The following is a 240,196-nucleotide window of genomic DNA, read 5'->3' as shown; positions in this document are numbered from 1 at the left end:
GATTTCATCCATGTTAGGTTTGGTGACTAGGGAACCTTTTGATACAATGCACCTTTGGAATGGGACTTTCTAAGTTCTGTTATTAGAGAAATGTCATTTTGCAGATGTTACATCATGCTCATGACTCCCTCCATAAAAGTCTGGGAAACAATAACGTCTGCCACATCATTCTTCTCAGTAAACTTTAGGAAACTTGTTAATCTCGATTGCACTCAAATGAATTTATTCCATATTTTAAAACAGAGCTGACTGACTCCTGTTTTATGTTTTACATTTTAATACTATCCCAAATTGTAAGTCTATGCCACCCACATCCTTAAAAATTAACAGCAGACTTCAATTTTTCCCCCATTGGTTTTTTTTAAAGAATACTCTTTAGATCTGCTAAAATATGCACTTCAGACTAATTGCACTGAAGAGCCTGCCATGCATAACTTCCTCCACGATTAAAAAAAAACTAGGCAGGACAATGTATTTACAAGATATTCCTTCTTGATCCTGATTAAAATGTAAGAGCTGGTGCTTTACTGACATTAATCCAGTAATTTGTTTAATTTCTTCCAAGAGTTTAGCAAGATGCTTCTGAAAAATGGCAAGATTGCCAGGGTGGAGATTTGGTAAGCGAGAATGGAGCCACGTGCAAAATAGCACTAAGTCTGACAACGTTTCTACATCTAAACAACTCTTGACAGGACACAGTTTTCTAAAGGAGCCAGTCAAACATACCTAACCTGAAGGGCTGCATCTACAGTAACATTATGCAAACAGTCTGCTGTTTATCTGATAAATTTGCTCTTCCTGTCTTCCTCACATGCATGCAACAGTTTAAGGCAAAGAATTTCCATCACTTTTCATTGCAGTTGGCACAGTGTATTCCATAGTTTTATCTCCCCCCCCCCCCCAAATATATGTATGTATGTGTGTATAGATGATGGTGATAGACACAGACAGATAGATGATAGAGAGTGGGTTTTTCCATATAGTAAAATATAGATGTTCTAATGTAGGCTTCCCGATACAGTAAAACACAAATCCAAAAACCCTCTTTTATTGCAAAGGCTGTGATTTATATTCATTCACAACCTGTAATGAGTTCCAAATAGTAAAGAGTTTTACATCAGGCTGCCAAAGTTCTTTGGGATAAGGCTGATAAACATCCACCTTTATCTTCTTTGAAAATGCTGCCAAAGACTTAATTGGCAATTAGTTTGGCAAGGCCACACAGAGCAAAGAGTCCAAACATATTTTCAGAAGGTAAACTGACCAGCATGAACCAAGTTGCTTCCTGCAAAGGCTCATGTACCTTTGCTCTTCCTTTGTGTCCTATGGGAGGGGCCAATCACCTCCAAACCTTACTCCTGAAACATCCCTTCTGTTTTAACTGTTCTTGCCTTCTGGCAGCTCTGCGCATGCACATACTGGGGAGAGGGAGAGCCTGTTCTGCCTTCACTGCTGTCCAACTCTGGAGGTTCCAGAGGCAGCATATAACTCCCAGATGGCCCTGGCCCCCTCTCTACCTCCGACGCAAAGGCCTCATCAGCCTTCCCCAGACTCCAGGACTGGCCCATGTTCCTCCCCAGCCTCCTCACTGTCCAAATCTGCTGCCAGCTCCACAGGCCGCCAGCGAACCACAACAATAGAAAACAAAACATGAAGATAAAAAATAAAAAGGAAAGATGAAATGAAAGAAAATTTATAGTTATGCCTTCCACTCTTCTTTCTATCTTACTCTTTTCTCCATCCTCTTAATCCTCCAGTCCAGAAATCATCTACTCTTCTTTCAATAAAAAGTTCATATCAGGTTTCCAATACTTCAAAAAAGAGTGTATTTCCTCCCTGACCAAACAGATCAACCGTTAATTCCACAAATTCAGTTAATTTTATAATCCAGTCTTCTGCTGTAGATATTTCATTGCTTTTCCATTTTTTTGTACACAATAATCCTGCCAGTTATAAGCAATATTAGTTTCCCACATTTACATATCCGTAAAGCCCAGTAGGAATCATTCTGGTTTCATGGTAATGTTTGCAGTATCCTTTGCCTCATTGACTACTGTGTATAGGGAGTACTCTTACCACCCTAATGGAGTCCCGAATTACAGTTACAAGCATGGCAGTTATTAAGTTGATCCCTGCCAATTTAATTTTGCCCAATTTTTACAACTTTTTGTATCAGCTTTGAAGCAAACGCCTCAGGCATTTAAAAAAATCATATTATACCCAATGGGAGGTTTAGGGTTTTTTTCCCCAGAAACTTGAAGTAAACACTGGAAAAAACACATTGAAAATTGCAGTCACATGACAATGGGAAGCAGCCATACATTCAAAAGCCAGTTGCCAAGCTCCTGAGTTGTGATCATGTGTCCGTGGGGTGGGGGCAGGTGTGGCCATAGGAACTTCAAAATTGGGTCATAAGTGTCTTGGGAGATCTATTGTAACTTCAAATGGTCTCTAAAAGCAAATGGCCATTAAGTTATATTTCTTTTGCTGCCACCACCTCTTTTGTAAGTCTGCCAGGAACCCCATGTCCCCTGCATTCCCTGTTGCTCTTATCAGCAGGTTTCCTCTCCATTGCTTTGCTGCTAAAGATGAACAAATATACGTGGGGGTATCTCTCAGGCTGCCCCACAAGGAGCCACATGACCTGCATTTCAAACTTGCAGGATTGATAAAGGCTGCCTCCTCATGACATGTTTAACCAAAGCTATAAGAGCCATTGCCTCTTTCGTGTATTTTCCGTAGTGAGAACAAAAGGTGGGAGAAAGGATAGAAAAATGCAGGATGATTAACCCTGGAAGACTTTACTGCTTGAACCTCACATAACGTGGTTTTTGAGGCAAAGTCAGGTGATTACTAAAAGTAAGTTTTATAGACACAACATAATGAGTTTGCACACTCCATTAGAGAAACTTATTATATGCATAAAAGAAGAAATGTAGGTGAAACCAATGGAAAAAGCTCCTGTCAGAGGTTATCTACAAATGCAATTAATGCTACTTCAGTCCTGTATTTGAGTTGAAATTCAACTGGAAAGAGTCCAGATAATCTGCTTCCCAGAGTTCATTGAAACTGCAGTGCAACTACCTTTTAAACAAACTTCCCTAAAAGGAACAATTGGAGCCAGGATGAAAATTATCCAGCATGGTTGGATCCAGCAATGGCTTCTTGATGAGAGAGCAAACCATTTCCTCCTTACCTCCCTAAGTGTCAGTGAGGCCACACCTTCTCTCAAGGAAACATTCACTACTGTCAGACACCAACCACAAGCCATCTCCTAGGAAGCCTTAGCTAACCACAAGGACAGGGATTTAACAGATATAGGGTCAACCTTACAATTTCAAGAACCTTGCCATCTTTGTTCATTCAAAATAATCAAGCCAGGCTCAGCCTCAGTCATTTCTATGAACCTGCCTCAAGGCTTGAGTCCTTAAATAGACTGAATTTGGGTAATTTTATCCAGCAGTTACCTAGCATTCTTCGTAGGAACCTTACAAGTAATCACCAACTGCACTTTCTTCAGAAGTGCTGCTAATGGCTACTTATAGATGCAATAAAGGTGCAAAAATATTCCTTTCACCAACCTTACCATGATAAATGTCGTAAGAGCAGCTCTGGTTGATTGCATTTATTCTTTGTTGTCCTCCAGCAGTGCTCTATGCACTCTCTTCTTCCATTTCATCTCCATCACTTCCTCTGTAAACCAGAGAGAACCCTGGGGTCCATATAGACCAGTGGTGGGATTCAATTTTTTTTTACTACCGGTTCTGTGGGTGTGGCTTAGTGAGCGTGGCATGGCTTGGTGAGTGTGGCAGAGGAAGGATCAGATGTGTTTGTCAGCAGGCTCTGATCAGTTCTGGAGAACCGGTAACAGAAATTTTGAGTAGTTTGGAGAACCAGTAAATACCACCTCTGACTGGCCCCGTCCCCCGTCTATTCTCTGCCTGCCAAGTCCCAGCTGATCAGGAGGGAATGGGGATTTTGCAGTATCCTTCCCCTAGAGTTGGATGGAAATGGATATTTTACAGTATCCTTCTCCTACCATGCCCACCAAGCCACACCACACCACACCACGCCCACCAAACCACACCCTCAGAACCGGTAGTAAAAAAGATGTAATCCCACCACTGGGAAGGATACTGTAAAATCTCCATTCCCTTCCAACTCCAGGGAAAGGATACTGCAAAATCTCCGTTCCCTTCAGATCAGTTGGGACTCGGGAGGCATAGATGGGGGCAGGGCCAGTCAGAGGTGGTATTTACCAGTTCTCTGAACTACACAAAATTTCTGCTACCGGTTCTCCAGAACTGGTCAGAACCTGCTGAATACCACCTCTGATATAGACCCAATCTGATATGATGACCCAGCCACTCTTTCTTTTCAAGGATTCAATCAGGTACATATCAGACTATCAGGAACACCCCAAGCTTTCTCTGGGAGTCAAATTTATTCCTTCAGTGAAATGATAAGTAACCGCAGACTATTGATTCATTTAGCACAGTGTTGTTTATGATAGTGTTCTTTCTTACTCTTGAAGTTATCCATAAATTAACTACAAATTGTTTCAGGGGTGGGTTCCGGCCGCCATTACTACCGGTTTGGTAGTAAACAGAATTTGCTCCGCACGCATGTACATTTACATTTAAATCGTTCTGCGCGTGCACACAATATTAAAAAAATGAATAATTTATAAATGATAAAATCTAAAAAGGCAGGTATAGAGGAGAAAATAGGCCTCCAATGCCTGTGGCACAGCAGCACAGGAGGGCTCTGGACATGCCAAACTTTGAGCTGAGGCCCTGACAGGCAGTTGGAGTGTAATAAATGTGCTAGAGGTGGGCAGGGCTGCCCAGGGATAATCAAAGAAGACACATTCCCTGTTGGGCAAGCTTCTCCATGCAACTTTAAGGCTGCTGCCACTTTGTAAGGAAAACAGGAGGCGTCTACAGCTCCTGTTGCTTTCAGTGAGATTTGTGGTTGCTCTAAAAGTCAAGCAAGCCGGGGATGCAGGAGTAGATTGTGCTTAAGACTTTCTAGGCGGCTAGATTAATGACTCCTGAAAAGAGCTTTTCAAAGCGTGCAAATTAAACTTGAACCAAAAGAAACCATGGGAGCAAGACAAAGCCAGGCCTTTGCAAACACAGCAATTGCCGCCTCCCCCAGATTTCCTGAGGCAAAGTGTTCTGAGCACATTGAATGCTTCAGAGTTGGAGGAACCAATTTCCCTCCAGTCTTGGGGCAAATCATAGGCCTGCTGATGCCCCAGAGTTTCTCTCTTAAGTGTGCCTTTGATGGCTGGAGCACAAGGGGATGGCTCTGTGTATGTACTATTTTATTTGTCTGTATCCAGGGGACCAAGTTATTATTAATCATGAAAATAAAATGAAGTAAAAACAGAGTCTAAGGGTTCTACAATGTATTACAAGAAGCAAGGCCTTTATTTCAAGTAGGTAGGAATTTTAAAAAACAAAAGGCACTGTATGAATTTGTCTAAATGTAATAAAAACAAGGAAGGTTTGCAAGAGTAAGAGATGGAGATGTATAATCAAACTAGCTGAAGCTAAGTTTCCTTTTCTTTACATTTATTTGCAGCCTTTAATTTATTTTGCTCACTCTTTGTGTAATATAACTTACTCCAAAAAGGAATATCTTTATGGATCTGCATTAATGTACCTTTGTTCTAGTCTAACAAACATTTATGAACTTTAATATAATATAATATAATAATAGAGTTGGAAAGGACCTTGGAGGTCTACTAGTCCAACCCCCTGCTTTCCCTTTATTTAGAGTAGGTTTGCATTTATATGTATTTGTGAACTGGGGACAACAGAGAAGAAAACACTGCTATCACTATATTGTTTAATACAAACACAAGAGAAAAGTTTCAGCTGAAGTTTAAGTTGCACCATTTCCTATGGAAACAAAACATGTTTATTTGCTTAAACTTGTTACAAATTTATTGTTTTGTTCTTAATTAAGGGGAAAAAAATACATTCTTCCTGTGAAGCTACTCCTTGGAAGCAAGTGGATTTTTTCCCTGTAATGTATAAGGAATAATTTTGGCTTTTCAACATGAAGAAATGTTTCTTAATAGTTAATAATAAAAACAATAAAACCTCGCTGAAGATGTTACCTATCTTGGTAACAAAACGTCTGGAGCCAAGCAGGAAGCTCGGCGGACAAACCTCTACTTAAAAGTTAATAATATCTACAATAATCCAGGAAATCTTCCTGTCCATTTGTTCAAATACTCTTCTAGAACTATTGAATGACTACCGTGCTATATCTCAGACTTGGCAGTGTCTGCTTATGTATTGTGCCATAAACCATAGTTTAAAAAAAATTCTGCAGGTTTCATGCCCAATGCAACATGCAGATTCACCGACTGCAGTTTGGTTAAGTACATTGTATGAACACGTATTGTGAGATGTGATGAAACACGTTAAAAATGGGGGAGGAAGAGACGATATGTCCATTTCACCTCCTCAATTTGATTTGTTGTGGAGACGCAAACAAAATCTGAGGCAGAGAGCTGTTTTAGACAAATGGTGGGCATCTTCCGTATGGTTTACTGAAGTTTGCCAATTTCAAAACCATTATTTACAAAATGCTATCGTTGTCATGGCCCAGAATGCAGACTCTGAATCTGAGTCTGAAGAAGCTGTTGGAGTGTTTAATTGAAACCTGAAGCAGACAATTGTTCCATTATATCTTAATTAAAAACAACCACCATTTGAGCTTTAGATGCTACATTGTGCCTGACTGAACATGAAAAGGAGTACTTCTTCTCTCTTAGAAGCCAAACTAGTGGAGGAAGGGAACATTACCAAATATATGAGAATTAATTTCACCAAGCTCCCTCAGTCTACGCTCCTGGTGAGAATATCCAACATGTAGTTTTCTTGGCAATGTTAGGGAGTTGGTTTGCCATTTCCTTCTTCCGTCTTCTCTGTGTAGCTTATTGTTAGGTCTGAATGTAGCTATTATATGGCCTTTGACTATAGGAGTTAACAATTCAATATAGGCTGCCAAGGAGGAGATCTTTCTGATATGACAATATGGTTCTTGCAAATCAATATAGAATTAAGAGCAATTTAGTCGTTTCAAAACAATAAGCTTAAACCTGCTTAACTCTGTAGGATTTTCAGGAACAGCTTTTGATTTATATTGGTAGGTACAGTAGCGAGGGAGAAAAAAAAAGGAGAACGGCAGGTGTCCCCCCCCCCCCCCTTTCTCTCCAGGCATTCTTCAAAAAGTATCACAGCTTCAGGGCTTTGTTTATAATAATTTCAACAGAGTGCATGTATACAGTAAGAATTTGAGGAGACAGGGATCTTGCTTAAAATAGCTGTGGGAAAGAAATTATAAGGATTTGTTGTGAAGCTGATTTTTTTACACCATTTTAAGTTCAAACAGTTGTTAATTAAGGCACAATGTTAAAAACTATCATTTTAGAATTTATTTGATGAAACTGACAATGTATTTGCTGATGTGCTTATCCTGTATAGAAAAGCTGTAGGTTGGAGAAATTAAATCACCTTTAGAATAAAATTCTTTTTTCAGCTTTCCTCAAAAATTGAAAATATTTTCTGGATTTTTCTTCCATCCCATTTGCAAACAGACTAAGCATATTTTTTTTAGTATCACGAAAGTATTGTGCCTTTTGAAAATATGGATAGGGAACAATTCTGATTGATGTTCCATTGCCTCCTCATCAAATTTGCAACAATTTAATAGAACAGATGCATTTAATAATGCAGTGAAAAAACGGAGTATTCAAACATATGGGTAGGTCAGGGGATAATCAAAATAGATTAATTTTGTTTTAATTGTCACAAATGTGCAGTGCTTTATTGTGAATTGCTAATAAGAATACTGACAAATATTTCAGATCCATCTGCTTAAGTTCTGTAATATATTATTTCCATCCTTTCCTTTGTCTCTGCCATGGTTGTCAAGCCATTTAGCTTCCAAGCTGTAGTCCAGGATAAGTAATCTTTTTTGCCAAATGTTGGCCTGAAATTCTCTTCTGAAATTTGCTACCAGCTATTCCAGCTAATGGAAACCAGAGTCCAAAACACTGGAAGATAATAGAATGTCTATTTCTTGCATGATCCTTTGCACCATTCCCCCACCCCCTTGACATTGGAATGGATTTTCAAATATTCTTAGCTCTCTACTAGAAAACAAAAGAGGTGATAATTTCAATTTTATGCTGATCAGCACAACTATGTGATTATCATCAATAATTTTATTCTTAGATGGTGTTAGCATAGTACAAATAAAGGAGATATATTCAACAGTGTAACACTCTTCTGTATTAGTGGAAGGTTTCCAGGGCTCCTAAAAACATTTCAATTTTGTGCATTTGTCAAACAAATAGATATTAACAGATGCATTTTTACAGGTCTTTGCATCTTAGGGACATTTGACAATTTTTTCCCCATTAGTTATTCTGATACTATAATTACTGGTGAAATACCACCATTGTACAACTATTCTGCTCAGGTTACATGGAATACAATCCAAAGAGTACAATCCAAATGAAAAGGGGAGGGGATATAAATTGAAATAATATGTAGGAATAAGCAAGAACATTGACAAAAAGTGATGTCTCATCTTGGTGTCTATAAAGAGAGATTATTTCCTTGTGGTGGGCCTTTTCAAAATAATCTAGAATTTATACAGTTCTTGGAAGGAACCAGTCCTTTCTCGGTATCACAGAGAAATATCATATTCATATTGATGAATATCCTTAGTTTGTTTCTAATCTCCACAGCAATGGCACCTCCATTCTCTGACTCTGTAGTTGTTCCAGTATATTTTTTCTTTCCTTTGTTTGATTTATTTTACATTATTGCTTGATTCTAGTCTGTTTTATGTATTTGTTTCTTTGCTGCCTCAGAAAGTTTGAGCAAGATATATAGCCCCTATTCTTTGATAGCTTCATGAACTTGAAAGCTCCCTGCTACAAATAGTAGCACTGTAGAAGCGAATTTCCCTTCTTGGATGTACACAGTTTTCACATATTCTGCCCCGGGGAACAGTGTGCTCTAGAGTCTTGCCAAGTGTTACTTGTATTTGTTTCTATCCTATTTGAGACCAACCTTTTGTGGGTATGCTCTTAGAACAGCAAGTTATGAAACTATCATAGCTTCTTTGGCTTCCTCAAAAGCTCTCGACAATGTTGATCTATGGAGTTTCACAGGATTTCATCTTGTCTTCCATGGTGTTCAAATTTAAATGTAAACACTAACAGATATGATATGATATGACTGTGGGATACTGTGACCCTCATAATTATGAATTACCGTACTTGCCAAATGCCCAAATCAGGATTATAAACAAGTATTTGGGAGAATAGATTTCAACTAAACATCAGGAAATATACTTAGGGTTAGAGAAATTTAACAACAGAACAATTTAATGCTAGAGATGGGGCCGTTTTGTGAGGAAGCAAGTCATTTGCCAGCGTGCTCTAGCTTTGTGTTTTTTGTATCAAGCAGAACATTTGCTTTAGTGGCTATTAAAAAACCCTTCAAGTATTACATCCAATTATTCTTTCTGACATTGTCATTCTCGTTAAAAGACACAGCTTTATTTTTTACTGTGTGATTTTTCTCCTTTCAGTTTTTAGCATCCATATAACTCTGAAAAGTTTGCTTTTCTTTAAGCACTGAAAGTATAATTGAATGTTATTAGTCAGCTTCTCCTCGTAGGAAGAATGGTCTTTTTAAAAGTAGTGCTGTCTTCTAAAGACATGAGTGCCATTTTTGGTACTGCTGAGAAATATTTATTGGTCCTGCACATATTTTTTAGTTTCATATCCATCAAAGAGACCCATAATTATTCATGAGGCTGAATCAGCAGATTCCATCTATGCTGAACCGATGCCAGGGAAATAACATTATCAAATGATTACATGTCAGTCATTAGTTTGTGTTGCTTCTAGTAAAACTTACTGCATTAAAATATAAAGGGTGAGAGATCCTATGTATGTTTAACAAAGAACATGTCCCAATGCTTTCAATAGGCTTGTTTCTAAATAGAATTGTATAGAGTTATTCTTGGAAAAGGTATTCTCTTCAAACAAGTCATTTGATATATTTTCATGATATATTTTGGGTTAATATATTTTCCAGATTAAATGCAAGCCTTGATGTATTCTATTTGCTGAATATGAGAATAAGGTAAGTTTCATTGGAAAAAGATGAGCTTTATTTTAAAACTGAATATGCTGATAACACTGCTATTTATGCCCTAATACTAAAAGTCAAAAAACAACAGTGAAAAATGTGGAACTAAAATAACATCTTAAAAAGACCAAACTAATAAACACAGGCAGAATTGGAACTGGCAATGAAAACATCAAGACTTCTGCCTTTTAGGATCAACTCTCAACAATAAAAGAACACATGCTCAAGAAGTATGCCAGAATAGCGCTAGATAGAGCAATCACAAAGACCTTGCAAAAGATACTGAAATGCCATGAAAAGCCTACAAAGATCAAAATTGTGCAGGAGGTGGTTTTTCTGTGACACTCCATGGAAATGAAAGATGAAGAAGAAGCCGGATAAGAAGACTGAGGCTGTTGAACTTTGGTATTGGAGAAGACTCCTGAGAACAAGGATGCGGGATCGCATCCTCCCACATACATCCCTGCGGCCAATTCGCTCACACAGGGAGGGACTTCTCCTGGTGCCGTCCACTAGGCAATGCCAACGGGCGACACCAAGGAGTAGGGCCTTCTCTGTGATGGGCCCAACCCTCTGGAATGACCTCCCCCCCGACATTAGAACCACTTCTGACCTCCGCTCCTTCCGGCAAAAATTGAAGACTCACCTGTTCCGATTAGCAGGCCTGGCATAATTACAACTGCCCCTCCTGGCAAATGTATTATTATCTGGTTATCTTAGGGTTTTTTAATCTGTTGTGTCTGTTTTAGGGATTTTAAAAAATATATATTTATTTAGCTTTGTACAGTTCTTTTAATTGCATTTTAACCTCCTCCAAACTGTACATATTTAATTTTTTATTGTATTTTGTGATATTCTCTATGGACTGTACACCGCCCCGAGTCCCTTCTGGGAGAGGGGGCGGTCTAGAAGCACCAAATATAAATAAATAAATAAATAAATAAACAATGTGGACAAGAAAACAAACTAAAGGATCATTGAACTAATCAACACAGAGCTCGCACTCAAAGCACAAATAGCCAGGATCAAATTATCTTGCTTTGAACACATTATACAAAGACCTGGCTCTCTGGAAAAGACTCTAGTGCTGGGAAAGATGGAAGGAAAGAGAAGAATAGGATGACCAGCAGCAAGATGGATGAACTCAGTTGTGTACCTGAAAAACCAGTTTAAGGATAAATCATCATGGAAAAAATATATTTAATTTGTTTAACCATTTATAAACATTGATGTGGCTGTCCCAACTCAGTTGAAGCTGAATCTCTGTCCCTTGTGTCATCTCTGCCAAACTTATTACACAGTTGAAAAAAAGGTAAAGTAGCTGGTGGTAACCCGATCTTAGTGGAAGTGCTAAAAGCAAATGTGGATTGATGGACCTCAGTTTTGGCATCCTTGTTTTAATCTAGACTGCAAAAATTTAGATAACTCCCACTCTCATTTTCTGTTTCAATTTGTGGCTCAGAAACAATAGTCCCAGCTGATGATCTGCATAGTAGCTCCATGTTGAAGCCTAGCTGTAATGCAACTTCATCATTTCCCATCAAATTAATGATATTGGATAATTGTTATGATTCAAAAACTGTGGGCAACTGTTCTATTTAACAGACATTATTTAATAATACATACTCTACTCCCCCCTACATTTATTTTGTCACTGTATTAGCAAAAATGGAGGAGCAATTATTATTTGCTTATGTCTTCTGTGCAAGGTGCAGGGAGAAGGCTTTATACTAGCCTGGTAGCATCTCTTCACCCGAGAACAACCTCTGTTTATCTCTAGATTTCTGCCATCATTTGTGCAACCGCCTTTCTGCACAATAAGCATATTTTTTTCAACTCTCACCTTTTCCTACCCACCTCTGCCTCCTGCATATCGCAGCTGAACCAGTCAGCCCTGTCCTAAAGGAAATACTACAGTGCACACCCAGGGTGGTCAAAGCAAGAGGTCCATTTCCAACAGCTTCCTAGCAAAGGTTGCTTGGAGAATATGATTCCTCAGCACAGGAAAACTTCTCAAGTAAACAGAGAAAGATCAGTGAAGTGAAATTCACCTTCTCGTTTTGGTCCTATGTTTTGACAGTCCCTTTCCTAGTAGCTGTAGTGTGTGTGTGTGTGTGTGTGTGTGTGTGTGTGTGTGTGTGTAAATAAAATAAAAGAGCAAAAGTATTTTCAGGAAAGTGACAGAAAAAGGTGCTGGTATTTAGGTAAAGGTAAAGGTTCCCCTCGCACATATGTGCTAATCGTTCCTGACTCTGGGGCGGCGCTCATCTCCGTTCCAAAGCCGAAGAGCCAGCACTGTCCAAAGACGTCTCCATGGTCATGTAGCCATTATGAGTAAATGCCAAGGCACACAGAACTCTGTTATCTTCCCACCAAAGGTCTATTTTTTTACTTGTATTTTACATGCTTTCAAACTGCTAGGTTGGCAGAAGTTGGGACAAATAACGGGAGCTCACTCCGTTACGCGGCACTAGGAATTCAAACCACTGAACTGCCGATCTTCTGATCGACAAGCTCACATCTTATCCACTGAGCCACCACATCCCCTTAAAACCAACACCAGTGGTATTTAGGACATGTCAAAATCTTCAACTTTCAGTTTCCAAATGGGATGCTCAAAAGTTGTGACATGCTTTGGAGATTGTACAGTTATTTGGGTTACTTTAATATAATTTAGGTGTGCTTGTTAAGTAACTACATAAGTATCATAACTTTTGAACACTTTGTGTATATAAAAAAGGGTGGGGCTTTGAGTAGATGGTTATGGCTGCCATCTTGCCTTTTTTGCTCCCCTCCTATGGACAGAGTATTTTAAGCAGTTTTGATGTTGCTAGGCTAATCTAACACTTCATTTCTATCCTAGCAATTGAATGAGAAGGTTAATTCTCCACTCACTCTCCACTTTGTATTTGCAGGAAAAGGCGACTGAGACAAAGGTGACTTAGCCCCTCTCTTTAACCTCATGTTGAGTGGGTTTTTCAGGTCATACAACATGCCATCATCCCCCTTCATATAGTTCACATGCTGTACATGCAAACAGAATATTTCTTTTTTCCAAGATGAGGGCTTCAGTACCATCTCCTTCCCAATCATTTTGATTCAGTTTGGCTCTTCCTTACAATCTATGTCGATCACAGGGTTTGAAGGGTAACCAACGTTAACAGTGTCTGCACATATCAAAGCATTTAGCATTTTGTTTTGGTATATGAAATACAAAGTCATGAGAGCCAGTTTAGTGCAGTGATTAAAGGCACCAGGCTAGAAATCAAGATATTATCAGTTCTAGAACTACCTCATGTACAAAACCAACTGGGTAATCTTGAACCAGTTATTCTTTCCTAGAAAAACAAAGCCAAGCCACTTCCAAAGTCTTACCCCCCCAAAAAAATGACTTAGAAAAACACCCCAAACCAAACCAGAAACAGTTACGAGCGTGTGCATCAGCCTGCAGTTGTGAATAGAGAAGCATCAGGCACAAAGTCAGATTTGTGTGAATGATTCTTGATTCCAATTTAAGAAATCCCTGTGGCTAAAAACCCCTGTGGCTATTTATCCTCAATAGTTGAAGTAGGCATGTCTCCTTTAGGTAATTATCCACATATTATTTATTACCACAAACACTGACTGTATATTGATTGACCCATTTTTACTTGCACAATCCAATTGAATGGTTTTCAAAAGTTAACATTCTCTCTTTCTTCAATTATTGAAATCCATCATTCTGAAGAAGTTGCAGAAAATGCAGCCTTGGAGCATTGAAGAATTAGTACCTTTATGTTATTAGTTTCAAGACTCAAAGCAGTCTTGGCAATTTTAAAATGTAAGAGTCTGTCAGGTTTTTGCCATTGCAAAGGCTGAACTTTAAAACTGGCAAATCTGCTTCCTGCGCCCACTCACCTATTGGTGACTTTCTGCTATGATTTATTTGTGAATCAACTTGCAGACTATGAGCTGTTCTGTCATTATGCTCTATGCAGGAAGCACTTATATTATTTCAAGATCTTTGCCATTAGAGAGCACTGTTGTTGAGGCACCTGCTTAGCATAATTTCTTCACAGCTTTTTTTTAGTGCAAGTGCACTTTTTAAAATGCATGTAATATTTAGTATTCTGAGGAAACAATGAAAATAAATTTGAAAAGTTGGGCAATTTTGGGAATGGGTGTTAGCCCTCCAAAGTAGACTCAACTAGGAAACTAAAGTTATAAATGCTAATACTACTTTTATTATAAGATTACATTAACAGAACGTTACAAGTCTGAGCGTGCTACCCCACTTCCTCCTCCTGCCTTCATGAGGACAATGGAGGGTCATGTTTGAGATGCTTTTTGAGATTACAATTCTGCCCCAGGCTCATTTTTTAAAATTATTTTGATTGTGGCTTACTCATGTTCTCTCTTCTGCCTATTACACTGGCTTAAACCAGTCTATGATTTTTAAAGCTCTTATTAGTCATCATTGCTTACACTTCCAGCATAAACACACAATCATCAGGACTGACTAATTGCAGCAGCATGCAAATTTGATGAAGAGATACAGTGATGTGTCATATATTCAGACCACTGACATAAACATACTCTTAAGATTTGAATTTATAATTACTATAAATATTGGATCACCATAAATGGTGCTTATATTGATCTTCAATAATGTAATTTTAAAGCTGTGGAATGAAAGAAATAAAGATTACCAATTGCCCTATTTTCTTCTTGACAAGGAGAAAGGGGGATTGCATGAGCCAATATTGACAGCTTAATAAAATCCATTGTTATGAATACACCAACTACTAGATATTTAATTTACTTGGCAATTCAGTCATAGAGATAATAGCTATCTGATGTGCAAACTCTAGTATGAAAGATACCTAGAGTATTCATATTCTTTAGCCCTCTTCAGGTTTTACAGAAGAAATGTGCAGAAAGAGCTATATTGCTTAAAACTGTCTTCTATACAACATCTTTGTTAAAGATATCTAGAGTAAATATGTCAGAGAATGAATGAATTGGAATATATCTTGAAGATCATTTGGTCCAATGAAGGTATACTCTATTATAGTATGTTTGATAGATAACCACCAAGCCTTTTTTAATCACCTCTGATCAAGGTGATTCCACTCCATTCGTTCCATATAACCTCCAAGGTTCTCTATGCTCTATAATAAAGTTATTGGGAGATAAAATAAGAGATTTGGGATAAGGGACTATGAATCTGCTAACAACAGTTTTATTTCTCAAGCAGAATTGTGCAAGAACTCAATATGCAGCATTTAAATAGCTGAGTGCTAATACAATATAACTAGCCCTGGTGGCACAGTGGGTAGAATGCAGTATTGCAGGCTAACTCTGCTTACTGCCAGGAGTTCGATCCTGACTAGCTCAAGGTTGACTCAACCTCCCATCCTTCCAAGGTCGGTAAAATGAGGACCCAGATTGTTTGGGGCAATATGGTGACTCTGTAAACCAGTTAGAGAGGGCTATAAAGCACTATAAAGTGGTATATATGTAAGTCTAAATGCTTTTGCTGTTGCTATAATTCCCACTTTATATTTGTTCTAAATAGCTGTAAACTAGGTATTAAAACTGAGAGAATAGTTAGGGAAGACTGTGAGCTGAATAATGTCCTTCACCTACCAAATTAACAAGAGACCACAAAAGTATAATTTATTTAGTGTTTTGCCACAAATTACTTTAGGCCCTGGAAATAAAAAATACCCCATCTATATTTTACATGTTGGATTAGACTGTTTAATTTTTTGCAAAATAAATAACCAAGCTGTCATCTCTTACACAAGCAAGCTTTAAGTATTTGTAAGGGCTGGCTGACAGACTATCATTCCTGTTTTAGAGAAAATATCATTAACAGCCACATGACATGAATTTCGCAAGCATATGATTTTCCAAAAGCTTCTAATGTTGATTGCAAGCGAAACCAGCTAGTAAGCCGGGGAGATAGGAGATGATAAATTCTGAACAACACTGCACTAAAACACCAGGAGCACATGTTAAAGCTTGCTTGGATATAAACAAAGAGAGAGATGGAAGTGATCCTGTAACAACCAAAATCCTCTCATCCTGCTTCCTCCCACTGAACCTTTTTGCCCTTAAGGGAAAAAGAAAGAAATTGCCCACCTAGGAAGCAGTTGTTGAAACTCTCTAACCAAGCGGTCTGATGTATTTCATATTTTCAATTTTTTTAAACGGCTGAAAAAGGGCAAAAGAAAAAAAACTTAAAGCAAATATTGCTTTGTGGTTAAAAAGTAAAAAAATACAGACATATAGAGTTATGTCGCATCCCACGTTTAAATTATTTACTGAAGTTATTCGTCTAAATAATAGAAAAATGGGAAAATACACACATCTGCTAGTATATGCTCTCCTAATTTTAAAACAGCCTCCAGAATGGGACTCCTGGAAGTAAAATGTTTGTTCAACAATAGAAAATGAGTTATTGAGATCTAGTAGGATAGTAGGTGTCCCTTCATCTTTAGAATAAAAATTGTGATTTTTAAATGCATGGAATATCTGTTTCCATTATCCACTTGTTATGTTACAAATTGTTAGCATAAAATTCAAAATAACATTAATGTCAATGTAAACCAAAGAATCTCCCAAAATGATTAACACAGAAATACTTTTGGCCCAAAAGAGAGTCACTATAGCTATAGCATATCCTTATACCATAAAAGGGTGCAGCTATTTAACTACCATCTTGTCAATTAGGTGAATTTACCATACTGCCTGCAAAGATGCACAGTTGTTCAGTAGATGCAATATAATAATCTTTGAGAATTAATCACCAATTTGAAATGTAGTTGATAAAGGGCCAATGTTGTTTTCCATTCCATTCTGCCCACTTGAACTAATTTGGAGTACAATATTCTAACAACCGGTTTATCAATAGCAACTATTAGCTTTTTATTCAAAAAAGGGCATGTTGAATTCTCCACTTTCAGAAACATTGTGTATGTGTGTGTATATCTCTCCCTATATCAGTGTTTCTCAAACTTGGCGACTTTAAGTCCTGTGGACTTCAACTCCCAGAATCCCCCAGCCAGCTATGCTGGCTGGGGAATTCTGGGAGTTGAAGTCCACAGGACTTAAAGTCGCCAAGTTTGAGAAACACTGCCCTATATGTATATGCATATGTTTGTGCATGTACTGTATTATATTTGCAATGCCTCATATAACAATAGCAAAAGTAATTAATAGTTAACTCCATTTAGTCAAAGTTATGTGATCTTGTTAAGTATATCTGAAAATTTGAGAAGGAGACATCATGAATGTATTAGTTCCATTAGTACACTTGACACTGACACAAAAACAGACTTGCACATCTGTCCAAAATATTTCTTCTTATCTATAACATGGAAAATATATACAATCAAGGCCTTCAGTTTTCCTCTTGGTGCTGTGCAACGTAATACCACACACCTTACAGTAAATATGGAAGGCATTTCAGGTTCAACTTTCTTTAATATTGATAATCTTTTGTTATAATCTTTTGTTAAATCATTAGTTTAGCCATGTATACATGGAGATGTACAAGAGATAGATGGAGAAAATAAAAATAAAAACCAATCTCCAGAAAATGTAGTGTTCTGGAAGGCTAACCTCAGAATGAGCTGTCACTGGCAAGAGATACTAAAAATACTAATTGAAAACAAAAAATGTTTCTTTGGTTAGGTTAGAATTAAAGAGAAAGTCAAAGAGGGCTCAGATCCATTTTGAGGCCAACATGGTGAACTGGTAATGAGCGATGGTAAAAAGGCAGAACCTCCTCAGTGTATTTTGTACAGTGAGAGAAGAGTATTTTCTCTTCTCTCAGAGAAAAAAAAAGCTCTTCCTTACTGTTTACTTATGACAAACAAGAGTAAAAGAGAACTCAATTAACTGGAGGGCCAGATGAATTGCTTTCTAAAGCGCTGAAAAAAAAAGCACAGAGGGGTTGCTAGTACCCTTTGAGAAATCCTAGAGGTCTACTAAGGCTAGGAGACCAGAGGAGAGCAAATATCTTCAAAAGGGAAAGAAAGAGGACTGGGGGAACAACATACCTGTCAGCTTGACATCTACATCAAGCTGATTACCAAACAACATATTTGTCAGCATTTGGACAGACCTGGTGCAGTTAACAGGAACCAGCATGGGCTTGTTGCAAATAAATCATGCCAGATTAATTTTATCTCCTTCTTTGATAGAGCTTAGTAAATCAGAGGAATGCTGTGGACATAATGTACCTTGTCCTCGGCAAACCCTTCTACAGAGTGCCTATGATAGGCTCCTTATTAAAGTGCTAAAACATGAGCTAGATAATACTATTCTTGGATGGACTCACAGTTGGCTGAATGACTTCGTATACAGAGTGCTCATTAATGGTTCCTCTTCAGCTTGGCATAAAAAACTTTGAGTGGAATGCCACATAGTTCCGTCATAGGCCCTGTGCTGTTGAACTTTTTATCAGTGGCTTGGATGAGGGAGTTGAGAGGACGCTTAAAAAGTTTGCAGATGAAACAGTGCTGGGAGGGGTGCCTAATATTTTAAATAAAAGAGATAATTCTTAAAAATCTTAGCGGACTTGAGCAGGGGTGTCAAACTTGCAGCCTGTGGGCTGGATGATGCTGGCCATGCCCACCCCCATTTTAGCAAAGAGGAAAAAAGTTGCAATGCGTCACGTGACGAAAATGTAAAGCCGCAAGTTTTACACCCCTGGACTTGAGCAATGTGATGAAAAGAAAAACGGTAGAATTTAATAGGGACAAATGTGAAGTTCTTCATCTGAGGAGGAAAATTAAGAACCACAAATATAGAATAAAAGAAGCCTGGTTTTGCAGCATTTTATGTTAAAGGGATTTGCATATTTTGCTGAACACAGGTTAAGCAAGACGCAGTGGAGTGATGTATATTGCAGAATTTGATCCATTAGGTTTTTTAAAAATTAGACTTGGTTTGGACTTTAATTATTGCCATATATTTATAAAATGGAACATAGAAAAGAACAAGTAGCTACATTGACCTGAATCTTAGATTCCCATAAACAAATGCTACCAATCTAGTATTTTCATAAATATTTTATATTTCCTTCTAATTTTTAGTCATTTCTTGTTCTCTCTGCATTCCCTTATATCTTATTCCCTATCTTAGTCAGTTTAATGGGCAAAGGGCTTCAGGGGCAGGAGAAATGCCTCCTCAGTAATTCTGCAAGAAGCGTTGTCTTCTTTGTTTTCTTTTTATTTCCACATTAATTCATCAGATAAATGTGCAATTGTTATGACAGGTGTAATTGAAAAATTAATCCACAACATTTGTATCTGTTTATCTATCTATCAAAAAGAGGATTATTTTTTTTATTTTGGCCCAAAACCAAGAATTAAGGACTTTTTTTTTACCGCATCTAGAGCACCCTCTAACATTACTAGTTAATTTCACTCGCATGATCATGGTATGTTTTCTCACCATTTTATAGCCCCCCAATGAAGAAAATGGAAAATCCTATCCCCATTAATATGCACCTCTTCCCACTTTTGATCACTGCATTATTCTCTGGGTACTTCAGATCGCCCCAAACATTAAATGTGACTCCAAACTATAAAGCATTTGCCCTGATTGGTCATTTGTCCACTCTGCATTCTTTCTGTCAAAAGGTTAATCTATACTTTCTTCCTACAGAATTTTACTTTGTTTCCTGGAGTCATTCTAATTTCACTCTCACTTCTTTCTTTTTCTTCTATGTTCATCTCCCCCCAAGATACATTCTTGAAATTACCCCCTACAAAAATGTTATCCCTTAGATTTACAATCCATGTGGTATCAATCAGTCTTTAATCATAAAAGATCAAATTGGTTATATTTTAAGATATGTATTCCTTCTCATTTATGTTAATGTTTCCTACCACTGTCAGACAAAAATTTCTTCATTACATGCAATATTGCAAAATTTTGTATGCAGCACGTAGAATCTGACACAAGATAATAACTGAGTCACCTTCCTGAATTGGCTATTTGATTATTGACTGATCAGAGTTTAATTGTCATCTTGTCTGTTTTTGGAGTGGATTAAGATTGTAAATACAACTGTGAATATCTGTATATGTACAACTTGATTATGAAAGTATATTCTCTAATAACAGGTTATATGTTTTTGTATTATTGCTTTGTATTGTTAAGTGTTCTTTATGGCTGGGTTTTGGCTGTAATAAACCTCCTTTTCTTACTTTCATATGTCACCACAAAAGCCTAGAGGAAGATGATACCAATTCATACTTTCTGACATACAGTACCTTTTGGCACTTTCATTCTATAGTAATTAAAACTGTATCTTCATCAATTTTACCTTATAAGATCAGGCCACCTTCATTCAGATCTATTGCATTCTTCCCTGTTTTCTTGGTTTTCTTTCAGATGTAGACATTTTCTCTTTATTTTTACTTCATAATTTGTGCTATTTTATCTATCTCTCATATGTTCCAAATTGCCATCTGCCATGGCCATCACCAGATGGACCCATAAATATTGACTGATGTTGCCCATCATGGTGGAGCTCAATCAAGGCTTTCAATTTTTTTAAAATGAATTAAAGATGGCATGGATTAGATTACCAGCCTTGATTGGTACTAGTATTCCCTGCAGTATTCTCTGCTCAGAATAAGGAAGAGTTACTATTCAGTAGGTACATTTTACTTCCCAGTATCTTCAAACAATTCTACCTCAGCTAGGCTCATTAATTTAGAGGCTAAATTGCAAATCAACGTGATGTGGTTCAGTTCCCATCAGCTAAGAGGTACATGTAGTATGTTGACTTACATTAAGACTATGCCTTGTAGTAGCAATAAACACATGTCAGAGAATCTTGAAGGTTGCAATTGAAAACATCTGAAGCTACCAAATTAGGGAACACTTTGTTACCCACCTAACAGAGAGAGAGGGGGGAGGGAGGGAGAGAGAGAGAGAGAGAGAGGAGGAGGAGGGAGGGAGGGAGGGAGGGAGAGAGAGAGAGAACATGTATACAATTTACATGTTTTTTCTTTATAAAATGGACTCTCACAGACTTTCTTCATTCATCTGAATGTGAACAATTTCAAAGATAGGAAAGAGGAAAGAGAGATGTGAAGAGATGTGGGTATATCTCTGTCCATTTGGCTGTGGAAGTACTGTAAGAGTTGGGTATGTACAAATGAGGTGGGAATTTAATACTTAAGAAGTGCTTGTGATAAAACAGATGGGTCAAAAATGAATGGGTGTTGAATGAGTGGTTTAACCCGTTTAAAAGTAACCAATGTTACCATTATGGAGTGTCACTTTTGTGGAGTGGAGTAACCGGGATTGGAGTAACCCATATAAAATAATTATGCCGATGTGGTTTGATCAAAGAGAGATTGACAGGGGAAGAGTGAATGGGTTGAGAAAAAAGGAAAACTAAGAAAACTATTGTTAGATAGAATTGATGAGATCCCCAAAAGAGGGGACCATTCAATGAGCAAAATATGGCATATAAAGCAGTGTATATTGATGGGGGAAGCAAGGATGTAACAGAAAAAGAAGAATAGTGGCGGTGTATATTAGATTTAAGTATGCTTTGTTTTCTTTTTATTATCATTTAAGAAAATCTGATTCCTTATACTTTTCATTTATTTGGCACACTGTCTCTTACTCCTTTTCTGTATCCCACATAGAGTTGCTTGGCTGATTGCCAATATCATAATAGGTATGTAAAAATTATAGAATAATACCAAGACAAGATGATTAAGTCCAGAAGTGTAGTCACTCCTTCCTTGTGTTGAAAATCTTTTTGCTCCAACAAAGTAAAACAGCAAGAACAATTGATCAGTAATTCATGTTGAACACAATTCTCTTTTTTCAATTTCTGGGATCTAAATTATGATCTTAAAATTTCTCATGTACACACTCCAGCCGTCTGATTAAAAAGATGACGGAGTTGTGTAATAATAACAAAGTTGGATGGAATTTTAACAGAATGCCAAACTAGTCTCTGGACATACATTCCTTTGGGAAAAGTTCCACTGAATATGTACTATTAACCTGCAGAGCAATGATATAGCCTTCTATTTTTTTTCTTTAGATAAGCAAATGACATTTCTTATTAAAAAATGACCAGGCTGGAAGGCAAGTAGAAAATGGGTGATAAAGATAATAAATGTGCTGCTGCTGAGTTCATTCTCCCTCCAACTTTGGGACATACATTTTATAAATATATAAATCAAAGAAGTGTTATTTCACCACTTCATTTATTTTTAAACTAATTCATATTTAAACAAGTTACAACTGCACTTCAGTAATAGAAGCAGATGGAGGGCTGGTTATGTGCAACCACCCACCAAACATTGGAATTAAGCACAGCTGGATGCCATTGCAAATAGCAGAAGACTTTCTCAGAGTTGGGCCCGAGAGAACCACGTTTCATAACAGCCATTTTGAGTCTGTTATCAGAAATAATAATAACTCACTATTCAGACATCTGTGCTTATATGCACTTGTAGAATAATGGTTGGGAAACCAACATCTGCTAAGATTACTTTGGGAAATGATGCCTTCCTGACATATCTTGAAATGAGATATTTGGCCTGGTGTACCTGCAGGCAGATTACATTTGAGCTGCAGAAATCCAAACTTATATTGAAATCTAGAGGCAGCAAAGAGATACCAAAACCCTATACTTTCTGGTGCCATCTAGTGGTCATTTAGTTGTTTGCAGACTTGAAATGGTATGCTTAGTTATTTTTACCTCTTGCAATCTCAATTCTTGCTACTCTTAAACTGTAAAATTTGAAAATGGGGGAAAGTGGTCCTCTTTACAGTTCTGAAGCTGGAACAAACATCTTGAAAAAAGGAAGTGGAAACATATGGAAGTGAGAGAAATGGTGGAGGTATAAATAATTTGAAGCCCTGCATGTACAGTCATGTTTATTTTGACATTCATCCTCAGAAAAGCATGCTGTCCTCTCCCACAGTAAAATTCCCCCCACCCCATTTAGCAATTCTAATGAATAAAATAAAAGTTTGGATCTCCTGTGTTTAATAGGATTGATGTTGTGGGCCAGCAGGAGGTGTTGGAGCTGCAACCAGACTCCGACAGCGAGGGCCTTATGAGTCGGCTCTGGAAGATGTGGAGGACCCTGGACAGGGTTCCGACTCCAAGCAGCGATCAGAGAGGCTGGTTGGCCACCAGGAGGCGCCTGAGGCATGGAGCAGTGGTGAAAGCCAAAGGGAGTGTGCTCCTGACGTCATGCCTTGGAGCAGTGTGGAGGAGACAAGGGAGTGGGTTCTGGATGCTCGGCAGCAGAGGGCTGATAGACGCAGAGAACAGCTACGCAGTTACAGGAGATAATTGGACCCAGGTGGTTGCAATTAGGCTACTCTCAAGACTGTATATAAGGAATGACTTTTCGGAAGCTGTTTGCAGGAATCAACATATTTACCAGAGCTGGAGACGCTATCGGGTCTGTGTCCTATCTTGGCAGGCTGGATTGCTGCCAAGGTCTAGTCTGTGCTGGATTGCTGCCAATGTCTAGTCTGTGTGTTAATAAATCATCGTGCAGAATCCTTGTCTCGGAGTGCTTTGGGTGTATGAAGAGGGGGGTCAGAACAGATTGATATGTGTGTTTTGGAAGATGGATGAATGGATGTATCGATATAATTCTAATCACTCATCTGACAACCAATACTATAGTGTTTATCCTGGAATAACTAAATAATATTCAGTTGAATGACCGAATTATATCTACTTAAGTGGGTGCTGGGTTGCAATCATCATTTTATGAAACCAGTTTACATATGAATATCAACTATGTGTTCAGAGACCTTTTAGGATTGCAACCAGTTTTTTTTTTCTTTTTTGATGCTTATCTTTGTCAAGCCTGTGACTTGAATCTTGAAAAGGGTTGAATCTAACACTAAGTATTTTTTAAGGTGTATCATGAAAGGTGGTCAACCTTTCATGATACATCCTAAACAGGATACACCTTGTCTTCTGGGTTGATACACCCAACCCAGAAGACAAAATTGGTGCAGAAGACAAACATGAGAATCCTTGGTGCTCTCTGAGTTTGGTTATTTGCTTGCAGATGTTGGTGGAAGTGTAGTTTTCTCCTCAGTAATTTCTTGAGTAGGATATTTTTTTCTGATTGTTTGATTGTTTTCCTGGCTATTGTCTGGAACTTGATTTTCTGAAACCAGCAACACTGTATATAAGCAGAGAGCAAACCTCACACTCACCAGCATGACGATGCTACCTATTTGAATAATGAAATGTCTGCAAGCCAACAACTAAGCTCAGAGAGAACCAAGGACGGATCAACCCTTAGCTACAGATATTTTCTTCTATTAGAATTAGAATTCTGTTCCACAGTAAATGAAAGTCTTCAGCTTGAATAAATAATCATTGGGAAGCACCCTACTTGGTAGGGAGGATGGATAAGCATGGAGCTAGCTGGCAGCCAGAGCATAATCTCTAACAGCTATGGCTGATCTCCAGGGGTGGGATTCAAATAATTTAACAACCGGTTCTCTGCCCTAAAGATTTCTTCCAACAACTAGTTTATCAAACTGCTCAGTAACGTAACAACTGGTTCTCCCAAAGTGGTGCGAACTGGCTGAATCCCACCACTGCTGATCTCCCTAAGTTCCTTGGGACCTTATCGAATTGTGCCCAGGAGCAGGTGCCAAACTGGGGAGATACAGCGAGATATCAAAGGCAGAACATAATAAAGTAATTAGCTCAAATTCTGCACATGTGGGTTTGGTTGTTTGTGCCTGATAATAATGCATTTAATTAGCCAGCAAGGAAAGATGTCCCCCTCAGGGGAAAAAAACCAAAGAGTAAAATAAAATTGAATTGCCATGTCCTCTTTTTCAGGCCTACCTGAGAGGGGAAAATTTGTATTGCTGATTTGTTCTTCTGAATTTCATTTTCATACACTCTGATAATCTCTGCCCACCATCTAGACTAAGTTTTCCTTTAATTCTTTTCATATTGGGGCTTTGGAATTCCTCCCCATGTTTATGTAATAAAGTTACAGTATGTTATTTAATCAACTGCTTTAATGTGGAGTTTTAAAACCATATAACCATTGAACCATGGAGGTTTTTAAAATATTTTCTTTAAATCTGTAGAAATCTTGCTTAGTGCCACACCAAATGGGATAGATCGTGTTTATACTCTTTGCACCCTGTTTTTATAGTTGTAAGGACTTTGAACAAACAAGCAAATATTGATTTTTCCAGAGTAATTTTCTGAGCCAAATATGTAATTGTTTTCATATTAAAAAGATATTATGTGAATGTGTGGTTCCAGCCAGCATAGCGCAATCATTGGGAGAAAAACCCAATTCCCAAATCCCTGCTCAACATAATGGTGACCTCATTAATGTATACGTTCTCTGGGGAATTACATTCAGAAAGTATTAAAACATGAAAGTTTTCTCAAAATTATTTTGATTATTTTATTTTAGAGATTAAAATGATAGGAACAAATCAGTTGATTTAAATAAAATGCTTAATATAAATGAACTTACCTTTATTGTTATAATCTATATATGTCTACATTTGTAATCACACACACGCATATATTAGTCTACAATTGTTATGATCAGTTGTCAGATGGTGACATTGCAGTTGCTGTTGGTAAGAAGTCTAGTTCTGCCCCGCCTTTTATATGGAGTACCTCAAGGCTTGATCCTTTTGCCACTTCTCTTTAACATCTACATGAAGCCACATGTTGTAGCAGGGGTGCAGAATTATCTGAATGTTGATAGCACTCAGTTGTGCATCTTTACCCCAAGCAGGAAAAGTGTTGTGTAATGTCTAGCTAGAGGCTGAGGATTTGGATGGAGAGGAATCAGATATAACTCAACCGTAGTAAGACAAAGTAGCTGTGGGATTGAGGTGAACTGGATAGGAAGAATTACCATCTTTAACTCTTGATGGGGAAGCACTCCCTCAAACAGTCACCAGCCATTCAGTTTCATCAGGCGACCTGAATTTCTAATGTTAGTGAAATATGGAAAATCTTTCTCAATACACTGTGCTTATCTATGATACACCTTTATTCATGATAGCCTGAAAAACAATTCTCCCTAGATCTTCAGTGTATCACTGTGTCAACATGTAATTCTAATGGAAACAACCAAGTTTTCCCTTGAACACATAACTATACTGCAAACATCAACACAAAGCATTATTATAATATCCACTATTCTGATGTGAAGGTTGAAACTGACATTAAGAAACTATCTCTCAAGGTGGGTGTAAGAGCAGCAAAAAGTCACTGACATGAAAAGATCTTCTCCAACGATTTGACTTCTTTTTTGCAATTGTTTGATTATGTAACATCAGGAAGGTGAATACATAGATAAAAGAACCTTATGTAGCCAAGTCATTCCTGTGAATTTTCTGCTATAAGGAAATTCTTCAGTCTGGGGTTGGGTATTTGGAATGTTAACATTTATTGATGGCCTTGGTATGACTCAGTCTAAGAAAATGACAGAATTTGAAAAGCTCATAAAGAATCAAGTTTACCTATTAGGCTGTATGTATGCATTTTTACTTAGGTATGACACAGAGGCAGAACTAATAAAAGAATGGACGATAAAATGGATTCAAATAAATTATCACAACACAACAATGGGAAGGACTATGGAACAAAGCTATACAATTTACCCTAAGTTATAACCTAAGGCAGCGATGGCGAACCTTTTTTGGCTCGCGTGCCACAAGGGGGAGCGCAGGGGGGTCGTGTGCGGGCGTGCCACACCCATAATGCAACGCGCGCCCCCCCAGTGCACATGCGCGCACATGCGCAACCCCCCCATTTTTACATGCTTTTTTTGCCCTCCCCATGCTCCAGAGGCTTTATAGGAGCCTGGGGAGGGCGAAAAGAGCCTCCTCCGCCCCCCCGGAGGCCCTCCGGAGGCTTCAGGGACCATCTGGAGGCTTCCCTGAAGCCTTCGGAACGCTTAAAACCACCCTCCGAGCAAACCAGAAGTGACTTCCAGGTTGCTCGGAGGGTGGTTTTAAGCGCTCCGAAGGCTTCAGGGACCGTCCAGATGGTCCCTGAAGCCTTCGGAACGCTCAAAAGGATCCTCCGAGCAAACCGGAAGTGACTGGACGGTTCCCGAAGCCTTCGGAACGCTTAAAACGACCCTCCGAGCAACCCGGAAGTCACTTCCGGTTTGCTCGGAGGGTCGTTTTAAGCGCTCCGAAGGCATCAGGGAAGCCTCCGGACGGTCCCTGAAGCCTTCGGAATGCTTTAAGCGACCCTCCGAGCAACCCGGAAGTCACTTCCGGTTTGCTCGGAGGGTGGTTTTAAGCGTTCCGAAGGCTTCAGGGAAGCCTCCGGAGGATCCCTGAAGCCTCCGGGGGGCTTCCGGGGCGGCGGGGGAGGCTCTTTTCGCCCTCCCCAGGCTCCTATAAAGCCTCTGGAGCCTGGGGAAGGCGAAAAATGGCTTTTAAAAAGGTGAACTCAGCTGGCCAGCGCGCACATGCGCGCTGGCCAACTGACAGGGCAGCGCCTCGCGTGCCTTGACAAATGGCTCCGTGTGCCACTTGTGGCACACGTGCCATAGGTTCGCCATCACTGACCTAAGGGAACAATGGCATAAAAGGCTCACAGATAGGATATAGATCCATTAACCAAGATAGGATATAGGTCCATTAACCAAGAAAAATCCTACAGGAAATGCCATGGAAATAATAACATGACACAGAAGAGACATTTTACCATATGGGTAAATACGTATACAAATCTCAAAAATACTGGAAAAAGATGTACAGCACTATTCACAGAATTTAAGAAATCAAATTTGGAATGAAACCACTTTTTAAACTAAGTATAATTTCAAGATATATCAACAAAATTATACAGTCAAATTTTCCTTTAGTCACAAGATTGGAATTGCGTCTCAGCACCTTTCTGAGGTAAAACTAATGGCATCGTTCTGAGACACTGTAACTCTAGAATGGCTTTAGTGTTATAAAAATCTTATCAATAGCAAATATTGTATTCTTTTTCTTGTTAATTATTGCTTGGATCATCATTATTGGTAATACTTTAACTATAATCCGTGCCTTATGGTTTTTTTCCAGTAACGTAGACAATACAGCTAATAACTGATAAGAAAATACGGATAACTCTAGACAATATAAGCCATTACACTTTCCATCTTTCATGTTTCTTTAGTCATCAAATAGGATTATGCTTAAGTTTCTTGGCAGGTTTTCTTGGGGGGCTGATGGTGATGATAGTAATGTGCTGATATCTTTGCATGTAATTATTATGTCTGCTGTCACTCAGAAACTGTATATAAGTCATTTCAAACAGGTTTGCTAGTAAATGTTTATTCTAAATGGCTTTCATTTTCTTCTGAAATTTCAGAATGATTTATCTGAATGGTTCCCTTACTCCACCCTTTCATGTTAATTTCATGCAGCAGTCATTTGGCAGCAAAATGTTATTTATTTTGGTAGGACAGTTTTATTAGATTAAAAATGTCATCAGATGCAAATGCAAATATTTTGCAGAACTATTTTAATAATGCAGTAGCTAGCTTGATAAATAACTAATGGTACATGGGAATGACCTAGGGAGATGAAGGTAAGAGATTCTGCCCAGGGAACTATCAAATAAGAGAGAACATAGCCCACAGCTGCATAATGGACAGAGAAAGAAACTTCCTATTCTTCTCAGCAAGGGTGGGTTCCGGCAGTCACTACTGCCGGTTCACTCGTGGCCGCGCTGGCTGCGCTTGTGCTTGATCCGCGCTGTGCGTGCATGCACAGTGCAATAAAAATTGTTCTGCACATGCGCAGAAGCAAAAAACAAGATGGCGCCACCTATAGCACCGCCGGGAGAACCAGTTCGGGGATGTGGCAGGCCTGGGTCGCTGCAACCCAGGCCACCAAACCACTATTGGTTCAGCCGAACCTGTCCGAACTGGTAGGAACCCACTTCTGCTTCTCAGACTGTAAAGAAGATGGTGGGAGATCTATACTATCAAATTCAGACTATCAGATTATATCAGATATCAGATATCAATTTACAATAAATTAAAATTAGCTCATGTGGTCATACTTCCTGTCCTATCTTATAAAGTTGATAATAATCCAGTTTGTTTGCACTTGTATTGCTGATTTTTTGTTTCTATTACTGAAGAAAATTGCAGCTAATCCTTGTTAAGCAACCACAATGGGTATTAGCAACTTGGTTATTAAGCAAAGTGGTTGCTAAGTGAAAATCATGCGACTGCAACTGTGCTTATGGTTTATTTTTCCTTTGCTTTTTGTTATTTTCGAAAGCAGAGTTGGGCTCTTTCTTTTTCTCTTTGAGGACATCTTGGTGTGAGGTAAACAAGCAAGTGAAAATGAGCAGAAACTGGTTGCTAAATTGTTTTTTTTAGCAGTGTTGCAACTTCAAAGATCACTAAACCAGTTGCTTGTGAGGACTACCTGTATTATCTTGTTCAGTTGCTAAAAGGTAGGTGGTCTCTCTCCCAGTTACTAAAAGTTGCATTTAATCTTTTATGAAAAATCTTCCTCTGCTGCAATGCATAAGAAATTTTATAATAAGTCTTTTTATCTGTTTCCATTTTGTATTATCCAGGATTAAAATGAGTAAGTAGAGATAAACATTGGGATGTTATATTCCAGACCTGCTAGATCACAGACATTCTCGGCTTCTTGAAGATAGTTATATGATTTCATCAATGTTCACCATCCATTAATCCTAGAAATGCCTAAATAAAGCATTACATGTATTTTAGTTATTCATTTTAATTATGAATAAAGCATTGCATATACCAAAAAGGTTCATAAGATGCTGTGCAAAAGTACAGAAAAGTACAGATGCTGTGGTCATAATAGTGGGGATAAATGTTATTTTGCATGCTAATTTTATTTTGGATGACTTAAAAGTAGATGCTTATGTTCCTCTGTCCCCTTCAATATGAACAAGATGTATGTTATAACTTTTATGGAGGAGGAGAAGGAGAGGGAGGAGGCAGGGAGAGGGCGAGAGGAGGAGGAGGAGATAGACAAGGCGGAGAAGGAGAAGGAGAAAAAGAAAGATCTTTCAAAGCTTAAAAGACATTATTTCTACCAATATATAAAATTATAAATTTTAGTTAAATGTAAGTGAAATCAAATTAAATTTAGTTTTAGCCCTAATCATAGCATTCATACTTTAGAATGAAATCCATATTATATAATTGAAAACCAAATGCAGCTTTCAATCTAAGAAAAGTGGCACACATTTGCATTACGAGCTTATTTTTCTTGTGCAGTGAAATCCTCAGAATTTGCCCATGATTGGGTACAGAAAATTTTAATCTACCTATAGCTTAAATAATTGGTTTGTTTTTCTTTGATAGAGGGAATGGAAAAAACCCTTTTAGCAGACTGCCAAAAATATTTAATGATTCCTAATGGATTGATTTAGTCTTTCATTTATATCTCATTTTTGATATAAAGATGAGATATAAATGAGAAACACGGAATGATGAAAACAAATAGATAGTCTGCAACATGTAGCATATTAAATATTTTTGCTAACTCTAAAAACAAATGAAAGCATGAAACCAGCACAAAGCAAATTATACCTATTTTCATCACCTATTTCCTCTTCCAGGTTGCTTAGTGACAAATAGACCCCCTTCAGTTAGACTAGTATTAATTTAGTACATTTCATGCCCACTTACACTATACATCAATCCACTATAAATATTTAACTATTGTAGCATATTGTACATCTGCATTCTAAAGTTATTTATATAAAGTAGATTTCTTTTACTCCATATGCAATGCATAAAGGGAGATAGATGGTTTGCCTATAGACACTCCATCCCCAAGATAGTCTGTTTTATTTACCTTCATAGTGTAATGTAGGGAAACTGGCTTGGAAAATGAGAAATATTTCAGTTTCAAAAAGGGCTGCCAAATGTTGCAGGTGAATTGTGCATATAAAGGAATTGCAATTCTGGATTTTAAGCCATATTTCCAGTAAACATGCTTTGTATTGCTAGTCTTTAACTGTTGTCTGCTTTTGGGATATTCCCTCTATTAATATTATAAAGCATTATCATGTAAGGAATAATAGTGTGAAACATTCCTCATTCTGCATAATAATGGTTAATGGTGCAAATAAGTGTGCAGACATTTTACTGGAGAAACAAATAATGTAAAACTCTTCAGCTGAGAGGACAGAGGAATAATTATTGCTGCACAAATGAAATTAGCTTTATTAAGTTTTCACTTGATTATTATCACTGTAATTAAATGAGTTAATTGTTGTAGTTCATTTGCTAGGTCATGTCTGACTCTTCACAACTCAGGAACCATAGCGTGTCACCTCCCTCCCCCCGCCCGTCCTTCACTATCTCTCTGAGTTTACCCAAATTCATGTTCAATTGACTCAATAGGCCAAATACAGCGAAAACTGGCGAAGTCACTGAAAGAATTATTTTATAATAGTTCTTTTAAAAATGTATAAAGTGTTAGGCAATTTGCCAAGTTTTAATGCCACCATTAGAGGTGAAGAAAGTAGAAAAGTAAATATAATGCTGTAATTCACTTTTCTTTAACGGTACTCAACTTAGGACCTGTTGCTTTGGAAGCCTGGCAACTGGCCTGCATTTATTGGCTGTTTGCAGTGTCCCACAGTCATGTGACTGTGATTTACAATTTTTTTCTTGAAAGATGGCATTTACTTCCATTTTTTTTAGTAAAAAAATTCCATAGTGAACAATGGGTTTGCTTAAGCACAATGGCAATCACTTAATGACTTTGGATTTACTTAATGACCATGGTGATTTGCTTAATGACCACCACTAAAAAGATCATAAAATGTGATTACCTACTTCATGACCATCACAACTTACAACTTGGGCAATTCCGTTACAATCATAATTTGAAGAATACTGGTATTTACACATTTAATATAAATGTCATTTTAGTTTTTGATTTGATTTTTATCCCACCTTTGTTATTTTTATAAATAATTCAAAGTGGAGAATATATATGATATTCCTTCCGCCTCCTATTTTCCTCACAACAACCCTATGAGGTGAGTTGTGCTGAGAGAGAATGACTAGCCCAAGCTTACCCAGCCAGCTTAGGTTATCACAAGATATCTTTAGCAGTCAGCTATCTAACCTGTAACCAAACCACTGACAAGCTGAGTCATAGAAGCAAGATATTGTGTTATGTATACCAGTGGTGGGATTCAAAACTTTTTACTACCGGTTCTGTGGGAGTGGCTTGGTGGGCGTGGCATGGCTTGGTGGGCATGGCAGGGGAAGGATACTGTAAAATCCCCATTCCCTCCCGATCAGCTGGGACTCGGGAGACAGAGAATAGATGGGGGCAGGGCAGTCAGAGGTGGCATTTACTGGTTCTCCAAACTACTAAAAATTTCCACTACCGGTTCTCCAGAACTGGTCAGAACCTGTTGAATGTATACACCACCTCTGATATATACCCCCATTACAGTGGTGAGATTCAAATAATTTAACAACCTGTTCTCTGCCCTAATGACCAGCTGGGTAGGCATGGCTTGGTGGTCATGTGACCTTGTGGGCGTGGGCAACTCAATGTCACTCGGGTCGATGGGCGCTTCGTCTTAGCTGTTACAATGTAATAAGGGTTAACCAGAGAGGCAGTTTCTGTAAGCAAGGCAATAAAGATTAGACTAGAAACAACACCAGAATGTTTCCTTCCTGCCTTCCTTACAGGATTAGCCCTGTAAAGTGGGGGGGGGGGGGGACAAAATAAGATTTCTTCCAACAACCGGTTCTCCGAACTGCTTAGAAAGTTAACTGGTTCTCCTGAATAGTTGCAAACTAGCTGAATCCCACCACTGCCCCATTATTTGAAAAAGTATAAGTAGCAAGAGACTCCAGACATTTTGCAACTTGTCATAAAGGCAAAGACTCAGGAAAGTGCTAAACAGCAGCAGCCAGACAAGTTAGTATCACTGGGGGGGGGGGGGGGGGGAGATTCTTGACAACATAGCCTGTCATTTTTTTTGTTTTGTTTCTGTAACTCTTTATATTCAATACATTGGCATTCAACCTGGGTTGTGTCTCCAAATTCTAGAATCTATTGGCTGATGACTGGCCACCAGATCTGCTAACAGACATATCTTTCTTTTTTCATCCATATAGACTCCAGAAGTTATTAATGAACTGTAACTATGGTGCCAAGACAAGTTAATATTTTTATATATGTATATCAGAGGTGAGTTGCTGCTGATTTCACCCGGATTGACCGAACCGGTAGTAGTGGGGGTGGGAGACTCTGCCCACCCACCCACTCAGACGCTTCTGCACATGCGCAGAAGCTTTGCGCGCACACATGAGTGCACCCAAACTGGAAGTGAAAAAATTGGCAACCCACCTCTGATGTTTATGACTACAGTATGTTAATAATCAAAATAATTTTCTACAAATAGTTTTGAAACAACGCAAATGCACACATATAAAATAGGTGGTAGCTGGTTCAACAGCAGTGACTATAAGAGGGATCTAGATGACCTAGTGGACTTAAGTATGAACCAGCAGTGTGCTGCAGCTGGCAAAAAAAAAAAAGCCATGCAGTCCTAGTATCATCAACAGAGGGATTGCATCAAGATCACGAAAATGTGATAGTACTGCTGTATACTGCACTAGTGAGCAACTAAGATGATAAGGGGCCTGGAAGTAAACCATATGATGAACAGTCAAGGGAACTGGATATCTCTAACCCATCAAAGAGAAGAATTGGGATGACATGATATCTGTCTTCCAGTACTTGAGAGATGGCCACAGAAAAAAGTGGGTTGACTTATTCTCCAAAGCACCCAAGGGCAAGACAAGAAGCAATGATTCAATCAATCAGAATAGAGCTAGAAAGGACCTTGGGGGTTTTCTAGTCCAACCCCCTGCTCAATCAGGAGACTTATACCATTTCAGACAAATGACTGTCCAGTCTCTTCTTAAAAACCTTCAGTGATGAAGCACCCACAACGTCTGAAGGCAAACTGTTCCATTGGTTAATTGTCCTTGCTGTTAGGAAGGTTCTCCTCAAATGCTTTGCTCCTTGATTAGTTTCCATCCATTGTTTCTGCTGCTTTGGAAAATAAATTGATCCTCTGTTCTTTGTAGCAACTCTTCAAATACTGGAGCACTGCTATCATGTCATACCTAGTCCTTCTTTTCTCTAGACTGGCCATACCCAATTCCTGCAACCATTCTTCATTCGTTTGTTTCCAAGCCCTTAATCATCTTAGTTGATCTTTGCACTTTTTCCAAAGTCTCAACATCTTTTTTGTACTGAGGTGACCAAAAGTAGATGCAGTATTCCAGGTGTGACCTTACTAAGACTTTATTAAGCGGTACTAATACATCACATGATTTTGATTCTATGCCTGTTTAAACAACCATTAGTATTAGCTTTTTTGGCTGCCGCCGCACACTGTTGATTCATGTTTAAGTGATCATCCACTATGACTCCAAGGTCCCTTTCACAGTTACTGTTTTTGAGCCAGGTTTCACATAATCTGTACTTGTACCTTTGGTTTTTTCTGCTAGGTGTAAACCTTGCTTTTCTCCACATTAAATTCAATTTTGTTGGATAGGACCCATTGTTCAAGTCTGTCAAAATCTTTTTGGATCCTGAGCTTGGGTTGGCTATTCCTGCCAGCTTAGTGTCATCTGCAAATTTCTATTCCCTCATCTAAGTCATTTATGAAGATATTGAAGAGTACTGAGTGGAAGCTTGTTAAAGACAGATCCAACTTAGAACTAAGGAGAAATTTTCTGATATAAGAACAATTGATCAATGGAGTAGCTTGCTTCCTGGAGTTGTGTGTGTTCCATCACTGGAGATTTTCAGGAAAGATTGGACAACCATTTATCTGGGATAATATAAGATTTCCTGCTTTGATCGAGGGGTTGGACTAGAAGGCCTCCAAAGTCCCTTCCAGTTCTATGATTATATAACAAATGTACAGATAAGAAATAAAGGTAGTCCTTGACTTAAACAGTTTTATTTAGTGACTGTGCTACCATTGGCTGAATACTTTATTCTTTATATTTTAACAATCTGGATCATAGAGGCTACATTACTCTTTTTGGGTCTGATTTTATTCACCAGCTATCTTTGACTACAACTTCTAGCATGTCAGTGGTCGATGTGATGGATGCGATGAGGCCCTTGTCTAACCACTTGGAGGACAAATGTACAGGTAAGAAATAAAGGTAGTTCTTGACTTAAACAGTTTTATTTAGTGACTGTGCTACCATTGGCTGAATACTTTATTCTTTATATTTTAACAATCTGGATCATAGAGGCTACATTACTCTTTTTGGGTCTGATTTTATTCACCAGCTATCTTTGACTACAACTTCTAGCATGTCAGTGGTCGATGTGATGGATGCGATGAGGCCCTTGTCTAACCACTTGGAGGACAAATGTACAGGTAAGAAATAAAGGTAGTTCTTGACTTAAACAGCTTTATTTAATGACTGTTCATAGTTACATCACTGAAAAAAGTGACTTATGACCATTTTTTACATTTATGACCATTGCAGCATCCTCATAGTCACATATTTATGATGGTTACAGTATCCCAGGGTCGTGTGATCTGCTTTTGCAACCTTCTGACAAGCAAAGTCAATAGGGAAGCTTATTCACTTTACAACCGTGCTACTAACAACTGCAGTGTTTCTCTTAACAAACAAGAAAGCTCATAAAGTGGGACAAAATTCACTTAATAAATGTTTCATTTAGCAACGTAAATTTTGGGCTCAATTATGGTTGTAAGTCGAGGACTACCTGCATATAAAATTTCTATGTCTCAATTTTAAAAGTCATTGTTCATTTCCCTTGCAAATAAAATGTTTTGTCCTTTTGAATAGCTGGAACATCCCATGCATACAATCATTCAAACTTCTATTAAGAATCCATTAACACAAGCCCTTAGAATTAATTGCTAGGAAGAACTCAACACAAACTACAACTATTCTAATTAATTTATACCCTTAGATGGTAGTGTTTGTTTGTGTGTCTGTGTGTGTGTGTGTGTGTGTGTGTGTATAGTATGCGTATTATTGTCGGCATAGTCAACAAGCTGAAGGCATTCCTTTAAAAGGTACAGTTACTTGTATAGGTAAATACTGGTTATTTAAATATACAGTATGATATTCAAGTCATCTATATTCTATAGCATGTAAGTAAGGGCATATTTTAATAAATTAAGCAGTTAAATTTAAGCAGAGAAATATTTTAATTAAAATAATCCAAATCCTTTTGTGAACTTAGTGTCAGTATTAAGAAGCACATTTATTACTATGTAGGTTACACCTTCTTTTTAAAATAAATTTTATTAAATGTTTTTAAGAGAAATGTAGTCTATACTTTCAATCAGTCTGACATACTTTTTTTACAATCTACTTGTAATTGACAGGTGAAATATGTATACAAGTGTTCTAAAATGCAGAACAGAATTCTCCACCTTACTGATTTATTTCCTTATACAGAAAGCTCATGCACAGAATTTACTTTTGACCTTTTATATGGAAAAGAAATTCAAAGGGAGAAATCCTTATAGCTTAACCTTTACTATAACTGATTCTGTAGTATAGAAAAAAACCTAAAGGTAGTCCTTGACTTACCACCACAATTGAGCCCAAAATTTCATTGCTAAGCAAGTCAGTTGTTAAGTGAGTTTTCTCAATTTTATAACATTTTTGCCACAGTTGTTAAGCGAATCACTGCATTTGTTAAGTGAATCATATCATTAACCAAATCCGCCTTCCCTCACTGACTTTGCTTGTTGAAAACTGGCTGGGAGGTTACAAGCAGTGATCACATCATCCCAGGGCAGTGCAACTGTCATAAATACATAACAGTTGCCAAGCACCTCAATTTTGATCACATGACCACCGGATACTTCAACAGTCATAAGCAACTGATCATAAGTCACTTTTTTCAATGCTGTTGTAACTTTGGTCACTAAATGAATGGTTACATTTTGAGGACTACCAGTATAATTGGTAAATCAAACAAGTATTTCATTGTCTGCTTTAACTCGTGTCGATTTCACAGCAAAAAAACCAACCCTTATATGAACAGCCATTGCAAATAGTCAAAACATTAGTGGAAATACTATTAAGCTATATCTTCAATCATCTTCAACATTCCTTCCCCCTCCCTTTTTTAAAAAAAGGTGCAGTCACAGCTGTTCCTCATAAAATAAATGCTGTTTGTTTATCTGTGATCTTGAAAAGTTGAAGAAACAATGAGGTAGTTGACTGGTCATAAAACACAAACTGATTTGCAAGTGTATAAACATGGCCTATTTCTCAGGCAGGTTTCAGCAACTGGCAGCACCTAGCTGACCTTGGAAATGTGAGAAGTCTAAGCAGGGCTAGCATTCTTTAATATCTGGACTGAGAGTGCTTGAAATTACAGGAATGCAAAGCAAGCAAGTAAGGTTTTTTTTTTAAAGCCTGCTAGAAGGGAGGAATTGAGAAAACACTTCTCATGGGTGTGGTCACCAGTCATTGAGCACAACCTGAGCAGATATTTATCTTTTAATTCACAAGATACGGAATCTTTGGAAAGCATGACTACTGCTATTATAAAATTAACTTAATACTAAATACCCATGGAAATATCATTACTACTCTGTCCAATGAAAATATAGCTTTTAACTTAAAAAAAAGCTGCTGCAAAGCAGTCACAGATTGTCCTCTAGTTTTGGAAAGAAATTCAGTATTCTAGAGAATACCATATTTTACGGACTATAAGACGCACCAGAGTGTAAGACGCACCAAGATTTTGAAGAGGCAAATTAAAAAAAAAGTTTTTGCACTCTGCAGACCTCCCAAAAGCGGCCCATTTTTCATGAAAACAGGCCCTTTTTTTTCCAAAAAAAGAGGGCATGAATAGCCTTTAGGAGGCTTATAGAGTGCTCCTGGGAGGTGCCCCCCCCAAATGAACAAAAAATGGCCTCTTTTGTTGCGAAAACGGGTCCATTTTTTGTCAAGAAAAGGGCATGCATAGCCTTTAGGAGGCTGCTGGGGACGACGATGACAAAATTGAGCAAAAAATCCAGCCCATTTCCCCCTCATTTCTGCCCTCCCCAGCCCCCAGGAGCACTCTGGAAGCCTCCTAAAGACAATACACAGCCATTTTGGTAAAGGGGGCGAGGTTTCAGGAGGCAAAAAATGCTGTATAAGACGCACCCAGCTTTTCAGCCTCTTTTTTGAGAGAAAAAGGTGCATCTTATACTCCGAAAAATATGGTAGATTTCTAAACATGTTCTTCCTTTTTCATTCTCCCAAGAGTTTGTGCCTTTTTAAAATCCTCCATCCTCCAAGCAGTAGGCGTGAGCTTAAATGGACTCCAGAGGATGGTAGAAAGGAAGGCCTGGAGGAATGTTGTCCATAGGGTCACGATGGGTCAGACACGACTTCATAACTAACAACAACAATCTGCTGAAATTCTCATTTCTTTCTTCCAAGGGTTTGTGCTCCTACTTAATATCCAGCTTGTATACCAATATTTTCCCTTCTCATGCAAAAACAGAAATCCTGTTTTTGTTTTTCTCTAACTTTCGTCACATCTTTATTTTTAAGCTGAAGCCAAATTGCACAAGTTGCCACCAGAATCTTTCCCTTTGATACTTTTCTTTATCGTAGCTTAAAATATAACTGTGATTTAGTATATCACTTCAATAAAATGTTTGGACATTTTTTACTTCATTTCCATTACTGGATATTCTGCAATATGTGTGTATTCCTTTACACACCTTTAGCCACCAATTATTTATATGTACTTTTTTTGGCTGTTAAGTATTGACTCTTGGTGACTACGTAGGCTACTTCCTGTATTCTAGCTTTCTTGGCAAGATTTTTGGAAGTGGCTTGCCACTGCCTTCTTCCTACAGCAGAGAGAATGATTGCCAAAGGCCATCCAGATGGCTTTGTGCTAAAGGCAGAACTAGCATCCTCAGTGCTTAACCACTACACCAAAATGGCTCTCGGATATACTTTGTCAATATGTATTTTGACTGGATAGAGCCAGTATTATATGAAAAAGGTTTCCCTATCAGGCATTTGAGCCAAACTTCTACAAGCATTCAAGCTTCAAAAAGGTGGTTTTTTTTTTTGAAATGTCATTTACAGACATATTTAGAGCGCCATATCCCATGTTAATATGGTGATATAAAAATATGATCTTGTTGTTTCATGTATTTTGTCCAGTAATTATCCTGTTTTTCCCCTCTGTGTTACCATTGTTTTAAAATAGCTAATTTTCTGCATTTCTTCCCATCGGTTGACTTTATTCAGTTGTTTAAAGTACATCCCAGAGAATTTGACAGGGCTTATTCCTTAATACCTAGATTGAGTGTGCTTGAAATTTCCAGGCTGAAAACCAAACAAGGTTCGCAGCACTGTGCATACATAGCATTATAATTATATAGTATTACATAGTACATACATAGAATTGTAATTTTCTATTTGTATTTAAATATCTTACTAATAACAACTTCATCTGGTCTCTTTAAACTGTGGTTCAAAATCGAAAGAAACAGGGAAAGGAAAACTGCACAAAGGTGAGGAAAATAAAAGGGATTTAAAAAGGGAATTGTAAAAAAAACGTTTTGAAGACACAATTGGGATCAAGTGGGATATGAGCAGCATATAAATTTGAAGAATAAATTTGATGAATATAAATAAATGAATATGTGTACACAAAAGTATTTTGAGAATTGGCCCGATTCATAAGGGCAAAAAGTAGCAATAATTTCATTTAATTTTATCTTTAGTTAAGTGAGTAATGAAACTAAGCAAGCAAAGTTCATAAGAAGTGGAAAAAATAGAAGGATTGACAGATAAAGTTTAGGGAAATCAACAGAATGGATTGTTTTAAAGGGAAAGGCAAAAATCTACAGGAGTGGAAAGCATTCTGTACTATAGAGGATTTAAAATATTGTCTGAATTTTAAAATTCAAACATAGTTTACATATTCCAGGAAGTAAGCTGAAGTTATCCTTATTCAAAATGGAATTTTTTTTAAAAAAATGTGTCCATTTGAATAGAAAAAGTAATATATCTTTATACAAGACTTCAATATTTGAAGGATTATCTATAATGGTAAAATTATATCCACAAAAATATAGAGAACCAATTAATCGAACCTAGTCACCAGGTTAGAAACTGGGAGACCATGAGTTCTAGTTCTGCCTTAGATATGAAAGCTGGTGGTGTGACTTTGGGCCAGTCATTCTCTCTCAGATGCAACAATAACAAGGTTGTGGAAAAAGTAGGAGGAAGGAGTATTAGACTTGTTTGCTTCCTTGAGATATTTATTTTAAAAAAATAAGGCGGGATATAAAATAAATAAATAAATAAATAAATAAATAAATAAATAAATGATCTATACATGGTGGATTAATCTATGAGATATTGCATGTTGCTTGTACTCTAATTTTATCAATAGTTTTTCTTTTCTTCTTAAACATTAAGCAATTTAAATTTTAAATGGCCTTTTTGGAACAAAGATAACACAGGAAGTGAAGAGTTTCCTTGAGTCATATTCTAAAGTAACATAACTAAATTACTAATGAATGTATGCTAAGCATATCTTAAAGGCTATGATATACATCCAAATTATATCTGATAAAATGTATTCTTTGTCTCATGTTTCTGGTAATTTGCATTGTACTCCAAGTCTGCAGGCAAGATGATAATTCAACTTTCCTATATTTTAAGAAAGAAAGAAACAAAGTTACATTCTCCATGTAATTTCTCCCCATCTAATTTTGGGGTTTTCCCCTTATATTTTTATTTATGACATTTTCATCAAGAACAGAAGCAGCAAAAGAAAAATAATTTATAGTGAGAAAGAACAAGTCACTGTCCAGAGAGAAGTTTGTGTAGATCTGGGTCAACCTATATAAAGCAAACAAGTCTTGTCTATGTTAAGAATTCATGCTTGACAGGTTGTAACAGAAGTCCACTGAAATATTTGAAGGGCCATTAAAACCTACAGTACTTCATAACTTTTTCCACTTGGTCCATGCAGGCAATGAGGCATATATTATTGAGTCTGAATTTCAAATTTTAAAATTTTGCATGCTCAGCAGGTTTACAGTATAAAATTTAGGGCCATATTTCCCTCTTGGAAAGATCAGGTGAAGTTAAAACAGAAATCTTTATGTAAGATACAGTCACGTTTCACTCAAATAAGCTGACGCTTATGGTCAAGTGTTCTACAGCAGAGGAAGAAGCGACTCAAGAAAAGGAATATAGGCTTTCTTCTTTCAAAACGTATCTGCTTTGATTATCCAATTTAGCCAATTTTCTGGCTTTGCATGATATAAAGTCTAAACCCCATGTAAGTTAAGGTTGAGCAAACCGAGAGAGCCCTGGGGCTGGCTTTGTTATTCGAAGCAGGCAAGTATGAATCCTTCCTTTCTTTTAAATTATGCGACTTGTGTGGAATTTGGAGCCGGCATACTTTCGCACCCAATTTAGTGTTGCTGCCCGGTAGGTAGAAAGTAAAAAGACAGCTGAGGTAGAGACTCCAAGCCGAAAGGGACGACAACCATGAAACCTCGGGGCTTTTAAGCGTTTGGTTTCTTAGAAAAGTTCTCTGGTGTTCGGAGAGGAAACTTTTCCTTCCGCTCAGTTATACGGAGCCCCGACTTCTCACCGGAGCCTCAAAACTTTGAAGATGAAGGAACACAACAAAGGGGGAGGGGCGGTAGACCCTGTTGCCCGGATCGCCACGGGAGACCGAACGACCTGCGCCTGCTGCAGCTGCCGACTTGCCTGCCTGCCTTGAAGCACGGGCAATGAACCGTCCGTCCGGGGAAAGCTGCGTGTCCTCCCCTCCTCCCACACACACGCCCAAGGGCAGCGGGCGGCCAGACACGTCGCGCGGATTTTCAGGGCGTGTGTGTGTGTGTGTGCTTGCGCCTCCTGCTAACCGCTGCCCGGTGGCGCTGCTGAGCGGCACAGGGGCACCGGGTAGCCCGCCTGGCCTGGCCTGCCCTCCCGTTCCCCCGCAGCCGTCCCCCTTTCTCCGGCGGGCAAGGCGCGCGGCGAACATGGCGGCGGCCAAGGCGGTGGGGCGGGACACTCTACCTGAGCACTGGTCCTATGGCGTCTGCAGGGACGGCCGGGTCTTCTTCATCGAGTAAGACACCGGGCGGGAAAAGAAAAGAAACCCCAGGGGGGCGGGGGCGGGGTTGTCTCTTCAGCGCGTCCCTTTCCCTTTCTCTCCCCCCCCCCGCCCCCGCTTTCCCTTCCTTCCCCGCCGACTTCTCTTTCCGCGGGCTGGACTAACAGGTGCATGTTTGCCGCTTCTCCCTCTTTAGCGACCTGACCCGCGCAACTACTTGGCTTCATCCTCGCACCGGGGAGCCCGTCAACTCAGGCCACATGATCCGCTCAGGTGGGTGCCCTATGCCCGGGCTCCTCGCGGAGAAAGAGCCGTCGGGGAGACGCTTCGGGTGGGTGGGGGGTGGAGGGGGGCACCTTCCCCCCCACGCGTGTTTCTCCCCCTGGCGCGCCCCACGCTGGGTGTTTGTGTTTGCCTTTCTCTCCCCTTTCCCTCTGGGGAAGGAGTGCGGGGGAGGATAACGACCTTTGTGTGGCTGGGAATTATGCTCGCCTGTCTCCAGGGCACAAACATCTAACTTCCCTCCTCTTGGCCACTTTCTTTCCCGGCTCTCTCTCCCTCCCCCCCCCCCCTTTCTCCTTTCTTTTTTCCTTGTAGATCTACCCCGTGGCTGGGAGGAGGGATTCTCGGAAGAGGGAGCCAGCTATTTCATTGAGTGAGTATTTCTCACTTTCGAGGCGTTTCGTTTTCACCCGGGACTAAAGCCGAAAGTCGTAGGAACTAAAAAACAAAACAAAAAGGACGGATTTGTTGCCACCGTTTGTTCGGTTCCCAGACATCTGACTTTCGTTCAATTGTCTCCACGTCACGGGGGAGGGGGGGCGGATGTGTGTGTGACCGAAGTGAAAGAAATACTGCTTTTGTTAATGTATAAGAGAGCGTGGGTTCTGGCACTTCTGCTTGGGACACCTTTTGTTTTGTTTTGTTTTTAATCTTAGCACCTCAGGTGTGCGTGTCCGTTCATTCGAAACTTCCTTTGTGTTCTCCGACACACGCAACAGGTTTCACCTGTGTGGTTGTTTATATTGCTTCCAGGTTTCTGGCTGTTGAAGTGACTTGTGGACTAAATGTCAGCTATATTTGGCCAAATAACTTAGTAATGGAACCTGTTGCCTATGGCTCAGTTGAATGAAGTGTTTCAGGGACCTTGGCAGAAGGCAGGGTCTTCCAACATGTGGATTGTCCCCTTTAAAGCAATTAAAGATAGAAGCTATTAAATAGTAAAAGGCCCGTCATATATAATGCAGGATGCTTGCTGAAGATATGAGATGGGATTACAACAAAACTCAATGACAGCAGAACAATGAAAACATTGAGGAAAAAACATAATGAAATTCAAGCTGTAGCTTGTTTAGGGAAAAAAACAAAGATTTAACAATTTTGTAGCTTCTCTATTGCAGAAAGGGAAGCAGTTGTTTTCCTGGAGAATAATAATTTACAAGGCATGTTGTCTTCATATTTATATCTGTTCAGACATTTCAATTTCTGAATAAAGCAAAAATGTTACTGCTTCCTCTACTCATTCTGCTGATAGATAGAGCTGAATATCTGAAACTGTTTTGCTTTCTGATTTCCTTGTGGCACTCCAACTTCCTTGTGGTGCTGCAATTAAAAGTTTTTGGTTTTCCTAGGCTTGGTTTCTATATGGTAGTGGTCTAAAAAGTTGAGTAAGTAGCACATTATCTTTGTCATATCATTCTCTCTGTCATAAAAGAAGTATTCTTCCCATGATTTTATTTTTAGATGGAAGGTCATTTTGCAAAACTTGAATTCATCTTGACAGATATATGTGCAGGATTATTTTTTGCATCTATTCAGTACATGATACTGTTTTAAAATTATTGAATTCTCATGAGCTATATTGGGCTACCTTATGAATAAACTGATGCCTATGAAGGCTATTTCAATTGGAAAACAATAGGGGTTGGAGGTGATTGGCATTGATTTTAGAAATTGTATTATGTGGATTTAAAAAAAAGGATTTGAAATGTATTTGTCGTGATGGCTTGCTGCTATTCATAAATTAGCTTGCTGGTTTAGAATACAGCATAAATGGAAACTCGGGGGTTGAAAATGATTGGCATTCTTGACTTGAGAAGCTGTATTTGTCGCTTTGTCTTGCTGCTATTCATAAATTAGCAGGGCTTTCCATTTAGCAAGTATTGTAGATTCACCTTTTGCAACTGTTTTTACATTAAGGTTACATGTATAGTTATTTTGAGTATTGATTTTGACTCTCCAGAAATTTCATCCTTTTTCATGTTTAGTTTTCTTTCACATTGTGTATAGAGTTTGAACAATAGATTTTTCTTTCCCTTTTTTTTTTACCTAGCCTATAGTTAGAGATAGAGTTTTTAACCAGTATAATTTGCTTTAAGGGAAGTTTAGCCAAGATTTGCCTGGCAGAATAGTGAGAAGCTATAGGGATGTAAGTGAAGGAAAGTGGAGAGGGTTTTAGATAAAATTGTTGAAAGTGTATTGGAGGAACTGAAAAGATCTTTAGGATGGACAAAGTATATCAAAAGAATTATAAATGAGAGAAGAGGTCTCAAGTAAGATCTGGACTCAGTCTTGACTGGGGAAATACAAAGTACTCTCAGAATCCTAAGATTGTGGAGGGGTTGAAAGGTTAATGAAGTATTTATACATTTCAAGGGAGGCATTTAAAATACGAAAATATTTATTTGATTGGAAGATTGTGTTTCTGACTTTTCTTGGATTGCTGTGAGCTGCGTATAGAGCGAGGCTTGGCCTACAGAGGTTCCTGATGCAGAGCAATCATGTGAACTGTCAGAGCCATAAAGAGATTGGGGGATGACTAATCAATGTTGGATGCTAAAGTTGTTAGAGTGGGATCTCATATTGGGATTCTGTTGGGAGAGAAAAATATGGTGAGAGTTACTGAATAGGCTGTTAAACAGAATAGGGATGATAGAGCACATTTCTTGCTCTAAACCACTTGCCTCTATCCTGAATCTAGATCAGGGTTACTCAACCTTTTTATACCTACCGCCAACTTTTGTATCTCTTTTAGTAGTAAAATGTTCTAACCGCCCACCGATTCCACAGTAATGGTGATTTATAAAGTAGGGAAGTAACTTTACTTTATAAAATTTATAAAGCAGAGTTACAGCAAACCCCTACCGCCCACCATGAAAGCTGGAACGCCCACTAGTGAGCGGTAGGGACCAGGTTGACTACCACTGATCTAGATGGCTGAATTGTCAGTCATCTGTGGTCTCTGGCTGCAGTTGGTAATTAGGCAAACCTGGTGTGCATTACTGATGGATGTGATGTGCTCTGCAAGAGGTGGTGGCTTAGCCCTCTCTTGAAGAAGCCATCTCTCAATCCAATTGTATTTATCCAACCTTTTGTTTTGGGGAAGATTGTTGAGAAGGTGAGGGGAAATCAGCTACAGAGAATCCCAGAAGAAATAGAATCTCTTGATTCTTTCAATCAAGTTCAGGTACGCTGATAACTGTCATTGGGACCTGGAATGAATGAATGAATGAATTTGACTCCCCTGGTCCTATTAAACTGTCAGTGCCATTGATACTATTAACTGCCTGCAAGAATGGGAAGGGAGGCAGTTTTATGGTGATTCCTCTCCTGCCTGAGTGAGTTGTTTCAGATAGCACAGCTGTAGTTTTGGGTGATGAGTACTCAAACACTTGTTGCCACAAAGTGGGGTGTGGCAAAGCTTGGTCTTCCCTTCCATGCTATTCAGCATCACTGAAACTACCGTGAAATGTCATCTTATCTATTTGGAATATGTCTCATCAATATGTTGAGTGATGACACTCAACTTTACACCAATACCTTGACCTAAGCTGGAGATGTTGTGAAATACTAGAATCAGTGTCTGGAGGCTGAAAGACATTAGAAGGGAAGAAGTAATCTCAGGTTAACCTTGCTAAGGTTGTACATTAATAAGCACCCAAGAATGTTAGTTACGGCCAGATGGGCTTTTGCCTAGCTGCATCTAATGCACCAAATAGCTGTACTTGGACTAAGAAGCTTCAAAACAATGACTCTTGCACTGATCACCATGTGACTGGACTACTGCAATGCATTCTTCATGGGACTGCCTTTGAAGACAACTTTGGAGCTGCAGCTGGTGTAAAATGAAATGGTTAGACTCTTTGCTAGAGGAACCCATGACAGTAGAAGTGCATGCATTTTAAAGCCATTGTACTAGCTGCCAGTAAGTTTCAAGACTCAAAGGGAAGTGCTGCTTATTATGAGGCCCTGTAAAATGTATATCACAAGGATCTATGAAGAAACAATTTCCTAAACATGGTTTTGCCCAACTAACCAAAATGGTAACTAAAAGAAGGCCTCTCCTCATCAGGAGGTAAAACAGAATGTCTCCTATGGGGCCTTTTTGCCCCCAAAAATAAGTAAATGCTAGTTTTCAGGAAAAAACATCATAAATTACAGTCACGTGACTGCAGGATGCTGCAAATGGCTGTAAGTGAGTGCCCAAAATGCAGCCATATGACTGCAGGGGACGACGACAGCAGTTAGAAATTTCGAACTGGGTCATAAGTATTTTTGGAGGGGGTTGTAAGTTTGAATAGTCACTAAGCAACCAGTCATAAGTTGAGGACTACTTGTACTGCCCCTGGACATACAGTAAGGTTGCCCAGATTCTTTTCAACATTTAGAAATGCCGTGAAGATTGTTTAATTTCAGCTGACTTTTGGCCCAAAATGAGACTATGAGGGCTTATCATTTATTAGTCACCATTTATTAATTATTAGTCACTTAATGATTTGTTATGTGTTTCATTGGATTTTTGAATATTTTTTTCTCATTTTGCCACAGAATACCCAGAATTGTAAGCTTAGTGACGTGAAAAATTGTGAAACACACCAAAAAATAATTTCTAGTCATTGTAATGTCATACTGAGTCATAGTATACACTTATTTTACACCATATATTTTGATTCTAGTTTATGATTTATTGAAAATGGTGAATTGTTAAATTAGTCATCTGGACAAATCATATTTTAATAATGACTTAACATAGTGCTGGAACTCAGCCTATACCTCAACTATCTTTTACATTTCCAAAAGCATTCATCGCAGGTAACAGTAATTTACAATCATACAGATATAATATATTTTTGTCTTTGTCTAAATATTTAGACATGAAGGCTGAAATTCTGGAAGTTGGGACTACTTTATTTCTATATTTTATTAAAATAATCACTTGGCTGTTGAAGCAACCAGGAATTGTCAATATTGCTAGTGATGTATGGCTGTTTTGTTTTGCTTCATTTGTTTTACAAGATAAAAGAATAACATTAATTTTTATGTATTTATTTTAGAAGACATAAGTAATTCCAATCAAAATAGTGCTAAATGATATTTAATTCCCATCTTCATATTTCAGATTATTATTAGTAGATAACAGTCCAAAGAGCCAGTTTGGTGTAGTGGTAAAGGAGTCAAGCTAAGAACTGGGAGTCTGGGTGTTCTAGTCCCGCCTGATGCACAAAGCCAGCTGAGTGATCATGGACTAGTCACTTTCTCGCAGCCCTAGAAAGGAGGCAATGGCAAGCCGCTTTTGAAAGCAGGTCAAGAAAATTGCAGGGATTTGTTCAGGCAGTCATCAAAAGTCAATATGGCTCAATACCTAAATAAATAATAAAATAACAATCCAAAAAACCCATAGAAGAAATAAGGTGTAAAAATAGGATATACAACATTCCAAAGGCTAGAACCAATGTGAAAAAACACTAGGGGAAACAGTTATAACATTCTGCCAAGTCCTGAAAAAAAATCAGGATTTTCTAAAAACCAGGAGAAAAGAGGCCATTCGGATATCTTGGCTGTTCCACAGGAGAAATGCTATGACTAAAAAGCTGTTTTTCCCTGTGTAGATGGCAAGGTCTAAAAAGAAGGGAGATAAATATGCACATTCAATTTTAGTAGTTAGACAACAGGGACTTGGAGATCAGAGGTAGTATTCAGCAAGTTCAGACAAGTTCTAGAGAACCAGTAGCGGAAATTTTGAGTAGTTCAGAGAACCGATACATACCACCTCTGGCTGGCCCCGCCCCATCTATTCTCAGCTTACCGAGTCCCAGCTGATCAGGAGGAAATTGAGATTTTGCAATATCCTTCCCCTGGAGTGGGATGGGAATGGAGATTTTACAGTATCTTTCCTCTGCCACACCCACCAAGCCATGCCCACCAAGCCACGCCATGCCCACCAAGCCATACCCATAGAACCAGTAATACATTTTTTTGAATCCCACCACTGTCAGAGATGGCCATCCCACAGATCCTGAACCATATCAGGTTTTGAAGCACTTTCACAATATTTTGAACTCTGGTATCTAGTGCAGCTCTTGAATTGTTATCTGGGTGTCACGAGGATGTCCATTACTACTAGATCTGTTGCAGAAAAGTGAACATAATTGATTAAACATAGCAGCATAGTTCCTCTCCCTCCATTCAGTTCTCTCCTGAAAATTAACAGGGAAGAAGTTGTTGTTTCATTCACAGGCAGACCAGGTAGGTTATGATGCTATACAGGTATTTCATGCCTATTTTCCACTGCAGAATGCATTCACCTGTTTCACTCTCAATATAAATTAAAAATCTTATACACTCTTCCCCCAAGGCCAGTGAATCTTAACTTTTGTACATCTAGACTTACATTGCTCTCTGCATGTTTAGAATTAATTAATCTGCATGTAATTGTCAACATTACTGTATACTGTGCATATTGAGATTTTTTTGTTTGTTTAGGTGATGAAAACGTTTATAATTATTCTTGGCTATTGCATCATACATAGCTTTAAATAAAAAAAATCAGTCCTTCACAGTGGAACATGGGAAAGTGAAGGAAGGCGTGCCTACAGGATTTTCTTTCAATATCAGAAGCCTCTTCGTCCCGCAGAGGAAATCTTATGACCGTGAGAGATTTACATTATGGCCACTCCCAAAGTCTTAATAAGAAGGACAAACTCTTTGCGGCTTGCTAGAGCAAAATATAAAATAATGCTTTAAGAGCTTTCTGCTTTTTTCCAAGCACATTAAAAATTGATAAAACATATTTTGATAGTTTTTTTAAAAAGGTAAAAGGTAAACATTTCCCCTGTCTAGTCATGTCTGACTCAGGAGTGGGGGCGGGGGTGGTTGCTCATCTCCATTTCCTAGCCAAGGGAGTCAGCATTGTCTGAAGATGCTTCACATGGCTGGTATCGCTATATGTCGAGGCGCATGAACACTGTTACCTTCCCCCCCCCAAACACTGTTACCTTCCCCCCTATTTATATACTTGATTTTGCATACTTCTAAATTGCTAAGTTGGCAGGAGCTGGGCAGGAACAGGAGCTCACCCTGTCATGCAGTAGTTGGGTCTCGAACTGTCAACCTTTTGTTCGACAAGCCCAGCATCTTAACCCCTAGACCACCGCATCCCATGATTGTTTACCATCTATTTATAGCTTTTCAAATGTTTTGGAAACTTGCAGCTGCAAATTAATTAAAATATCCATGCACTGGGGATATAAAGGCTTGAGTATGTGCTGCCATAACCTAAACCAAACAAACAGATACAGTGGGGCAAAAAAGTATTTAGTCAGCCACCAATTGTGCAAGTTCTCCCACTTAAAAAGATGAGAGAGGCCTGTAATTGGCATCATAGGTAGACTTCAACTATGAGAGACAAAATGTAAAAAAAAACCCCAAACAATCACATTGGCTGATTTGGAAAGAATTTATTTGCAAATTATGGTGGAAAATAAGTATTTGGTCAATATCAAAAGTTCATCTCAATACTTTGTTATATACCCTTTGTTGGCAATGACAGAGGTCAAACATTTCCTGTAAGTCTTCACAAGGTTGGCACACACTGTTGCTGGTATGTTGGCCCATTCCTCCACGCAGATCTCCTCTAGAGCAGTGATGTTTTGGGGCTGTCGCTGGGCAACATGGACTTTTAACTCCCTCCAAAGGTTTTCTATGGGGTTGAGATCTGAAGACTGGCTAGGCCACTCCAGGACCTTGAAATGCTTCTTACAAAGCCACTCCTTTGTTGCCCGGGCAGTATGTTTGGGATCATTGTCATGTTGAAAGACCCAGCCATGTTTCATCTTCAATGCTCTTGTTGATGGAAGGAGGTTTGCACTCAAAATCTCATGATACATGGCCCCATTCATTCTGTCCTGTACACGGATCAGTCATCCTGGTCCCTTTGCAGAGAAACAGCCCCAAAGTATGATGTTGCCACCCCCATACTTCACAGTAGGCATGGTGTTCTTTGGATGCAACTCAACATTCTCTCTCCTCCAAACACGACGAGTTGTGTTTCTACTAAACAGTTCTATTTTGGTTTCATCTGACCATATTACATTCTCCCAATCCTCTTCTGGATCATCCAAATGCTCTCTAGCAAACTTCAGACGGGCCCGGACATATACTGGCTTAAGCAAGGGGACACGTCTGGCACTGCAGGATCTGAGTCCCTGGCGGCGTAGTGTGTTACTGATGGCCTTTGTTACGTTGGTCCCAGCTCTCTGCAGGTCATTCACTAGGTCCCCCTGTGTGGTCCTGGGATTTTTGCTCACTGTTCTTGTGATCATTTTAACTCCCTCCAAAGGTTTTCTATGGGGTTGAGATCTGAAGACTGGCTAGGCCACTCCAGGACCTTGAAATGCTTCTTACAAAGCCACTCCTTTGTTGCCCGGGCAGTATGTTTGGGATCATTGTCATGTTGAAAGACACGGGGTGAGATCTTGCGTGGAGCCCCAGATTGAGGGAGATTATCAGTGGTCTTGTATGTCTTCCATTTTCTAATTATTGCTCCCACAGTTGATTTGTTCACACCAAGCTGCTTGCCTATTGCAGATTCAGTCTTCCCAGCCTGGTGCAAGTCTACAATTTCGTTTCTGGTGTCCTTCGACAGCTCTTTAGTCTTCACCATAGTGGAGTTTGGAGTGTGACTGTTTGAGGTTGTGGACAGGTGTCTTTTATACTGATAACAAGTTCAAACAGGTGCCATTGATACAGGTAATGAGTGCAGGACAGAGGAGGCTCTTAAAGAAGAAGGTACAGGTCTGTGAGAGCCAGAAATCTTGCTTTTTTGTAGGTGACCAAATACTTATTTTCCACCATAATTTGCAAATAAATTCTTTCCAAATCAGCCAATGTGATTGATTGGTTTTTTTTAAAACATTTTGTCTCTCATAGTTGAGGTCTACCTATGATGCCAATTACAGGCGTCTCTCATCTTTTTAAGTGGGAGAACTTGCACAATTGGTGGCTGACTAAATACTTTTTTGCCCCACTGTATTCAACTTTTTCCACATGATAAAAATAAATAGATCCTAATAAATAGATCTGAAATTCTGTGATTTCTGGCTGAAGGCATTATCACCAATGTTTTTAAAGTGTTTTTTAAAGTGCTTTCAAAAAATAAGAAATATTATATATCAAATTTTCTCTATTCAAGAAGACAAGAAAGGATTCTGCGGTTAATAATAATGAAAGCCAGGAAACCAAACAGTTGAATTTGATTCTCTTTATGTTAAGAAAGGCCTCAAAGGGTAATTGCTTTTCATATTTAGTTCACACCATAGATAATCTTCCAGGATAATCAAAACCAGGCTTGCAAACACTTCCTAAGAACCAGCATGTTAGCGATCAAGGGATAGCCAGTCAAATCTCCTTAGTACAGTAGAGATGTTTCAACAGAAGCCACAACTTTGCTACTCTGGTGCAATTTTGTATGCTGAGTCATTAATGGTTTTGGTTAATGAATATCTCTAAACCTCCTTCGTCTGCTTTCACCAGTTAGAAAGAACAAGTGATTAGCACACACATTGGACTTTTCTCCTCCAGTGACTGTTTATGTCCCCAGGCTGCACAAACTGAAAAGTAGCCATCAGTAAAAAAAATGGCACAAATCCCAATACATCACATGATGCCGCCATGACAACACGAGTTCGATACCCCTGTACTGAATGGTCTCTGTTACCCTACCTTCTTTTTTTAATCGTATACACCCTGAAATGTGAATCTGCTTTTGTCCAACATAGTTTTTGATTTATTATAGTTCAGAAGGTCGTTTACATTCTGCAATGTTATTCTGGTTGTAAAGCTAGACTCTACCTAAGCTATTCTTCTTTCTCTATATTTATATATGGTTCATAGTTTGCAAACCTCTCACCCCTCCACAGCATAAAAAAGATCAGTGGATACTAATAATTACATAATTTTGCCAGTGCAGAATAAAATCTGGCTTTTCCAAGACAGTTAATTGGTATGGCAAGAAGTAAATAAATATTAATCATTTTAAAATGGAATGTACTGCCATGTTCCCCTGAAAAATAAGACTGGGTCTTATATTTCTTTTGGTTCCAAAAGACACACTAGGGCCTATTTTCGAGGAAACATGGTATTAGGATTATGGTGAGGGGCTGGCCCCCGCTGCCTGGGCACCCCATCCCTGATGCATGCACAAGAAGCAGCGAGCACGCAGGGACCAATGGTGTCTGGCAGCAGCCACAGTCCACCAGCCCTTTGTCTGGAGTACTCTTGGGCTGCGCATCCCACACAGTCTGAGTGCTGCGACTGCCACTCCAGTTCTCCAAGCAGCAAGCAGAGGCAGAGGTGCAGGGGGAAGAATGCAGTTTGGTCTGCTGAACATCCCACATGGCTACATGCCCCGTCATGGCCATGGGCAAGCAAAGTCAGACAGGCTGGAGTAGGCGGGTGGCTTTGTGGTCCATCCGGCGGGCTGGATTGTTTGCCTTCTTCCCGCTCCTCTGCTTTGCAGTGTTCGGACTCAACTGCACTGTATGGGCTGCACAGCCCCAGAGTGTTCTGGCCACACGGCCACCTGCGCTCTCCGTCCCACTGTCTGTGTATGGCTGCACTGGGGTAGGCGGCGATGCAGTGGGTCTGGTGGGCCAGATGGTGTGCCTCCCCTCAGCGCCTCTGCCTCCTGCTGCTTGAAGGGGCAGCCCGGCGGTTGTGCTCAGATCCACTTGCACTGCGCAAGCTGCGCAACCCCAGAGTGCTGGTCAAGAGGCTGGCGGACTGCGGCTGTTGCCTGACACTGTTGGATCCCACATGCTCACCACCTCTTGTGCTGGCCATACCACTCTTTCCCCCTGAGGGCTGATGATGTTAACTTGATCTTATTTTGGGGGTAGGGCTTATATTACAAACATCCTGAAAAATAATGCTAGGGCTTATTTTCTGGTTGGGTCTTATTTTCGGGGAAACAGTATACTTCTCATTGGTCAAATGCCCATTTTCTTCATTTAGGAAGGGTATTTCCCCTTTCAGTTGGATTTGTAGAGTAGGAAAATATGGCAAAAAGTTTAATTTTATGCAGTGAGCCATTCTCACTTTTGTTCATTTTATCTGTTTATGTTTTGCATTTTTGGAATTTTGCTTTTATATTTGCTCATTTATCTAAACATTATAGTAAATTCAGATTTGAGTTTTTGCTTATGATGCAATGTTTATTATTCTGCGACATTTTGGCGTTTTTCCCTTAAGTAAATTTTAAATATTAAAACTATTCAAAATATTGTATTATAAATTGTAGTTTAATTACAGTAAGCGTATTATAGAATTGGTAATACCCCATAGAATCAAACAGTAGTTTATTGAAGATTACTTTAGGGTGTTATATAGTTGTAGGGTATTTTTGATACAGGTACTAATTTGGCAACATAATTTTCCAGTAGACGTGGTTAATCAACAAAAAAGGGTCAATATGATTTGTTCCATATCAATTCATTAACTAATGTAATACTATAAAGATTTGGGATAGATAAATATTGATATGATAAAAAATAAAAATATATGCAGTTTCAATTTATGAGGAAATTATTCTTCATTACTCAGATATTCCAAATCTACTATACAGATTCTGCTATATATTACTGAGTTACCAAATATTGCCATAATATTGGCAAATGTCATGGTTTTTGCATTCACATGCCCTTTAGAAATACCAAATTGTTTTTCATACTGTTTTCTATTTTTACATATTTTTACTTTTTATTTTTACTAGCCTAGCTAGTGTAGTGTCTTTTTTTTAAAACAGATAGATTAGCAGATAGATTTAAAGAGATTTTGATATCAGTAGAAATGCAGGAGCATGTTTTATCACTGAATAATGCACTATTTTAAGAGGATATTTCACGTTTATGCTTCCTAGATGTTACTTTATTTGCTAAACAGAAATAAATAGATTAGTGTGCTTGCTGCTCAGGAATTATAAACCTGGATTTAGCAAAAATATTTAAAATTCCTAGCTTCCTTAAGGATTCCTAAAGGAGTGTGATAAGCTGCTTGAGCAACCAAAACAAAAACCATCAGCCTCTACTAAACTTTCAGTCCATTGAGGTCATCATTATATTTATCCTTCTGTACTTCTTGGTTTTTTTTTAGAGCTCTATTGAAACCACAAATGTTGCCAGTAATGTCACAACTAGCTTATTAAGAAGTGAATGATTGAAAGGACTTGGAAATGTTTACGTTCCAGTTTATAATTTTTTTCTCTTTCTCACTTTTGCTCTTTGGTGGTATTTTTTTTTAGCATTAATTATATTAGATATTCCTAATTATGTTTACAAATTTTGTTCATAATGCTTCTGTCAAATGCTATTATTATCTGAATTGTTTTAATATTACAAAAATCTTCCTGTATTGCACATCATTATAACTAGGCCATCCATTGAGAGCTGTTATCTTTACAGTGCTTCTTGTACTTTATGAGATAGTATCTTCTCCATTCCCCAAATTGCCCATCAGCTGGACAGAATCTTAAAATGATATTCTTTAAATATAGCATTATTATGTTTTCCTGGGTCAGCTGAAAATCTGAGTGCATCTTATACACCGAATACAGCATTTTTGGCCTCCCAAAGCCCCACCCCTTCACCAAAATGGCCGTGCATACCCTTATGGAGGCTTTCAGAGAGCTCCTGGGGGCTGGGGAGGGCAGAAATGAGGAAGAATGGGCCATTTTCTGTCCCCCCAGCGCCTAGCAACACTCTATAAGCCTCCATAAGGCTATGCATGCAATTATTTTGAAAATAAAGGGGGCCGTTTTCACAAAAAACGGGCCATTTTTTGCTCATTTTTGCCCCCCTCCCCCAGGAGCACTCTGCAAGTCCCCCAAGGCTATTCATGCCTTTATTTGGAAAAAAATGGGCCCATTTTCATGAAAAATAGGACGTTTTGGGGAGGTTTGCAGAGTGCAAAAACTTATTTTTTCCTTTTGGAAAGCTCTTTGATGATGAGAATTACATTGATCAAGTGCTGTGCCAGCAGAAACACCTACCTATCTACTGTAATTCTCTATCTCTCTATTTCTCTCTCTCTCTATCCCTCTACCTACCTACCTACCTACACACACCCTCTCTCCCTACCTACTGTATTTCTCTCTCTCTATTTCTCTCTCTTCTATCCCTTTATCTACCTACCTACTTACCTACTCTCTCTCACTACCTATCTACTGTATTTCTCTGTCTCTTTCTATTTCTCTCTCTCTCTCCCTCTACCTATCTATCTACACACACTCTCTCTTCCTGCCTACCCACTGTATTTCTCTATCTTTCTATCTCTCTCTATCCCTCTATCTACCTACCTACTTTTTTTAAAAAATTGCCTCTTCAAAACTTTGGTGTGTCTTATACTCCGGTACATCTTATATTCCGAAAAATATGGTACATAAAAACTAAATATAGCAGTGCATGTTTTCTGTATCTGCTGGATTCATATTAATCAAAGAAAAGTTTACTGTAATAGATTTATAGTATCAATTACTTGTCTTAGTTATGTAGATCAGCGAAATATAAACAGTATTTTGACCCACATTGTTTTGGCTTTGGATATGGGTAAGGTAATAGGAAAAAAACTCAAAGTATACTAAAGTATCCTTATTGTTCTGTTTTATAATCTAAAGTGTTTGCCAAATGTTTGCCTCAACTGAAATAAAGAATCGAAATTTCTCAAATTAAGTGATCCTAACAGGTTTGGCTACTTCAGCTGAATAATTTGGATGCCTACTTTTAACAACATTCTTGTCAGTTTTGGCATGACTCAGTGTGAAAATATGTTTTCCTCTGCTGGAGACACTTTTTGCTTTGTTATATTATGTGAACCTGATACATTTTTGTCCCACAATCAGTGAATTTTCCTGATTTTCAGATAATATCCAGGTAACCTATTGCTTATATCATTCTTCTAAATATCAAATTAAGTTTTAAATATGCAAATAAATATAATGAAATTCAAACAAGATTTAACATAAAATAAGCAAAATGTTAAAATAAAATTAATTTGTAAAAATTATTTCTCTATATCTATCCATCCATCCATCCATCCATCCATCCATCCATCCATCCATCCATCCATCCATCCATCCATCCATCCATCTATCTATCTATCTATCTAAATATTTTGTAGGTTCAAATAATTTTGAAACTTAATGAATTTGCTTACAATGCAGGGGTGGGTTGCTGCCGGCATTGCTGCTGGTTCACTTTGTGTGCCCTTTGTGCGTCACACTCACTTTGCTCACGCGTGTGTGCACAGTTGACTGCAAATTCACCTCTGTTACAATGGCATTTCCCCCCCACCCCAGAAATGTTATTTTTTATTCTCTTACATAGCATTTTAAGTATACATTCACATAGTTGTTATTCTTCTATACATTTATCATTCTTATACATTTATTATTTCATTTAATAGGTTACAATGTACAATTTGAGTTGCTTTATTTACCATCCCTTCTTCCTGTTGTAACACCACCTCATTTTCCCTTTCTTTTCTCCCTCCCTCCCTTCTCTACTTTCTTCCTTCTTCCTCTCTTTCCCCTTCCTTCTTCCCTTGCCTTTCTCCCGCTCTTCCTCTTCCCCTTTCTACCCTCTCTCATTCTCTTCCTCTCCCTTCCATCCTTCTCTCCTTTCCTCTTTCTTCTAACCCTAACCCTACCGGTTCAACGACCCAATCCCAATTTCCACTAGCGGTTCGCCTGAACTGGTGTGAACCAGTAGCAGCCCACCTCTGTCACAATGGCATTTTAATTCATTATTACTAAATAAAGTAACAGAATAAATAGAAGGCTTTTATTTCTTACAGAAAAACGACTGAAATATTTGATTTTTTAGTATTGCATTCAGTAAAGAGTAAATCCACAGTGCAATTTCTGTGGGTAAGTCTCTTTTGCCTTAATATCCTCCATCTCCGTGCATAGCATAGAAGGATTGGAGAGGGATTTCAAGAGAGTAAGTTATTTGCTCTTCTGCATATTGAGAGCACTGCAGTCACCCCGACAGTGGAAAAACCATTCCTTTCTCTTAAAAAGGGCAGGCATAGGACAATGTATACTCATTATAATGTCAATCATGGAGCTGAGGGATGTTGCAAAGGTCATAAATGGGCTGTAAAGTTATTTTTTCAGCATCTCTGTAACTTTGAATGGTTGCTGAACAAAAGGTTGGTAAGTGAGGACTACCCATATATAATCCTTGTCAACTAAATAAGCAACTTAAACAAGCCCTACTGAAATATGTCTTTGAATAAATGTACAGACTTGTGTTATTAAAATTTACAAATAAACTTTTGTCTCACTTAATGAGCATGCCTTAGATCGGGGGTGTCAAATCGTGGCCTGCAGGCTGGATGCATCATGTGCTGGCCATGCCCACCCCCATTTTAGCAAAGGGGGGGGGAAGTCACAATACGTCAAGCGATGACAACATGACACTGCAAGTCTGACACCCCTGCCTTAGATAAAACATGAAGAATATACAGTTCAGAGTAACCCATTTAAAATTGTGTCATCCCCGCATTACATCCAGATAAGAGTGAGGATTTCTTCATATGGAGCTCATACAGTCATGATTGGTATCTGTTGGGTAGACCAAATCATCAGTCAGAACACCCAGTCATAAAGACAGGAGCCCAACCATTCCCTGCTCAGTAGCCTTGGTCTATGTAGCAGCCCACTGTGCCTCTGAAGATGCCAGCTGCAGTGGCTGTCAAGACATCAGAAAATCTGCTGTTCAGGGTCACTAAACCCTGAAGCCCAATAATAGGGAAATAGCTTGTCATCACCTTTTTCTGGGACATTTCCCTAACTTTCCAGTCCAGCTGCTACCCTTTGATTTCCTGGTGACTCCTATCCAGTACTAAAGAGGTTTGATTCTGCTTTTTCACCCTCCAAGATCATGGTTGTGGTGGTTAAAAATGCTGCCACCTGCTTTATATATTATAAACAGGCACTTAAAAGTGGGATATAAGCTATGTATTTAGTTTCTTTAATTAAGATACTTCTAAAAGTAGTGGAAAATTCTAACTGTAAAACATTAAGGTAAATGTTACATTGTGAAGTTATGCAAGTGAATTTTATAACAGGAAAAATAACCACTGTATTGGATTAATAATTTATTAATTTGTATTTAACTTTTGTGGAAAATATCTCTTGGGATAGGCACAAAATGTAGCTGAATCCCAAACTGAATTACTCTACGTAGCTTCCGTTATGTTTTTTACCTAGTGAAGCAGGATCCCTATGGTGCCATATTGGTGGCTTTTGTGAGCTATTAAATGCATTAAACTGCAATAGAAAAACAAAAGCTCTGTCTGTAACAACAACTATCTGTTTCAAACTATGCAGCTTGGGGAAAATTTGGAAAGAAGTTGGGAAGAAAAGAGTTGAGGAATAGGTCTACCTTCTAAATCCAGAGAACGATTCATCAGAAGCTGTCTAATCACTTTGATTAGACTTTGCTTTGATTGTTGAGAGTTTGGCTTGCAAATGCTGCATGCCGTGTTCAAAAAGAAAAGTTGTAGGTATCTCTATTTTATTTCCCCGAATGCCATCACTCTGCTTAACAACTAATTCCCACAACACTGTCAATACTTTACCAATAATGTATTACTATTATTCTTCTCTTTCTTTCTAGTATCTATCTCTCCCCACTTATGATTATAACCATGTTGCTTGTATCTTTCAATTTATAATGTTTTTATTGTTTCCCAGTATGATTTGATAGCTTATTAGTAACCTTGACTATCACTAAGTATTGCATCTTTTTATTCTTGATGTGTGTATTTTTAGTCTTTATGTACACTGAGAGCATATGGACCAAAGCAAATTCCTTGTGTGTCCAATAGCACTTGGCCAATAAAGAATTCTATTTTTAAAACATCAGAATGTAAAGTTATTTAGTTCCCAAACTCTGGAACTCCTTTTGTACTCTGCCAGGTTTCTTTCCTAACAGTATATCTGTACACAATTTGGACATTTCCCATTAAGCCAGGGGTGTCCAAACTTGGGAACTTTAAGACTTGTGGACTTCAACTCCCAGAATTCCCCAGCCAGCCATGCTGGCTGGGGAATTCTGGAAGTTGAAGTCCACAAGTCTTAAAGTTCCCAAGTTTGGACACCCCTGGATTAAGCAATAGGTTGAGAAAGGTTTAGAAAAGCTAGATGGTTTCACTCCCAATTACAGAGCCTGTAAATGTCATGATTCAGTCCAAATTATTTATTTTAAAAAGGTATATACCTTTTTTAAAAAAAAAAAAAACAACTTTTTAAAGTTTTGCTGCTAAAGTCCCTGCAACTGTTTCTCGTGTGCAAATTTTATCTTATCCTGAAGATAAAAACAGCTCAGTTATTCATTCATTAATAAGACATAATTTTATATTAACATCTATGACTCATGAATGGCAAATTGAAGGAGGGCTATGAACCCTTTTTAATATACAGTTAAGAACAATTAAAGATGTAAAATTAGAAATTATAAACAACGGTAAATCACTGAACTTGTACAGGCTGTTGGAATCTTCAATTTACCATTTTATTGGAGTCTGTCCATTACAGTTGTAAGTTATGATTGTGATTAAGTGGGTCATTATGTGACGACCTGATTTTTTGACCTTTGGTAATAAATGGTTATTAAATAAATCACCATGGTCATTAAGTAAACCTTCAGTTGTTAAGTGGATGCCCCATTATTCGCTATGGGGTGTCTTTGGCAAAAATCAGAAGTAAATGCTGGTTTTTGGCAATGCTGTAAATGTTGGTTTATGACATCATAAATCATGGTTACATGACCACAAGTTGCTGCAAATGGCTGAAATTATGGGCTAGTTGCTGAGTGCACAAAATGCTGTCACATGATTGCAACGGGGCACCTGTTTGAACTTTGGAACCAGATCGTAAGTATATTTTGGGTAGTCTGTTGTAACTTTGAATGCTATATGTAATTGGTTGTAAGTTGAAGTCTACCTGTACTTAAGAGGTCATACAAAAGTTGGTTTTGTGGCTTACCATTGCAGAGGATTAGAACATTATACCACACCAAGATACACTATATGGCCTTTGGTTAAGAAAGACAATGTTCCTAAAGTTAAGATTTTTTTGTAAAAATTGAGGCAAGCTAGGGCTGCAGTATTCTGATTTATCCAAAGCACTTGCTTTGACAATATAGTTAATAGTCTGCCAGCAAGCTAGCAATTTTTTTTAACCATAGGTGCTTCTTAATTTTTAAAACAAAATCTTTTTTGTTAATTCCCGAGGCTACCATAGTTTTAAAAAATATGGTTATATTATTGTACAATAAAACAGAGTGATAAAGAAAAAGTGTATAGTTAATAAAGATTTTATTGCCAAGTATATTAAAAAGAGATGGTGAAAAATTACATTTCTTTGGACAGAAAAAAATATTTACATCTTTCATTTGGAGCATGTAATAATTGATTCTGAGGATTTAACAATGTTATCTTTATGGTGCAAGATGTGGGCTGGAATAGACTGCTGTGGGTGTTGAGCACTAAAATTTGAATGCAGACTGTTGTTTTTAGTTAGCTCCCTGTTTTACCTTGCTTGACCCCAGTGTGTTGAATTACTACTTTACACCTCATGGTTGCTGTAAATTCTAAACCTATTGCAATTAACATAGTTTGTGCATAAATTGAAGAACAGATCTTGTATGAGACAAATTAAGATCATTATGTGTGCTTCACAAACTCTATTCATGTAGCCGCATTATAATAAAAAAGGGGAGGGAACAGGAAATACACTGTAGAGAGAATATTTCTACAAAATATGAATTGTAAACACTGTATGTGGGCCAGATAAGAACTGTCTAATAAGAAAAATCCCAGTAGTGAATTTATAAAACATTAGTTCAGTTGTATTGCAAACTGAAGAATGGATGGGAAGATCTACTTCCTGAAGACTGAAAAAGAAATGAAACACTTTTAAGATAAACCATTCATTTAGTCAGTAGGATCTGGTAGGACTTTAATTGTAAATCTTCTAAATCACATCTGCAGAGCCAGACATAGATACCAAAAATCACATAGGGTTCCTTAAAATTAACTTATGCTCACACAATTTTCTTCTTTTTTGCCTTTGAGTCAGATTTGATTCCTGGTAAGTACATGGTCAAGTCCCTATGGGCAGGTTGCCATTGCTTCCTTCCTAGGATTATGTGTGAGTAACTCTCCCCAAATCAGCCAGTTGGCTGCCGTGCCTAAGGCCGGTCTAGAACTCAGGTTTCCCGTTGTTAATCTCTTGAAGAACACAAAATACATTTGTGTATTTTGGCACAAAACAATTAAATGAATCCCCATCCCATTCTGCGGAGAAGCATTAATTGCAATATCTTCTGCTTTGTTACTAAATTGAGTATTTGTGTTTTAATAATTTAATACGTTTAAGAGGCTTTAACAAGATAATACATGTAGGGCATTGCTTAGTATTCAAGATGCCACCTCATCAATGGCATCTTGAATACTAAAGATGTATCTTCTCATTAATATAGCTATGATTCTAATCCAGCTGGATTTATTCAGTGTAGATCAAAGCGTATCACATTTAATCTCTGCTAGATTGGACTAAATCTAGGTTTGGGGGTCTTGTCATACTCTCGTTTGACAAGCTGCTTTCTACATTAGGATTCCTATTATCTGCTCAGACTGATTTGGGTAGCAGCAGGTGTAATATAATTGGTACCTGTAACCACTATTGGAATTATATTGAATCAGATCGAAGAATATCTAAATTCAGATCTTCACTGAATGATGATGAAGGAGATCACTGTGTGACATTGTACCAGTCATTGTCTCTCAGCCCAACCTATCTGAAAGAGTTTTTGGGAAATAAAGTGAAGGGCATCTCCTTGTATACCACATTAAGCTCTGAGATAAAATTTGGAATATAAATGCAACAAACAAATAAATGACACCTCAATCCTGGATCATACTGTTTTGATTACGGTATGATGTGGCACAAAAAAGCTGCACTATGTGCTGTTTTGTTAATCTGTATCTGGAATGACAAAGATTAGACCCAGGTCTTACATTTGCAAAGCAGCAGCTCTACCCTTTAGCTCCAGCATTTCTCTTCATATTGACAACATTAGAAAGCATTCGGTGGACAGGAAACTTATAATCTTCAGAACCTATTTTTTTCAACACAGGTAGGGAGAAATGGATATTGTAGGGCAGGGCTCTCATATTTTCACAATGTTGGTCGGCACTTTTCTTCAATTTTGTCATTACAATTTTATACTGTACACTTTTGGAATGACATGTTTATCACTTTTATTCATAATTGCCCATTTAATAAAGAAAAGTACTGAGAGAATAGATATACAGTAGAACCTCTGGTCATGGCCATAATTCATTCCATAACTTTGGTCGCAACCAAATTTGGTTGTGGCTCGAACCTAATTTTGAAAATTGGGCACTTACAAAAAAAAATGTTGTGGAAGGGGAAATTGGCCGCGGGGAAAAAAAGGTGAATTTTTGGGTCAGAACCCGATTTGGTCGTGGTCAGAAGCGTTTGTGACCAGAGGTTCTACTAAGCATTCTAAGCAGTAGGTCTACTAAAATAAGTAAGCTTGAATTACAGGAAAAAAAAGATATTCTAGATACCTGGGTTTTTTTGTACATAATCCTGAATTTCTGAATATTGTTTTTCATGTAACATGTTTCCTAGCAGCATTTTTAAAAACTACATCGCTTTCCAATAACGTTCTTTTGTTGGCAGGCAGCTTTCTACAGTGATGGAGTGTCTTTACAGAGAAAAGATAACATTAGAAAAAATACATTTGTAGAAGGAATCCTGCAGACTCAGTGTTTGAATGAAAGAAAATAGTAGCAAGATAACCTTTGTATAGGAAGTGGCATTATGATAGTAGAGTTCAAATTGCTTGGCCTATCAGTGTAATGTTTCTAAATTAATGGAAAGAAAGGGAGTAGAGAATGTTGAAGAGAGAGGGAAGTGATGACAGCCTTGAGAATGTCAGTCTGACCAATAAGAGACATGCTAAATGGAGACAAGAAAAGAATTTTGTGCAAGTAAAGGAGGTAACATGCCAACTTCTTCTGCTACCTGTGATTTCATCTGCTGCCCCCAAAGGTCACTAGTTTTATAAGCTGCAGAATTCTGCATTCATGGTTGAATCCTATTCAGAAAGTGTCTCTGTCATTTGAAGAACACTGAAAAGCAGGAACAAACTGTTCTTACAATGCAAAATGTCAGAAAAGGTAATTACGTGTTTATCACTTTCCTTGACTTTATAGAAGAGACAGAGATTAGAAAGGCATTGAGAAAAACAGCTGCCCTGTTTCACTCTATGAGAATGAAAGTTCTGTATTTGTAACAATGGTTGGTTGCAAAAAAAAGTTGATGGTGCTTCTTCTATGCCATAAGTTCCAAATTAACTTACAATAGTATTACACTTGGAGAAATGTGGATTGCTAAAATAGTGATAGCTCCAAATTGCATGAGACCGAAAGCTGACATCAGAATTAAACCTGCCAACTTTCTATATCATCTCAAAAATGTCAAGTACTAATGATGACTCTCACTTCATATTGGAACTGAAATAAGTAATTACCATATTACATATCTTATTTTTCTGGAGCAGCACTAATGTGCTGGGTGACTAACAGGAGAGATTCTTTCCAAGTTGTTGAGTTGGTCATCATTGACATATTCAAACATTTTTATCCAGGCCAGACTGTTTTTGTATTGACTTCAATGTCCATTTTCAATTAACTATTATAAACTAGAGTATTATATCTGTCTTGCAGATATTAGTATGTAGCGTAATTTTTGGCAGTGTGGTAGATAATCCAAGAAGATTCTTCCAGAATGTTTATTTGACCTTGTACTGTAATTAGAGCCCTACACTTTGCAAAGTTTCCCATCCTACTATTAAACACAACCAACCAGCTTGGCTTCTGAGCCCAGATAGTAGTCTTTGAAATCAGTGGCAATTGCTGATTTTTGCTTGCATATTGAAAGTGTTAAAAATTCTATTACATTTTTACAGTAAAGAGAACATTTCCAAACAAACAGTGTTACATAAACAATATATTATCATTCAAAAAGAAGTTAAATGAAACTTCTAGGAAAGCAATTATAGATAGAAAATGACGCCACAAGAGCAGAGGCAATGCCTGTGGTAGATAAATGAGCTGGCAAATGGATTGGCTCTTTGAAACTCCTCTCCTGAGGAAGGAGAGGACTAGGATTACCCACACTTTACTCCATGCAACGTCTCCCTATGAAGAGGTCATAGATTAATGATGTCCAGCAGGTTTTGGAACTCTGGGAACCTAAGGAGGGGGGAAGTAACTTTGTTCGGTGCCTTTAATTGGACAGGGGGTTCACCCACTTTTTTTCTTAAGCACCTTAGAAAATATCTTGGAATTTATTGTTCTGAGGTTAATAATCTTTAGAAAAACACATTTTACTATGCAGGGAATTAAAGTTTGTGTAGCCACGCTTCCTGCTCCCTTTAGAGGCTCAGTTTAAAAAACTTAGTCGTCCTAAAGGGGCACAGTTGTGGACCTCCAGTTCTTGGATAGCAAGTTGGACTCTCCAGACAGCATAGTATAGCCTCTTTTATTATTTTTGTATTAGAAGTATAGGTTAGGAAGCATTAGCCTTTGTTATTTTGCTCCTTTTCGCATATTCTTTCTACAGCCTTCCTGATGCGCGGAACAGGCAGCTTGGAGCGCAGCTGCCTTCCGCAACCACGACGGTCGAGGCACCATTGGGAGGCTCAGCAGCGGCCACTGGCGAGCTTTGGAGGGGCAGGTAGGAAGGCAGGGAGCCCCCAAAGACTATTGGAGGACTATTTCTAGCCCCGGAGGCTCTACTGAGGTCTCCGGATTGCCAACAGATCCCTGGTGCCGCTCCAAAGCTCACGGTGGCCATTTTGAAAAGGAAAAAATAGCATGCTTTATTCCTCAGCCGTTGTAAAAGCCGCGGCCTGGTTCCACAAGCAGCTCGCCGCTGAGAGGGATTTTAACATTGGGAGCTCACTCTGGGTCTCCAGCCAGATCCCCTCTTTCCAGGAAGACTGTTTCAAGCGCCTGCAGGTAGTTTGGCTACTGATCAGGCCATTACCTGGTTTAAACTAGCACAGATCTGCGGGCGCTCTGGGACTCACCAATTTGGTGCCAAACCTTGTCATCGCTGTTGCGCTCTGTCTACCCCAGTTCCTCAGGATATTGACTGGATTAGAGGGCCCATCTATCATCTCCACTCACAGCCAAGATTCCAGTTCTTCAAACAGACTGTGTTAGGGCTGGGAGTAGACCATGGCCAGCAATACTGTGGCTGAAGTCAGTGAACAGACAGGACCTACCACCAGCAAGTGCAGCAAGCATAACCTTGCTGCCAAGGGTGACAGCGCAAGATGCCCAGCAAAAGGGAAACTGCCCAAAAAACACGCTGTGCGGGTATACAAAAAGAGGACAGCTACCTTTTGCAAGTCGAAATCGTTCTTCCTATCCTTTCAGCCGACTTCCATGGGCAGCAAAGTATCATCTTCCACCATAGGATGTTGGCTGCACGCTTGCATTAAGCTGTTACTAACATCAAGCTAAGCCTGTTCCTCCTCATATAACAGTATACTCCACGAGGAGCACCGCAACTATGGCTGCTTGGGCCACGCAAGCGCCTTTCGAGGAGATCTGCAGGGTAGCTACCTGGTCTTCACTGTCTCCGTTCATTTGGAATTACAGATTGGACTCTTTTGCGTCTGCTGAGGCTTCGTTTGGCAGGAGAGTCTTGTCGTGGGTCCTCGCGGCTTCTGCTAACCAGGACATTCCTTCTTCCCACCCTGGGACTACATAGCTTGGTATATCCCATATTTGGACACTCCAAGCAGTGCCTAGGAGAATGACTGTTGGCTTACCTGAATTGTCATTCTCTAGGCGCTGTGGAGTGTCCAACCCCGCCCTGGGGTCGCCTGCGGGTGTGTGATTCATCACCTTCATGGGCATTGATGCATCTTTGCAGCATCCTTCTGGGTCTAATTCCTTCATTTTTTAAACTGAGCCTCTAAAGGGAGCAGGAGGCGTGGGGAGGGGGAGGGAAAATGACATTCCTACAGAGGGTTGTTTTATTCCAACGGTCGTGGGGAAGGGTGGATGCGAGGACCGAACAAAATCCCGTAGTCGGTTGGGAGACTGTGGCTGTTGGACACGCCCGGTCGCTTGTACCAACCCCCGCAGTCTAGGTGGCCAGGACCTACAGAGCCAGGGCCTGAGGCTGATGCTCTGCAATGCAAGGTCCGCTGTCAACAAGGCCCCCCTCATCAATGAGTTGATCTCGGAGGGGGAGCTGGACCTTGCAGGGATAACGGAGACCTGGTTGGGCCACGAGGGTGGTTTACCCCTCGTGGAGATGTGCCCACCAGGCTACCGTGCATTTCATCATCCGCGGGCCCTGGGTAAGGGTGGCGGGGTGGCGGTAATTATACGGGAGAGTCTGGAACCGAGGGAGTTCACTGTGCCACAGATCTCCGGGTGTGAGTCCCTTGGTGTGAAATGGGGCCCAGGGAGGCAGTTGGGCTTGCTGATTGTATACTTGGCTCCTCGCTATGCATCAGCGGCCCTGCCTGAGCTCCTCGAGCTGATCGCAGAGACGGCAGTTGATACCCCCAAACTTGTGGTTATGGGGGATTTCAACCTGCCGTCGATGGGCGAAGCATCCGAGGTGGCTCAGGAGTTCATGGCTTCCATGACAGCCATGGACCTGTCCCAATTAATTCAGGGCCCCACACACGAGGGTGGGCACACACTGGACCTTGTTTTTGTATCTGGACAGTGGACGAGTGATCTGGGAATAGGGGATCTAGTTACCACATCCCTATCATGGTCAGACCACTCTTCTCTCTGGCTCGACTTCCCCGGCGCTACCCCCCACCGCGGGGAGGCGGAACCTGATTGTCCCAGATGGTTCCGCCCCAGGCGACTGATGGAACCGGATAGGTTCCAGACGGAGCTTGGGCCACTTCCTGTAGCCCTGACCCGCTCCCGGATGGAGGACCTAGTGGCCGCTTGGAATAAGGCGGCTGCGGGGGCCTTGGACCGGGTAGTGCCTTTGCGGCCTCTCCTGCGGCAACGAACCACCCTGGCTCCTTGGTTTACCGAGGAGCTGAGGGTGATGAAACGCCACAAGAGACGCCTAGAAAGCAGGTGGAGGTCCTCACGCTCCGAATCTGACCGAACACAGGTAAGAGCCTATTTACGGACCTACCTTGTGGCTCTGAGAGCGGCCAAACGTAGACACTGTGCCGCTCTTATTGCGTCCGCGGATAACCGCCCTGCCGCCCTGTTTCGGGTGACCCGCTCTCTCTTATTACAGAGGTCGCGGGAAGCCCCTTTGCAGGGTAGAGCAGAGGAGTTTGGGGAATATCTGCAGGACAAAATCGATCAGATCCGGAGTGGATGGGCCCCCTTCAGTGGACCAGGGGAGACGTCGGAAGCAAGTCTTGAGACACCACGCTGGGAAGGGTTTGACTCTGTTGCCCCCGAGGACTTGGACAGGTTATGTGGGCGACTGCAAGCCACCTCATGTTTACTGGACCCGTGTCCCTCCTGGCTTGTACTGGCATCCTGGGAGGTTACACGAGGCTGGCTCCTGGGTCTGGTGAACGCTTCACTGGAGGAGGGGTCCTTGCCGGCCGCCTTGAAAGAGGCGGTGGTGAGGCCCCTGCTCAAGAGGCCTTCCCTGGATCCGGAGGAACTAGCTAATTACCGTCCTGTCTCCAACCTTCCCTTTTTAGCGAAGGTTGTAGAGAGTGTGGTGGCGCAACAATTCCCACGTCACCTGGAGGAAGCAGACTAGACCCGCGCCAGTCCGGCTTTCGACCCGGTCACAGCACGGAGACGGCCTTGGTCGTGTTGGTAGATGATCTATGGAGGGCCAGAGATAGGGGTTGTTCCTCTATCCTGGTCCTATTAGATCTATCAGCGGCTTTTGATACCATCGACCATGGTATCTTATTGCGCCGGCTGGAAGAGGTGGGCGTAGGGGGCACCGTTTTGCGGTGGTTCCGCTCCTACCTCTCCGACCGGACACAGTGTGTGTTGGCAGGGGAGCAGAGGTCGACCTTGAGGCCACTCACTTGTGGGGTGCCGCAGGGTTCGGTCCTCTCGCCCCTCCTGTTCAACACATACATGAAGCCGCTGGGTGAGATCATCCGTGGTTTTGGGGTTGGATACCATCTGTACGCTGATGATACACAGCTGTACATTTCCACCCCAAACCACCCCAACAAGGCCGTCGAAATGTCCCGGTGCTTGGAAGCCGTCCGGGTCTGGATGGGGGACAACAGACTTAAACTCAACCCTTCCAAGACTGAGTGGCTGTGGCTACCGGCGCCCCGATTTAACCAGTGGACGCCATCGCTGGCCATAGGAGGCGAATTACTGCCCCCCGTGGAACGGGCGCGCAATCTGGGCGTCCTCCTTGATGCCCGGCTGTCGATGGATGACCATCTGACAGCCGTGGCGAGGGGGGTGTTCCACCAGGTTCGCCTGGTGCGCCAATTGCGCCCCCTATTGGATCGGGACGCCCTACGCACAGTCACTCATGCGCTGGTGATGTCTCGCCTGGACTACTGCAATGCTCTCTACATGGGGCTCCCCTTGAGATGCACCCGAAGACTACAGCTAGTTCAGAATGCAGCCGCGCGGGTTATCATGGGAAGAACAAGATACTCCCATATAACACCATTCCTGCGCGAGCTGCACTGGCTGCCTGTGGTTTTTTGGGTGCGTTTCAAGGTGTTGGTTACTATCTTCAAAGCGCTCCATGGCATGGGACCTAGTTACCTGCGGGACCGCATCTCACCTCACACATCTCTACGACCTATCCGCTCTCACAGGGAGGGACTTCTCCAGATGCCATCCGCCAAGCAGTGCCAGCGGGTGACGCCTAGGAGTAGAGCCTTCTCTGTGATGGGCCCAACCCTCTGGAATGACCTCCCCCCCGATATTAGAACTACTAACGACCTCCGCTCCTTCCGACAGAAGCTCAAGACCCACCTGTTCCAATTAGCTGGCTTAGCCGATTTATAGCTCCATCTTCCACCTCCTGGCAAACATTTTATTGGGGAATTTTTTAAGGGAATTTTAATTTTATTTGTATTTTAACTAAATATTGTACAGTATATTTTCTACCTCCTCCGTCTACGTCTGTGTCTATGTCTATGTATTTGTATATGGTTTTAATAATGACTGTACACCGCCCCGAGTCCTGCTTAGGAAAGGGTGCGGTCTAGAAATAATAAGCTTATTATTACACAAACTTTGAACTCAATCCTTGGGCAGCAAGCTGAAGTTAACCCATGCTTGGACACTCCCGCAGCACCTAGAGAACGACCATTCAGGTAAGCCAATGGTCATTATCTTTGATGAATGAAGCTTCTTGTAAATTTCAAAGATTTAAAAGGGAAAAAAATATTCTTGGAAAACACAAATATAGATTTTAGAAAGTTTAGGAGCCAGGTGGATATGAAACAATATTTCTTGTAAGTTGTTTAAAATTTTATTAATATATAATGAAGAATTTGAAATTAATTATAAGAAATCCATTGGAAAGGTTTGGTTGTTTGAAAAATAAACATATGATTAGAGGAGACTTTGAAGGTTGACTAGAAGGAACCAGGGACAAGGACAGGTTACAATTAATGGAGAAGTGGCCCATTAAAGCAATGAAGCAATATTACTTTACTATAAAAGAAATCAAGAATATTTGGGAACGGAACCCAGAAACTGTTCTTAAGATAGTCTGCCACAATAGAAACACATTTAACAGATGCTCCATAAAAGGAACAGATTTTATTGGATGAAATAGACATTGTGTTTATCAGAATGTGGATTTGAAAATGCCAGACTGCAAGAGTGATATGGGGGGAAAATGCCATAATGGATTTGCAAATGTCTTAATAATTAAATGGGACATACAAATAATAAATTAGATGAGTGAGTTGAATTTTTTTTTTTACAGTATATGAATAGTAAAAGTGACTATGAGTCATAACTTAGTCATACCCATGGCCACTGTAATTTATTCAGCAATTTTGAATTTAATTATCATATATAAAGAAAAAGTAGAAATCTTTATTACAGTTAATGAGCATTACATAATTAAAATTGATAATATAACCAATTAATATATATATAGAGATAAATACTAATTGTAAAACTAAGCATACTGTATCAATAAATTTTATAACTAACTAAGCAAAATTTGACTACCCTTAAATTCAGGAATACATGCATCAGGGAAAAACAGTTGTAAATAAAAATGATGATGAGATCAGAGAATTTATTTAAAATTGGGATTACTAACGCTGCATAAAACAAGCAATATATGAAAAATTGTAGGGTCCTTGGCAGTGGTGGGTCTCAAATTTTTTTAGAACCTCTTCTGTAGGTGTGGCCTGCTTTGGGAGTGGCTTGCCAGCCATGTGACCTGGTGGGAGTGGCTTGCCAGCCATGTGACTGGGTGGGAGTGGCTTGCTGACCATGTGACTGGGTGGGAGTGGCTTGCCAGCCATGTGACTGGGCAGGAGTGGCTTGGCAGTCATGTGACCGGGCAGGAGTGGCCAAGACGTTGACACTGACTTCTTTGTCCCAATGGATGATTTACAAAAAGATATAAAAAAGGAAATTTATTATTTTGTGTACTTCCTACTTAAATAAGATTAAAATAAGCACACAAAACAATAAAAGAGCTACTTACAGAAGGAAGATGACTGTCCTTGCCAGTCTTCAATATCACTGACTCCAATGAATGGCCTGCAGAAAGAAGAGACACAGAAAGGAAGACTTTAATTGCATGCACTACCACATTAAGGATGAAACTAGCACACAAAGCAATAAAACAGCTACTTACCTAGGAAAGATGACTGTCCTAGCGGTCATACTCTGTTGCCTCTTCATCCTGTTAAATAATACTAACTGCAGAAGAAATAAAACAATATTGGACTCGATTGTGGTTGTAAGCTGAGGACTACACTGCAGGTAACAGAAGGGACCTCTGTTTTCACCCAACAATGTACAGTCTTTTCAGGAAGGATGTCCCCCAACAAACAGGAAAGATATAGTTTTTCATCTAAAAAATTAGATCAAGAATGAATGTCATAGGTAGATTCACAGAGCAATATAGATTTCTTTTTCTGAAATTTATTCCTCAGTTCAAAAAACAGGAATAAATGAATTAGGTTCAGTACTTAGGACAGACCAAGTAGCTATTCAAGAGTTAGTGGTGTCATGGTTAGAAGCAATGGTAAAGCAAAGATATGGATTTAAAACCAGTAATATGTTGTTGTGTATTTCAAAGGGAATACAATACATATTTAATTTTACATATGTTAACAGCTGCTGGAATTGTGTTTGCACAACAGTGGAAAAACAAAGATATGAAAATGAATAAATATTAGAATGTGCAGGAATCAATAAATTGGCAATTAAAATCAAGAAGGCTTCGAATACTTTTTCACATGGGATTTGTTTTATCAATTGCTAACTAACAGAAACAGCAATTAGAAATCTAAAAGTATGAAAGAAAACATCAATTATGTAAGGAAAGGTCACTAAAATGTGTAAGGAAATATTAGTACTTGATCATTATTAATGTGTAGATAACTGTGGGACATTACATGCACGCACGCACGCACACACACACACAAACTATGACAGTGCCAGGAAAACACCAAAAAATAACAATTTCCCCCCAAAAGATTGCCGATGAAACCAGTTTTTTTCCCTAACCCTAAGAACAGGAAAGACAAAGCCACTGGAATAAAAACCATCAAGGCATTGTGGGAAATTATAAAGTACATGCCAGGAAGCTCACAGAACCAGCAACCACCTCACAATTACCTAAACAACAAGGTATCACACAGAAACACACAAAATCTGGCAAAGCTGCCTTGCACCAACCTGGCCTGCCCATAGAAAAGCAGCCACTTTGAGACACATAAACCATGCAACAACCTGCACACTTAAAAGCAACATATTGCATCACAAATAAAACATTTGCAAAAATCAATAACATTTCTTGTAATAAACATTTTATAAACAATAAATAAATTAAAATTTCCTAAAAATATTTTTTTTAAAAGATATTCTATAAATAATGAAAAAATCCTTAAAAACCATTTAAAAATATTCTATATACAATAAATTAAAATAAAACCATTTATAAATATTCTATACACAATAAATTAAAATAAAACCATTAAAATATTCTATACACAATAAATTAAAATAAAACCATTAAAAATATTCTATACACAATAAGTAATTTTTTTAAAAAAAATATTAAAACCATAAAGGAAAAAAAATGGGTCACTTACCAGCAGGCAGAATCAGCAGCTCTCCGATGCGATAGATGCAAGGAGCAGGCAGGTGACCAGGCAGCAGGTAAGGTGGCCTGGCAGGTTTAGCCAGCCAGGTGAGGCTGGGGACTGGGTGGGGGGATGGCAAGAATGGCCTCAGCTGGCAGCCAGATCTCCTAGGACCTGGCCGCCAACAAAGGACCTCCCCGGAGTTGCCCAGAAAAGCATGGGGCGGCGGGGCTGCAATCGCTTGCGCAGGGCGGCCTGGCCACCAGCAAAGGACCTCCAAGTCTGCATATTGCCCCCAACAATTTGGGTTCTTGTTTTACCAACCTTGGAAGGAAGGAAGGCTGAGTCAACCTTGAGCCAGTCAGAATCGAACTCCTGGCCAAGTTTACCTGCAATATTGCACTTTAACCACTGCGTCACCACAGCTCCTGTAGACCAGAATTCCCCAACCTTTCCTACTTTGCGGACCAGCGAGAGGGGAAGAGGGAATCGTTCTGTGAGAGCAGTTGGCAAGCATGTGTTCAGCTCTATGTGTGCTAGTGGTGTGCACATGGGCCTGCTGCTCACACAAATGGAGCACATGTGTATGTGCTCTCGCGCTGATCATGCACGTGGGGATGTGTGCACGTGCTCATCCATCATTTCTGCAACCCGGTTGCAAACAGCTCATTGCCCAGAGGTTGTGGACCCCTGCTATAGACAACATAATGAATGGTAATGTACTAAAAATATAGGATAAGCAAAGCTTATTCTTCAGAATTTACATTTACATAGAGCCATGGTGGCACAGTGGTTAGAATGCAGTACTGCAGGCTATTTCTGCTGATTGCGGGCTGCCTGCAATTTGGCAGTTCGAGTCTCACCAGCTCAAGGTTGACTCAACCTTCCATCCTTCCAAGGTCGGTAAATTGAGGACCCAGATTGTTGGGGGCAATATGCTGACTCTTTAACCTGCTTAAAGAGGGCTCTAAAGCACTGTGAAGTGGTATATAAGTTGAAGTCTATTGCTATTTGTCATTGATAATAACTATAGTAAGGAATGCAATTGCCTATATGTATATATTGTCATCAGACTGGATCTATAATTCTAGAATACAGGCATTTGATCACCATCTTTTATGTGACAATGTTCTGTATATCTGACAACATATTAATATTTTCAGCCATTAACAGAAACTTCTGTAAGCCTCTAAACCTAAGACTTAACTGAGCAGTTTTCACATACCCAGACGGAGAGCTATGGGGATTACTTTGAAAGAGTGTGGAGAGGACTTGTATTTATCAGTTGAGAGACTTTGGATTAAACCCTCTTCTGTAGTCGCAGAGAACTGCAAGTAAAACCAAAAGGCATGTCAGCAAAGTGATTTTAAAAAGAAGGATGTTATGTGAACAGGATATGAGAAGGGAAGATCAGTCACTCTATAGCCAAATGCAGCCAGATAGAATGTCGTCCACAATGATAATACAGAGTAAAGACAGCCTATAGGTAAATTTCCAACACTTTAAAATCAGGGGGACTTTAAAAAACAAACAATGTCATTCTTTTCTTTTTTGTTCATATGGCCTCAAAGCAAATACAGCAAGGTTAATCTAATTGACTGTACCAATATTGTATACTCAATAAATTCAATGGAATCCACATTGAATTTATGCCCAGAGAATATGCAGAGACTCTCCTATAGTCAAATCTATGCATTCAGGCTCACATATGCAGTCATATAGTTGCAGGTGCACATTTAATTATCCTATACTTTTTCCTGTTCTTCATGTTAATTCAGCTTTGCAGGGTAGGGGGTGGGTAGCTCATCAAACAGTACAGTAACAGATTGGAAAGAACAGCATTGTAAAGAGAATATCATTTATTTTCTCCTCTCTTGAGATCTCTTTTCTGCATGTGAATTATGGAAAAAAAATGTAAAATAGTGTAATTTCACTATTTTGAGTATGTATTGGCCTGCTGCGCTAAAAAATATTTTTGAGTTTTGCATTAAAAAAATCTATTTTATATTCATAGTAGTTCAGATCTGAAAAATGTTATATGTTCCTATTGAAAACTATTCATAATCTTATCCACATAAAGTTGCCAATGTTAAAACTGTAGAATTTGTAATCCTCTCTATAATCTATTCTAGTTCACTGTCTATGGCAGATAAAATATAGCTTCTATGTAATATGCAGGAAAGCTTTTCAATTCAAGGCATTTTTCATATTCCTACTTATCCTAATTCTTCAGTAAACCATTCTGTAGCGAACCAGTTAATCAACTATAATTAAAGAATTTAAAAGTCATCAAAATAATTCTGTATGTAAAATAATTTTAGTTCCCTGCTATGGTATGTAAATTGTTTGGCTTAGAGTTCTGTAATTAAATATGCTGATTGCTAATGACTAATAAATAGAGAAAATATCTATTGCTTATAGATATTTTAGATTTTTGTGAAGGCTGAGGCTTTGAATGGTGCTTCCTTTTAAGAGCTTTTTTTGAATAATTGCCCTCCCTCTGCTCAGACCACATCATTTTCCTTCATATTAATTCTGTGGTTTCCTTGGGTACTTCTAAGAACCAGAAGAGATTTACACAAGCTTACTGGACAGTAAAAGAGACATTTCAGATATCAAATTATTCTATAATTCAAGAACGAAATCTACCCAGACTCATTGTCACCACAGATACGGTATGTCAGCTTTGATTTTTCTAACTTATTCAGCAATATTGCTGATGATTGGCTATGTTGACCTTTTGAAAGAATTTGAGGCTAAGAAAACAAAGACTCTTTCATCTGTATTAAATATCAAATATAAGATTCTATATACTATTTTCAAAATTAAGAATACATATAATATAAAAATATCATCGTATTGAAATAAGATATTGTACCAAAATGGAGGAGACAGATCAATAGATGGTCTAAACGGCTAGAATTAAGACCTATAGTAAGTTAAAGGCCTGAGCTCATTCTTTATTAACATTTGGTAGGTATATTTTTAGTTTCTATAAATGTTACTTATTTAATCACTACTCTATATGCTTTTTTATTTGATTAACAGTTATAATTTTGGTTATACTTCATCATACCTTCTGGTTTTTATATTTATCAATTTATGTATATAAAACCTAGTTCTCCAAAGAGAGTTTGATGGTTACGGTATATCTTCAGTTTCTCTACAAATGGCTGCTCTTAAGTGGCTCTATTACAAAAAATGGGGCTTAAAGCATAAGTTGAAATCTAGAATAAAATAAGGATGGAAGGGGCAGAAAGCATAGCAACTAGAAAGGAAACTCTGCTGAAACAATTTTCAGGCACGTTTCCACCAATTTGGGGACAATATGTAGTATGGTATTAACATTTGTTTTCATAATACCGCATAGTACATATTATATGACACAATATTAACAGTATAGACCTTCAAATTTCTGGGTTCTGTTATCTCCCAGGACTTGAAATAGACACCTAACATTAGAACCATCACTAAAAAGACAAAACAAAGCATGTTCTTCCTGCGTCAACTCAAAAAGCTCAGAATGCCCAAGGATCTGTTGATACAGTTCTACAGAAAAACGATGGAGTCTGTCATTTGTACCTCAATAACTTTCACAGCATCCAAACAAAAAACCAATTGCAATCAGCCTGCCTTCCATTAAAGATCTGATCTGTATACTGCATGAACTAGAAATAGGGCTGAGAAAATATGTAAAGACCCCTCACATCCTGGACAGAAACTGTTTCAACTTCTCTCTTCAGGACAACGCTATAGGGCATTGCATGCCAAAACATCTAGGTAGAAAGATAGTACTCTCCTCCCACCCTCCACCCCCCCCCCCCCGGTGCCATCACTCTGCTAAAAACCTAATTCCCACAGCACTATCAGGTGTAAACATATTTACCCATATTGTAGGCTTTATTGCTATTATCCTTCTCATCTTTTCTCATCTTTCCTACTACCTTCTTCTATTGGTATCTTATGGTTTATCGCTTGTTGTTTGTATCTTATGGTTAATGATTGCAACTATGGTTAATGATCTGTGACTTATCACTTTGTTATTTGTATGAACATTGAGACTTAAGCACCAGATTCCTTGTGTGTTCATTTGGCCAATGAAGAGTTCTATTCTATTTTATTCTATTCTATTTTATTCTATTCTAGTCTAGCCTAGCCTAGCCTAGTCTAGTTTAGTCTAGTCGTCTAATCTAGTCTAGTCCTTATAAAAAATAAAAGCAGTACAGAATAAGTTAATGTATACGTAGAAGATCATGTATGTTTTAAAGGTATTCTTGTAAAAAATGCCTTTAGTTACTTTCTGATATACAGAACCATTCATTTAGCAACTGTTCAAAGTTGCAACAGTGCTGAAAAAAAAATGGATTTACGGCCAGCCCTCACACATACTTTACAGTGTCCCTGCAGTCACGTGATTACAATTTGGACACTTGGCAGACATTGTCTGTTTACAATGATCGCAGATCCCTCAGTCATGTGATAGCCACTTGTGACCTTCCAGGCAGCTTCTGACAAGCAAAATCAACGAGTTGGCAGGAGGTGAGAAGTCACGGTCATGTGATGTCTCACTTAATATTTGTGGGTGATTTGCTTAACAACTTGCAACCAGGACTTCTATTACAACTGCTATTGTAAGTCAATATGGCCATGTGATGTTTTGCTTAACAATCATTTCATTTAACAATGGAGTTATTGATCCAAATTAGGGTCAATAAATGAAGACTACCTAGTTACCCTCCCCCGCCCCAATATTTTATTTTCCCGTGGGCTAAAATGACCTTCAATATGCTTTTGAAGGTTGGTGCCAGGAAGTATAAGTACTTCAAAAATTTTATCAGGAGGATTTTGGATTGTTTGTGGAACTGATGGTAGTTGAATGTCAGCCAACAGTTTCCTAAGCCTTAATAAGGAACACTAATTTTGGAAGCTCTTTTGTTATCGGGCTACTATGTCCAGGAGTTTTTCAGAGTTGTATCAGTTCTTGTCAACACTTCAGTGACGTTTTAAACTCAGTTTTAAATTGTAAACACTTGTTGACATCTCTGAATTTAACTTACAAAATGTTAAAACTTTTCCATTACAGATACATGATTTGAGTATTGGAAGTATGCATGTGGTTTTGTGGGGACCAGAATTAATATCTGAATTTATCTTTTTTGGTCTTTTGTTTTTAATTCTTAAACTAACTTAGGGGCTTGGCATTTTAATATCTTCATTCCATTTGCTGCTATGCTGAATCCATAATTGTCTGTCTGGCTAGCTGTTTGCTTAATTTATAATTAAGTAAATAAAAGCACTTTAAACACATGATCAGAAAGAAAAATAACAAACAGAAAGCTTTGCAAATTTTACTGACCGCAGACATAAGGATCCACAAATGAGTATTCATCCACAAATGAGTAGGGTTTCTGACCTTTTTGGAATAGAGGACTGTCTGTCTAACACAAAACAAATTCCTTTAATTTAGTTCAAGCTCCATTTCAACTAAGCTTAGTTTCTACAGTAGTATCATCATCTGAGTCTTTAAAATGTTTGCAATCTTCTTCAGCATGTAAGTTATAATGGTGTACCTACATACAATTTATGATGTAATAATAGATTCAGATACTGGAGCGTTTATTTGTACCCTAAAATCAATGTGATAAAACATTCTTTTTGCTGAGTTAGGACGAAAGGAGAAAGAAAAGAAAAAATTTCATACTGCATTAAAGAGTAATGCATTTCTGAATACTTGTATGCAATACATTGTCTTATGGAATGGGGTTGTATTGCTAACAACTAGGCATTTTTTAATTCCTTAGTCAGTGTGACAGCTATTTTGATTTCTTTTAGAACTGTCATCTGTGAGTGGCTAGATACAAGCCAGTGGAGCAAGTAAGATTAAATGCACTGTTTGCATCTGCATCTTAATGAAAGAATTTGATGTTTCCTTTGAAATAAATGGCAGATTTCCCTCTAAAGTCACTACTTGTCATGCAAAGCTAGTTTTATATCACCAGAGCTGAACTGGGACCTTTTTCAGGATTAATTTTTTTAGAGAACAAAATAATCATATATTCACAGGGTTGGGAACAGCCTTTAGTCAATCGAATCTAATTTTCTTTTTAATGCACCCTCTGCAAATTCTTTTTATTGTTTTCCAAGCTTTGCATGAACACATGCATCTCACTAATTAATTAATTCAACTGACAAATTGCTTTTACCATTATATTTTTTTCCTATCTTACAACTGGAATCTAGCTTACTATAGCTGAAAATCTACGGTTCCACATAATGTGGGGGGAAAACATTTTCTATGGGACACTGGCTCATGTACTGAGATAACAGTAACAGTTATCTTTTCTCAAGGCTAACCATAAACCAGGTCTATTCATTCTCCTGGTGGCACCATTTCTTAACCCATTACTATCCTTTCTATTGCACCAGTTTCAACTTGTTTAAGTCCTCCTTAAAGAACACATTATTTAACATGTTTGCATCCGAATACATTCTAAACCATCATGGTTTTTTGCAGCAATTTTACACTGCTGACTTATATTCATTATATGATTGACTACTGTTCCAATGGAATGCAAACAGGTTGTTTTTACACAGATTATTATAATACCCTTGCATATTAACATAGTAAAGTGGAATGTATGTTAAAATCACAAATAAATTGGGTTTCATACTGCTACATTTTTGATTATGTTAAACTTTGTTCAGAATATTATAGAATCATAAAGTTAGGAAGACCATATAAAGGTCATCTAATCTCTTTTATTTAATAACATTTCAGATATTTTAAGACTGCTATTCATTCTGCCTTGGCATGAAGCCAGCTGGCTGACCTTGGGCCATTCATTTTCCCCCAGCCCCGAGAAGGAGACAATGGCAAACCACATCTGAAAAACCTTGCCAAGAAAACTGGGGGGACTTGCCTGAGTGGTGTCGGAGAATGACCTAATCTTGATTCTCCCCTAGTTACTCTTCTTGCTTAGGCCATTAGTTCTTAGAGCTGTCTCATTGGATGAGGACTAGTTTGAACTGAAAGAAGAATGAAAAAAAGGAAAGGGCAAATAAAAAAAAGACCTGCCCTGCCAAACTCCAGTCTCTGTTTAGTAGTTCTGTATTCTCTAGAGCTGTTTAGGTCAGGGGCGTCAAACTCAAGGGCTGGGGGCTGGATCTGACCTGCAGGGTGCTTAGATCTGGCCCATGGTGCTGCCTTGGAAACAGCGAATGACTGGCCCATGGTGCCTCTGCCAGCAAAAGTGGAACTCAGGAGGGCTCCCGAGCTCTGTTTTTGTGGCAGAGGGTTGCAGGAGGCCATCACTGCTGAAAATGGAGCTCGGGGGTCTGTTTTCACTGGCAGAGCACTCGGGCCACCACAGGCACACCCACATGAGTGACATCAAGCTGGCCATGCCCACTTTCTCCATCCCCCCAGGTCAAACACAGCCCTGAAGTGGCCCTCAGTGAAATTGAGTTTGATACCCATGGTTTAGGTCATCAAGAGCAGCATCCCCAATCAGACACCATGGTCAATCATTCAGGAAACTCTAAGCAGCAGTTAGCAGTCAAACAGAAAGCTGCAGCAAACAATTAGCAATCTGTTCTCTCTCTCTCTTTTTGTCTTCCAACTCATTGCCCAACTCCTGTTTGCTCTCCCTGTTCACTCACTCATAGAACAGTTATTTACATAGGAATAAGGCAATGTTTACTCATTTGTTTTATAAACTTCTGTATGCTTGTGTCCTTCGATTGGAGGTTGAGGCAAAGGCATAAATGTTTTGTGCGTGGTTCCAAGAACAACATTTGGGCTGAATAATCTCCTTAATGTCACTTATACTTTGTCAGTTGAACCTAGTTTTCATTCCTTACAGAAACAGAAAAATATTATTTTAAAAATTAGAGATGAGGTTTTTATATGCCATTCTGGGTACATGAAAAGATACCTCACAAAGGTAATTGCATACCTATCTTTTTCTCTGTTTCTCCTTTCATATATTAGAGTATATACCTAGATTAAATAGTAGAAAATAATTGTGAAAATGAATTCTCTTTGTAAAATCGCACTTAGCAGCAAATAATGCAATATTCTTTAATAGATAGGATTATTTATGGAAACAATTACGTTGCCCTTTTTTAATACATTTTTTTTATTTTTTATTTTCAAAACAAACACAACACATAAAATCTTCTTTTCTTTGCATACTGTAGAAAGTGTATCAGTTGGTTACAAAAGGCTTTTGTGCATCTCTTCCACAGTCGTCAAACATAATTCATATTAACTCAAGTATTTTAACTGAAATATTTATACATATTACCATCATCATACCTCCATTTACATTTCACTATAATTGTTTAAACATCCTTCATCATAAAGTATACCAAGGTTTAATACATAACCACATACTAGCATTTCATTTACTATTTCTAAAATCCTCCAATAACACTGAATCTTTATGTCCTATTCTAGCTAAACATCCATAATATTCAGTAACAAAATTTTCTAATCCTTCTTTCCAAATCATTGTTTGCAATTTACATCCAATTTCCTTATGTTGTATCCATGCTTATATATACCTTATTATCATTATCCCTCCTTTATTTAACTATATCCTGTATCATAACATTTCCCCCCTAATATTCAAAAGTTAGCTATATCTAATTTAGTTCTTTTTGTATTAATCTTTATATATAATCCAAGAGGGTTTATAATCTTCCTTTCATGGGTACCATTCAATATTCATATCCCATTATTGCTTATCATGACACTATACATTGTATACATTTGTTTAACTATATCTGTTATCAGTGAATTTCACTAAGTTTAGCTAGTTTTAAGTTATACTCTTCCATCTATCAACCTGTATCTTTCCAGTAACAAAACAGTCTCATATCTTCTGCTGTTTGTGGTATCAGTCCTCTTATCTTCTCTTTAATCAACTTTGTATGGACTCCTCTTAGCAACTCTTTGCTTATAAAATCTCTCATGTGATTTCGATGCCTTTCTTCATTTTCCTTTTCGGTTTTTTGAATTTTAACTGCCACTTTATCCATTTGATAAACATCTTTAACTTCTCTGTCATATTTTGCTGTTAATTGTACTAAATCATCCAATTTCTTCTCAATCCTCTCACGTGTATTTGCTAATTTCTGTATTTCTGAGAATATCTTTTGCAGACTTAAAGCCTCTTTCTCCTGCTGGGATTGCGCCATTGTTTTCGACTAATAAATACTGCTATTCTAGCTTAGAAGTTTTTAGCAAAGGTTAGACTTCAATTCACAATAATCATTTCATCTTCACCTCTCTCTGGTTAGAAGTATCTCAAAGGAACATCTGTGTGTTTTTCTTCTTATCACTCTCTGTAAACAAGCAGTAAGACCTTGAAGTGCCGAGCCGAGATAGTCAGTGAGAGAAAGTAAAGTGTTTCGTTTCCAATACACAAAGTTCTAGCTTCCAAAGTAGCAGTGCTATTATTACAATGTTGCAAGGTTTTTTAATGTCTTTTGTATTTCAAATTGAAAAGAAAGTCCAATTCTTAAATGAGTTAGAAAAACACCCACAATAATGAAAGAGGAAAATTTTGAACCATAGGTTACAGAGTAATGAAAAAAAAGGAAAATAGAAGAAGAAGGCTTAATCCGTTCATTTTAAAGGTCTTACATAAATTCCGTCCGTGAAGATAGCATTCAAAAAAAAGAAAGATAACCCCCTGTCAAAAACTATTCCAAATTTAATTCTGCTGCTTATTTCTTCTGTTCTCCAATTTGAATTTATTTTTAAGTTTTTTATAGGCAGTCACTCTTAAAACAATAAAATTTCCTTGCCAGCTGGAAACACTTTCTCTTTCCATATCCTTCCATTTTGGAGCCGCCCCAACTTTGTCAGCCTTGGCTGGAATTTTTGTCACTGGCTTGAAGACTTTCTCTTGGATCAATCAAGGACTTTGCGATGTCCATGAGATCAGCCACACATATTCTTCCTGTTCGCCGTCTCTGCGGGACAGTTTAGGTCCATTTGGACCACCCAGTGGCAAAAATGTTGACTGCGATCTCAGAGTATTGATATTGCACGTAGTATCGTCGTGACTTTGGCTCCTCCCATTCAATTACGTTGCCTTTTTATTGTCAGAACTGTTGAGAAAGATTTAAAATAAACCAGGAATTCCAACTAAAGGCCTTATATACTTTTTAGAAAACATAACTTCCTAAATCAAATATGAAATTAGAAAGAATATAGGAATAATAAAATTGGCTCAGATTCAATGCATATTTCTAGAGTTTATATTCATTTCTTGTTAATTATATATTACAATGAGAAAAAATAAAATGAATTCAAACTGCAAAAATTTGAATTCAAATTCAAAAATTTGAATGCAAAAATTATAACATTAAAAAGAAAACAACACATGGAAAAGAAAAAAGAAAATATACATTTCAAATTGTTATGTTCTGTCTCTGCTTTTAAATTGGAGTGCTTGCCAGAGCAAAGTTTTATTTTTTAGATAGATAAATAGACAGACAGACAGACAGACAGATGTGTGTGTGCATTTTCTTTTTTAAAGACACTGACTTTCAATACAGGAATAGAAGGGAAATATACTGTTTAACCCTTTTTTCATTGATTTTCTTGCTGAGCTTTGGAACAGTTACTAAATACATCTGGGCAGCACAGTTTCTCTGCTATTGCTGTTTGCCAATATTTGGCACACATTGTTGGACTATGAACTAGAAAATCTAGGATAGAGAATCTAGGATACTCATGACTGAATTATCTAGTTTTGGTTCTTCAAACCCATGAAAGGAGATTTCAGGAAACCCATGAAAGGAGATTTCTGTATGTAGAGTTTACAATCAAGAAGATGTTTCAATAGAAATTTCTCATCATAGCTAACTAGAAGCATCTGAGAAGAATGATCATCTGAATATCCTATTTTTTTAATGAATTTAGCATGTGGTGGTGTTGGTTTTACATAGCAAAAATAAAATAGTAAAGTTATTGTATGTGAGATAGGTTGGAATCAAACTACATGATTTACAGTTCCTGAGTCTGTCTGTTGTGTGATTTCCATGGCAGCAGTTGACATACGGAAGGCTTTCTGTGTGTTTTTCAGGCTCTCAACACTTATCCTTCCACTTCCTTTCTTCTGCTTATTCTTCAAACAGCAAGCAATCAGTGAGATATGGGCAATTATTCACATTGTTTAACATGTTTAAAATATACAAAAAAAGAAAGAGAAAAGGAAGTTTTTTTTAAAGAACAAAGAACAAAACACCTTATAATTTATTGTTATAGTAATCATTATATCTTGACCAAACAAAATAATGCCAATCCTTCCATTATTTTGTTAAAAGATCCATCTCATAAATTGAAAGACTAAATCTGAGACAGCTCATGTCATGCTGATGGATTCACATCTTCCTACAACTGCCTAATTACCAATGAAAAAAATTCCACAGCTCTCATTTTTACTTCTTTGGCAGCTTCATAAGGAATGCTTATCTATGATTTGATCTGTGATTCTTATTCATATTATCAGAACTTCACACTCAGTGTAACCAAAATCAATTGCTCCAATTCTGGAAGCAAGCACAAAGCAAGCCACAGTGTTCCAGCTCACCTTACTATGGACTTAGCTCCAAGTGACTCATCGATCCAACTTCCTCCAGCCTTATTAAGATTTTTATCTCTCTGAACTTGAGAAGCCACTTTTGCTAGCGGGCATAAGGCTAAATATTCTGAAGAACATACATATACAGATTCATCCTATCTCTGTCATAATTCCATTTTGGACACCCTTGTTCCCTTTTCTATATCCTTGAAAATAACAGAAAGGTACATTCTTTCAATCATGCAAGAAATTGATTCCATAGGATTCAGCCCCCTTCCTCCTCCTTCCCACATTGGGGCACAGGTGTCCAACTGCCATCACTTTCTATTTCACAATTGCAAAGAGGACAGAAATGCTTTAGGCTTTAGCCTGGTTACCTAATACAATACAATACAATAGTAGAGTTGGAAGGGACCTTGGAGGCCTTCTAGTCCAACCTAAGTTTTACCACTCCTTCGTTTTAAGGACTGATTTGCCTCATGGTCTTTAAAATTGGCAACTTTGATTTAAAAAAAGCTATGGTGTGTCTTTTTACTCCTATTTGGAAACTGCTTCTTGTTGCATCCTTAAGATTGCTTTTAATGAGATATTTATCCCATCTGTTGAGATTTTCTTCCTGAATCCCTGAGCCTTCTTTGTAAATCAGAAAAAATTAAATTTACCATTCCATCTGTGAAAAGCACAGCTACAGAGGTACATGGGGAATGTCTTAGATCCCATCGTTAGAAGAGCCTTTCTCCTAATTGATCAGATTCAGACTGTAATCAATATCTTTTCATTATCTTATTTGGGACTGCATTAGGTGGATACTTTCTTTCACTGGTAGAAGATGTAATGTATATTGTGCTGCTTTTTTTTTGAAAGTTTTTGTTCTTGTTTTTATTCTTCATACATACAATCACAAATATAAATTCTCATAGTTAATATTGTGTGTTATCTTTTAACATTTATAACAATTGATTTTGCCATCTAAGGATTTAAATATATAATTGGGATTGCTTTACCTGCCATCCCATACATCCATCTTGTTTTACCACAACACTATTTTTCCTTCCCTCTCCTTTTCTCCTTCCTTCCTTCTCTGCTTTCTTCTTTCCTTCTCTCCTTTCCCTTTTCTTCTTTCCCTTCCTCTCACATTGTGGCCGCTATTGTGCTCTGCTTGATTTACTGATCCTAAGCCTGGCTAAGGAGTGTTTGTACTCTAGACTCTAGACCAGTGTTTCTCAAACTTGGCGACTTTAAGTCCTGTGGACTTCAACTCCCAGAATCCCCCAGCCAGCATAGCTGGCTGGGGAATTCTGGATGTTGAAGTCCACAGGACTTAAAGTCGCCAAGTTTGAGAAACACTGCTCTAGACTAAGGCTGGATCTGCTATTGTAATGAGAAATAATCTTGAGGAAGAGGAGGCAGAGCCACAGTTAAGGCAAGGGTCAGATAAATGTCAACCCCAAACAGGAACAGAATTTGATGCAGCATCTCAGACTTGATCCTCCCTAGTTCTCCTTGGGATAAAAGCAAAGGAGAGGGGGAGACACATCAAGAACTGCAAAATGTTATCAATCAGCCCTTTGAGATAAACCAGACCCCTAACAAAAATAGGTTTAGCATTCATACTTTTGGTGTTTGAATCATGAATACTAAACCTATTTCTTTTATTACAGCCATAGAATCTGCTAAACAAGGCAGTTGTTAAGTATGTCTTGCCCAATTTTACAACCTTTTTTGCCATGGTTATTAAGTAAATCACTGTAGTTGCTAAGTGAATCACGTAGTTGCTAAGCAAACCCAACTTCTCTCATTGACTTTCCTCATCAGAAGCCAGCTAGGAAGGTTGCAGATGGTGGTCACATGACCCCAGGACCCTGCAACTATTGTAAATACATTCCTGTTGCCAAGGGTCTGAATTTTAATCAGGTGACCATGGTTGTTGCGATGGTCATAAGTGCGTAAACTAGTTGCAAATCACTTTTTTCAGTGGTTGTAAATTTGAACAGTTGCTAAACAAATGCTTGTAAGTTGAGAACTACCTGTATTTACTTTTTTGTAAAATAAACACATTTAATAGAAATCTGTTTGGAGACAAATTGTCATACTTTCCTTAATTATATAATTGTTCAGAAAGAATATTGTCCTTGATTACAGCAATTACAAGACTGGCTGACTAGCTCTAAAGAGAATATGTTTTTGCAGTAATGTAAATAGAGAGAAGGGAATCCATAAAGAAAATTATAGTCTTATAGTTCTATCCTTCTTCTTTAGTCACGCATTCTGAATAACTTTCTTCCCATTAGCACAGTATGCCTTCCTGTTAGGAAAGTGATTATTAGGTAGTTTTGGATCACCAAATAATACCTTCAAAAGAATGTCAACATATTGCAACGAATTGAGTTAAATTAATTTATTTCAGTGGCTGGATACAATTTCAAGAGGAAACATAGAACACAAACATACATTATATATTATGAGCCAAACTAATTGCAGATTAATTTCAATATAAATATTTCTACATAAATGTTGAAATATTCCCAATTATAGCTTCAACATGCTTCATTTTAAGGCTCTCTGATCAAAGTTAAAATCTATAGTTCCAGTACAGGTAGTCTTTGACTTATGACCACAATAGAGCCCAAAATTTCTGTTGCTGAGTGAGACAATGAATTTTGCCCATTTTACGACCTTTCTTGCCATTGTTCTTAAGTGAAGACTGCAATAGATAGATAGATAGATAGATAGATAGATAGATGATAGATAGATAGATAGATAGATAGATAGATAGATAGATAGATAGATAGATAGATGATAGAGAGGGGGGGGATGTTAGTTAAGTGAATCTGGCTTCCCCAGTGACTTTGTTTGTCAGAAGATTGCAAAAGGTGCTCACATGATATCGGGACACTGCGACCGTCATAAATATGAGCTACTGCCAAGTGTTTGAATTTTGACCATGGGGATGCTGCAACAGTCATGAGTGTGAAAAAAGGTCGTAAGTCACTTTTTTCATTGTCGTTGTAACTTTGAATGGTCACTAAAGGAACTGTTGTAAGTTGAGGACTATCTGTATGAGTTTTGTCTTCCTTCACTTCTTGGTCAGGTACCTAAAACAGTAGCTGCATTTTCCTCTCTATGAACAGTCGTCATATTCATAAGCCAGTAATATTAATAAATATTACTATACGAATACTTTTTTCTTCTTGAGAGTCAGAAATCTTTATTAAGGTTTTCTGTGTGTTTTCTGTAATCATTAAGTTTTCTTGTTCCTTTAACTATTGCATCAATTTGTTGGGGTGGGGAGAAACAAACTTAAGCACCACTAGTACTAGCACTTAGACTTATATACCACTTCACAGTGCTTTACAGCCCTCTCTAAGCGGTTTACAAAGTCAGCATGTTGCCCCCAACAATCTGGGTCATCATTTTCCGACCTCGGAAGGATGGAAGGCTGAGTCAGCCTTGAGTCTGGTAAGATTCGAACTGCCAAATTGCAGACAGCTGGCAGTCAGCAGAAGTAGCTTACAGTACTGCATTCTAACCACTGCACCACCATGGCTCCTTACAAGATTAAAGGTCTGTGATTATATGTACCATCAGAGAGTTTCCATCTTACATTATGAATGGGATTGCACACCCTCAGATGGAATTGATGTGCGGCTTGGGGTTCTTCCTGGAGTCCTGCTCGAAGAGCCAGAAATATTTTTGCATAAAATTTGTCTTGGGTACCAATTGTGTCTATTTCTGGACTTGGTGACCCTTTTCTCCATCACTCATAATTTGATTAGCTCACATGTGGAGTACTGCAGTGTGATGCATTTGGATCTGCCCTTGAAGACCACTTAGAACTTGACTTGTTTTCAAGGTAGAGATGTGATTCTGTTGGAGCATGCGATAGTACATTCATTTGACATCTCTGTTCTGTGAGCTGCATTGGTTACCTGGGTACTCTTCAGGGTGCTGGTTGCCACCTACAAAATCCTAAATGGCATAGTACCCATTTATTTGAGGGCCCATGTATCTCTCATTCTTTCTGCCCAAAATGTAGCAATAGCATTTAGACTTATATACTGCTTCACAGTGCTTTACATCCCTCTCTCTAAGTGGTTTACAGAGTCAGCCTATTGTCCCCAACAATCTGGGTCCTCGTTTTACCTTGGAAGGATGGAAGGCTGAGTCAACCTTGAGCTGGTCAGAATCGAACACCTGGCACTGAGCTGTGAGTTAGCCTGCAATACTGCATTCTAACCACTGTGCCACCATAGTTCATGTAACCAGGCAGATTGGCATGCTCTAAGTCCCTTCCATTAAGCGATGTTATTTGATGGGACCCAGGCAGGGATGGGTTCCATCAGGCACTACTGCCAGTTTGCTTGTGTATGCACTGCGTGCATGCACTTGATGCGTGCTGTGTGTGCATGCACAGTGCAATTAAAAAATTTTTACGCATGTGCAGAACTGAAAAACAAAATGGCGCTGCCCAGGGAACTGGTTCGGGGGCGTAGCAGGCCTGGGTCGCTGCTGGTTCCAGCAACCCAGGCTGCCAAACCCACCACTGGACCCAGGAGTGCATGTTTGCCTATCCTCTGAAACAGCATCCCCCCCTCCCAAGAGGGCAAAATGTGATCTTCTTTAAACATGCTTTGAAGATCTGGATTTCCCCAAAACTCTGGACAGGGCTGGGATGTGGGCTTCCCCTGTAGAGTTTTTGCAGTCCTTTAGTGGATGCTTGTTTCACTGGGATGACCATTTTTCTTTTCTTGTCTAGTATGATGTTTTATACCTTTGTTATTGATTTTGTATGCTGTTGAATGGTAGATGAATAGAGTAGATTCAGAATTTTAAAAAAGCACTTGCCATAACATTTTCTGGGATGTTCTTTCAACTTCCTTTTCTATTTTGGATAATTTTAAATAATATGCCCCTCTCAGAGAAGTTATTGTTTGTCAAAATACCATATAGAAGACTCTGTAAGAACAGAGAGACAGACCCTTATAATGAAATCTCAAGAGAGAAAGAAAACTAAGGTCAGATCCTTAATGATATTAGACCACTTCAACATTTCCAGAAAACTGAAAAGTTGTGAGCATGATCGGTCACAATATAGTTGTAACTACGAATACTGTATTGAGAGTAGCTTCTCCTTATCTATTTCTCTGTGGAAACTATGCGTATTAGTCGCTTTTTCCCTGACACAAACAGTTTCAAAGAGATCATACACTGAGAGTACCTAAACAACAAAAGCAAATTTCCATTACAGACATTTTTTTTTCCTTATGGAAGTTTCTATTCACTGGCATGGGAAGGATCTTATACTTCTGCAAAATAATGTGAAGGTGAAGTCATTCCTGCCAAAGAGATTACTCTCGGATATGCCAAATATTTTTCAGCAATGCAGTCCCCTCCTCCCCTGTGTGCAAATAAATGGACACCACAGTATGACCTTGTTGGTTCAGTGGCATATATCGGGTACAGGGAATATGTGAAGGCCATGCATGCCAGTTTCTACCAAATTCTTTCTTTGTGACAACTCAATGCTGTACTTCATAGTCTTCATTGCACTATTGCTCTTCTGAGTTGCAGATATATGCTATTATACAAATCATTATGCATAGCACCTACTGTCATCTCAATTGATTAAGTGTGCTGTTTTCAATCCACAGACCACCCCACAACAAATCTTCCTGCTTGTATTCTGTATAATTTTATAAGGAATGTTTTGATAATGTTTTTCTACTTAGCATATTAAATTTGGCTCCTTTTTTTATAGAATACAATCATGTACAATGTAACCCACCATTTCCACGATGCCAAAGTTTGACTGGCAGTGGATAATGCAGAAAAGATTGAGGGAGAGGGATAAGTGGTTATTGCTCAGACTTTCCGTGGATCGTTCAATTTATTCTTATTTACCTCTGAAGAGATAGAAAATAGAGACATTTCAAAGAAGGCAAACCTTAATTTTGCACTTAACTTTACCTTCATTACAAAACAAAAACAAGATGAAACAAATAACATGAATTCGACATGAATAAATAACACAAATTTGACAAAATTTACATAAAATCTGTAAAAAATGCATGCATTGATTTATATAACCGAAGACCTGATGTTTTAAACATTCTTGGCTTAGCCGAAGAAATCCTTGTATTGTTGTGAGTATGTAGAAACAATAGATTGGTAACAACCGCATACATAGTTCCATTAGGTGCTATTTATTTATTTTGTTTACAAACTATTTCCTTTCCAACATTCAAGGTCATATGTCTTTCTATTTCCAGGGGAATTCTTGTCTTGGAGATAAAATCATATTTCACCTGCAGTCTTGATCTTCATTAGCTGATGGGGGGATTTGCAGCATTGGCAATAAGTTATGCTGGTGGTTGGCTGACTGCCAAACCAGGCTGCTGTTTAAGATACTGGGGCTCTCTCGCTCTTTCTCTCTCGCCCTTGTTCTCTCCCGACAGCATTCTATGTCCCCTCTTTGCAAAAAGAATACCGTAAAAGGTTTTTGTTTTGTTTTTGTTTTTTAAAAAACCTCTTGGAAATGAGATGCTGCTTGTTCCCGCTTGAGGAAATTAGACATCTCTGATTTTGTGATGGGTGCTATTTAGGAGGGATTTTGGTTGTGGGAAATTTTGCTGCTCAGGAAGAAGCAATCAGAAATGCAGCAGAATCCTAAGACCAGCTCAGAATGCACTTGGGTTTTCTTTGGCTGGTTGCTGAGTGATTTCTCTACCGATGGATGCCTGTGTTAATACCTCACCTCTAATATTTGGAATATGAAAGAAATGTGACTCCAATATATGAAATGGGAAGTAAGTCTGGATTTTCAAATTCTGTTTCTCAGCCAGAACATCCATTCTTCCAGCTTTCCTGCAGGTATGTACATGTTTAGGTTTTTGTTTTGTTGATAAATTTAACCTCATAAAACTGTGCTGGGTGCCTTGTTTTGCCTGGAGCCATATGAATACTTGCCGGAAAACTCTCTGAATGAAGAACAAAAGCAGCATTTAACAGTAAATTTCTGATACGCTTTTTTGTAACTAATTTTTAGTTGTCGTTTTATTAAAAAACAATGATACGTATTGAACAGGGAGCTGGTCGTTCATGACTAGTTCTTCTAACCAATTGTTTTCTTTTGTTACAAATAATATTGCTTCAAAATAAATATTTTTACCGTAGCATTTTCTAAATGACATTTATTCCGTGCGTGATATTTTGTCAGTCTATTGCACTGAACCCTATTGCAAAAAATATAATTATTGCATTATTCCACTAAAAACATTCCTTAGCCAAATTGTGTCCCCAGTAAATCAGCTCTGCAATGACTAACTTGATTATACTTTCAAAGGTTAGAGCAAGATAGGCTTTAAATATTTTATGTGGAAAAATAATGAAGGTTGATATAAACAATCATTGTAAGTCCCTTTGTGTAAAGAAAGAAAGAAATACTATATTTAAAATAGTTTCAGATCTACCTTTTATAGGCATGTTGTGACAAGGCTAATAGGTTTCAAGACTTAAAGAAATTACTTCTTCTTGTATTGATGTCTAAAGAGTAATAAAGAACAAAAAAGGACCTAAGCAAGTCATATTCTCAGCTTTCACCAGCTATCTTGGGTTTCTGGCACACCTTTCTGAAGGAATGCAGTCTTTGTTTACTATATATTTCATGCCCGTGTCTCCTTCTAGTGCAAGAGTGAAATAAGAAGTGAGAGCTGGAGTTTAGCTGGAGTTTCTGTATAATTACTCATGCATTCAAAATGTGTTTGAGGGGGAAAAAAATCAAGTTAATCATTAATTCATCCAAGGTACAAAAACTTATCTGGCAATAGAACTGAGAATGTTTGCATTTATGCTGGTTTCTATTAACTGTTATAAAGCAATCATTAAAAAGTATCATGAGTGGAGTGCTTTATTGTCTATAGGCCAGTTGTACAGTTTGGAAAACATTCCTCCCCAGTGTGAGCTTCTATCAGTTTAGAAGACTCCAAAACTAAGATAATGGTAAATAATTGGTGTATCCTCATTTCATGGCTTGCACGGATTTATAAATAAAAGAGACATTTTTTGAAGAAATCCCAGAAGTCTATATCCTTCCAGATGTATAGAATGTGACCACACTGTCAGAGACTAATCTTCCTACTTCACATTGGATGGAGGAACAGGAATACCTGGCTATACCGCTACATTTGCTTTGGGATGTTGAAGGACTTAATTAGCAGTTTACACCTATGTTGAAGTCACTTAGAGAATGAAAAGATGTTGTACATTGTGTCTCATTCATTTTTTGAGGTAGATGCTGGTAGTTGTTGTCATAGGTCTTTTTCAGCCTTGTTTGCATATGGCTTGCATATCACTTCAGCAAGATGCCTATCTGATATTGATTATGGAGGCACAGCATAGCTGTGTTCCTTATAATAAACAGTGAATATGTGCCTACTTAAATCTTTTAGTTTCTTTTTCCTATTCATTTTTATCTGCATAATTTCAATTAATAAGCAATTTGAGACTTCAGTGCCATGTATTGCTTCTATTTGGGTGGGAGTGTGTGTGTGTGTGTGTGTGTGTGTGTGTGTGTGTGGTTTAATTACAATTGCTAAAATTGTAAAGTTTGGCATCATGCTAAAGTGGGAAAAAATGAATATTGCTGTGAAAGCCTTAAATGTGTTTTACATGATAACACATTTTTTTTTTAAAAAAAATTCTAGACTCTACTTCCCAAGCTCAAGAAAATAGGAATAATCTCGGACTCAAAACATCCATGACACAATCCCATCTACTTTCCATTATTGCACAATCCATTGTTGCCATTGTCTTCCCAAAATGCTGCATAGTTCTTGGCCACCAAAACTCATCCAGAGTGGATAGGTGTTCTCTTAACATTTATTTGCCTATTCTGACTTATATTCTGTCTTCTACGGTGCTGCTTTTAATAGGTTGTCTGTTTTTTCCTTTTGGATAAGGATGGATACAAAGAATGTTAAGCAGTTCTGCTCTCTCCCTGCTATCCATCACATCCTTCCCAATTTCTCCCATTAGTGGACTGAAAAAACCGTTGACTTTTTTTCTTGTTTTTTTTACTTATTGAAAGAAACTTTTTAAAATTATTTTTGGCATTTGTTGCAAGTAGTTTATTCTAAGCCTCAGCTTTCCTCTTATTCATCCTTGCAGATTCAGACTACTGCTTTAGTTTTATTTATGTGTGTCTCTTTTCATTTTTCATATTTATCGTTTTTGCCACTTAGTTTATCAGATAACTTTTTATGGAACTATGCTGGTTTTGTCTGGGGTGTCTTATTTTTCTTTTGCAGTGGTATTGTGCTAGACTGGGCTTTTATAATCTCATTTTTCAGAGTTCCAAGCATTGTTTTCTCCTTTAAGATTTCCATCCATAAAAATCCTCCCTAAGCCCTCTCTAGAGAACTATTGAAAGTTCTCTTACAGTCTAAAATGCTAGTGCAACTTTGTTCAATTACTTGTGCAACTATTATATTGAATTCCTATATATGATATGATCATATCAGTGGTGGGTTCCTACCGGTTCAGAGTGGTTCGGCCGAACCGGTAGTTGTTTTGGCAGCCTGGGTTGATAGAACTGGCATTGAACCAGGCCTGCCATGCCCCTGAACTGGTTCTCTGGGCAGCGCCATAGGCAGCGCCATCTTTTTTTTTAGTTATTCCCATGCACAGAACAATTTTAATTGATTTGGCCCCCAGGGTTTGAATTTGACACCCCTGTTCTAGACTTTAATTGGGGAAATATCCTGTCATTCTTTTTATTGTAAGGCTCAGTATGCCTCCTCTTAAATATTCTACTTAATAAAAACAAGTAAAACAGATTTTTAAACAGCAACTTTACAATTCATTAAGAATAGGGAATATTCATTTTGAAAGAAAAAGAGTCTGAAATCAATTTTCAAGTACTAGAACGCAACAGGACACTATCCAAATGTATATCCATATCTGCTTTAGGATGGGATAAGCAGCCTTGAAGGCAAGGTATAATTTAATAATTTTAAAATTGCAAAGCAGTTCATGGTGGTTTTTCTCTATAAGGCATTAAACAAGATTATATATTATATCAAAAGTTATTGAATTTGGCAACCGCTACATTTCTATCTGGATGTCTGGTTGACAATGGTGGAACGTTTCTTTGCAGTTTTCTGCTGTTTCTTTGTGGCTTACATGGGTTGTTTGCAGACCTGGCATTTCACTATTATCTGGGTCAGATTTTCTTCATCAAATTCAAGCAAGACGTTGTGTGCTTTGCATCAGTGCCCGAGCATAATAATGTACTAGAGCAGGGGTCAACAATCTGTGGCTCTGGAGCCACATGTGGCTCTTTTATCCCTCAGTTGTGGCTTCCTCTTGCTAGTCAGCACCAAAATTTTGAGAGGACCTTTTGGGGGGGGGGGGAAGCACAGCATGCAAGGAGGAGACTCTATAGTAAGGAATGAGTTTTCCAGTCAACTCCACAATTGATGGGGCTTTCAGTGAGGACTGGTAGAGAAAAAAGGATGCCGCGCTAGGAGGAGACTCTATGGTAGGGGGAACCGTACTTCCGGTCAGCTGCAGAATTGATCGGGGGCTTCCGGTTAGGACCTTTGTGTCTCCCGGTGTTTTCTTTTCTGTGGGAAACAGGTCCAAGTGACTCTTTGAGTGTTTAAAGTTGCTGACCCCTGTACTAGAGAAACAAGGTAATAATCTGAAGCTCAGCCTAGACAAAACAGATGAAGTAAGTGTTACCAATTTGGGGCTATTCTGGAAAGTGCTATATTTGACTAAAGTAGGAGAAAATCTACTAACATTTGGAAATCTTGCTGATCCAGCAATGCCATTGAAGTTGTCTTTGTTGACTAGGTAATTCTGAGTGCTTTTATATGCCACATATGGCCATATCAAACTCATGCACAGTTTCAATCTTTAATAATAGCAAAATCAATAATTATGTGATAGATACCATCCCTACATAAAAATGTTTTTGGATCTAGTTAGGGTTAAGGGATGAAATGAGTGCCTTAAGCTAAAAACTGGTTGCATAATAAAAAACCAATCAAGACATTTACTGGAAGAGAGCATGATTACTCTCATGATAACTGGTTGAAACCCCAAATAAGACATATTGAATAACATCATTTTGTTTTGGAACCATTTGTGGTGTTCTAATCAACTCAAAAAGAGATGGGAGTCAGTTTGAATGTATGGGTTAGGAAAATTTTCTGAATAATTTCAAAGTTCAAGGACCATCGGTATATTTTTCTAAGCAATATATTATGGGTTTTTGTCCCCATGTTACTGACTTCATTTTGCATTCAGCTGTAATTCCTGTTCCATTATATCTGCATAACACAGAATAGAAGGAAGTCTAGAAGAACTCTACTCTATCCCTGATAAAGACAGGCTCATCAAGCTGAGTGTACATGGTTGAAATTTCAGCAGTATTTCAGCGAAGTAATTAGTAGGTGGAAACATTTCCGGTTGGAGGAGTGAGGAAAGAATTCATGCTGAAAGGGTGACAATGTGAACAACAATATTAATAATTAAATATTAAATCACCAGATATAATTATATATTAATTAATAGATCAGGGGGAGTTTAGACTTAAACTAGTTAATGATTTCCAGCACTCTTAAGCAACTGATAATGCTAATTCCATTTCTTAATAATTGTCACAGTATGTATATGGTAGATTTAAAAATAAGTAAAACGTAATGTGTTGTAACATTTGTAGTTGGAGGTAGGAGAAATTTAATAAGAGACTATAAAATATGTTTGCCCAACAGAAGCAGAAAGATTTCTTCATGGGCTGAAATGTTAGGCTGAGAGGATTTGTATATATTAATTATAAACCAAAGTTAAAACAATGGTGTGATAATTAAAATCTAATATGATTCCTGAAGATGGTGTGACCATATAAACTATTAAAATAAATGATTTTAGATTATATTGATATAGGCTTACTCAGCTCTTTTTGACTAAAGACCTTACTTGATCCTTGAGTATATGAAAGACTGCATGCCAAAAAGTAATGGATAGAGCCAAGACAGTCCTTGAATTCAATTATATTTTAAATATTATTAATGATGTTGTCCTCTTTCATAGTACAATTAGGTAACAACTTTTTATAGTCTTTGGGGTATGAGTTTTTTTTTACCTCTGCATTAAATGGTGCATAGTTCCAGATTTTAGGAGCAAGAATTTATCTCCTGTTTTGTATTAGGCTATGTTGAGAAATAAATCCTAAAAAGAATAGTTTAACTTATGTTTGGCTTAGAGAAGAAAAAAAGTAAGATTAGACATTATAGCAGTCCTTATATATCTCAAAGAGTGCCATGCAACAGATGATATGTGATCGATAGATAATATTTAATAATATAAGCATATAAGTGTTTAACAATGTTAACCCAATGATAAAATAGCAGTATTATGGGACTATTTTTCAGTAGTGTTCAGTTTCAGTTCTTACCAGAAATAAATAAAATACCAAAACATACAATGTGGTGTACTTTGTTTTTAATATGTTGATATATTAATATCTAAAACAAATTCTTGTATACCATCAGATTGTTAATGCACACTGATTTTCCTTTACACCAGAGGTGGGTTCCTACCGGTTCGGATGGTAGGAACACCCCCGAACCAGTTTTATTGGTGGCGCCATAGGCGCCGCCATCTTGTTTTTTGCTTCTGTACATGCATAGAAGCATTTTTTTATAGTACTGCACATACACGTGTAGCATGCATGCGCCCGCAGCGTGTCCCTGAGCAAACCGGCAGTAGTGGCAGCCGGAACCCACCTTTGCTTTACATGTACAGATACTAAAAAGTAACAGGCTTTAGAGTGTAAAAATATTACTTGAAGATTGCTTAAGATTTATCGAGAGTCCAAACTTACATTTATTAATTATGTGCATAATTTAATCCATTTTTGTTGGCATTTCAGTTTTAGCAGTATTAACAGCCAAAAGTGGTGATGAAATAGTGCTTTTTTACACATTCATTAAAGCAACTGGTTATTCCAGTATTCTCAAATAATATATTCCAATCTGGATGAAAAATTGGATTCATGTTTTCTGTAGGAATGCAAGGATATGATATTAAGAAAAGTTTTCTTTCCTCACCTTTGCCATCACCCTGGCCTCAGAATAACCTGCTGCTCAGCTTCAGAACTTCCTTACTTTGATCTGCTGTTTAGATTTGATAATATTTCAAATGCTGCTGTCCCTGAAACCTATTTAGATGAAATGCTTTCTTGTTCTTTTTTTCAAAAAGAACGTTTGACTTTTATAGAATGTTTTGTTTCATTTATTTTTCCCCAGTTGCCATGTTTTTATTTATCAGGAGGAGTCTGAAAGCACCTTTAAAATATTAGAGCATTTGATGAAGTGAACTCACACAATCTCATGTCTTTTGATAAAATCTGTTGATCATAAAAGGTGTTATCAGATTTTCCCAATTTTTGGCTACTGTAGACTAACCCCACTCTCATTCCTCGGTGCTTTTATTTAGCATGTCTTCTGATGTGCCTATCAAACACATCCTCTTAGGATAAATGTTTAGGCAGGCTGACTTTACTTTTTGTTCTATTTCCACTATCATCTCATCTGTTTTATTCCTTTCAACTTTTTGGGAAACTAAGGAATAATTTCGGCAGGAAGCAAGGATATTTAGACAAATCATGTCTACTTTATATCAGAATGTCGAAGTCAGATGAAATCCACAGGAACATTATCAATATAAAGTAGTAACTAACCGCAAGAATTTACCTGTTTCCTTGATTTAGTTAAATTTCTTATTTAATTAAAAGTCTGTTCTGTTGTCAATCCTCTAAACCAGTGATGGCGAACCTTTGTGTCAGGGGTGGGTTTCAAAACTTTTTTACTACCTATTTGGTGGGTGTGGCCTATTTGGTGGGTGTGGCTTGTTGGTCATGTGACTGGGTGGGTGTGACCAACTTGATGTCACTCACCAGGAGATGTCATGGATTGGGTAAAATGTGAAGCTCACTTAACAACGCTCTTGCTTAGCAACCAAAATTTTGGGCTCAATTGTAGTCATAAGTCAAGGACAATCTCTGCCTTCCTCTGCATGGCAGTCTTATCCTAGTAAACTCCTTCTCCTTTCTCGCAATTTTCCTCTCTGTTAGAGGCACCAAAATATTCCAGACAATATAAGGTTTCCTGCTGCAGCAGGGGATTGGACTAGATGACCTCTGAGTAGCCTTCTAGCCCTAAATTGCTGTGCTGTTTTTCTTTCATTCTTTTTTTCTTCCTTCCTTCCTCCCTGCCGCACACATGAAGGCCAATTTATCGTCGTGCGTGCATGTGCACCAGAAACCTGGAAGAGGAACAGGAGATGTCGCTTGTGCCAGGCGACATAATTCCATGTGCCACTTCGGGCACATGTGCCATAGATTCACCATCACGGCTCTAAACCTATTCACACTACACATACACATACACACACCCTGCAATAAGTGTACTGTAGTTCCTTCACTTTGTAAAAAACATGGCTTAGAAGAAAGAAGCTTGAAATGCTATTTTTCTTAGAGAAGCAGAGAAGCAAAGGCTCTTTAGTAACATTGTTTTTCTATTATGCTGAAAGAAACATACTATTCTGATAACCTGACAGTGTATTTTATTTTTCTACTTAATCTAGGAAATGCGTGATTTCAATCTTTTTAGTAACAGCTGCTTACAAGTTTGCAATCAGAAATGGGTGAGGAGTTGTCTAAAAAGCTGTCCAAGCACCCTTAGCAATTTATCCTCCAAATATCTAGTTTTATTAAATTAGAAACCAGGGATCTGCATCCTACCCAACAACTACAGTATCATAAACTTTAAATGCGCTTGTGCTCCTAAGCTCCACACAATATTCAATTGACAAGGGCCTTCAACCCTCCACATGCTTCACTGTCTTCCACTGTCTACTCTCTTTTTCTGGAAAAATATGTTTCACTGCCTCCTTGCCTCGTCTCACAGTCAGTGTTGGTTAGGGATTGGCTGGACATGGAGAGGAGGATGCTTTCAGCTGACCATCTTTGAGCATCTTTTCACATTTCGATGGCTCCTTGTTTCACTGCCTTTTCAACTGAAAGAGTCACGCAGAGTGAGATGGAGGGGGTTCCTTTCTGTTGGTATGCTACAGCTGCCCATAATAGAGTTATCTGCTCTCTTTTCAGCTTCAGGAGTTCGAGTTCTACGGTTAGTCTTTGAGTTGTAACTGTTCATTTAATGACTGTTCGAAGTTATAACAGCACTGAAAAAAAGTGACTTACAACCAATATTCACATGACCCTCGCAACATCCCCATGATCATGGGAACAAAATTGAGGGCTTGGGAATTAGCATGTATTTAAGATGGCTACAGCATCTCAGGGTCATGTGATTGCTATTGGTGGCCTTGCCAGTCAGATTCCAACTAGGAAAGTCAATAGGGGAAGCCAGATTTCCTTAGCACATGATTCACTTAACAGAGATTTGAGCATTTTACAGTCTCTGGCCCCATACGGTTCTTTGATTGTCTCTGTTTGACCCATGTGAGGTGAATCAAACATTAGAAAGCTAATGTAATTAAGCATGCCACAGGGGGCAAGTGAAGAAGCTGAGTTGGGTCCAACTCTGTGTAGTTGTGGTGAATTCCTTCAGTCAGCTGGTGGCCGCAGGAGGACAAGGAGACAAAATTCTTTTCTCACTCTTACTTGGAGCAGGCTGAGGAGCTGACATGACAGGGTTTGAGGATATCAAACCAGGTTTCATTCATCAGGTTACTTTGGTTCAGCCCTCCATTACATTCCAGGTTTCTCGTGTGGCCCCCTTGGGAAAATTAATAGTCCAACCTTGACTTAGCTGCAGTGATTTGCTTAACAACCATGGCAAAAAGGTCATAAAATCGAGCATGACTCACATAACAACTGCCTTATTTAGCACAGAAATTCTGGACCCGATTGTGGCCGTAAATTGAGGATTATCTGTATATTTATTATACCCCAGAGCGGTGTGAGTTGGAACAGGAAATAGTGTAGCAGTTGGAAATTGGCTTTCCTACCTACTGTTAAAATTACATTCTTAACTCTATTGCACTATCAGACTTTTGTAGTAATTTCCAGCATTTACATCTAGATGTTATTTGTACCTAATCTCAGAAAATTGGGATCAACTTTTTTAAAACGTTCATGTACAAAGATCATCCCCTTCTACACAGCATTCTCATTAATAACGATACTAATTTGTATTTGCAGAAAAAAAATTTTTTGGGTGTTACTAGCTTTCTGGAAAAAACATTTGTTTCACATTTTTATTCTTATTCAGAAGTATTAATTCAGAAGTACAAATTCCATTTGAAGATAGATTAATCAGTTCCCTGGAAATGAGATCTCTCCTGTAATCTAAATTGGTTGGTATATAAAAGATTTATCTTATATGACTGAAAAAACATTATTTCACAGAACTGATTATTATATTAAACCTTACAGTATATTCCTCGGGTATATTTTGTTACATTACAAGAGTATTACATGTTTTTAAAGTTCTTCATTCTTCCATTTATGAAGATATTTATTAAAAAGCAACTGTTTATGAACTATCCCAGTGTAGCAAGCCAAGAGATGGCATTGAAACAAATATTCAGAAATCATAACTTTAAGGTTTCCGTCAGTTTTGTGACCTGGATTTCTTCTGAGGCTGATACTGCCTCTTGAATAACTGCAACGTTTGGTACTGAACATAATTATAAGTAGAAGTTATTTTCATCTTCTATTTTTTCTGTAATATAAAAAGGTTGTTACATATTATTAATAAAAATATGTTTTGCAGTAAATCCCTACTTAGACAACCTGGTAATTAAAGGGCTTTTTTCCAACTAGTCCAATCATAGCATGAGATTCAAGTCTCTCTCTCCAAACAATAATATGTCCCTATGCCCAAATATGATCACCAACAGTGTGCTGCTATTGATATAGTAAGTCCTCCATCTCTACCTTCTAGAAACAATTGTGATAGCTGCTCTTCTTAGAGAACTTTTATTTGGCAGAGAACATGCCATTTGTTCACTTACAACTCACTTTTGGATCAATTTACTGAAATCTCAATAGCTGAGGGACTGAAGATAGTATCTAAGATAGTAACTTACTAAATAGTACCTAAGTATCTTACTAAATCAAATCTTTAGCTGCATTGCTTCAGGTTATGTGTAAAACCTACTACTTGAGCAGACAGTTGGACTAGAAGACCACCAAGATCCTTTCCAACTTTGTTATTCTATTCTAAGAGGCTATGTCAAATCCACTATCACCTTGTTCCAGTTTTCCTGCTTTTTCCCTAGTTAAGTTTTTCACATTCCTTATATAGTTTAAACCACACATTCAAAGAAGCATTTGAGTGCCTTCCTACTATATAATTAATCCTGAAGTATAGGATTTTCTTCTTTTTACTAGGAGCACCTGGGATAACTTAGCTTAAGTACTTTGGCCCTCATGTGTTTATAAGCAATACATCATCTTAATAAAAATTCAATGAGTAAATAGCTTAGACATAAATTGTATAAAATGTAAAAGTGAATTTGTATAAAGCAATTTTATTCATGATGCAGTTTCACTGAAATCGTAATTACTTTGACTATAGCTTTACTGTTGGCAACATTTTAAAATATATTCATTTGAACTGCAAAATGAATTGCACTAATTAAATTTCTGTTGTCTTCATAGTTGAAAGATTTTAATAGTTGTCATGGTGATATTTGAGGACAGCATAAAAGTAAATACTTTTTTTTTAAAAAAAAGAATGATTACAATCAATTGAACAAAATTTTCTGAATGAAAATGTGGCTGTTGCTTAATGGAGTTCTTAAAATTTCATACTAAATTTGAGAATTAGTTTACCTAAATATTTGAAATACTGTAGCTACTTTACCCATGAAGAAGCATACTGTAGATAAAATTCTTAATTTCTGTGACGTACTTTCTTGAAGGACTTGGTTAAGTAAAAAGGTTGCTTATGATAGCAAAGTTTAAAAGATACTTCAGCAATGTCTTTATCCAGAGCAGAGAGAAGTGAAATGTATACATGCCATAAAAATTGTATTTGATAAGCTTTGTATATCAAGCTTTTATTAAATATACAAAAGCAAAACAACACTGTTGTATTGTTATCAGTTTTCGCCCACGAACAGCCATAATGTAAGATAATAAAGTCAATGAGATGTGGTGGTGCAATAATTAGAATTCAGGATTGCAGGCTAACTCTGCTTACTGCCTGGAGTTTTATCTTGATTGGCTCAAGATTGCCTCAGCCTTCCATCCTTCCGAAGTCATTAAATGAGGGCCCAAATTATTGGGGGCAGTATGCTGACTCTAAACATACACTTAGAGAGGGCTGTAAATCACTTTGGGGGCTGTATATAAGCCTAAGTGCTATTGCTATTGCTAATTAAACATGTAACTTTGGTATCAATGTTTGATGGTGAACTTTCTGAGAGTATATTTTTTGTGTTCTTCAACTCCCACCCTCATAATCAAGTGCTCACTAAGGGCACATGTTTTATATTGGCTTCCAAAAAATTTGCTTAATTTTTCTTTCCTATTTGGCTGTTTGGAATCAGGAATAAGTTAAAATCTAAGAAAATTCTTTCTTCCTTTTTCTCTTGGATTCTATCCTAGGTCTTTTCTTCCTTAATTTTTTAAATATAAATTCAATTGCAATAAATTTCTTCATTTACCCTTATTATGATTATTTCAATTAGTACAGAACTATAGCTTCATTTTTCGTTTGTCTATTTAACTTTTTTTCTGGTGTGTTATTTTTATAGATAGTATCAATTCCCATAAAGTATTATGGACCTATTAGTTCATGTACTTTTATCCACGTGCAATTGGTTTTTAAAAAAAAATTCTGTGTTGTAGTATCGTGATGAGACCCTAGACCAGTGATGGTGAACCTTTTTTGGCTTGCGTGCCAAAAGCGGGGGAAGTGAAGGGGGGTTGTGCATGAGCGTGCCACACCTATAATGCTTTGCGCATGACCAGTGCTTCCCCCATTTTAGGACTGCTTTTTTCACCCTCCCCAGGTTCCCAAGGCTTTATAGGAACCTGGAGATGGTGAAAACAGCCTCCTATGCCCCCCCTCCCAGAGGCCCTCTGGAGGCTTCAGGAGCTTCCCTGAAGCCTCTGCAGCATGAAAAACTGGCCCTATGGGCAAACTGGAAGTTCAAGGAAGTCACTTCCGGTTTGCTCGTAGTGTCGTTTTTTGCCCACTGGAGCCTTCAGGGAAGCCTCCTGAGGGTTCCTGAATGCTCCGGAGGGCTAAAACCGGCCCTACAAGCAAACCGGAAGTCCATTCCCAAACTTCCGGTTTGCCTGTAGGGCTGGTTTTTCGTGCTCCGGAAGCTTCAGGGAAGCTCCTGAAGCCTCCGGAGGGCGAAAAATGGCCTCAAAAGAAGGGCAAGCCTTGTGTGTCCTGACAAATGGCTCTGCGTGCCACCTGTGGCACGCATGTTATCGGTTCGCCATCACAGCCCTAGACTCAGACTTACAGCCCCTGTGTATAAAATTTTGCTGCTTTACAAGAGTGAGGAAGCACATAACAATGCTATTAGTGTAATTATAACTAATGAAATTTTTGGTGCAGCAGCTCCAATAACAGATAGTTCCTGACTTGCAAGCATTCGTTTAGTGAATATTCAAAGTTACAACAGCACTGAAAAAAGTGACTTATGACTAGTTCTCACAGTGAGCAACCATTGCATCCGCATGGTCATGTGATCAAAATTCAAGCAGTTGGCAGCTGGCATATTTTTAAGATGGTTGCGCTGTCCTAGAGTCATGTGATCACCATCACCAACAATATAAACTATATTATGTTATTAATTTATTATGCCGCCATTCTCTTTTATTAGTTTTATTGTTTTATATATGAGGTTTTTATATTCCCATGTGCGAATAGGCAGCAATATAAATTTCCTAAAATAAATAAATAAATAAAGTAAATTTCCAACCTTCTCTTAGGCACTACTTGGAGTGTCCAAGCACGGGTTAACTTCAGCTTGCTGCCCAAGGACTGAGTTCAAAAGATATAAGTGTGATTTGAAATAAGATATCATCGATTGTTACTTTTTGCCACAGTTGCCAGATATCTGAAAAATAGTCGTCATGTTTTTGTCTTATGTCGTCTTATTTTTGACTTTCAAAAAGTTGTGTAAATGTGGTGTACGTCTAAGTTTTGTGTGTGTGTATTTTACATGTTTGTAAATAAAATTTAAAAAAATAAAAAATAAAAAAGTTGTAATCATCAATACAATTGTGAACTGCTTAGTTTAAGATTTACTGCTACAGTAAATTGGTTTTGAGAAAACTTAGTCAGATCATTGAAAGTATTTGATTCCCAATAAGCAGAACTATAAATAGATTTCAGATAGGTAATGTGTTCAGCAGGAAAAATAGTTCTGTTCATAGGAAATAAAAATACTTATTAATTAGTAGTTAGACACTATCTTGCTGACTCATATTTCTGCCAACATATGTAATAATTCATATCCAAAGAAGTTCCAGTAATGTCTTTAATCCCAATTCTCCAATTTCCCCCCATATTGTTCGGACTATAAGACGCACCAGTGTATAAGACACCAAGATTTCAAAGAGATAAGTCAGGAAAAAAAGGGTTTTGTTCTCTCCGGCCCCCAAGAGCTCTCTGTAGGCTTCAGCAGGCTTCAGTTTTTCACCAAAACGGGCATTTTCCCCTTCCCCCAGCCCTGCTGAAGCCTGCAGAGTGCTTCTGGGGGGGTGGGAGAGGCCAAAAAGGTCTCCTTTTTTTGCCTGTTTTTCACAAAAATGGGATGCGGGGGTGGGGCTTCGGGAAGCCAAAAATAGCTGTGTTCAGTATATAAGATGCACCAACATTTCCACACTCTTTTAGGGGGAAGGGAAGATGCATCTTATACTCCGAAAAATACTGCAATTTTTTTTTCAGATGACCGTCATTTTTTCCTCAATATCTAGTTTTCACACTTTTCCTTGTGGTTTACTCTAAGTTTGTCATTGATTTTCTCTGTAGGATTAATTTCTACTTCTCCAGCACACTTATCTTGTCTTGTTATTTTTCTCTATTTGTTGACATTCATGGCATGAATATGGGTTTTTTTTATTGCTTGATGTTAGAAATATGTATACAGTCATTGTACATATTTCTTAGCTTTCACCCTCCATCTTCCTTTGAATATTATGATAGCACATCCTAAAAGCTACTTGGGTCTTTGCCCCTTTGAAATTTCTGTTTCAATTTTTGTGATGTAGCTTATCCCTTTTCATAGTTCTTTGCGTTCTCATTTGTATATATTAAACCTGTTGACTCTTTCCTTGCACTGATATTATATCCTGACCATGGGCATCCATGGCAGAAGTTAAGGGAGAGAAGTGAAGAAATATGTATCATCATTACAACATAAATTCTTCACCCTATGCACTTTCATGTGATAGAAAAACAGATGCTTGGATTGTAATGTCATGGCATGTATTTCCTAGAGTTTGGGGATTTAACTTGATCTAGGATGCTCACAGTTTTCCAGTTGAAACTATGGCTGAATCTGTCCGTAGCCAACAGGGAATGTGTGAGCATCCTAGACAAGGTAAATCCAAAAATGGTAGGAAATTGTTCATTTAATGTAGGTAAGATAGGTATCACCATTTTGGGGGCTATTAAATTAAACTGATGGTATATGTTTTGAGATAATAAATTGGTAATAACCAGAAAAAGAAATAAATGTACATATTTGATAAAAATGTATATTGTAAAATTTAAAGAAATAAATTAACAAAATATTGTGCCCCTCTCCTAAATATTTAGAGTATATCTGTCTATGTACTGTAGCATAATGTTCATACATAGGCTCCTGCTAGGAAAAACATTTTTGTGATTTCAAACATCAGATATCTGGCATATCTGTGCTTTTGGTTTGTATAATATTATCTAGTTATGACATCTATAATCATTTGGATCATAAAATACTCTTGATGCTTTTAGAAATTATCATTTGATATAGTCAGTGCGGTACTACAAATATAATGTTATGGAGCTTTTAAAGGTTGAAATTACTGCAGATATTACAGACATTCATAACTGTGTATTTAGGAATGGTGAATCCAAAGGTCCTTTCATAATCCATTAAAAATCAGCCTAAATCACTTGGGAAATCCAATTTTTATTATTCTGTATTTTTCAAAATATATACCTGTAGTAAGTATTGAAAAGGCTTTACCACAATTTCGGAAGCATAATTTGATACGGAAATTTCATTTCCCATGTGGTTGATTGTGCATGAGATAAACGCATCAATGGATACCAGAACTTATACTGCATTATTCCACACTTGAGTGAATTGTTTCAGCTTTCTATGCCAGCTGTCTGTTCTTAGATCCATTTTATTCTTCATTGTCTTTGTTTACGTGCCATAGGATATGGTGCTTCAACTATTTTTACTTTAGCTGTTAAATATATTGGAATTAGACAGTCATTCACTTCTGTTCTGTCCTGACTTGACACAATTTATTTGTAAGAGACATTGTGAATGACTCTTACTATGGATCTTACTACTCAGGATCGTACTATGTCTTTCCCATATGTTTTAGCACAAAATATATATTTACAAATATTTTCTGTTACATAAGAGCTATAAAGGCTATGGGTACTTCTACAGCAACTGTTGCATATGTACAGTATATGGATCTTATGAAAGATGATATTATGGTCCCAAGTGCCCAGTTTTGTACAAAATTATCATTTGGATGTTGCATCTTTTGGATGAACACTACTTTCTTGAATACTGTCTTGAGATACCTATACAATGATCTGTTGGTAAAGTTACTATTTTTCTGCATATGTAATACCCAAATGTAATAAAAAGTCACAGATTTAAGAGAAATCATTTCACACCACCCATTTCTTATTTTGCTATAAATATTATGGGACGGATGTTGGAATAAATTGTAGGACTGACACCGAAATATAATCTTACCATATTTTATTTATTTATTTACGAAATTGTTGTATTTTATTTCAATTTCTTTTTAAATTGCATTTTATCCAATTCAATTTTCAATTGTTTTTATCAGATTTTAGGCTGGAACTCTGCATTTTGATATGGCCCAAGGGCTAATTAATAAAGTAAACTCAAGTATAAATGTCCTGGGATCTATGGGTTGTAGTTGACAGTTTGCAGCAATAGTACAAGAAGGTTGTAATAAAAGTCTCAGTTACAAAAACCTATGGTATAGTCTTTTATTCTAATCACCTTGTATTTGTAAATGTATAGATGTCCATTTGGAAAAGAATGGCTATAGCTGATGAATATGGTAGTTATCCAATTTATGTCTTCTCCTCCTCCTCCTCCTCCTTCTCCGCCTCCTTCTCCGCCTCCCCCTCCACATTCAATTAGGAGAGATATTTTTTTTTCAACGAATCATAGATTTTTCCATTTAACAGTTACAAAGCTCAAAACTAACCCATCTGAGCTACAAATCAATAACATTATATTGACTAGGTATTAATTCTTAACCAATTTGCCATCAAAAACTGATAGCAAAAAGTACAACCTTTCTAAATACAATTTATTTATCTGAATAATGTAATTGAAATGTTCATCTGCTGTAATAATAGTCCTGATAGATTAATTAAGGGTGTTCTTTTAAAATCTACTCTTTTAAAATTTACTCTTCCATTCTGCTAAGAAGCATTAATCACAGTACTTTCACCTATAGAGGGAAACGTGACCTGTTCGTGATCCCCAAGGATACATCAGTTGGCACAGTTCAGGATGATTCCTTTCTATGCAGCAATGCACCAAAATAATGGGTGCAAAATGTAAATTACTCTGGAAACAAGGCTAGAAGAATGAATTTCTTTTCAGAGCAGAACTCTAGAAATGCCAGTGGATTTCCCAAAATAATATTGAGTTTCCTACTTCCTGTTGTTTTTTAAATCCTTTGCAAATATATTTGAGCATATATTTTGAGTAACCAATGTGCATACCTGAAGTAAATAAAAATTGCCGATTGGAAAGAAGATAAAATATTAAAAAGCGAACATTGAAAATAAGTTACCAGTATTTAAGATTGAAGGCACAAAAGGATACCGTCATATCAAATGATGCAAAATCCTTTTCACAAAAGAACTGAGAATACAGAGGTGAGGATTTAAACATATGTTCTTAAAATGATATTTTACTAGATTAATGTAACTCTAGAACACGGGTGTCAAACTCAACATGTCACGTTGCTGTCATGTGACGTATCGTGATTTTTTTTCCCTTCGCGGAACTGGGTAGGCATGGCCTGTGCATGATGCATCCAGCCCGCGGGCCGCCAGTTTGACACCCCTACTCTAGAACATTCATGAATAACACTCCAAGCCAGACTTCTTAAAGTAATAAAATTAGTGGCATGCAACCTATTGTTATGAAAGATAAAGACATAAATCTGTAGCTGCAGTAGAAAGGCTACAAGCAGGCATCAGCTGCTAATGCTAATACCCATAGTTACTGTGCTTAAAATATTCAAAACCTAGCAACATTGTTAGCTTTCAGCTGCCACTATCCCAAATGGACCTTAAAAATGAATTTTTAATAAATTTGTGTCAGGCATGGCTAGGTGGTCTTGAATTCCAATCACAAAATATACCTACTTGCTAGCAGTGCTAGCTTTTCATGTGTTTTAGCATGAATAAGCATACATAAAGTGTTTAAAATAATAGTTACATAAATATGATAAAATGTAAACATCGGATTGTGTTTTTGTAATCACCACTGGATGCAAATATAGAAACAATATTTGAGAAATAGGTATGCAGTAGGCTTTTGGGTGAGGTTTATCACTTTATGACAGTAAAGACATAATAAATAATTGCTTTTAAATTATATGAGAAGTTAGAGGCTGATTTGGGAAAGCTAAATCCAAAATGATGTGGCAGTTCTGCCTGAATATATTTTATTAAAAGAAATGAAGACAGTGAAGAGTTTTGTGACACCTTAAAGACAAATTTATCTGGAAGTTTAAACCCATAAGATGCTTTGGCTTTCTTTACTGATTTGTCTGTGTTTGGGGTGAAGAGAAGGTTTAAAAACTGGCCAAAGACATGCAAAATTGGAAAAATAATTACACACCAATAGAAGAAAATGTAATTAAAAAATATTGGAATGTGCAGAGATGGATAGGTTCACGAAATAATTAAAAGAGAAAGAAGAATCTGAATATTACTCCGTATGGGATTTATGGTATAATTGGCTAGAGGAGAGAAAAAAAAGGGGGGGGGAGCAGGAAAGCAAAAAAGAAAGGAAGAAAGATCAACAAAATAATTAATAAATACAAAAACGGAAAATGGTTAAAAGATAGAAATACGAGATAGACTGTAGCAAATAAATAATAGGAAATGGATACAAAATGACTCAAATGTAATAAAGGTTGTTTTCCGGAGTGAGGGACAGGAGTCTCCAGTAGATGGTATTATCACACCCAATTGGCCACAAGACTGGGATGAAGCTGAAGCCACGCCTCTCTGCTCCACCCTTGACTTTCAGTTTCATCTCAGTCTGGCCAGTAGCGAGACATAAAAAATTGGACTCCTGATTATTGCCATTATTGGACCCTCCTCACCTTTTCAGCTCTCCTAATGAAGGACTCTACTTCCTCCCTAGTAAGGCTCCTGGTTGTGGCTACTTTATCTAGCCACCAGAGAGAGTGCTGTTGGGCTTCTGGGGACTCGGATGGCTCGGTCGCCATTCCAGCGACGAAATTTGAGCTGTGATTGCCATGTGGAACTGGCTGCAGGCTCTTTATGTGCCAGGGAGGCTAATGGGCTCGGGATTTCCAGTCCTATGGCCTCTCACCGGCTCCAACAGAGCAGCGGCTGCATTGGTGGCTGGGAATCAAGCCGCAGCATTGAGGAGCGCTTGGAAGAGTGCTGCCTGCGAGGTTCAGGAAGGCTTCTCCCTTTGCGTTGTGGCCCAACAGTGGCCGGCTGAGCTGTTGGTGGAATCTGACAACGATGAATACTATGGGACTGCCCTGGAGGCTGAGGAAGACTCGGGGGGGGTGGAGTCAGAGCAGGGACTAAAGAGGTCTGTTGGCCACCAGGTGGCGTCTGAGTCAGGGAGCAGTGAGGAAAAACAGAGGGAGGCTGTCTCTGACGTATGTATGCGTTGGGCTGCGAGGAGGAGGGAGCAGCTTTGGAAAAAGAGTCACAGAAGGATATAGGAACAGGTGGCTACTGATTGGTCCCTCCCGGAGAGCTTATAGGTGGGGCAACAGGAGGGGAATTTTGCAGGAAACAACAATTTACTGATCCAGCCGTAGAGAAAGATTGGGAGAATTTCGTGAGTTCAAGCCTTGTTTCATAGATATAGCTTTGTGGGCTCCTAGCCAAGGAGTTGCTTATCTCCCTCCTTAGTAGCAGACGGCCAAGTCTGCATCCGTATATATTGTAGAGGCTTGGGACAGAACACTTTGTTATTGCTGCAGCTGAAGGACGTGAGGGAAGAGTGAGCGGAGGCGGCAGTGAGGAGGGTTGTAAGCAGAAGCAAGCGCATGGGCAAGCTGGTGGGGGGTGCTTGAGATTCCCTTCCCCTCTGTTTTGCCCTGGGAGTGGTATTGGTTCCCTTCTAGCGGTGGTTGTCCCCAGCCTTGTTCAAGGGTTGCGACTTCTGGGTACAGGAACGCCTCATCCTCACACGGATGCCAGTCAGTTCCGCTGGGGGGCGTCCCTGGATTCTCATTTGGCACAAGGCCAGTGGTCATGGCCCTCTGGCACAACGTGAATGGGCTGAAGCTCGGGGCTCTGCAGCACTTCCGGAGCACTGTTGAGGGTTGTCACATCCTGGTCTTGACCTTCAACGTTGCGGCAATGGCTCACATAGGTAGACAGGGCAGCACGCATTCCCAGGCGCTGTTCACCGAGAGGAGGGTCGCTGGGCAACTGGGTGGAGAGGCACCTGCGATTCATCTGGGCGGAGCACATCACAGGCGTCAACAACTATCAGACCGACTGGTTGAGTCGGGAGACGGTGGACAATGGAGAGTGGAGTCTCTCCCTGGGGTTGCTCTGGAGCATCAGCCAGAGGTTCGGGTGACCAGGGTGGATCGCTTCGCCACTCCATCCAATGCACAGCTTCCCCGGTTCTTCTCTCAGTTCCCAGCTCGGGTAACGGAGGGGGTCGATGCTCTTGGCTGATGCGGCGTTCGGGCGTAGGGTGCTTCAGCAGGTCCTCGCAAATCATTAGTTCCCCGTCCATGGGACTATAGCTTTGGTAGGTCCCATCTGCTGGAGACTCCTGTCCCTCAGTCCGGAAAATGGCAGTTGGTGTTACCTGAACTGCTATTTTAGGAGTTGGGACAGGAGGCTCCAGTTCCCGCCCTACATAGCTAGTTGTCAGGTGGGGTGGGAGTTTCTCCTTTGTGCCTTGTTTTCAAGTCTCGGGAGAGCTCACTTCGATGAAACTGGAAATCAAGGGTGGAGCACAAAGGTGTGGCTTTAGGTTCATCCCAGTCTCGTGGCCAATTGGGTGTGATAATACCATCTACTGCAGCCTCCTGTCCCAACTCCTAAAATAGCAGTTCAGGTAAGACCAACTGCCATTATGCATAGAATATGTAGAATGTTATACATAGAATGAAGCAAAAAGATGTATGAAATAATATAAATGCACATATGTATAAAATTATAGTTATAAAAGAGTTATTTGTACAGATAAAAGAATTACAACAGATATGTAAAAGAAATGTAATGTGTTGCAAAGATGTGAAGTTTGTATAAACAAAATAAAAAAAATTAAAATAAAAAAATAATAAAACCCTGGCCGAATGGATTCTGAATATGCTCTTGGTGCCAATAACTAAAAATGAAAGGATGCTGACCATTATTTATACATAGGTGTTTGCTGTTTGAAGAAAGAAATGTCAAAAGAAAGAAAATTTTCATTCAAACAATTGAACTTGCTTAAAATAGCATGTTAGAACTTGACTTTGGAAAATTGTTATGTGTAATTCACAGCCATTTTATTATTAGAATATTGTTATATAAAATATCCATTACTAGAATAGAATTAATCTATTCCGAATAACCAACCTATATTACAGTACTTTAAATGGATACAGTACTTTTGCTTTTAATTCTGTCAATTCAGCATTATCAATCTAGTTTCTTATTTCTATGTACATTTTTATAAATCATTCATTTTAGATGGGTATCAAATTTTAGTTAAGAGATAAAAGGGATGTGGAAATATATATAAAAAACAAACAAGCAGTTTATGTTCACCCTTGGAATTAACCTGTCAAACATGGCTATGCATAGCCAGCTGTAAACCCTTTTCTCTGAATAGTTGTACTCCAGCTGATTGGATCCCAGTCTTCAACAAAGCACAGTTAACCTTGAGCCTTGCATGAATAATTAACTAGGTAGAAAATAAAGAATGTAAAGGCATTTTACTGGCAGAAAAGATCAGCTGACCTCTATAAGCAAGTATGTCTTATTCAAGTGAACTTCAGCCAGTTTAAATATTTGTTCGAATTCTGTGATGCAGTATGTGTATGCCTACATGGACGCGGGTGTGGATGTATTTTTCTATAAAGCAGTAGAAGCTGGTGTTCTGTACCCCACACATCGAGTACGGTAGCAAAGTAAACTCATTCAGTTTAACATAAATGCAGCAACAGTGGCAACTTGCTGTACATAGCAACTGTCCACTTATCTCGGAAGCCTCCCAAAAAATACACACAAAAGCACTAAAAAGCATGCTGTGGCCAGTGATATGGAATTGTGACAAGATTGCAAGTCAACGAAGAAAATGTGATTGTGAAGTGGAACTGCAACAATTTTTAAAGAATTGAATGGTGACAGACCTTCTGTAGGGTTTCAGGATGAACCTAACAGCAGTGAGTATCTGTAGCTCAGGGTTGAATTGCAGAGTTCTTGATACTTTCTGAGCTTGGTTGCTTGATTGTAGATATTTCATTACCCAACTAGTTAATATCATCAGTGCCTGAAACATCTGCAAACAAACAGCCAAACTCAGAGAACAGCAAAAATTCCACACTGCAGGGCCTACAATAACCTACCAAACTTATTATGTTATTTATTGTACGCAACAATTAGGAAATGAGTCCAAATCCAAGATCACCCCTCTTTGCAGATGGTTAGACAAAAAAATGGTTTTAAAATACAACTCTGGGCTGCTCCCTCTTCTTCTACCTTGTCATTTGTAGTTTGTAAGCCACTCTAAAATCAATTTGGAACTTACTCTTCCCAGTTAAGCATGTGCAAGTATTGTGAATTTAAGTGAATGGTGTGCAGGTTTCCTTTCTTTTTTTAAAGAGCCCTGGAACTGTAGTTGTCATTGTTCATTTAAATCTCCTTTATGAAGTCCAATAATGAAGTCTGCCCAACAATGAGGTCCAGGAGATAACCCTGTGTCCCCACAGTGCCCTGGCACTTCCATTGGTCCTGATCCAATTAATTTTGAAAGTTAATCAGCTCAACTGCTGCTCCTGAAGAAACACTAAAAATTAGAACATTTTGCAGGGTGGAAACTGTGGAAGAGGTGGCAGGAATTCAGCCCACCGTGTGGCTTTTGTCGTATGCCCTCCTTCTTTCTCCAGAGATCAAAGTACAGGTAGTCCTTGACTTACCACCACAACTGAGCCCAGAATTTCTGTTGTTAAGTGAGACATTTGTTAAGTTTTGCCCCATTTGACAACTTTCTTGCCTCAGTTGTTAAGTGAATCACTGCAGTTGCTAAGTTAGTAGCCAGGTTGTTAAGTGAATCTGGCTTCCCCATTGACTTCGCTTGTCAGAAGGTCACAAAAGGTGACTCCAGGACACTGCAACCATCATAAATATGAGTCAGTTGCCAAGTGTCTGAATTTTGATCACATGACCATGAAGACGCAATGTTCATAAATGTGAAAAATATGGTCATGTCACTTTTTTCAGTGCCATTGTAACTTTGAATGATGACTAAATGAACTGTTGTTAAGCTGAGGACTACATATACTGTGATCCTGGGTGCTGTTCTTTACCTCCCATCAGTCTCTTCTTTCCCATGGGATGATGTCCTTTGCCTTTTTTTTTTTTTTTGCTACCGAATCATCTAGCGCTCCAAGTCTTGCCATTATTTACTGACCAATCATAGACCAGGAAGGATTCCCTGAAGCCATAGGGTGAGGACACACTGCACTGTGCAGCAAATGCAACGGCAAAGATTTAGGCGTTGTTAATAACTTAATCTTTCAAAAATAAAGACAATGTTTTTGAAGGTGAGTGCAGAAACATGCATCGCTTATTTTTCTTAAATATCAGAAGTGGGAGAATAATAACTGGATCCTGGTTACAGATTGAAATAAATAGTAAATCCATAATATGTTCAGGAAACTACTAGTATCTCATTTCTCCAGCTTAGTGCAAGAAACATACCTGTTCAAAGCAGAAACGATTCAGGTGTAATAAGATTGTAAAATGTTATTTTATATTATTTGTGCTTACATTGGTATTGAACTAAATTTTGATTTCCTTTCAGCCACAACCACCAAACTACCACATTTAAACATCCAGTGACTGGCCAGTTTTCCCCAGAAAACGTGGAGTTTATTTTACAAGAGGAGTAAGTAGATTGATTTGCCTTACACATCTAATAACTATTCTTAACCTTTAATTAGTAGTTGAAATTCTACAAGCTTACTCTATAACTGCCTATTAATGTCTTCTGTTGTATCATTCCAATTACTTATGAATGAATGATGGACCATTTTTTTCCCATTGTACTACTCTTTCATCCCAGGCTCCAAAAATAAAAATACTTTCTTCCATTAAAAAACTGAGACTGAATTACATTTTGTATTGTGACAAGGGGAAAATTATTAGATACATATGAATAATAACACACATATCATTTAATTAATTGAATGACAATGAACTTCATTTTAGTTTTTGTTCTAGCCCTTTTCAGTTCTTTGTCTTGGCAGTCAGCCATCATAGTTCTCATCATGCTATTCAAAGGCCCAGTAAACCCCTCAGCCTAAAAAAGGTTGTATATTCCTTTTCAAAAAGTGCACAAGTTAGCAAGAAAAAAAAGGCAGTCTTCACAATATTGATTTGGGCTAAAGCAAAGATCGAAGCAACGAAAATGCAACTCTTTATGTATTTTCCTCAGATACAAACATAAGAAAACAAAAGATGTTATAACATCTTTTGAAAATGCTATGAACATAGTAATATTTCATCCTTGTTTCAGTATTGTTCATGTACAGTATTATATTTGTGACAGCGGTGGGTTCCTACTGGTTCAGACTGGTTTGGCCGAGCCAGTAATGGTTTGGTTGCCTGGGTCACCGGAACCGGCAGTGACCCAGGCCTGCCATGCCCCTGAACCAGTTCTATAGAGCCGTCATCTTGTTTTTTGCTTCTGCGCATGCGCAGAACAATGTTAATTGCACTGTGCATGTGCGCACGCGGTGCACACACAAGCAAACCAGCCGTAACCCACCTCTAGTTTGCAGTATTAAAAAGGTTTTAGACCTTTAACAAACAGATGCTTTGTAATTGTGGAAAAATAAATTTCGCATTAAAAAAAAACAACCACCTCCATATCCTTAAAATATACAATCAGTTAAATTGTTGAGTCCTGAAAAAACGCATGACATTGAAGATAGATAGTTAATTGTGTCTTGACTTGAGTGAAACCATGAAATTTATTGTCATGGTTTCACTAGCTGCTTTCTCCTGATAGTTTGGTCTTTTATAAGAGAAAGAATGGACAATCACCTAATAACTGTTTTAGTTGCCTGTTTTTATGTATTCCTTGATTGAATATCAGTGACAATGGAAACATTCTGGACATCACGTTTGTCAGACCTTTTATTTGGCTGTGTTAAGCAAGATAAGCCTAGTGAGATTTCAGTGCAGCAATATATTATACCCCATGACTTCATTTAGCCATAACCCTTGACGGAAAATTGTCATGTTGCTAATTTAAGTCTCACCTTTTCTTTTGCGACCTGTGTTGTTGCTTGAAGATTTAAAATGCAAAATGGCAGTTGGCAGGCCCGATGCGTCACATTGGCCACGACCACGCGTGGTTTAGCAAAGGGGGGAGAAAAGTTGCGTAACATCACGTGATGATGCCACCGTGACGCAAGTTTGACACTCCTGCAATATGGCATGAGCACTTTGATTTGGCAAAACAACAACAAAGGTTGAGACATACATTCCATATTGCAATTAAATTTATAAGCTGCAGGATTTTCCTGCAGCAAAAAAAAAAAAAAATTAAAATTAAAAAAGAACTAGGTTCCAAATTATACCCTTAAAACACAATGTTATTCAGCATAGGTTAAAAAAACAAATGTAAAAGTTTTTTTTAAAGAAAAACAAAGGTGCTGGGCTAGAAATCAGGAGAGTTCTAGTCCCGTTTTAGGCATGAGAAACCAGCTGGATGACTTTGGACCTGTCAATCTCTTTTAGCTCAAATCACATCACAAGGTTTTAGTGGGAAAAATAGGACGAAGAAGGCATATTAGGTATGTTCGCAGCGTGAGTTGTATATGAGCTGGAAAAGTGGTATAAACATATTTTTAAACTTTTAAATCAACATTATTTCAATAAATAAGAATATCTTCATTTAGGAATATTTATTCTATATTGTATAATGTCCAATTTATGTTTATGAAATAAATATTGTGTAATTAGTTAAATTTGATTTTGTTAAGATTTGATTCTGCAGGAAATAATTAACTTTATGTAGCAACATATTCTGTTAGTAAGATAGAACATCCTTGTTACTCACCAGTTATTGTTCTTTTAATCTATTTGAGTTCCGAAAACATTTAAGACCAAAACATAGAGATAGTGCTCGATTTGCAACCACTATTGGGACTGGAGTTTTGGTCACTGAACGATGCAGTCATTAAGCAAGTCTTCACATGACCAAACTTAATTTTATGATCATTACTATCACAGTTATTAAGCAAATCTCATGGTTATTAAACAAATCATGTGGTCATTAAGCAAATTCGGCTTCTCCAATTGATTTTGCTTGTGAGATGTCATCTGGGGAGATAGCAAATCACGATCACAGCTGCAAGATGCTGTAACCATTATAAATGCACGCCACTTACCAAGTGCCCAAAATGGCAACCATGTGACCATGTATGTGACTTCGAGGATGGGTCATAAATCACTTTTTCCAAGACCATCACAACTTCGAACCATTGTTCAACGAACAGTTTCAAGTTGAGCACTATATTTATTGTGTTAATTCTAAAAAAAGTAAACTGGAGAGTGTGGACTTCAGTTTAGATTTAGAGTTTGGTGGGAAAATTGCAATCTTTGCTCCTATGGCAGGCCTAATCTGGATTACATTCCCAGGACTATACTTTCCTTTTTCAAAGCCAATTATGCAATTACGCAGCACCACCTGACTAAGCTTTTTTGGACCTCGGAAGGGCCAGGGCTGATTAGGATGTAAATATTAAGAGAATTAAGAGACTTTCAGAGGATTCCAGGTCTGTAAAATAAACTGGGAAGTTTAAAAAAACATGCTGGAGAAACACAATAGCAAACTTCTGTATTGCTGCTAAGAAAGCTACAGGGGTTGTAAACCATCAAGAATAACATTTGATTTGAAGGTTTTACCATTTTTAATGATAGAAATGATGTTTCATCTAGCTTAAGCTATTTATTGAACTGGTGAGACAGAAACATGGAAACATTTCCAGAGTTAGTTCGTCCTGGTATCATAGTTTTAAAAAAGATTAACAATCAATTAAATTGTGATTTATTTCTTTCAGGAATAATTCACATATGTCCAAACATCAAAACCAAAGACCTTCAAGTATGGTCAGTGAAACATCTACTGCTGTAACTACATCCACTACAGAGACAAAACTTGGATCCAAGGTAAATTTGAGTTTTCCAGGAAATTTGCAAAATGTAGCTTAATAAGAGAATGAGCTGTATTTGGGGGCATTGTGCTAACTATACTATATTAAATCCGTAGAAGAAATTCATGGATGGGTTTAGATTTGAATTATACATATCCCTTTTACCTATTTTCTTGATTCTTAAAGGTGTGTAGGGAATTGATCCCAAGTGTGCAAATACTTTGTGCAAATATTTGTTTAAAATATACTTTGGTGCTTGGATTTACAGCTGATTCTTCTGGGCAAAAAAAATCCAAATTATTAGTCTTATAGGGATCTTTTATGTGGAGGGAAGCTAGATGTAAACACTTCTAGGAAAACACTGTTTTATACCCCAGAGAGCAAATACTTTAATGAAAATTGTTAATACAAAAATAAGAATAACTGTCCTATTATGCAAGACAGAAAGATATATAAAAATAATAAATTGAGTATTTTTATATTTTATTCTTGTAAGCCCAATTATAAATCCCAAAATAACTTGAAAATGTTCCCAAGAAAATTGTACTATAGCATCGAATGGCCAGTTATGGCACTTTAGTATTTAGCTAGTTTTTTTTTTTCATTTATGAATGTAAATTTATATCAAGGCTTTTGTCACATGTGGGAAATCAGTAGAAAAGGCAGTTTAAATGAATACAGCAGTTGCATGCTAAGACTCCCTGCAAGGATCTGAATTACTAAAAGATCAAAGCAAATTGGCAATAAATAAGAGTCAACAAAATTCAAGGTGGTTTGTTTAGGTCTTTTCTGGGTGTGAAGGGATTCGAGACTGATTACATGTTTGATGATCTATCCCGAAAGCTCATTCTGGTCATCCTCTACAGCAGTGATGGCGAACCTATGGCACGCGTGCCACAGGTGGCATGCAGAGCCATTTGTCAGGGCACCCAAGGTGCTGCCCTGTCAGCTGGTCAGCGTGCATGTGCGCGGTGGCCAGCTGAATTCACCCTTTTTAAAAGCCATTTTTCGCCCTCCCCAGGCTCCAGAGGCTTTATAGGAGCCTGGGGAGGGCGAAAAGAGCCTCCCCCGCCCCCCAGGAGGCCCTCCGGAGGCTTCATGAGCTTCCGTGAAGCCTCCGGAGCGTAAAAAACCGGCCCTACGGGCAAACCGGAAGTTCAGGAACGGACTTCGGGTTTGCTCAAAGGATCATTTTTACTGCTCCGAAGGCTTCAGGGAAGCCTCCTGAAGGTCCCTGAAGCCTCTGGAGGGCATCTGGGGGGGCCCGGGGAGGCTGTTTTCGCCCTCCCCAGGCTCCTATAAAGCCTCTGGAGCACTGGGGGGGTCACGCATTGCATTATGGGTGCAGCACGCCCGCACATGACCCCGCTGTGCTCCCCCCACTTATGGCACGCGAGCCAAAAAAGGTTCGCCATCCCTGCTCTACAGCTTTTGTGTCAGTGTCTTTGTTCTGATCTTACTGAAACATTATTCTGTAGGTTCCCATGAATATTAAAATAGAAAACTAGCAATGAACTTGAGTATAAATATATAAATATGTGCCGATTCACTTAACAACCGTGTTACCAACTTAACAACTGCAGTGATTCACTTAACAACTATGTCAAAAAATGTTGTAAAACAGGGCAAAATTCCCTTAGCTGTCTTGCTTAGAAATGGACAATTTGGGCTGAATTGTGATTGTAAATCAAAGATTACCTGTACTTCACTTTTCTTTTTACTACCTCACAGTTTGTAGAAATCAAGTAATAAGATTTGAAGGACTGAAAAGTTGTGAATTTATCATTCAATAGATCATTGTTATGATGTTGTCAAATGTTTGCTTCTGCTATTTTGTTAATACTTTGTCAATTACTAATGTAAATTACACTATCAAAAGTAGAATATCAGTTCTTGTATTATTATACTGTTTCTTTTGACTTAATCCTAAATATAGTTTGTTCGTAGTTACTTACCTTGTATATGCTTTTTTTTTAGTTAGTAAAATCTAGCAATAAAGTTCATAGTTTTGGGAAAAGGGATCAAGCTATAAGGAGAAACCCTAATATTCCTGTTGTGGTCAGAGGCTGGCTTCACAAACAAGTGAGTATTATAATTTTTTTAAAGTTGCTTTAATTTATAAAGAAGGGGGGATAAAAGAAGAAACGAACTAAGCAAGAAAAGATAAAATGAGAAAAGCATACTATAATAACTATGAGGAAAGTCATTCAACCCATTTTTAAACACATCATTAATCTTTAATCACACTGAATCTTTCTGATCATTTTTTCTGTTACACCAGTAGAGTCAGTTCATATACATCATCAATCCAAAACTGTAAATCTGGGGTCATATACCCTTTTTTATTACACCCCATGTTAGTAAACCCAAAATTCTTCATAGTAATAAACTCTACTTTTGGGATGTAATATATAATTAAGAAGTATATTCCTGCTGTTAAACCATGCTGATATTCATAATTATATATTAACAGATTTATGGATATAAAATTACAGTGGAACAAAACTGGGACAAAGCATATTGTACGAGAGTCTTCTCCATGTCTACTACATGTGCATTAATCATTTCTAACAAGACAGGCTCTTCTTCCAGTGTGCTAATTTCTTTATGCTAATTTCTAACTTTCCCTACCTTCTAGAAGAGCTGTAAAGCATTCAAAAGTAGGCTTGAGTATGATATGCTATGTAGGTTGGCTCTTTTAAAGCACATTAAAGAGGCACATAGTCATTCAAATTTTTATTTAGTATATTTCTGTGTTATTTTATTCTACGTTTTTACTAGATATTGTCATTTGTGTTTCAGGATAGCTCTGGAATGAGATTATGGAAAAGAAGGTGGTTTGTGCTGGCAGATTACTGTTTATTTTATTACAAAGGTTAGTAAATATAAATCTTTGTTTAAAAATATTTCTGCAATTGTGAACTAACTGCATATTGCTTCTGTTGCTTAAAATAAAATAAAAAATCAACTCTAGAGAATATAGAAATCAGCTTTTTGTTTCCCACTTACCATATTTACCATATATGAAGAGGAAGCTTTCCCCTCAAATAGGCAACTGGACTTTCTGGGGGGTTTTTGGAAGTTTTTATTTAATACTTTCTGGCCTTCTAATAGTTATAGATAAATGCTTGTTTATGTGGATACATATACACTGATGCAGGTCTTGGCGTATTCGGGTCTTTTCCTGTGTAAGATTGAGAGTATCTTGGTGACGTTTCGATGAGGTCCCACTTGCCATCTTCAGGCTGGTGCCTTCTGTTTCGTGCTTGTGCGAGCAAAGTGTGATCGGAGCTGCCGTCTTTCTATAAATATTGGTGGGGGTGGGTGGAGTGCTGGCTTTGTTGATGTAAGCGGGTTGGTTGGCTGTGTTGTTACATCTTGATTAGTTGATGGAGTTGATGTATGCAGATTAGTTGGCTGTTTCATAACGTCCTGTGTGGCTGAGGTACTAGCTGTGTGCCCATTAGTCTTTTGTGTTGTAACAATCTGGGTAATGGGCTGTGTGATGACATCCTGAGCTCTAGTATAGTGATATCCTGAGTCCTGTGCTGCAACATCCTGGGAGGTTGGCTGCTTTGTAACATCCTGAGCCTTTGCATTGTAACCGCCTGAGTTCTCTGATGTAATGTCCTGAGCAGATGGCTGTGATATAACATCCTGGGCTTTGGTTTGGCTCTGAGTTTGTGGTCTGGCCATGTGTTCATGGTGTGTGTCAGTTTGCTTTGTGTGGTGGTCGGAGGGAGGTGCAGCAGTTGGTGATGCCACTGTGGTTTGGCTTCTGGATGGTGGTTGCATTTCGTCTGTGGGATGGATTTGGGTTTGAGTCTGGTGAGGGTGATTGGTGGTTGTGTCCTGTGTTGTTCTGGCTCCGGTGTTGGTTTTCGTGGCTGGGACTCATTTGTTGACTAGGGCTAGTTTCCATATGTCTGGTAGGCAGGAGGTATCATCACGTTTATTCGTGTTGTGGGGGTGTTTTTCTATTTTGATGGCTTCCATAATTATTCTCTTGTTGAAGTGTTCAATTTTGGAGATTAATTTGGTTCCTTCAAAATCAATTTCATGTCCTGTTGTTTTAAGGTACTGGAAAAAGGAGGAAGTTTTTTCTTCTTTTCTGACTGCGTTCTTCTGTTCTGCGATGCGTGCATTTATTCTTCTATTAGTTTGTCCAATGTATGTGGCTAGGCAGAGTTTGCATGGTATTTCATAAACTCCTTGGTTTTCTAGATGGATCTTGTCTTTGCGGTTTCTTAAGTTGTTGGCTACTTTTTGGTCACTGCCAAAGGCTGTCTTGATATTGTGTTTGTGGAGAATTTTGCTGATTTTATCTGTGGTGCCTTTGATGTAAGGGAGGAGGGGGATGCCATTGTCCTGTTCTGTGTTTCGGTTCTTGGGGGTGTCTCCTTTTGGATTAGGTTGGTAATTGTGTTTCTTTGGAATCCGTTGGAAATTAATATGTTTGTGAGAGTGTGTAATTCAATTTTCAGGTGGTCTTTGTCGGCTAGGTGTTTGGTTCTGGAGATTGGTTCTGGAAACGTCGCCAAGATACTCTCAATGCGCCAAGACCTGCATACTTGTACCCATGAAAATCTATGAAAACGTATACACTGATGTGTAGATATGATGTGTACATACACACTGGTGTGTCATATATCCACATTTATTGGTGGAAGGAAACTTCAAGATTGGCTTCTAGTTGGCAAGCCTGGGTTAACAAAGTGGGCACAAGATTTTCGCACAAACAACATACAAGACATGCTTATATATTTTTTTCATCCACTCCTTATTTGGGCTTAGCCATTTGGAATTTAGCTTATTTTTTGTTTTGGGTGAATATGATTTTGAGGAAGGTTATCTTCAATGGCTTTTGTATTTTATGCATTTCTGATATTACACTGACAGCTCAAGTATTGTATGTATTCTTCATATAGAGAAAGTAAAAAAATACTGTTTATATATTCAGGTGTCGCATACATCTTCACTAATACACTTTTTCTTTTGAATACTTTTAGCCTTGTGAACAACATTGCATGATTCCATTAAAGAATGAATAATTAGAGCAAACTGAAATGTACAAAGGGCTTGATCTTCTTTTTAAAATGTGAAGTGGACACTTAATGCAGCAGTTTGTGTTCTTCATACATACTTCATTTCTCATGTCAGCTGTGCAGTTTTGTCTGAAAAATGGATGACGGTAGTTTAATAGAATATATAAATGAATTAGAAGAGTAATCATTTAGTTATTGACATGATCAAGGACCTTGAATTGGTATGAAACTTAATAGGTGAGGGCAGACAATTCCAAGCTGAGAAATTACTATTCCATTTTCTGCTTTAAGCTTTGCTGGATGAACTGAAGACTGTTGGAAACAGAACATTGGACTATATTTTTTTATATTGTTGGGAAGTGATTTACATCAAATTATATACTTTAATGTATTTTCAGGATATTTAGCAATATGGGCAGAAATTGGAATCTTCTTAATATAAGGTTAGATAACATTTTATTCTAGCTCTCAATTCACTATTCTTTTTATTGGAAATGCAAAAGATTGAATCTAGGGCCTTCTGCATGCACTCATGTGCTTCTCCACTTTACTGTAACCACTCTTTAGTTTTTAAAGTACTCGCTGGAAGTGCCAACTGGAAGGTAGCATTTGAATCTAGAGAACATTTAGTAGCTCCTGTGGTATTGATCATGTGGTGGAACTATTGTGTATGTGTATTTTCGCTCAATCACTTCAATCCCAAATGAACCAGGTAAGTCCTTCACTTACTATATTTAGGTTTTTGGACCACACCAGTTAATTTTGCTGTAAGTATATTATGTTTTAATTTTTTAAAAAATTGAAACTTGATTATTTCTTTCTTTCAAAAGACAGCAGAGAAGAATCTGTTCTTGGAAGTATACCATTACCTAGTTATGTAATTTCACCTGTGGGAACTGAAGATCATATAAATCGCAAATATTCCTTTAAGGTAAATGTACTATTTGCAAACTATGTGGTTTTTTTAAGCAACCAGATGTGTTGCATTTTGATATACATATATATTAGTTTTAAAGATGATAGATCTCCCTTTATATTTAATAAAAAAATAGAATTGAAGCATCTCTACCATTTTTTCCCCAATATAGTCTTGCTACATTGAAAGGTTGTCATAAAAGAAGCTAGTTGACTTTCTGATGCAATGGGATAACTTGCAACTGAAACAATATCTGAAATATCTTTGGGTAGATTTTGCAAAACAATAGGTTTTGGACTTTTATTTTCTTTGACTGAGCTCTGAATTGAGCCAATCTGGAATGATTCAATCAAATTACATGATAAATTCTAATTCTGCAATTAGAGTAATGCATTTATAAACATTGTATAGCATGTTTTTAAACAACAAGCTCCTTAAATAAAGAGAATGGCTTCTGAAGTTCTGCAATAATAGTCCTTAAAACTCCAAGTTTTACCCTTGTTGCATATGTAATATTTTATTTTTGGCTTCTCATTAGGAATGGGATTAGTTTAAACTAATGGGATTAGTTTTAACACAACTAGCACTAGTTTGACTGTATTTGGAAAATCATTTCAACCCATAGTTAAATTTAGGCTTTGTTGCTATTATTTAGTATACAATACTTAGTACTCTTGGCTTAACATTAAAACCCAGAAACATATAGTGCTGAACAAATTAATAATTCACATAAGAGATGGTATAATGTGGTTGAAAGTATGCTTAACTAAAAAGAAAATCTAAGTCAAATTAAAAATACATGTCATCCATATTTGTATTCTACTTTCCAAAAATAATTAGATTTTACATTATATATAAAATGCTAAAGATTTTGGCTAGGTGCTTTACAATGGAAAAATGATTTAAGATAGCTTCATGGCTATCTTCCTGAATGTGCTAATTTTATGTTACATAAACAATCATAAACCTAAACCACAGTTTTTCCAATTGCAAAATAGTTTGTTGGTTTCATTATGTGTGTGCAAAATGCTAACCCACAAACTGCACCCAAGTGGAAAGTAAGGCAGCAGTGCTTCCAGAAGAGATAATAGATTTATTTATCTATAATATAGTCCCAAAAGTTTAATTACTATGGGGTTTAATTAGGTAGTATTACATTTTATCAGTGTACATATTTTATAGATAGAAGAGAGTGCAATTGAACTACTGTAATGAATACATAATTCTAACTTCCTCATAAAATATGTATGCTAAATTATACTCTAGAAAATTGTACATTATTGATCAGTAAAATAAATTACATGCTACATTTTTCACAATGTTCAAATCACTTCTGATCCTGAAGATAAAAATAGAGATAGATGAATTAGCTTCCCTGACAGTTTGCCCAGTGATCTTAAAAGCACATTGCTAGTAATTACATGGTCTTTCTGTGCTTTCTGATTCCTTACTGTTTCCAACCAGAACTATCAACTTGATTATATTTAGCAATCTTTTCAGTTCCAAGTGTTTGCATGAGAAAAATTGTGGAGGGTGGTATTTTAACTGAGCTTCAGAAGAATTAAGATTCCATATAGTCATTTTCAAGGGACGCGGTTGCTCGGAAAGCTTGTCTATTGGAAAGGTCGGCAGTTTGGAGGTTCGAATGCTTAGCGCCGTGTAACAGAATGAGCTCCCGTTGCTTTTCCCAGCTTCTGCCAACCTAGCAGTTCGAAAGCATGTAAAAATGCAAGTAGAAAAATAGGGACCATCTTTGTTGGGAAGATTACAGGATTCCATGCGCCTTCGGCATTTAGTCATGCCGGCCACATGATCACAGAGATGTCTTCGGACAGCGCTGGCTCTTTGGCTTTGAAATGGAGATGAGCATCGCTCCCTAGAGTCAGGAACAACTAGCACATATGTGCGAGGGGAACCTTTACCTTAACCTATAGTCATTTTATAAAAAGAGTGAATTGCTGTTTCTAAAGGTTTGAACTTACATCAAGTTCTTATTAATGATTTAGGCTTCCATCTTTTTAACTTTTTCAACTTTGTTCTTGTTCTGTTCTTATTGATGTGTGCTTTGGGTTTATTCTCCATTTCTTCTTCTGTGCAATATGGGAAAGAGACTGCCTTTCCTTCTCCCTCTTTCCAGAATAAGGGCACCTGAATGCATGAATAGGTACCAAATATCACTTTTTCATCACTGTTGTGAATGTGTATGCAATGTATTTAAAAATGGTTGTGAATTAGAACTATGTATCCCAATTTATGGCTCACAAAATTCTTGTGTGTTTTGCTGTTACTGATTGTCTCTGCACTTACAATCATAGCTTTTTATGTTGCTTATTTGGTGTGCTGCTAAGAGATAACTGGCTTATATTTAGACATTGCTGCTTTATGCTATCAGTTACACATGGTGGAGATAGTCTTTCTAGTGGCAGGGTTTTCTGATAACATGACATGTGTTGCTTACTCTAATTGTGTAAGCTTGCTTTCTATTACCACCAAATGTGGATATTGGCAAAGTTCTGCTTTCTGCTTTTTTAACTAGACTATCAATAAAAATGCTGTTCTATAGTCCCTCATCTGGAGGAAGTACCCTGTTTCCCTGAAAATAAGACCTCCCCGGATAATAAGCCCAATCAAGCTTTTGCATGCATGCGCTAAAATAAGTCCTCCCCCAAAATAAGCCCTCTCCAAAAATATTGCAACACAGCAGCAGCCATGAGGTGACCACACTCTGCACCTCAAAAATAAAAGACCTCCCCAAAAATAAGACCAAGTGCTTATTTCGAGGGTCAAAAGAAAAAAAGACCCTGTCTTATTTTTGGGGAAACACGGTAGTGTGCTGCATTAGGAACCAGTCAGTCTTTATTATGATAATATAACCTATCTTAAAATTCAGGTAGCCCATAACCAAAACCAAGCATAATTTATTTATTGTTTCTAATATAAGCTACAAATGGCTTATCAGATCAGTTATGGTTCCTTGGGTCATTCTTACCATTACTTGGATAACTATGCTAGTTCTATGATATCCTGACAAGTACTGACCACGTTATTGTCGCTGATTGCATAAAAAAATGAAAAGACTCACAGTTACAATGTCAATACTAAGGAAACCAGTTTTTTTTAAATAATTTCATCTAAATGAAAAGTAACCCACATTCTGACATTTTCAATACTGATCTCTAAAAGTAGCATTCACCAAATACTGTACTGCATGTAATTGGAGATTTGATTCTAGTCAATAAATATGCTCGTATTATTTATTTATTTATCTAATTTTGAAACTGCCTCCCTCCCTCACAGAAGGACTCTTTTTATCTCTATGGTTTGGGATAGTTGTCTTTAAGACGTTTTAGTGATCTACTAATGGCTAGACATTTTTATTTCAGCCATCAATAAACATATAAAGATAAACCACATTTATACACCACTCAAAAGCAGTGACGTGCGGTGAGGTTTATGACTGGTGAGGCACTGACACAGTGCTGGGTTTCAAATATTTTTAGACTTGTGGAGTTCAACTCCCAGAATTCCACAGCCAGGCATGCTCAGTTCCAATTTAAAGCGACAGCATTTGTTTTTCTCCTTTGCTCCTTCTTTCTTTTTCTTTTTCTTCTCCTTCCCCTCCTTCCTCCCTCTCTCCCTTCCCCCCCCTCTCTCAAACACACACACACACACACACACAGAAGTTGGATTGGACTATCTCTCCTACCCCTTCCCTCTCTCATTCACTCTCAAACAAACCCACACACACACAAAAGTTGGATTGGATATCTTTTCCAGTGGCTTGAAAGCAGCTCCTCTGCCATCCCCCCCATTCCCCTGCTGCCTTTCCCAAACACCTCCACCATTGCAAATGCAGCCTGCTGTCTGGGTGGGAAATTCCTGGAACACAATAAAGCCCACCCACCACCTCCTGCTGGCAGGCTGGGGTGAGAGGAGAGGCAGAGAAGCCGGAGGGGAGCCGATCTGAACCTTCCAAAAGAAAGAGGCTGGGGGGAAGTGTGTGTACTACAGCATGGCTCTTTGCCTGGCTTCCTGCCTCCTCCTGTGGTCTCCTCAGTGCTCGCTTGTGCTCTCCCTCCCCAAATGTAGTTTGATTGCAGGCGGAGTGACGTTGCCTTTTCAAACTTGTAATCAGTGAAGCTGGGCTAGATTTTTATATAGTTTTATCCAGCTGTGTGTGTGAGAGAGAGAAATGAATGGGGGCCTGGGGAGGAAGTCACTACACTTGGGGAGGGAGGGCACCAGTGAGGAGACCACAGGAGGAGGCAGGAAGCCAGGCAAAGAGCCATGCTGTAGCACACACACTGGCCCCACAACATGGCTCTGCCTGCAATCAAACTACTCTTGGGGAGGGAGAGCACAAGCGAGCCAGGGTCCTTCCCTCCAGCCTTTGCCCAAAGCCCTGCACAGCACCAGGAGGATGAAGTTTGAATTCCTCCCCCTCCCTCCAACCCACACGTACCTTTTCCAGCTTTTTTTAACAGTTAAGCAGAGTCATCTACGGTGAGGCAGTAACTAGCTCAGCTTTTTCCTTTTACTTTTTTTTTCATGATGAGAGTGGTGAGGCTGTGCCTCACTTGCCTCACCTCACTGCTCAAAAGAGAGAATAAAAAAACAAAGAAGGAAACAAAAAGACCAGAATAGATATCTTCAGCAGCCTACACCCAGATAAGCAGGGATTAACACCAGACAAACAATCTAGCAGAAAACAATAACCTAATCAAAGAACTGCCAAGGGGGGGGGGGAGAACACCTCAACATGGGTAGAACAAGCTACTGTATATAAACAGAGTATAAAACATACGCTCATTAGCATTGACAGTATTACATAGTTCGGTAATAAAACATCTGCAAGTAAACAACCAAGCTCAGAGAGAACCCAGGAGCTCACAACAAAATAGATTAGAATCACGAACATCTACTTTGACAATGTGCAATAGTAAACAATATATACATGTGAATAAATTTGCCTATAGAAGGTTAAGTGGAACTCAGGGCCTAAGTATCTTGATGAGCATTTCAAGAAAATGAGGTGCTTTCAGTTCTTTGTTTTCATGTATATCTGACCAACCTGAAAGTTGTGTTATATTTGGCAAAAATATAAAAGTAGTTCCTTTTGTCATAGATTTTAACTGAATTCTGCCAATTTATAAGTGCTATTTCCTAGTTTTATTTATCTATCCACACATTTTCTTCTCATGCTAAAGTTCTGTGTTGGAAATAGTGTTTATATATGCTTCTATAACAAAATAGATTTAGTTGTGGCATTAAGTTCTCTTCTTTGCTAATGTGGCATGTATGTAGTAGCATCATAATTTGAACTAATTTGTATGATGTTCCCTCTTGCACTGATTTCCCCAAAATACTCTGTACTCTGTACTCTGCCCTGTGTTTCACTGAATGTTGTGACTGTCTGCAGCATGGCATGTAACTCAACTGTAATAAGAAACAAATCTTTGTACTTAAGTTGCCCCAAATGTGATGTTATCCAAAGGGTGTTAACTATCATTTTTAAAAAACTGTATTGCACAGTAACATAGTGTATTCAAAGCGGTCATAACCAATCTCAGTAATTATAACCATTTTAGATTTTAATAAAAACAGAAAATAAGTCTTTAAAAATATTCTAATAAAAATTGATACTATTAAACATTTTTAATTTTCATCTTCACAATATATTCTTTACACAGCAATCTAATATTTATAATTTCAGCCAAAGAATAAGAAAACATAAACTCTGCTGGCATATCAGGGTAATTTTTGCTGTCCATTTCCTTGAGATAAGGGGAATGTTATAAAACGTTATGTTGCTGATGCAAAGACCAGAAACAAGCTGTGGCATCATTGGAATTGTATGGAGAAAAAATCCTCCACATGTTTATCCTATTACACAGAAACATTACTGTAGTGATTTTGATGATACCACCTTATATAGTATTTTGTAACACAGGCCATATTAATTACTTAAAACATTTTGCAATTTAAGTAACTGCTGTACTTTCAAAAGCATGGAATTTTGTCCTTCGACATGGCCTAAAATGCCTCTTCTCTCTCTCTCTCTCTCTATTTACAGGCTGTCCATACAGGCATGAGGGCTTATATTTATAATAAGAGTTCTGTTATTGGCTCTCAGGCAGAGCATTCAGGGATGCGCACATACTACTTTAGTGCAGATACTCAAGAAGATATGAATGACTGGATCCATGCCATGAATCAAGCTGCTCTTATGCAAATCCATTTTTCACCAAAGAGGCAAGTTCACTCTGTATGTGTGTGCGTGGGTGTGTGTGTGTATTTATAACTGGAGTGGTGTGGTGCCTAGAGGGGGAGCTCTCGCCTCACAATCAGGAGGCTGTGAGTTCGATCTTAGGTAGAGGCAGATATTTCTCTCTCTCATTGGGCACAATGAGAATATATCTGCTGAGCAAATCTCCACACTGTCGTTAGGAAGAGCATCCGCCAGTAAACACTCTGCTAGCTTCATTCAGTTGCCCAGACTCTACCCCGCAAGGGATTATGGGGTCGTTAAACATGTATGTATGTATGCATGCATGTATGTATGTATGTATGTACGTATACATATATACATATACATATACATCATATATATATATATATATATATATATATATATATATATATATATATATATATATATATGAACGATATATTTTCAGTCATACTTAAGAAACATTGTCTTTTTTTAAAAAAAACCCTCTTTGACTTTTAATATTAAGGTATTAGATGTCACTGCCACCTGCAGAAGCTCGTTTATTTATTTACAGTAATGAGCAATAATAATTTTATTTCTTCACACAAGTCTGCCTATAATTAAACATTTCTCCTATAGTTCTTTCTCTAAGGTTGGATTATTATTATTTTTTGCAATTTATGTATCTGAAAGGATTTCTGTAATAATGTGAGATAATTATTAAAAGGTAAAAAATTGTAAAAATAAATAATTAGCAAAGATTGATTTTGGAATAAATGGGAGAACAGCAGAAAATCTGAGTAAACATTTATTGAATTAATTGTATTGTCAAGGTGAATTTCATGTCAAAGTTTTTTTCTTAGAAGCTTTCATAATCAGAAACATATTTAAATGGGAATATTTGTACAAAGCATTTATTTATTTATTTATTATTTATTTATTTATTTATTTATTTATTTATTTATTTATTTATTTATTTATTTATTTATTTATTTATTTATTTATTTATTTTACCGTGCTTCTAGACCGCCCCCTCTCCCAAAAGGGACTCGGGGCGCTGTACAGTCCATGTAAAAAATATATCAAAATACAATAAATAAAGTTGAATATGTACAGTTAGAATGGAGGAGGTTAAAATGGAATTAAAAAGAACTGTACAGAGCCAGTATATATAAATATAATTTTAAACCCCTAAAACACACACAAATTAAATTAAAAACAATACCCCTAAAATAACCAGTTAGTAATACATTTACCAGGAGGAACAGTTGTAATTATGCCAGGCCTGCTAATCGGAACAGGTGAGTCTTCAATTTTTGCCGGAAGGAGCGGAGGTCAGTAGTGGTTCTGATGTCGGGGGGGAGGTCATTCCAGAGGGTTGGGCCCATCACAGAGAAGGCCCTACTCCTTGGTGTCGCCCGTTGGCATTGCCTAGTGGACGGCACCAGGAGAAGCCCCTCCCTGTGTGAGCGAATTGGCCGCAGGGATGTATGTATGTATTTAAAAGATGTTTTAAGTAATATGTACTTGAGGGGTCCTTGGTGCTCTCTGAGCTTGCTTATTTTCTTACAGATGTTTCATTACCCAGACTAGGTAACATCATCAGTGCTAGTGGACTGATGGACTAGCAGTGATGATGTTGCCTAGTTTGCGTAATGAAACATCTGCAAGAAAACAGGTAACTCAGAGAACACCAAGGACACCTAATGTCAACCCTGAGCTACAAATATTCTCCTTTATTAGTACATATGTATTTTCAGTCATTTAAATGCTCTCTCAAGCCATTTACAGATTGTATAAAATAGATGTTTTCAGTTGTTCTAGTTCAGATACTACAACAATGTGAATGCCAGAGACTGCAGGACTCTAGGTTCAGTGAATTAGTAAGAATCATGTTCATTTGGTAAAAGAAAACACCACAGGCAGAGGGAGTATTTTAGTTTTTCTTATTGTTTAAAAACCCTTTATCTGAAATTTTCATAGATAACATAGATAAATGATAACAGGCTTTACTGGGTGTAAAACAAGCTCTCTGTACATTCACATGTTACTTTTTGATTACCTAAACATTCTCCTTTTGCTAAAATAAAATATAAAAAAGGATATTCTACAGATGAATGTTTATTCATGCTAACCCTCCCAATCCTTGAAATGACTATTTTGGGATGGAGTGTGGCAGATTTTTTTAGCAACTATTTAAATAGGTTTCTCCTTAAGGAAGTACAGATAGTCATTTTAGTGGGTCTTTAAAATGGCTTGTTTTACTTGACATTTTATTAAAGTTCCATGGAAGCAATATGCTAGGATAACAGATTCTATATTCCTGATTGCCTGTTCCTCAATATTATTCCAAAGTCCTTGTATTGCCTTTAAAACGATCAGTCAAAAATTAAGTGGTAACAGGAGCTTTTTTGAATGTAGCGGTGATAGGACAACACTGAGTAACTTTACTCACTTTCCTTCCTTGTCAAATAAATAATTGCATGGGCCAGTGGAAAGCAGATTTCCTGTTGAGAGATTAAAGGCACTGGGTAGAAATTGGAAGACTGTGAGTTCTAGTCCCAACTGGTCATAAAATCAGCTGGGTGACTTGGGCCAATCATACTCAGCCCTAGGAAGGAGGCAAGGGCATAGCACATCTGAAAAACCTTGCCAAGAAAACTGCAGGGACTAATTTATTTAAAAATTACTCAGAAAAAAAAAGAGAAAGGGGTATTTTAATGATTGAGAGGAAAGGCTACATTTTATAACATGTTAATTATTCTAGACCAGGGGTGTCAAATTGGTGGCCCGCGGACCGGATGCATCATGTGCAGGCCATGCTCACCCCAGCTCCGCGAAGGAAAAAAAGTCACGAAATGTCATGTAACTGCAACGTGATGCCGTGAGTTTGACACCCATGTTCTAGACTCATCATATCTAACGTATATGCATATAGAATACACACACCCACACCCACACACCCACACACCCACACACCTCACTTCTCATCTCGCTTCTGGTCCCGAAATGTTAGGCTTGTATATCATGCTAATGCACTGTGCTGCTCTTCTACATGTTGATTATTTTAGCCATTTTATTGCAACTGGTAAAGTTACAAGGGAATTTCAGATTTCTAAAACTTATATAAAGCTAAATTAATTGTAAACATTTTAAAAACTCTGTTTTGATACGAGATTGTCAATTTCATGAGATTTTGAGGAGTTTTAAAGATGAGGAATTAAAAGCCCTGCGATCAGAAAGTATTAGCGGCCTCTGCAATAAAACTTCAGTTTTATTATAAAATCTGAACAAACATCAGTGATTCAAAATATTGTGCTGACTTTAGTGTCTGTGGATTTCTTTTCTCCTTAGAGGAACAGAAAAAGCAGATCAACAAGCTGTCCCTCAAGCTAATCATATTGATGCCTACAAAGAAGTTACGAAGTTAGAACCTGCTGATGCAAAAAGAGGCTACAGAAAATCACCCGAAATGTCTGCATATGGCAAACATGAAGAAATGAAAAAAGTAAGAGATGATGAACACTACACTGCAAGGAAGAAGGCTGTGGATTCCAAATGGGAGAAACCTAAACAGCTGTTAGAACCTGGTGGAACACTGAATCCCGCATCAAGTTTCTCTCGCCCTCAAGCAACTCAAACTCTTGAGAAGAATGGAATGCCTCCAAGTTCATTAAATGCAGATCCAGTAGAGCAGAATGGTATCAGTGTCTATAAAAGAGGCTTTATTCCCAGATCAACACAAAATAAGGAGACACAAAGGAAAAGTAATATGACTCACATCGAACATTGGGTAAAAGTCCAGAAAGGAGACACAAAAAGGTTAGTAAGCTAGGACTGTTCTATATTTCACAGTTTTAAAATAGAGGTTTAGTACTTTTCTTGACTCCCCCAGTTAATATTCCTGATTTCCTAATTCTCTTTTCTAGCACAATTGTATAGGATGAGGAGCAACATACAGCCTTTCTTTTAAAAAAATATTTCTTGGAATTTAGGAATTAGAATGTTGAGACCAATGTAACTCCAATTGATTTTGAGTACAATATTTATCCATACAACATTTAATTTGTCTGGTTTTTTTTTCCACCAAATAGTTTTAAAAAGAACAATTCAGAGCGGTAAGTCTTATATAGACTTTGGATGCAAATTCTTCAGAAAGTTAAGTGGTAGTGATAGAAAATACCTATAAAACTAGATTGGGCATCACATATAGACAAAGTGATTTTTCATATTATGAAGTCTAGAAAATTGGATGGGAGAAAGGAGGTTGGGTTGAAAAATCAGAACTATGAAAGTTTCCTATCTCCTATCTAACTGTTTATCAAGGATCTCACAGATTGAGCAATTAGTGAGAAAAGAAGGTTACCTTTTCAATCCATTTCTTTTCTATATTTTGGTCTAAAATACAGAGTTGTGTTTATTGATGCAGTCAATAATTTTTCTCCATTCTTATTTGTATTCTTCTATAACTTCATTTTGGGCAAGAAGTCATGCTTAGTCTTAATCACTGTATAGTATTGATTGCAGTGAAGTTTTACAAGGCCTTCCTTGACTTCTTGAGACACTAAGTCAAATATTTTTCTCTGAAAACATGACAGAAAGTTAACCCTCTATTAATTGTGCAAAAGGTTAGAATATATAAATTAGTCATACTTTTTAGTTTTTTCTCTTGAACTATAAACAATAATTTACATGAAGCCATGTATATATGTATATATATATATATATGCATGCCAAGTACCATTCACTTATCACAAAATCTCCAGAACCGTGAAACCCACAAACTTGAAATTTGGCACGTATGTTCCTCTTAGCTTCTAGGTGCTTACTAAGAAAGGGTTTTTCAAAATGACCATCAGATCATTAGTATTTCTTATATAGTAATTAACACGCTCTGATGCTAAGGAGTTAGACATTCTACTCCCCCTCCCCATCTGAAAAGAACTCAGGTTCAACTTTCAGTTGCCTCACATTCCAGTACTTCAGTTCAAACTGTCAGATGTTCCACTCCTTCACCCAGGGGCAGTCTGGGGCTCCTTACAATAATAAATGTCGGTACCTCACCAAAATGTCTACACCTTCCACCTATGGAACTGCTTCCGGACTTAAGGTGGCAGGAGCGATATTCCCTTATTGTTTCAATCACCAACCACAACTGAGCCACGGACTCTGAACCGTATGCCTCCTGCATAGTCCAATCACATAGTTTTGTTGCAAAGCATGGGTATCCAGCCAGTGAAATTATATATTTGCAATTCAATAGCAACTTCAATTATTTCCTTCATTTTTGGTGAACACCATATTTTAGAAATAGCTTCTGCAGGCTAAGATCAATGTAAATAAATAATTATATATATGTAACAGGCCTTTCCCCACACTTACATTCAGTGTATTTATACTGATTGTGCATTAAGCTCGGAAATTTCTTTTTTTTCAACTTGAGCTGTTGAAATATTTTGTTGAATGGTATACTCCCACCACCTAGTGGTAAGTGTTCCTCGTGAATGAATACAAACAAATCTAACACATTTGTTGTAGTTATATTTTTAAAAAAATAATGGAGGGACTTCCTATAAACATTATTTTCCATGGATTATACACTCTGGCCTATTGTTATCTATATTCCAAAATTTGCAAAAATCTGTCTAAGAAAATTTGTTTTAAATTTCAATTTTGCAAATGTTTTTTTAATAAGGGTTGCTTTTTGCTTAATTCCTAACAAAGCCACTTTCTTACAGTCTTGCATCTGACCAGACTCTTACTCGCCAAGTACCAAGCCATTCTGTATCTTTTCCTGAAAATTATCATACTTTGCCAAAGAATACTAGGCAATCTTCTGGAAGCTCCCCTCCCTCAAATCGTGATTTGCCAAGTGACTACAAATATGCTCAAGATCGGGTAAGCCACCTGAAGATGTCCCATGATGAGAGAAAAGCTAACAAAGATGGTACTGTTTGGCAGCTGTATGAATGGCAACAAAGAAGGCAGTTTAAACACGGGAGCCCAACCGCACCTGTTTATATTAGTTCTCCGGATTTCACAGATAGTAGTAAGGGAAGAAGTTCATTAGACGTTCCACGTTCAGTTTCGGTTCCCCCTTCCCCATCTGAAATACCTCCACCAGGACCACCTAAAGTTTTTATATCCCGAAGACCGCATACACCTGCAGAAAGGGTTACTGTCAAACCATCTGAGGAAAGACAAACAATAGACGTTCCTTTTGTTGGCTCACCAAGGAAGATTCGAAACCAGAGTGTAAAAGTGAGTAAATAGAAAAAAAAGACCTTGTTTTACAAATCAGTTAATTTAAATTAAATTACCATGCTACCTAATCTGCAGATTATCTGATAATTGGATATTGTAAAGTTGTATGTTATGTACTGTCACTTTCTTATTAAGGTCAGATCATGTAGCGTGTAGCTAACTTTAGGTTTACAGAAACAAGATTCATGGGATATGGGCTTTAATTGCTCATTAGTCTAAAGTTATCTGAATGGGAACCGGATATTGTCACTTCTTGAGGGACAGAAGGTGGAGCACACTGCACGATTATAAGAATGTTATATTTAATCTCATTGATTTCAATAAATTATCCGTGTGTAAACTTTTGAAAATATAGCTCATTGAATCAAGCTTGTAGAACAAAAATATTTGTTACTAAGCAAAAAGTTTCCACTGATAGTTCTTTAAACAGACATACCATGTAAAAAAATCAGTGACAATGCCACTTTGTAAAGAGATATAACACTCATATACAAAGATAGAAAAAGTGCATATATTGTAAAAAAAAAAGTGTTAATTTACAAATTAATATTTTCTTATTTGGGAAGAAAGTTGTATAAATGAGTCCAGGACACAGAAGCTAAGAACTCTAAAGTGTAAAAGAATAGAAAAATATTTTTCCCATTTGAAATGTCTCTTTAATGCTGCTTTTAAATTTATACAGAACTCTCTACACATAGATAGACGTTCCATGCCTACAATGGGATATATGACCCATACTGTAAGTGCTCCAAGTTTGCATGGGAAATCGGTAAGCATTGGCTATATATGTTTCCTTGTCTATGTACTAGTAGATTCCAATAGAACTTCTAAAGTTGTCTGAATCTTTATTGACTTTTCACGCCGTGTTTATGGAATGAAGTAATTTGAACTTCCTGTCACTAATGGTGCTCTTTTTCATTGCTATTGGATTCTTAAGCAGAACTGTAAATAGAATTCCAGTAGAGGGATTGGCCCTATTTTGTTTTGTTGTGACATACATTTTTAGCCTTCAAACCAAAGTAGAAAAATATAACTGCTCAGTCATGTCAGATAAACATTTTTATTGGCATGTTAAGTAAAGATTTTTAACTATGGTGACTCTCCCTGAAAACTGCTAATTTCCTCTTTGCAATGTGTCCAAATACCTGCAGCCTGAAGAGCTAACATTGCTTCTCATTCGATTAAGGAGACATCAGGCTAAGTTGGCTCATATACGAAATTACACAATCGCCCAATTACTACAGCACTTGCCAACCAATTCCACTTATCAGGTCAGCTGCTGATTGGCTCATCTGTGCTGCATATGATGTTCTGTGACTCTGCAAGTGCTTCCTGGTGCCGTGCTTGAGTCCGTGCTTCCTTGCCCATTATTCCGTCTGTTCAAGTCCCTGGATCATTCATAATTTTACTTTGCTCCTGCGTGCAAATAATTATCAGCATTTTTATACTATAGGGGCTGTGGTATATGAGTAACTGCATTTTGGCTGTTATTTTGCTTTGGTGTTACTTTTGTCAATGCTGCGTTATGTTCTAAAACAAAGCCTATTTAAAAAGTATGTTATTGCTTTTTAGTTTCATCTGTTTTGACTTTAAAAAAAGTAAGGCTTTCTGATAATTTACAGTGGAAACCAGCATTTCTCACATCCTGCTTTTTTCTCTCTATCAATCATGTATTTTAACAATGAAGGAAAATCTAAATATACCAGGATAGTTATATATTGTACTTATCTGAAAAGATGGTGGCCCTGAATTGTAGACAATCCTACCAAAAGTGAGACTGCAAGTTGTCCTTGACTTACCACCATTCATTTAGCTCCCATTCAAAGTTGCAGCAGCACTAAAAAAGTGACTTATGGCCAATTGTTGCATTTACAACTGTCACACCATCCCCATGATCACATGACTAATATTCGAGCGCCTGATAACCGGCATGTATTTACAATCATGACAATGTCTTGGGGTTGCATGAGATTGCCTTTTGCAACCTTCCAGCCGGCTTCTGACAAAATGGGGGTAGTCAGATTGCCTTAATGACTGTGACAAAAAAGATTGTAAAATTGGGCATGACTCACATAACTGGTTTTTTTAGCAACAGAAATTCTGGTCCCAGTAAGGTTATAAATTGAGGACTGCTTGTAGGCATATGCACGCAGGCAAAACCCTGAAGAGTATTCCACTTCTTCACTATTTCAATCTGGGGTGGCCAGTGCTAGTTGAGGCTACTCTTAGAGTTTTCCCATCCCTGTTGCCAATGTATGGGTGGGTGGGACACGGACACACACACACACACACACACGTGTGTGTGTGTGTGTGTGTGTTTGTGCATCTGCAAGAAGCCACACTAAAAAAATATATTAGCTAAACTAATAACTTCTTATTAGAAATATTTGCCTGTAAGATAACATACCATTTTTTCAAAATTAATTGATTGTCATTCTGCTGTTATCATTCTTTTTTGCTCATATAGATTTTTTCCCTCATAATATTATCTCACCCAGAAATATTCTATCAGGAGCCATGTTCTAAAAAAAAGCAGGGACAGTATTTATTTATTTATCAAATTTCTCTACAGTCCATCTTATCTAGTGACTCTGACATGTTTACAAGCAACATAATAAAATCATATTAAAAATTAACAAAAAATACAAATGAAACCAAAATGAAAAGCAAGGTTAAAATTTGCAAGTTAAGAATAAGAGTCAAGGTTAAAACATTCACGAAGCTAAAAGGTTAATAAGGCAGCGAGCATGCCACCAGCCGTCCCCAGAGTTGCATAACACCCTTGTTAATTGGCAGAATCAGAATTTAACACTCGAGGTTCATCTCACCTCCGGAAGTAGAATTTGTATATTTGTAATAAGGTATTTTTAAAAAATATTATGATTTATCAGATTGTTGTAAACTGCTATGGGTGGGTTTTCCTAGGAGTGTTACAATACATAAATATTACAAACAAATATGTATGCATATTAATTGAACTAAAAATTACCTCTACATTTATAAAATATACATTTGCAGAGTGTAAAGTTTACATTGAAAATTATATTTGCAAAATTAAATGACCCACACCTGCATATAGAAGTAAAAACCACACACATATGCACATGCATGTACACATACAATCTTCTCTTCCCTTGCAGATGATAGAAAAAATTAGGATGGCGATAGAATAGGAGAAGGGAGTTTATTCAGGGAAGGGAAAGGGAAGGGAAGAGAAAATGGTGGAACAAAAGTAAGCAGAGGTAAGGCAACTAAAGAGATAACTGGATAGTGAAGGGAAAAAAGAGAAGTTTTATATTTCACAAAGGATTTGAATTCAGTAGAGAAGTGTTCAAGCCAATCATTAAAGATACCTGGTGGTTATTGATAGTTGCATTTTTTTTCATTTCTTTGATTTCAACAATTTAAGAATTTGAAATTCTTGAAACCAAATCAGCAAATGTAAAATCAAATCAGTAAATGTAAAATGACCAATTTACAATATTTATTTGGGAAAAAAACCTTTTCCTCTTGGGTACATATGGTATATTTCAGAATTATGTCATTTCTTTATGTATATATTGGTGGTTCTTTTGCATCAGAAACCAATTGCAATTTAACACAGATAGGTTTTCATAAGACTTTCACATAGTTGCTATTTAGGTAAAGCAAGAAATGTCAGTTTGAAGTTTGGACTAAATAAATTAGACAGAAAACATCAATCATCTTTTATAATTATTTTTAGAGCAGTACAATGCTTCAGATTCATTTTAGATATGGCCTCAGTAAGTAATTCCCATTGAAAATGCCCAAGAAGATTCTGCTTCCTATATAATTATTTACTAGCTGATAACCCAACATTTTCCAGGTTATTTATAGGTGGAAAATGTCCTGACCAAACGTAATTTCTAATGTTAGATTTTCCCCCTTGCCAGTGGTAGCCCCCTGGTGGAGTACTGTGAAGCCGTTACTATGGCAACTCCACTACGCTGTACAGTAGAAGTCATTTTAAGGCACAATAGAACACACACCCCAAGGGGTGTTAGGGGTGTCTTATTCCCACAGTATTTGTTTACACAGAGTAAGTCATCCGTGTCCCATGTTTGGTTGAAATTGCTTGAGGTGTTCCAGAGTTATGCTGGAACACACACACACACACATACACCATATACTCTGTTTCCCTGAAAATAAGGCCTCTCCGGATAATAAGCCCAATCGGGCTTTTGAGCGCATGCCCTAAAATAAGCCCTCCCCCGAAAATAAGCCCTCCCTGAAAATATTGCACCATAGCAGCAGCCATGAGGTGACCATGCTCGCCATCTCTTGCACCTCAAAAATAACAAGACCTCCCCGAAAATAAGGCCAAGTGCTTATTTCCGGGGGGGGGGGAGAAAACAAGACCCTGTCTTATTTTCGGGGAAACACGGTACATATGGTTACCATTCCTACTTTCTGTTGGGACTTTGGTCCTATGTTGGCATTATTATGAAAGACATCTTCCCTCCTCTTGCCTTTTCACTTTTCTATGGAATTGTTTGTTCCTATCTGAAACTAAGCTAACTCCTAGTCTCAATTTCTACTCATCAGCTAACTAGAACAAAATTTATATTTGGATTGCAGGGTGGCTCTGTTTCAGGATATTAATGGGCAACAGTGGTGGTCACCAGACTGTCCATTTTTAATATGCTCTGACAGTCACTCAGTTCTTTTGGTTTCATATTATAAAATTAACCTGAGGGAAAACATATGCTTCAAATAATGAACGTGATTAAAATGATGACTGTGGTGTCATTTGATGAATTTAAGCAGTCGAACATTAAGTCTAACTCCTAAAAGTAAAGTTTTTAAAATAATTTCAGATGTGCGGATTTATGTAGTACTGCATGTTACCTAATTTGGTAGCTAACGAGTCTTAATTTTCTGAGTGTTTTCTTCCATTGATTAACGTCTTCACTTCATTCAACTATAACTATCACTTGGAAAAGCTAAGAACAAAACTATTCTTCCTTGCTGGATAGTTTTCATTATGTTCAATCAGATCTGAGCTGCAAAACTTCAAATGATCATAAACAGCAGCCAAGAGAAATAGAAAATTCAATATTCTTTGCTGCCCTATAGTGATCATCAATATTTTTTCACACCAGATCTACCATTTGAATATATAGTTTTTTGCAGAAGCTTCTAGACATATTTGATAAACAGAATCTTATTATGCAGTAAATTATATTTTACTATTGCTGTATCCTTTTATTTGCAGGCTGATGATACCTACATCCAGCTGAAGAAAGACCTTGAATATTTGGATCTGAAGGTAAAACATATCCACATAAAATGTCATTCTAGTAATGTTACTTTTTTCATTTTTCCCCCAGATATACTTCCCAAGTGGTTTATGTTACACGGTTGCCTTATAAATCACTTGTTAATTAGATTTCTTTTGTGCATAGCTAGAATAAATTGCAAATAAAATATACATGGTAAAATGAAAACAAAACTCAGTCTGTTTCTTACAGGGAGATCCAGGAAGTTCCATGCAAAAATTTGAAGGTCCTTCCTCTTATTACCAGGAGGATGGATTTCTGGGTCTTTGTTTTTTGTTTTGTTTTGTTTTTTGTCACTCCCCTTTTCAATTGTTCCCCACCCTTTGAACTAGATTTTTATTTAGAAATGCTTCAAAGGAAAGTAAAAAAGCATTCCACCTCCAGTTGTCTAAATCCAATCCACAGTATTTTTTTTAACAGATTAAATCTGTAATTTCCTAAGAGGGCAAAATAATTACAATTCAATTAAAATTGTAATTAAAATTTAATGTTAATAAAATCTTTAAAAAATGCGCTGTTAAACTTGCCTTCGGAAATTGTGGGAGCTTCATCACTTGAGACTTTCAAGAAGAGATTGGACTGCCATTTGTCAGAAATGGGCTAGGGTCTCCTGCTTGCGTGGGGGGTTGGACTAAATGACCTACAAGGTCCCTTCCAACTGTTTTAATCTGTTAAATATAAAAACATCTTTCTTTACTTACCAGCATGTGGAAAAAGGAGCAGCTGCTCTCTGCTACTTTATGTTAGATTGGACAAGTGGATTCCTTCTAGCAGTAGAATGTCTAAACAAAACAGGAATCTTCCCCATCCCATGGTCAGACTTTCTAGGGGCAGGAAGACAAATTAGAAAAAAAATGTGATCACATCACACAATTGCTGCAGCTTAGATATACGTATTTCATTAGGATGCAATTATATAATCACAGCACTTTTGTGGTCATGTAACAAGATACTGGGAGCTCCACCTTTGGTTTATTCAGTGTTACTTGCATAACAGAACCTTTGCTTTGCTTTTCCCAAGCAACTCAATAATTGGAAGTTAAAAACAAACCCCTGACTTCTGAGTTTGGCTTATTAGAATAGAATAAAGTAAGTGATCCTGGGACATATATAATGTTAAGTAAAATGTAGAAAAGAACACCTGTTGGGTTTCACTTAGTTAAAAAATTCACAACTTCTTTTTTAGGCAAGAATTCTATTTTTTTCCTCCCTTTTCCAAGTGCTGTGGGGAAGAGGGTATAGCAGAAGCAGTCAGTTGCTTGATCCCTTTATCCATTGCAGAATTCTGGTATTAATGTAAAGGAAAATAAAATCTGCAGAGCTTTGATGCATTTTTTGCCAAGTGCTACCAACATTTTTATGTTTTGCTGCTGAAATTCAAAAGTATGATTTATGGGATTCTGGGGTCATAAGAATAAAGGATAAACTAAACATCACACAAATCTTAACTATATTAAGGTATGCAAAATAAGTAAAGCAATGAATAACTTACTATTAGAATCTCAGCATAATGGTCTTCTTTCATATATGAAAAAAAAACCCACTATACTGGTTTTAGGACATTTTGGGTTTCACCTCTGTTTTTTATTATGTCCAGCAGTGCTCAGAAAGGTAATAAAGCTCTTTAAGCATTAGAATGGTATATTTAGTTAAAAAAAGAATTCCATTAAGAATCTACTACTGCATTTGAAGTTTCTGAATGTGTCTCAGATTAAAAAAAAAACTTGTAGTAAATAATTCTGGAGGTTGCCAAGGCATAGGTTACATTTAAAAGATCATCTTTACCCAAGAGGAAATAACATGGCACATTTTTTAAAAAATAAAAAGTGTTAGCTAACCAGATATTCAATTTGGGTATCAATTTCAGGGTCAAATTTAATTGTGCTCTCAGGCTGTGAATCTGGTATCTTGGATTGGATTGGATTTATTAGATTTATATGCCGCCCTTCTCCCAAGGACTCAGGGCGGCGTACAGCATTAAAAAACACATAGTACAAAAGTTAAAAGGAAAATTCTTAAAGGAATTTCTGTCCCACTGCATTCAGACTAAATGCCATCTTAATCTGTCGTATTAGATAAAATAAGGTGTCTACATCATATGATTTTTTAAAAATGGAATCCGTCTGTACAGATTTTTGTTCCAGATTTTTAGATATCATTTTTACCAAGATGAAATTAGGAAGTGTCTCTGAGAAGTTAAGTTCAACTTTTTTTGGCAGCCAGGTCTGATCCTTTCTAGCTTTTCAACAGACTCCAGAGTTGGCTGGGTGCTACATTAAAGCTACCAGACTTCATTATCTTGATAAATATTTCTGAAATAATACAAGCTCATGACTGTTTGGTTTTCATACAGGAAAAAGCAAATTAAAGTAAAGACCAAAAAAAGCCTTCCCCTGGCAGTCAAAATGTTTTGTATGTATTTTTATATAGGAATGGTATTCTATTTTACATTGTACTTTTTTACTTTCTGTGTGACTTTAGAACCTTTCTAAATGCTAAGGCTGTAGTACAGTGGGTCTCAACCTTCCTAATGCCGTGACCCTTTAACACAGTTCCTCATGTTGTGGTGACCCCCAACCATAAAATTATTTTATGTTTTCCATATTTTTTTTAAATATGTGTTTTCCAATGGTCTTAGGCGACCCCTGTGAAAGGGTCGTTCGACCCCCAAAGGGGTCCTGACTCACAGGTTGAGAACCACTGCTGTAGTAGCTTGGGAAACCAGAGGATAGAGGAGTATCTGAATAATAATGTTGGATGACTAAGTGAACCTACTCATCCTTTTCAGAGGTTATATAAAAATGAAAAATAGATTTTAGAGTCTTATCTGTGACATTCTGAAAGATTCTGTTAGATGTTAAGTATCTTGTAGAATCCTTACACCACATCAAGTAGTGGAGTGGAAGTTTAAATAGTTATTTCTAAGAATGCCTTGGATTGGAATGCTTTAGGTTAGATTGTGGCCTTATTCTGCCTAGTTTCAGTTTACCTTGGATATTCATAGGGAAAATTGGGTAAGGTTGCCTAATTTATTTTTGGGTGCTCCAGGGGCTCCAAGGTTGCTCCGGGGCTCCATTTGCAACTATATTACATAGGTTTACTTGTATCATCCTAGTATTTTCAAAGTCAAAAACAAGTATAGTTCATAAATGTTGAAAAAGTTTAAAGCATTTTAGAATTCAATAGATCACTCTGCTTGCACTTGCAATAGATTTTTATGTGGTTATTATAAATCTTTCAGGTAGGTTTTACCACATAAGTTTAGGATTTGAGCATTGTTTTATTCAGAGAACAGCACAGGATAGGAAACAAGCCTTTGTCCGCCTCCTTTCTTTCTGCCACCTCAGTTTATGATGATGGTGATTATTACCACATCCTATTCTAAGTACATTGGGCTACACACGTTCTCCACAGTTCTCGGTCTGCAGCTACAGTGTCCGCATCCTTTCATTCAAGGTTGATGTTTTTTATGATACGCATCATGAAACTGCAGCAAGGAAAAAAAGTAATGCTAAAAAAATCATACCATATTCTGATTTCTCTGTTTTCATAGACTTCTGATGCCAGCTTTACCTCTGTAACAAGATATCTATATGTAAATTTTGTTTGAAACAGATAAAAAATAATGGACCTCTGATCAACATGATTTACAAAGTGCTAAAGAGCTCAGCGCAAGGGTTACTATCCAGTATAAATGTAAGAGTGCTTGTAACAGAAATGTAATCATTCCATTGCTTTTCGAGTGGCCGTCAGTGTTGAAATAGCTAAGCATTACCAGTTGTTTCGTGACACATATATAACACCAGAGCTTTTTGCAAGTTGTGTGATTTGGGGAGGCTTTCTGCAATATTATTGGCTGGCCTGATAGCGCTTTGTTTCATTTTCTCATGTGTTGGGAACTAGTGTTGGTGATTCCATTTCTACGTTTACAGAAATACGAAGCATGCTCTTGTGCTTTAATTTTGTTGCCTTCACAACGATGTAATTTATATGTCTCAGTATCGGATATAATTGCATTTTCCCCCTTCAGTTTAATGTGTATCCTTAGGTTTGAGAAAGGTTTTGTTGCCTGCATATTTCTTCTATTGGTTGTATTCTGTTATATTCTGTTATGTCAGTATGTGTGTTTCAATTTTTGCTTAATTTAGAAAGTGTTAAAAGTACAAAATATTTTAAGCAAGAGTTTTAAAAACAGTACTTTATCACAATGAAAAGCATTCGGTCTAGTTATTTGCAAAAGGCAATAAGCCTTCCTGTATTTGATAATCTGGCTTCCGTTTTATCAGTTTACAATGATGGAAACTTGAAGATGGAGCTGGGGACAGATAGTCATGAATGGTAAATAGAAATAATAGTATTAATACTAGTACTTAAATAACAATTTCTGAATGTCCAAAGCATTTTGCATACATTATCTCAGTAGTTGTAGCAGATTTCTAAGGTGAGTTTAGCATTATTATATTAGCTATATAGTTGCAATTCACAGGTAGTAATTTCTGAAGACTCAAATTAATGTGAGGGATTAATTTTGAACTGATAATTTCCCAGTTTCCCACTCATGTACGTATTTCTTTTCTACTTCCTGAAGAACGAATAGAGTTTTAAATCCGTTGTTTACCACATGATGGTTAGTTCTCTGAACTGATTTATGTGATTCTGTATAATCTTAATTGAGTTATGGAAAAAATGTTAGCTACAGTTTTAGAATAAAATAAAATAAAAACATTAACATTATCAAAATGAAATATTCTGCAAAGTAATGTAATATCTATATCTGTATTCTGTATAGAAAAATGCAGATAAGTTTTGGCTGACTGCATGTGTTTAAGAACTGAGAAGCATTTCGAACAGAGGCACCAGTTTTATTATAAGCCTCTTGGTTTTTAAACTGATTTAAAATAACATTACCTGATAATATGGTTATCCCTTCGTCAATGATTTTATTTTTCTGTAAGTCACATAAATTCTCAGGAAAATTGTAATGATAATTAAAAAACTTATTTCAACTTGTATTACTGCCCATCTCAAATATATATTATTAAAAGCAATATTAAAACTATGTAAGAAAACAATATAACACAATTCATAACTAATGTATAAAAACACTCAACAATGCTGAATATAACCACTGTACAAGTTTGATTGTGCATTCAGATAGCAAAACCATGTCTTTAAGGGCTAATCTCATCTCTGAGAAGATGATGTTTCAAAGGAGGGCTACCACCACAGAAAAGGATCTCTACCTGAACCCCACCCTTTGGCATTCCCTAACAGACAGAACCCAGAGCATGCAAATGCATATTGTGAATACAAGTTGTATGATGTGAAAATTTGCCATATTGAACACAACCAAATTTAAAGGAACCTCTTAGATATAGCATTTACCCATAGTCCTAAAAGTAGAAAAACATTTTTTTTGCAGAGAAAAGGATGGTGTTTTTTTTTTTTTTTTGCTATTAACATTTTATGGCTTCCAGGTTTTTACTTTTAAATCTTTATATTTTAGATGACGGGGCGCGATACATTCAAAGAACGACATGCAAAACCCATCAAAATTGGAGAAAGTGATATTGATGTAAGTATAAGGTTTCTTCTTTCTGATCCTTGCAAAATCTCATTTTGTTTTATTGATTTGACCTTGTGTGTATATATATATTTATTTCTAGGTAAAGCTGAGTGTCTTCTGTGAGCAAGACAGGATTCTGCAAGATCTAGAAGACAAAATAAGAGCCCTTAAAGAAAATAAAGTAATCATCTTTGCAATCATCTTATTTTTGTAATATTCTGTTTTGGGGTTTCGATGTCCTTTTGATTTTTGAGTATGTACTAAGTAAAACTAGAATTAGATGTTTGTAACTATACAGTTTGTGATATAATTTATTCTAATAAATTATTCCAATTTATTTCAAGCCAAAAGTAAGCAATTGAGGGAGACGACCAGGCTGAGTTTGAGACATGGGTCAAACGCATCATCAGTCATGAATCTCTGAGCGCCCACAAGACATCTAAATCCAGCCCACCTTGAATTCCTTTTTATTCTTAACTCCTAATTTAACTGCTAATTTCCCTAGACTGTTAGTCGTTCAGATTCTTGTAGAGAGCTTAAGCCTTAAACTTGCAATAAATCTTTATACTCTTTTGAATTTCCTGATTTCCCCGGTGCTTGACAGCAACATGTTTACATTCAAGTTACTTATTTCAAAAATTTTCTCTCATTTTAAAGATTAATTGCTTATAGAGTCTATATTAAATTCTTGTAGAGTCTATGTGCAATTTGTTTGTTTAAAATAACTTCCCAACTGGAAGGACACATTTTTAAAGAGCGTAGGAAAATATCTGAATGATGCCAGTATATCTATCCTCATTTTCATCTTCCTAACTTACAGAGAGCTGAAGTTCAGACAAGTTGAGGGTATCATCTCTGAAAGTGATTTTCAAAACTGGGTTGCTCTCATTGCAAAACTTTATTGGTGGCCTCAATTAAACATATATTTGGGGTTGTTAAAGTCCACAAAACAGCCTCAGAAGACTGCTGTAGAAAGAGGAAAGATTTGTACTAGATGTTTTTGTATTAAATTGTTCACACATATATTAAATAGAACCCAGAAACAAACTATACACCATCACCATTAACAAATTCATATATTCTAAATATTAACATATTCTGAACCAATACTCTTTGGGAAGTCTCCCTAAATAAAATTAATTGCAGTAATTGAGATGTGATGTATATTATGCAGACTAGGTTACCCCCCCCCCCCCCCGAGACATAGTAGTTGGACAAATTTTCCTCACCTTCAATATCCAAATCCAAGACTGGATTTGAAGAATACAAGATCTTTGGACCTTGAGATGGATGGGTGGGTGGAGAGAGGGAGATATAAGCAGGCGGGGGGCAGGCAGACAGATACATTTATATTTGGGGTAGAAAATTACTATTTTTAAAACACTAAATCAGGGGTGTCCAAACCTGGGAACTTTAAGACTATGCTGGCTGGGGAATTCTGGGAGTTGAAGTCCACAAGTCTTAAAGTCCCCAAGTTTGGACACCCCTGCACTAAATTAAAGGAAAGTCTTCTAAAATGTTCTCAAATTTTTCTTGTACAGAATTTATTTTTTTAAAAAATGTTTAAAATATTTTCTTTAGGATCAGCTGGAATCTGTCTTGGAAGTATTACATAGACAGATGGAACAATACAAAGACCAACCACAGCACACAGAAAAAATTACATATCAGCAGAAACTTTTGCAAGAAGATCTCATACGTATTCGGGCTGAAATATCCAAAGTATCTACAGTAAGTAGAAGGTGCTTTAAGAATTAATTTAATATATAAACCTATCTTCCATATCAAGTCTACTGGAACTGCATGGCAATGTAGTTTGGTGGTTGTTGAAATAGGATTGGTGAACTATGAAAAACCATGTTCTCACCCTTCCCTTGCCAAAGACCTCAGTGAAGAGCCAGATCTTTACTGCTTTTCTGTAGAACAGCAGAGTGGGGGCCATCTGGATTTCGGGAGAACCTCGTTTCAGAGGCAGGCACTTCTAAAGGGAGGATATACTTCCAGAGTACGAATAGATGACATTGTTTCATTGATAGAATTTGGAGTAAGCTAACCCTGCAAAATTGGCTGGACAGATATGTGAGAGATAGGCATACCAAGCCCTATGCCACGTAGGGCTTTATAGGTAATAACCAATACTTTAAATTTCAACCAGAAACAAACTGGCCAGCAGTGGATCTTACGAAGAAAAGGTGTTACATGGACATACTGAGACACGCCCATCACTACTCATGCTGCTACATTCTGGATCAGTTTAAGCTTTTAGGGAGTCTTCAAGGACAGCCCCATATGGGGCATATAGCAGTATTCAAGCCCCAAAATGACTAAGCATGAGTGATTGTCTGAAGGCTCCCTGATCTAGGAAAGAACAAAACTGACACAACAGATTAAGCTGTGCAAAGGCTATCTGGCTATAGCTCTTCTCCAAGTAGAGCCGCAGGTCCAGGAAGATTCCTAAATTGCACACTAACTTTGAAGGGATAAGGGCTATCCCATCCATGGTCAAAGATAGTCTATCCCCAACTCTGAGGGACTCACTCAGAGTCTTGCTAGCATTGAGTTGGAGATGTTTCCTCTCTGTCCAATTCTACTCAGCCTCCAGGCACTAGGACAGAACCTTTACAGAGCCTCACAGTCTGAATTTGAAAGATATGATTGGGTATCATCTGCATACTAAGGAAATGGAACTTCAAAACAGTGGATGCTTTCACCAAATGCTATCATGTAGATCAGGGGTGTCAAACTCATGCTTGGGGGGCAGATCTAGCTTGTAGGGTGCTTAGCTCTGGCCCATGGGTCTGCCCTGAAAACAGCAAAGGTCCGGCTCGCTGTGCCTCTGCCAGCAAAAACGGAGCTTGGGAGGGCTGCGTGGGGCCCTTCCAAGCTTCGTTTTCACTGTCAGAGGGTTGCAGGAGGCTGTCGCAGCAGAAAACGGAGCTTGGGAGCCCGTTTTCATTAGCAGGGCGCTCAGGCTGCCACAGGCGCCCCCAACATGAGTGACATCAATCTGGCCATGCCCCCCCCTTGCCATGCTCCCGCCGGTCCCCTAAAGTCAAATACAACCCTGATGCGGTCCAGAATGAAATCAAGTTTGACACCCCTGATGTAGATGTTGAAACAAAAGGAAACAAAAGGAAATGAAAGGTATGCATTTATGTTATATGCCATTTTTTTATATTGTCCAATTTTACATATACATAAGAACTGTGTGCGTGTAGCCTAAAGTACTTTTAATTGTGTTTACACTTGCATAAAGTACTTGCTTAAATAGATTCATTAACCAGCAGCTTCATAGCTTTTTATTGCTTATGAAAATGCAAAGTGAGTTTGTTGTCTTTGTCAATAGGAAATGGAAAATGCTTGGAATGAATATCTGAAATTGGAAAAAGATGTGAACCAGCTGAAACAAAGTCTGCAAGAACAGATGAATAAATCATGTTTTTCTCAGGTGAGGCTAGTTCTCAATTTTTGCACTTTGCAGTTCCCTAAATAGTTTGAAGCTTTAGTCAAATCTCATCTCACTGGGAGATCTAATTTTGATGAGAAATAGAGCCTTTTTTTCTCTAGAGGAAAACAAAAGCTTCACGTGCATATTATATCACAGTATGCCAGAACTATATGTACATGTAAATATACCAAATCTTTAGAAGCATCTGATGTCCCACTTGTTGGCCAGTTTCTCAGTGCTATGACAAAATAACAAATAAGACCCTTTTTCTGGGATGACTAGACATCTTTAATTTGCCAAGGAAATTTTCTTAGAAATATGAGTGGTCTCCTTTTCCAATGTATATTATATTAATTTATTGCTATCAAATAAATTGTTATCTGCTGGTGGCACCTCATCTGGGGAGTTTTTAGTGATGTTTATGTTGACTACTGTTTGATTTTATAATTTGGTGGCTTATTTTATATTTTAAAATATGTTATGATATATTCTTGGGGATTTTACCCTGTAAACAGCTGTATTGTTTTCTCCTTTTAAGCAACCAATAAAGAACCTCAATCCAGCAAGCATGACAGACTTCTCATTCATTTCACTTCTCTGTACCTTTTCAGAGGCAAATTATACAAATTACTGTATATGTACATTTTTTTTGTTAGAATGCTGAACAATGTAAGAATTTTTATATTGTGTGCTATTTTCTAGCAAAGAAAATGTCCTCGATTTCTATTTGTATAAGCAATATTGGTTTGGTTCTCCTTCCCCCACTTTTTCATTAGGAGAAAACTCAAATGCAAAAAGATTTGTGGAGAATTGAAGATGTTACATCTGGCCTAAGTACAAATAAATCCAACTATAAAGTCATCATTGAATCTATCAAGAATCCAGGTAAGAAAGCTTAATGTGTTACCAAAATATTATAAAATCAATATATGTGTGTTTCCATCTTATATGTTAGGCTAATGATATCTAAATCACAGAAGGAAGAACTTGGCACATTTTTTGCAATTCATAATGTTTCCAACATAAAAGCTAAGCTACCTTTCCCTGATGAGGTTTCTGGTATTTTATCATTAACACTCTCACATGATAATTTACTGATGCCTTTTGTTTTCAGAAATGGTGTCCTAAAATGTATGTACTTGTGTATTTCTAAAAACACAATTCAATAAATCTTAAGATGGTTTCCCAAACACTAGTTTTACTTTCATTCTGTTTATTATGGAGATAAGGGTTATTCATTTTTCTGAGTTACATCTGAATGTAATGTGTATTTTTCCAGAAAGAAAAATAGTGCCTTCATTTTCAAAGCCTCTAGTGCCTTCATCATCATCTACCTTCATGTCAACAGACAGCAAACTTTCTACTCAGCAAAGTCCACCAACTAGTCCTATCAAGTCCTCATTGGAAGTCAGACTTTTTCCTCAGCCTTATACACAGCCCAGAATGTTTTCTCCCTCCCTACAAGTGAAAAAAGTTGAACCTCCAATCCAGTCATCAGTGAAATTGAAACCAAAGGTTGTAAGAGTCATTATTCCACCCTCTTGTAGTTAATGGGATAAAGTGCACTGAGAATAGTATTGGATTTCCTTGTGTGTAGTACATGGGATAATGAACATTGATAATCAGATAAATAACATGTAGGTTTGTTTATAATGTTCTTGATTACAATTAAAGCTTTGAGTTAATCTGCTTATAAATGACTTGTTACTGAGAAATTTCCAGGGGAAAAAAACTCTTGGGGGAATATGGTATTAAATTCATATACATTATTTGCTGTGATTTGAGCAGGAGAATTGGTTTATTTTCCACATGGAGCAATGAACATGTTTCTTTCTTTTTCCTTTTTTCCCCAATATCAGGAAGATGAAGCACCACCAAGACCTCCTCTCCCACAGCTGTATAGCACTGATGATAACCCACCAGCTGTTCCACCTCTGCCTAAAGAAGCTACAGTAATAAGGCACACATCAGTGCGTGGTCTCAAACGTCAATCTGATGAAAGAAAACGAGACCGCGAACTTGGACAATACATAAATGGGGATTACAGGGTAAGCATTCCATACCAAGTTGAATAATATATTTATACAGTATAGTTCAAATCTTACCGTAGTCCTAGTACGGTCTTCCAATATGCTGTAGTTGAAGGGAGGCAGTATATGAAAAATGTTGCAATCTAGTTTAATTTTATATTTATCCATGTAGGTAGAACTCCGCTCATATGTGAGCGAACCTGAATTGGTAACAATAGGCGGTGATCTGAGCCAACCTTCCATTGGTTTTCGTGGTACTGACAATAGATACCAAACATTACCTACCAGAGGTGAGTCAAGAGACTGATATTTCTGTATTTTAGAAAGTCATGTTTATTATGGTTTTGCATTTCCAAATAATAATACCATTTGATACATGGCTGAGTTGAAATTCCAGACAACTTTAAAATGGCAAGGTTTAAGAATCAATTATATATATATATATATATATATATATATATATATATAATTTATAAATAAATTATAAATAAATATATGCATAAATCCTGCTCCTGAAACATTAAACTATGAAATTCAGATTACAGCATTTAGGAAGCAAAGAACTCTCATAGGAATAGTGATTCCTATTAAACTCTTAATGAATATAGTTCAATGAAGAATTGAGTAAGACATTTAGATGTCTCAATTGTAGGACATAGTGTATTATGGAAGGAAGGAAGAAAATGCAGCAACAAAAATGTCCACATCCCGTCTCCAACTTTTGGCTTTAAAGACTCTTCACATCTGTACTGATTATTTTAACAAAGTTATCACAAAATGTAGATTTAACAAATACCAACTGGACTTTTTTTCTAAGTAGAGATTTTTCGCCTTTTTTAAAGGATTATCTGGTTCAACTTCTAGACTCCATCAGTCATCAACAGTTTCATCATATTCAACACTTCGAAGGGATGCTTCCAAGGTAAAATATATTTAATTAGGATGCCATTTTTTTGAACAACACTTTAGTAGTGTCATTTTGCTTTAGCATTTGATAATCCTTTGGAGTTTAACATTATTCACCTATAAGGGTCATTCAGATGATGAGTGCTTTAAGGTTGTTGGCCTAAAACATTTACAGATGTTTATAGGGCTGGGGATCTAGACACTGTTGCTTCCCATTTGAAGTTTCCCCATATTTTCCCATTGCTTCTTCCCTTTTTATTAGAAAAATTAAGGAGGGAAAGACAGAATTTCTATCTATTATCATTTGGAATTGTAGTTCTACGTAGTAACCATCTGTCTGGAAGCACCTTAAATCTGGGTTTATTTACAGTTCAAGATAAGTTTGTGGATATAGATCTCACTTTAGGATAGTTTAGTTGTTACAATTTCTGTAATATAATTCTTAATTATATTACATGTTCTCCTGAAAATTAGGTACTTGCACATCATCCAAAGTATATCCATTGTCTTGAAGAAAATTATAGTCCATTTTTCTGTTATTTGCTTCCTCCTAGAAATTTAATCAGATATTTTTCCAAACCATACTCTTTCCAAACAAAAGTTTGTAAAGTTTACATACTTTTTAGTTTTTTGGATAGTTGGCATTGAAAGAAAACAGCGAAATTATAGTTCTGTCATCTTCAGCCTCTTAAACTAACATAGTTGTAGGTCAATATTGTCCATAGTAAGTTAATTAAAAAGTAAGTAGTTTGGAGTTATACTAAAACTTTTTTTTTTTAAATTGTCATTAAAAACATGTTCTGTGTCATTTTCAAGGAGAGACCAAAGAGTGCCTTGGAACGTTTATACTCTGGAGATCCCCAAAGAGGAAAAATGAGTGCTGAAGAACAATTAGAAAGAATGAAGCGACATCAAAAGGCAATAGTTCGTGAACGCAAAAGAACTCTTGGTCAAGGAGAAAGACATTCGGTTTCATCACGACCATTCATTCAGCCTGGTTCTGCAGACATAGGCTCAGTATGTTAGACATGCCTTAACAGGACTAGATAAAACAAAACGATCTTTAGCTTCTCTAGTAAGCACTTTTATTTGAGAGTGCATGTCACCTTGTATTATTTAATTATATAATGGTGGTATTTCAGTAGGTAAGGCGCGCATAACAGAAAATGGCTTCTGGCTATAAATATTGACAATTTAACATAGGAGGTAGGAAATAGATTGCCATAAGAAAAGTACAGCGAGAAAGAATATATATATATATATATATATATATATATATATATATATATATATATATATATATATATATATATATATATATATATATATATATATATATATATATATATATATATTTCAATGTAGATAATAAGTTGGTTTAATCATTTTTTTCTTACAAGGTTATGAAAGTAGAATACTTTTTTTCTGATTGCACCGTAAATGAATGAGCCCAGTAGACAATATTAGCACAATTAAAAAATATAGTATCTATGGTAATGTTAAGTAAGGACTTCATAGGTTATTGTTTTAGGTTTTCAGAAATCTGATATATTAATATTAAACATAGGAACCAATCTAATGATTTCATATGATTGCTATTGATCATTTATGCCTAAGGTGTAAACAATATTCTAGAAAGTCTCTCCATTCAATCAGGAAAAATAATTCCAAGTTAAATATAAACTTGACAATTATTCATTTGTCAATTAAGCAAATAATCATTCCCACTACAATCATTGATATTTTACATACACAATAAAAATATTTATAAAAAAGAATATTCCATCAATACTAACATAATTCATTTACAAGTAATAGCTGTAATCCATAGACATGATCTATTTATTCAGAAGAGACAAATCAATTTAAAATTACTGGGGCTGCTTTTTTAAATTGCCAAATAAATTCAATTGTTGGTCTTAGAAATGGCCACTGTCAGTGACAGACACAGTGAACAAAGGTGTCCGTTTCACTCAGTTATAACATTTTGGATAGCAAAATTTAGGATTAGGTTACCAAGATGTTTTTCTAAATAAAAAAAAATGATCTCAAATAAATTCAGTGAGATTGGTTTCTTGTACCAATGACAGCACGTCTCCATTGTTTTACAATTTGGAGCTACGGAAAATAAAGTCAATTTAAAAGTGAAATAAAGCAATCCATTTATAACCATAAATGAAACATTACTTCAAAAATGTAAATTTTACTTTTTAAGATAGCCCTAGAAGTTTAAAATGTAATAGATCATGTTTTTTAGGATTATGAAAACAATTGGAGATAGCTTACCGTATGTTAGGCTGTTGCTGCAAAAGCAACAAAAAACTTGCAGATTTATTATCATAAGCTTTTTTTGGGGGGGGGGGGTGTAAAGTCGGATCCATTAAATACATAATCATCTAGGAATCAAGCTAAATAAGTATAAGTATAATCTTTATTGTCATTGTACTTAAACACAACAAAATAATGAGAATGTATTCAATGATTAAGTATAAGAATGTATCCAGTATATCAGATTTTGATTATTTTACATAAAAGATGCATGACAGAAAGAAATCAGGATCTGAGCATTCCAATAGTGCCCTGTCAGAACACATCTAATTCTGTGTATGGGCACGCATGCATGCATACACACACATACAAAATGAAGGTTAGTTTGGCACTAATAAACAACTCTTCTGAACATATTTCTTTAAGGAATTGAATGAGTCTGTGAGAGTGCAGTTGGCATATCTTCTGCCCTTTTGATATAGTTATATGGATAAATAATGGCTCACATTGTATGTTGCCATGATATTAGGAATATTATCCATGATAATCTCATAGTCTATTGTGCCCCATCTTCAAAGAAAACCTTTCCTTTTGGTAGTAGGAAAGTCATTTTACATCCTTGGTTCTTGCTTGTAAGATATTTCCATTCCCTGTTTTAAGTAAGAACGAACTCTGAATGTTATATCACAAGCAACAGAGTTTCAATGTCTCTCACTTTTTATTGATACATAATCAGCCTAAATCAAACCACCAGCAGATGAAAACCTTTTCATTGAATGTTGTAAACCTCTTGCAACTTTTAAGACCTGTGGACTTCAACTCCTAGAATTGGCTGGGAGTTTTCTAGGAGTTGAAGTCCACAAGTCTTATAGTTGCCAAGGTTGGACCCCTGTGGTAGACATAGTCTGCCCAATAGGGATCCAATAGGGAATGTACAGTAGCCATTTCCCAAGAGGAAATGTCAAATAGTCATTTTAACGACTTCCAAACCTCTCCCCCCCTTATAGGGGGGATAGGCAATATAAAAATTTAATAATAAATAAATAAAATGCCTATAAGGGTAGGCTAGAATCTGAATCTGCTCAATTCTAGTCTAGCTCCTTAACCCCGATACTAGCTCCCATTCTTTCATAGCCTACTTAAAAATCCAACATTTTGAACAGGGGAGAAACCTACTGGTCTCATCCTTTTTTAAAAGAAAGCAAATAATGTTATTCTTTTCCCTCTCTGTTTGTAAGATACGTCATGATCTGTGAAATTTAGTTTTCAAAGTGCCATAGGACTTTTTCTTATTTAGGGTTTCAAAACTGAGGGTTTATGCAATCACTGTTTTGTCTTTTTGTTTTGGCACACTAGAACTATTTATGCTCCATCACCTGCCTAATTCATTGCACAAGATCTCTTGCTTTTAAAGTCATTCATACTACATAATGTTTTTTTTTTAAAAAAGTTTCTAATTATTTAAAACTTTTTCTAACTAAACTCAATTTCTGCCAGGCTTAATTGCATTTTAGTATCCTTTTTGTTCAATTTCTAATTTTGTTGGTGGTTATTGACTTTTCACCTTTGTGTTCCCATTTTAAATAGCTGTTTGGTTGCATTAATTTATAAGGCATTCGTGAGCCATTAATGTAATAAGTAATTATGTAAACACTTAAAAGAAACCGGTGCATTCAGATATTTACCTTTGCAGTTATATATTTTTTAAAAATAGTGTTAAAACATAACGAAAAAATAAAGCCCTGCCATATCACATATTTAACTAGCAGAATTTGAACCTGATTTTTTTTAAAAAAACATGGCTCTCAAATTTGTAATAATTTCTAATGCAAACATTTCATAATATTTTAACAATTGAAACAATGTAGCATATTTTCATACCATGTTGGTCTTCATTTTTGCTGTAAACATTAAAAAAAAAAAAAATAGCACAGCCCAGGAAGAAACAAATCATGTACCCAAAGGGCTCCAGTGCACAAAACGTAATGTTTGAAAGCACAATTTACAGCACTACAATAACGTTAGCAACCAAAATGGTAAAAATGAAATATGTAATTAGATTGCACAGTTTGTAATGTTACATAAATTGTATGTGTAAATCTACTTTTAATACAGTGCACTGATATTTTTTTAAAAGATCAATTTTTAAATGTAGTATTGAGCAGAATACTTGGATTGTCATTTGATTTTGATGTAAAGGACTCCGTATAACAACAATAAAAATGCTTCCTAATACTGAATTCATGTATTTCTTCTAGTACAACATATAGACTAATATTACATTTACGGATGCAATCAGGCCTGGCTTGAATATTGAGTACGCGTTTGGTTACAGGGTGTGCTTTAATTGTGAAAATGATTGAACTTTTCTCATAGAAATCCCTCCATTTTTAAAGTCTGCAATTTTTATTTGTGCAGTTACCTTCAAATTAACTAGATCCTCCTATTCCTAACAAAAACAAATGTAGGTGTGTTTTGAGTGAAAAATCAAGAGCTTGTGCATGAATAATATTTCCCCCCCAAAAAATACCTAAGACTGGTTCTACAAAGTTGTTGCCTGGAGTAAATGGGAGAAGGTAACCACCACTGGGTCTCATGTGTTTTCTGCTCTGTTCTAGAATAAAATCTCACTACCCTATCTGAGATTTATGTGAGCTACAGAAGAAAGGAGGAAACAGTCAAAATAAATTCCCCCTTTTTCATCCAGTGGAGAAATCCTGAGTGAAATTCTGTCCATGGGTATTCAAGATACAATGTTGAACCCAAAGGTTGAGAGCTGAGGTCTGGGATCCGGTCTTCTATTGTGCAAATAAACACTTTATGCAGTAACACATTTTAATGTGATCACTGAAATAGGAGTATTCATGCAGTTTGACTGCTACACCCTTTATGGCAGGTGGGACAGAACATCCGAGTAAGATAAGATAACCTTTATTTTCATTTTTCTACTGTGAGCACACTGCCCACATTAAAAATGAAAAATCTGTTGCCTGCTCTCAAAAGAAAGTCTATATTTGCCCATACCCTTACATAACACACAAATACACACATCTACACCCATACATATTGGTAGATATAAATAATATGCTACTGAATGAGAAGATAAATGATCCAATTATAAAAGGCTGCAATCCCAAAAACTACTATGCACTTACTACTGCATGCAGACCTTTACAAGATTATACTTTCTTTTTCTTTGGAACAAAAGGAGCCTATTTGTTGTTTTATAAGGATTCTGAAACATGCCTCTTTCAGAAATTCTTGTGATAAAAGCCTTGTTTGAACAATACAGTGTCCAGACATCCAGCCTCATAGGGCATATTTTCTGTGGCCTATGGATTGAATAATGCAGCTGAATGGGAAAATATATTTATGACGTGCACATTTATATGTCGCCAATCCCTCATATTTCATTCAGGCTTTCGTTTATATTATAGTCAAAGATACCCCTGGAATACTTGTAAATAAATGAAATATTTTATTGCTGTATGAGTGTTGTACAGTTAGCATATCTTAGTTGGAGGACGGCTTTAAGGACACCTGAAAGTTAGGCTACTCTGATAAAAAGGTGGAAGTAATTAATACATTTAATGTATATTATTTATAGTAGTTCTGAACATTATTTCTATCATATTTTTAAAGTATTCAGTGATTCTGAAAGCAAGTTTACATTGTGCTAAAGTTCTACCTCTCTTGAAAAAGGTAAAAAATATCCCTAGATTAACATGGAAGTGCTTGTAAATAGTAAGAAACATAAAAGGCAGTGATCTATATTATTTGATTTTAGTAGATAGTTTTCTAAACCGCATCATATCTGAAGTAAAAATGCAAACCATAATACTGGTTTGAAATGTTGATGGGCTCCATAATTTTTGCAAGTTGTTTAATAGAATAACAACAGTTCTGAGATGTTTGGCTTGCATGAGTTACAGGCTTTCTACAACCAGCAGTTATTTAATTAGTCCTTTTTAAATGAGTCTTTGCAAGAAAGCTCTTCCTAGTTTTAACTGGAAACTTTCCAATTCCAATTTCATTAGAACTTAGCTTCAGCTAATTTTGTTTTGTTGCCCAAGGAAGTTGAGTCTAATTTTGTTGTTTGGAGACTCTTGATTCATTTCCTTCTATTATAGGAAACTAGATTGTTTTTCTTCCTTTTGATCACAATTTATTAATTCTCAGGATGAATTCTCTCTTTTTATTATTTTATGTATTTAGTGTTTTAAGAGCCCTGTTCATTTCAAAGATCTCTTTTTAATGATGTGATTTTGTTTGTCTGCTATCATCTTTTACTGCTGGCCTGCAAAAATAACATCTAGCCATGACTGACACAGTGGTGAGATTGCTTTTACTGTGATTGGTAAGACGTCATCATGTGAACAAACCAATCCACCCTTAGAAACAGGTGTAGCATTTCAGTGCTTCCTTTGTACTTGTATTTGGTATGATACACATTTATACCAATTTAAAACAGATTCTTAAAAGGGGATTCCACAGCACTTCTTTGCCACTTTTTGGTTTGTTCCACAATTTTCAGGAATTTAGGTAGGCTATTTTGTTCTTAGGGTAAGAATATGTAGCTTCCAATGTCCTTACGTTCCAAAAAAATTGTGAACATGTCAAGACACCCCACTCCCCCTATGATATATACTGTGTGTTCCAGGGAAAAAAAGTAAAAAGAAGCTTTCTTTTCTTCTTCTCTATGTTCTTAACTCTTTAGATCTGTTCGGCCTATCTTAGTTCTATGGTCACATGATCTTTCACAATGATTAGTTCTATGATCACATGATTCTCTTTGTTTAATAAGACTAAGACACCCCTCTTATGAAATTTAAACAGTCCTTATTGGAATAGAGGTATGTATTAATTAATTAATTCAAAAGTGCTTTATAATAAACAATCTGTCAAATTCAGATGTCCCCTTAATCTGTTTTAAACTTCTGTAGTTCAAACTATTGGCCAGATTTTTGCTTTTAATTGTTTTTAAATCCTTATAATTGTTTCTCCAGTTTTTATTTTAATCTTGCCCCAGGTAAAAGGAACAGCTAAGGTCCTCTGCTGCTTGAAGACCTCTGTAACTTTTAATTGTTTTATATAATCCAAACAGTAAATGGAAATTTAAGCAAACCCAGTGTCTTTAAAGTAGGCTCTGCATGAGATTGTCAGCTTGATATTTCTTGCTCTGCTCCTGGTGCTCAACTTACAAGTTTCCCACAGGTTCCCTCCAGTTCTTGCAAGTTTCTTTGCATGGAGTTGCTTTTGGAAGCACACATGAGTGATCCTGAAGGCTTTTAGTTGTTCAAAGCTCTACTGGCCCTGGCAGACCACCTGGCTGCCAATGCCTGCCTTAGCTGTGCCTCTGCTGTTTAGACATACATTAGATTGCCAGCTGAAGAGCCCAGGTAGCACAGCGGTTAGACTGCAGTACTGCAGGCTAACTCTGCCCACAGCCTGGAGTTCGATCCTGATGGGCTTGAGGTTGACTCAGCCTTCCATCCTTCTGTAACTGTTAAATGAGGACCTGGATTGTTGGGCCAGTATGCTAACTCTGTAACTGCTCAGAGAGAGCTGTAAAGCACTATGAGCTGTATATAAGTCTAAGTGCTCTTGCTCCTGCTGTTTTCTCCACTTGGAAATCTCAAAAATTCATTTGTTTGCTTAACTACAGTTAAATGTAGTTAACATAATTACTTTCTGTTTCATTCACTTAAAGAATTACATGACAATAACTTTTGGAGATCTTGGCACTACATCTGATCCAACTGTAGGTTGTGTGTGTCTCATAGGCAAAAGTCCTACTGTATTTTCTTTTGTATATCACACTTGTGAAGAGCTTTCCCCAGGAAATACATTTTTGTTCCTGGTTCAAACGATTATAGATAAATCTAGTTATCTCTGACTCCTAACATGTAAAGTTAGAATCTGGAATCTGCTGTCAACTTTGATCTGACATTACATTAATCTCTGCTGGTTGGAAAAGTACCAGACTTCATTGGGGTAGCCCATCAAGTGAAAATCCAGGAATAAATACTACGGTAGCCCTTGGTTTTCATTTTACCTTTTCAAAGTTTGAGGTAATGATAAACATTTGCTAATTTATTGTTTACAATGGTCAAATGTCATTGTTTCCTGTCTGTTACTAGTGGAAGCGGGAGCAAGAATTTGACTTGCAGTTATTGGAAAGAGCAATTTGTACAGAACCAAAAATGGAAGATAATTGGTTAAAAATCAACCCTGTGGCAGTAACAGAGAGAGATCTAGAGCCTGAAGATTATAAGTTGGATATTAGCAAAGAGGTAAGGCTAATTGTTGGTATTGCCTTGTATTCTTTAACTTGTAAATAAATTCACTATTTTCCAAGCTTAATATACTATTTTTCTCTCCATTTGTTTTCTTTCATGTTAATGTTTAATGTTAGTTTTCAGCAAATTTTTAAATTAAGCAAAGCAGGATTGTTTTCTGAGGCATGAACAGGATCTTTTCTTTTTGGCATGTGTCTAGTAGCAAGAAAGGCATGTTAGGAAAGTGACTAAAATGTTTGAATCTGCAAAGGGAAAATGCACAATTCTGTAGAGAATTAGCCCACACATCCTGCAGAGTTACAAGGATCTCTCAGCTCTCATCAGAAGGACACAAGCAGCATCACCTCTGAAGCTCAGCCCCTTTTCATGTCATTCTCACAGGCAAAATTATGTCATAGGCAAAAATTATGTTGGACACCATGATATTGCTTGCGTCCCTGATTCTCCCTTCCTCTGCTGTGAGCACCAATGCTTACTACAGTATTAAAGGACTGATAAAATAGAGCAAATAAATTAAAACAAACAAACAAACACAAAATGCTATTAGTCACAAATTTTACAGAATGGTAAAGTTGCACTTGTTTCTCCAATAATGGGAAGAAACAGGCTGAAGTAGATCCCAATCAAAATTGTTCATCAAGGTTCTTTGCAGTGTTGTCCATCAAAGTGTTGTCCATCAAAGGAGTAGCATCGCTCCTGAGAGATCCTTTTTAGATTCATGGCTACTGCAACATGGTTAGTAAATATCTAGTCCAACCCCCTGCTCATGCAGCGTGGAGGCTGTTCCCAGGAGCAACTTTGGTTGGTGTGTGGTAGCTTTACAAGGAGGAGGGAGGGGAGAGGAAGAAGAGGATCTACTTATGGTAACTTTTGCTCTTTTCATTTCCCAGATGGACAGCTGTAATTACTCTTTTGGAAACTAACTTTGAACACCACTCAGAATCTGCACTTTGTACAAAATTCGGGGGCCCAACTAATTAGCATTAAATGCTAACAGCATATTATACATGAGACCTTGCACTGGTTGCCAGTAGGCTTCTGGGTATAATTTAAAAAAAACTATAAAGCTGCATATGAGTTCATTCCAAAGTACATTCAGAATTGTGCCCTCCAACCAGAATCAGCCTGCCCGATTAGAATATTCCAGGAAAAGTTGCTTGTAATTTTCCTACTGCCCTGAAATTATGGGAGTTAAGAATATTTCTTCAGTATGAAACACCTTTAACTACAGAGGTTTTTAAATGTTACTCTGAGATAATACCATCGCATGATTTTTTAGGAGTCAGTCAGATTTAAGACTGAATCCTGATTATTTTGATTATTATTTCTTGTTTCATTATTTGTTTTATGCTGCATGTTGCATAATGCTGAAAATCTTAGAAATCGAAGGAAGGAAATCACCACAGATAGAATATCATCAGTTTGTGTGTGTGTGTGTGTGTGTGTGTGTGTGTGTGTGTGTCTGTATGTGTGTGTGTTTCCCTCTTAACAATGTATTTCAAAACCTACAGAGCCACCTTGTGGCCCAAAAGAAGAATATTTTATTTCATTGAAAGATTAAAGAACAGAATAAACAGTCAGATTAAGAAAAACTAACAAATAAAATAGCTTTACTAATTCTAGATATGTCATCTTGGGTTTGGAATTGTTATGTATATCTGAGGTCTAACTCCTGGAGATTAAAAAGTAACCTGAAAAGGTATCTTGATAACAAGAGAGAAATTGCTTCTTAAATTGAATTCTCAAAGTCTCATTATATAGCAACTATACCTGAGCATTTCCCTGAGATTTTTCTCACTAGTATTGTTTGTACATTCCTTTGAAAAAATTAGGGACGTGGTGACTCAGTGGCTAAGACATTGAGCTTGTCGATCAGAAAGGTCGGCAGTTTGGAAGTTCAAATCTCTAACACTGCGTAACGGAGTGAGCTCCCGCTACTTGTCCCAGCTTCTGCCAACCTAGCAGTTTGAAAACATGTAAAAATGCAAGTAGAAAAATAGGAATCACCTTTGGTGGGAAGGTAATAGCATTCCGTGCCCCTTCGACTTTTAGTCATGCCGGTCACATGACCACGGAGACATCTTCGGACAGTTGTAGCTCTTCGGCTTTGAAACGGAGATGAGCACCGCCCCCTAGAGTCGGGAACGACTAGCACATATGACTGGGAACCTTTACCTTTAAAAAATTGCCCTAATTATGATTAAAAAGAAGGCATCAGAGAAATGGCATCAGAGAAACACTGGAAGTCTTTAAGAAGATGTTGGATAGCCATCTGTCTGAAACGGTATAGGGTTTCCTGCCTAGGCAGGGGATTGGTCTAGAAGACCTCCAAGGTCCCTTCCAACTCTACTATTGTATTAAATCTGTCTATATATATACTTTTTGTTTCCTTTTGTGTATTTGAACATACAAATGTTTTAATGTTCTGTATGTAGTATAGTAAACATTTATAATAATTATTTTTTTAAAAAAAAAAAAACCTCTCCCCAGTTGTCAAAGCCAGACAAGGTTGCCATTCCAGAACGGTACATTGAGATGGATCCTGACGACCCCCTCACTCCTGAAGAATTGGAAGCAAGGTATCGTAAGGCAGAAAAAATTAGGCATATTCTTACCAGATCAAGGTAAGGCTTTGTGCATAATTCCTCTTTATTAATAATATCAGGAAACATGAAAAGCCATGTTACGTGCATATAACCAACTCTATTGCTTCAGTACATCTTGTAGGAAGACGCTACTGGAACAATAAATCTTGCTAGTTTCTGTATGTTGTAAACATAGCCCTGTAAAATCCTGGGTCTGTCTCTACCTTTTGCAGTGAGATGTTTCATCCAGAATCCTTTACTGGCTCTAATCCAAATGGCAACTGCTTCTTAGAGGTTGTTCCATTGCTGTAGATCCCTGCCAAAGACAGCATTTAGTTGTGAATTATCCAGGGTGACCAATCCCCGCAAGGCCCTTTAAGAGCTATTCTACTTTCTAAGGCATTTAAAACTTGTTTTAAGCACTGCTAAATGTAAACTTTTTTCCTTTGGTAATTTTTTTTGCTGCTGATTAGCTAGCTTGTTTATTTATCTATTAGATTATTTAGAACCAGCCTTTATTACTTTATAAGTAACTCAAGATGGCAAACATGTGGCAAAACTCCTTCCTGCCTCCTCCTATTTATCCCACGAAAACCACCCTGTGAGGCAGGCTGAGCTGAGAGAGAATTATTGGCTCAAATTCACCCAGCTGGCTTTCATTCCTAAAGCAGGACTAGAATTCCCAGTCTCCTGGTTTCTAGGCCAGCAACTTAACTACTAGGCTAAACTGACTCTTATTTGTTGATTTTGTTATTTTTCTATTAGCTTCTCTGTATTTTTTAATATGAGTATTAATAATTGGCAATACATCAATTATATAAATAATGCTGTAAAAAGTTATTATAATCCCCAGATTCATAATTTCAGGATAATCCTGGTCTTTTTTTCCCATGTATTGAACACGTGTTGGAAAGTGGTGTGGACTGAGACTACAGCACATTTTTATTTATTTTCTTTTTATGTTTACCCTAGTATGCACAACCTACAGCCTCCAATTCAGGACAAATACATCTCTTCAAATTTAGATTCACAGCTACATGAGCAAGAACGCATCATTAACATATCATACGCACTGGCTTCAGAAGCCTCTCAGCGGAGCAAAGAGGTAGCAGGTACTGCTCTATTTATAAAGCAGTGGCTGTGACAATGCATTGTTTTAGTTACACTGCTACATAATGTGCATTTGTATCTTTCTTCTGGGCTACTGTACATATCGGGGCATTAAGACCATAACTTTTTGTGTTATTTAGGTGTCCTAATTGAATAATTTTTGTTATGGAGCTGAACCACTGGATTTAAACCATGCATTGTATTAATCAATATTCAGTGCTGGGTATAGGTTCCTCCTACTTGAGTAGAGATACGACCCAAAATTTTATCTACATCAAGTCTTCATCTGCTAAGGCAATGTATAGATCGCAACATCACACATTAAGATTAAATGGACATTTTTCATGCCCAAAGTTTAGAAAGATTTACAGTCATCAACATGAAATCCCAGTTTAAACAAAATATTTGTAGATGTTTGAAGATGGAAAATGTGTTTTCAACAATGTGTTCCTCTTAGTGCTCTGTTGAACTGTTGTGCTAGTGGGTTGTCTTCAAATTGAAGGCAATCCTTGGCTCAGTTTGGTGAGGCTGTTTCCAAAAGAATCAGCATGGTGTTGGATGATTGTTACTTTGGGGGGGGGGGGGGCTTTGCACTGAGACCTTTGTTTATCTTTGTATAACACCTCATCTCTTCTCATCTGGAGAAGAGCCTAATGCTTGGAAAGATTGAGGGCAAAAGAAGAAGGGAACGACAGAGAATGAGGTGGCTGGATGGAGTCACCGAAGGAGTAGGTGTGAGCTTAAATGGACTTCAGAGAATGGTAGAGGACAGGAAAGCCTGGAGAAACATTGTTCATGGGGTCACGATGGGTCGGACATGACTTCTAACAACAACAAAACACCTCATCTTTTTTCTGTTCACATGTTCAGGTTTTTTTCATCAAAATACTGGAAAACGCTTTTTAAAAGTAAAGCAGTGAAATTTGACTGATTGATTGCACTATTCCAAGATTTAGAATTGGATTTGGCAAGTTATTTTTGAAAATTTAGTCACTTAATTCTCCTAAAGCTTCATGGGTTTCAGCTAAAGATTTTTTTATCTTTTTGGAAACTTAAGTGTATACAGAAATAGCAGATGAAGTTGTTCTTGCAAAATGGTGCTTCCTTTCTACTTTAATCTTTCAATGTGTTACTAATACAGCATGATATTTTCATTGTATATAGCAGGGCCAGTATTATCTATTGCCTGCCGAGTTAATTTTATATTTTATTAATTGATTTCAATTTCATCTCAATTTCTGTTGTGAGCTGCAACACAAAATCACATCTACATTTATTTTGTCAGCAAATACTCTCTGATTCCTTTGATTTTTTAAAAAATATATCACAAATTGATTATTGTAAAAGTCTTCTCAAAAAAATAAGTCAGCACTCCAAGTTAATATCCATGGCAGATTTTAGTTCATTTTTAAGGATAACAGGTTCTACATTTATCTTAGAGAAAGACATTTTTGCTAGAATTATTTCCACTGCGATATACATCTTTTGATTCAGATAAGTAATAATAATAATAATAATAATAATAATAATAATAATAATAATAATAATAATAATAATAATAATAATAATAATTTTATTTGTTAGCCGCAACCCTCTCCCGAAGGACTCGGGGCGGCGTACAATCAAAACAAATAAAATACAGATAAAGACAAACATACATAAGAACAAAGACATATACATGTGCATGGAGGAGGTAGACTGATGAGTGAAAACAATTAAAAAACACAATTTAAAATCCCATTGAATAAAATTACCAAATTAAGAACCCGTCAGGAGCAATATGAGGTTATGGTTGAGCCAGGCCAGCTATTTGGAATAGGTGGGTCTTGAGCTTTACACGGAAGGAGCGGAGGTCAGTGGTGGTCCTAATATCCGGAGGGAGGTCATTCCACAGGGCTGGGCCCGCCACAGAGAAGGCTCTGCTCCTAGGCGCCGCCCCTCGGCACTGTCTGGTGGACGGCACCTGGAGAAGTCCCTCTCTGTGCGAGCGAATGGGTCGTAGGGATATATGGGGCAGAATACGATCCCGCAAGTAACTAGGTCCTGAGCCATGGAGCGCTTTAAAGATCGTAATCAGGACCTTGAAACGCACCCGATAGACCACAGGAAGCCAGTGCAGCTCACGCAGGAGCGGTGTCACATGGGAGTACCTTGTACTCCCCATAATCACCCGCGCGGCCGCATTCTGGACCAGCTGCAGTCTCCGAGTGCATTTCAAGGGAAGCCCCATGTAGAGAGCGTTACAGTAGTCCAGGCGAGACGTCACCAGCGCATGAGTGACTGTGTGTAAGGCGTCCCGGTCCAATAGGGGGCGCAATTGGCGCACCAGGCGAACCTGGTGGAACGCCCCCCTAGCCACGGCTGTCACATGGTCATCCATGGACAGCCTGGCATCCAGGAGGACGCCCAAATTGCGCGCCCGCTCCACGGGGGCGAGTTGAACGCCCCCAATGGCCAGAGATGGAATTAACTGGTTGAACCGGGGGGCCGGAACCCACAGCCACTCAGTCTTGGAGGGGTTGAGCTTGAGTCGGTTGTCATCCATCCAGACCCGTACGGCTTCCACACATCGGGACATCACTTCGACGGCCTCGTTGGGGTGGTTCGGGGTGGAAATGTACAGCTGAGTATCATCAGCGTACAGATGATATCCCACCCCGAAACCACGGATGATCTCACCCAGCGGCTTCATGTATGTGTTGAACAGGAGTGGCGAGAGGACCGACCCCTGTGGCACCCCACAAGTAAGGGGGCTTAGGGTCGACCTCTGCTCCCCTGCCAACACACGTTGCGTCCGGCCAGAAAGGTAGGAGCCGAACCACTGCAAAACGGTGCCCCGGACCCCCAACCCCTCCAGTCGGTGCAACAGGATACCATGGTCGATGGTATCAAAAGCCGCCGAGAGGTCTAATAGGACCAGGATAGAGGAACAACCCCTATCTCTGGCCCTCCAGAGATCATCTACCAACGCGACCAAGGCCGTCTCTGTGCTGTGCCCGGGGCGAAAGCCGGACTGGCGCGGGTCTAGATAATCATTCTGCTCCAGATGTCGTGGGAACTGAGAAGCCACCACACTCTCTACAACCTTCGCCAGAAAGGGAAGGTTGGAGACAGGACGATAATTGGCCAGCTCCGTAGGGTCCAGGGAAGGCTTCTTGAGCAAGGGTCTCACCACCGCCTCTTTCAAGGCAGCCAGAAGAGACCCCTCACCCAGCGAAGCGTTCACTAGGCCCAGGAGCCAGTCGCGTGTTACCTCCCAGGATGCCAGTACAAGCCAGGAGGGACACGGGTCCAATAAACATGTGGTAGGTTGCAGTCGTCCACGCAATCTGTCCAAATCCTCGATGACAACCAAGTCAAACTCCTCCCAGAAAGGTTTCTCAAGACTCGCCACGGACGTCTCAACTGGGCCGCTGAAGGGGACCCAATCCTTCCGGATTTGAGCGATTTTATCCTGCAGATATTTCCCAAATTCCTCTGCCCTGCCCTGTAAAGGGGCCTCCCGCGGCCTCTGAAACAAGAGGGAGCGGGACACCCGAAACAGGGCGGCAGGGCGGTTCTCTGCGGATGCAATGAGAGCGGCACAATATTGACGTTTGGCCGTTCTCAATGCCACTAGGTATGTCCTTAAATGGGCTCGTACCTGTGCTCGGTCAAATTCGGATTGGGAGGATCTCCAACGACTCTCTAGGCATCTCTTGCGGCGCTTCATCACCCTTAGCTCCTCGGTAAACCAAGGAGCCAGGGTGGATCGTTGCCGCCGGAGAGGCCGCAAAGGCGCCACCCGGTTCAAGGCCCCGGTAGTCGCATTGTTCCACGCGGCTACCAGGTCCTCTACCCGAGGGCGGGTCAGGGCTACAGGAGGTGGCCCAAGCTCCGTTTGGAACCTATCTGGTTCCATCGGGCGCCTGGGGCGGAACCATCTAGTGCTTTCCGGTTCCGCCTCCCCGCAGCGGGGGGTAGCACCAGGGAAGTCAAGTCGGAGGAGTGAGTGATCTGACCATGACAGAGGAGTGATGGTTAAGTTCCCTCCTCCCAGATCACTCAACCACTGGCCAGAGACAAAAACAAGGTCCAAGGTGTGACCTCCCTCGTGTGTCGGGCCCTGAATCAGTTGAGTCAGGTCCATGGCTATCATGGAAGCCATGAACTCCCGAACCCCCTCTGATGCTTCTCCCACCGATGGCAGGTTAAAGTCCCCCATCACTAAGAGTTTGGGGGTCTCAACCGCCACCGATGCGATCAGCTCGAGGAGTTCAGGCAGGGTCGCTGATGTATGGCGGGGAGCCAGGTATACTATCAGCAGGCCCAACTGTCTCCCAGGGCCCCATTTCACAACAAGGGATTCACACCCGGACGTCTGTGGCACAGTGGACTCCCTCGGCTCTAAGTCCTCCCAGATAATCACTGCTACCCCACCGCCCCTTCCCCGGGCCTGGGGCTGGTGAAATGCTTGGTAGCCTGGTGGGCACATTTCCACGAGGGGTAAACCTCCCTCGTGGCCCAACCAGGTCTCCGTTATTCCCGCGAGGTCCGGCTCCCCCTCCAAAATTAGATCGTGAATGAGGGGGGCCTTATTGACAACAGACCTCGCATTGCATAGCAACAGCCTCAGGCCCTGGGCCTGCAGATCCTGACCACCTAGAACGCGGGGGTTGGTAGAAGCGACCGGGTGTAACCAGCACTCACGGTCTCCCAACCGACTGCGGGTTGTGAATCTGTCCTCGTATCTGCCCCTCCCTACGACTGTTGGAATCAAGGAGCCCCATATGGGAATGATATCCTCCCCCCCTCCTCCCCTCCGCTCCTTCTGCTCGTGACCCCACCTGGTGACCTGGCTCTGTCATCACTCCTGATCTGACCCACCCGCCCCTAAACCCCTAAAAGTTTTTAAAAAACATTTAACTAAAAACCCCCTAAGTCTCCGCTTCCTCCACCTCTCGAGATTAATAAATCCGTCATCAAGGTGGGCCCTCGAAAGAGCGGAGGGCCACACCTGCGAGAGGGGGGACTCCCGCAGTAGGATTAGGTCTAGCCTTGAATACATATGTTATTTAAAAATTCACAGGCACTGTGCTGAGGATGTTCTGGCCGGTAAGCCATAGTCCAATAAAAGTTTAAAAAAGCCGGGTTCCGATGCAAAAGAAAATTGTCCAGTCCTAGATGGGGGGGGGGTAGTGATGGAAGTAGGCTGGTCAGGTGACAATCAGTAAATGGGGGCTGGTGGGTGGTCAATGGTGGATGGCGAGGGATAGTTAGATTATTGCTTGGTAATGGGCAAGGGGCAGATGGTCAACCAAACGAAGATAGGGAGGTAGTCCTCCAGGGCGGTCACAGATGGTAAACAGGGGCAAGTTGTTAATCCAAAAGTCAGCCAAAGTCAGCAGGGGGGGTAGGTGGAACCGTCAAGGAGGCAGCTGGCAGGAGGTAGAAAACTCCTCTGCCAAGCCTGATGTTGAAGCCTCCTGCCAGTCCCCAGCAAACCCACCCACCCCCGGCCTCTAAGCAGCCTCCTGAAACAGCCCTTTCTCCTACCAGGCCTTCGGCATTTAAGTCCTGCCATGGCCTGCATCCACATTCTTGGCACCCAAAACCACCATTCCAAGCCCCAACGCCGCTCCTACCGGCCTCCAGCCCTTCCTGCTCGACCTCCAACACCTCTCACAGTCAGCTGCAGGCCGGGGAATTCGGCGTTCGGCGTTTCCAGCCGTCGCCGCCGCCGCTTGGATCACCGCCGCCCCAGGGTCGGCCATTCCATTCGCCACCGCCCCAGACCTCAGCTCCAAGCCACAAGCCTCCAATATCGACAACAGCACGCCCCCGCATGCTCCAGACGCCATTTCCTAGCCTTACGCCGTTCCTCCGATCTCCTCTAATCTCCTCCGATCCCAAAACGGTGAACTCAGCTCCTCCGGTCTCAAAACGGCGTCTCAGGGCGGTGTCTCCCATCGGCAGATCACCGGCCCATTCTCCGAGCTTTTTCAGGTCTTCAAACCACCCTGGAAGACCCTCTTGGGTCGTAAAAAGATCCAGGGTGGCTATTTATTGGACACCTGGCCCCCATGGTGAAAAAGGGGGCCGGCAGCACCCCTGCTCCCTTAAAAGAGCCCCGCGGATCTATGGGGCTCTATGGCAGACCGCCATTTCTCCAGGAAGCTCCTCCTCCAGTGAAGCAAGAAATCTAGGAGGAACAAAATGTCTTAGTGAAAGTGAACATCTAAATTTGTTTATTCATTACATTTACACCTTTCCTTCAAAGCTATAACAACTCTTGAAGTTAACCAAGCTGAGAGACAATTATTGGCTCAATATCACCCAGCAAGTTTGTATGGCTGATAAATGGCTCTGATCACCACAATACCCAGATTCTCAAGAAATTCCACAATCTCACAATATCCTTTAATAGAATCTTGGTTTACACAGTTTTCTAATGTGCTTGTTGGCACTCAGCCATGCTCCAATAGATCAGAGAGTACACTTCTTTCTTCCTTTTTGAGGAAGGCACAACAAATAAAATAATAAAAGAAAAATGACTCGGTGATTTTCCATATTGTAGAACTAAATTTTCTTGGTATAGAAAGTACATGTTGATTTGCAAAAAGTATTACAATTCATACCAATGGCTGGCCCTGTTATCTTGTATTTGAGCCCATTAAGCGGTGCATATCTGTGGGGTGTGTGTGTGTGTGTGTGTGTGTGAGTGAGTGTATGTGTGGGTGGGTGTGTGAAAGAGGAAAAACACAAAAAGCAATTGTGGTGCCTAATTCCTTTGTATGATCCCTTCTAGCTCCACAATTGATTTACCCAACTAAAGCACCCTCACCTTCTGTACCTCAGCCACTCCATTTAAGCAATGGATTTCACTACACATTTGTCTAAACACCTTGAAAGTAAGAACTAACTGCTCTTGCTGCCTATATTTGCCATTAATGATATGCTTTGCTGATGTTGGATCTCTCTGTAAATGTAGTAATAACTGCATGCAAACTTTACTGATCTAAAGAATCTTGGCTCCTTCAATTAAGAAAAGTAAAAATTCTTACACAATATTTGCAGAAATTGTCAAGAACTGCTGTGAGACTGCAAGTTGTTTTAACTTCCTTTTCACTATGATGTTATTTTAGGTGAAATGTGTACAGGTGGTTTTGTAATAGCAGCACCGCATATTGAAAATGGGATTTGCCACAAGCTGTGTCTTGTGCAAACTGGAAAATCCTAAAATATTAAATAACATCTGAATAAATATTAAATACGTAAAATAAATGTTACATAATAAAATACATATTATTATTGGTAGCAGAAATAAAAAGAGCCTTCATTTCCTTATTGAAGAATAGTTATGGCAGTCATTATCACAGAAACAAACCCTGCCATACTTTTGGTGGCTTGCCCAGGGAATAAACCAAGTTTGTATATAGTTTCATAGAGCTATTTTTTTTCTTTAAAATATATTGCCTTTTTTGAAAATAAAAGTATGCTTATTTTCTTTTCTATGTCTTTTCTGAGGCTATGTGTTTCACATTAGAATATCAGATACATATTGAAATTTATTGTATATTAAATTTTAGTCAATATAGTGCTATGGTAGAATTGAGTGAATTGCACATGCTTGGGAGATTTCTTTTTTGATTAAGACTGATTAACAAAACAATGTTATTTTGTTTCCTGGGTTTTCTAGGAAGTCTGTAATATATCAGTGTATAAAAAAGTAGAAGAGCACAATATGATTTACCACTAAGTGGTATGTTGATCTAATCTAACTACCCCATCATAAGCCATTTCTATTCCCAGTCCAAAATTACCTATGTGCACTATTAGCTTTTAACAGCAATTGGGAAATGTATGCTTTTTAGTATACTTGCTTCATCGATATCTAATTGCATTGTGTTTTTCTTTATGCTAGCCAAAGCAGTAACTGAACAGTGATTCCTGGAATGTGCCAGTAACAATCGCCTAATGAACAAATGCAACCAGAAAGAAGGAAGAGGCACCCCCAGGCTAGCCTTCTCTCATAATTACTCTTATTTGAACACCTTTTATAAATAAGTATAGAGAACGTTCATACAACCAAAAAGGAAACAACTTTGTATCAGATACATTTTAAACATACTATATAAAACAGCATTTCTCAACCTTGGTAAATTTATGAAGATAGACTTAAGCTTCCAGAATTCCCCACCCCATTCTGGTGGGGGAATTCTGGGAGTTGAAGTTCACCCATCGTAAAGTTGCCAAGATTGAAAATCACTGATATAAAATAGGTGCAGTGGCCATAATTCAAACCTATGCAGGTCCTGCTGAAATCAGTTCATTGATTTTAAAGTTTGATGTGCTACACTAAATGACAATCTTTTAAAGAAACAAAATATGTATTAGATTTATTGTTGAAAAAGAGCTGCGTATGTTTAAAAGATTGGATGCATGCTATGAAGATGCATCATTATATTCTTTGGATATTTTGTGTTTAGAAAGGAAAATTTTGAAAACCATTATCTATATCTATATCGTGTGTGTTTGTGTGTGTGTGTGTGTGTGTGTGTGTGTGTGTGTGTATGTATTTGTGTTACAACCCCTGGTATGCCCGAATACATATATATTAGAGTGGATAATGGTTTTGTGACCACAATCAGATGCAATTTTATTGAACTAATCAACATTTCAATTATTCTAAATCTCATACAAACACAAAAACTTACTGGTAGATATAAAATATGCAAAACATGGACCCCTTTGAATAAATTATGTAGCCTATTATAATTGATAATCATTATAGATTTCTGTCCTACATGACATCACTAAACTAGCAACACTGACTACCTGTTGTAAAAAGAAATTCATTTTTTATATCATCTTTGAGCTTAGGACTCAGTCCCTTCCCTAATGTAAATGCAATTTGCATGCAATTTCTCCTCCAGCACTAAGATACATACGCATACATTCACCACATTTGTCACAAAGATGGCATAAGTTACGCACAAAATCTATTTTTTAATATAAAAAAGACTTACCATGGTACATCTCTCTGCATATTTAGCAGGACGCTGTTTGTTATCGATCCCTCTAGGAAGTGTTCCATCGAAAAGGTCCTGCATCCACAGGGGGCTCAGATCACCCACTTTAAAATGAAACATTTAAAATAACTGATACAATTATTAATACACCACTTTACTCAAATATTTATTTTCTTAATATCTGTATTTTCAAAAGCAGCACAAATGATTTATTGTCAACTATTTATAATTTGCTATGTTGATTTCGCTCCTGGCCCAGACAATTAAAATCTAAAGTATAAGATTTCTCTTCTTGGGTCTTAAGCAAAAAGCTAATAAAAGCAGTTCATGATTGTTTTTTAACATGAAGGCTTGTGTGCTATATTAAAAATGTGAGCTGACAGCCGCCTAGTATCTTGTTCATACTTGTGCAGAAGTGAGTTCAGTGTGTTACAGCTTTCTATTACGGTACTCTCTTTTTATACCAATTGTATAAAAAATAATCCTTATCATCCAGAGTAAAGTAAATATGGATTTAAGCTAAGGTGGGCTCACATTTGGTTTGAAGACAAGATTGGCCTCTGGAAGACTCTACAGGCCTGCACTAAATGTCAGGGCAATGACACACTAACACCTTCTCCCATATACAGTATATATCTCACTCTAGTTAGGGGGGGAGAGATTTAATCCTGCTCCCCAACTGTGATCTGAGGTGCTGTGTCCCTGCCAGTAATATCAGCAGGCAAAGAGCAGTTTTACGAGGATGACTATGTGGATATATGAAGATACTTTAAACTTTTCCATTCCTCCATTGCAGTAATTTTGGCATAAGAAAGATCCCAGAGGGAGATGGCAGAAACAAACAGCTGCCAAATCCTGGAATATTTCCTTGTTGTTAACAGTAGAAATCAGGTCAATTTTGTAATGAAAATGAATTTCACCCCTACATAGCAATCCTGGTGAGATTGCACAATAGGTCACACAAAGATTATTTTTCTGTGGCTCAACACAGTTTGTGCGATGGGATGTGGATTGACATTAGTGAATTGGTGCAGAGAGAAATATGGCTGTTCACCATAAGATTACAGTGTAGTTTTCTGGAAGCCACAGGGTGCCCATGTATAATAGAAATTGTTTCCTTAAAGTTTGCTTATAACACTACTACCCCTACATATAAGCCTGAGACTCTTTTTATTAGAGAATCCCTGTGTAAATTATTGAGACATTCATACTGATGTCTATTACAGAGGTGCAACTAAAGTTGCAGAATCTTTTTCATAAAAGATGAATCCTGTAGTTTTCAGCTAGTTACTACTAATTGTACTACTACTAGTACAATGTACAAACTTAAAGATAAAGGCATTTCCTAAAATTTCCTGTTAAAAACACATTGTGTATGGAGAACAGAATTTCACAGGTAGCAAAGAGTCTATATTCATGATTTTCTATACATCCTTATGAGCATGGCTAGTAATGATGTACTTAAGTTTTGATGACTTGTATCAATGTAGAGGGAATGTAATATAAGAGGAGTTCATGTGTAGGGGAAAAAGCTTCCATGCTGGCTTCCCAAACTAAGATTTGCAGAAAACTACATGTTGCCTTTCATTTGATGTTTGTTCTTTGAACAGGCGCACACTACATAGCAAACTAATTTTGAGAGTTTGGGGTACTTTAAAAGTCTCTTTGTGATGTTGCCTTGCAGCTACCGTTCAATGAAGAAATCTTTCAAGAAGAATGAAAGCCTTTCTGTGTTAAGCCCATACCTTTTATGTATTTACTTGTAGAAGTGAGTCCCAATTATTTGTTTCAGATTAGAATGGAATTATTAAAACAGATGTGGAAAATTCAAATATCCGAGAATAAATACTTAAATACTAATACTCAATAGTTTGAGAAGCACATACAGCTCCATGTAAAGAACAGGCTAATTTAATTTAAACCAGGTTGGAATGAAGTAGCATTATCTCATTTTACATTTGTAAAAGTCAATGATTGTTTTCTGTGTTTAGACAAAATTCTCCACCTATCCCAAATGATAACATTTCTTACAGCAAAACTGACTCTGAAAAAATTCATAAAAATGATTATGTTAACTTTTCCTTTAGGCTTATATTAATGGTGTTTGTTGAAATCTAACGCTGCATTGCTAATTCTTTCCTTAAAGTTGGTCGACAATATGTAATTGGACATATTTATTCTAGCAACTATAGAAGAATTACATAAAGAGAAACACTAGTTTTTGTTTTCCTTTCCATCATTAAGTTAAGACATACAATTTCTACCTATAAAATTTGTCTTTTATCAAATAGTAACTGGATTGAAAATTATTTTTTGAACTTGTATTCTATTTTGGCAATATTTGGAAACTATTCTTGATAAGTGTATTTAGAAAATACAATCTATTTTAATGGAATACTGCCAGTGTCAAGCATATAACATTTTGTCAAAATGATATTCTTTTATTTTTTTCTTTATTAAAATGTTGAGATATTTTTCAAGAAAATTTTAATTTAAATGAAATGTAACAATTTTGAGACAATATATATGTACATATTAAACTATTAACATTACATTTGATCTGCCTTTGGAGTTTTATCATTTGTTTTTCAAATTTTGACTGCAATTGAATTTGCGTTTGTTTTTTACTGTCAAAATATTGTCCCTTGTTCTCAGATCCACACTGAACTACAGCACAGTTTTTCTCAGCCTTCATCCCACAGGATTTGACTGCATGTCTTTTGAATCCCTAGCATAGAACTCAAATAAGTTGCTGAGTTCCTTGGCCAAACCATCCCATGGGCCACTGATTCCTTACCTCTAAGTTACAGACATTATACTTCTTAATGACAATGGTGATGTTACAGTATATATATATTAAAAAATCTTCATGAAATAAATATGGAATTGGAAATAGCTTTTACTTAATTTCTAAGGGCTTTGCAAACATCAGTTTATCTCTTGAGTTAGGAAAAGCCCCACAGGATTAAGAAACATACCCCAGCACTGTCACTATTTCCTTATTGATCTCATTAATTCTAAATTGCGCTTTTCCAGCAAAAAAATTCTGGTAAATGTTCATTTATATCCCCAATCTGCGTTTCCCAATTTTCAGGTAGTGTTTTCCTATCTACATATAACCACGTTCAGATTAAGGAGCACTGTGAATGTATTGCCACTTTATCCCCATTTATAAGCAACAATGAAGTATATTTTACTTTATTTTTATTTTATTTGTAGGGTTTCCTGCCTGAGCAAGGGTTTGGACTAGAAGACCTCATATATATATATGTTGTATTTGTACTGATAAATAAATAAAGGGAGACTAGTATAGATCTATTTCGAGCTAATTAGCTCTCATCAGCTAGCCATACCCTTACTGGGATTTGAACCTGGGCTGTATTATATCTTAGGCAGGAGTCTTAGCCACTAAGCCACAGGCTCTCCTCCTTATCAGTTGAGCCAGGGAAATAGATATGTATTTGTGTTACAACCCCTGGTATGCCTAAATATGGGAGGAAGGTCACTACTCCCTCTTTCTCTCCTTCGGCTCATCACAGAAGACCATGCAGGCAGAAAGCCATATTTTTATTTTTAATGTTGCCTTTTTATATTTGTGTTGTATTTGTACTGATAAATAAATAAAGGGAGACTAGTATAGATCTATTTCGAGCTAATTAGCTCTCATCAGCTAGCCATACCCTTACTGGGATTTGAACCTGGGCTGTATTATATCTTAGGCAGGAGTCTTAGCCACTAAGCGGGAGTAGTGACCTTCCTCCCATATTTAGGCATACCAGGGGTTGTAACACAAATACATACATACATACATACATACATACATACATACATACATACATACATACACACTATATATATATATATATATATATATATATATATATATATATATATATATATATATATATATATATATATATATATATATATATATATATATATATATATATATATATATATATAGACAGTCCTTGTTTTTTGCTTTTTTTAAATCTTTTAATGACCTTGTAATCCTTTGCATCAGGGTGGAGTCGGGGAAACTCAGTGGAACTGTGTATTTACTGGGCAGTTGCTCTTCCTGTTGCCAATGCAGAGTTCACAGCTGATATTTACTCATTGTGCCCAGAAAAAGAAATATCTGTCTAGGACCTTTCAAAATTATGAAAAAAGTGCTGAAAAAGTGTTTTAAAAAGTGACTTCAGACCAGTCCTCACACTTATGAACGTTGTCACATCCCCACAGTCACATGATCAAAATTTGGATGATTGGCAATCCTCATGTTGTTGTTATGGTTGCCTTATCCTGGGGCCATGTGATCATCAGTTGCAACCTTCTCCGGGTGTTTCAACAAACGAAACCAATGGGGCAATCTGGATTCACTTTACCCATGTGATTTGCTTAATGTTTGTGTGATTCACTGAACTACCACAGCAAAAACATTACAAAATTGGATGCAACTCGCTTATCAACCAGGTTGCTTAGTGACGGAAGCTTCACGTTCCAATTATGGCCATAAGTTAAGACGATCGGTACTGTTTACACTCACTTGGAGACTGGGAACGCTTTAATTTACAACTTTAATCATTATCAGGCTGTTTATGGCAAATGAGTTGTGCTAGTGCAGCTTTCTGTCCCAACAAAGATTTTTTAACATAGTTTCCATAATAAACAACGGCTAATAGAAAAGGTTTCCTCCAACTCTGTGAATTAATGTTGTCACGCTTGCGAGAGAAGCACAGCTTCAGAGATCAGGAAAGCATGTTTTTGAGGGTTCCCTCTCCTTGATTTCTGTCTTTCTTCTTTTAAAGTATTTGCAAATGACACAGACGCACATGCGTGTGTGTGTGTGTGTGTGTGTGTGTTACAGAGTTAACAGAAGCACAGAGAAGACACAAAAATATTGTGATGTGGTTTTGCCTGATCAACCTTCCTACTGCTGAGGTGCGTTCAAAAGATGAAGACTTTTATTGCCTACTAGCTAAAGTAACCTTTCCTCATAGTGTTCAGTACAAAGGAAGAGCACAAAATGTACATACATCACAGTGACTGGAATTCTGTTTGAACAAGTCTATTGATTGGGCCTGACCTCTTTTTTTTACACTCCCCCCCTATTATTCGAAAAGGGGCATCTAAGTCTGGCTGAATTGAACCAACTGCAATGAACTTTCTATGAAAACTTCTTGAGATATTTCTTTTAGTTCAAAGCTTTGGGATTTTTAAAGGGCATTTTTAATATAGCCTGTTGAGGTATTCTGAGCCCAAGCCATACTTTGAATGTTTTAAACTACAGGTAAGTCTGAGAAGAAGGGGAAATGAAGGCATTACAGCAGAATCATGATCTGGGGAAGGGAAGGAAACCTTTTGACCCATAGAATAAATAAAAATGTCAAATAATGCTTTGAGAGAGAACTTTGTTCTAGTCTAGGCGGCAAAAGCATGGGACTTCAGAACAATCATTTAGAAATGTATCCCAATTCATTGAACTGCATTGTGACTCTTCAGTAAAGCATGAATCACATGCTTTTTCCAGGACTCCAGACTTCAGCTATTACTAACAAAAGAGATCACATCTGCACATCTGAAACTTTGCTTCACATTTAAAGTACTGTAAACCATTGTGTTGCATTAAAACCACATGAACATATAAGGGAGACACTGATTCTATCAGCAAAATATGTTTAACTTTTGAAGTATCTAAGATCTAATCATAAATTGAATTTTAAAAATGAACTCCTGATTTCCAATTTTAGTTGGCATTTCAATTAATGGTGTCCTTAAATATCAGTACAGGTCATTCTGAAACAAAATTGTATGGAGAAATGGGAATATGAGTAAATATATTATTCTGTTAACAGAAAACAACTCTCACCCTGCAAGCCATATATAAATTTATCTGGAAGTAATGCTATTTGCTTACACCCAGAGAAAGAGAGAGAGAGAGAGAGAGAGAGAAAGAAAGAAAGAAAGAAAGAAAGAAAGAAAGAAAGAAAGAAAGAAAGAAAAAGAAAGAAAGAAAGAAGAGAGAAAAGATAGATGGATGAATGGATAGATAGATAGATAGATAGATAGATAGATAGATAGATAGATAGATAGATAGATAGGTAGATAGGTAGATAGGTAGATATGCTAGGTAGATATAGATAAAGATATGAATGTGTGGTAAAATATTTCTAAAATACTGAAACCCAGTATTTGTAAACATAAAAACTTCAAATTGCTGGGACGTTTGTCATATCCAGAAGGCTATGATTTTGGCTGTCATGTATATTAGATTTGTTAATGAGAGTATTTGGCTTGGATATCAATGTTTAAAGCTTTACAGTTTTTAAATATGTTTCAAACCTTTCTCTTTAACAATTAGAATGCTATATACTGTAGAGAGAAACAATAACTCAGTTTAATTCATGTTAAATATGGAGAACTATAATATTTCAAACTATGGTGACATTGCTAATATTGGAATCTATGAGCTTTATCCCCAATACTATTCTTTATGAGAGAGTGAGGGAGGGTTTGTGTGTATGAGAGAGTGAGAAAGAGGTAAAGGGAAACCACTTACGTATTCTTGTCAAGAAAAATACATGGATATCTCTACAAAGTCATCAGAAATAGATCCTGAGTCAAAGGAGATTATTTTTTAAATCAACATATTTAATCAGAAGATGTTTAAGACAGTTTAAGAAAAAGAAACTACTGGACATTGGGAGGTGGGTCAGAATTTTAATGAAGACAACCTTGGCCATTCTGATCTTTGCTAAATGAAATCCCTCTTGTTCACCTTCGTTTCTCGGTTGCTTTTAATACAATCACCCCTGGATACTTGAGTAAGACAAGAAAAGGTAACATAATACTTTTATTCAGCAAACTTGGTTACAAAAAACATTTGGGAATCATGACTTTACACTGTTATATTTGTTGACAAAACCCCACGTGGATCTGTTCCTCTTTTATGATTTTTAACATCTGAAGCAGCTGAATGAGATAATCTGAGATGTAAATCTAAATTTTAAAAAGGGCACATTGGTGCCAATGTTATATTCATTGCAAATTCTTTATTTCCCTCAGTCATTTTAATTTTAAATTTTGATATTTAACAGTGGCGTAGCATGGGTTGTCAGCACCCGGGGCAAGGCAAGTAATTTGCGCCCCCTAACCCGTGGATTTTAGCACTCGAGTCTCTTCCACTAGATTAGTTAAAAAACCCTTACCCCCTAAGCACGTGTATTGTTTGTTATGAAAATACTGATGTAATTAAAGTAAAATGCATCTAAATACAAGTTTATTTTCAAACACTTTATTGAGTGCGAACATGCATTACACATTCTCCACATTTTCAGCAGGTCTATGAATACAAATCTACAAATGTAGTAACCTAGCATGGGCCATGCTATTATATGTCGCCTCACAACCATCGTAAACGACAAAAAATATCAAGAACAAAAACTAAACATCAAAATGGAACCATACCCTGGAGATGATCCAAGACTGGGCTAGTGGAGCCAACTTCCTCAATCCTGTACCTCTAATTGTAATTCTTTAATAGAAGTGCAAGATATCAATCTGTATATACAGATTAATTTAAATTGGCCTTTTAATTAGCGCAAATTTTTCAACAACGGAATTGAAATCTACATTAAAGTCTTTCTCAATGGACAGTATTGCTAGATTACTCAGTCTTTCTTGGCTCATTGTAGATCTCTGATATGTTTTGATTAGTTTAAGTTTTGAGAAACTTCTTTCACAACTCGCTGTAGAAACAGTGATAGTAAGAAAGATTCTTAATGTGACAACAAAGTTAGTTAAACTTTCTTGCAGCTTCCACTTATACACCCAGCGAAGCAAATCTAAAGCTGACCGCTGCTAGAAGGATAACTGGCTTCTAAAAGCCAACATTGTGGAATGAACTAACATGTCTCTGTCCATATCTAAATTGTGGCATATTTAAATATAATCCTATATATTAAATATAGTTATGAGTGAACAGGATTTTTAAGTGTTTAATTGGTAGCCAATATGTAAATTAGAATTTACTTTCAAATAATAACCAAAGAATATATAATACTGAGAAGGTGACATAGACAAAGAAAATTGCATGACCATAACAGGATGAAAAAAAAGGAATAGCATGGCCATCTTTGCATATTGAGACTAATCTTGGGGCCCAACGTAACTTTTTATCAAGCAGACATCTTTCTTAAATTGGTTTTTAATGCCTTGGGACCTATAGATGGATATAGGTTATGCACATCTGACAAATTATGCTTTATTTATTTTTATGTACCATTGTGGGATTCACTTTTTCAAGCATGGGTAATAAAATGCTTCAAATAAGTACAAAACCTGATATATTTATTACCATTGTATGTAGAAAGCAAGGAACTAACTAGATACCAAAGTGAAAATGCATATAAACAATCTGAAATGTAGTAATTGTTCTTTATAATCATCAATTGAAAATGCTGGTATTTTGGTGTGCAGGGAAGATCAAAAGAAGCAATTCCTATTCCACTGCCCTTTATTCCTCTCAGAATGGAATACCAAAGGAGGAGCAGCCTTCAGTCATATGGGCATGTGCAAATTTTCTACCTGTTGACACACCTCTCTTTGTAAGATGCTTGCTGGAAAGTCAGGCTCCAGAGGAAGTGTGTAGGAAATAAGAGGAAACAGCTTTGAAGAATAACTCTATTCTTCTGTTTGTTTCCCTGCTTTTTACACAATACTGAGAAAAGGACAAGGCTCATCTAGCCTAGCTCCTATTCATATGGAGAAAAGGAAATGGAACAACATTGAAAATCTGGTGCCTCCTTCCTACCATGCTACTCCACAACAGAAAGTACATGATCAACTATTTTGGCCCAACACATTTCTGCCGTCTTCTGTTCCTTAAGGTGGGGCAGTCAGAAGTGGAGAATGGTTCGAAATCGGCTGTATTTATTTATTCCTGGGTGGTCCCATCTTAGCACAACCAGGGGCGGGATTCAATTGTACCCATCAGGCACCCTTTCGCTGTCTTTTTTGGCTTAACCTTCCAACCCGCGCCTCAGGTTCTTCGCCTCGATTGGTTCAGCTCTCCGGTTCTCTTGGAAGGCCTGCACACGTATATTGTACACTCTCTCACTCTCTCTCTCTCTCTCTCTCTCTCTCTCTCTCTCTCTCTCTCTCTCTCTCTCACACACACACACACACACACACACACACACACACACATTAAATACATAAATAAATACATACCTCACTGCCCTCCCTTCCCCGCTGGAGTGTTTGGGCACGGAAAGTGTGTCCGCAAGAGAAAGCTAGGGCGAGCCCCCTTCGTTTACAACCCGAGTGGCGGGAGCCCGAGTTTTTTTGCGCGTAATTGTGTGCTGGAAGGAGAGATAGACAGAAAGAGAAGGAAAGAAAAAGGGAGAGTGCGGCCGGGAAAACCGGGGGGGGGGAGAGAGAGAGAGAGAGAGAGAGAGAGAGACTCTCAGCGAGCAACTCCTGACAGAGTCTAGCCCGACAGCGCGCCTGAGACTCTTCAACTGGGAGAGCGGCTGCACCAGCTGCTTCTCTTCGCCAGCTGCAAGCACCCGACTATCGCCGGGAGAGAAAAGGCGGGGAGGGGATTCTGGAGGGGCCACATTCCCTGAATCCAGTTTCACTCTTTCTCTCTCCCTTCCCCAACCCCAACCTCCTCTCTCTCCCCCTCCTCCCCTCCCCGCCTCGCTCTCTCCTCCTTTCTTTCTTCCTCTCGCTTCCCCTCTCTCCTCTCCTCCGTGCCCCCCCAGATGTTGCGCCCGGTGCGGCCGGCCCCCCCTGCACCCCCCACGCTACGCCACTGATATTTAAAACTGGCTGAAAATGTTTGAGCTCCTCTGTTTTATTGCAGTTATATTTGGTTTGTTTGGTTTTCATTGCACTGAATATTTGATTTTTTTTAAAAAAAATGCTGCATAAACATATTTTTGCATGGTGTACTTTATAGGTTTGAGAAATATGAAGAACTAAGTTGGTAGTATCCCTCAATATCCATATTGTCCTAAGCACTGGAGGAAGAAACTTAAGATCTGGTTTGGAGTTAGGCTGGTATGTGGTCAGGCTAATTACAACCAACCATTTTGTTTTGCCTCAGCATTTTGTTTTATAGTGCTTCATGTTTTTACTGTTCCTTACCCGTTGTATACCGGCCAGAGTCCACCAGCAGATGGCTTTAGAATCTGAAAAAATAAATAATAACTATATTGTAACTTAGTGTTATGTGTGAATGCTGCCATTCTCTGGCCACCTAACTGCAGATGCCACCTAGAAACAAAAGCAGGCTTTGCAAAGATACAAGGCAAAAGAGAACAAAATGCAACAACTGCAAAATGCTTGGTGGAAGGGAGGAATGTGTACAAAAATATGAAAACCTTAATGGTAGAACTGGTATAAATGGTATAATTATGAAGACTGGAATCAGCCTATGGCACACTATTTCATTGCTGGTATATTTGTACAGTGCAAGAATTTTGGTATGTTCATTTGCTTTCTAATCATACATTGGCCACAGAAGCCTAAACTTCTACTAGTTTCTTAAGAAATAATAAAACAAGTGATAAAAGGAGTGTCATAACTTCTCTCTCGCTCTCTGGCATTTTTTTTTTTTTAAATCCCATCATCTAACTTGAAGAGCAGACTTTACTGCCTCTATACTCTTTCTAGTAATGTAAAGTATCTTTTCTTACAAGGCTGTCATGAAATGAGGAAAGCAGAATACTGTTTCTGATCTGTTTGGCTGGTGTAGTTCCAGGCCCTTTTGTCTTTCGAATGAATCTTCATCATGATTATCAAGTCTATACAAGTACCAACAACCTTGTGACGAAGGACGTGGCTCCTTTTTAGATGCCACATGCAAAGGCTTGAAGTTTCAGGTGAAAGTTTGATAAAAGGAGATTGCTTTCTTCAAACCAAACACTTCTCCTGGCCTCTCCATCTTTGCTGAGGCACTTGCTTGCTACGTTTTCTCCCAATGCTTCATAAGGCCTCAAAGCAAATAAAGATGCCAAGCTTTGATTAGGAAATCTAGCCGGGGCATTGATTCTCTTTGTCTCCATGTTATAGAGGCAGCTTCAGTGCATAATTTAATCTCTTCAGGGGACTGTGGTAAATCCACAAGAGATTTCCACCAGCAGCCCTTCTTGACATGAGAGCTAGCATGCACATGATCTTTGATGTGAATTCCCTAACCATAGCTTTAGAAGGACCTGTAACCTTTGATGCTGCCCTAAAAATTGGGCTTTCGGAAAGAAACTTTGAGCCTCCTTTCTTAGAAACACCTGATGAGATCCTATTTTCTGAAGCCATAGAAGGATTTTTTTCTCCCATAGTGCAGTGCAGCAAAACATGTTTTCCCCTGGCTATTAAACTCCTTTTATTTATTTTTTCTTTTTAACAGATATTTCGTCTTTTATTAAGAATCTTGAAAAATCTAGGCATATTGTGGCATTTCATAGCAGAGCTGGAATGGACCTTGTGACTCTTCTATCGTATTAAAGCACAGCCCTAACAATACATGAAAATGATTTTGGCAGGAAAAAAAATGAGCCTAATTTCCGATAATTATTTATGTGAAAATATTTCCTTCCTTCCTTCCTTCCTTCCTTCCTTCCTTCCTTCCTTCCTTCCTTCCTTCCTTCCTTCCTTCCCTCCCTCCCTCCCTCCCTCCCTCCCTCCCTCCCTCGTCTTATGAATCCTTTCCTGAAGCAGGACACCCCAAGCAGGATTGTTCAAACATTTGTGATATTGCTAAAATGACAAATGTTGGATCAAACATCCAGGTGTTTTTCACCTACAGAATACCTGTGGAAGCCATATCTTAAGAACTGTCAGTTTGGAACATGGGTTGGTTTTTTTTTTTTTTTTTTTGCATTTTAATCAGAATTAAGTTTAGGGTTTCAATTATTTCCAATTGATTGAATTCTTTGGTGTTGCTTCCACAGTATGAAATGCACTACCTTCAGTAGTTTACTATTTTTTCCATCTTGATGAAACCAGACTTCAGCCAGCCTTGAGTTGCCTTGATGGTGATTTTATTTAGTTGATCTAACTCCCACTTTTTCAAGAAAATGTTCATAATGCTCCCTCTGCTTGTTTATGGTGACAGCAATCCTGTGAGGTAAGTTGGGCTGAGACAGGGTGACTGACTGATATACAATACAATACAATACAATACAATACAATACAATACAATACAATACAATAGCAGAGTTGGAAGGGACCTTGGAGGTCTTCTAGTCCAACCCCCTGCCTAGGCAGGAAACCCTATACCGTTTCAGACAAATGGCTATCCAACATCTTTTTTAATATATATTTTTTATTTTTTGAATAAACACAAACAAACACCTTAAAATCATCTTCCATTACAAATTGTAGAAAGTGTGTCAATTGGTTACAAAGAACTTTCATGCATCCCTTCCACAGTCATCACCTATGATTCATATCAAGTTATATATTTTACATCACATATATTTATATATATATATTGCTATCATCATACCTCATCCTTCATATGACTATAGTTGTTTTAACATCCCTCTATAACAAACATTCCAAAATTTAAAACAAAGCCACCTAGTGGTATTCCCTTATCTATTTTCAATATCATCCAACCACATTATACTTTATAACAAATTCAAAATAAACATTAATTATGTTTAATAACAAAATTTTAGACCTCTTTTCTTAATCATTGTTTATAATTTATATCCAATTTCCCTTTTATCATGTCAATGCAAATTATTACATTATTATCATTATCAGTCATTTATTTAACAATAGTTTGACTAAGTTTAACTTACTTTTCCCCCTTTTTTCACCATTTAAAATTTATACCAAATTTCCTCTTATCAAACCAATACATATGTATACATTGTTATCATTATCAATTATTTACCTAACTTTATCGTTACTACATTTTTAACATAATGCTTTAATTCTATCTAAATTTAATTAGTGTGTTATTATTAATTTTTATATCTCAACCTGTGTCTTTCCAGTAATAGTGTAGTTCTATTTCTTTTGCCATTTGTGGAATTAGTCTTCTGGTTATTTCCTTAATCAAATTTGTTTGGACTTCGCAACTTGTTGCTTGTCACATATCTTGCAAAATCTCGAAACCCTCCATCAGCTTCTTCAATCAGCTTATCTTTGTTTATCAGTAGTGTTTTTGTCAAAGTTCCTCTCCTTAAGTCCATCCATTCTTCTCTTTTGTCTTCTTCTATGCCTTGAAATTGTAGTAAAGCACCTTTCCATCTACCTTCCCTTTCCTTGTTCCACTCTTTCCATCTCCAACTGCACTCAGTTCACTGTCAATAATCCATGGTTATCTTGCCTCTTTGTTCATTTTTCCATTGGGTTTTTAGGACTCTAGACTCCACTTTTTCCATTTGCTGAATATTTCCCATTTTTCCACCAGGTTTTACCACATTAAAATTTATATTTTGAATATTTTCCCATCTCTTCTCAATTCTCTCTGATGTTTCTAATAATTTTTGAATTCCAAACATAATCTGTTGTAATGTTATGGTTTCTTTTTGAAGTCGTGCCATTCTTCCAATTAGTAAACACTGCCACTCTAGTTTAAAAGCAAATCTTTGTTTTCACTTCTTTCCAGCTACCAACAAGCATCCAGAGAGCACCTGCGTAAACAACCCATGCTCTTCTCTATAAACAAGCTGAAGCCTTTGAAGTGCAAGGTCAAAATGATCAATGGGGAAAAAGAAAAAGCAATGTTTCTAGGTCTCAACCTCCAACCTCCAAGTGGCAGTGTAACTTCTTTTCCCTCTAAGATTACTACCCTCTTTATATTCCTTTTATATCTTCTTTATGTTTCAGGCTCAGAAGAAACAAAGTTCTTAAATGAAACAAAATAAAAAGAAAGAATCCACCCCAACCAATGTTGTAGAAATAAAGGAAAAGATTTGATCCATAGGTTAAAAAAAGAAATAGAAGAAGAAAATCCAAAAAGTAAAAAATGTTCATAAAACTTCCATCGATAGAAAAAAATAAAATAAAAAAGATAACACACTGTCCAATAATGCTTAATTTCACCGCTCATTTCCCTTTCTTTACCAGTTTAATTTAACTTCAATCTTTTTTGGGCAGTCTTTTATAAAAATAAGATTTCCTCACCAGATGGACACTTTCTCTTTCCACTTTCCTCCCATTGCGGAGCTGTCCCAACTTCAGCAGTTTGAGGCTGTGCTTTTTGTCACCGGCAAGAAGAGATTCTCTTGGATCAATCAGGGACTTTGCGATGTCCCTGGGATCAGCAAGACATACTCTTCCCTGTCACCATCTCTTCAGGACGGTTTAGGTCCAAATGGACCATCCAGTGGCAAAAGTGTTGACTGCGATCTCGGAGCTCCGATGTCACACGTTGTACCGTCGCAACGTCAGGTCCTTTCTCCATCCAACATCTTCTTAAAGACTTCCAGTGTTGGGGCATTCACAACTTCTGGAGGCAAGCTGTTCCACTGATTAATTGTTCTGTCAGGAAATTTCTCCTCAGTTCTAAGTTGCTTCTCTCCTTGATTAGTTTCCACCCATTGCTTCTTGTTCTACACTCAGGTGCCTTGGAGAATAGTTTGACTCCCTTTTCTTTGTGGCAACCCCTGAGATATTGGAACATTGCTATCATGTCTCCCCTAGTCCTTCTTTTCATTAAACTAGACATACCCAGTTCCTGCAACCATTCTTCATGTTTTAGTCTCCAGTCCCCTAATCATCTTTGTTGGTCTTCTCTGCACTCTTTCTAGAGTCTCCACATCTTTTGTACATCGTGGCGACCAAAACTGAATGCAGTACTCCAAGTGTGGCCTTACTAAGGCATTATAAAGTGGTATTAACACTTCACATGATCTTGATTCTATCCCTCTGTTTACGTAGCCTAGAACTGTGTTGTTGTTTTTTTGGCAGCTGCTGCACACTGCTGGCTCATATTTAAATGGTTGTTCACTAGGTCTCCAAGATTCCTCTCACAGTTACTACTATTGAGTAAGGTATCACCTATACTGTACCTGTGCATTTCGTTTTTCTTGCCTAAATGTAGAAGCTTACACTTTTCACAATTGAATTCCATTTTATTAGATAGTGCCCAATGTTCAAGTTTGTCAAGATCCTTCTGTATCTTAAGCCTATCTTCTAGAGTTTGCCTATTCCTGCCAGCTTGGTGTCATCTGCAAATTTGATGAGTTTCCCATTTATTCCCTCATCCAAATCATTGATGAAGATGTTGAAGAGTACTGGACCTAAAACAGAGCCTTGGGGTACTCCACTGCATAACTTCCTTCCATGTAGATGCAGTTCCATTGAGGACTACACATTGATCAGCCAGTTGGTCAGCCAGTTACGAATCCATCTGGTGGTGATGCTGTCCAACCCACATTCTTCTACTTTTATCTAGTAGTAGGTTATGTTCTACCTTATCAAATGCCTTACTGAAGTCCAAGTAAACTATATCGATGGCATTCCTCTGGTCCACTAATTTTGTCACTTTGTCAAAGAATGCAATAAGATTAGTCTGGCATGATCTGTTTTTGACAAACCCATGTTGGCTTTTGGCTATTACTTTGTTTACTTCTAGGTGTTAGCTAATTCTTTGCTTGATTATCTTTTCCAAAATCTTTCCTGGTATTGAGGTGAGGCTGATAGGTCTGTAGTTTCATGGATCTATTCTTTTTTTCTTTTTTCAAGATGGGAACCACATCAGCTCTTTTCCAGTCCTCTGGCAGTTTCCCGGTGTTTCATATGCATGAAAAGATGGCTCTGCCAGTCATCATCTTAAATATTGCAACTAGCACTAAGTACAATTTAAAATTGAAAGCATAGTTCATTTTTAAAGAATGGCCAGCTAAGAATACACAAAGAAGCAGCATAATTTATAAAAATTATGTTCTTTAATTTTAAACCTTGGTTTATCAAAGCAACCACACATGGACATTCATTGAAACTTGCTTTACAGCCCCTTGCACACTTCCCTGGGCAGGTAAGTTCCAAGATCTGGATGCCACCAGATTAAAACAACGTCCTATGAAATTGCACTTTTAGACAGGCTGACAATGTAAGTACTTTGAAGGTCAAGTCCCATCCTAGCCCAGTATTTTGTTTCTCATCAGCCCAAATATTTCTGGAATGCCGATAACCAGATGACAGAAGGGGACATCTTTCCCATTCATTGGTCTCCTGACAGTATTCAGAAATAAATTGGTGACTTGGGGACCAATAGCCTTTACTCATCTTGTCCTCCATTAATTTTTCCATTCCAGAGCCATTTAAGTTAGTGACCATCACATCTTCTTGTAATAAACGCAACAGGATACTTATGTTCTGTATGATGCATTCTCCTTCTTACTAGTTTCATTGGCTTACCAATGACCCTAGTGACTGCAGGGTTTTATATAACTTGATCATGTCCCTTCTTTCCTTTTTATTCTGTTCTAGCTTAGTCTCAAAAGGTAAATGTTTGATAAATATGTTGTTTTCCTTTGCTTACTTTTTTTGCAGTTGTAGCATTTCTGCCCCAAACATTGTCACCAAAACTGTATAGTATCAAATTAATTAGTTAATTTGTCCCAGTGTGCATTATTTTACACCCACATGAACTGAACTGCAGGGTTTGTTTGGCTGATCATTTCTCAGTCGAAAATATTCTTCTGGAGTTCTTCATAAAGGACTTTTCACTATTCTGAATAATTTAATATAATCCATAAACTTGCCTAACTACCTGCTTACCCTGTATCAAGACTGTTTCCCAGTAATTTTGGATTCTTGAAGGACTTTATTTTGAATTTCCTTTTATTGAGAAAACTTAATACCGGTATTTATCCCTATTCTATTTTTTCTAACTAGTTAACAAAATACTCTAGAAGACTGGTGGACAGGATTTGCCCTTGCAGAATCCATGATTTTCTTTCATTAAGGCTTATTGTTCCACAGACCTTTTAAAAAAATTCTTTCTGCAAATCCACACAGATCAGACATAAGAATACCTGCCTGAAATTTTCTGGATCTTGCCTAATGTCTGCTTTTAAAAATTGGTGTTGTACTGGCTACCTTCCAGTGCTTTTGCAGGTCGCTTTTTACTAAAATATTCAGTTGGAAGCCACTAAGCCCGTGATGGCGAACCTATGGCACGCGTGCCAGAAGTGGCACGCAGAGCCATTTCTCCTGGCACGCAGAGCCATCTCCAGTTCCTCTTCCGGGTTCAGGCGCAGCAGCCAGCTGGTCTTGACACGCATTGGCGTGCCAGAAAGCAGAAGTGGAGCCGCCCGGTGCGCATGCGCACGCTAGGAAAATGATCTTTTGGTTTCCAGGGTGCACATGCGTGTCGGCCATTTGGTGATCTGGTTCCTGGCACACATGCACACCAAAAACCAGCAACAGGAAGAGCAACGACCGCGCGTGCCCAAAGACACAGAGTGGAGTTCCTGGCCATCACTTCTTAGTAGATCTGTGGTCGGGGCTTCCCTCCCTCCCCCGCGTGAGTGGGTTTCTTGCATAGAAGCAACTGGGCAGCCACCGGCTGGAAGCAGCAGCACAACAGTCACCGTTACCAGGGGCGAAGGGGTGACGGTGGCGAGAACGGGCGACCGCCGCCCCTTTGTCTCTTCCCCAACAGCGGCTGTTGCGCTTCCGTTTCCAGCCGGGATGCTGGCGGAGGAGCTGCTGGCGGGGAGGCGAGCTACCTGCATAAAGACGCCGCCGAGGGTCTGGCAGAATATATCCCAGCTGGAAGCGGCAGCGCTCCAGACTGTGGATCCTCATCAGAGCTGCAGGCTGGAGCTCTGAAGAAGTCTGCTTAGGTGGGGGGGAGGGGAGGGAGGGACGCCTGAGACCGCCCGTCCTTGCCATCACTACTCCTTTGCTGTTGCGCTGCTTCTTCCAGCCGGGATATATTCTGTCAGACCCTCGGTGGTGTCTTTATGCGGGTAGCTCTCCTCTCTGCCAGCATCCCGGCTGGAAGCAGAAGTGCAACAGCCGCTGTTGGGGAGAGGATGAAGGGGCAGTGGTCGCCCGTTCTCTCCACCACCACCCCTTCGCTCCTGGTAACAGCAGCTGTTGCGCTGCTGCTTCCAGCCAGGACGCTGGATGAGCTGCTGGCAGGGAGGCGAGCTACCCGCATAAAGACGCCGCCAAGGGTCTGGCAGAATATATCCCGGCTGGAAGTAGCAGCGCTCCGGACTGCAGATCTTTATTAGAGCCGCGGGCTAAAGCCGTGCAAGCAGCCCGCTCGTGTGGGGAGGGAGGGAAACCCTTGCCCATGCTTGCCACTGCCGCCCCCTCACCCCCAGCGGTTGTCACAGTGCTGCTTCTGGCTGGGATGCTGGAGCAGCCAGAAGAAGGAGAAGCTGCCGTGGGGGAGGTGGGCGGGGCAGACACCGATTGCAAATGCTTCTCCCCCAGTGCAGTCCGAGAGACAGCAAAGAGCCTCGGGAGGGTGGGGGAGGCTGATTTCACCCTCCTCAAGCTCCTTGAAAGCTTCTGGAGCCTGGGGAGGGTGAAAAACGGGTCTATTGCTTGCCAAAAGGGAGGGGTCACACGCATGCGCAGGGCGTGTTTGCGCGCATGCGCAAGAGGGGGGTCGCGTGCATAGCATTATGGGTATGGCACTCCTCCATACGACCCCCCTGTGCTCCCCCCGCTTTTGGCACGGGAGCCCAAAAAGGTTCGCCATCGCTGCACTAAGCCTACCATATTTGGCTTTTTAATTGGACGGTTTCTCAAGATATGCTAAAAATATCTTTTCATTATCCTAGTTTATTAAGTTGTTCCAATTGGCTGCTTGAGAAAGTCTACCTATTCACGACATCCTTTGTTGGGTGGAAATCGCAATCTTTGCCTCAGGCAGCCAAATCACCGTAAAATCTGTGCCTGTCACCATTTTTTCTCAGCATTTCTAAAGATCGCAGCTAAAAGATTTTTGCCCCCCATGGAAGGAATATCTGCAAATGAAGATTGTAATGATGTGTAAGTTTTATGTTATATTTTAAGTGCAATTGCTGTGCTTAGCTCTTTAAGAAGGGTAGGAAACAGTTAACCTTTTTAATGATGTCATCCAGGGCAGAAGTTAGTTTACAGATGGCTGCCCTTGAATAAAGACAAGCTTTGGTCAAGCTCCTTGCTGTCTGCCTTTATTTTATGCCAAGGTCATCACATGGTACCAGGAGTGGGGTGAGAAGAATCATGGCAGCAAACAGCAACACAAAGAACACTCCTTCCCTGGATTTGGAATCAGGGAATATATCTGAAAACTGGTTAAGGTGGAAGGAACTGATAGAGCTTGTGTTTGCAGGACCTGATGCAAACAGTTGGACTAATCAGCAAAAAGCAGCACACTTTCTAATATGTGTGGGACAGAAGGGACGTGATATGTGTAGAGCCTGGCAAGCAAGTGGGGAGATCACTGCAGAGGACAAAAAGAAAACAGAGGTACTGTTTGCAAAGTTTGAAGCATACTGTAACCCAAGAAAAAACTCCACAGTGCAGAGAAAGCTGTTTTATGAGAGAAACCAGTGTGGAGGTGAATCTGTGGATGATTGGGTGACCCAGCTGCGCTTGCTTGCCAAAGACTGTGCTTTTTATGATGCTGGAGATATGATTAAAGACCGTATTTTGATGGGCAGTAAGTCTAAGGAAGTCCAGGAAAAACTGCTGCAGGAAGAAGACTTAAATCTTGAGAAAGCCATAAGGATTGCCAGAGCATATGAAATATCAAGAAAAGACATGCAGATACTGGAAGGAACACAGCACCAGATCAATGCTATAGAAACCCAAAGCAGTAGATATGGTCAAGAAAGGGCACACAAAGGAACAAAAGGCACCTATGGCACTGGAACAAGTAACAGAGTAGCAGCTTGTGGATAGTGTGGAAATATGCACCATAAAAACAGTGTCTGTCCTGCAGGTGGGCAAACATGCAACAAATGCAGGAAAAGAGGACATTTTGCTAGGGTGTGTAAACTGTTTTTGCGAACCGAAAGGCCACAAACACGGGCTGTATACGCTATAGAGGACAATGATGACGATGCAGGGTCAAACTCGGACTGCTCCTCGATATATCTCGCAGCGATACAGAAAGCACATCAGTCTACAGATGAAGCCAAGGTAACATTACAGATAGGGGCCAATAAAACTCCAGTCACATTCAAAATAGATACTGGAGCACAAGTAAATTGTGTGCCAAGCCACATATATCTGGAACACCTCAGGGATGAATCCCCTTTAGAGACTCTGAATTTACCGAATTTAATGGGATATGGTGGTGAAAAGCTGAAAGTAATGGGTCGCTGCCATGTACAATGTGCCTACAAGGGATCGGAAAGGGCTTTACAATTGTTTGTGATAGAAACGCAAGCCCCAGCTGTGCTAGGTCTCAAATCAAGTAAAGAGATTGGACTTGTGAAGATAATAATGACTGTGGATGGTGGGCACAGAGGTCTGACAGAAGCTGATATTAAACATGAGTACTGTGATCTATTCAAGGGCCTGGGGTGTCTCCCAGGCATAAGCCACATACGTATAAAGGAGGGTGCACAGCCTGTCATCCATGCGCCAAGGAAAATACCTCTAACTCTTGTGGATAAAGTCAGACAGGAACTCACTAGGATGGAGAAGTTGGGAGTAGTAAAGAAGGTAACTGAACCATCGGGTCAGTTCTATGGTTGTGGTGGAGAAGAACAACACAGGTGCAATTCGTATATGCATCGATCCACGTGATCTGAACCAAGTAATAATGAGAGAACACTACAAACTCCCCACCATAGAGGATATAGCACACAAGCTAGTAGGAGCAACAGTGTTTAGTGTACTAGATGCCCAGTCTGGTTACTGGCAATTGCGTCTTGACGAAGCTAGCAGTTATCTCACTACTTTCAACTCTCCTGCGGGTCGATGGCGCTTCACAAGGCTGCCTTTTGGCATAGCATCGGCACAGGAGATATTTCAAAAGAAATCACATGAACTAATTGCTGGTCTACAGGGTGTTGAAGTAATAGTTGATGATTTGTTGGTCTATGGAAAGGATCAAGTAGAACACGACAGAAACCTTACTGCTTTGCTCAATCGATGTCGTGAAAGAAATCTTAAACTCAATCCAAATAAAATGCAAATTGGGGTAGAAGTGACATATTTTGGACACCTACTAACCAAAGAGGGTTTGAAGCCTGATCCAAAGAAGATCACAGCAGTTCTTAACATGAAGGCCCCAGCCTCCAGAAAGGAACTGGAGACATCATTGGGCATTTTCAACTATCGAAATTCTCTAAGGGCCTCGCACAACAGGCAGCACCGTTACATGCATTGCTGCAGAAGGATGCCATTTGGTGTTGGGATGCAAACATGGAAAGGACTTTTGACAAAGTGAAGAAACTAATCACTAAATATCCCGGGCCAATACTGAGATACTTTGACGTAAATGCTGACACTGTGCTTCAAGTGGATGCATCCCAGTTTGGGCTAGGTGCTGTACTGACTCAACAAGGACATCTGGTGGCTTATGCTTCACGTGCACTGACCATGACACAAGCCAATTATGCTCAAATTGAGAAAGAGATGTTGGCCATTGTGAATGGATGTGATAAGTTTCACCAGTACATATATGGTCGTCCAGTAGTTGTAGAAACTGACCACAAGCCGTTGGAGTACATACTACAAAAACCGCTAGCTTCTACACCTCCACACTTACAGCGAATGATTATGAAATTACAGCAGTATGATCTCACAGTGAAGTATAAGCCTGGGAAGGAAATTCCAATGGCAGATTGCCTGTCAAGTGTGTTTCCAGAAGGACATGAAGCCAGGGATGAACCGGAGTTGGAAGAGCAGGTACATACAATACTAGTCAACATGCCAATATCAGATGTACGTTTGGAGAAAATAAGACAAGACACCAAACAGGATAAAGTACTAGAGAAATTAACACGCGTCATGTGCAATGGCTGGCCAGAAAAACGCAAGAAGCTGTGTCCTGAGTTGCAGGAATTCTGGCCTGTGAAAGATGAACTATCCATTTATGAGGATATCATACTAATGGGTGACCGTATTCTTATACCTAAGTCGCAACGGGCAGAAGTAATGGAACAAATTCATCAGGGACATTTGGGCATTACTCTGTGTAAGCGCAGAGCACGGGAGGTGGTCTACTGCCTCATTTGGACACTGACATTGAAACACTTGTAAAGAAGTGTGACACCTGCCAGACATTTCAAAAAAACAATGCGAAAGAACCTCTTACACCGTGGAATGCTCCTTCACGTGCATGGCCTAGATTAGCTACGGACATTTTTCATTTTGGAGACATACACTATCTGATAATAGTAGACTACTACAGCAAATACTTTGAACTAGTGCAGCTGGGAAGTTTAAAAGCGTCAACAGTCATATGGGCCTTCAAGACAATACTTTCACGACATGGAGTGTGTGAAGAACTGGTGTCTGATAATGGGCCACAATTCTCATGTGCCGAATTCCAGTGTTTCCTGCGTGAATGGGGAATTAAGCACAAACCACATGCCCTTATCACCCACAGGCCAATGGCCTAGCAGAGAAGTATGTTGGCATAGCCAAATCCATCATACAGAAAGCACAAACGTCAGGGCAGGATGTGTATTTGGGCCTACTAAACTATCGTGCAACACCCATTGAGGGATTATGCTCACCAGCTCAGCTGTTAATGGGAAGAACACTGAGAACTACAGTGCCTACCGCTCCGCATAAATTGCAGCCTCGTTCCATTGCACATGAGCGGGTAATAGCTCAGAGGGACATAAACATGAGAAAGCAAAAACTGTATTTTGATAAGTCTACCAAGCCTCTTCTTCCACTGTGTGCCGGGCAAGCTGTGAGACATAGAGTCACTGGGAAAACATGGGAACCTGCTCGAATTGTCAAAGAGGGCAATTCACCAAAATCATATGTAGTTGAAACCAAGTGTGGACAGCAATTGAGAAGAAACAGGTGTCATCTGCGTCCAGACACGGCTGCCGACGCTGCGTTGGAAGAAGAAAACAACAAGGAAAGTGAAGCGCAGGCGCATAGCACAAAATTTCTAAACACGGATATACAGCCTACCGAAAACGCCAAGAACAATGTAAGCATATCAGCATGTGACAATGCTGGGACCGACTCACAACTTGATAGTAACTTTACTGATGATCAGACAGCGGTAACATTCTCTCGCTTTGGTCGAGCCATTAAACCCAAAATATGGAAAGATTTTGTAACATATTAGATGTTTTATACTTAAGAGGGGAGATGTAATGATGTGTTAAGTTTTATGTTATATTTTAAGTGCAATTGCTGTGCTTAGCTCTTTAAGAAGGCTAGGAAACAGTTAACCTTTTTAATGATGTCATCCAGGGCAGAAGTTAGTTTACAGATGGCTGCCGCTGAATAAAGACAAGCTTTGTTCAAGCTCCTTGCTGTCTGCCTTTATTTTATGCCAAGGTCATCACATATGGGTTCCTTATTCAACATCTGGATCCTTCTTTGGGAACCTTTGACTCACCCTCAACATGCCCTTTCCTCAAAACCTTTATTCTGCCTGAAAGCAATTGACATTCTGGACTTTGGACTAAACTATCACGACCTGCTACTTGCAGCTATCTTGAAGAGTTGGGAGCTCATTGTACCGAGTACAAACTCACAAATTATGTCTAATAGCCAGATACTTGTACTTTAATATGCAACAACCGGTAACCCTCACTGGTCTTCTTTCATACCAATTATTAGTAACATTTAGCTTTCTTACTCTTTAGGAACTTTGTAATGTAAAAGATGGCCAATAGTGCATGAGCCGAAGCTCATACTTCTTTCAGTCAGTACTAGGTTTGCCGTTGATGTTTTGTCTGTTTACTCTTCCCCTTTTCACTTGTTGACAACGCTCCACTTTAGTCAGCATTTTCTTGTAGCAAACCTTGATGAGGAATGACAATTTCAAAGAATAAGCCTGTTAAGACAGTCAGTTCATAGAATTTCTTAGAAAGAACGTTAAAGTAATATCACTAGAATTCCAGCAAGTCCTCTAATCTCAAATGAGTGATCTATCCATAGCAAACAGAGACAGCTTGGTTTGGAGCTTTACTCCCATTTTTCCAATGTAAAGCGGAAAAAGCAGCTCATCTCTTTTGTTAAGGTGTAGCAGTCTAAACCTGCAGTTGGGGTCAAGATTACATCAGCAATCTGAGACCAGCTCTTCTATCTTGTTCCTATTTGACCTCCTTTTGCTGGCTCTGGTTTTGTACCCACCGCAGCCAGGTGAAGTATATAACGTCATCCCATCAGTCACAATTCTTATTCACACTTGATCTGATCTACACTCCTTCCCTCAAAAACTATTCTGTTCCCATTTGCCCTCCTGTTCACTCCCTCTGACCACAAGCTGCCAATTACTTCTCTTTCAATTCTTTCTAAAGAATAGCCTGTACAACTTAGATCTTAACACAGAAACCAAATACAGGTGGTTTCCTGCACTGTGAAGCTTGGAAAGCAATCTTGGAAGGGCTGTCTATGTTACCGAGAGCATTATGAGAGACAAAATAGACAGAATAGCTACATTAGTACAGTTATTAGCACATTAGTACATATGAACAAGCATTAAGTGAACAATTAGGGGTTCCTTTTGCATCAAGTATAAATTTGTGACTTTTCCATAACACACTTTCCCACTAATTGAAGCCTTCATGCATCTAATTTTATTTGAAGCAGGAGAGTGAATTTATCATTGATGCTGAGAACTTGTAAACTATATAAAATATTGTTTGAGTCAGCTAAAACTATTATGAAAAAATATATTTACTACGTAAATCATAGTAAAAGGAGTACAAATGCTATAGCCTAGCTTTTTCAACCAAATGTCTTCTAGATATATAACAGCCCCACAATATTTGAAGAGCATCAGTTTGGAGAAAATTGTTGTAACCAAACTAATCCACACACACACACACAGGCACATACTTTAATACATATGCTTTGTTATGGTTTATTTGGATAAACCATATTAATGGATTTCACTGAATGTGCTAATTAATGAATTCTGAGAAAACGGGGGTAACTTACAATAGTTAAGATTTTCTTTTCAAGGGTGAAAAGAAAAAAATATTTTATTTATTTTCCTTTATTAAGATGCCTATTTAGGGTTTCTGTATAGGCATAACACAATTTACCCATAATGCCTTTTGAAGAGATCCCTCTCTTCATTAAAAGACTGCTCTGCCATTCCTTGTCTAGACATAATTTTGAAATCAGTTCATTCATACACGTGCATGCAGCAGATGCACAACGTTGCAAAATGTAATGCAGCACATATCCTACCTAACACACGCTTTCTTTTGGATGACAAGCAGGACAAAAGAAGCTCCCGTTCTTACTTTTTAATAATTATACCATCCAAAACCCCAGCAAAAACTGCTTTAAAAAATAAAGCACCCGTAAAGACATTAAATACCATTTCAATAGGTCGTTTAACAAACTTAAGAAAAATTCAATAGCCTTCATGGAATACGAAGAGAGAAGAAGAATCTAAAGGCAGGTTGAGAACTACGTACATCCCCCACTCAATTTTATTTTCGTATCTTACAAAACAAAATGGGCAGTCATGCTGAGAAAAATAGCTTCTTGGTGTGGTGCTGCAAATGCAAACACTCCTCTTTCTCTAAAAGGCCTTATTAAAACCACCAAGAGAAGATCTGTGCTGTAAGCAGTCCAAGACTTTGCACTGTAACCAGAAGGCATATTCTGCCTACACTCTGCAGCTAAGTGCCGCTGGATTTAACAAACATCATTTTATAGCTGCTCTTTGCATCTTTCTTGGCTTGCGGGTCCTCGGAGTTGCTGTGTTTTTCAGCAGATGGTGGGTCTTCGGCAACTTCGTCTTGCTCAGAGTCAGAATCGCTTTCAGAGTCTTCTGAACTTTCTGATTCTGAGGAATCTTGCACCTCCTCTGGTGCTTCTTCTTTATCCTCCTCCAGCTAAAGAAAAGATTCAGAGAAAAATTTATATGAGCTTGTTTTGTTTTTCACGTCCCTTTCTTTTGTGGCTTCCTTCCAATATCAATACATATAGAGAATAGCAGCCTGGTTGATATACTGTGGATGGTAATAGAAACTTAATCACAGGCATTTAACTTTAATCACCTCCTGGTGAAGTATTCTTTTAGGCTAGAGCAAAAGAAGCTTAATTTCACCCTCTATAGGGGGGGGGGGGGAAACCCATGTTGGCTATGAGGGATGATATGTGCTATCTATGTCATGTAATGAAGAATGAACAGATTTGTGAAAGTTTGTCCTATTTAACCACTAGCCAATACAAAGTGAATTACAAAATACATGTACTATACAGAGTGAAATACAGCAAAGAAGGACTCTTGAGCCACTGTCTCGGCCAAAGGAAGATTACCTCACTGAAACCAAGCCCACAATGCCGCCGGTTCCTTCCTGACATGGTGCTATCCATACTCTGCTGAAACTGAGTCTCCAGCTCATCATTCATTTTCTTATCTTCTTCCCCTATAGGGTTACATATGTTGATTACCACACAGTCAAACAACAAATCCTGAATTTCAATAAAAAAAGGAGCAGCATTAGATTTTATCCAACCCACAACAAGAGTTCATTCCTAATGGCATAGGGTCACTTCTCTCCCATTGTTTCTGTCCACTGAGTGCAGAATGGGTGCACAACATTTCTATTAAATGTTGCCATTTTTTAGGACCTAGGAAGATAATTTCTCTGGATGCTGGAACAGCATCTGTCCAGATATATGAATGATCTCCATTCACCTGGGGTTTCAAAAAGCCCTTAAACCTAAGCTTTGTCCCAGGCCCAGGATTAAATGTATGTCCGTGGAGGGACCTGATGTGTTGTGGTTTAATGTAGTGTGGATTCCCAGGAAGGGGGGGGGGTGCATTCCAGAGTACAAAGAGCAATTAAGCATAGAAAGTTTGGTCGGGAGGAAGAGTTAAGAAGGCTCCTCCCTTGCTATTCCCAGGGTACTTCTATAGTGATGCAGATAGTTGCTTTAGTTTGGCAAAATTTCTCTCTACAGGTGAGGAACAATACAGGAACTGCTCAGAAGCAACTCCGTGTGTCTTTCTTGGTTCTTGGGGCCAACTGTTTTTAGTGCAGGCTCTTTTGTCTAGGTTTTTAATTGTTTTAACCTAGGGGACAGATAATAATGTATTGAATGAAATAGCAATAAATGTTTGAGGACAAAACTAGAACCCCACCCATAAACAGAACTTTCTGATACCTTTTGCATAAACAGTACCATGATACTTCAGGGTACAATAAGTCACAGACTATTTTGGTTTTATAGCACTACTTACACATGGGGGAAATATAGCACTTCAGAGAGCCAATAGCAGTTAGTGGCCAAAAAGATGGCTTTGACCATGAGAAATATCAAATCAATATGGCATATGGGTAAATCAATCAGAAAGGTGAAGTTCCCTAGAAAACATTTGTTTAATTCAAGTGTACAGACGCTTATTCCCCTTCAAAACTTTGGTTCAACTAACCTGTTCTAAAATGAGAAGTTGATCGATGGTCTCCAATAACAAGGCGTCCGGTGTGTTCTTTCTAGAAGAAAGCATATATTATTATTCCAACACAATGGTTCTATTTTTCTATTAAAGACTGATTTATTATGGCACGGACTTTCAAGGTTGCAGGTCATTATTTGTCAATATTACCATGTTATGTTTCAAATAAGTATCAGGCGACTCTAAGGGAGACTTACATATGCCATTAACCAACGAAATCATACACGAATTACACAACTCAGCTTTAGATTTTTGTGACCACTGACGTCCACCTTGAAATGTGGTGCTGTTATCAGTTTGGTTGGCTTCAAAAAAGAGTTGGACCAATTGATGGAAATTACAGGGATCAACAGCTATTAACTTTCATGGCAGTGTGATGGTCTCTGGATCTTATGAGAGACTAGTAGATTTTCTTATGCGGTTGGATGACCAACATAAGAAGAGATCGTTAGACTAGATGGGTCAGTGATCCAACCCAGCAGGGCAACTACTTATGCTTTTATTTTGCACCACAATTTGTAATTGGGGAATGACATAACACATGGAATAAGCAATTAAAATGATTCTGCCAAAAGGAACAACAATAAAAATCTTTTAACGTAGCTATCTAGATGCTACTTGCAGCAACGATAATAAACTGAAAGACAAGCCGAATAGTCTTATGTTTTTTAAAGAAAATCCATTTCATTGTACTTCCACAAATTCCTTTTGAAAATTATTTACATCCACTTTCATTTCAAATTTTAAATGCCAGTGACCCTTACCAAAAATTAAAAGAAAAACAGTTAATTAAAATAATTAACTCTGAACCCAAAGGTGCTTTTTCAAAAAAGGCAAGTGAACTTTCCTATTTTTTTCTTTGAAAACATTTCATTCTCATCCAAGAAACTTCTTTAGTTCTAACTGACTGGTGGGGAAACTAGTCCCCACCAGTCAGTTATAACTGAAAAAGCTTCTTGGATAAGAAACAAAATGTTTTTGAAGAAAAAAAACCCAAGAAAAAGCACCTTTGCACCAACAGTGACCTGGATGATTGAGAATCTCCATAGATAATTAACACCAAAGCAAAGTTGGAATTGTGTTATTTTTCTAGCTGATTTGGCTTACACCTCCAACATTTGTCCCAGGTTCCACCAAGATATGCTTTAAATATTAATTGCCGGGAAACAAGAATAGAAGAACATGTCAATTTCAGGCTGAAAGTGTGAGTTTCCTTCCATAAATGAGCTTTTACTAGTGTTACTACTAGTAATATTGTACAGAATTGTAAGCAAGGTTATTAGGTATTACATTGAAACTCTGTGAATTGTAACAATGAATGTGTGTAATAAGATTCATTCACTTCACCATACAATTAGTTAATATATTTTTCCATTCAACCATATATATGCACTGAAAAAATGAATTAACTGTATATATTAGAAGCCAATTTGTTTTCCATTTGTTTAAATGGAAAGCTACAGAGCTGCTTTCCATTTGTTTAAATGGAAAGCTACAGAGTAGTACTACTTAATGTTCTTTAAAAAATTAAGTTGTATTAGCTGGGCTATGTTTCACAGATGACTACTTGTGTTACTAGAAGTATGAGTACTTTACAATGACATTAAGATGAATGGAAATTGTATTATTGAGGTGGTGTAGGAACCCTGACCTGAAAAGTTAATTCACATAAAGTTGATAGATACAGCAATAAAATTCCATTTAGAAAGATAATTGCAAGATTCTCTGGTCATACACAGTTATACAAAACATCTGATAAAACACCAAATAGGTAAATGTTAATTCATAAGCAAAAAGCATGAAATTCTGACACAACTGTTCCATCAGGTATTCTGATTCTGGCACATAAAGATTTATGAAATAACTTTTCACTTATACTTCTGAAATTTGACTTATTAGATGGCGATACTTTAAGAAGAACTTGTATTCTTATAAAAAAAGAGAAAACCAAGCAAATCTGCTTTGAAAGTTGCACACTAAAAACCCCTTCTATAATCATTATACTACTAGGATGAAAGTTAAAATCCTACCTTTCCAGCACCCATCAACCTCAGGAACTTTTGTTTCCTTTCTTCATTACCCAAGTCAGCTGCCTCCCAGCTACCAGCTCCAAGCTGAAAAAACAAAATATAGTTTTTAGACACATTAAAATAAAAAAACCATGCAGTTAATTTATACAGACAGTATAAATATTTATAGTACAACTTTCATTGCAGCTATAAACATGTAATTAGCTCCATATGGCTACACCATATTTGCCTATCTACTTCACATAAATGCCAGTTTAAAAAAAATACTGTCAAGGGTTCCAAGGAAAATATTCCAATTTTGGATAATATACTTTTAGCAGGCAGCATTAGAGCTTTAATCAACAAAGCTATGTAGTACTGCTTGGCAACAACTTCCTGCTGACACCTTCCAATGACTAATACATATTATAATTCCAAACACAAAATATGGAAATAATGCAAGGGATGGATAATTTCCCTTTTACAAAAGTGGAGGAATAGTGTGAGAGGGAGTAATGCTACTTAGCCAGATAATGAAACATCTGTAAGAAAATAATCAAGTTCAGAGAATACCAAGAACCCAATAGTTCAACCCTGATCTATCAATATTCTCTTCTATTGAAATAAAGATAAATCCATCTTAATGAAATTATTATTTAACGAAAAGCACTGTTTTAATTAACTGAAATACACCATTTATTTTCAACCTTGCCTGGAACAGTTGTCTTCCACTTTCAACAATGCTGCTATATGACATTACAAAAAGAAGAAACATCTTGTTCCTGTCTACTCTAAGTCTGTTCCAAAAGTGCGTACCATAGCTTTAGAAGGGATTCTGAAAATAAAAATCATAGAACGTAGCATTGCCCATAATGTACAAACATGCACCATATTCAACCTCTGGTAGAAAAAAATGTTCTTGGTTATAGATCTCCAAGGTCCAGCAGAGGAAGCCTATTCCAGACCCACATTTATACTAAAATCTACTTGTAGCCATCACATTAACTAAAAACTAGGATGGTACTTCTAAGCTCCTCAAAGTCTGGAAAAGCACGTTTCTATAGGACTCTATAGAAATAATCTATTGTATGTTGCATCTCAGATTTTTCTGTTGAAAATCTGCAATCAACTCCTCCACAATATGCACACTAACCTATTCTGGCAAGTGGATATGCATTTCCACCATGTTCCTCCCCCACCCTTTCTATTTTGCCTCCACTGTATCAATGTATTGTTTTGACTACTACTTAACCACAAATATTTTTATCCTGCTTTTCAGAAGATTCACACTGGGGGAAGAGGCCGTCTGCATCATGCCAAGGCCTTGCTCCTGATAGAGTTTTTCAATGCCCTGATTAATCATGATAGATAATGAAAGCTATCTTAAGAAGCTCAAGGGGGAATCTCTCTCTCTCTCTCTCTCAATCAATCAATCAACAGGAAAAACTCTCAATTCTTCATTTTTTTCCGGGCAGAAACGAGGCTTCCCTTCGAGCACAAATGTGCAAGGAAAGGGCCACTTTCTTGAACCCGCTCTTATCCAGATGAATCGATTGACAAATGCCGGCGCACCATGGGAGTTGTAATCTCCCTTTTTGCCCAGCATGGGAGTTGTAGTCCTTCACTCCTGCAGAAGGACTGGTTGAAGCGAGAGTGGGTTGAAACAGCATATGTATGGCAGAGGGAACAAATCCTCCTACAGAACCGGGAAGAGGGACCCAAGGAATCCTTGCCAACCTCTTCCTTCTTACACAGAAGGGATGATGGGAAGAGGACCCCCCTTTTCTTCCACCGTCGGCCCAAGAGTCCCTCCTGCCCTGATCCCCACCTTCCAACTCCCCCGCCCCGCAGCGCCCAACTTCTCCCTGCCCTTATTCACATCAGGGGAGGCCGCCCGCTTCACGCCGTGGCCGTGCTCGTGTTTGGACTCCTTGGTGGCGCTCATCTTCCCGACGGCCGACCACCGTCCTGTGAACGGCCGCTTCCCGGCCCTTCCGCTCCTGCTGCTGCTCCTGCCGCCAACCCTGCCTCTTCCTTCTCGCCGTCTTGCAAGCTTTTGCACAGCGCAAGCGCGAGAGAAGGAAGGGGAAAAAAAAAACCACAATTCGGCGGCGCAGGTCAACCGAAGGCTCTCGGGAGTTGTAGTTCTCTCGCTAAGAAGACGCGGGGAAACGTTCGCGGTGGAACGTCTCGGAAAGGCAGAAACTCCAATTCCCGGAAGCCTCTGTGGCATGGAGCTGGGGAGGTCTTTCTTCGCCGTTCGTCGCGCTCCTTCGGTCACTTGTGGTTGGTTATAAAAGAATTAGGCGGGGAGGAAATTTGATCAGCGATTGGTCCCTGAATACACATTTCGGCCTCCCTCCACCCCCCGCCTTTATTCAGGGGTTGAATTCATTTTTGCCTCTCGCTCCTCAATTCAAAGTGTAGCAAAAATGTGTAGCTAGAATTAGCTAGTAGCATTTTGCTTGGAAAAGAATAACAGAATAACGGAGTTGGAAGGGATCTTTGGAGGTCTTCTACTCCAACCCCCTGCTCTTGTAGGAAACCCTGTACCATTTCAGACAAATGACTGGAGGAAAGTTGTTCCACTGATTAATTGTTCTAACTGTCAGGATATTTCTCTTCAGTTCTAGGTTGGCTCTCTCCTTGATTAGTTTCCATCCATTGCTGCTTGTTCTACCCTCAGGTGCTTTGGAGATAGATTGTGCTATAAAATAATTTGCCTTTGTCTTCTAGTCCTGTCTGAGGCTTAAGAAGGAAAGGACTTTTTCATGATACTGTACGCAACTGGTACAGAATAGTCAAGATTATGTATTTTTCCCTATAGTTCAGATGCAATAATTACGAAACTCATTGCTGTGAAAGATAACATCCCAGCAATGAAATCGATTTTACACATTGTAGTGGAAGCGACATTAAATTCAAATCAAGGAATACAGAATAGTGTAAGAGTAACGCTAAAGTTTCAAGTTGCAAATATCCAAACAGCAACCTCACTTAGACATTTATGCATGTAGAGGTCGACTGAAATTTTGCTTCCCAGGTATTGATGTCCAGCTCAATGCAGGAGTTAATGTAGTGTGCAATCTCCTGAATTTCCCAAAGGTGCTTTTTCAAGAAGCAACTAAATGTTCTGGTTTTTCTTTGAAGACGTTTCACTTCTCATCCTAGAAGCTTCTTCAGCTTCTTGTATTCTTCAGCTGAGAAGCAAAACGTCTTCAAAGAAAAACCAGAAAGTCCAGTTGCCTCTTGAAAGAGCACCTTTGGGACAACCATGACCTGGATGTCTTGCAGAAAATGACAGGCTTAGATTTCTCAGGATACAGGAAAAGTTGATTTGGCAGCCAGGTTCAGAAACGTTAGCCCATGGTTTACGTTGTGAATTTCTGAACAATCTTTATTATCGATGCACGCATTCTTATACATTCTCAAAGACAGTGTAACACGGAAACACTTAACTCATTTCTTATTGGTTACCTTGAGGAAAAAGCCTTATAAGGAGATGGGGGTCTTACTTCTCCTTTTGTTACAGGTATGGACTACGTGCCATTAACGAACTTTAATTGAACCTTGTGGTTTTGGACTTTTGACATAGGGACATTTGCTGGAACATGTTGTGGTTGAAGGCTGATGACATTTCCCTGTCCCTTTAAGCAAGCATCTAACTCTTCCTTTTATGCCATGTCTCCATTCTTATATTTTAATCCATATTTTATCCTACTTTAGATGATTGAGAATCTCCATAGACAATCTCCTGAATAGATTGTGGATGTTGTGTAATTTAACAGTTTTTCAGCATTTGTTAAAAGATCCAACAAAAGTTTGGAAGTTAGTATTGGGAAAGTATAGTACTGACCTGTAAAGTGATTTTATTACCTGATTTGTTCGCCTTTTCTACACTGCACCTCCAGTTTGCCTTAGTGTTTGACTATGACAAAGCCATGAATATGAAATTAAAGACAACTCGAAGCTGACTTTTCCAATCTCGTGTTGTCTGATTGTATGGTTGATTGTTGAACTGTATGATTTAGCAGAAAGTTATTTGCAGTTTATAATAAAATAAAATCCTCTGGGTGACTTATAATATGTAAATCTAAAAACTAATCTAGAAAAAATATATAAACTGGGAAAACCAGGAAAGCAGTGCAAAATACAAAAGCAAAACTCAGTCCCTGTTAATAAAAATAAATATTTAAAACAGAAGTCCAACATTCACAAGTAAATCAGTATGTCTACTTTTACAGTGTTATGGAGAGTTTTGAAAACAAGGCTGCCTTATTCCTCAGAAAGGACTGAATAAAGTGGAATATAATCTCAGGATACACTGTTGTGAACTTGGAACTCTCAAGCCTTAAAAATTTTGGCTGGTGAGTGGGAACATTTATTGATTGATTTATAGTTTATATATTTATACTGCCATAATTTCCAGCAGTTCCAGGAGAAAATCATACACAGGAATAGAAAGTGTTGTAAATGAAAACCAAGATGGGCTTTTTCCCACATAGAGTGGGTTTGTCAAAAAACAATGGAATTCTAGGCACAAATTCATACAACGATGCAAAAGATAGTACGGATTAATATTATAATGGAGGCAGAATTATTTTTATTGGATTTTCCTGATGTTGAACTAGACAAAAATATGGGAAACTAACATATATAGTGACACAAGGTTACTGTATGTACAAAGATGAAAGAATAATGAGATACTTGTTGGAAGAAATGTCCTTCTGGGTTCGGCTCCAAGTGGGGAAAAAGACACTGGAGACATGGAGGCTGCTTGGAAAGATGGTTTTAATGGTGGACAGGACCACATGGCTTGAGTCCTGAACAGAAAAGGTGATCACATGCTTCAATGTTGGTGGAGAAGAAGAGAAGGGAAGAGAAGAGAGTGAAGAAGGGCTTGCAGGGCTTTTTATAGTCTGTTCTGCCCCACCTATCTGTTTCCTGTTCCTGTGTAAGAAATGTATTCTGATTGGTTGCCAGACTCCCATGGGCCCAGGCAAGGGCAACCCTCAAGGCTGAGTTTTGAATCCAGGTTTGGTTGAGTTCTCAGATGCCATGTGGTCAGTTGAGTAAAAGGCAATATTATCCTGCCTTAATCCCATTACTCTGGAGCTGAAGAGGAGAACTCTTTATTATGTAAAGTGGACTAACTTGGCCTTCTTAATGGCCCATTGACAAAGTGGGGATGGGCCAGAAGCTGCAGGAATTTACTTTGTGTTTAAAATGTGTTTCTCCCTTTTTCACATCCTGGAAAATATAATATTCTGCCTTTTCAATATTTCCTAGGATATTTCATTTTTCTGGGAGAGGGCTGGGTGATAACTTCCAACATACTCATAGTAGAGAATTGGATCATAAAAATGACGAAACTTGTGGAAATGGCAAAGCTGACCAGTTTGATCAGGGAAGATCCAATTAGGGTTTTTTAAAAAGTTTGGAAGCCTTATATGGACTTTTTGCTGAAAGAAGAAAATACAGAAACTGAAGATTTATAGTGTGGGGGCTTAGTACAGGTTAAAGAGGGAAGGGAAAGGGTAAAATGGCAATTACTTCATAGAAAGAAGAGCAGGAGTAAAAATATTCTGTTTTATTTCTTTTTTCCCTTTTTTATTTTATTTATTTTATTTCATCAAGCATGAATTAGATAACAAATATAAGTATAAACATGATTATGAATACATGAAATGAATACGAATACAAGGGAACGTTAGAACAGGGGTGGTAGGCACGCTGGTGCGCTTAAAGACCTCTTAGGAATGGGGTGAGATCGACAGTAGACAGTCTAAGGTTGAATGAAACAGTGTTTCTTTTTCTTTTCATTTTTTATACTTTTATTGTATTGTAAATTCCAATATATACATACGTACGTAACATCAGCAGAGCAAGAAATTTTTTCCTAAACATTAGACATAAAAGCAAAAGATAGAAATAACTGTACCTATGGCAAACTCATTCTCCAAGTGGTACAAAGTTCTTAAAAGAATTTCTAGAACATCAGATAGTCTGAGAAGAAGGCCATTTCAAGGAACGGGTCCTTAGGCCTAGGGGACAACCAACAGCTTTCAATGGGGTATACTTACTGGACAGAAATTCCTATAGGTACCTAGCACTTGGAACTGAAGTTAGAAACCTATTGGTAAACAATACTGCAACCATAAATCTTTTGTTATATGGATTTATTTATTTATTTATCAAATTTCTACCCAACCCATGTCACCTAAGTGACTTTGAATGGTTTGAAAAGAGATAAGAGTTAAAAACAGTATTAAGACATTTAAAATCGTTCAACTATTACAAAAAATAAAGGTGGAGGCAGTGATCCCAAGCCACCAACCATCCCCAAGGTTTTCTTATATCATTCTTATATCCCCCATGCCAACTGGTAGAGCCAAGTCTTAACTCTCTTCTGGAAGGCTAGAAGAGCGGGGGCTTCCCTCAACTCTGGGAGCAAGATGCCCCCCAACCTTGAGACATCTCTCTGGGGGTAACCTCTGGAGGCAGAAGCAGAGATGGCTCTCTTTCTAGAACCTGCTAACTGAAATTCTTAAACCAGTGGAATCTGCAATAGACCCTCCATGCTTAACCAAGGGCAGGTGAATGAAATTGGGACAAGACACTTCCTCAGATAACATTGTCCCATGCCACTAAATATTTTAAAGCAATAACCAACACCATGAATTGGACTTGGAAGCAAACTGTTCATGTAGCAGAAATGTTTTATATGCACAGTCCTAGAGGTGCCCCAAACTGCTCACACCACCACATTCTGCACCTTCCAAACACTCTTCAAGGGTAGCCCCATGTAGAGTGCATTGCAGTAATATGGCCTGCTGAATTTTAGACCAATTGCATCTTCTGAGTAATTTTCAAAGGCAACTTCATGTCAAGAGTATGATAACATTTCAGGCAGATAGTAACAATACGTGTTGTAATTTCCAGGTTTCCCACTCCAAGTAGGGTTGCAACAGGTTTCCATCTGCCTGTTACCATGCAAGTCCAGGAAGACCCTCAAGTTCTTTTGGGAGAGCACCACATCATCCAGGGTTACTATCAGACCTCTTTATCAGCCGCTTGGACTGGAAACAGTGAATCCCATGAAACAATCTATCAGAGAGATCTGCACAAACTCCAGCAAGTACTGCATTTTCAAATGAGATACTCTTTGCATAGGCAAATGAAGCTGGCAAGATAACTGTTCTTTCTCTGTGAGTATGTGTGCTTTTTTTGGTGTAAAGGTTCCATTCATTCATTTGTTTGTTTATTTAATTTATATGCTTCCTATCTTGCTATCAAGAGTGAGTGGTTTTGCTGCTTCTGGGAAGGCAGAGCAACAAGAACCTGAGATTGTTTTGAATTGTTTTGATTTTTCACATTACCTCCCATTTTCAGGCCTTTCCCTCTCTTTCAGATCCCTAGAGAATCCTGAAGATTTTCTCCTTTCTACCTTTCTCACCCCTTCTTTTATGTATTTCCGAGTCATGAGAGGGTGAAATTTCCCTTTCTTTTCGAAGCACAGACGGGGTGGGCCTTTAACAGCTCAACACCCTGACCAGGGAATTCAATTATGTAACCCTCTCTCCATGTTCCAAGTTACCTGCAGGAAGGATGAGCTAGGAAAGTGTTAGATATTAACATATATCGTAGCAAGTCTCCTCTCTGGTCTGCCGCTACGGCGGGAAACAGGTATCTCTCCGATTGGTCGAGAGGCGTACCCGATTCCTATAAAAGGGGAACCCTCCGACCACAGAGCAATCTGGATCACTACTACTACTAATAAAGAGCTGTTAAGTCACTTCGTGTCTGCAGTCTGTTCTCTCGTTGCCCAGATCTAACAGAAAGCATCTATGTAGTAATCAGGGAAGGGCAGAACAATGAACTTCCAGTTCAGATTAAGAGGCAGGCATTCTTTTCCATCTCAAAAACCTGTTCTGAAGATAATCTATTGCCATTCTAATTGTCACGGTGTGGACTTGAACATGACTTTGTACCTTTGCTGTACCATATTGACTTTTATCTTTCTATAGGTGAGTTTTCCTGCCAGTTTATCTCCTAGCGGTACCCAGTAAACCAAGAGCCATCCAACAGAGAAAGGTGGGGGTTCGGTTTTCTCCTTGGTAGTTCTTAATCTTTGTCCCAAGGTTGCTTGGGAACAATCCTGTCAAATACGCTGGCCATTTTCTGATTCTAGGAGTAAGCCAGATATCAAACAAAACTGCTGAAGACTCTCCCAGGGCCCTTTGGAATCCACCCAGATCCATTTAGTTCCTGGTGTGGACCATCTTAATGGGTCTATAGACAAGTGGAATAAATGGGCAGTACTGAATCTCATCTGGAATGATCTGACCACGACAAAAGACTCAATCTAGTGTACTCTATGTCCATATTGCATGTATCTGCTCCTTTTAAAGTCAGTGGCATATCAAAAGTGTACAAAATGCAGTGGGGAAAATAAACTTATCTGACCCTGCTAGTTATTGATTTTGTCCACCTAAATTGATTGGCTACAAATTCAAGATAAACATAACAAATGAGCCACGGTGACGCAGTGGTTAGAGTGCAGTACTGCAGGCTACTTCTGCTGACTGCCAGCTGCCTGCAATTTGGAGCATCGAATCTCATCAGGCTCAAGGTTGACTCAGCCTTCCATCCTTCCGAGGTTGGTAAAATGAGGATCCAAATTGTTGGGGCAATATGCTGACTCTGTAAACTGCTTAGAGAGGGCTGTAAAGCACTGTAAAGCGGTATATAAGTCTGAGTGCTATTGCTATTGCATGAAATAACTTTAGTTAATAAGGCTATAGCCAAAGTCATATGAAAAGGCTTCTGTTTATGGAATGAGGGTCAGTGGTGAAATTCAACTTTTTTTACTACTGGTTCTGTGGGTGTGGCTTGGTGGGCGTGGCAGGGGAAGGATACTGCAAAATCTCCATTCCCATCGCACTCTGGGGCCAGCCAGAGGTGGTATTTGCTGGTTCTCTGACCTACTCAAATTTTCTGCTACCAGTTCTCCAGAACCTGCTGAATTTCATCCCTGATGGGAGTCTCCATTGCTTTCCTTCCACTGCATCATATCGCTGAATCTTCTGTAAATCTCAGTGAAAGAATCTGCTACAAAAACCTGACCCAAGAATGTATTCTAACCAGTGCAACCAATATGAGTCTCCCAAACACTGACATTTAGGTCTGTAGAACAGAGCAATGTTGAGTTCAATGTAAAAGGTTAATTTTGGTCATTATTTTCTAAACTTTCCAAATTAAAGGCTTCCTTTTCTAACAAAACGCACAGTCGATTTGCCAAGAGGTCTTGCAAGAAACTCATATGCTGCATTTTCTCAGCCTTTTTTAACTTTTGCAACTGTGAAGTCACAGTGGCACTCTAGACAGATGGAGCAGGACAGTGATGTGTCAGGAAATATCATAGAGACCCCTGGTGTTCAGGAAATGTTGAACCATCCACACGTGTACATCTTGGGTAACTGACAACAATTGGCAACAATTGAACATTTTGAATTGAAGCTGTTTCTTGCTGCCTGATATTGCATTTTCATGACTTGAGTGGCTATTGGTGTTATGGAAATGCAAAACCTTTGTTGACATCACCACATTGTAACTATAAATTGAAAAGGAGATCTATTTTGCAAAATATACTTTTTAAATTACATGAAGAACTGTTAAAATTCCATTGATATATCAGGGACCACAAAATTTTTTTAATCGGTTAATGGCTGGATTTGCTGGTCAGATGGTATTGGAAAGTGGTTTGACATTCAATGCAAATATCATCACTTGAAAGCATTGCTCCATTTCTTTCTTCCGTTTTGAAACTTTTAGAAAAGTCACGCAGTTCCTTTTTCCTTTTCAAAATCTGAGAAATTTACTCTCTTCCTATTACCCATCACTGAGAGAAGAAGAATTAAAAAAACAACTTTGGAGCATTTCTCTATTTTTGGTAAAGAAAAAAACCAAAGCCATTCTGCATCATCTATTTTAATCTATTTACTTTTTTTCCACAGGAATTACAATAAAGGTTTTCTATTTTGCCCATTACAGCACAGTATTTTTCACATCTGAATAGCTGCATCAATATGAATCCTTTATAAGAATCTCAAAAACAAACTTTGCCAAGTCCCAGAACACAGAAGCTAATTCACAAGCCAGTCTTCAGCTGCTTCATGAATAAGGGAGACTGTGTGCCTGACCCTTTGAAGTTGTAGCTGTTAAACCATACAGAATATTTACCTCAATAAATCATTATAAGAAACTAAGGTACAATTATACCCACCGAGAAATAAGATTCAAAACACTGATTTATGTGGTTCAGTTGCCTGTTCTCTTTTCCATCATGTTTTGAATTTTATGCATGTTTGTCATCTTTGGCTGTTTCTGTGTGTCTTTAAACTAATAGGACCAAGCCTATATTTTTTTTTCTAAGACCATTCATTAGAGTTGTTTTTTTCACTTTGACATCTAGGCAGGATTTGCACAACGTACAAGTTTGGCATCTAAAATTAATAATACTTTATAGGTGTAAAAATAAAAGTTTTGAAAAACAGGAAATAATTTAATTTCTTTCAAGTTCTAGGAAAATCTACGTGCTTTGTTTGAGAAACCATACCTTGTGGATCTTGCTGCTGTGATGCTTTCACGGTCTATTACAAACCCAAGTAGTTATAATGACAAGAATGGCTTAAATCGGAATTCACCTTTGAATGGACAACTTACAAAAAATTAAAATATAATTTACATATAACTGAACTGATGCCCTCAAAATACGGAGGGAAAAGACAGAGACAGAGGTAACAAACTATAGTTTAAAAATGAATACACTTTTGCAAGATTTTATCTGTCTTGAAAAACCGAAAGATTTTCACCCGGCATCGTAACAGAAATAAACAAGCATAAGGATACAACTTTCCTGGAAAAAGTAGCATCTCTGAAACTGCTTCTAATGGGAGGAATATCTGGGAAAAGTTTCATTAATATCATCGAGCCTAAATGAATTGATTCTTCTGGGCAGGGAAAATACAAAGGCTTTAAATTATTTGCAGAAGCGCACAAAACAAATGAAGTTTTCAACATAAATTCTGCTGTGAAAGCAGAGATTCTCTCTTCCATCTGCTCCTTGAGCTCCTTGTGAAGTACTGTATTTTTTGCCCTATAAGACTCACTTTTTTACTCCAAAAAAGAGGGTGAAAATCTGGGTGCGTCTTATACGCCGAAGGTAGCCACCTGGGTCATCTAAAAATGGGGCAGGCAAACACCAGTGAGGAAGAAAGCGATGACAATGACTGCATGGATCTGTCCTTCCTCATTTCTGATAGCAGCGAAGAAGAGGAATTCTTGGGGTTCAAATAAAAACATTACAGCCTTATTTTTGTTACTTTCACTGTTTACTGACTTTACTGACTGTTAATGAGAGTAAAGATAGTTCTTAATATGTTACATGGTTGACATAAAATTGTTCTTAAACTGCTGTTAACTTTATACAGTTGATATAAAATATTTTACTACAGTATTTGGTTCAGAATCTTTTTTTTCTAGATTTTCCTCCTTTAAAATTGGGTGCGTCTTATATTCCGGAGCGTCTTATAGGGCGAAAAATACGGTAAGTTGTGATGGGTACAGAAAATTACTAAGGTAAAGTCCTCTAAAGGTTTGTTTGTTTGTTTGCAGACATTTCATTATCCAATTAAATAACAATGTTACATGTTGTACCAAGAGAGCACCGAAGTTCAGAGAGCACCTAGGACTCCCATAATTCAACCATGTGTTATACGTGCTATAGATGCCTTCTTCTACTGGAATGACAAACGTAACCTCACAATTTTCCCTGTTCCTGGAGTTGTGGTCTCCAAGCTACTTGAGAATATGTGAGTGGGGAAAATTAGCCCACATCTACTCACCTTCTTTAGTCAGGCTTGTAAACAAAATTGTTTATAAACAATTGTGTTTTATTTTTTAAACAATGGGAGGAAGGGTCCTGTAAAGAGGCTCAGACGTCCTACCATTCAACTATCAACCAAATGTAAAGATTTATTTAAAAAAAAGAGATGATGAGAGAAAGCTAGACGCACAAAGCTAAGTATATTCTTATATCAGAAAGCTGATTTTGCAGCTATTCTTTTCAATAAATTCAGTTTCCTGATTTCTCAGCTTTTCATGCCTTGAGTTTTGGGTTTAGAATCTAGAGGCAGAACAACAAAGAACATTGAAACAACGATAAAGAACTTTTGGCCAGTTAAGTAAAATGCCTCCGAGTAACATTTTAGCCTGTTTTGGCCAATAGACAGTGATGCATTTAGGCAAAAGAATATTTTAATCTCAGATTTCACCCAGACAAGTAACTAGAGGGAATATGGCTAACAGACAATGTCTCTCAGCCAAGGTAGAAGAGATTATTGTTAAACCAGATTGAATAGCTAAAGTTGGCTTTGTCATAGCTGTAAAATAATCTCCCTTTTAAACCAGCAGCATAACGAGCTAGTTGAAGCTTCCAGGATGTCTTCAAACGCAGGGCTGAAATTTGTCCAGAAGCCATCGTAGCTGGAATAATTGAAGCTGATTTGGAAAGCCATGGAAAACCAAATCTGTCAAGCCAAGCCTGCTGCCACATAAAGTAAAACTTCCAGTAAACTATGTCCATTAACAAAAAAATGAATGTGCTCCAAGGCTTACAACTAAGCAACCCTAGTAGTAATCTACTCACCGCTTCTCAGATTCAGATTCAGAGTCCTGGTCTTGTACAGTTCTACAACCATGATGTTGCTTAAAAAAGAGAGTAGCTATTTTCAGCTTGAAAAACCTGGTAAGATGAAGCATATACCAAAGTGCTGGTGTGATACATTTTATGCCACACTTAATGTTAGAATTAAATGAGTTGAGTGTCTTCTGCACATGGTAAATTCCAGACAATATCAGAACCAGAATAAATAGCAAAGCATAACCATTATATGGCTTTGTGTACAATATAGATAGTAAAGAAAGAATAGTGGAAGAAATAGCTGATTCTTTATGCAACTAGCAAAAAAGATTTGTTTCTGTGAATGTGTGTTAATGTTTTAATGGGGTTTTAAATATGTATGGAGACAGGTGGATTAGACATTAAGCAGTCCATTCATTAAAAGGTCAATGTGTGCCATAGAAATTAGCCATTTCATCTGTCACAACTGGAGTTTCTTTACATAAGGAAAGAACTGGCTGATTTGTAATTCTATTGTGTAAGCAATTAGCAAGAAGCTGAGAATTCAAGGGCACTCACATCCATACACTTGTACTGAAACTGTTGTAGCTAAAATCCAGTGGGATTAAGCTATCATTAATACAGGTCTAGAAATAGAATATCCTAAGTGTTTTTCCAATGCCCAAGTTTTAAAATATTTTTTTTTATTTTGTAACAGGAATATCTTCAGGATCCTCCCACCCTGTCCCCAACTCTACATGCACACACATCTTTAAACATGTTGATTACTTAATTAGTTGCATTGTTTAAGCATCTGGCAAGACTTCAAAAGACCTGGTATCCTTTGTGAGATATACCAAAGAAACAAAGAGTAGCTGTGTGCAGGCAGGGAGCCTGTTTCTTGCAATGTACCATCTTATCTGTGAGCCTTGAATTAGTAAGCACTGAGAAACACATTGAGCCAAAATGCTATCTTTGGATTGTGTGTGATGTGAAGAAACCATCAAACTTACAGTTGAAGAAGTTTTTCAAACTAATAACAGATCCTGATTGTCTTGGCTGACTGTGAATTGTTTTTGTCTTGTCGATCAATCACACATACGCACATATAATATAGACAACCACTTCAAAACTTAGGGCTGTGTGGAGACCCCCCAAGGTATTTCAAGGTTCTGGAAGTCACCCAGTTTACCTGTAGAGGGGAATTCTGTAAATGTTAATGTTTGCTGGGAGGTTTCTTCCTGTAACTTTTTTTTTAAACTCTACCAAAGAATTGTGTTTTGATCCTCAATATTTGACCAAGCCATTATGAAACAGCCAAGTGTTTTTTTTTAAAAAAAACCCTCTCTTCCAGGCAGGCATCTGATTAATAATAACTCACTTAAAAGTAGTTGCCATGTGTCATGGCAATGCCATTTCTACTTGCCTGGAGCTCTGAAATGAAACATGGCAATCATTGTTTTGTGGAGGCATTGATTGATTGATTGATTGGTTGATTTCATGTACTGCCAAAATTGTGCTCCCTTTGAATTGAAACAGAGTCAATTAGAGCCATTTGCCCATCTAGGAAAAAATCCTCCTAGACTAGATTCTGGCTTTGTTCCAAGATGGAATGCAATCCTAAACTATTTAACTAAGCAACAGGCTTCACTCAACGGACGTATCAAAGTTTTTCTCCCTTCCATCATCAGTTTTTCCCACTTGGGGGAGTTGTGTCACTCTGCATTAGGCTAGATTTGGTTATAATTCCCAAGTAAGGCTGCCTTTTGGCCATAAGAAATTGGGGGACCTTTGTCAGCCTCAGGTAGCAGGGCTAAGGAAGGTTTCCTAAATAGTTGTGATTGTGTGAGAGGGCAAAATTCATCCAAGCATAACGAAAATAATCACTGTAATTTATTTACTGTGTTGTAACATCACAGGAAATACCTTTGAGTTTTCAGAAATAATATATTTAGCATTTGATGCTGACCAACTGGAATCTATCCTTGTGACCCTCAAATAATACATATTTGATATATAGAACGAAGTTGCAAAACCTAGGTATTGTTAATCTCTGACTTGGAAAAGGAGAAAATGTAGCCTCAGTAGTGTGCACAGAATTGATACAAGGACGATAGATATCTCAACCAAAGCCAAATGTAACTGCTAGGTATCTTCATCCAACCTGCATGGCCTCAAGTAAAACACCCTCTCTGAACTGCATATTTGCCATCCTCCCACCTTTATCCACTGCAGGAGAAGACAAGATATTATCAAACTCTGAATTCTCCACCAGATAAAAGTGGTTTCTTCCAGTGCATCCTGTGTGCACTGTGAGATGCACAACATTCATTGGAATACAGTATGGAAAGCAGGAATAGCCTCTGAGTGGAGAAGGATGGACTGAAACTGCAGGTGTAAGCATCAGGTAACCAACAGTGTGCAAAACAAAAAAGCAGTTCTATAGCTTGGCCAGTATGGGCCTATCACCACTTCCTCAGTGCAGGAATAGATCGGGGTGTCAAACTCACATTGTCACGGCATTGTCACATGACATATTGGGACTCCCCCCTCCTTGCTAAACCAGGTGTATGCGAGTGACGTATCCGGCCTGCAGCTGGATGTTTGACAGCCCAGGAATAAATATGAGATTGTTTTCTTCCCATTCCTAGCCCATTCCCAAAGTCATTGGGGAAACTGGCAGGAAGTCAGAAGTTGCAGTCACGAGAGCCTTATTTAACAACCAGGAGGGTTATCTCTTAATGATGGCACTCAGGACTGTCAGAACAATGTAGTTATGTGATGTTGCAGCTTATGACCATGTTGCTTAACAATAGTAATTCCTTTCCCAATTGCTGTTTTAACCCAAGGACTATCTGTAGTTCAGTACTTTCAAATAGCAGCCCCAAATCTCACCACTCCCTGAGTGTTGGAACAATACAATTCTGATTGGCTTCGCAAGTGTAGGGGATAAGCAACAGGCTTCAGTATAGAAATCTGACCAAATCTGACCGTTTGACCAGATTGTAACTCCCTGATCAAGTGAATGTAGCGTAGAACAATTTAGGAAACCCCTGAACTGAGGTCTTTCTGTTTTGTTGCTCATTACAGAGAGTATTTTTTAATTTGTATCATAATGGAAATGTTCTTCATCTTTTTCCTCATTCCTCATCTATTATATTTTAAATCAGTTTTGATTATGTCTCCAAAGCATGGATTTTCACATATTGAAAAGGTTGGCTAAGTCTGTATATTAGAAATGCAAGTCAAAAGTGCAAAACTCACTGTATTACCATATTTCTTTTCTACACATATTGCAATTACATAAAATACAATGTTCGTTCATCTTTTAAGATGTTTAAAGTTGTTAAAATCAGCTGGTCCTTGTGTGCCCCCCATACTGCCATGTCTTGCCCCTCCCACTGAAATAAAAAAGAGCATATTTACTGTTCTCCATAGCTTACTCCATAAAAATATTATACATACATAATTATTTTAATGGGAAATTTAGAGACTGCAAAGTTTGGCTCCCTCAAAAGAATGTTCACACAGTAATGTAATGTCAACATTTGAAAACACTGTATTTTTAAGATTTCTACATAAAAACCTAAAATGAAATGATGCCATTTATTTCACTGCTGCAATTTGGTAATATTCCAGGGATACATTTACAACTGTTTACTTTGTCCAGTAATGGTGCTTGAAAATCTAGTTAACTTTTCAAAATGAAGTGTAGCAAACAGAGACATACACTGCTTCGCTAAGGATAGGACAACACTTACATGGACTGTCCCATAAATCATACAGAGAAAACTTTATTCTCAATGGTTCTTTCCTTTAAAAAGGTCTTCTCTTCAACCTTGGTTTGTTGGAATAGTCTCTGGTGGATTATTATTACTTAAATTTATTGGCCCACCCAACTCCAGTGAATCCTGGGTAGCATATAAAACTAGACAAAACATAAAAACTGCTAAAAACATTAAATCAAAAAGCAAGCCCAGTTACAATATCTGGTAGATACCAAAATCAACCAAACAAAACAGGGAACACTAAACAAATAATATCAACCTCAGGCTTGTGGTCAAAGTCAGGTTTTCAAAGTTTTCGGGAGCCCCAAGAGAGCTCCTGTCAGTATGAAAGAAGAGGACTACACATTAAGGTCCAGATAGAAGTTTTATTATTCAAGCTTATACATAAGAATCTAGTCAATTAATGGTCAGCACTAAATTGGCGTTCGGTAAGAGTTAATTCAAGGTGGAATTCAAGGTGGGCTGGACTTGGACATAATGACTCCAGACTGCTTCCTCTCTTGACTCCACCCCTTCTTCACCTGCGTCTTTTTTTCCTACAGTGCCTTTCTTGTTTCTGGGGGGTTGTGGTTCCAAGAGTTGGTGTTGTATAGGGAGAACGAGGCAGACAGGAACTGAGGCAAGGCAGGTTGAAACTAACACAACCTCTATTAACAGTATAACAGGGCAAAATGTAAGGCAAACCTCGACCCGGCAAACAACAACATTTGATAGCTGACAGCCCTTTTATACTAGAGCTGTCAGACGCTGAACTAATAGAATGGATGCATTCTCCCACTGAGTTGGCTGCTCGCGTCTCAACCAATCAGGGGGCAGCAATGATAGTCAATGGCTTCGTAGCCTCGAGGACTTAACAGTTGGAGATTGAAATAGGGAAGGCATGCTTCCTAGGTCCCACAAGATGGCAATGTTTCGTTGAAAGGACCTGGAGCTCACCCGTTCTGCTGACCATACTACATGGGCACCCATTCTACCAGTGCAGAATTCATTGCAATTGTAAAATTGAGGACTTTTGGCGACCGTCCGAAAGTCCTCAACGTGTGACCGGTGCCAAGTCCTCGACTTGCGACCTGTCAGCCCGGTAACCAAAGGACAGCTCTCATTGGCCGAGATGCACCTGGCTGAAGCGGGACTTTTACTGTAAGCCCATTGGTTGCTCTGCTTGACAGCTCAAGTATAAATAACTGTCAAGCAGAGCGTGGTGCTGAAGTTGTCATTCTATCGTTGCCTATTGCTATTACTGAATAAAAGGTTATTTTGTGGTTACCTCAGTGTGTGTCTGCCATCTGTTGTCCAGAATTTAATAGCAATAATCCAATTGTAAGGTGTCCAAGGCCCGAATGACTGTCTAAAGGGCCACTTGATGAAAGAGGCACACAAGATGAACTTATGGAAAGGCTCTCCTGGCTACAGCCACCACCTTTTCATCAATTAGTAGCCGCAACTTCAGAAGGTCCTCCGACTTGCACATCAGCCTTGAATGGTGGAGTGCAGCCCAAGAATGGCAACTGAGTGGAACGGACCACTGAGGAAGGAGGTAAAGAAAGAAAATAATTGTGCAGGGCCACAAACATACACCTTCTAAAGACTTAGATAACATACACGATATACTACAGCATCTTCCAAACCATACCACCACCACCTCCCACCCCATCATAAGCACACTGTGATCACTCTCCCTGGCTACCAACAGAAAGATGGTGGAGAGGCCTCCATTGTTTACTTCTTTCCAGTGAACCACAGGAGCACAGGGCCTCCCACTCCTAAGTCCTTCAATAGTCCAGAAAGATCGTGCAGTTGTCAGTATCGAAAGCCACTGAAAGATAAGGAGCACTAGAATGGAGGAAGCTTCCCCATCCTGGTTCTGGCAAAGGTAATCAACAATGTGACCAGCACTGTCTTGTACCATTCCTTGGCCTGCATCCAGAGTGAAATAGGTCCAGATAATCTGTTTTTTCCAAGACCCTTCATGGATGTTGTCCAACCCCCTTTTCTATAACTTTCCTCAAAAAGGAAAACTTGGGAGCTGGCAATTTGATGCCTCTTCTGTGCTGGTAGCAAGACTACATATTCTATTGCCCCAAAGATATAGCAAAGGATGGAGTCCACCATTCTGTCTGGTTAAACTGTCTCTTTCTTTAATAAACCTTAATTCAGACATGGATAAAATATATTCCTCAAGTGTATATTATGCAACCCATTAAGATTTATTCTTCATGTTTTAAATGGCATGAAAACTGAAGCATGTTATTCAAACATGTTTTGTTCAATATTTCACTGTATTTTCTTTGTTTAAAAGAGGTGACGATAGTTGTTCCATGTGTTAAAAATAGCTTGGGGCTATGCAGCCTCCAGACATTTAAGAAACACTGACAGAGCGCTCGGCCAATGAGATCATCATCCATGACAGATTGACAGCACCCCACGTGAAGTGCTAATGTTGCTGTTACAGCATAGCTTGAAGATGGCGCCATTAAACATGGCTGGGCTGCTTCAAACATTGTCTTGCAGCTTTCTGGCATTTGGTTGCTGCCTCATTCTGCTATACTGTATGATAATAGTTGGCCAATGAGAGCTCTCTTATCTGATGGTAAGGGGAAATGCACTTTGTAGGAGCTCAGGAGCACTTTAACAGAACCCTGGAATTGAACCTTAGCACTGAGAACCAATCTTCTGCAGCTTTATAGCACTAAATTAAAAATGGGAATGTTCTGCTTCACAATGAAACCTCCAAGAGCTACCTGTAAAGATACTTTCTTCCTGCCACATAAACCAAGCAACTCCTACATTTTCATTGCCCTGCAAAGATCAATAATATATATTAATGTAAAAATATCAACAGCTTCCCTTAAACCATGTTGCAAAAACCCAGACCTCTTGTCAAATCAGAATGATGCATATTTATTCATTTTGATGGGAGAGCAGAACAGAAAGTCAAGCTCTTCATGAAACAGCCTTTGAAAAATGTTAGATCCAGATCTTTGAAAAGATGCATTATGTTAATCTGTCATAGGAATCTATTTGTAAGAAAGGAACGGACTCGAGAGCACCAGCAAAAGGCACTTGAAAGATGAGGCTATAAAACTGAAAATTGGCATGGCTACACTGTTTTGCTTACTATGCCCAAGTCGTTAAATTGAGTAAGGCAGAAAAACAATTATTTGCATCTTAATTATTTGAAACATCTTTATATTCCAAGGCACGGTCTGGATGAGCCGCACATGTTTCTACATCTTTTGTAGCTAACCAAACTCATTGACAGTCTTTTGGGGAAGAGTGACATCCTTCTGTCCTCTGACGCTGCCCTTCTGTCCCTGCCATTTTCCTCTATGTGTCACTCTGCATGGGATCATGCTCAGCATTGGGATATGGTTGTTTGTCTTGGAAGCTGAACTTTTGCCAGGAACGGACAACTTTTGGGATCATGAAAAGACACAGAAAGTTTTTGGGATGGGGAAAAACAGTAATGCAAAATGGAAGTGTGGGATTATAAATATGGGGTGGGGTGGAAAGAGATGATTTGTTTTATTGGTTTTACTTGTTTAGTTTCACAAGGAGGGATTTGTGTTTTAAACTGTACATAGCCTAGTTGAGGAATGTTTTATAGCTGTCACATATGATTAGCCTTCCCTTAGGGTGGAATCACCACCCCGCTAAGCAGTTTAGGGGGTTCCAAAGATTATGAGAAACAAAATGTGGGCGATAACATGCATCCTTGAAGATGCAGGTCACCTTACTTTATGCAAACAGCATTGCTGCTTCAATGGAAATTGGGAATTATTTCCTTTTACCAGCAAGATTTAAAAGGCAATATACTAAAATACAAATTAAAGCAGTATTGAGAATTGAAGAGGGGTTTGGGGCTTTAAGGGTGTTGCTCAAGCCACATTATCCATCTCACATGACCTGAGTGTTTCTACTTAATCTAACTCACTGTGATGTTTTGGGAAAGAAATGAAATAATCCATTGTACACCCTCCTGTATTTGGTAATGAAAGATTCTTTCAACAGCTTTTTGCACATAATTCAGAAATTGAATATTGATAATGGGAGCCCCTCCCCAAATTTGTTATAAAATGGGAGGCTATAGAAATGTTACAAATAAACAAATACACCTTGAGTAATTTTGCATTACATATTTAGAATCTTAACACATGCAAAGCCACTCAAACAAATAAGACTGATTTCCCAGTAGATGTGCATTTGCTGACAGTATTGCTCTAACCTTCAATCAACTGTTAAAGTTGCAGAATGTAACCAGTGATGTAGTTTTTAAAATAATATATTTCAAAATAATTTGTTACATAACAAGGATGTCAGCTATACAATATATAATATAAATAACATTTTAGAAAAAAATATCCATTACCATACTGCCTGCCTGCCTGCCTGCCTGCCTGCCTGCCTGCCTGCCTGCATCTATCTATCTATCTATCTATCTATCTATCTATCTATCTATCTATCTATCTATCTATCTATCTATCATCTATCTATCTATCATCTATCTATCTATCATCAATACAGAGGCCCCTTGCTCAAAGGGTAGACCATTTTTAAATGAAAATTTCAAACTTAGAAAAAATTGGCCAACTAATATTTGATAAATGTATTTCCTGCAGTGTAGTGAAATAAGAATTTCAGACACGGTGGCAGAAGTTTGACCCTATGGCTGGAAGATCATGCAGGGGTGAATTTCTTCAGATATTTAAGGAAACTTCCAATTTATATGTTCAACAAGACAAGGTGGCTAGTGGATATTTTATTTGCAGTTCCCCAAACTGAAACATTTAAAAAATATTTATCTTCTGGTAGGTTCAAACACAAATCAAATTCCACAAAATTTTATTGTGATTGGATGGGCAGACCAACTCAACTCAATTTCATCTAAAATGAAAACTAAACAAACCATACAACTGCATTTGATTTCAATTTTATTATTTTTAGGAATATATTTTACAAAAACATTAGAAAATAGGTATAAGAAAAACACCCCTTTTAGAGATGAAGGACATTACACTCCCAATTTGTGATTGTGCCATGAATATTTAGGTTTTTTTTTTTCATTTATTGGATTTTTATTTTTAAATATACATGAATATCAATACATGAACAGTGTGGCCTCTGGGTATAATCCATTTTGATAAAAACAGCAGCAGCAGCAGCAGCAGCAGCAGCAACAAGCAAGGATAGTACCAATAATAATAGGTGCCTTGGGTGCAGTCTGAAAACAACTGGAGCACCACTTAAACACCATAGGCATTGATAAATTTGCCATCAGTCAATTGCAGAAAGCAGAAGGATGAACTGCTTCCATCCTGGGTCAATATCTGTAACACCATCAAACATCCAGATTTGCCTACCCCAGGACTCGATAGGTAGACAAAAATGCCAAACCTAGACTGGACATCTGGCTGACTGTGCAATTATTATTATTGTTATTGTTGTTGTTGTTGTTATTATTATTATTATTATTATTATTATTATTATTATTATTATTATTATTATTATTAGTTGTTGTTGTTGTTGTTGTTACATTAATCAAACTTATATAATCCTAGTATTGATATACATGATAGTTTTAAAGTAGTTCTTCAATATTTCAATATTCCATTTTAATGCCAATGATATTCTTAAGTGTACATAGTAATACCATATTTCAACCTCTTATTTTTCCATCTAATTATTATTTATATTCTATTATTTAAAATTATATCTGCTACTATTCCCCCTATTTCTTGTTTCTATCTTCTATATTTTAACTTGTAGTCAGGCCACCATTACTAATCCTAGTGTTAATACACTTGTTTATATTAAGACATAATCCTTCATTATTTGGTTGTTCAAAGTCACAATATGCCATTAAAGTACCAGTCAGCCTATTATTTAAACATACCTAATAATATCATCTTTCAACCTCCAATCTTTCCATCTAACTATTGCTTTATATAAAGGTGTGCATTCTTATTTCTATCTCTATTCTAATTTTTAATCAGGCCATTATATTAGAAAAAAAGGAATAATAATTCCTTTCTATCCATCATCTCTTTCCCGTTTTAATACTTCAATTCTTATTTGTTTTTTGGCTTGCCTTCCATACTCCTATCTTGAATTTTTGTGTCTATCAGCATCTGTGTCTTCACCATTCAGTCTGAATATTTCTCCCAACTCTATCATCCTAAGCTACCAGATCTCCAGATCGCCCACTCAAACCCCTATCTCTCTTTCAAAAGTATCTTCCAGGTTATCCAATTCCATTTTTAAATCTCTTAAAGTACTTTCCCCTTGGTTTATTCATTAGTCATTATTATCTTTATCATCTTTTCCTTTTCATCTTCTTGCTTTGTTTTCTGGTTTGTCTGTTCTATCTTTTCTTCTATTCTTTCTGCTGTCTCCTCTCTTTCTTGGGCTCTTTGATCTTCATTCATTATCAGTTGTAGCATATTTTCTATTTTCCCATTTATGTCTTGTTCTTTATCTCTCTATGATTCTTTGTCATAGTACCCCTAATGCTTTGAAACATCAATGCCATTTCTCTTGAAATCTCACTCATTTCCCCCTGATGGAGCATCTAAGTCCTGCTCTTACTCAAGACCACAAATAATATATTCAAGTCCAATGTTGCTCCTCAGAAAGTTAAATAATCATAGTTATTTACATCTCAGAATTATTAATCAGTTCCATTTAAATAGTCCAGGCAGCTTCCACAAAGAGTCACTTTATTTAAGAGTCTTCCTTATTCTCACAATAGAATCTCCAGTAATCATAAAGTAGATAGTTATACAACAGTAAGTATCAACACAGTCCTCCAGATGAATGTTGTTTATTTCTTTTATCAAGAATTTTCCTAGTCTTATAGGGGTATGGTATATTTTCCATTCACCAGTAGGTGGCACTCTCAGCTTAGGTTTCAGCATTGTTTCAAGTCTGATAATTTGATTAATCCAAGTTTAGTTCAATTTATGGAAGCGAAGTCGGCTATTCAAGTAGATTCAAGTAGATAGTTCCAACATTTTATAATGCCTTTCCAAAACAATGCCTACTCAGTTTAAAAATCTAATTTTCTATGTTTTAAAAGGTCTTTAGCTTTTCTCCCCTTAGTTCTTTTCTTTCAGGTCTCTCTATGGTTGTTTGCCACTTTAAGAAATAGTACCAAGAATCTCTTTTCCTGGATTTTTCCTTTTTTTTCTTTTAAGGTTAAGTTTAAGTAAAAAAGGAATCTTCTCACCCAGCTCCAGTCACTGTTCATCTACACTGCTCCTGCACATTCTTTATTGCCTCAGCTGTCCCAGCTTTGTGGCAGCCATAATGGCTGCCTCTTCTCATTGTGGATAAGAGGGAAGAAGCCCTGGGTCAAGCAGGAGAGTTGCTCTCTCCGTGACCTGCAGAGCACTCCTCTTTTCTTCGCCACCCCTACAGGGTGGCTTTAGCTCCTTTCGGAGCCCTCCAACAGGGAGAACCTGGCATGGGATCATGGAGACCCGCTCCTCACATCCGGTCTCGCCATGACTCCAGCTGAATATCTGATTATTTAGGGATTTTTGTTCATCTGCATTCAAGGTGTACAATCTTTCTCAGATTGATCTGAGAGCTGAAAAGATAATGACAGTCAAGAATGATTCCAAGATGTAACTTTCCCTTTGGACTTTATTTCTATGCAAGCAGATACCATGATTGATTGTTGAGCACTGGACAATTTATTTCTTTTACCCCAACTCTCAGTCTTTGCAGATAATATGGAACTACTGTGGATCACATTTCTCCAATCTTCAATCAATGTGTGTACATGGATAATAAAAGATCAGGTATCTGACACTCTTTTCATAGTTTTGGATACCAGCTGCATGCATGTATTCACACATGCATATTTGAAATATGTGTCCACATATTTGACCAGACCAGACTTTAGGCCACAGGGATAAAGGCAGTGGATCAGTAGTGGTACAAAAACTATGATGCAGATTTTAGGGTCTAACCTACCACATCTCAGTTTTAGCCCTTACCTCACGCTGCCGTTTGCCAAGCCTTATCTGCCACAAACCAATGTCTTTCCATACAGCAGTAAAAACTGAGCTATTTTATAGGGACTTGGAGACTTAGATTTCCTGTTACTGGTACCTAGAGGAGATGTAGCTGGATAGTTTTTTTAACTGAACTATTCTGTTTATAGTTCATTTTATTTTGGTTTATTATGATTTGATTACGTATGGGTCTGTTTTATTATGAGTTGCAAATATTTGTTTGCTTATATATCAAATAAATAATAACTCCTAACCCTATATTAAACTGTCTAGGCAGATTGAGAGTATCACATAGTCTGTAGATATCTTCTGTGTGACATAAGGAGCTTCATGTGCTATCTCATTTAATCCCAGTGCTTCACTCTTCAAAAGTCAGAGGAGAACCATAGGCTAGGAAAATCACCCCATACATCCTTTTATCCCATCACAATTGTGCTTCTTGTAATTTGTAAAATAGCTGCTGTGTAAACCGGATATGTGTAACGTGCGTGGAAACAATGCAAATTTACATATGGAGGTGTGAGTATAACTGGGGTGAAGACGATATGCAATGTGAGCTGGGTTCACCTCTTGCACTATTGACTGAATTTGTTGAACATTAAGCCATGAATCAAACAAGCCACGTTATGTTTTAATGAACGTGAATGTTCTGCGTAAGTGGTGCAAGAAAGAATGCTACCCCTGGCTCCATTTAGTATAAAGCTCGGGCCATATCAATTGCATTGGCTGTTGACCCAGTTCTACTGACTCTTCCTGAAAGTTCAAGATCTCTCGGTTTGATGAAAAGGTGGGGTAGTTTCCTTTATAGGAACAAATGGGAGGGTGTAAGTGAAAAATAAAAATTAGATATACCTATCTAGTAATAGGTAAGAGAGGCCAGTGAAAATCTCTTTTGAATTATGGCTAATTCTCGACTGCCAGGAGTTTGATTCTGACCAGCTCAAGGTTGACTCAGCCTTCCATCCCTCCAAGATCGGTAAAATGAGGACCCAGATTGTTGGGGGCAACATGCTGACATTTGTAAACTGCTCAGAGATACTGCAAAACATTGTCAAGCGGTATACAAGTCTAATCTATATAATCCTCTAGACTTCTTTATGCATTACATTAAAAAAAAAAACCTTAAAGATGCTATAAATGTAGATATGGAAGTTGAGTCCCCAAAATCCTAAAGAGTAATGATTCCGCGTTGTCCGTAGGGCTAAAAACCCACTGCACATTCTCCGTGCAGCTGTTTTGTGTTAATTCCTGCCTATGTTGGAATCCGATAATGCAACGTGGCCCTCGGTGAAGCTCAATCAATGCCAATTTTAAGGCACTTTATCCTATGAAAAGTGCTCTCCGGATGTGACAATAATAATGCTTGGTAAACAATCAATGGGAATGACAATTTTCCACACACCGTCCCAGCACGCTGAATAAAAGAACACCTCCCGTAATTGCTTTGCAGTGCAATGGATGGCAGCATTATCATTCAGATTATCATGTGCAGCAAAGGTGTGGAGCTGAATGTGAGTTTTGTTTGTGCAGGCCTCCCGCACCTGGGATCTGGGCAGAAGGAGAAACATGCTCTCAGATTTCTTTCAACATGCTGCTCTCCGGCTGCCTTTGCCTTGCTAAGGATCCCTTGTCATTATGAGTGCATTGTGCACAGTCCCGGTATGCAAATGGGGAGCATTCAGAGAAGTGAAATTATTATTATCTTTGTAAATTACATCTTAAGAGTTGGCTGGGTGGGTGGCGTGCATATGTGTTGGGAGGACTGCATGGCGGGAGTTTAGGCTCTGCCATGTAGCACAAAGTGTTTCTTTCATTAGTGACAATAACTGAGCCAATGGAGATGCTTTTTGAAACACACACCAGGCAGGCAGTTCTCCAGTTCTTCCTCCTTGACATCCACAAACCAACCTTGAGCATATCTTGCAAACCAGCATATCAAACTGTTTTATAAACATCTGCTTTTGCTTCTTGATTGTCAGGGAAAATGAGCGAAAGGCCTATTTTGTAGCTTCCCAGAATCTTCCATGAATAAAAGTGCCAGCTTGTCACAGGATTGCTGTTTGGGCCTGACATGGCAGCCCAATCCTGCCACTTTCTTTTTCTGCGCTGTCTGTGACTGGCAGGGCTTTTGGGCAGCTGGCCACCAAGTGTTGCTGGGAATTCAGTTTGAGACTTTCTTGCTGACAAAGCATGGCCTCTGCCTCTGCTTTTGGTTCTTCCCTTGTCTTTTCTAGCACAGGCATTTTTCCCCCTTGATTATGATGGACGTACCTCAGTTGAGGCTGTGGAAATGTGTTTTGCATTAAATCTTACATTTTTTCTGGCAATCTTTACATCTACATCTATTTGGCTTTTTATATGGAACAATTGAATAATTTTACAGATATTTTGATAGTTTTATCATACACGGATGCCATCTATTTGACAAAAATAGTAACATATTCATTAAAACACAAAGTCCTTAAAAAAAACAAATTATGTACTTGAATCTTGCCGAAAACTGGGCACTATTTTCTATAGTAAGGTCTCTACTGAAAACTATATGCTGTGAAAAGCAATCATGAATGATTACAAGAAATATTTCCTGTTTATTTATGTTACAAAATGCTGCCTATAATATGGAACATCTTATTCTTTCCTTTAAAAAAAAATCAAAACTTTATTGCCTCAATAGTCTGTCTTTAAAAAAATTGCTACATTTATATAATTAGATAGAAAAGTAATGTATTCATGAAAATGTTCTCCCATCCTAGAACCATATAATAATAGTTTGAATTTTGTATTTATATTGGTTCACATAGCATTAATTAACTATTTAGAATCACACAATTCAATATTTTCCGTGTATTTATTTCAATAGTAACCTTTTTGCAATATGAATATATTGAATTTCTTGTTGTTAACATTTTAATATGATGTTATATCATTTTGTTAGTTCTTTGCCTCACAGATATTGAAAATGCACTATTCTGTTTTATTTCATGTTCCTCTTGTACTTATTTATGCTAGTTGTTCTATGGAACTACTCTACGCATAGTGTTGCTGCTTGCAAAACCATGTAATTAAAATGTAACATCCAGACAATAATGCCAACAATTCCTAAAATTTATCCAAAACATTAAGAAATAGAAAGATCAGAACTTTTAGAAAACATTGCTTGCAATATAGGTGATGTATACACTTTTATTTTAAATTTTAACTATCTATCATCTACCTAACTCAATTTTAAAATAAAACATATATTTTATATCTTTGTAAATTTTATTTTATATGTTGATGCTATAGCATAGTGACAAACTATTTCAGGATGGAAAGAAGGAAAAAGAGGAGGTAAGTATAAAAACTACCATATTGAGGTAAGATATACCACATTGTATATTTAATATATTAAAGAAATGCCTACAAAGCTATAATTTCTGCTTTAATTTGCTGATCTATAGTGTTTGATCTATTGTGTCCCCTGCCATACACACTTGCAAGTGGGGATGTTAGCTGACAGTTTTGATAGCCTTTAGAATAAATCAAATAACACCCTATGCATTTTGTACATAAGTTTCCATATCACAAATACAATTCTCGACAATGAATATGCTTACAGAACGTCAAGTGACATGTTGCAAAGGTTGCATACTTACTGTACAAATAAAAATAACTCTGTATGTCAAAAGCTATTTTGTATAAATATTTTTTTTAAAAAAGCAAACCCACAGCTGCCTGATTCAAGTTATTTGTCACTAGATCCTGAGAAGATTCTATCTGAAGATTTTATTTCAGCATACACTGCTGTTGCAATAAAGTAACACCTTTCATTTGGAAAGTGCTAATGAGCACTTTTAATGTCTATCTCTTACACTTTCACTTATTAATTGTCTTTCTTCCAGAAAAATTCTGTTTGTTGTTTGTATTTATACAGTTAGGAACCACAATGAAGAAGTTTGAAAGAAATGACAGTTTAAAAACACTATTATCTTTAAGTCCAACACTTTCCCCCATTAGTCAATAAGGCATGTTTTAATAGGAAGAAACTGTATAGCCATCTTGCTTTGGACACTAATGATTTGCTTTACATTGTAAGGCAGATGTTTGATGAATCTTTTCTAGCATCTATCTTTGCTCTTTACTCAGAAATGGGTTCATTGATTTCACTGGGACTAATTTCTAGGTAGGTGGGGGGAATCATGACAATTAACTCATTTTAACAGTTCTGTAGCAATAACAATGCACATCATTATTTCAATGTCATTTAAAAGGTCTGCTTTTTTGAAAAAAAATAATCACTAAAACCCTGCTTATAAATATCTACTGGAAATATCTTCTTGAAAGTAAGTATGAATTCAAACTGTATCAGTCAAAATGGGAAACTGAATAAATATGGGTTCTAGGACTATAATAGCCGGTCCATTTACATTAGCTCAAATAAAAGTTTGTTTTACTTATTTAAATAGATGTAAATTTCAGCTTGGTCTTGGAATCTAGCTGAGATATGCCACGACAAGAAGGGGGAAATGGGAGTTTTCAGAATCAGGCTCATCTTGCAACAATTTTGCTACAATGCATTACTTTAAAATGATTATTATGGTAATTGTATGCAGATGGCATCAAAACGTAAGTAAAATAATGCACATATAACAATCACATAAAAGGGATATTGAAACCATGTTCATCTAGTACTGGTATCTATAAGAAAGTGGTTAAATAACAATGCATCAAACACTATTGAGACATTAACACATTTTTATTTATTCCAATGAGGTTTGAGCAGATAAACTTTCCAAGGCATTCTTGTTCTAATATTTTCACATGATTGTGTAGACAAGGTTTAGTTCTCTCTCTCTCTCTATATATATATATATATATATTTCTAAGTGTGTTTTTCAACCTACTGGATCTGTTTTCTTACAGATGATGCAGTATAGCTTAGTCTGACGAGTGGAACTGTTACCGTTAAAGCACAGATACTGTATAGTATCAATTGATTTCGGAGTCTCTTAACAGTGCTCAGATAAAGTAATAGCTTGATTTATTTGAATATAGGGTGAGCTGAGTGAAATGGTAAGCAAAGGAAAGCCCTTTGCTAGCAATCCAGATTTACATAAATCAATTAAACTCTGCCATTGATTTTCCAAGAGACGTGGGCATTAACCTATGTTTTACTCTTCCTAGAAGTGATAAATATCTATTTATTTTAAAATTTTATATCTCACCTTTCCGTCCATCCCAACACTCGGGACAGCTTATCACAACAAAGATCCAGAGAATAAAACATGATAAAATTAATGCAATTATAAACCAAATTAAAGTAAAACAATAAAAATAATTAAAAATTACAATCGGGGAGGGGGCGGGAAGGATGCTTTTTTACTCTCTTCCTACTTATTGGAAGAATGAGAGCCAAAATCTTCCTCGGGAACAGTTTCTGTATTTCACAGAAGACACAAGAGAAAGTTCTTTTCCTATGTAACTGGTAGTTAGGCTTTAGGGAGATGAGTCTCAGAAGAGACTCTCTTCTTGACATAATCATCCAGTATTTTGTGAGATACAGAAAGGAGAGGCACTTTCATTTGTAGCTGTTTAGAACAGTAGCAATCAATCTCAGCCTCTTTAGTTGTGGCTACTAAGTAATGACTAGTCAGTGTTGATGTTTCCGTATAGGCATCATAAGAATTCTGGACTTTGTATCAGTCAGTAAGTGGGGGCTGCAATTTGCCCCATTGCCATTTCCAGGCACGTTTGAAGGTGAAAGCATGTAAAGCATGTTGCAGTAGTCAAGACAGCTTTTAATCAAGGTGTGGATGTCTGTATTCAAGTCCAACCAGCTGAGGAAGAGTTGCAGTCAATGTTCTTGCTGCAATTGGGCAAAAATAGTTCTCCGCAAGACTCTTCTTGCATTCAGAAAAGGCTCCATCTCTGTACCCCAAGTCCAGGTTTCTGTTTAGCAACAGTTTCATCTAAATTTGGTTTGTCCCCCTTCATCCAACCCATGGTGGACATTAGGTAACATTCCAGAGTACTGACTTCTTTCTTGGAATTAGAACATGGGGAAGGGTAGAGGACTAGAATTAGGACTACATGTTTGCTTTTAGGCAGGACTAAAAGCTCAGCAATACCACAATGTGGCAGTATTGTATATGGATACTTCTATGACCTCTGGGTTATGTCTTTAGCTAGTGGAAAAACCAGTTGCTTTGGCTCGTGCTATAAAACCAAAATATAATTGTAATTCAGGCCTTAGTTACATTCTTACGGTAACTCTGGAACATGGTTCTGTTTTCCCTATTATTCAATTCCCAACACTCCCCCCCCATTTGCTTTGTGTAACTTTGAGTCAGTCTTGATTCCCAACTACACGGAACAGAGCATAAAGTTGCTTTGGCAATATTTTTGGAAGTGGTTTGCTATTGTCTTATTCCTAAGGTTGGGAAATTCCTAGACTTGCCAAAACCTGGCTTCATGATTAAGGCAGGAATGGAACTCACTCACAATCTGCCAGCCAGCTTCTAGCCAAGTGTCTCTAACCTGTAGAAGAAATACTGGCTCCTATAATTGAATTATGGGAAAGAAAAATAATACAGCCATATGTTATGACTGCTTATTCAGAAAGTACCCTATCCTTTTCAACCTATTCGACTCCCCAGGTAAACACACATACAATTGTGGCTTTCCCTGTAGATAGGAGATATTAACATCTAACAAGAAATGTTTCGGTGTTTACTGTTCAGCAAGGCTATCTAGGAATAGAGATGCCTCATGAATCTTCATGTGTAGCAGTATTAAGAATGGAGGACTGTCCTAAAGAACATCTTCAAAATATTAAGATCAGTTTCAGAAATATATATATTTATGTTTATTTATTTGTATCTCACTTTTATTATTTTTACAAACAACTCAAGGCAATAACAAATCCAACACACCTATTTTCCCCACAACAAAGCTGTGAGGTGTGTTGGGCTGAGAGTGAATGGCCCAAAGTCACCCAGATCTCCAAATAAAAAATCAGACATGTAACTGACTTAATTTTTCATTACTGGAAGGCTACCTTCATTATTCAATTATTAGCTTTCCAACTCTTGTGCCTGTCAAAGTAAACTTATTTTCCCTTTCAGAATTACTAGCTATTAACCAAGCATAGAAAAGAAATTAACATTTCTCCAGATAAAAATGTTGTACCGAGAGGCAGTCAATTTGCCTTCCCTTAAATTAGAGAACTCCCATTGTGGTTTAGTACAAGCAATACTTCCTACTTTTAAGGTCTAGAGAGCATTTGCATCGCTTTCAAGCTTATATAACAGCATTGTACAGTTGGAAATAATATTGCCGGTCAAAACCGTAGCTCCTAGATTTCTGCTAGGTTTTATTAATACTATACACATTTCGCTGGAAATGAGCCCCACTTTGTAGCTTCCTGGAACTTAGTCTGAATTATTTATTTTTATTTTATTTTATTTGGTTTGTCAGGCATGCATAAGATCCTGCCTTACAATATTACAAAGATGATGGATGTGAGGCTGACAGCAGTTGATTGTATAAATATTAGAGAGTAAATCCCACTAAACTCAATGGTATTTTATTCCTGAATAAAATAGTTGGAGGGTTAGAATGCTTAGGGCAATCCAATGCCCCGTTCCTTGAGTTGAAGACAGGGGAATTGGGACTAACTTCTAGCAAATCTAGGATACCAGCTGAACTGATCTGAGGATGTCCGTCCTGGCTCACCTGAAGGTGGGTGGCAGAGACGCAGCAGTTTTGATCGCCCCCCTCCCGGCATCCGCAATCCAAGGATAGGCGGCAGAAACCCACTAGATTTTGAAGGTTTCCTCAACCCAGCAGGTTTGCAGCCTTCCACGATTTCTCTTCCCCGTTCATCGGAGTGATCTGGTCGAGCGCTTCTGCGATCTCCTTCCAATCCTTTGTTAGCCTTCCTGTCATTATTTTAAAGCTCAGATTATTGTTGCTGCTGCTGCTGTTTACGGTTGTGGTGGTCCCGCGAAGTATATTCCTCGCTCAGCTTCCTCCCGTCTCCCACCACCCACGGGCTGCTATTCGCGGACTGGCCTCCAGGTGGCGTTTTAGCCACATCCAAGCCGTTCGCTGCCGGGCGAGCGGCAGGAGCTGGACAAGCCGGCGTCTTTCCCCGGCGTAGTTGCCGTTTGACTAACGGTGCCGCTCATGTTTTGGTTTCCAGATCCGTCGCGTCCGCCCGCCGGGTTAGCAAAGGAAAAAAGGCTTCCCGAGGATCCTCTTAACTTTCCTTGCCCGAGTGCCGCCGCACTCACAACGCCCAAGCCCTGCTTGAAACCCAGCTGTCCCTTCGCTCGTTACTCCGCCTCCCCGCTCCTTACCTGGCTCCTCTTTTCCATGCGGACTTTGCGCCGCTCTTCCCCAACGGAGCGCCCTCCATAAGGGGCCGGACTTCAACGCCCGCCGTCGCGCCTGGGTTGTTGTTGATGTTTGAGGACGTTGGGGGCTGTAGTCCAACACCTCTGAGCAGGACCCAGGTTTAGGCTGGCGCGCTGATGCGGAGGATGCTCTGTGTTAGGCAGGGGGTAAGGGGCGCTTAGACCGGCTCCATGTCAAAGATCCCCAAGGCGGAGAGCTCAGCTGACCTCCCCAAAGGGAAGGGCAATTCCAATTGGGGAGGAAGGAAGGGACAAGGGGCACTACGGTTGACGCTGCTGCCTCGCTCTCTTGGGCCGCCGTGGGGCATCTGAGCCGGTCGCTTCTCTCGCGCCCCTTCGCTCCCTCCCTCTCCTCCTCCTCTTCCTCCCCCCCCCGGCTCAACCAGAAGTCAATTGACAAGCGCCCCCCCCCCTCGCCGCTCCAGTTCGCGGCCGCAGTCTTCCCCGCCTCCACCGCGCCCCCGTCCTCTCAGAGAGCGCGGACCAAATAGCCGAGGGCCGGGGGAGCCTTTCTGCCCGTCAGGCTTGCTTGTGAGATCCAGGAAGCGGTAAGGATGCCCAGGCGATCCCGCGAAGTGAAAAAGAAGAAAAGCCCGAGTGGGGAGGACAGAGGGCGCGGAGGGAGCGTGAGTGGTCGGTCTGCGGGGAGGGGGGCGGGACTGTGAGCCCGGGAGGGTATTTTAAAACACTTTCCAGAAAGCCACCACTTCTCCTCCTTTGGGCTACTAAATACGGCCGGCCCTGCCTGGATTTGAAACGCTTTTGAAGTCACACAGAGCCTTCTGGGGACTTTCTACCTCTTCCATTCAGAGCAAGTGTCGTTCTGCCGTTTTCGGGGTAGGTGTGGAGGGTGTGTGTGTGTTGGGGGTGGGGTGGGAAGAAAGATGAGGTGGCAGGTGACAAATCGCTTTTTTGGTTTTTTTAAAAAAGGAAACTTTGTTTTGAATTTGTCGCTGGACGTGTGCAGAGGGCAGGCGCTCAAGATTATTACTAGGGACTACCTGCTTGGAATGTCTCCATTATCCTATGTTGCTTTAGGTGCAATACATTATGTTTTTTTGCCTTAGAGACTATCTACTATTTGATTGAATTATTCATTTTTCTCTCTCCCCCGCCCCCCTCGCCCCGCTTCTTTTGGTGTAGACTGCATCTGGGGACTCTGATGTGACGTGTTGACTTCTCCTTTTTTTTGGCAGGAACAAAGGGAATGTGAAAATGAAAGAGAGAAGGGAGCCAGGCTGGCAGATGTGATGAGCTGCGGTGAAGGTGTATCCAGTTCGGCACTCCCCCCTGTCCCCCCCTCTTTCTCTCTCCCTCTCTCCCTCCTCGCAGCTTCGGTGAATCACAGCCTTCTTGCAGGCAGCCTGCCCTCTCGCACTGTAAGTACCCCCAGTCTTCTCTCAGTAGTAGTAGTAGTAGCAGCAGCAACAGCAGCAGGATACAACCCCCTCCCCGCGCGCCCCACTGCCGTCGATTTTCCCTCAGCTTGCCTTTGAACTTCACGTGTGGAGCAGAGAGGGATCTTCCCGAGCAACTTTCCCAGAGAGGGGAAAGCTCTCGAGCGCAACTTTTCTGTGGAATTGCCTCTGGCGGAGGGGGTGGGATGGGTGTGTAGATGGGAGGGGGAGAAAACCAGATGATCTGCCCGCTTTTGTTTGTTGGGGGGAGCCGGGGGGGGGAGAGGTAAAGGCGGGGATATGATTGGGACTTGGAGTCGCTTTGGTAGTTAATTGCTGCGGTGCCACTTTCGCTGCGGGGACAAAACTCGCCTGGAGAGATAGGGAGTTCAGCGAGGTCTCTGTGTGCATAGGGATGGAGGGGGAGGATGATTTGGGGTGATTTACTTCCCCCTCCCCACCCAATCTCTTCGGGGAGGAAACAGTGGCGGGTGGATGGATTCTGATCGACTGTCGGGATCCTCGTGCGGAGGATGAATCTAGTAGCTTTGCCTGACAAAAACTTTTTGCTACTTTTGTAGCGGTTTTAGTTCCCACTTTCACGCCTAGGAAATACATTTGGGTCTTGCGGTTTATTCTGAAAGTTTTGTTTGAGTTGTTAAACCACGTCTCAAGCGTTCTCCTTCCTCCTTCTCACATGTAAGTCCCTCCCCTATTCCCGAAGCACCAGTCAATATCCCAGGTAGGGAACAAGTTTCCCCCATCGTCTCTTTAAACGTTTATTCCAACGTAAGCCCCACTGGTTTCCTTACAGGGACGTCTTCCCGCTAGTCCTCCTACTGAACGTCCCCAGGAGCGGGCTCTGG

General features: G+C 38.4%; 2 protein-coding genes and 1 long non-coding RNA gene across 12 annotated transcripts; 1 reads left to right on the top strand and 2 right to left on the bottom strand.

Moving 5' to 3' along the window:
- Positions 1 to 40,640: 40,640 nt before the first annotated feature.
- Positions 40,641 to 178,039, top strand: PLEKHA7 (pleckstrin homology domain containing A7). Of its 10 annotated transcripts, none has more exons than XM_081937674.1 (29): positions 40,641 to 42,377; positions 42,559 to 42,635; positions 42,960 to 43,017; positions 115,168 to 115,251; positions 118,436 to 118,544; positions 120,506 to 120,610; positions 121,331 to 121,403; positions 124,404 to 124,504; positions 130,563 to 130,741; positions 134,055 to 134,522; positions 136,439 to 136,961; positions 137,647 to 137,733; positions 142,201 to 142,254; positions 147,771 to 147,839; positions 147,931 to 148,011; positions 149,412 to 149,561; positions 151,177 to 151,278; positions 152,055 to 152,163; positions 152,558 to 152,793; positions 153,138 to 153,326; positions 153,481 to 153,598; positions 154,151 to 154,230; positions 155,031 to 155,231; positions 162,623 to 162,775; positions 165,272 to 165,405; positions 166,339 to 166,478; positions 173,264 to 173,366; positions 174,380 to 176,965; positions 176,997 to 178,039. In XM_081937674.1, the coding sequence occupies exons 1-27, from the start codon at positions 42,034 to 42,036 to the stop codon at positions 173,353 to 173,355; spliced, it is 4,116 nt and encodes a 1,371-aa protein (XP_081793800.1). In that variant the 5' UTR covers positions 40,641 to 42,033; the 3' UTR covers positions 173,356 to 173,366; positions 174,380 to 176,965; positions 176,997 to 178,039. The 10 variants fall into 10 exon arrangements, with proteins under 10 accessions (XP_081793800.1, XP_081793803.1, XP_081793797.1 ...); XM_081937677.1 differs by having other exon boundaries at positions 152,558 to 152,796; positions 166,339 to 166,471; XM_081937671.1 differs by having other exon boundaries at positions 152,558 to 152,796.
- Positions 178,040 to 200,857: 22,818 nt separating this feature from the next.
- LOC309381751 (small acidic protein) lies at positions 200,858 to 207,128 on the bottom strand. The gene is made up of 5 exons (XM_081933036.1): positions 206,929 to 207,128; positions 205,071 to 205,154; positions 203,017 to 203,077; positions 201,897 to 202,006; positions 200,858 to 201,469 (listed from the first exon to the last, which is right to left on the bottom strand). The coding sequence occupies exons 1-5, from the start codon at positions 206,992 to 206,994 to the stop codon at positions 201,254 to 201,256; spliced, it is 537 nt and encodes a 178-aa protein (XP_081789162.1). The 5' UTR covers positions 206,995 to 207,128; the 3' UTR covers positions 200,858 to 201,253.
- Positions 207,129 to 221,864: 14,736 nt separating this feature from the next.
- On the bottom strand, positions 221,865 to 237,372 carry LOC309383530. The gene is made up of 2 exons (XR_014173867.1): positions 237,251 to 237,372; positions 221,865 to 223,044 (listed from the first exon to the last, which is right to left on the bottom strand). It is a non-coding gene; the product is annotated as an uncharacterized lncRNA (long non-coding RNA).
- Positions 237,373 to 240,196: the final 2,824 nt, after the last annotated feature.

The sequence above is a fragment of the Natrix helvetica genome (assembly GCF_964273705.1).
Source record: "Natrix helvetica genome assembly, chromosome: 1".
In the NCBI taxonomy this organism is placed as follows: domain Eukaryota; kingdom Metazoa; phylum Chordata; class Lepidosauria; order Squamata; family Natricidae; genus Natrix; species Natrix helvetica.
This window is presented reverse-complemented; position numbering and strand designations above follow the sequence as displayed.

Coding starts and splice junctions, on each gene's coding strand:
- PLEKHA7 (XM_081937671.1), top strand. CDS start 42,034: ATGAACCGTCCGTCCGGGGAAAGCTGCGTGTCCTCCCCTCCTCCCACA. Junction 115,252..118,435: donor GAGTTTATTTTACAAGAGGA/GTAAGTAGATTG, acceptor TATTTCTTTCAG/GAATAATTCACATATGTCCA. Junction 151,279..152,054: donor ATAAATCATGTTTTTCTCAG/GTGAGGCTAGTT, acceptor CTTTTTCATTAG/GAGAAAACTCAAATGCAAAA.
- LOC309381751 (XM_081933036.1), bottom strand. CDS start 206,994: ATGAGCGCCACCAAGGAGTCCAAACACGAGCACGGCCACGGCGTGAAG. Junction 203,078..205,070: donor GGTTGATGGGTGCTGGAAAG/GTAGGATTTTAA, acceptor GCTTTCTTCTAG/AAAGAACACACCGGACGCCT. Junction 201,470..201,896: donor GTGGGCTTGGTTTCAGTGAG/GTAATCTTCCTT, acceptor TCTTTTCTTTAG/CTGGAGGAGGATAAAGAAGA.